Source organism: Emydura macquarii, unplaced genomic scaffold, assembly GCF_026122565.2.
Source record: "Emydura macquarii macquarii isolate MOO-44397 ecotype Brisbane River unplaced genomic scaffold, CSIRO-AGI_Emac_v2 contig_1477, whole genome shotgun sequence".
Classification (NCBI taxonomy): domain Eukaryota; kingdom Metazoa; phylum Chordata; order Testudines; family Chelidae; genus Emydura; species Emydura macquarii.
In genome coordinates, this window is record NW_027131614.1 from 19,193,107 (window position 1) to 19,474,810 (window position 281,704).

Consider the following 281,704-nt stretch of genomic DNA (forward strand, 5'->3'; position numbering starts at 1 on the left):
CTTCCTCTATTTGCATATTAATGGCCTTTCTTTTCATTCCCAGTTCCCCCAAACAGATATTGATCAAACATCCTATGAGCAGATGTAGAAAGAACAATGAAACATTGAGGATAACTGAAACCTTTCTTCTTCCTCCACTTCCCCAAATACAATCACATTTTATGTGAGATGGGTTAGGAATAAGGATATTGTGTAACTTGTGCTTCTGTTTAGCAATCTTTCTATGAAAAAAGTGGCTTTTTCATCAATCTAAAGTTTTCAAGGTAAGAAAAGGACTCTAAAAATGCTGTATTTACAGGTGTATTGGGTTAACATAAAGATCCACAGTGTTGCCAACTGTTAGGTTGTTGTCTCCTTATTTGGTGGTTTACTTAAAGCACCACCCTCTGGAGTCATCTGAGAATCACAGTTCTCACCTATTAAAAAATAATTGGTTTCTAGCCACCATGGCTGCAGAGAAAATGGAAACCCTAAGGGCTCAAAAAACTGAAAGGAAATAAAAGAAGCCAAACTCATGACTTCGGCGGCCTGATTCACAATTTGTAAATACTTGGGGTTGGCACTGCAGAAGACATTTAGAACAGCTAGGAAGGAAGATGCCCTAACAAAAGGTAATAATTTTGACCGTTTTAGTGATATTCTAGCTGGTAAACTACTACCACTAGATCATCACATTCATTTACTTGCTTTACTGTTACCTCCCTTGTGTCATATCCATCGTTTTGTCATAATAACCTACACTGTGAGCTCTCTGGGGCAGGGACTGCCTGCAAGCTGCCTAGCATAATGGAGCCTTGATCCTTGATTGGTGTCACTTTAACTGATGATCACAGCACTAATTCTCAGGAATGTAACTCTTGTTTAGAACTATGAAGATCTAAATGACTCCTATAGATGATACTTTTTCAGCTCTTCCCTTTATGGTTCATTTTTGGAAGATGAAAGGGGAAAATTGGTGGTTCTGTTCAATTTTGTTCTTTCTCCCTCATTGCTATTCCTTAAAGGATTAATGTATCACCAGTCAGAAAACTGGCTGAGCTGTTTGTGTCTCATGAAGTTTTGGAAATGGGTAACTCAATGAATTTGAGATTAAAATGCTAGTCTTTAATATGAAAATGTCCTTTGTTGATCACGGAATGAACATCATTTAAAAGGTACTCCTAAATTTTAAATTATTTTATTTGTTTATTACTGAGGAGGGCTTTGACAAGCATACTGGAGCCTAGAAAATCCTAAAGGTAAATATTACACTGGTTTTTCTTCATGCTGCTGCTTTCCTTCCAAACACGCATTGTGGAGGTTGTGTGGCATTTTACAGTGCACCATGATCCCTGTGATTTGCCCTATAATACTGGACAACTTATTTCTTTATAAACTGGGATTGTCTTCTGAATTTTAACATGGGTTTACCATATTGAGTCAATTGGCTGTTTTGAAAACTTTCTGACCAGAGAGCATTTAATGTAAAACCTAACTTAGAACAGCTAATCTCCACCAAACTATCCATATAGGGGACTAATGGTCTGCAGACATGAAACTTTAAGCAAGTGCCACCCAGTGTTCTGAGTTCAGAAGATCATCATGAGACTAATGGATCTCCGCTTGTACAACAGGAGCTTCTGATAGTTTGTATCAGGAGTGAGGCTCCTCTGCACTAGGCACCGTACAAATATGTACTAGTGGGTTTTTTATGACTTGTCTAAACAGACTGAAATGTCTAGGGTGTGTATGTATCAAGCTGAAAAACAAAAACCTTTTACAGCTTGAGTAGCATTTCCTCCTTCCCCTCCCTTTGCACCCCCCTCCAAAAAAAAATCTTATTCCAAGTTAGTGTGAGAAAAGTAATCAGGGGCTAGATGATGAGGGAATGGGACAAACATTTTTGGCTGCCTGAACAGAAAGACAGATTGCTCTGATAGATATTAGAAACCTAATGAATGAAGTGGCAAGATTAAGACACAGTGCAGCTGCAGGGGGAAAGGAGTCTGAGATGACCCTTGAATTATGGGCTTGGTCAACAAGAAGGATGGTATTATCAAATTGCCAGAGAGGTGAGGATATATGGTGACTCAGTCCAACCTCTCATTTCCTCAGTGGGCTGCTCCTGGTCACATAAAAGGGCTTTATTAACTTTTGTAGAAACATCGGGGGTGGTTTATAGCAGTTGTACTTTTGATCATTCAAGGGGATTTCCCTCTATTGCCAACTCTATATTGGTGTGAACAACTGTACAATGACCACAATGTGATGCAACTGCTACTTTTTGTCTCCAACATCCTGTGGCAGGATAAATGTTGTGGTGGTCTGTTTTACAGACTTGTATTGCTTGAACGTAAACAGCTAAAAGTTGAATTAGATTCTTTTCATTTTAGAAACTGTCCACTCTCACCCTATCTTACCAAATACCCTTTTTTTTTCTGTGGGGCTCTACTGTCCTTTGTCCCCACCCTGCCATATTCATACAGGTGAATAACCAATCATTTAAAAACACTTTTTTTGTTTTGATGATCTCCTTCCCAAACCATGCCCCAATATTATCAATACATAATTAACCATAAATTGGGGATATAACAATAGCCCTTCACTTAATTCTGGCATGTTAACTGCAATTAACTTTAGTCAGATGTCTTAATTACAATGAGACAGTATACACTTGTTTGGTAACCCTGGATTCCACAGGGGCCAAAATTTTAATGACTTCATAGACTCTCTATGGTACTTGTTCCCAATTTTGTCCTGTAACAGGAGCTAATTGGACAAACTTGTGTATCTTTGTCTGTAATATATCTCTAATGCGGCTGAATGTCACCATATAAGGAGAAAATGGTTAATATGAATGTGCTTGGTAGAATTTTTTGATCAAATAACGATAACAATTTAGTATAATTAAAGCACAGGGTCTGCAAAGCATAGCTGCTCTAGCATAGCAAGCGTGAGCAGAACACTGGAATAGAAAATTTTCCGTTGAAACTTTTTAGGAAAAAAAGTCAGGATATAATTAAGAAACAGATTTTATTTAATTGTGGTGCTGTCAAGTTGAAGCCTCAACAGTCATTATATGTGGAAAATGCATCTGTGACCACACCAGTCAGGAGTGCTCTGAAAGTGCTTCGGATCAAAATGAAACTGTCTTTAAAAAAAACACTCTGATTTGCCCTTTTGAATTAGCCCTTTAGAGTTTGGAAAAATTCCAGATTTCAGCAGTTAGCTTGATCAGCCAAGTGATCAAGAGGGAAAAAAGGGAAGGATGGCTATACCATGGGTTATCCTGAACTGCAGTGACACAGGGATAAAACATCTAAGGGGAATGAGAATGGATGGAAGAATAGAATAAATTGGACATGGAGTGTCTCCAGTGAATTTCAGAAAGACAAGGTGGGTGAGGTAATATCTTTTATTGGACCAACTTCTATTAGTGAGACAGACAAGCTCTCCTTTCTACTGGGGATTGGACTGAAATCACTGACTCACTCCAGGTAGGTCACTTAACTGCCATCAGATAGTAATAGCTTGTCTCTCACCAACGGAAGTTGGCTCAATAAAAGATATTACCTCACCTCCCTTGTCTCTCTAATATCCTGGGGCTGACAGGCCTACAACAACACTGCACACAGTGAATTGTCACTTTGTATTACTTTTGCTTGTTCTGCTCTAGCTAAACTTTCTTTGTTTACAATCAAAATTAGGGCATAAACGCGTTGGGATAAAGACCATGTTTTTGTTCTGGAAAGTTCCTTACTTGTGAGTTCAGTTGGACTACTCACGTGCTTGAAGTCAAGCTTGTACACAAATCTATGCAGAATCATGGTCCTGGTTTCTAATTTCAACTCTGTCATCATAACTGGAAATATAATAGGACTAGGGTGGGGAAACACTGAATATTTTATTTATAAAATTTTGAAAGGCAAATTTCAGCTGTTTCTGCCACAAATATCTTATGTAATCTTGGACAAGTTTCAACACCTCTGTGCTTCTGTTATCCTCACTGTGAAGTAGGGATTGGTTTGTTTGTCAGTTCAGGCAAGAACTGGGAATAAAAAGTCTACTAGCTCCTAGCCCAGTCACTCCATCTGAGATGTTGTTTCCCTATCAAAATACTCCACATCTGATACTTTAATTTCCCCCAACATATTCCTGAGTTCTAGAGGGGTAGCCGTGTTAGTCTGTATACAGCAAAAACAACAAGAGATCTGTGGCACTTTAAAGACTAACAAATTTAATATTTGCAGACATAAGCTTTCGAGAGACTTCAGCTCTCTTCTTCAGATGCAGTAATACAGAGCCTGTAGTCTCTCAAAAGCTTATGTCTGCAAATATTAAATTTGTTAGTCTTTAAAGTGCCACAGATCTCTTGTTGATATTCCTGAGTTGTTAAGCAGCCCAGCCTGACAAGGAGTTCAATGGACCAAATGTTCTGCTAAGGAGTTAAATGCCTGCACTTGTTTGTACAGTGCATCTGGGTTTAACAACATTGTTCTATTAAATTATGAAATTTCTATTGCACATGTGCTATGGCCATGAAGAATGAAGTACATATGTTGGAAATTTAAATGTTCAGCTATTATTTAAAAAGCTATTCTCCTGAGGAGGGGACTAAAGGATGTGAGAAATTATATAATATAATCTTACATATTACTTTAGAGATGTTTACTTAAACTTTCAACAATAAATACTTTCAGAGATAAACATGGAAAACTTCAGCTGAAAAGATGAGTTTAAAAATGGAGGTTTTATGAAGTGGGAACTGCTTCCTTAACAGTAGCTCTATTTGGTAGCAAAAATGTGAAAAAATATAGTTAAGGATATTTGGGTATCCTGTTTAAGTTTTTGTCCTTGCATGTTTTCTCCAGTGGTTTACTTTAAACCACAGTGAAAATGAATCTTAGAGATTCTGCTGGCATATCACTGAAGTATGTAACTAATAGAAAAACTCAGATTCCAAGACCAGAAAGGACAACTAGTCTGATCTGCTGTATAACACAGGCTATAGAACTTTCGCATAATGACTCCTAGAGCATTTTCTTTTAAATCCAATCTTGATTTAAAAATTGCCATTGATGGAAAATCCACCACAATCCTTGGTAAATTCTTCTGATGGTTAATTACTCTCACTGTTGAGATGTAAATTTTTTTAAATTTCCAGTCTGAATTTGTCTAGCTTCAACTTCTAGCCCTCAGATTGTGTTAAACCTTTTTTCTGCTAGACTGAAGAGCCTTTGTTCCCCATGTAGGTACTGATAGACTGTAGTCATTACCTCAAGACCTCCTTTGTTAAATTAAATAGATTGAGCTCCTTGAGTCCATAAGGCATGTTTTCTAATCATGTAATCATTGTTGTGGCTCTTCTTTGAACCCTCTTCACGTTATCAACATCCTTGTTGAATTGTGGACACCAGAACTGGACACAGGCTTCCAGCAGCAGTCACACCAGTTCCAACAACAGAGGTAAAAAAAACCCAAAAACCTCTACTCCTATCCACACACAACCCCCAAATCCTTTTGAGTCACTGCTTCCCAAGATAGTTCTCCATCCATTAAGTGTGGCCTACAGTCTTTGTTCCTAGATGTATATAGTTACATTTAGCCATATTGAAAGGCATATCATTTGTTTGCTGCCAGCTTACCAAGTGTTCAGGATCGGTTTGTATCAGTGGCCTATCTTTATTTACCACTCCCTTAATTTTTGCATCACCTATAAACTTTCAATGATGAATTTTATTTTCCTCCAGGTCATTGATAAGAATGTCAAATAGTGTAGTCAAAAACCAATCGCTGAGGGATCCGACCAGAAACACACCTGGTTATGTCACTTTTGCAAACGCATTTCTCACTTCAGTCCTTTTAAGGGTTTTCTTAAAACTTACTAAATAAAACCACTCTTATTAACAAGGATTAAGACTTTTAGACCAGTCATAATTTTTAAGACTTTTGTTGGAAAAAATATTCCTTACGTTTGAGTAATGTTATGCTTGTACTGAACTTTGAAAAAGTAAAATGTTTAACTGTGGCAGTTATAAGCAGCATTTTTTTTTTAAATTACCAGGTGACACAGGGTGGCGCCAGCGAAGTGTGTTCAGAATGGTTCTTAAACACCATTTCAAGATTAGAATTTCTGTAATGTGGGTGGGGCAGGTACATTTCCATTGGACAGGGTCAGGTCCTCGTGCAAATCTTCCATCAACCGGATTTCTTGGACTCCTGTCTATTGAGCATTGGACTGAGATCACTGACTTGCTTCAGACATGTTACCCAACTGCTATCAGATAGTAATAGCTTTTAATCACAACTAATCTGAGCAGAATGGTGAAAGGCTCTGCATTCTATTATGAATCCCTAAAAGATCTAATGCTGCATATTTTTCCTCTTTCTTTCCTCAGTCACTGCTGTGATGAAATGTTCTTCTGTTCTAATGGCTCTTATGATTTGAAGCTTAGATAGACACAACACTTTAAACCTAAATTTGTCGTCTTAAGAGAAATACAATATTTTAAAATATTTTAATCTTTTAAAATATTTTTAAACATTTTATTGATAAACTGCTATTTTACATGTTGCCTTCTACAGATAATACCTTTCATGCCTTGAAAAGCTTGCCGTCTAAGATAAAACCAACAAACTGGACTTGTTAGTACATGGTGACAAAGGAAAAATCATCATGTGCCATAGTTCCCTTGCGGTATCTGATCATTAGAGTATGTAACACATGCAGTTGTAACCTAACTGCAACACATGTGGCTTTCACTTTGAGGCTGTGTAACTCTCTACTGTAGGGGATGCACCTGCCTATTTTCCTTCTATGAAGCAGAAGTGCAAAAGGCATGACTGGAACTAACAGCTGCTGTGAATGCAGCAATCAACTTAGTTTTGGAGAAAATATACCAAGACCATAATGTGACAGATATGGCAATTTCCTGCAATATGCTTGAAAAGCCTTATTGAATTAAGTATCTTTGGAGTCCATTATATTAAATGCAAAGGTTATGTATTATCGTGAGTCCTGGGAAATGTTACAAACTTCAGAGGAGGCCAGACAAGAATGGACTTTGGGGACAAACAGGTTCAAGTGGCTTGACTGGCATATCTAGGGAGAGATGAATGCAAATTCCACCTCTAGTTACGCAAAAAACCCAGATTTTTGAAGCTCTGCCTTGAGAAGGGGACCATTGTCTACTTGCTGATTACTTGTTCCCAAAATCTGATGATCAAAGCCCCAACCTGTATAAAGGAAAAACTAACCTAGTTGTAGGGGTGGTGTTCTGAGATAAAGCTGTTATGAACGTATAATCACAGAAAATCCCTTGATAGGGTTGAAGGGCTGACTCCTACCAGAGCTCCTTCAGGATTTGGGGGGGGAGGAGGATCTCTGGCAAGCGTGTGTGTGTGTGTGTGTGTGTGTGTGTGTGTGTGTGTGTGCAGGGTTTTATTGCATTAAATGTTTTCTTTGTAATGCTTTCACCTTTAGAATAAATGTGCTTGCTGAGAAAGAACTGTGTGGCAGCTTATAACTGTGTGTTTATGCCATTTATAGCCTCTGGGTGCGGGGAGGAGAGCAAAATGCAGATGCTGATGCTGGCCTGTTTAGGCAGTCTGGCTTGCTGGGACTAATGTCAGCGGGGTACTGTGCAGCCCAGAAAATCTCTGGTCAGGCGTGGGAGAGATGCAGGTCTCCAGTCAAGAGAGGTGATGGCTGAGGATCCGAGAGCCTGAGGAACCTAGGTGGGAATAAAGGTGCAGTTGCCTTGAACCATGACAGTTGATAAAACTGAATTCTTATATATATAAAAGGACTTCGCATTACAAACGTCTACTTCCATCTCAAAAGGGTGATTCAAGTTTTGTATCCTTAAGTGGTTTAGCATGCATATTTGCCTGCAAGAACAAAACTAGAGGCTTTTTCTCATAGTAGGAATCTTAACAGGAATGTATTTAAAGCAATTCTTCATGTGAGCACATAAGGGATTCCTCTTTTGAACAGGAAATATGCCTGCCGGAAGCTTTCAGAAAGGAGGTCAATAAAGGAGTGAAATACACTGTGGGTGGTCTAAGACTCCTCAGAGAACAGTCACAACTAGTGAAAGATTATTGGGGAACATGAGCTCCTTACCCTTAAGAAAACACATGAGTTCTCTATGACAGAGAGGGATAGAATACTGTAAGGAGTAGTGGGATTTTTGTAGGACTGGATTTGTATTTTTTTTCTTTCTGGTTTGTCTGGGGCGAGGAGAGATTCATTTTTAAATGGGTCAGAACTGAGAAGACTACAGAAAAAAAATTCCATATTGGAAATCTCTAAATATTGAGTATCCATCTGTATCTCTAAAATTGCCTGATTAGAACAATATAGTTTTGTGACCATGTTTATTAATGTTTCGTGTAATAATATTATGAAAATAAGTGATACAAACTCCTCTGACTATTATCTCAGCAATATATTGCTGCGACAAACATCCAGACTGAAAAATGCAGTATCTAGGTATTGCTGATGGCATACTAATCTATTATTAATCTCTTACATGACAGTCTTATTTTTAAAAATCACATGTATGGAGCAGATGGGAATCTGGCAAAAAGAAATTACTGGAGAACTGTAAACTGTCCTGGTTATTCTACTAATATCCTTCTACTCAGTTGAATAGAAACTTAAGTAACTTTAAGAATTGGTATTCTATAGCACGCTTAAGCATTTTACTTGTCTTATTAGACCAGCAGCAAGCTTCTACTTACCCAAAAATTAAGCTTACCTAAAGTTTTGCTGCTGGTGGCATAGGCATATGGCTCTTGCTCTTAATGCAGGAAGTGATAGGCTCAAATCCTCAGGTGACCATGGCAGGTGGAGTGAAAATGTTGTACCTTCATGAGCACAGATTGTGAACATGGATAGCTAGTGTCATTTTCTCTTTCCCTAGCCCCCATGACTATTTACTGATTCATAGTCATGCAGAATGTCAAGGAATAGTCATGGGGGCCAGGGAAAGAATGTTTCCTAGTTTGGATGTCAGAGAGCCTAGTTCAAATTCCTCAACCATAACTGTGTACACAAAGTGAAACAAGTGCATGACAGAGACTGAAAAAGACCCCCACCAGAATAACTCAGGAGCTAGGCCCCTTGTGCAATTTGGGATACTCAAATTCAAATCTCTTCCACATTAGGTGGGGGGGAGGGGAATTAATAGAATCATACAAATGTAGGGACGGAAGGGACTGTGGGAAGTTACCAAGTTCAGCTGCCTGTGCTGAGACAGGATGGAATAAATAGACCCCTCTGACAGGTGTTTCTGTAACCTGTTCTTAAAAACCTCCAATAAGGGGGATTCCACAAGCTCCTGTGGAAGTCTGGGAGACCTATCCTGTGCCCAGGGTAGCCCTCTGAAAATGCCAAGCTGAGGGCAGGCTGCAAATGGAGAGCAGATTCTCCCAGCACTGGTGGGTGGCACTGAAGCCAGATTTCCCAACCAGCCACAAACTGCGCTTCTGAATCCCTACAGACGCCAGTATATAAATACACACAGCCCCCTTTACTGCATTTCAGCTTCTGGCTTCCAGATCAGCACTAGATCCAGTAAAGAGACCAGTTGTTTAAACTCTATGCTCTTTACTAAAAAGGTTCCCTCTGACCCCAAAGGGTCAGCCACAGTACCAGTTCAATATAAGTTTGAATACAAAATAACACGCTGCCAGCCAATCCTTTAGTAACTGAAACTAAAGGTTTATTGTAAAAAGAAAGCAATAAACCATAAGAGAATGTTAAAGGATTAGAGCAATCAGATACATACAAATGATTGAAAGTTCATATACATCAGGTTTCTAGAAGAAATGTGGAGTTGCAGGCTTGTATCGTTCCTCTCAGGTGCACCCAGTCTCTGGGTGGATCTAAGTCCTTTGTTTCACAGCTTCAGTTCAGTTGTAAATGAGCTGATCCAGAGGTAAGTTGGTACCTGAAACTGAGTCCTGGCTGAAGACTAGTGACTGATGACAAAATGGATTCCCAAGGCCTCTGCCTTAAATACCCCCTGGCCATGCGGTCTTGTGGAATGTTACAAGAACCAAAATGGAGTCCAGAGTCACATGAACAGGTTCTGGTGACTCATTGGTGATGCTAGCTTCTCCCCCTGGGTCCCTTGCACCTGGGAATGTCTTAATGGGCCATTAAGCAGGCTATTGTTCTGCAGCCATCCTGTCCAAGATGCCACTCAGACAGCACCCTTTGAAATACAGATATATCAAATATATCTATAGCTTCCATTTCACACCTCACATATGAACATAAGTGTTATCATCTTACTTAGCATATTATAACCTCTCTAACAGTACCTGACATGGTATATCTCACATGAATTATTATGATTTTGACATATTGATGTCAAATAATATAACATGCTCTTCCTCCTCCCCCTCCCCCCCAAATCTAACCAGCGTCACAACCCCAACGTGAGAGTGGTGTAGGAAGGAGCAATCGGAGCTCCTGAATACACCTCAGGGGCCCCCCTCGTTCAGACAGCATGACGACAGTCTGTTCCAGAGCTTACCTATCCTTATAATTAGAAAATTTTTCCTCATATCTAATCTCAATCTCCCTTGCTGTAGATTAAACCCAGTACTACTTGTCCTAACTTCAGTGGACAAAGAACAATTGATCATATTCCTCTTTATAAAGGCCCTTAACATATTTGAAGACTACTAGGTTTCCCCCCTCAGTGGTCTTTTCTCAAGACTAAACATGCCCAGTTTTTTTAACCTTTCCTCACAAATCAGGTTTTCTAAACCTTTTATCATTTTTGTTACTCTCCTCTGGACTCTCTCCAATATGTCCACCTCTTTCCTGAAGTGGGGAGCCCACAACTGGATGCAGTGTTCCAGCTGAGGCCTCACCAGTGCTGAGTAGAGAAAAGGTCAATTACCTTTTGTGTTATATGTAAGACACTCTGCTCCTGTTAATACACCCTGGAATTATATTAGCCTTTTTTTTTTTTTTTTTGCACAACTGCATCATATTGTTGACTCATATTCAATTTGTGATCCGCTATAACCTCCAGGGCCTTTTCAGCAATGCTACCTCTTAGCCAGTTATTCCTATTTTATAGTTGTGCCTTTGATTTTTTTTTTTTATCTTCCTAAGTGAAGTTCTTTGCACTTGTCCTATTGAATTTCATTTTGTTGATGTCCGACTAATTCTCCAATTTGTCAAGGTCCTTTTGAATTCTAATCCTAATTGGTCCTAGGCTATGCATTGGGCTGCAAGTTTCAGACCCTCCTCTGCAGTTTCCTCATCTTGCACATTGAACCTGACTGTCCTGGTTCACAGCCAATTAATGCAGTGTTATCAACCCCAAGCATTCAAAGATCGAGACTAATACTTTTCGGTTCTTATTTTCTTACTGGTTTTTGAGTCTTAGGGTCTGAAATTTTTCTTTGCAACCATAAGGGCTAGAAATGTTGTGTTTTTTTTTAAATAGAGCTTTTTAAAATTTATGTAATCACATGACAACTATGGGATGACATGTTCAGCAAACTAATGCACATATCCACGGCTGCTGACACAAAGCTCAGAGCCTGGAGGATGTCTTTGTCTGAAAAACTAGACATGGACATGGAACACAGAAGATCTGAACAGGAGCAGGATTGTGATATGCAACAGGAGATTTTGCGTATTATGAAGGATCAGTCCGACATGCTGAGGTGTCTGGTAGAGCTCCAGGAAGAGCAGCAGCAGGACAGACTCCCTTTGCAGCCACTCCAAACGCTCTGCCGCCTCTGGCTTTATCAGTCCCCACCCCCAAGCCACTCTAGGAGAAGGCTGTGCAGGGTGCAGTACATGCTGCATTCCACACCGGTGGAGGGGAACAGAAGGATGCGACATCCCCTTAAGAATTGCACACAACCACAGTTACTTGCACAGTGACATTTTACAATGTTAAGTTATCCTCCTTTCCCCCAATTAAAAAGCATCACAAATAAAACTTCGTAGCATTGAAAAACATCAGTCTTTATTCATTTATAGCTTGGGTGGGAAAAAAAGGTGGGGGTGCCTCTGGAGAGAGGGTGGGGGATGGGAGATAAAGGCATGGCATAGACTTACATTACTGCAATTCATTGCAAAACCGGTTTTTCAAAGCTTCCCACAGGTGAAGTGCTCCATGGTTGGCTCTGAGCGTAGCGCTGGAGTCTAGCTGCTCAAAATTTGCAGCCAGCCTATCAGCCTCCACGGCCCAACCCTGGGGGAACTTTTTCCCCTTTGTTTCACACAAATCATGGAGCGCACAGCACGCAGATATAACTGATGGGATGTTCTTTTTACTGATATCAAGCCTAGTAAGCAGACATCTCCAGCTGGCTTTTGTACGGCCTAATGCACATTCCACCACCATTCTGCATTTGCTGAGCCTGTAATTGAAATGCTCCTTCTAACTGTCCAGGTGCCTGGTCTAGGGTAGGCAGATCCCCCAGGATCACTATTGGCATTTCCACATCCCCAGTGTTTATTTTTTGGTCATGCACCTTTCCAGACCATTCCACCTGTGATCCACAAGGGCCTGCAACACCATTGAGAAGTATCCCTTCTGGTTTATGTACTCTGTGGCAAGGTGGTCAGGTGCTAAGATAGAGATATGCATGCCATCTATTGCCCCCCCCACTGTTTGGGAACCCCATTGTGGCAAACCTGTCCACTATGTCCTGCACACTTCCCAAAGTCATTACGCTTCTTAGCAGAAGCTTATCGATAGCCCTGCACACTTGCATCACAGCAGCTCCAACGGTGGATTTACTGACTCCAAATTGATTCCCAACTGACCAGTAGCAGTCTTGGGTTACCAGCTTCCACAGAGCGATTGCCACTCCCTTCTCCACTGTCAGAGCTCGTCTCAAGCGAATATTCATGCGCTTCAGGGCTTGGGACAGCTCCGCGTAAAGTTCAAAGGAAGTAGCCTTTTGCGCATGAAAGTTCTGTAGCCACTGCTCATCATCCCACACCTTCATAACAATGAGATCCCACCCAATTTATGCTGGGTGAAAACAAATATATTTCGAATTTCAAAAAACAGAACTTTATTGGGTGAATATAAACAGGAAACAAAGTTAAAGTGCAAATATAGAAGCACTGTAAGAGGGTGACCCATCCTGCTCTTGGCCTCTCCAATCCCTGTGTTCATGGTTAGCAGCTGTACAGAACTGGAGGATCTCACAGAACATATCCTTTCTGATCCGCTTCTTTCTTCACCTGATCAAGGTCAAATGTTCAGCAGGCATACAGGAGGCACCTCTTAAGGCCACCATGCCAGAGGCTGCTGATTAAAACAAACAGATACAGCATTAGATTCACAGCTGCAACAGGAAGGGAAAGATAAGTCACAAAACTCCCTTACACTATTCCTATAATAATAATAACCTTTAATAAGAAATGCTAATTTTCACTTTAGCATTTAGCATAAGATTGCAGCTCAAGCAATGGTGAGTACAGACTAACAAGGTGGAGGAGGACTGTTGCGTGGAAAGTTTAGACATTGGGTGTCCCTGGGTGTCAGTACTGGAAAAACTCAGTGAATATGGACAATATTTTTGCAGGCAGTGGTGATTTTGGCTATTTCACTCCTGAGTGTGACAAAGGCCCAGAGAAGAGCTGCCACTGACATCCCGAAGCTACCTGGGCCCATATGCTGCTAGCCTGTTGCAATGATGTCAGCAAAACTCATTGCAGAATGGTGTGAGAATGTCTCCTATCACAGGGGAAGAAACAAGGCAGTCATCTTTCAAAATATTTGGGAGAGGACTGCAAAGTATCTCCATCAAAGTTTCGAGTTTGTTCAGGAGTATACAAGAAATATCCCTGTTCAGATAAGCAAAGTACTTTGCATGGGGAGAATTGTGGCCCTCTGGGTAGCTTATTAAGCCAAAAAAAGGAGAAGCAGTTGACACCTCTATCTCTTTCTTCATCTCTATCCAACCACAGGACAGTGATCTGAGGTGGGCTCTGTAACTTGGACTGCCATACTAATTTTTTAAAATTTATTTTCTAACATTTTACAAGTAAAGTGAGGAACGCCTCTATTCTCGAAATCATGGATGGGATGGGTGCCATTTTTAGAAAGGGGGGGAAGGGAGCGGACGTTTTGGGCAACAAAAAGGTTAAAAAATTGCTTATAAGAAATAATGTATCTATACATTTAGCTGAGCTCCCTTCCCTGTCATCACCAGGCTCATCTGTACTCACCTGGCAGGGCTGGTTTGATTCCAGCTGAGTTTCAAACAACTCCTGATTCGCTGCATTGTTTGCATCCCCTTCTTTGTCCTCCCTCATCATCTCCTCATTGTGCACTGCGGAGGTTTGTACATCCGGACCTCGAAAAGTGTCCTCACCAAGTACAGCATGCAGTTCACTGTTTAAGCAGCAGATCTGTAGAGCAGCCCCAGATTTGTTGTTGCCCTCCCTTGCCTTTTGTTATGACTGCCAAAGTTCCTTTGCTTTCACCCAGCATTGCTCCTTATCCTTTTCAAGCCAGTTTTAGCATCTCCTGAGCAATCTGCATGTAGATGCCTATGGATTCCTTCAGCTGCTCCTTAGCTGGGTTTGCAGAGCCTTTTCTCTCTACAGCCCAAGGAGATCCATGACTTTTTTCCTACTACAGGCAGGAATGCATCTAGTAGCTGTCTACGTGCACTGAAACAACATGACTCGATGTTCGCAAAGATGAGCTGGTAGGTGTGCTCGTCAAGATGGCCAAGTTCATCGTAGAAGCAGCAGAAAAAGGTGTATCAAAAACAGGCTGGAGGCTTTAAATGGGAGAGAGGGAGGAAGGGAGGCTGGGCTTCTGGTGTCAGTGACCCCTGAGCGGTGGAGTTCAAAACTGCAACAGGAATGACTACTGTTGAAGGGACAGGGGCATTGTGGGACAGCTTTTGGAGGACTGTTGTGGTTGACACATGTAATAATGTCTACACTAGACCTATGTCAATGGAAGTAGGTTGACTATGGCTCTGCATCATTCAGGGAGGCAGTATTATTGCGTTGATGAAGTGGGCTGCTTACATCGGCAGGTGAGAAATTTAGGTGTGGATAGATGCAAAGCTATGTCTAAATAGGTCAAATTAGGTTGACTTAACTTTGTAGTGTAGACCAGCCCTGAAAAACTTTCTTTCTAGGTACAGTTCTGCATTTAATACATAATGGTCAGCAATGGAACAGTGATTGTCACCTCCAATGGATGTGCCATGTTTTCTTTCCTGCATAAAGCCAGAAGGGATTTTCTCTGTATGAAGTACAAGTTGGTGGCTATGCTGAAAGAAGAGATTTCTGGTTTTGAAGGACAAGAACTGACACTGCAGAGCATCAGAGAGACTGAGCAGTACTTGAACAACCAGATGAGGGAAGCATAACCACCCCAGACTCAAGAAAGAAAAGAACCAAGAAACCAAAGAGGAGGATTAGCAGTACACTACCACTAAAGGCAAGAGGACTAGGTGGCATTCTACAAGCATGGAGACAGACAAAAAAGGACAGGCTGTGACCACCAGAGAGAAGAGGACCAGGAGGAATTCCCCACTGCTAGAATTATCCAATTGTTATCAGGTTTTAAATGTGGAAACTGCAAAAAGTATTTCTGAAGATTCAGCTTGTCCAATGGAACTGAGCTGTACAGGACATACCTAAAGATGGCGGCTCAGCCCAACCCACAAGATTATGATGTGTGCCTATAAAGAGATCTCCAACCATCCAAAGTTGACAGACTATCCTTATTAGGGATTCTATAATAAGAATGGAAAGAACAGTCTTCAAGGGATAGTGGACAACAGGACTGTATTATATTTTAGCTCCAGGATGATAGGAGATGTGACTGTAAGATGGATAGGCTTCTGATGTCAGCAGGCAAGGCTTCCCTGGTGATGGGGCATATTGGGGCAATGAACACTGCTTTACATGATACTTCATAGACTACAGATGACTTTCAGTAAACTTTGAAGGATGATGGAAAAGAATGGTCAAGTGATCTTCTCTGAGATGCTTTCTGTCCTCTGAGTGAGCAAGGGAAGACAGAAGATTCTGGGAGGGAACAGATGGCTAGGTACATGGTGCAAGGTTTTTGTTTTGTGGAGCACTGAGCCACCAATGGGGAGAGTGGGGCTGGATAGTATAAATGGCCTCCATTTCAATAAACAGGGTACCAATCTTCTATGGAACAGGCTGGCAAGACTGTCAGAAGGGCATTAAACAAACAACTAAACAGGAGGGTGAAAATAGAGGGGGAAATGAGCACTTACTTAGCACAAAATCAAGATGTCAAGATCAAAATTAATCAAGGCACCAACAGATGTGAAGGGAAGAAATTTTTTAATTGCCTATACAGAAATGCTAGGAGCCTGGGTAATAAACAAGAGGAATTGAAATTGCTACCTTATGAGCATAAATGTGACCAAGTTGGTATTTCTGTAGTCCAAAGATTTGCATGATTAACATGTTTAAATCATGTTTATAACTTATTTAAGTAAGGATATAATGCTATTCCCCCTGCCCTTTTGCCCACTCTTTCAAAAATGGTATTACCTGTTTCCAAGTCACTGACAACTGGAAAGAAAATTATCTTGAATGCTTATGGATCAATGCTTTAACAGTTCACAGAATGGGATGGTCTGCTACAGGCCAAATCACACTAGAGAACAGGATGACTAACTCCCTATGTACTTATTTATAATGTATAAGGGGGGAAGTCTGTTTTCGTGCGGGACTTCAATCTGAGAGGCATATGCCTGAGGTATCATGCTGCCTGTACTAAGTGTCATTGCAATTTCTAAAACTTATGGATAACAACTTCCTAACTTCCTAAGTTTTCATCCATCACAGGCAAATTCTCTATTAGACTTCATCTTGGGAGAAAAAGAGGAATTGATCACAGAACTAAAAATTAGTGCTGTCTTGGGGCAAGTAACAATGACTTGATTACATTTGTTATGTGCAAACAGAGTAAATTTCTGACCAATATTATATACACTTAGTGCTTTTAAAAGGACTGCTAATTTCACAAACCTGAAAACAATTGAGCCAAATCACTTGAGACAAGTTAAACAAAAATGTGAGTAAGTGAGAGCTGTTTGAGAACATGGTACAATATGCCCAAAAGGCCATAACTGAGAAAGAAGTTGTTGGTTAAAAATAACAGCCTGCCTTAGAGGAGAAATGAAGCATCAATAACAAATATATATAAAACAAATATAAAACAGGAAGTTACTAGTAAGGTAGCTAGAAATTGTAGAATATTGATGAGGACACAAGGCATCATCTGAGGCCAGCAAAGTTAAGGACAACAGTTTAAGTATATCAGGAACAAAAGGAACCCTACCAATGTTGTTGATCCATTACTAGATGACAATGTCAACTGTAACACAGAAAAGGCAGAAATGTTCAAATATGTATTTCAATTCTGTATTTGGAAAAAAGCCTAATGATGTATTCATATCACATGATGATGAAGCTGGATATGAGTCAACAGTGTGCCCTTATTATCAAGAAGGCTAACGGCATATTGGGCTGCAGTAGTAGAAGCACTGCCAGAAGGTCGAGGGAAGTGATTATTCCCCTCTCTTCGGCACTTGTGAGACCACAGTTGGAGTACTGTGTCCAGTTTTTGGCCCCCCACTACAGAAAAATATGTGGACAAATTGGAGAGAGTCTAGAGGAGGGCAACAAAAATGATTAGGGTACTGGAGCACATGCCTTATGAGCAGAGGCTGAGGGAGCTAGGTTTGTTTAGTCTGCAGAAGAGAAGAATGAGGGGGAATTTGATAGCAGCCTGTAACTACATGATAGGGGGTTCCATGAAGGATGGAGGTCTCAGTGGTAGCAGATGACAGAACAAGGAGCAATGGTCTCAAGTTGCAGTGGGGGAGGTCTAGATTTAATATTCGGAAAAACTTTTTCACTAGGTGGGTGGTGAAGCACTGGAATGGATTACCTAGGGAGGTGGTGGAATCTCCATCCTTAGAGGTTTTTAAGGCCTGGCTTGACATGATCCTGGCTAGGATGATTTATTTGGGGTTGGTCCTGCTTTGAGGAGGGGGTTGGACTACATGACCTCCTGAGCTCCCTTCCAACCCTAGTCTTCTATGATTCTTCTATGAAACAGTTTCTGTTCCACGGGGAGGATATTAAACAGCAGCTAATAAAGTTTAACACTTTTAAATCAGTAGGTTCAGATAATTTACAGTCAAGAGTTTTGGCCAAGGAGAGCTTCTCACCATTAATTTTTTTTATAAGTCTTGGGAAATCTGGGCAGTTCCAGGACTGAAAGAAAGGTAATATTGTACCAATATTACTTTAAAGGGATAAATAGAATGAATTGGGTAATTACAAGCCTGTTACCCTGAGTTCAGTCCTGGGGAAAATAATGGAATGGCTGATACAGGACTCAGCTGATAAAGAATTAATGGAGGTTAATACAATTAATGCCAATCAACGTATGTTTATGAAAATAGGGATTGTCCGTTTATCTTGATTTGTTTTATGAGATTACACATTTGGTTAATAAAGGTAATAGTGCTGATGTAATACACATATGTTTCTATAAGAAAATGTACTTGATACCACACATCTTAAGAAACTAAAATGACAAAATCAACATGGGCATACACATTAAATGAATTAGACTGATGACAGATAGGTCTTAAAATGTAATTGTAAATAAGGAGTCATATGTTTTTAGCACGGTCCTGCGGGGATTAGTTGGTGGTCTATGCTATTTAATATTTTGATTTATTATAAAAGTATTTAATATTTTAGTTGCAAAAATATAAAATCATTATAGATAAAGTTCATACAGAATGGAAGAGTGGTAAATAATGAAGAGGACAGGTTACTGCTAAAGAATAGCTTATAAACTGGGCACAAGAAACCAATGTTTCAATATGACCAAACATAGGATTATACCTCTAGGAACAAAGAATGTAGATTGCATTTACAGGAGGGGGAATTATCCTAAGATTTGGGGGTCATGGTGGATAATCAGGTGAACATGAACTCTCACAGCAACTTTGTGGCTAAAGCACCAATGCAAGCCTTGGCTGTATAAACAGTGGAATATCAAATAGGAAGGCTATATTTTATATTATCTGTGTTTGAGAGTGTTGTGACTGCTAATGGAATACTGTGTTCAATTCTGGTGTTAATTCACGGCTGTTGATACCCCAGAGAGGGTTCTAGGAAGAGCCAGGAGAATAATTAAAGGATTGAAAAACAGGACTTATAATGAGACTTAGGCCTTGTCTCCATTTATTTACAAAGATAAATCGACCTGTTAGGTCGACTTACAACCACTGTATTAATTACTGCACTGGCTGATGGCCACACTACCCTCCTTGGGTCAGTGATGCATGTCCTCACCAGGAGTGCTTCCACCGACGTAAGGGGGCAGTGTGGGGAGCTGAAAACCTCCCATAGGCTCCTGCCAGGCTTATCCCTCTCCCTCCGTTCCCTGCCAGGAGTGGGGTCCAGCCACTTAGGCTTCTTGCCCCAACTCCCAGCTGGCAGTGGGGCCTAGCCCCCGGGCTTCTCACCTTGACTCCCAGCGGGGTCCAGCAGCCCAGCCCTCCAGGGGAACAGTGATCAGCTGGGCTCTAGCTGCTGCTGGAGCCATGAAATTGACAAGAATGACAGCTAAGAACCAATGTAAGGATGTCTACACTGACACTACATGGTCCTAACTATACCAGCATAAGCCCTACACCTATCATTGAGGTAGTTTTATTATGTCAGCATACCAGGAGAGTTACATCGGCAGCAGAAGCATTTCAGTGTCGACAAAACTGTAGTGTAGACCAGGCCCTAAAGAGCTCAGTCTATTTAGTTTATCAAAGAGAAGGTTCAGGGGTGATTTGATCTGTCTATAAGTACCTACATAGGGAACAGAACTTTGACAATATAGGAATCCCGTATACAAGGGCATAACAAGATCCAACTGAGATTAAACTGAGTTGACAAATTCATACCAAAATAAGGTGCAATTTTTAAGTGAGGGTAATAAACCATTGGAATAAATTAAATAATAAATGCTGTTGTGGATGCTCCATCACTGGAAACTTTAAAATCAAGACTGGATTTAAAAAAAAAAAAAAAAAAAAGATATTCTCTAGTTCAAACACAGCTTTGATTGATCTTGAAGCAGAAATTAATTCAAGTAAGTGTGTTCTTATGATGTCCTGTGGTCTGTGTTATGCAAGTCAGACTAGACAATCACAATGGTCCCTTCTGGCTCTAAAAAATCCATGAATTCATGACCTCCAATGACTACACTTATCAAGGAAGATGAAATCACCAAGGCCTATAGTGGGGTTTTCAGAAGGTAGAGTTTTCACAGTAAAAAGTATTTGCAGATGAATGAGCCTCAGTCTAACCAACTTCCACTCTTACTGCAAACCTCTTGTTTTAGTAGAAGTCTTCCCACAATATCAGAAGCAAAAGAATACTAAAAGGGAAAGGTGACTTTAAAGAAAATAAAGTATAAGTGGATAAATCCTAGACTAAATGGAGCAGGATCCAGTAAGGATTTAACTCAATGTTAACTGAAGTTTCTTTCTGCCCTTAGATAGTATAGTAGTGGCTGTAATATAAATACTTTGCATGAATAGAGAGAAACAGGTTCACTACCATTTGAAGCAAGATAGCCTGTATATCAAGGTATTGTTGTTCCTACGATAACCAACTCTATGAATAAAGAAAGGAAATTAAAATGCTAGTACGTTCTTTGGGGCAGGGTTTGTCTCTGCTATGTGTTTGAACAGCACTTAGTCCAAGAATCTTGATCCATGACTGCGGCTGTTATGCACTACTGTCACACAAATAATACTTGTCTATTGTTCTTTCATTTAAAGAATGTATTACTTTACATTATGGAGACTTTTTAATGAACTCTCTGTTGGCTATAATTACTACTTTTAAACTCCACATCTTAACAATTTAAGGCTGCAATCCTGCAAAGTCCTACACATTTAAAGCCAATGGAATCATGGAGGTGCTGTATCTGCTGTTAGGATTGGTACAAAGGCTGAGACTGCGGTATCTGCTGCTCTTATATGGAGTGGAGCGTATGTGTATGGGAGGGGAAGGTGTTTCTCCTCCTGCCTCTGCAGACACCCACAGAACGTAACTAAAGTACTGAAGATGGGCAAATGGTGTATGATTTGGCCTTTTAAAACTTGGGAAAAGCTGTCCAATTGTATTTTAAAGCTAATGTCAGTAGGACAGTGGCGCCTACCCCAGACTTCTCGCTCACTGGCTGAGGTGCGTTTCAATATTTTTATCTTTCCCTTGTTTAAGTTAGGAGAAACCAACTGCTTAGGGCTCTGCTGCAATAACACCATCCTTTGAGAGCTTCCCGAGCGACCACTGTAATGACAGATCACCCCACAAATGCCAGTGACGTTAAAACAAGTGACTTTCCTTCTTTCTTTTTCTTTTTCCAAACAAGCGGTGACGCTGTGGGCACTTCTCTTTTTGAGGCCCGACTAACCCCAGGCTTTACAGATGTATTTATTGTCCCCAGAAGCTCAGTCCTGCTTGCAAAGGCTCAAGCCCGGCTGCGGCCACCTGGATCAGCCCAACGGGCTGGAGCTGCAAAAGAAGAATCGTTTCCTTCCCCGGGGAGGCGAGCGGCTCGGGGGACAAAGCTGAGCTCCGGGGCGGGCACTGCAGGGCATACGCTGGGCCGGGCCTGTGAGACACACGCAGCGCAGCAGCCCCCGCCAGGGCTCGCCAGCCGCGGCACCCCCTGAAGGCGGCCTGGCAAAGGACACCAACGTTGTGCCCTGCGCCGCTCTCCTCGTCAGCTCGGCGGCCTCACCCAGCCCCTGGCCCGCTCACTCCCTTCCTCCCCTGGCGGCGCCGTCACACTCAGCAGACAGCACCCCGGCTCCCAGCGCGGCCCGCTGACGGCAGAGGGGCGGTGCGGCCCTACGCGGAGCCCAGCCCTTCCGGCGTGAGAGGTCGCTGCTGGAAGCCCGTATGGAGCGCTGCGCCGCGCCGCCTATATAAGAGCCGAGCGCCGCCGCTCTTCCTTCTCTCTCCGCTGCGCCTGTGTGCGAGTGAGGCCGCCGCGCTTCCCCTCCCGCCCTCCTGACTCACCGCTGTTCGCTGGGCCGCGCCTCCCCGCCCCGCCCGGGAATAAGTCGGTCAGGAGCCCCCGTCTGCTGCAACCATGGTGAGGGCGCCGCGTGGGCGCGAGCCGGGCGCGTGGCGCTTCCCCTCGGCCGCGAGCGCTTTGCCGGGCCTCTACCCGCCGCGTGCTCCCTGCCCGGCTCCCAGTCCCGGCCTCGCTGCCGCTTGTCACCTCGGGGCTCTTTTCTAGCTGGTCCACAGGGGCGCCGGGCTGGCGCAAGACCCCAGCTGCGGCGACTGTCTGCCCCAGCGGGGAAGTAGGGGGAGGCACGGGGGCGGGCCGGGCAGCGAGGGAGCGGCCGCGACACCCCTCGCTCCCCCGGGCTACATGACTAGATTTTGCTCGTTTTGGCCCATGTGGACAGTCCAGCCCGGCCAGCGCGGGGGCGTGTGATGAGCGAGGATGTGTCCAGAGGAAATGGCCTCCCTCAGCTAAGCGGGGCCGCGTCTGTGTTGCACGCTGAGCTCCTCCGCCTTTCGCCAGCTCTGTCGCTGTCTGCAAAGCGCTTCCAGATCCAAATGTGCGCGCCTCTGTGTGTGTGTGTGTGTGTGTGTGTGTGTCCCCTGATAGATGCGCACCTATAACTTGCTGACCTGACCAGCCACATCTTTGTTGTTTATCACATGGCTAGCATACGCGATGATACTGGCATTTTTCTCTTCCTGCTGATGCCATCAATGTTTGTTTTTGCAGCAAGGATAAACTGTATTGTGGATTTATATGCCCCTACATAGATTAAAGAGACAAGGTTAGTGAGGTAATATCTTTTATTGGACTAACTTCTGTTTGGGTACAAGACAAGCTTTCAAGCTACACAGAGCTCTTTCTCCGATCTAGGAAAGATAGGCAGAGCCATCTGTTTAATCTTGTATTTAGCTGTGATACTGAGTACCGCTTCGAGACCTGAGAAAGAGCTCTGTGTCACTCAAAGCTTGTTTCTCTCACCCACCTTGTCTCGCTAATATCTTGGGAGTTAGGACTGATGCAGGTACAGCAACACTATACTAAGGCCTGGTCTATACTACAGAGTTAAGTTGATGCAAGACAGCTTATTCCGTAAGCATCTTCACTAAAATGTAGCTCCCACCGATGTAACTCGACCACTACACCAATTTAATAATTCCAACTCTGCAAGAGTCATAGCGCTTAAGTTGATGTCGTTAGGTCACACTGCATGGCTGACATAAACTGTTGCTGCCTTTTGGAAACCATCCCCCAATACCCCCTACACTGGCAGTTAAATCTGCAAGTGCTTCTGATGAGGATGCACACAGCCAACACAAGGAGCATAATGTGGGCATGTAAAACTGATTCACTTACTGTGGTGGCCATACATTGATGTAACTTAGGTCAACTTAATTTTGTAGTCTAGACTTAGGCTACGTCTTCACTTGATTTCTCTGGATCGACTGAACAGTCAGTGAATACCCGCTCAGTCATTCCAGAGAAATCGACTTAAGACCACCTTCTCAAGTGGCATAGCGCTGCCAGTGCAGTGAAGACGGTGCACAGAAGAGAAGCAGAAGTTGACTGGAGTTACGCAAAAATTTTTGCATAGCTTGTGTAACTGGTCAACTGCCACCGGATCTCGGAGGTAAGTGTAGACAAGCCCTTATCCTACGTGATAAAAGTATTTACTCTGGAGGTAGCTCAGTGGCTACATGGCCTGTTCCATATAGACACAAAAGTCTGTGTGGGATGCTTCTGATGTTTTCCAAGATGAATAGTTGTTGGAGTAACCATACAAAATGTAATCTCTGAAACGGATTTCTTGCTTTTTCTTGTTCTTCCTCTGTTTCTCCCATTTAGAACCATCATATACACATCATTTTGATGGGATTGTAGTAAATTATAAAATAGATATGTCCATAACTACAATGGTCTGAATTTTAGTGAAGGTGGAATGCTTTTAGGAGCATATATGCAATGCTGACCAGTTTGACCGTAGTTTCTAATATTCATACTGTTAACATTTCAGGCATTTAAAGATTCTGGCAAAGCACCTGTGGAACAGGAAGTAGCAATTCATCGAATTAGAATTACCTTGACGAGTCGCAACGTAAAGTCCCTTGAGAAGGGTAACACTTTTTTTTTTTCTTTTTTCTTTTCTCTTTTTTAAATTGGGGTTGCTTATGATTTGAAGTCTCAAATATTGCAAAACATACCCTGTTAATAAGGGAAGTTGCCAACCAAAGGTAATAGCATATGAATTGTGATTTTTGTATTTAACACAGCCATTGACCTACTCTGCCAGTGACCTAAAGTAAACTAAGGAATAAATTTGTTACCTTAACTTGTTTTAAACACTTTTTTTAATCCATGCTAGCCAAACTGTTTTAACTATGAACATTCTTGAATAATGTTTTAGCTGTGTGTTGTAAACACTCTTCTAAAATAGCTATGCCTGATCCAGGCCTTCAAAACAAATTGTGTTTAAACCATGTTAGTTTAACCCTTAAGTCCTTAACTAGTTAATCTAACACTAAAAAGTAAAAGTACAAGTGGCCTTGCTAATTATGGGATGAGCCCTCTTTTCCATATGTAGTTGGCTATGAGGATAAATTGTAAACTGAATTAATATGATCGTTATTTACGCTATTCTGAGCCAACATTTTATATGAAATGGAAAATATAGATCAATTAAACTTTTCTAAACAATTGTGTATTCTTTTACAGTCTGTGCTGATTTGATCAGAGGTGCCAAGGAAAAGAATCTAAAAGTGAAGGGACCTGTTCGCATGCCTACTAAGGTACTTATGACTTATGATTAATTCTACAAGATTTTATTTGTAAATGGCATTCCCTCTGTTTTACTATTTGTAATCTGATTAAACTGGATTGAATATATTTAAACTGTAACCAATGAATCGATTAGTAACTTGCATAAACATGACTAAATTGTTTAATGCAAAACATGTTGAAGAGAAATGCAGAAGAAGATTTTGACCTGCTTCCTACCTGCATTCCTCTTTTTGACTTAAAACTCCTTAGGCAGCTACAAAAAAGAGGTGATGGTGGCCATCAAGATAAGTAGAGCTAACTTTTTACAATTATGTAAAAATACAGCAAGCAATATTTTAATGACATTAGTTTATATAAAGTTTTGATTTTAGTCCAAACCTCTACATAAATCTGTCTGTATCTTTTGGTTACTATTCCACTTTCTATTACAGACTCTGCGAATCACTACTAGGAAAACACCTTGTGGTGAAGGTTCTAAGACCTGGGATCGTTTCCAGATGCGTATCCACAAGCGTCTCATTGATTTACACAGTCCCTCTGAGATTGTTAAGCAGATCACTTCTATCAGCATTGAGCCAGGTGTAGAAGTTGAAGTTACTATTGCCGATGCCTAAATACCTATCCTCAGCTTTAATAAAAGTCAATTTGTAATTTTTTTATTGTTGTTGTGTGTGTATGAAACCTAGTCCAGAATCATGATCCTTTCTTGAATAAAGAACTGAAATGAAGTGACCTAGCAATTAAAAAAAATAACTAGGCATTTTGTGGGGAATGGTTGGCCAAGTCTTGAGTAGAGGTGAATGTTACATTAAAGAAGTAAATATAATTCAATGGTAAATTCAAGAAAATAATGTATTTTGAAGGAGGGAGTGCAGTGTGATTTAATGTTTCAAATAGCCATTAAGCCCTAAAGGAACTTTAAAGTAAGGAAAGAAAAATAATTTTTCAGAGTGAATTTTATTTGCCTGGAAACTTACAGGCTGTACTCTGTCCCTTTACTCAGATAAAGTCTGGTTTAACAGTGAACTGTAAAGGCTGGAATCCAGTTTAGTTTGCTCCTTTATGATGTATAAAGAAAGGCTAAGCTCTTTTTAAAATCATGTTTGTTTGGGTCTGTCTTTAGTAAAACCAAGGATCTGCAAGAGCTCCTGGGGATACTTCTTGTGAGACTTTATTTGAAGCAGTGACAATGTTGAATCTTTAACAAACACCTCTTTAATCTCACATGTGAATTCAGCATTGAAGTTAAATTGCTGATAAGGTTGGTTTGTTTTGGGTTTTTTTAGTCAATCTGTTCAAAAACTTATCCAATCCCAACTGGTTTTAACTTGTTCTTGTAATATTTCACCAGTCTTAGGGCTTGTCTTCACATACAGCCATGCAACTCTACTGGTGCAGTAGTGCCACTGTAGTGCTTTAGTGAAGTTGCTGCTATGCTGATGGGAGAGCTTCCATCAGTGTAATTAATCCACCTCCCCAAGAGATGGTAGTTTTGTCAATGGGAGAAGCTGGGCCCTCTACAGAGGGGGATTAGATTGGTATAACTACGTTGCTTTTGAGGTGTGGATTTTTCACACCCCTGAGCATCCTAGTTACCCTAATATAGGTCTGTAGTGTAGACCTCTCCTAAGTTTTCAAAGGTTGATAGAAATTGAATTTCTAGTGTGGTTAGGAAAAAAACCCAAAACATGTCAACCCTCCCTTTTATGCATAAAGCAAAGTAAGGATAGGCAAACCAAAAATTGGATGTGTGCCACCACCTTTAAGAGCCTTCAAAAATCTAGTGATCTTCAAGAGAAAGACCTGATATTTCAAATGTTAGCTTTATGGTTTGTACATCAAAGAGCAGTAAAGGGGTAAAAACAAAACTTTAAGGGTGAAACTAAAGCCAAGTTTTAAGGAGCTGTAATACTTGATTCAATCCCCAATATAATTCATCAAAGGGCTGAAAGAAATGCATGATTAATTCATTCTTTGCAAATATATTCACATCACCACTCTAGTGTACTCTTGAGGGCCTGTTGCACTATGAACTCAAAAAGTGCCTGTTCCTGCAGGATGCTTTGAAAATAGATAAACTTCAAACTTTACCTCCTTTCTTACAGTCAAAAATACTGTGTAGGTGAAGTATATACCCCCACAGGCTAATATTAGAAAACAAATCTTTCTAAATCTATTTTTCCCTTCCTCCTGTATTTATGTAATTATAAAGAACACTGTTAGTGAAATAGTCAAGCATCCCAGTGTCGAAGTACCTCAGAGAGATGGGAGATGATGATATGCTCCGAGCACCATAAACTAATATAAATCATTACGTTTTCCTCTAAAAGTAAAAATTGTACAGACTCCAGTTGTGCCAATCAGTATATTCTTCAGAAATATTTTCTTCATTCCTTACAACTATACCACTTCAATCTTCCAATAATGATTCTTCTAAAATACACCAATTTACAAGTTTTTGTGATACATTAAAAAAAAAAAAGCTATCCTTAAACTAAGTGGGTGGGGAAACAGCTACTTATTATATATCAGTATTTTATAAAAGTCCAACTGCAAAATGTCATACCATCCAATTTTTTCCATGGTGTAAAACATTTCTAGATCAGCTCGTCAAAGGCTCCTTAATGATTCTTTTCACTTTTATATCCCCTTTTATCAAAAGCTTTCAAAGTACCTTACCAAAAGCAAAGAGTTTTTATCAGAATCTCCTATGAAATATATGAAAATTAGTAAACCAGTTTTACAGATGGATAAATTAAAGCATAGATCAATTGATAGTTTAAGGCCACAGTAGCCTACCAGATCATGTGGTCTGAGCTATTATATCACAAGTTATTAAAATTCACCCAGTTATCCTTGTATTGAGCCCAATAACTACTGTTGTATCAGAAAGGTATCCAGTCTTGATATGATGGCACCAAGAGATAGGGAATCCCACTTCCCTTAATTGTTCAAATATTAATCAGCCTTACTGTTAACATTTTGTGCTTAATTTCTAATTTGAATTTGGTTTCAGCTCCTAGGCATTGGTTCTTGTTATACCTTTCTCTATTAGATTAAAGAGCCCTTTAAAGAGACTGATATTTTCTCCCTCTGAAAGTACTTAAACATTACACCAGTTGTCACCAAACCTTTTACCTTGCATCCCCTATTATCCCTGTCCACACACCCCCCAGGAGCCAGGGCTAGGAGCTGGGCCACAGTGAGGCAAGGCTGGGGAAGGTCTAGGGCTGGGAATGGAATGGTGGCTAGCCTGCAGTCGGAGCTGTGGCTGGGACTGAGGCCAGGAGTGGAGCAGGAAGTGGAACTGCAACTGGGCCGAGGCTGGGGGCAGGATTGGGGCTATGGCTGGGCCAGGGCCGCAGCTGTGGGTAGACTGGGCTGGGTGAGGCTCCCGCCTCATCCCCTTGTGGGGTCTGGCCTGGGCTGCACTCCCCCCGAATATTCCTCTGTCCCCCCCCACCTCTCGATGGGCACAGCTCACAGTTTGGGGACCACTGCACTACACTCACGTCCTCCAGGTTGAGCTCTTTAAATCTTACATAAGGCACTGCCTTCAAATACTTTTTGTGGCTCTTTTCAGCGCCTTCAGTTTTTCTTTTTAAAAAAGTGGATACTAGGAATATATGTAGTATTGGTTTCACCGGTGCTGTACACAGGTAAAATCACTGGTACGCTCCTACTCAACTGTTTATACATACATTGTATTAGTCCTTTTTCGTGCCACATCATCCCATTGGGAGCTCATGTTGAGGTGCTTGTCAACTGTGACTCTTAAATCCATTTCAGAGTCACTGCTTTCCAGGATACGATACCATTCTGTAGGTATGGCCTGCCTTCTTTGGAGACATACTACAGCATGAAGCCATGTTAAAACATGTTTTGTTTGACTGGGCCTGGTTTACCAAGCAATCCAGAATGATTTGTATGACCACCCTGTCATCATTTACTACTTTACCAATCTTTGTCATTTGCAAATTCTATCAGGAGTGATTTTATATTTACTACCAGATCACTGATGAAAATGTTGAACAGTGTTGAAAATTAAAGTTACCTACCTTCAAGGCTCTGCTCCCTATATGACAGTGTACTCAGGGTGGGTTTGGGGCAGGGCGTCTACAGTACAAAATCAAGCTACATTATGTTGCTTAACTCTAGCGTAGACCAGGCCTCAGAGTCAGTGACAGACCCAGGAACAAGGAGTGGGAGTCTCAATGTATAGTCCTGTGTTTTAACAATTACTTCCCCTCTCCTTCCTGCAACCACAATATTGCTGCCACTAGCTTTAGACTATCTCATTACTATTCATAATCATCTGGTCTGAATTTAATCTTTTTCTGTGTAAAAATGCAGGCTTAATCAGAGGGACTGTTTTAAAACAATGGCTGGGAAGTTCCAAGTCTTAGGGCTGTGTGCCAGTGCCCTCTGCTGGACATCCAGCTTGCTCTCTACATGGGTCATGCATCTGGGCAGAGTTCCTCTGGGCTGCATCTGCTGGTTCCTTAGACACCTTCGAGGAGCAGTGAGCGCTGTCCGGGGTTCTGTGATCAGTGTCCCCCTCAGGTTCCTTCTGTTTAACCCTTTGATCTTCATGCCTGTTTCTGTTTCTCATTTGTTGTCCCTGGAATTTAGCTGAGTCCCAGGCTTAGTAGCTCCCCTTAGCTGGGGGAGAGGCTTTTAGGCATGGGTAGGCGCAAACGTGGGTCAGGGGGCGGCTCAAATTCAGCCCTCTTTGGTGTTGCCCAGCTGTCGCTGTTTGATGATTGATGTCCCATGTGAGCTGTGTCTTTGGAGGTCTCAGGTCAAGTCATTATGGACATTGGGCCCTGTCACAGCAGCTGGTGCCTTGCTGGCAGCCTCAGCAGGGAGATTGAGGCCTGGACAATCAATCTAGTCCAGAACCAGATGTGATGCTCTGGTTGGGGTGACTCCATGGGGATACTGCCGCCTATGCTGTACCCATGTGAATGGAGGGCCTAGCCCTGGGGCCTGTCCTAACAGTGGGTCCCTTAGTACCAGGCAGGTCCTGGAGAGACATTGGGGGCTGGTACCTCATGTCCTCCCCTCCTGTTTCACTTCATTTGGATGGATCTTACAGGCATTTTTGGAGCCGCTGAGCTGGGGCAGGAATAATTGACCCGTCTGCCCTGGAAACAGACACCAATAAGGACAGAGCTGTCCCTAGGGTACAGTGAATTGGGGCGACTGCCTTGGGCCCTGTGCTTTGGGGAGGGGGCCATGCTTCGACATCACAAGAGTTGCCAAGCCCTGCCCTAAGAAAGAATGGAAGTAAGTCCCAAAAGGTGACCAAACCCCCCCAGATTTCTTTTAGCACAACAAAGATGGTGGATTTTGCATTTCTGACTCTGGTCGCATAGCACTGGACATTCAGGAAGCCACCCATCCCAAAACAGGTGCAAACAACCCGCAATATGAATGCAGGCCCACACAGCGTGATTTGCCCAGACCCCGCTAGGGGTTGCCCTGGGTGAGGAAGCCCCGTCCAGGGGTCCCTGGGGTGCTTAGAGCCACCCCAACCTGCACAAGGGGGTGACTGACGATCACTGGCAGGATAAGAGCCCCCCCCGCCCCGGGCAGCAGCACTGGAAGGACTCCCCACTCCAGGGGTGAGCGGGGCCCCTCCCCGGCCTCCCCGCTCGGACCGAGCCGGCTCCGAGTCCGCGGCCCACCCGCAACACCTGCGGCCTGGCACCGCCCACACCGCACCTGCTGCGCACCAGGCGCGCGGCCAATCGGGGAGGCACTTGCTCTACCCCGCCCCCCCCGGGAAGCAGCGCCTCGCTGCCCCGCGCTACAAAAGGCGGCGGGGGGGAGGGGGCGCATGTACTACGCAGCAAGCAGGTAGCTAGCGGTGGTTAAAGCGCGCGGCACTGGCAGCGAACTGCTTCGCTCCAGGCGGCGCGCGAGAGGCGTTGGAACCACCCCGCCCACGTTGAGATTGAGAGGGGTGGGGGGGAGGACACCTTTCCCGCGCGGCCCGAACCATGCCTGCAGTGTCGGGGGCGGGCGCTAGTGGGCGCGTGGCTGGCTGGCTGGCGCCTCGTGGCTGGTGTTCGCATCTCTGCGTGCTGAGCCCGTGCGTCTGATGGGGCTGACCCCGGCCGTGGGCAGCTGTTAGGCTAGGTGGCCAGCTGCTTTCTTTCCGCAATAAGTAGCGGGGCTCTGCCACTGATTCATGGGGGTCCTCGGGGAAGGCGCTGCCTTCACCTGAGTCTCCACTTCCCTTCTGCAAATGGGGGCAGAAGGTGGAGGAGACTGAAGAAGCTCATGCCTCCATTCACTCAGCTAAACTCTGCCCTTTGATCCTAGTGCCACGTGTTCTCCAGTTGCAGTCTGCTTAGAGCTATAGGAGGGCAGAGTAATTGTGCTCAGTGTGAGTTTGATCTTGTAGGGTGCCATGTGAGCGCCTTCACCTTGTGGGTCACACAATTTTGGCAACCCCTTCTGACAGCTGCAAAGGAAAAGAAATCATAGAGGTGTGAACTGCATGACCATCAGATCTTACAGGAGAGTACCCATGTTTCCAGCCTGGTAGTGTAGGTGATAGCATCTACAGGAAATCCTAAACATTTTCTATCTACAGTTTTTAAAATGTGGTTCTTACATTGCAGAGCATTTGTAAAGGGTGAATACAAGTTCTGGGGATCATGTCCTTTGATTTCACCCCCTTACCCCCCATCCCTTCAGGAGGAATTTTTTTTATTTAAAAATCTTGTTTCTTGCATACTCTCCACCATGTGCATGTGAGAGCATATGTGTTGTTTCTTACTCCTATCTCTGCATACAGGATAAGAGAATGGATTGTGAGGAAGGAAGCTATGCATCCTCAGCAGTCTGTGGTGTGTTGGAATCCACCTGTTATGAGGACTTGATGGGTAAAACCTCACCCATGGAGTTAGCAGTCACATCTAATGCTAATGAACAGCAGCAGGAGGTGGGGGGTGTTTGTAATGTTTCTTCTAATGGTGTTTGCATTTAAGTAGCAATAACTCACTAACAAGTTTATCTTCATATTGAGAACTCCCCTTTTCTAAAATCTATTTCCTTTCCTCTTCACTTGAAAACAGATCATGTCCTGCAGCAAATTTAAATATACCAGTTAAAATGTTAAAACTTCTGTCTTACACATTAGAGGAAGAAAAAGTGTAGTGCAGAGGTACCTGTGGAAGTTTCCACAACATCCATCTGGAGTATGCCCAAATCAGTGTTCTTAGTAGCTCTCTCATCATGATCACCAAATCGATGCATACTCTTGTTTGACCGGCAAGCCTTTTAACTTCATGCAATGTAACTGTTGCATGCAGGTTGTTTCTACTGTTCATGATATCTTACAGCAGCAGGACTGCTGCTTCAGGACCTTTTGGTCAGCACTCCATCCATTCTGCCCTTTTGACAGAGTACTAATCAAATGAGTGGTCTGAAGAGTTGTGGTAATTAAAGGTGCTAAACAGACAGGTATTCTACAGTTTCCAAACTGCTAACCTCTTCTGTTCACATAGCTGAGCAGGAAGGGAAAGATATTAGAGTCCCTTTATCTGCTAACAAAGGGGAGACTCAGTTGGGTTACTTGCCTTTTAGTAGCTAGGTGGGAAGTTAGCAGCTAGTAAACATCCCTGTCATTCCCTGGCAGCCAAGAAGAGGCCCTTCATAGCTGTTTCTGAAGGGATGGTAAAAGGGCTGTGGCTTGGGGGTAGGAGGAAGGTGCCCTTTGTTTACTGAGCACCAGTAATGTACTTTGCACTATTATAAAACTGAAGTACAAACTTGCCAATTATTATACAAGCAATATAATTTAAATACAATGCACAGGGTGACCAGAAGATGGAAGCAGAGCAGTTTTTGTTAAAATAAAAACATGCTGTTGGTGGACTAATGTTGGGTTGGCTGTGTGAAATAAACATGTTTTAAAGAATTTGAATGAAAAGAGGTGGATAGTTTAGCAAAGTAGGAGTTCCAGACATAAGGGATAGCTCAGAAAAGACATGAAGATGAGTGGGAGGATAGTAGTGCAAAAGTCACAGCAATGGAGTGGTGGAGGTGAGGTGGGAAAAAACAGATGCAAGTTGGTAAAAATAGCTATGGAATCTTTGACCCGCTGAAAGTTAGCAATCCCAAATACTGTAGATTTAACCATGTGGTATGCTTTTTTTTTTTTTTTTTTTTTTTTTAAATGAGTAGATATATCAGCCTCTGAAAGTGTACTTGAGAATCCGACCCTTCTCTAAGGCAGAGCTTGAAAGCAATGAATCTCAGGTTAGTTATAGTGTCCATAAATGACTTTTTTTTTTTTTTTGTTCTCCATGGAAAACACTTGCATTTCATCTCAATAGTTCTAAAATAGAACAAGCTTCTGTAAGCTTTCAGTTTCTAAACTCTGAAACCAATAGGCAGCACTCTTCCTCAGCATTAAAGTTAAGAATGCCTCAAATATGACAATTCCATCTCCTGGAAAGATGCTACTTCTCTGCAGTCTTTATTCTTTCACTGATTCGTATATTCTAGTTTGAGTAAATGTGGAAAGCCAAACCAGAACAAGATCAGAACAATGTATTAAATTTTGTCCAGTAAACTGTTCTGACTGTGCTGCTGTACTAAGTCTGATCCTTAATCCCTTGCTTTTTCAGTTAAAGTAAAATATGACAGGTAGCATAAAGGCACAACACAGAAAAAATAAATAGAGTTAATGGGGTAAAATTCTCCATACAGAATATTTTAAAATTCTCCATACAAATATTTTATTTGCCAAAAAATGCGGTTTTGGATTGGCTGAAATTATTTTGACTAGCTTCTCAAATAGTTGTGGACCAAAAAAAAATGTTCTGGACTAGATTAATCTGGGGACTTAAGCAACTTTGTACCGTGGTTAGAGCACTTACTTGGGATGTAGGAGTTCCATGTTCAAGTTCCTGCTCCAATGACTATCGAATTATTTATATGAAGTGGAACAGCTTCAAGGAATGAGATTAAGACCCATCCCAAAATAGCCAGTAGCCTGCTGGTTAGGGCCCTTAGTGGGGAGATCCATTTCAAGTCCCTACTCCAGACTAGGGATTTGACTGTGGGACTCCCACATCCTAGCCAAGTGCTGTAACCACTAGGGTACAGGGTATATGGGCACTACCTTTTTGGCTTGTGAATCCAGCTCTTCGTTTCTTCTCTTAAAATAAAAGGTCAGGTTGAACAAAACATTGATACAACTTGAGATGAAACTTTTATTGACTTTCAATTTACCAAGAACTTCAAAAAATTTTGGTTTCAATTTGGGTTGAACCAAATCTTTCAGTTTTTCAGAACTGCAAGTGAATCAAAAAATAACTTATTTGTCCAGCTTTAATTACCCCAGTTATCAAATGGATTCAGTTATGGTCTTCTAATACTTAAAAGGCAGGAGTTAAATCATGTAATCTCTAGAACAAGCTTCCTTTCCTAGGTTACAAATAACACCACACATCATTCAAATTGAAACTCTTCAGATCCAGAAAGGTAGCCATGTTAGTCTGTTTTTAGCAAAATGAGAGTCCTGTGACACCTTAGACTAACAAATTTATTTGGGCATAAGCTTTCGTGGGCAGAAATCCACTTCATCAGATGCAAATGGTGAAGTGGGTTTCTGCCCACGAAAGCTTATGCCCAAATAAATTTGTTAGTCTTTAAGGTACCACAAGACTTTTGCTGTTTTTCTTCAAATCCAGTATCTACTATTTATGCTGTTCAGTTTACATTTTGTCCAGCTTGGAGAAAACTAGTCAGTTTCCAATCCATTTTTGTTTTCAAGTTCTCTTGCATGAGTATAGTACTGTGAAGCTTGGGTTGCAAATTCTACAGGTGTTTGGAGTGTGTGGGAAATAAGAGTGGTTGGAGGGAATCTTGGCAACATTTTTAATGGCCTTGGGTATTGTAAAGTTTGCCTTTTATAAAGCCCATGTTTTGGTCCAGATCTGATATTAGTGTCCCTTTAAAGTTGTAATGCACCTCTTAAATATTTTAAAACCTATTATTACAATGTTAAAGCTCTAGTAGACAAAGGTGTGCTCTTCAGGAAAGCTATTTTAGAAAGTAGAATTTCTGTGTCTTTGCTTTAGGACTGTGTAACTATTGAAAATCCAGAAACAGTAACTCTGCAGGCACCGAAAGAATCCTCTACAATGAAAAACAGTGAAAAGGGGATTGGACAGTCTGTACATCAGTTCACCTTCACTAAGGTATGTTAACTTTCATGCTATGCTCTATAGTATGAAGGCATTTTTACCCTATGGGAAATCATAGTTGTGGTTTGTTCTTCCATTTTTAGCATTACAGTGAAAGTATTTGTAGTATAATTTGTTGTTAAACATGATCTTTCAAATTTGAATCACTGGTGGGATCTTGTCAACTGCTTTTGAAACAAAACACAATGTATAGGACTCGTTTACTGTTAATTCATCAGGAAGGCTGTACTTTGATGCAAATGCCAATTAATGAGAAGGAGGGGTTCGGGGGGCGTCTGCTGTGGCTCTTCAGGGTTGTAAAAATAATATCTGTGGCCCTCGAGCCAAAGAGGTTGGGAACCACTGATATAGCCCAAGGAAATAAAGTATGACCATACAAACGTCTGTGGTTTCACTATACCTCTAGGTCACAATTGGGTGCATAAATATTATAGGAATGTGTTACTTAAAATGTCATCTAGAAAGGCACATGTTCCCCTCATGAGAGTTTGGAAGCTTTATGGCTTTCAAACTTGAAGTCTAGCTTTGCTTTTTACTTGACCCATGAATGCAAAATCCAGTAAGGACTACAGGAGCTTCTGTTCTCCCAGTGTCAAGAGAGAGAGTGGTTTGCATAACTTATTAAATAACTTCATATTTAAAACTTGGTCTTTCTGAGTCTCTCTTGAATTATAGATTCATATTTTATTCATATGGCTCCCTCCTATTCTGCAATACAAGTATAGGTGATTCTTATTTCAGGATGCTTGGCATGTGATGAAGAGCTCAGGCTGTTCTTGGTTCTTGCCAGTTGAATGGTGTTTAGAAATAAATGCAGGCTGGTATTTATCTCAATAGTTTTAATTAAACATGTATGACATGAAGCCACAACAAACTTTTGATCAGTTATAGGGGATACAGAAAATGAAGCCGATAGTCTGTTCAACCTTCTCTGTGCAACTAAGTTATCTTATGCCATTCAGCACTAAGTAATACATGAAAATTCTTTGTATCATTTAGTAATCCATTTTTCAGCTGTTCCCAGATGTCCTTTGAAATCTTGTCTTTTTTTTTGTTTAGGTCTTTGGACCAGAAACTACTCAAAAAGACTTTTTTGAAGGCACAATGAAAGAGATAGTAAAAGCTTATATTGTTGGAGCAAATGGACTGGTGTTTACCTATGGGGTTACTAATGCAGGCAAAACATTCACTATTCAAGGTGCCAAACAAATACAACTTTCATAAAATCCAATGAATGCTTTTAGTGAGACTAACTACTTACAATACACTAACTTTTCTTCACAGGTTCTCCAAAAGATGGTGGCATTTTGCCTCGTTCTCTTGATATGATCTTTCACCACATAAGAGGAAGACAATACCTGAAGATGAACTTGAAACCATACTTAAGCAATTATGTCAGAAAACTAGATGACATACAAGTTAAACAAGAAGAAACTATAAAAGCTGCTGTTCTTGCTTCTTTCAAAGGGGTCAGTAAGCAAATACTTTAGGTAACAAGGAACTAACCTCTAAATCTTCCCCTTAATTAAAACCAAAAAAATAAAAAAACTGCTTAGTACTTGCATACAAGGCTCTGCTGCTGTATTGAACTCCTTTGTCAGATTTATGCAAGATCTGCAGTGTCAATTAAGATATGGAGCCTTCTTAAAAATAAGAGCAACAGGTCATACATGCAGCATATGCTCAACTTTTTAATGGGAACTTTGTGGAAACTAAGTCTGCTACAGACATGGGAAAGGGAAGTGAAAAGTATCATAGAATTAGTTTGAAACCGGCTAATGTGCTTTTGAGGGTCATCTGCAGTTTGTGTAATTGTTTTCAAGATAACATCAATAGAACCTTGATCTCTTCCTCCTCCTCAGATGAGTATCTGGTTGCAACATACCTTGAATAAAAAAAGTAGTGGACAGATTTGGTCTCTAAATGTATGTGAAGCTGAAATCAGGCTACCAAAACAATTCAGTTCCAGCATGAGTAAGGCTTTATGTAAGGAATATAAATGTATTCTAGGTAAAAATATTTTTTTTCCGAAAGTATACTAGTCCTAATGAAATTCAGTGGGGACTGTAGGCTCTTAAGTCATTTGGTCCATTTTGCAATGTTTACCCTAAGCTCCTGTTTGATACATATTGAGAATACAATCGCTCTTAACTACCAGTCTGATAAACCCAAAACGTGCACTCATAGTCTTCCATTTTAAAAATATACTATGTACAGCCCAATATGCCTGGATGGCTATAGGATTAGTGAGGAGGTGAATGGATTTTCTTCCCTTCCAATAGCCCTTTCCATGTGCTCCAATAGGCATGATAGCTTTTGAAGTCCAGTTAGCTATTGGAGACCTACCCCTCAACAAAGGAGAACAGAAATAAGAAAAGTTTCTTTTGAAATTATTCTAGCAGCTCATTCAAACCCTACAATCCTAAACTTGATTGATCAGAATCTGGTTTAATACAATGTTAAATATGGATCTGAGAACCACAAATGAAAAAAATTCATTGAAAGACCTAGGAAAAAGGGTCAGTGAAAGACAGGTGCCAAAGGAGTACCAAATCATTAGTGGAAGTCTTGAAAGTTCTTGTGTTACTGAAAGTTGAGGTAATCTAATCTTCTCTGGAAAGTGTTTTGTAGACAAATTCAGTACTTAACCATTCCTCTTCTAGAGATCGTGATTTTGAAAGGCTTTTCTGTTTTGTTTTTTTTTTAAAAAACTTGATTTGCCATCCATACCTTATTCTGAAGATATTCTCTATACTGCCCAAATTTTCCATTAGTTAAACTATTATTGGCTGCTTCACGTTTCTCTGCTTGAACGGCTGTAGTAATTTGGACACTATGGGACTATGAACATAGGTCTATGCTATGAAAAAGGAAGGGTAAAAATTGTGTATTCGTGGATAGTCAAATGCAAAAAAAAACCCAAAAAACCTATTGACACCAACTCAACCACCATCTCTGTTGACAGTGCACAGATTTACCTCTCTGCGCCAGAGCGGTCCAAACTAAAATATCAGCATATCTCAATTCTCTTCATGAATATCTATCCATCAGCAGAAGGGCAGCATGGCTATAACAGAGGTCTTAATCTGCTTTCCTCCTCCTCTTTTTCTCAATCACTGTGCACAACACCACCATCCTACCTGTCACTTAGTCTTGTAATCTGGGTATCATATATGATTCAGACCTCTCTAAGTCCTCATATACAGGATATATTTAAGTCTTGCTGATTCTTTCTGTATAATCTCCCTAAAATACAGCCTTTTTTTTCCATCCATCCAGCTAAAACTCTCGTCCATGCTGTCCTCTTGCATCTTGATTACAGCAACATCCTTTCCTCTGGCCTTGACAAATGTAGTTTTACCTCACTCATAGTTGTTTAGAATGCAGCTGCAAAGATCATCCTCCTAGCCCATTGCTGTGATCACGTTTCCTCTCTGAATCCCTGCACTAGCTCCCCTTCTTTATACCACCAAATGTAAATTGCTGTCTTCATTTTCAAGGTCGTTCGTGGCCTAGCCTCCACCATGGCCTATCAGTCATTTGCTATCAAGATATTGACTGACTCTGGCCCATGATGCCAGCCTTTATTGCCCTCTTGTTAAATTTTCAAAGATGCACTTTTTGTGCTTTCTCCCGTGCTGAGGAGCTCCCTGTAAACATATGCAAAACTACATTATCCTCCAAAACCCTCCTTAAACATCTCATTTGTTATGATGCCTGCAAAAACATTGTCTAGTTAAGCTGCTGGTACCACTTCCTGTCATGACAAGCAATATTGTCTCACTGCTTCCTTGCACTCCCCCATCTGTCTTCTTGTGCCCATCTGTGGTCTCTTGTCTTATACTTAGGTAGTCCCTTCCCCAAAGAGCTTACAATCTATCTTGTTGTTTATACTGCTCCTATCACAATGGAGTCCTAGTTGATGACTAGGACTCCAAGGCACTATGGTAATATAAATAATACCCTGAATTCTTGTCATAAGGCTTTCAAGTATTCTGGTCTTAATAAAACTTATAAAAGAGTTAGGAAGGAAAACTGGCATTATAATGTTACAATGCCAAAACTGCCATAATACAATCATGAGAGCTCATAAATGAACTTACTTACAGGTCCTGATGAGGATGTCTTTTATGAATAGCAGATAAATTGGTAACCTGACTACTTATCTGTCTTGTGTATAGTGCATACAGCAAAACCTTTTGAACTTCTCTCTGAATTGCTAAGGCTTCATTCTTTCCTCTTGCTACTATGGAGTTTTAGTTGTGTCCTATGGGAAGGTTGTTCTTCATTATGAGACTATTATAATGCAAACAAGTATGTGAAGGGCAGAGGAAGAGAGCTGCCTGGATATACTACTTTGGAAAAATTTGAACAAGCTATGGATCTTTAAATCACAGCAGAGACAGCTTTTTGTTTTGAGGCCAAATTCTGATTCTAGCAGATAAATTTTGGGGTAATTTTGAAACTACATCTGACAAACAGACCATTTTTATATTGAAAAAGTTCTAGTAACATCTCAAATTGTAATAGCTTGAAATTCAAAGCAGGTACATTCAAGGCACTTGTCCTATTCATGGAATTTAAGATGAAAAGGTCCACTAGATTATCTAATCTGTTACCTGTATAGCTTTTTTCTAAACTACTGATGAGAACTCCTTTTAGTTCAGTCATAGGTTGACGTATATGTCTGAATGTCCTCTATCATCCCATCGCTAACTGCTTTATGAAGATTGCAGACACAGTGTCTGCAATCTTCTACTTCAATTCTACTCAGGAAGGTTCTCTAGATAACCTAACCATTTCTTTTTTTAAACAAGTGGATGCCATCACAGCTTCCACTTTGCTTACTGATTTACTATAGAAAGAGTTCACTGTTCACATTTTGTTAGATGAAACACCTCTCACTTTCCCAATAGTGACAAATTGTACTCTCCATCATTTGAGAAATCAGAATCTGAAGTTCTGTTCTGTTGCTTGCTCTTGTCCATGTAGGGGAAGCTTTTGTACTGTATTGCAATTGGTCTACATATTCTTGCCTGCCTGCTCCCATCTATGTGAAATATTGACTGACTGAAGAATGACAGCTGAAGCAGAGTCAAAATAGGGAGAGGAGGAAATATAGTTGTGGGAGGGGAAGGAGATGCCTGGAGTGCTGTTCAAGATGCTGAAGATAAAGTTGTTGGCATGGGGAGCAAGTGAGCACAATATTTCAGAAAAGAGATTATGGCAGTCTGCTAGGCGCTCTACTATTGCTGATGTTGCAAATGTAAAACTTCTAGTAAAAATGGTGGCTGCCAGCAGGAGGCCAAGAAATGATGACTGAATATAAATTTTAGCTTAAGAGTTCTCTGATTTTGCTTCATGGGTGCAGTTTTCTCCTTAGTTGCAAAAAAAACTACAGTTACGATCTTTCTCCATTGTTTTTGTATCCTGTAATTAAATAACCTTTTTTCAAAAACTAGTATTGGCGGTGAAGACAAGCACAACATAACATTGTCACTGTTGCACTATTTCTTCAATATGATAATAAATTATTAACTTGGCTATAACAACTTTTTATTTTCTCAAGGACACAGAAGATACTTTGAAATCTCCTACAGTTCAGGGTGCTTCATTGTGTATCTTGGACTCTGCCTCTTTCAGCAGCTGTACTTCAACAGTTCTGCCTTCTGACCAGCTAGGTAAAATAACCTTGAATTCATATGGTAAAAGTGAAGATGTCTGTTAGAATCATTTTAAGCCTGGAGGATGTGGAAGCAGAGACTCTCTGAACTGGCCAGCAGAAAATTTCCTTTGAAAAGTCAAAGCCAAAGATTCACTTCATCTCATTTTCAAACTGTGAAATGTAGAGGAGAAATAAGACATTTTAAAATCCTTCTTTGATATCTTTGCTACATTTAAGTGGTGGCTTAATTTTGCTAGACAAAAAGAAAAGTTTGGTAAGAACTTGTGGCTAGAAACATTAAGTTGGTGGTTGGCAAAAGAGGAGAAAATAAGAAAACCAGCAAATACTTTCAAGTCTGTTTGCTCCCAAGTTCTTATTTTGAGTTGCAGTTTGATGGGAAACATTGAATATTTGGGACCAATTTGTCAAGTGTGCTCAAGCATTTGTGCTCCATAGTTAAGTATATTCAAAAAATTGGGAGAAGTAACAGCTACATTTTTGTTTACAGAATTATGTATGATAGGGACTTTCTGCCATTTGAATTTCTGAGGCTGCAGAACAATTTCAGACTTGCCAATAAGGTTGCAAGTAACTTTTTATCTTGAGTAATGTTTTATCAAGCTTTTTTAATGGTTAACAGTGGATGACTCTGTTCTACATGACACTGATGGGAGTAAGCATCAGAGAATGCAGTCTTCAGTGTGGGTTTCGTTCTGTGAAATTTATAATGAGTATGTGTATGACCTTATGGATGCATTGGCTACATCAAAAAATCAAAAACGCAAAGTTCTAAGAATCTGTGAGGATCAAGGAGGAAACTCTTATATTAAAGGTAACTGTGTTACTTTTGTGACATTGATTGTCCTGTACAAATATTAATGACTCAATGTATTTTTAAACAAGTCTTTTTTTCTGCAGACTTAAAGTGGATCAATGTTCAGAGCACTGAAGAGGCTTGCAAAATATTAAAAATAGGAAATAAGAACCGAAGCTTGGCTTGCACTAGAATGAACCAGCACTCAAGTAGAAGGTTTGCTTCCTGTAATTATAGACAGGTCCTTGTACTTTATAAATTCTTTTTGTTAAACTGAAAAAATAAAATTATAACACACTTTGAAAATACTTCTGAAAAGAGCAATTATTAGTTGATTGCTGAAGACTCTGCTTGATTTATATTCTTGTCAGTACATCAGCCTGTCACTAATTTCCCTTTTTGAGGGGAAGACTCAGAAGGTTTATGGCAAAGCAGGTCTACCAATAATTGGAGTGCTTTTTTTTTTTTTTTTTTTTTTTTTTTTTTTTTTACCTGTTCAATCTCTTAAACCTAGTTATGGTACGGAAATTGCCCTAATCTCCTTAGTTTACTGCAAAATAGATCTATGCTAATCTCATTAGATTAATACAGTTGATTGAGATGGCAACAAATCAGCAGAGCTTGGTACAGATAAATGAAACAAGATTGGAGTGGCTGTTTTCTCTCAGGTCTCAGAAGGTAGTATTAGGCAACTTGTATCCAGCTGAGGGTTTTTGGGTTTTTTTTTTTTGTTTAAGGATTTCCTCCTCATCTCACTTATTCAATATGTGTGCAAGACCAGAGACCATGATGATATTAAACCTGAAGTGTACTACCTTTATGCTGATGCTCAACTGTCTAACTTTTGCCAGACTAGAATATTACAATTCAGCTTTCCATTTTGTGTCTGGATAATAGCAGGCTGGTTGTAGCTCAGTCCAGAAAAGACTGAGATTAGGTGGATTGATATTACTGGGTTAGGTGGAAGTAAGGGGGGGGTGGGTAGGAAGGGAAGGCAGGGGATTTTATATTGGAAAGGTATGCCAGTTTATTACTCAGTTTTCTAACTTGGGAATGGGGAGGGGTCCTTTTTGCCCTCTACTGCATGATGTCCATTTGTCTGTTGGCCAAGAATGCTTTGTCAATCTGCCTTCAACAGGCGATTGTGATCTTCCTTGTTGAACAGTGGCAGTCTCTATCCACTCCAGAGGAAGGCTATGCTTGATCACCACTTAAGCTAGTGCAGAACACAGCTATCTGCTTTCTTAGCAGAATTTCATGCATGCAACTGGTGCTCCAGAAAGTATACTGACTTCCAGTTAATTTGAGTCTAATGGAATTAGTTTTGATGTGTAAAATCCTCCATGAATTGTGATTTGACTATTTTAGTACCTTTCCACCAAATTCCATAGTAGAGATTAAGTGGGGTGCTCACACTGTGCAGGAGGAATTAAGGGCAGAGCATTCTGTATTCTGAAATTTGTTTCCCTCTTTGGCCTAACAGCCAGAGTATAACTGTCAGAGCAGTAACTGCTTTTTGATTCTCAGGTGTGTTCTGAGGAGGTTAAGTAGTGTTTTCTTGTCTTGGAGTCTAAAACAAATGTGATATTAAAATGTTAATGCACCAGGAAAACCTTACCAAATATCGGGTAAACTGAACAATAATTAAATGATGCATGTGCTAGGAATCAGGGTGAATTACTAGACTGACTGACATATTCCTCCTGCATCCCCTTCCAAATAAACTCCTATTTCCAAGGCGTTCATATTCCAAACACATGGGAAAGTAGAGTTCCTGTCTGAAGTTCTTGCATTCAGGGATTCAAAAATGAACCTCACGGATCAGTAGATTTCTTTATACGACTTAAGCCAAACAGCTTGTATGAATCTTGGAAACCGTTTTTTTTTCTCCTCTGAAGCTACTACCTAAAATTCCACTCATTAACTCCCATGCTTCAAGTAACTGTAATTTGTTTAGCTCTTTACGTTTTTTGTAATGGTATTTATCACACAGTAGATCTACTTTTATTGGCTGTTCAAATTGGTGCATTACAAAGATGCTCTTTTTAACTTTTATTTTGTCTTGACACTTAATTTTCTCTTATACATGTTCACCCCACACAACTTGTAAAAAACAAAATACTTGGTAAAGTTAAAGATTGTTGACTAGGAAAACCTGTTTGTTTCCCTACCAGTCACAGCATATTTTCTATCAGACTACTACGACTAAGTGGTGAAGATGAACCTCGTATTCTTGGAGTTTCAGAGTAAGTACCTGTTACTACTGGCTCCCCCATAATTAATTTTATTAGAGAATAGAGAAGACAGACATGTCTAAGTTGCCTAACACTCTGAATTATAAATTATTCTCTGACCTCTAAGTATCTCAGAGCCATGTTGTTTGCAGCAGGCCTTTAAAACTTGGTAGGGGAGAAAGTCTTGGGGCCAAAAAACTGCCTTTATTGGTCCCATTAAATTCCATTCAGATATGGTTGAGAGAAACTTATGAAAATTGCCACTTCCCTTCTGTAGCTAGTGTTCTTCAAGGAAACTTTCAGCAGCTTATCAAGGTAACAGAACATGAACATCTAACAGTTGGCTCAAACCATAAGAATGGCCATACTGGGTCAGACCAATGGTCCATCTAGCCCAGTATCCTGTCTTCCGGCACTGGCCAATACCAGGTGCTTCAGAGGGAATGACCATAAAAGGTGGTAATCAAATGATCCATCCCCTCTCATCCATTCCCAGCTTCTAGCAGACGGAGGCTAGGGACACTTCAGAGAGTGGTTTTGCATCCCTGCCCATACTGCCTAATAGCCACAGATGGACCTATCCTTCATTAACTTATCTAGTTTTGTTTTTAACACTGTTAGAGTCTTGGCCTTCACAACATCCTCTGGCAAAGTTTCACAGGTTGACTGTGCATTGTGTGAAGAAATACTTCCTTTTGTTCATTTAAAACTTGCTGCATATTAATTCATTTTGTGACCCCTACTTGTGTTATGAGTAAATAACCCTTCCTAACCAGTTTTATGTTCTCCACACCCTTCATGATTTTATAGACCTGTATCATATCCCCCCTTAGTCATCTCTTTTCCAAGCTGAAAAGTCCTAGTCTTATTAATCTCTCCTCGTATGAAAGCTGCTCCATATCGCTAATAATTTTAGTTGCCTTTTTCTGTACCTTTTCCCATTCCAATGTATCTTTTTTGAGATGAGGTAACCAGATTTGCATGTAGTATTTAAGATGTGGGCATACCATGGATTTATAAAGAGGCAGTATATTTTCTTTATTTATCTAGCCCGTTCCTAATGATTCCCAACATTGTTAGCTTTTTTGACTGCCACTGTACACTGGCTGGATGTTTTCAGAAAACTACCACAATGACTCCAAGATCTTTGAGTGGTAACAGCTATTTTAGACCCATGACCAATGCAACAATAGCACATACTGCTCAGGGAGCTGCAGGTGGCAATAGCGCCTCAGGGAGTGTGGGAGCAAGACAGGCTTCCTCTGACAACCCTTCCTTGGGGTCACCATGGTGGGGGAGCTAGTCTTGCTGTGTCCACCAACTCAGTACATGACCCCACCAGACCTCCCCGGAGGTAACTGCCTTTGCTGCTGTCTTCTAATGTAGTGAGTCGCAATTCACACTGTGCTGCAATGCAGAAAGTTGAGTCCAGACTCTGTCAGTAATTCATGATCTCGGGCTGATGGGTGTTGTACATAAAGCAGTAAAACAAGATTTTATTTTTTAAACAACCTAGGAAACTTCATTGTTAAAATAATGTTTAGGTGACAGAGTCAAGCACTCACAAGTTGGGGAATGTCAGGTTGCCTGGACAACTTTAATTCAGCTCACTTGTGTATATACATAATGATATACTTCTTTCCACAGGACTCCTGCTTTCTGCAGTGCACAGAATGGGCAGTGCTCTGGGTCTGAATCAGGATTGTGTAGTGAATGAAGATGTTTATAAGATCCCTTTCTCTCTTCCTCTAGAAATTGGTAGGAGTGTGAAGAATAAAATAGGGACTGCAGGAAGATGAAAGGATGTTCCTGTGATTTAAGACAGGTGAATGCCGAACAGGAGAGCTCTTTTATCCCTGCTTCTGCTGTATTCATATATGATAATGAAGTCATTTAAGCCAAAATTTGGACAAGTGCTGTTAATCATGTTCCTCATTTTGTGGGCTCCCCATCTGGGGCCTGACAGGAAGAAGTGCTGAGCACTCAGGCCTTCAGCTGAAGTTAATAGGAACTGTGGGTGCCCAGGCAGTAACAGTGTGATCTGGAGGAATGAGCATGGAGTTGAGTCGGGATGTTAGGAGTTCAAATCATGGCTCTGCCAGTGATTCAGTTTCTTATTTTCTAAGTGGGGAAGATACAAATTTAAAATCATTAGAAAATATCATGGTGTACTGTATTTGTCAGCATACTTTGGTTAGTGTACAGTAAATAAGGTAGGGTCACCAACTGAATGAGATTGAACAGCTGCCTCATTCCCTGAGCAGCATCCATCTTGTGTACTGAATGAGGTAGGGATCTTGTGGAAATAGTATGTGATCATATAATTAAACATATACATGCAATGGGTTAAAACTGCCCATGCAACTGAAGCCTATGCAAATCTACTTTTGGGCACTGCAGAACTTTTGGATACTTGACTTTGCAAGCTAAATAACATCCTCATAATGCAGTTTTTAATGTACTTATTTATCCTGGAATAAATATTTCTCCCAGCATTCTAGTGGGCTAGATGGGGGCAAACCAGAGGCCTAATTCAAACTTTGGTAGCATGTAATGCAACTTTTGTCAAATGTTGACACTTGGGGATATAAGTCAACCTGTGGGGAGCTCCATGCTTTGCACAAAAGTTGGAAGCTTGCAGAAAGAAACAAACTCTACCCTGCATCCAGAAAGTATCCATCTGCATTGTATAACGCTCGGTCTTAGTACTACCTTGCAGTTCTCAGTACTGAAGTTGACTAGAACATGATGAAAGTACTTTTCAGTGTGTGTTTCTCCTCAAGGGGAAGGTGCTTCACCAGTTCAATTGGTAGCACTCGTTTTGGGATCAGTTGGTTGTGGAATAGTCCCACACTGAGATTTGGGTTCCTATGAATGCTGGTACTAAAAAATTAGATGAGTTTTATACTGTTCTCTGAATGCACTAAATCCCACTGTTTTAAAAATAAAGGCTACGACACTGACTTAACTAACTCCATAGAGTATGGAAATACTAACATTCATATTTAAGCTTACTGCAGTGTATAACTGTAGCTGTATTATGAGTACCTGATGTCTGACTCTGGTCTTTGTATTGGAAGGCAAGGCTTTGTACAAAACCATTTTCTTACCTTCTAATGTTTGATTGATTGTCCAGTGGCTTTTGGCAAACAGAAGGTACTCTGTAGAATGCATCTCAGTTGTGTCCAGAAATGTTGAGTTCTTATCACATCAACATACCTGAAAATAAATAGTATTAAAAATTGTATTAACTTGTACAATATTTAAATTGCTGATTAACTCTTTCCTGTAGAATGTCTCTCTGTGATTTGGCTGGGTCTGAACGGTGCAATAAAACACATACCTTTGGAGACAGACTAAAAGAAGCAGGGAATATTAATAATTCTCTTTTTATCCTTGGGAAATGCATTGCAGCACTGAAGCAGAATCAGAATCCTAAGTAAGTGAGAAGACTTGAAACAAGAACTCTGGTTTTAGTTCAGCTAAAAGACTAACCATGCTGTGCACAGCTTTGGGTGGTGGTTCTCAAACTTGCACAATAGTTCACTTTACATGTTCAATCTGTTCATTGCAAACATGACTGTACCGATACAAATTTAATTCTTCTACTTTGCCTTATTTTAAAAACTATTGTATGGGGAGGTACGGTGGAAAAGACATTAGAATACAAAGCCAGTAATTTTTTTTTATATTGCGAGCAACCAATATCTCTAAGTACAGATTTTTCTCAGTGTGTGCAAGTGGGCTCACTTGAGCTCGGAAACAGACTGTACTCAGTATGAGGTTTCTTCACGTATCTCCTTTTTGTGAGTGGTGTGAACTTGTTAAAAAATACAGACTTGTGGTCCATATATTTTTAAATACCTTCCACAGATCTTTCCTTGGATGGTATCTGGGTACATAGTCACCTTTATGGTATAGGGACACTACATTCAAATTTGGGTGTTCTTATAGAGAAGTGCATATTTCCTCCAAAAGAGTGGATTTAAAGTCGACTATGCATGTAATATTGCAACTCGCTCATGGTTTTTCATGGAAATTTTTACAATTTTCTCTTTAAGAGTGAAACAGAGCTATGTTCCATTTAGAGAGAGTAAACTCACCCGCTTGTTTCAACCATTCTTCTGTGGTAAAGGCAAAGCTTGTATGATTGTCAACGTTAATCAGTGTGCCTCCACTCATGATGAGACGTTACAAGTAATGAAATTTTCTGCTATAGCCAAACAGGTAAGTAGAAGTTTGCTTCTCCTTAACTATGAATTGCCTAAACTATATATTGACTATATATTGAAACTCCTGGTCATATGGTCTCCAGTGTGCTTAAGACTTCTTAATTTGGCACAACTGGCTTATAATATACCATACTACTTCCTACATATAAAGTGCTGTTGCTTGTTGGCAAAACGTTTAATAGTTTTAACCTTTTTGAAATTGTCAGTTTTTTCAGTCAGGTATGCAGAACTGCATTCTTATATTTGTATGCACTGAACTACATGCAAGTACCTAGTATGACCAGATAGTCTTGGCACATGTTATGCCACCTGTGTATATGCAAATAATTAAATTAAATCATGCACAAGTTATGAATGTATAAATGCATGAGTTGCTGAAGCTGGCCAATTGTCCGAAAGCTCTTTGACAGCAGATTCAACAATTGCAGCAATTCTAGTAGCTTACAACAAATATCCTAAACAAGATCTCTAGTGCTCAAATTCCTCTTGTTTAATGTTCATGACCTCGGTTTAACGGTTTTCTTACTAGTATGGCCTTCTGGCCAGTAGGGGCATGGAGTGGTTTGGAGGCAGTCTGCTCCACACCTGAGGAGAGTCCTGTTCAAACAATCTTTGGCAGTGGCTGAAGAGCTCTCTCACTGCTTGTCGCTATCCAGCTTAGATGTTTTCTAGTTCCTACCCTCCCTACATCATCACTTTAATGCAGGATTTTGGTTGGTATTTGATCTTACCCCCTACATCATCACTTTAATGCAGCTGTTTGGAGCCTTTTTTTTGGAAGGAGAATCTTATTTTAGTTTGGGGCTGTAAACCCACTTTTAAATGTAAACTAAACTCTCAAAAACTAGGACAACAGCAATTAGTTTTTCCTATTTGAATTCCCTCATAATATGTGCTTCCACCTCTGGATTAGCTTTCCCTGTCAACTGTGTATTTGAACAGATTCTTTGCTAGATGGAAGGTTTGTTAACATAGCTCCATTATATTTATACCAGCTTTGAAAAGGAAATGCCGTTTTATTAAATAAAGAAAAACTAGGACCCTTACAACTGTGTATTTGAACAGAGTACATATAATTATATGACTCTATTTTTCAGGTTATTCAGACAATCCATCCCAGGACCTTTGGATTTTTTGCCCCAAGACTGGTTGGAAAGGATGGCAAGTCTATAGTACATTTTGATGCCAATGTATCTGCTGAAGAACTTCCTGATGAAGATATTGATACCTCTTCAGAAGAGGAAGTGGACATCACCATAATGACCCATGAGGTAGTTACAAATCTAATCAAAGTTGTGTGCACCACATAGTGTCGTCATTGGCTAATGTTCAGTTTGTCAGTATATTCAGACCATAGAAGTGACAAGTTGACTAAAATGAAACTCTTAGGTTCCTGCTCATAACTTAACATGCTGTGGGATGATAGGATGGACCAGCTTAGCTTGAAACTGGCCAAATAGAATAGAAATGAGGCTAAATATTAGAAATTTCAGATCAAAAGGAAAAGCTCATTGGAAGTGAATATTTAGAATGGAATGGATGCTTCTTTCAAGCCTACTTGTCTTGTGATGTAAATCTGATGCAATATCCAAGAAGGAAAGTAAGGCAGCAGTAAGAATTTATTTTATTAAAAAACAGCCTGTTATTTTTAAACAGCTACTCTTTTCCTCCTTGGGAACTTTACAAACCTAGTCTTTGGAACCTTTGCAGATCACTTTAACAAGGCTCTCTTACATGGTAGGAATAAGATCGATGTCTGTCACTTAATTTGTATATACAAATAGTCATAAAAATGCCGGCGTGTGTATCCATCCGGTATGTGGTGGATGGAATAGAAGGCTTACTATCTTTAACAAAGGATCGCAAAGTTAACATCTGCTAAAATTAAACATCCAGGCCTGTTGATTTGAAAATAACATAAACCCAAGAGTCTTAAAAGAACTAGCTGAAGAGTTCTTTGACCCATTAATGTTAATTTTTAACACATTTTGGAAAATGGAGGAAATTCTAAAGGATTGGAGGACTGCCAACATGATACCAATTTTTAAAAAGAGTAAAACAGATGATCCAGGGAACTATAGACTGGTTAGCTAGACATCAGTCTTGGGCAAATAATGGAACAGTTAATTTGAAGCTCGTTAATAGTTAATGACTAAACATATAATTAATTCCAGACAGATGGTTTCATGGAGAAATAGGTCTTATCAAACCTGTAACCTTTTTTAAACAATTACAGGTCTGGTTGATTAAAAGCAACTTTGTTGATCTAGTATACCTGGATTTCTTGAAGCCATTTTACTTAGTACCCCGTGGCATCTTGATTTAAAAACTTGTGTTATGAAATTTAACTGGGCACACATACGGATTTAAAAATTGGCTCACTGACAATTGTTAATAGGAGATGTCATTAAGCAGGGTCATTAGCAGCAGAGTCCCTGAAGGATTAGTTCTTGGTCCAATACTTTTTGATATATTTTTAGAATCTGCTTAGATGAGGGAGAAATCTGTGCCCTTTACGAACTTTAGCAGGTAAGATTGGTGGGGTAATAAATTAGGATAGATTACTATTAGTGATTTGAATTGTCTGGTTAAATGGTCACAAGCCAACAAATTGCATTTTAATACAGCCAAATGCAAGGTAGTACATCTGAGAACAAAGAATGCAGATGATACCTACAGGATGGGAGACTGTCTTGGAAAGCCATGACTCATGGGGACTTAAGGATCATTGTAGATAAGACTCCACATGAGCTCTCCGAGCAATGTTGTGCCTAAAAGGGCTGGTGTAATCCTTGGTTGTATAAAAAGGGGACTATCAAGTAGAAGTGGGGAAATGATCTTGCCTCTGTGTACAGGGTTGGTAAGATTATTCAAATACTGTGAACATAAGGGAGAGAAGTTAAATGAAGGCTATAAAAATGAGCCGGGGGCTAGAATACAAGCCGTATTGATGTGACTTAAGATGCTCAATTTATTCATCTTATTGAAGCAAAGGTTGGCAGGTGACTTGGTCACTGTGTACAAGTACTTCAACATGTAAAAGATCCCTGATAGAAGGGGCTTGTCAGTCATACTGATAAAGGCATAAGATCAATGGCTGAAAGTTGATTAGACATACTCAACCTTGAAATAAAATTCAGTATTCCAGTAGTAGGGGTAATAAACATTGGAACACCTTATCTGAGGAAGTGGTGGACTTTCCATCTCCTTTTTTCTTTAAAATGAGACTCAGTATTCCACAAGGCAAACTTATTCAGTGTCTGGGAAAAATTCTACAGCCTGTGTGTTCAGTAGGTTGGACTATGCTCAGACTGAGGATTGTGAGCTGCAAGTGGTCTTCGCAGCACATGATATTAAAACACTGATTTAATTAACAACCAATCAGGGTGCTTTTACTATGTTATTAACCAATTGTAGTTGATAAAATAATTGTTCAGTCATTTTGCTGTGAGAATAAAATATAAAAAACTAAATATTTCCCTTGTCATACTGTTTAAATATAAATATATAGTACTGTAGTAAATGAAACCATGAACTCACTACTGTAGCTCTTTTGGGTAATGTTGATTGTTAATTTGGCTCCTAAACCACTGAGATCTGAGTATCACTGCACCAGGTGATCATAATGGTCCCTTCTGTCTTTCGTGTCTATGCTGCGAACCTAGCATCTTTTGGCAATTGAATATTCAGATGATGGCAGAAATTGCCGAAGTAGGGAAGAGTTGTTTCTGCAGTAAATGTTTTCAAACTTGAGTTTCTCTTAAGCTTTTCTTTTGAACACTAGAAACTGCTAAAAACTCAAATCTGCATGAAATGCAACCTCTTTCTACTGGCTATGATTTTTACCTCTCCTAAGTCAACTTCATGGTCGTTCACAACAGCCAAGCTCAGTTTGTCACTTGGCTGCAGCTTTTCATTATTTAGCAACACAAAGAAAACTTTAATCTTTTAAACTATCTAAGTGGAGTATTGCCTCCATGTAATGAAGCTGTGACATGGCTAATAAACTCTTACCTACTTGTTTGAAAGAACATTCTGTTACGAAAACACTGTCCTCGTGTGTCATGCAAGACTCATTCTTGTCTAACTGATCTGTCATGTTGCACACCGTAGCAACTGGCTAGAACATTTCTAGAGGCTAGTGATTGCTGCTGCAAATCAGTACTCAAATTATTCACCTGCGACAAATCAGCTCCCAGTAGTCCAACTTTATATATGTGTACTGCTTTCCACCCAACAGAGCAGGAAACTCAGTGATCCCAAAACGTAGAAAGATTTAATTAAGTCTTTCCACATTTGGAAGAAATAGGATCAGGATATAACCATTGAAGTAAATATCAATTTTTCCCATTGATTTCAAGGGGAGTAGGCTCAAAATCCTTTCCTTGGGACATGAGATTTTCAATAGAACGAAGGCGTTTTCAATAGGAGAACTAACCTAGAAAGGCCCATGAGATGGAGTTTCATAATCCATAGTATATCAGCAGAGATGGCCTTTATGAACACCATTACCTGGTAAATCCCATGCAATTCAACTAAAGAGTTATTACTCCTTTTAGCTTTGGTTTCTGAACTGAAGTATTTTAAATGCAGGAGCTCTTGAAAACTACTGAGAATCTGAAGGAGAAGATAATTGCAGAAAGGCAGAGTAAAATTCTTCTTGAGGTGCAGATACGTAAAGAGATGGCAGAAGCAATGTTTCAACAACTCTTGGAAACAGAGGAAACGTGGAGGTAAGTGATGAGACCCTCAAAACTGTAGAACATGGTAGAATGGAATAGGAACATCTCATGCATACACCATTTAGAGGGGAAGCTAATAATGACTGGCCAGCTCTAAAGCTCTTCTGTTCCAAAGAGCAAGACTAGAAAACTTCTCAGTGGTTAGACTCCTGTTACACACTTGCCCAAAAAAGGTAACATCCTCTGCATGCAACACTGAATTTATTCTATGGTTACTCTAAAATTACTGGAGGATATCATATTCTGACTTTACTGTACATGAGAATCTACCAGACCAGTTAAAGACATCTGAGTCTAGTCTCTCACTCAGTACTGCTGAGGACATTCTCCTGGATTGCTGTAGAAGACAAACTGCTACACAAGTGATAGAACAGCTTCAGAAGCACACTACATTTTCTTCCATTTTCAGTGTGGCTTTTTGATCCTGGCCAGCTCCATGAACCATTACTGCCTTCTTAGTGGCTAAAATACTGTGATTGCACACAGGTTATAGAGCTGGTTCTGAGCAGTGGTGGTGGTAACTCCAGAGATGGGCTCAATAATTTGGGGGTCTGCAAGGTTGATTTATTTCAAATGCTATTGCATGTGATGTAGCGTGTGAGCCGTGCCATGTACAATGAGTGACTACTTTCAAACCGTTATGAAAGACTCTCCCTGTCTTGCTCTTCTAAGACCTCCTCTTTCCTACGAACCATTCACCAGTCTTCTTTTTGCCATCCCCATGTGCTTTTGTTGTTGGATATGCTAGTTCTTATGTCTGGTGATAGAAACGCTTGGATGGCATGACAAATTATCTGCTTAATTCTCTCATCTTCTCCCTGCCATTCATCTTCATTCAGCTTCCTCCTCTGTTCCACTAAGGTACAGTTGTCTGATGTTTAACAAAGAGACTAGTTACAATAGACCATGGCCTCTCTGGCAGGTGACCAAGCACAAAGAAATCAAGCATGCACTGAGGTGGTAGGCGTCTGCATGCTACCGAAGAAACCTGAAATTACCTGTCACACTTCTGCATCTTTACTTAGGATGCTATGCCATGTTCTTCTAGGGGAGTTGTAAAAATTGTGACAATCACAATGGGATTGTGTACCTCACCCATATATGATGGGAGCCAAGATGAGCCTAATAGGAACTCCACAGAAATTTATCATATTGTAGTGTAGTAACATGGAAGATAATTGGTTATACAAGTCTTACGGAGTCTTACCGTAGTGTTAATGTGTCAGGTCTGTCACTGCCTATTAATGGAAATTTGCTGTTGGTTGGTTGGTTTTTTTTTTTTTTTTTTTTTTTTTAATTTAAGGCTGGGAAAACCCATCTGATGCTTGGTTTAAACTTAAATCTGTCAGATTAGTTAGTTATTTTGGAATGTTGGGTGGTAGGTTAATCTACACCAATTAAACCAGCAAAATCTTTCTAATGCAGATGCAGCTATCCTGGCATCGAAGTTCTTCTACCAAGATACTTTATGCTGGTTCCTCAAACTGCATTTTTATGCCAAAGTAAGGCCTAAAGTATAGATCAGTTTTTAAACTTCAGCCCAAGATTGAGCTCCCATAAATTAGAAAGGACTTGAGCCCAGATATCTAGGAGAGGAAGGATGGTCCAGTATTTAGAATGCTAACCTGGGATTGAGAGTCGCAGTTTCTGTTGCCTTCTCTACTGGCTTTGTGTGATCTTGGGCTTGCTGTGCTTTTAATTCTGCATCTGTAAAATGAGGATAATAGCACTTCCCAACCGTCAGTGACAGCATGAGGATAAATCCACTAAAGATTGCAGCATTTGAGAACCTTGCAGTAATGGGGAGCATATAATTACCTAAGAGCCTTTTTATCTAATACCTGAATTTGCCAGCATTGCCAGTTGGTGTACTGTGACAGCAGCAGCTGAATGAGAGATCACAGCAGGTTTTTTCAGCTTTTTTGAACTGGCAAATATCTGTTGCCAAACAAAAGTAGAACAGAAAACTAGATCAACCGAAACAAACTCGACTGACTTCCAGCGTTAAATATACACACACTTCCTGTTGCATATACAGTTGTCCCACAGACTTGCATTATGGCACCATTGCAAGTAGCTCAAAGTCCTTGCTAGCATTAATATCAAGACAGTAAAAGTAGCCAGAAACAGAACAATTTTGACTTCTCTTGATTTCTCTTACTTAATTTATGATATTCTAGTATTAGAGATTAATTAAATTATTTTTCCGATACTGCAAAATAGAATCTGATAAAACTTTGTGTTTGTGGTAGTATAAAGGACTAAGTGAAACTACTGCAAACTTAAAGTAAGCTTAGAGTACTGTACATTTCTTCTGCTAGTCTCCCACTTAACCTCATTTTTATTTACTTCAAATCTTTGCCCAACTCTTTCTAGGTTACACATGTCGTTTTGAAATATTAACACTTAAAAACTCTTACACAATTCTGGAAATTGTAGCACTCAAGCTAACTTGATTTATCATTTTCAGTAAACGCTTGGAAGATATGAAAGAAAGTTATGAGGAAAAATTGGAGACTAAATTTGAAATGTATAAGGAAGCTATAAAGAAACATGCATATATGTGTGCAATGGAACAAGTTGAAGACCACTATGTTCCAATAGAAGAGTTCATAGCTGAACAAGAGAAAGTTGAGGTAGACTTCATTTTCTTTTCTTTTATTTATTTTTTTTAAATTGCACTGTAGCGTCTTTAAATTGTCAGCCTATGTAACATTGCCTTTCCTTAAAGGTATACTCCAGGAATTCTGTTTTTAACTGTAACATTGTAAACTAAGCAATCAAAATAACTTTGAGGTAGTTCAGCTCCTTTATGTTGTGAATACATGGGCGTATTGTGCTAATATGATGTCACAGGCTCCTTCTGATGCTGTTTGTATGCAAATAGCTTCTCTGGGAATTCTGGCTGTGGATATGTCTATAGTGTAATAGCAAACATGGGCCAGCCGCAGGTGTTTTGACTTGGGCTGCGGGGCTATAAAATTGCAGCATAGACATTTAGGCTAGAGCCTGGGCTCTGGACCTTCCAGCTTGAGCCTGAATGTCTGCAGTGGAATTTTATAGCCCTTCAGCCCAAGTTCTACAAGCCCGAGTCAGCTGACACAGGCCAGCTGTAGGTGTCTTAACAGTGTTGGCATACCCTACTAACAGCAATGAGCTCCACTGTGTGTGGAAACACTACCTGCACTCTCCACCCAGACATCGTGTGTGTGGCGTTCGTTACAAGTGGTGGGAACCTGGGTTTTATCAGAGCTGCAGCAGGAGGAAAGACCAGGAATAACTGACTGGAGAAGCAAGGTAGCAAACACAGGACTGGGAGTATGAGAGCTGAGACACAGAAGCCGGGAGCAAAGATGGGATCCTGTGACTTGTGAGGTGTCTGGAGGGTGGGCGTGAGACTTCAATCCTTGACAGGTGTTCGTGTGGAGGAAAAGCAGAGCGGGGATGTGGTGAGTGAGGGGAATAGCCCTCAGAGCAGCTCTTGATTCTGAAGATCCAGAGGGAAGCAGTTGATGGTCAGGAGGGTGTCAATTTGTGGTGAGATCAAAATCTTTAATAAAACCCAAAAGGAGACTTAGGTTCTTGAGTATTTTAGTAGCTGTATCCGACACTATATTACACATTACACTATATTACACATTCTTCAAGTAGATGCAGCTGTGTATTCCACTTAGATATGTGTACCAGGCAGCCACAGACCACCTGTGCCTTTTGATTCCGACCTCACCATTGGGTTCAGGACTTTCCCAGGGCTGTGCCGCCTATGGCCCCTCTGATGTAGCAAGCCCTGTGGTGAGGATGGAGGTGGTACTAGAATGTGAGAACACCGTGGCACCAGGACTCTTTGACCCCCACTGCATTCAACGCTGCAAATGCTTCCATGGCAGCTGTCACCACCTTCAATGGCAGTGCATTTGGACACTCTGGTACCACTTTTCCCACCAGGACCAATTCTCCCCGTGGCACCTGAATACTCGATACCGCTGGTATTGCCTTCATGGGGGCTCAGGTTCCCATCTCATTCTGAGCGATGGATGAATTGGACTCCTGTTGGTGTCACTTCATTCATGTTGCTGAGATCACAGGGCTCTGATTCCGAGTCTGTCTTCCTCCTCCAGCTCCATATCACCTGATGAACTCAGGCGGCAATGGACCAATATGGCTCCTACGTTGGCATGAACCTCATGGCTGGGACAGAGGTTCTTCGTCAAGTGAGGTCCCTGTGGGTGCTCCACTTCAGGTGTCGGTGTGTCCCAGTGCCATTGATCGGAGATTTCTACAGCAGTGCCTGTAAAGGCTGCGCATGCACGGAAGGTGTCTCATAGCATGTTCTTGCCCTAACCACCACTTGTGCAGCCTGACCCCCTCAGTTCCTTCTCAAGCATCCCCAGCCTGAGACGGAGCTCCTCAGCACTCCTTTCATCCGAAGATAAAAATTTAAAAATAGATTAGACATAGTTTACGTATAGCTTTCTGTCGTAGGATAAGTTAAAGTTACATCGTTAGTTTAAAAAAAAAACAAAAAAAACACCTTAATTATATTCAATTAAATATAAGGGAGTAACATCTTCCCTAAAACTTCTAAAATGCCTGGGTCACCAGGATTTAAGAGAGACGAATCCTGCAGGGAGACAGTTCCGATTTCAGACACACACACTCTGCATCAGGTGCCTTGGAGAGAGACGCATCCCAGCCAAGTGTACGCACTGCACCAAACTCAAGGTGAGAACCAGATCTTTCTCGGTCGTTCTTATGGAAAAAATCCCTACAGCCCTCCTCCAAGTCTGATACCAGGGAAAAGGGCACAACTATGGCTCAAACCTCCACTGATAGAAGGAAAAGAGCCCCAACCTCGCCGGTCAGAGATGTTTAAAAAATAATAGGTCTTCAGCCAGGTCTTTACCTCCCGTGCCATCTACTTCACAGGAGAGCTCAGTCACAGAGCCTACAACTTCCGGCACCAAGAACACATCGGTACTGAGCCACAAACAGATGTTGGCTATGGCAGTGTTGACATCAGCTAAGTCAATGCCGAAGCCCATACTGGAAAGCGTGCTGCTATCATCTGCCCCATCACATCATCTGCACCAGAGAGAGCAAAAACCGAACCCGTGGTACCGACTCCTTCAAGGGTTACAGGGCTACCTTGAGGTCCTTGAGTGTCCATGCCGTCTGTGCAAAGATGCCACTATGGGAGGTGGCAGCAGCAGCAACGTTTCCCACAACATTGCTTTGTGCAGTCTTCCCCCCTGAAGTTACGGGATTACCTGAGAAAGAGGGACAGATCTCACAGGAAGAAGCAGTCTGGCTTGAGCTTTGTGCAGTCCACACACCTGCCCTCAGTGGAGGACAAGCACTGGTCCAGTCGTTACTTTGGGGATGGGATGGCCCACTTGTACAATGCTTGGGACTCGGCCTCCAAAAGCTGTGTCCTAGACATTGTCTGATTGGGCTATACAATCCCATTCCTCTTTATGCCCCCTTCCCATTCTCCTTCCCTGTCCCTCTTCAGGGACCCCTCTCACCAGACACTGCTCATCAAGCAGGTCAGCTCTCTGAAGTTCGAGTGGTGGGGGTTCCATAGGGGCACCGGGGACATGGCTTTTACTCTTGGTACTTCCTTATTTTGCCTTTGGATTTCGCTATGAGACCCGTTCTTGACCTTCATGCCTCAAGAGATTCCTGACTATCCTACCTATGCTTTCTTAGAATACCTGGTTTGCTGCCCTGGGCTTTCAGGATACCACCGATTCTGCTATGCCACAGGAAGTTTCTGCAGTGTGGTAGAAGAATGCTACTTGCAGTATACAGTTCTCCCTTTCAGGCTCTCTTCTGTCCTCCGAGTCATGACCAAATGCATGGTGGTGGTTGTGGTATATCTCAGGAGGGAGGGAATCCACAGTCCCATACCTCGTTGATTGGTTGCTGAAGAGTGGCTCCAGAGAGGAAGTTCTCGCCCACGTTGACACCACATTTTGTTTGCTCAAGTGTCTAGGACTCATTTTAAAAACCACAAAGTCAACCTTAACTCCCACTCAGCAAAGTTAATTGGGGCACTGTTCAATTACATGAGGTTGAGGGTATTCCTGTGAACCGACTGCTTCAGGCATATCTAACTCTGCTTCAGTCTGCACACTCAGCCATGCATAACAGTTGGTCTGTGTCTGAGCCCATTGGGGCCACATGTCCGCTTGCACACAAATGGTCCAGTCTGCCAGATTGCACCTTGCCCTCCTTCAGACGTGGCTCAGGATGGTTTACCGCCCTTCCCCGCGTTCTCGGGACAGTTTAGTTTGCCTTCCTCCACTAATCCTGGATTCCTTTCATTGGTGGGAATCCCCATGCGATGTGTGCCAAAGGAGTCCCCCTTTGCTCAGCCCTCTGACCAAGTTGGTGGTTACTGATGTGTCCCTTCTGGGTTGGGGGGAGCATCCGGATTTGTTGAGGGTGGAGCCTCACTTCATATCAACATACTGCAATTTTGGGTCATCCACAATGCATATCGTCCTTTCTGGGATCATATCAGACACTCAGTGGTTCACATACTCACCAACAAATACCACTGCAATGTAGTATGTAAACAAGCAAGGGGTTGGTACGTTCCAGGTTACTGTGCCTGGAGGTGATCAACCTCTGGCAATTTTAAAGACGACATCACTCCAGTGGCAATCCGTTTGCCAGGAGTGCAAAATAATTTTGCCAACCATCTCAGGAGGGTTTTTGCCTTGAAGGAGTGTGTTCTCTGTCCCAGTGATTGACCAGTTTGCGATGATGGAAACAAGTCACCTATTCTGCTCTTGGGGTTGGGAAGAGACTCAGTCCAGGCCCCCTCTCTGATGTCTTTCATTACAGCTAGCAGTTGACTCTTCTGTATGCCTTCCCCTCCTCTGCCCCTCCATTCCGATCATTCTGCAGGTCCTCAAGTTCAAGGAGGATTGGGCCAAGTTCATCCTCCATGCTCCCGCATGGCTGAGACAGTGCTGGGTCTCAGATCTCCTTGCTTTGTCAGCTCAGCCTCCCATACTGTTTCCTCTTCCTCCTGACCTGCTCACTCAGACCATGGCTGCACCCTCAATTCTGCAATCAGCTCCCTGCACCTTGTGACGTGGCTGCTACATGGATGATTGAAAAGGAGGAGCAGTGCTTGACAGCTGTCTAAGTCCTACTCAACAGTTGGAAGTCCTCCACTAGAACAGCCTACTTAATGAAGTGGAAAAGAGTCTCGGTGTGGTCCTTGGCCTGTAGGACCCATCCAAAACATCTTGGAATACCTACATTTTCAGAAATTGGGCCTTGTGCTCAGTTCACTGAGAGTGCATTTGGCAGTGATATCCAGGTTCCATCCCACGATTCAAGGGAAACCACTTTTTCCCAGTGCCATGGAGATGAGATTTCTGAAGGGGCTTCTCTGTTTACATCCTCTGGTCTGAGAACTGGTTCCCTTGTTGGACCTAAACATGATTCTAGCAGCTATTGATAGCCCTTCATTCAAGCCCCTTGCATCCTGTCCACTATTCCTCCAGTCGCAGAAAACCACATTCCCAATAGCCATCACTTTGGTAAGAAGGGGTGTGAGTTTCAGGCCTTCATGGCTGAGCCACCTTATACTCCGTTTTCCAAGGAGAAGGTAATGTTGAGACCACACCTAAAGGGTTTTTATCCAGGGTGGTCTCTGTTTCATCTGAATCAGGCAATGTATTCACCTGTATTTTTTCCTCAAATCCATGCTCTTCCCCAGAAGAACAATGCCTCATTCTTGGTGTCAGGCAATGTTTGAAATAAAAAGCTGGACAGGACTAAACAGTTGTCATCTCACCTGCTCCGTGTCATATGCCGATCGCATGAAGGAGCAAGTGGTTTCTGCACAGACCATCTCTAGATAGATAACATCTTATATCAAGGCTGCATGTGAGAGAGCTTCAGCTACATCTCCTCAGTGGATACAGACTCTCTCCACAAGAGTGCAAGCAATGTCGCTAGCATTTCAGTGACATTTCCATACTGGACACTTGCAGGATGGCTGCATGGTCATCCATACATACGTTTATGCACCGTCCTGCCATTGACACATCTTCCAGAATGGATCTAGGACTTGGAAAGGCAGTCAGTCTCGCCTCCAGATTGGGGTACTTCTCGCAAGTCACCTAAGTGGAATACATATCTGCACCTACCCAAAGAAGAAACTGAGAGTTCTGTGGCACTTTAAAGACTAACAAATTTAATATTTGCAGACATAAGCTTTCGAGAGACTTCAGCTCTCTTCTTCAGATGCAGTAATACAGAAAATAGGTAACACAGAGGCATCTTATAGATATCCAGGTGCATTGAGAACAATGGGGGAGGTGGAGTCCGGTACTTAAGACCTAATGACAACCATTGAGTAGGAGGTGAGAATGGGTGAGTAAAGTAACTTACCTTCGGTAGTGATATAGCCACTCCAAGTCTCTGTTTAAACCCAGTTTGAATGTGTCAAGTTTGCAGATCATTTCTAACTCAGCAGTTTCTCTTTGAAGTCTGTTTTTGGAAGTCTTTTTTTTTTTTTTTTTTGGAGCAATACAGCAACTTTCAGGTCAGACAGAATGCCCTGGGGAATTAGTGTTCTCCCACTGGTTTATGGATGTTATTTTTTTGTCTGATTTGTGTCCATTTATCCTTGTGCATAGTGATAGTCCAGTTTGGCCAACGTACATGGCAGAGGGGCATTGCTGGCACATGATGGCATATATAACATTAGTAGATGTACAGGTGAATGAGCCCCTTATGGTGTGATTGATGTGGTTAGGACCAGTGATGATGTCATTAGAGATGATGTGTGGGCAGAGCTGACAACGGTGTTTGTTGCAGGGATAGGTTCCTGGGTAGGATTTTTTTGTAGGGTGTATGGTTGCTGGTGAATATTTGCTTCAGGCTGGGGGGCTGTCTGTAAGCCAGGATGGGTCTGCCGCTCACTGCCTGAGCGAAAGATGGATCATCTGCTAGGATACGTTGTAGATCTTTAATGATGTGCTGGAGAGATTTTAGCTGGGGACTGTAGGTGGTGACCAGTGGGGTTCTGTTGTTTTCTTTGTTGGGTCTGTCCTGTGATAGGTGACTTCTGGGTACCCGTCTGGCTCTGTCAATTTGTTTCTTTACTTCTCCAGGTGGGTATTGTAGTTTTAGGAATGTTTCATAGAGATCCTGTAGGTGTTTGTCTCTGTCTAAGGGATCAGAGCAAATCCGGTTGTATCTTAAGGCCTGGCTGTAGACAATATATCATGTAATGTGTCCAGGGTGGAAGCTGGAGGCATGAAGATATGCATTGCGGTCAGTTGGTTTTCGGTATAGGGTTACTTACTTGAACTGGTTCTTCAAGTTGTGATGCAGATGTGTATTCCATGACCCACGCTGACTTTCCTCTTGGACTTTCAGTGTGAAGGAACTGAGGGGGATCAGGGCAGTACCATCTCATACAGCTGGGGAGGAGTCACAATCACCAGGTGCAAGCATGAGTCCTCTACAGGTACTGCTAGGCAAAAGTTTCTGGATCCAGTGTGCTGGGTGTGCACACTTCTAAGTGGAATATGCATCTGCCTTGGCAAGAGTGGCACACATCTTACTGAGTCTTTGCTAGAATAACACTAAAAGTAAACTTTCAGTTGGCAACGATTTCCAAAATAAATGTTCAGTATGATCAAAAGTTACAGTAGTAAACTTGGTTAAATACAATTTTTTTTTTTAGTCAAAGGTATATATTCTCTTTACATAAATATCTGCGCATTTCTTTGTTCAGGACAGAGATAGGAAAGTATTAGAGTTGCAACAAAAACTTGGAGAGCAGTCAGATGGATTGTTGGCTGTGGGAATTCCAAGTTCAGATACGCTGACTGCAAAAGACAAAGTGAAACCAGGTAAGCATTTAATATTATTCAGTATGTTCTTTTCTAGAATATAGACCAGCTAACTCTCTCTCTCTCTCTCTCTCTGCCATATACAGATCTTAAATATAAGGAGATGCAGAGAACTACAGAAGTATTGCAAAGACAGTGTGAAGAGAAAGATGAGGTAAATTTATCTATCTTGTCCCAGACTTGGATGAGTTGGAGATTGTTTTGTTGATTTGAGAACTCTACCTTCTAAGGGCCAGATCTTGAAGTGCTTGGCACTAGAATCACCTCAACTAGGAAAAACTTTCAGAAGTGCTCCTACCCGATATGCTGAGTTCTTACTTGGTGCCTAAAATGGGAGTTGGACTCTTATATTGTGGTTTGTCACTGGGTTGAATCTTGTAGAGACAGTTTCACATGATCACTAATGGTCTGGGAGTGCAGTTGAAGCTGGAATCAGCAAAGAATCTGGTTTAGGATCGAGATGCCTCATGAGCACTTATTATCCAACAATCCTTTTGAGGTAGGAAACAATTATTGACCCCTATTTTAGAGGTGAGGAACAGAGGAATTAAGTGACTTGCCCAAGCGAGCCTGGTAACAGCCCAGATCCTGAGTTTCAGATCAGTGCCCTAACAAACAGGTACTTGATACTTAAGCAAATTATAGGAAAGCTGTTTTCTGGATGAAGTGAAGATCTGGAAGTCAGACATAAGTGGCTTGTTGCTATAATAGAGCTCCAGGGTGTGCATTAGGCTATTGGTGTGTGTATATATGCCTCAGTTGTATTAAGCATGACCCCAAAGCAGAGTTCCTTCAATAGTTCATAATGTGCACCAGTAGCTTACTAATTCACACCCTGCAGGAGCATATTGCTGTTGGAGTGTGGTTCTCATTTGACACTAACCCCCTCCCCCCCCCCCCCCCAAACATACAACTGAGTGTGGTTCTTGTAACAGATCTTTCCACTTTAACCCCTTCCCCGCACCCCCCCCCCCCCAAAAAAAAAAAAAAAAAAAGGGTAGGGAAAGGAGAAACCTTTTTGGCTACCTGTAATAAAAATACTCAATAGTAAAGAAATTTTCATCAACTTCTACTGAAAACCAAACATTTTTACTTTTGTGAGAACCTTTCTATATTTTACTGGCTCTAATTTTGAGTATATGTATTTAAAGTGCCTGAACTAGTCACTCATCTTCCCACTCCCAATCTTCAGAATCTCAGCAGCCATTTCTGGTCCCAAAGCCAATTTCAACTTTTTGGCCTGAAAAACTAAACTTTTTTTTTTCTAGAGTAAAAGCTTTAACTGAGAGTTGTTCAATATTGCAAATTTAAAGTGGCTAAAAGAGCAGTGAACTATTGCTGGAATGGTAGCCTGGGACTTCAGGGTGTGGGGGGCAGTCTAAAGGAGTTACTCATTCTCCTAGAAATCCCACTTTTCTCTTCTCTCTTGCTTCACTTCTCTCATGCATTCCTACACGCTGGCTCAGCTCTTACTTTTTTTGTATTCCCCTCCCACCCCACCCCCCACATTCATCCATTTAACATAGATTTAAAAAGCCCTTGTGCTCACTATCTTGCTATTTCTAACTTCAAAGCCTTTTGGAGAACTACCTTAATAGTATTTTTGTAGTGGAGTACAGCTAGGGGCATTAATTCTCAAAACCTATTTTGACTGGCAGATTGGGCCTCTGTCTCAAGTGTCTGAGCAGGAGCACAGTTCACAACTAATATAAACACAACCAGTAGGACAATGTTAAATGGAAGAAGGGATAGGAGGAAAAAGTAGATGTAAATTGCCTCTTGCATCCAGCATGTGAGGTTATTACACCAGCAATAAGAATGGAAAGAAGGACCCTAGACTGCTGCTGGAAGTGGTCACAACTCTCCTGGCTTTAGTGGAATTGCAGCTGCTTATTCCAGCAGTGAATCTGATCCAATAATTCTAATATGTGCTGGTTGTAGTTTATTGTGGATAAGATGCACTTGTAAAATTCCATTGTTTTACTGTGGACCCACTTTTTCATTCTTGGGTCTTGCAAATGGCTTGTTACTGTGGAATAATAATACTCTGAAATGTTTAATAAACTTAAGTATATTTACCATTAAAACTTTCAAGGATTTCTTAAACTTTAATCTTTTTTGCAGCTTATAAAAGCTCTGAAGTTTAAAATACAGAAATTAAATGAAACCTTACAAGAAGCAAATGAAATCTGCAGAAAAGCAACAGAAGAGAACAATAGACTGAAACATATGGTGACACTCAAGGTTTGTCAAACAAGTATTGAAAGTACCTTTAAACCAACTGTTAGTGCAGCTGATGGGTTTTACAAGGCTATCTCTGAATAGGACTCCTACCTATGCAATTTTAGTTTTGGCTCTCTTAGTGCAGCATAAAGCTTGTCCTAGGGTTGGCTGCTTGTTGAATCTCTTGTATAGTCTTTAGGATATGGATTGATCATACAGGACACTACTTGTACTGTGGGTTCAAATGCCAAACCCCTGTGCTTTAAATTCTTCAAACTGGTAATCTGTAAAAGAAGGTTTATTTTGTTTTACTTGTTTGCAGGGCAGTGGATATGGGAAACTAAAGGACTCTGTACTGTAAATCTTACTGCATTTGAAATGATTTTATGAAACATTGATTAGAAGCTAGCAACTTTCAAATATCAGTAAAAGATGCAGTATTCGAAGAGCTCTTCCTGAATGCCCAAATATCACCCATTGTGTTCTGCTTAGGTCTAGCAAGCCACCTATACACTGATCACTGCGAAACAAAAAAATATTCACCTTAAACAACGGTGCCCTTCCTATTGAAGGGACCAAATTGCATCTAATTAGGGCTTCTGGACTAGGTTGACAATTAGGGCCATATTCTAGCTGCTGTGACTCTCACTGACAGTGAGGCTTAAATAAAGAGTAGAATATGTTCTCTGGATAACAATTAAATCGTGAATACAGTTATCCTTGAATTTGGCCTCTGGGTTTGGAAGAGACAAATAACATAGAATCATAGAATATTAGAGTTGGAAGGGACCTCAAGAGGTCATCTAGTCCAACCCCCTGCTCAAAGCCGGACTAACCTCAGCTAAATCATCCCAGCCAGGGCTTTGTCAAGCCTCAGCTTAAAAACTCTAAAGATGGAGATTCCACCACCTCCTTAGGTAACCCATTCCAGTGCTTCACCACCCTCCTAGCGAAAATCTTTTTCGTAATGTCCAACCTAGACCTCCCCAACTGCAATTTGAGACCGTTGCTCCTTGTTCTGTCATCTGCCACCACCGAGAACAGCCTAACCCCATCCTCCCTGGAACCCCCTTTCAAGTAGTTAAAGGCTGCTATCAAATGCAATGTATTTCTTGGACTACTGACCTTTTTGCTGTTAGCCCATGTGAGCATTAAATTACACAATTTGCATGCACTGGCCTTGAGTTTATAGCCCATTCATCTCACTGGGGTAGCTCAGTCCCTTCTGTTTTTATTCTAGGACTTGGATACATCCCATTTCACATTTAAAGGCTTTTGTTGCAACCATAACGGCCAGAAACAGTTTTTAAGACCTTACATTCTTCTGAATGTGAATCTGCTATGGGGGCTGAATCTTAGCATGAAATGGGCAGGATCTATGACTGTTTCACAGCTTTCATTACTGAGCACTAAACTGGGAGATTGGGCAACTAAATTGGCAGATGTAATTGGGTGTTCTGTGCATTGCTTTGCATTTTGAAAAACCATAATCCTGACTATACATACAAAATGGTGTAACAATATTCTTCTTCTAGTGCTTGCTAATGTCAATTCCAAGTAGGTGTGTGCGCATTCTGCATGCACAATCACTTGAAGGTATTTCCCCTAGTGATACCTGTAGGGTCAGCTCTGGTGCCCCCTGGAGTCATGTCCTCATGGCACTGTATATAGGGCCCTGCCCACCTCCCCGCCTCTTCAGTTCCTTCTTACCACCTGGAACATCAGTCTTCTCTTGCATTGGCAAGCGCTTTCACAGTGGTCTTTTGAATGGTTACCTGTAAATAGTTAAGAGAACTAGTGTTAGTTTATAGATAGAGTAGTTAAGACGTTGCTTATTGGGGTCACCTTCCTGCTCCCTCCCCCTTTTTTCCAGGGCATGTCTCGTTCCTCAGGCTTTTTACAGACCCCGCATAGTTTAAAGCCAATGCCCAGGAGCGATCCCCATACAACCAGTCTGAAGTGTCTGGGGGAGACTGATAAGAGGGATCACTGTAAAATCTGCAGGGGATTCTGCCTCAGAACAAAAAAGGAGAGGAAGTCAGAGTTCCCAGCATTTCGGCTTCAGTGCAGAGTGCACCGGTGTCCATAAGAGAAACAATGGCACCAAGGTAGGACTTTGTGTAGAGACACTCAGCATCGTCATGGAGCACTGCCATGGAGGGACACCTCATGCAGAAAGGTGTGGCACTGCTCGCAATCCCCTGTACCATGCAAGAAACACAAGAAAGTGGATAGAGGGCACTTGCTGAGGCTGAAAACAACTGAACATAAAGGCTTGAGCTGAGTGCAACCCACTTTGGGCCACTCAAGTTCTGTGCCCTCAGGCTTGGCACCATTGACTCCATCCCCAGGGAGGGGTCCGTTGAGTTGGCTAGGTAGTTGATAGAGAGCATGGCACCACCACCACCTCTGCTCAGGCGTGATCAAGCACCAGACCCCAGACCACCGGTTTAAAAAAAAAAAAAAAGTACCTGAGCTGGTTTGCCCCTGGACAGCAATGATGTCACAGTCACCTTCTCCCTGGCACCATGCTGCCCCGCTTCTCACAGAGCGATTTGTCAGCCTCTGACTCTGAAGCGGAATTTCATTCCTAAAGAAGAAGCCGACACCGATTGGAGAGGCAGCATCAGAGGGTTGATGCTGGACAGTCCTTCCCCATGCCTTGGCCACCGCAGTGGCAAATGCCAGTTCAACGACTGTTTTGAACTCCCTGGACTTTCAACTGGGCTCAAGGGTTGATCTCTGGATGGTCACTCCGCTTCTGGGAGCAGCGCTTACCCACCTCAATTGGGCCACAGCCTGCCACCCAACACCAAACTTGAGGAACCGGCACTCAGAGATTCTATGGGGGCAGAAGGTCAAGAGTACTGTTTTGCGACTGCCAGAGCTTCATCTTCTTCATCTCCAGATGAAACAGTAGCGGGTTCCTCAGTGGTGTCAATTATGGACAACCGCAGGGCTCATCAGGAGCTTTTGACGAGGGTGGCACAGAATTTGGGGCTCCAGGTAGATGAGATCTCAGAGCACAGACCCTCTGGTAGATATCTTAGCCTCTGTGTGGTCACCCAGGGTTGGACTATCAATGATAGTCCATCTGCGACACAACATAGTCACTCTGGCAAACTCAAGCCTCATTGCGTCCTGCAGCAAAGAGAGGGGTGAGAAAATACTTTGTACCCTCGAAAGAACACGAATACCTATATGCTCATCCCCCACTGGAGTCACTTGTCATGGCTGCAGCAAATGAATGTGAGGCAAGGACAACAGGGCTGCACACTGAAAGTCAAAGATGCAAAAAAGTTGCATATTTTCAGCAGAAAAGTGTATTCTACTGGGGGCGGGGCTCCAACTCCATATCGCAAACCAACAAGCAATCTTGAGTAGACATAATTGTAACTCGTGTGGTCCATGTCCAAATTCTTAGTCAGTACTATCTGACTCCAGGATGAAGTTTACAGTCATAGTAGAAGAGGGCAAGGCAATGGCAAAGGCCTCACTTCAGGCAGTACTGGATGTGGCAGATGCCACAGCCCATACCATGTTATTCATCATAGCCATACAATGGAGTTCATGGCTGCAAGCCTTGGGTCTTTCACTTGAGATTCAGCAGACTATTCAGGACTTCCCCTTTGAGGGGTCAACGCTGTTCTCCGAACAGACAGCCTCAAAATTGCACAGCCTCAAGGATTCTCAAGCTACCTTGAAGTCCTTGGGCATTCATAATCCAGCACCATGAAGAAGGCATTTCAAGTCACAACCCCTTCCTTAGTTTTACCAATCCCAACACAGACAGGATAACAACCGAAAGCGGGCCAGGAACTATACAGGAAGACCCCTCTCAAACTTCTTCCAGCCAAGGACCTGGACCTGCAAGGCAGTCCTCTGGTTTCAAACAGAACTTTTGAGGGTGCACCTGAGGACGGTGTACCAATTCAAGACTGATCCTTCACCCCTAAGTTTTTTGGACTAGCTATCCCACTTCTATTGTGCATGGATCCAGATCACTGGGTGCTAAGCATGGTAGAACTGGGATACTCCCTTCAATTCAGTTTCCTCTCTCTTTCTAATCCCCTACCCTCCCAGTTCCTCTTCAGGGACCCTTCTCATGAGCCATTTCTAATACAAGAAGAGTAGACCTCCTAAAACTAGGAGCGGTTAAGGAGGTTCCTTGGGAACGAAGGTGTTTTACTCAGTTACTTCCTAATCCCAAAAACCAAAGGCCAGTCTCAGACCCATTCTGGACCTGCAAAACCTCAACAGGTTATCTGGAACCTCAGCTTCTTCATGAGTCTCTTTGGTCTTCATTATTCCGTCCCTGGATCCGAGGGATTGGTATGTCGCCCTCGACTTGAAGGATGCCTACTTCCACATGTTTATCATTCCGAGTTACAGAAGGTTTGTCCTGTTTATAGTCAACCAGGACCAATTCATTCCTACCATTCAGCCTCTCTGCAGTCCCTCATATGTTTACCAAGTGCATGGCAGTCATTGCTATGTTCCTGAGAAAGCGGAAGGTACAAGTTTATCCATACCTCGACGACTGGCTCAAAGGATACACCGCGGTGCAGGTGGAGGCAGATGTAAGTTTGATAAAGTCAGTCTTGGACAAGTTGGGCCTCTTGGTCAACATGCAAAAGTCAACTCTGACTCCTCACTCAGAGGATAGAATTCATAGGAGTAGTGCTAAACTCAGGCCAGAGCTTTCCTTCCAGAATCCAGTTTCCGGATTATATGCTCCATTATAGAGAACTGAAAATGTTACCCCACAACCACGGCCTGAAACTGCCTGAAGCTGTTGGGCACTTGGCAGCATGCACACATTTAGTTCAGCATGCAAGACTACATCTCAGGCCACTCCAGATGTGGCTGACCTCAGTGTATCATCTAACAAGACCACAGACAGGGTAGTCTCGCTTTATCCTTCAGGGATCAAGACCCTCCATTAGTGGCTCAATCTACAGTCAGTCTGTGCAGGAGTCCCTTTTTCCACATCTTACTCCTCGCTGTCCCTAGTCACAGAAGCCTCAGTGAGGGTTGCAGAACTCATCTAGGACGGCTCAGGACCCAAGGTCTTTGGTCCCAAGCAGAGCTGTCACTTCACATCAGTGTGAAGCTGAAATCGGTGTGCTTGGCCTGTCACATCTTCTAAGCCCATCATGAAGGCAAATGTGTATTGGTCATGATGGACAATACAACAACGATGTTCCATATAAACAGAGTGAAGCATGCTCCTCTCTCCTGTGCCAGGAAGCCCTCCGACTATGGGACTTTTGCATAGTTCACTCAATAACCCTTGAGGCATCCACCTTCCAGGGTCTCAGAAAGAGACCTTAGCAGGTCTCTTTCTAACCACCAGTTGTCTGTTTTTGTCTGGATGTGGTGAACAACATCTTCCAATGTGGGGGGATTCCCCACATAAACCTTATAATGAAACTCAACAGGAAGTGTCTGCAGTTCTGCTCCTTCCAAAATCACAGCCCAGGATCAATTGCGGACACCCTTCTCATCCCAGGGACGGGTCATCTGTTCTATGCGTTCCCACCTATTCCACTCATTCACAAAGTACTGCTGAATGTCAGGAAGGAAGGCTCCTCCATGATTTGGGTAGCCCTAGCCTGACTGCACCCACATTGGTTCACCATACTCAACCTCAACCTCAGTAGAGACTCCAATCAATCTGTCTCTGGTTCCAGATCTGATCACCCAGGACCACGGCTGCTTTCAACGCCCCAAACTCAAGTCTCTCCACCTCACAGCATGGAAGCTCTGTGGCTGAACCCCCTGGAGCTAGCATGTTCAGAACTGGTTAGAGAGGTCCTCCTTGGCAGTAGAAAACCTTCCTCCAGGACCACTTATCTAGCTAAGTGGAAGAGGTTTTCAATGTGGTTGATGCAGAAGGGCACTACGCCTATGGTGTGTCTAACACCTGTTATCTTGGACTCTCTTTTGCATCTAAAGTAGCAAGGGCTGTTAGTGTGGTCAGTCAAGGTCCACCTGGCTGCGATCTCGCCGTTTCATCCCTGGGTTGCAGGCCCTTGGGTCTTCGCAAACCCCACGGTCAGGCGTTTTCCTCAAAGATCGAGACATTTATGCCCTCAAATGCCTCAGCTTAATCCCCAATGGGACCTCAACCTCGTGCCATCAAGGCTAATGGGACCTCATTTGAACCTCTAGGAACGTGCTCCCTTCTCTCTGTCCTGGAAGGTAGCCTTTCCGGTGGCCATAACTTCAGCCAGCAGGGTTTCTGAACTCAATGTCCTCATGTCTGATCCTGCTTACATGATTTTTGACAAGGTTGAGCTACACTCTCACCCTGCTTTCCTTCCAAAGGTGATTCCACAATTCCCCACAAAGCAGGACCTATTCCTCTAGGCTTTTTCTACCCAAAGCCATGTGCCAACAGCCAAGAGCAAAGGCTACTTTCTCCAGATGTCAATGGGCTCTGGCTTTTTATATAAAAGGACTAAACCATTTAGGAAAACAACTCTGCTCTTTGTAGCAATAGCAGACAGAATGAAAGACCTTTCAGTATCATCCCAAAAAATCTCTTCATGGATCACCTCCTGTATTTGAACATGTTATGACTTGTCAAAGGTACCTGCCCATGTGCTGATAGTTCATTCCACAAGGGCACAGGCATCCTCAGCAGCGTTCCTAGCTCAGGTCCGGATTCAAGACATTTGTAGAGCCGTGATGTGGTTGTCTATTCACACCTTTGCTGCACATTATGCAATTACACAGCAAGCTAGAGACGATGCTGCAGTTGGCAGAGCAGTACTGCAATTCGCAGGTCATGGAGTTCTGACTCTTCCTCCTGTGGATCTACTTGGGAGTCACCCACTTGGAATTGACATAAGCAAGCACTCCAAGAAGAAAATATTGTTACTAATCTTCCGTAACTGTTCTTCGAGATGGGTTGCTCAAATTCATTCCAAGACCCACCCCCTTAACCCTCTGTTGGAGTCAGCTGGCAAGAAAGCACTGAAGAGGTGGAGGGGGGAGGTCAGCAGGGCCCTATATACAGTGCCATGAGGGTGCGACTCTGGGGGGCACCAGACCCTATAGGTACTACTAGGACAAAAACCTTCTGGCGACTTTGCACACGGCACGCTGGCACGCGCACACCTACTTGGAATGGACATGAGCAACACATCTCAAAGAACAGTTACGGAAGGCTAGTAGTTGGCTTATTTAGATCCCCACTCAGGAAAGAGGTCTTAGTCATATAGATATAGATATGATCTTTGAGATGGGGTAACCAGAACCTCATGCAGTATTCAAGGTGTGGGCATACCATGGATTTATATAGTGACGTTCTATATCCATCCCTTTCCTAATGGTTCCTAACATTTGGGTGCCACTGCACATTGAACAGATGTTTTCAGAGAACTATCCACATCTGTATGATTTAGAATTGGAAAAGATACAGAGAAGAGCAACAAAAATGATTAAGGGTATGGAACAGTTTCCATTTTAGGAGAGAGTGAAAAGACAGTTTTTTCCACTTGGAAGAGTGATGACGGGGGTGGAGGGAATATGATAGAGCTCTATAAAATCGTGAATGATAAATAATGAAGTGGTGTTTACTCTTTTACATAACACAAGAACTAGGGGTCACCCAATGAAATTAAAAGACAGCAGGTTTAAAACAAACAAAACATAAGGAAGTACTTCACACAATGCACAACAGAATTCATTGCAAGGTGATGCTATGTAGGACAGAACTATAATGGGCTTCTTAAAAAGAACTAAGTTCATCAAGGTTAAGTCCATCAATGGCCATCAGCCAATGTGGTCAGGGATGCAGCTCCATGCTCTGTATATCCCTGGCCTCTGACTGCAGGAAGCTGGGAGTGGGCGAGGGGGGGAGGATGGATCACTTGATTGCCTGTTCTGTTAATGCCCTCTGACGCACCTGGCATTGGCCACTGTCACAGGACACTGGGCTAAATGAACCATTGGTCTGACCCATTATGGCCATTCTTATGATTGCCAGCAAACTGAAAAAAATCAATTTATTTGCATAGTGCAACTATATAATACATTGATCCTATTCTAAATTTTACTTGGAAAAAATTAACAAAATAATAGTACCATAGTGTTCCTATACCTAATGTGGTTTAACAATTCCATAGGAACAAGAAATGAGAGGCCTTCAGAACTGGGCTAAACGTGTCCTTGAGCTTGAAGCTACAGTGTCTCTTCTGCAAGAAGAACTAGATGAGAGAAAAAAGCACTTGCATTCAGAAGACCTTAAGCAGCTAAAATCCAAGAGAGGCTTGTTTGCTAATCTAAAGTCTACAGTAGCAGGTGCTTCTAGAACACCTATCGGCAAAACCTTGGGGAAATCTGAAGATTCTCCAACTGTGTCAAGAAAACGAGGTACTCTACCATGTAAAGTAAAAGAATAACTCTAATCCTTGATGCATTGGCATGTCTGTATCAACAAGGCCCATCAACTATAATTCTGAATTGATGTTAGCAACCGTTGGAATGGGGAGAGCGGGAGAGAAAAAAGGCTATTGTGGACACAGCCTTTACCCTCAAGATAACTGGGAGAATAAACTATAAATAGGAAAGACAACTTTCCTTCTATGGAGTCCCTTCTTCATTTACATACTGCTTTTGTAACTATACACCTAAATTGGGATTCTTGTTTAACTGGATGTGATCTATCTGATGTGGAAATCCAGCAGCTGTGGATTTCCACATTGCAGGAGAATGGGTGCCTTGTGTCAAGGTTAGTGGTACATTCCTGTTCTTTACTTTCCTTGTTCCTTTTTACTTCCAACACTCAAAATGGCATTTTCACTCAACAGATTTGGGAAATCAAACAGCTTGTTCACTTTCACTATTTCATTGTGTTTGTAGAGGAGCTGGCTTCTTCAGTTAATCTTCTGCTTGATTTTGAATTGAACTTGTAATCTTATATTTGACATCAGTTTGCCGCAGAATTAAAATGTCAGATTTGGTACTAAGATTTCATTTAATGATAGTCAGATGATGTGGTGGCAAGGAGCCACTAGTCATTTTAAATGCTTCTGTCAATCATCTTGGCTTTGTAAGTCTGTTTGAAAGTTCTTCACTGATTTTGTAAATACAGTAGACGTCTTAAAATTTACTTAATAAAGCTTGAGTTTTTCTAAGTCAAATATTAATCATTTAAGATTTGTTATTAAATGGAGACTGTCATTATCAGATACAACTTCATAATTGAGTCCATGTGTGACTTAACTTAATTTCTAATGAAATATGATGCACTTCAAATCGAAGTTTAGGACCAAGAGCATCAGTACTTCCACCTTCTTAAAATAAAACTGTCTAGAAATCTTAGTGGGGCTAGAACTGCATGGTGATTATAACTAAAAATAGTTGAGCTGTTTTAGCCAGCTAGTTGGATAGCTGCTTCAGCAAAGTGAATGAGTGTCCGTCACAAGTTTGTAGGAATTGAGCAATTGCCTTTAGCATTTCACATAGTTCAATGGTGGCTGATTTTGTTGCACTATATTGTCAGCATTACAGAGCTAGCTAGAGGAACTCTTGAGTCATGTAAAAGGTCATTCATCAAGTTATCTGCTTTTAGGGAGTGCTACACAACTATAAATGAGCAAAGTGATCACAGGGGGGAGAGTGTGGTGGATGTAGATAGTGTTGATTCAGGATTTAGCCACGCATCTTAACTACATATTTATTAGTTCTTAGTTGCTAAATTATACAGTAGGTGGATGATGTAGAAATTAAGCAGCACATTAAAATTAAGACACAAAAAGGTGTTTCAAACAAGGGAGGATGAATAGTTGGAGAGGTAGATGAGTAGTGTGCATGCTTGAGAAATGTGGGCTTGCAGTGAGTGACCTGCCAGTTTTACACACAGCAGCCTGTATTTTTGGAGTACAAAGATTAGCAGTGTTGATATTTAATACACTTCCCTCCCTCCCCCACCCAAAAGAAGACCTGACTGAGGCCATATCTACACGAGGGGGACTACAGTGGCATAATCCTCTCGTGTAGAGGCAGCCTACAGTGACAGAAGACCATTTTTTCCATTGCAGTAAGAGCTCCACCTTCCCAAGTGGCAATTGCTAGGTAGACGGAAGCATTCTTCAGTCAGACTAGCTGCATTTACACTGGGGTTAAGTTGGCACAGCAAGGATGCTCAATCCACACCCCTCAACTCTGTAATTGTCTGTTTTCAGGCTGAAACCAGGCCTGAGACAGAAGTTTTCACTAACATAGCATTGCACCATCGTGTTTCACAGAGACTATCAAGTTCCTGTAACTCAAAGCCCTGGTCTTGAAATTTCCTCATCAGTACCAAATACCCTATCTGCTTAAGTGTGAATCTTTCAGTCTGTTAAAACACTCACACCAATGTGTACACAGGGACTTGACCTGATCCAGTGGAATTTATATGTTTAGATCATGTGTTTGACTGTTTGAATGAAGGCCACTTGTTTTTGTTCCAAAATGCAAATAAGCTATGGAGCGTCAATGAAGATTTTGAAAGTACGTTGGGCTTGCTACTCTGACAACATTATAAACTGGAATAATTTACAGTGTTTGGGAACAGAACAACTTTGTTTAGCATGGGGTGTTGGAACAGTATATTGGATATTGATCCTTTTGATTAGAAAAGAGAATTTTATGATTAAGTACCAAATACTCCCCAGAAAAGCAACAGCTTAGAGGCACTTTTGTCCTATCAAAGCAGGAATCCACTAGCTGATAAATGGACTCATCACCACCCTGGTACATTCCAGAGACCTAGCCTTCTTGCAGGTTGAGCACCATCTGGCTTAATCTCTAGCTCAGTCCCTCAACTGACTATCTAGCCAGACCACCTTACATTCATCACTGCCACTCAGGACAAGATCAGAAATGGGGATAATAGATGGAGGCTGTTTCATTTTAAATACTTTCATTTATTACAGTAATCTAGTCGCATGAATATGAATTTCAACAAACCTTAGGCAATAGATTTTAGTTCAATCAAGCTCAGTTTGCATCATTTCTTTTTTCCCCAAACATTTTATGTAATGTAGTTTAAGTTAAACCAAACATGCTGCTTTCACCTACTTTTGAACAAGAGGAACAGTGTACAGTTCAGTACACCACCTCCATTTTTTTCAAAGTTCTATCAGTTCTGCAAGGCCACGGTGGCTCAAATACAGTGTATGGCAACTAGAATTTTTAGCAACTAAGTAGTTCATTTCCATGTACAAAAACTGACTTAAAGGTTGCAAGTGGTAAGGCTTTCCCCAATGTTTCAGGAGAGAGTGGTGCTTAATGGCACTGCAGAAGATTGAGGTTTTGGAAGTTATTTAGAAGATAGGTGGGAATTTACTACAGTGGGGGGTAGGTTAGGATTGTAGGATAAGAACCACAGCTTCGTCTCTATTCAACAGTCTTGAAATTTCTGAGTTGCTCCTCTCAGGTAAATAGGTATAAAGGAGGCAAGAGTCGTTCATGGCAGCGATATTAAAACAAAAACAGTTCCTTTGGTTGTACAGCAACTGAACACTGATGGGGTCAGATCCCACATTCCTTGCACACACACAATTATCACCCTGGCTTATAAAATCAGCCACTTTTGTAGGAGGAACTACTCTGGTTCACATTTTAAATTTCAAGAGTTTGTTTATTAAAATAAAAAATCACCATACAGTAAACTATTTACACAGGTTTGTGCACAGGTTAATCTGTACATTGGCTTCCTTCATTCAGAAATTTAATGTAAAACCTGCTATGTTTTACTAAATAAAGAAAAGAAATGAATGTTTATACTGCCCAGTGTGTGTGGAATACAGGTACACTGAACTCTCATCAGTAGCATTAGCTGTTTTTAAAACTTCCCATAGTAAGTACCCTTTCCCATAAATGTTTTTGGATTATGAGGAACAAAATTTAAGTTTTGGTTGGAAGAACAGGCCAGTCCACTTGATATAAAGTAGAATGTAAACAGGAACTTGCATTACAAGTGCACTGGTATGCTTTTTGATAACTAAGAACTTGCTAATTCATTTCATGACGGAGAAGTAGTTAAGTATAATTTTACTAATATGCCTGGATCCTAGCAGAACACATTAACACTAAGTAACAAGTACATCAGTCATGTTTTTAACTGTTGGTTATGAATAACAGTAATTACATATTGAAAAGCAGACCCAGTGTGCTAAGACTCATTTCAGTGTAATTTCAATGATTACTGTGTACATATTTATAAGGTGTGATGCATTTTAAAACACTCATTTGGGCTAATTATCTTTAAAATGGTTTTCAGTTCAATTAATTGAAACAGCAAAAATGTTAGGAATATATTACTGACTCACAACTTTTTAAAATTCCTATTAAGATACTTCTAGAAAGCATTTTCAGGGGTTATGGAGTGATCACAATCAAGATATCAAAGTAGTGAGGGCTAGATACTGCTCCCTTCAATATATATGGGAGTTTTTCCATTGACTGCAGATGGAGCAGTATTAAACCCAGGGGGGAAAATGCAGTTTAAAGATGGAACCACCTGCTTAAATTCATGGTCCTCTTCCTGTATATGCAGAACAAGATTATGCTGTCTTTTCTGACACATTTAGCACAATAATTATACTGTTTTTCAATTTCACAATATTGCAGGTCTGATTCTTATCTTGGTGCCTGTAAAAGACAATTTTCAAACCTTAAGAAAAGTGGCTGAGTTGTGCATAAATGCCAAACAATTACCTTAAATGTAAAAAATTACCTTTCACCCTCTCTTAACGGGGATGATTACAGCTTAGAAAACATTTGTTTTGCAACAAGATTACTCACTCCAGATACTGATGTAAAATAATCAGAGGCAATAAAATACAAAGCACGATTTTCAAGTTATGCTTATTTCAAGAAGCAAATTTGGGAGCAAAAGAAATCCTAAAATTCTTTAACTTTTCCCTTCATATATTGTTCATATTTATCTTCAGCCTTCATACATTTCTTCTTGTAAGGCATGCCATCATTTAGAAATTGCCCCGAATTCTGTTTTCAACTGCAAATGCTTCATAAGGTTGTACTGCTAGGACTGTGCTTTGTCACTTTGAAAGCAAAGCTAGGCAAATAAAAAGATGACAGCTAAAGAACTCTAATCTTAAGAAGAGTGATCATCATTTAAATTAAATTAACAATAGAAAAACCTGGCTTATTTCTAGGCAGATTGATTCTTCCTGTGGAATTTCAGCTTCCAGTTTCAGAAGCTGTATATCCAAATGAGGATGTATATCCAAATACATGAAAAAACTGGTCTGCCCAGTTTGTCCAAACAATAGTCTATGCCCAACTGGAAAAATGTTCCTTCTAAGGCTGCTGTTGATATTGCCCTTCTGTTGCTGTGTAGAAATCATCCAGCACGCTCTGTAAATAATCAAATGTTGGCCTCTCTTCTGCTTTATCTTTCCAGCATGTTTTCATGATATCATAGAGCTCTGCAGGGCATGTTTCCATGCGTGGCATCCGGTACCCACGCTGAAGAGCAACCATCACATCAGCATTACTCATACCTAAAATAAAAAATAAAATGCTTTTTAGAAGGTGATTTTTTTTTCTGTCAGTAATCAGAGTAGAGCACTTCTGCTGTTACTCATCACCTCAAACACCCAATACTAAATTCATTCATCTAATGAGGCTATGCAAGTTTGTTTTTTGGTTTTTTTTACTTTTTTTATTAAAGCTAACAAAGAGGCACAGTAAATGAAACAAGTATATCTTTTGTGATCTCCTGGCAACTTGCATGTATTACAGCATCGTCTTAGCTCAGGGTCCCCATTGTAATAGTTGCTGTGCATACACATAGTAAGACAGTCCCTGCCTCAGAGTTTAAATATAAATTCACAAGCAAAAAAAACAACAACCTTTAATGTAAGGTTAAGGTTGTAGGCACCATGCTGTTCCTCATGCCTTTCCAGAACATGGGTTAAATTCCAAAAATCCAAATCTTGGAAAACCAGGCAAGGCACGGTTCTTCTCAAGGCCCTCTGTATATTCACACAGGTGGGGTGTTACATGGTAGGCTCTGTAACTACTTTGAAAAGCTGTGTCAGTGGGGAAGTTAATGAGATCTCTTGCACAAGAGTGATATCGCCCTACTCTATCAAAGGTAGTACAACCCCCCTGCCTCTCCATGGCCTTTGCTCCTTCATGGCCACTGCAGAGATTGAGTGGAGTGCACTTTGGTGTCCTCGGGACTATGTTTTCTCAAGCCTAGCTTTAGACTTTGTAAATAAGTGAGAGTAGCATAGGCTAGTTTAGTGTAAGCAGCCCTTCCACTGGCCCAGGAGACCTCAGCCCTTTATCTGGGTTATGTGGAACCTGAAAACCCTTTAAGGGCTTAAAGAGGTGCACCTCTTACTCACCGAAAATACTGGAGACAGACTGCCATGTCTGGTGACTTCTATACTTAGATTACTCAGTAACCTTATGTACTGTTTGCCACACCTTCACTCCCAGCACCAGAAAGGAGAGAGACTTGAGGCTCCAGGTTTATCTGGTTTCCTGATGCCTACAGATTGCTCTTCCAAAGGGCCCAACACCAGCCTCTGGCCAGAGCTTCTCTTACACAGTACCCAAGAGACACTTTACTACTCTAGTCTCAGCACCACTTTCTGTCATGGGCTCAATCAGAATCTCCTTAGCCCTCATCTGGCAGAGAATCCCTCACACAGCACCATCTGCTATCAGTTACATCTAAAGCTGCATTGAAGAACAAACTGGCACTGCCTTTTAAAGTGGCAGCAGCCTTGGTGCCAACACAGGTAATACCCATATCAGTGCCTACTCTGCACCTGACACGGACACTAATTTTGCAGCTCTCCTCTGGCTCAGATGCCTTTCTTGGCTGGCTGGCTGTGAAAAAAGAGCACATTGGCTGTGAGGAGGGGTAAAAGGAAGCCTCCTTTCCCTTCTGTACACTCAGACCCATGGCTTCTCACAAATAGCACTCCTGTGATTTCTTCTGTACTCCTTCAGCGTCAGACATCTCAACATTGACAAAGTTGATCTCACTAGTTTGGCTCTTAACGATACCTTCAATTTGGTTAGAAAACCCATACTGAGGCTACTGGGCACTCTGTCACATGCTCTTCCATTGCCCGTACCTGATCCTCTGATCCCACTCTGAAGCCACCTCAGGGTACCTTCAACCTCCTTGTACTTGGAGGCTCCCTGACTTGACCTCAGGACACCAGATCTCTTCTCTCGCCTCAAATGCAGACAGCTTGGAAAGACAGGCAGGGCCATCTTCACTTACTTGTGTGGCTTTACATACAGGAATCCTTGAAAACCTTTCTTGAAAGATGCAAGACCAGCTCCAGTAAAGACCTCAGCGCTAGCACTGTGCCCTCCTCCAGATTGCCTCACCAGTGCCTATCCCTCATCTGATGATGACTCAGCCTTCTTTACGGGCCCAGCTACAGACACACCAGATGCCTCATTATAGGAAGATCTACTTATAGTTGAGGAATGAGATGAGACTCCCTCCAACAGGAATCTGTACGAGTCTTTTGAAGAACCCACCAAAGTACCTCACCAGAAGATCAAATTGGTGTTTCATCAATTCCTTTTCTGGACAGTTTCAAGAGATATTGGGGAGAAGACAAATATTCTCCACCTGTGAACAGGTCAAAGCACTGGAGAGAAATCTGATCACCAGTTTTGATACGTTAGAGGGAGGAACTGGCTAGCTGGAATGCGGGAGCCAAGAACACGTCTCCCTGCTTGCGTCCAAATGAGCAGACAAGATATGTGCAGTGCCAGCTGAGAGAGATCAGGTCCTGCTACAGCATCCATCAGCCAACTCCCTGATGTCAGCAGCACAGGAGAGAGTTAAAGGCAATAAAGTATTTCCTTCTGCTCCTGCCAGAGGGAGATGTATCTTGCAGAATCTCTCCTGTCCAGCTTACAAGACTCCCTGACAGCTCACCAGAACAGAGCATAGTAAATGCATTTCCTTCTACCATCATGGGACCTCAGTCTTGCCCTAACAAAGCTGCTGGCTTCTTATGAGTCTCTGGCTTGAACCTCTCTTGAACATATTAATCAAAATAGCCTTCCTGCTAGTGATTACCTCTATTCTGAAGGTGAGTGAGTTTAGGAATTGATGGCCACTCTACCTCTTTAGCATTATAGACCATCATACAAAGATCACTATCAGGTCCCATCCCTGCATCATGCCTAAAGGGAACCTTATCTCCATGCCTTACAAGTGAACAGGATACTCTGTCTTTACATGCAAAGGGCTTGGGGTGGGATTCACAAGGAAGATTTAGGCTAGAGTGGTCTCAGCGAGTCTAGGTGTGGAAGCTACTCCCCTGGGAAGTGGGAGACTCGGTTTTAAGGCCCCCAGTTGAATTTATACGCAATGGCAGATCATACCATAACCCACCGAATAGGGGACCCTACTGGGGCAGACCAAAGTTAAACTCCCTTCTCTATTTCATGCAGAGGGTGGATTTGAAACTGGGTGTCCCACAGCCAGGGTCAGTGCTCTCATCACTGGATGGAAGATTATGAATAGGGTGCTTCCTCTTCCACTCAAAGCATGCCTCCTGGATCATGACTGAAGGCAAGAGCCATGCTCAGCGTGTGAATCCCGCTTGGCTTAGACATGAGTTAGTAAGGGAGCTATTGGGTAGTGGCAAGACTGAGGCAACACGCTCAGTGACTTAGTTTCCTGTGTTACACAGCAGCTGAGCAAGGGTTCTGTGACTGCCACTAGCACCTAACTGGGAGAGCGAGAGGCTTAAGTTCCCCTTTGACTTCTGTCCTTGCTCTTTAACTATCATTTCTTCCCCAAGTCTAAGACAGAAGTGATGATAGTGCCCATCCAGTCTTCTTCCTGTGTACCACAGGCCATAGAACGTCCCTGTAACAACACCTGTTAGCTACACCGAGTACAGCAATGGTTATCTGAACTGTATGAAGTTGAGTGCTGAAATAGAATTTGGCTGGACTATAGTCAATGGTAAGTTGAGTGAGGGTGGGTAGTCTTAGCTGCTAGATCTAAAAGGGCAGCATTAAGGCCATAGCACACCTTTAGCTTCCCTGGGGCTGGATTCCTCCACCATTTTTTGGAGGGGAATTAAACTACACCCCATTCTGGAAACCTGCTAAGAGCCCACTTTAGAGCTGAGTCCCTACCTTCCCAGATCATCGCGCCTTCTTTGGGTACTTGTCACTTCTCCACCTTAACAAACCTCCTCCCTGTGCTGAAGGTCTCACAGTCAATGCCACAGTGCTAGCAGTACCACCTTCTTCCAGTCCCCTGGTCTGGATGGGCACAAGGCTTAACTAAATCTTAGGTGTGGATTTTCTTTGGTTTTTTTTTTTAAATGTGGCTACTGAGAGGAGCATGGCTGAGTAGGAGGACTAGGTACTCCACTACCTCCTGGTTATCAGCTGGAGATATGAGTAGGGGTGGAGGGGAACCCGGCCATGCCTCTCCCTTCCTGGGGTTCACTGCAACCATTTCTCCCAGGAGGAAGTGGGGGGATGACAAGCTCCCCCTTTATCATCTCCCTGTAGGTGTATGCTGTGTGGGGCGCAGCAGGTTTTTGGGGAAAGAGATTAATCTGAATTATTACATGACGCACACCACTGGCTCCTAGACATAGTGTCTCTAAAAAATATTCCCCTAGCTCTTCTGAGGGCCAGGTCTGTGTATGCATGATTTCCCAGGCTTTGGCCTGCAGAGTTTCTCTACTCTCAGTTCACCTTTCTGGCTCAAGCTCTGCCTGCCATGCACCTGTTTTTTGTCCCCATCTTTTAAGGCTCTGTGCCTGGGGCATGGACTCAGCGGCTCTGCTCTCAGCACAGCATATGTCTCTCAAGAGGTTGTCATTGGGGGTGGGAGGGTGAGGAAAGTGACTTGCAGAGCTCTCTTTCTCCTTCATGCTACCACGCAGGAGATTCACAGCTCCAACCTGAAGAACTGTGTTACACAAACACAACATGGCTCCCTCAGTCAGCAGCCTCCCTAACCATCCCTCTATACCTCCTCCTGATACTTTCTCTACTGCTGCTAATGGGTGAGTGAGACTAAAGGCTCCCTCCAGGAGCCTCAAAAGTCTCAATGCTAAACTTGTCCAAATTGTCTCCTGAACTATAAGCAAGCTGTAGTATTCCCAAGAGCTAAAAATGGGGAATTGAGGGATCAAATAATTTGGACAAGGTCACACAAGACTAGAACCGAGGCCTATTCAATCCTAAACTAATGGTTTAGCTACAAAACACATCCTTCATCCTATGCCACTCAGCAGTGAAGGTAAGTCTCTAAGCCGTCCTCTGAAAGTAGCCATCACCAAATTATATGGTTTTGGTGACTTGCCCAACATCCAGGTAGATCCTGGAACAGCATTTAGGTCTCAGCCTACTTCATTCCTTTAATCACAGGTACAACTCTTTCTATAGTCCCTGCCCCTCTCACTAGACACAGTGTCTCTGCTAATAGTCTAGCATGTGTGACTAGCTCATTTGGCACATGTATGTCAAAAGGCCATGCAGCACAGAGACTGAGGTGTGGGACCGCCCTATGAAGGACCTAGATTCAGTTCCAGCTCTGTAATACCTGCTTTTGTGTAACTGTTACAGGTATGAAGAATGATAGTTGCCTTCAGCTAATATACAGGTATGAGAGTCAATAAGACCTGTGCTGTGGAGATAGCTCCAGTGGGTAGGAGCCAGAACAGAGACTGTTGTAGTGTGGGGGGCAGGAGTGTAAAGCTGGAGCCACCCCTTCCCTGTGGGCTCAACTGTGCAGGGGAGACACCCTCCCACCCCCACATACTAGGAACCAGCTGATGCCTTCCTGCCTCTGCCATGTGGCATATTCTATAGAACCAAGCAAACCAGCCAGGTTTTTTTTATTATTTCATTTTTAGAGTGGTGTCCTAGTACCAGATCCTGGCTGAGTGGTGTGTAGCTCCTCTTCCCGCTCTCCTACTCGCACAACCTCTGGGCACATAAGGGCAGTTTTATACCAGATTATGCTGAGAAAAGATCTGTATGTTGGGAACCCCTTGGTCAAATGACCCCCCGCATGTACCACAGTACATTTCAAGGCACTGCACCCATCTATGGGGATTTTAGAGTACTTAGAAAAATCAGCTGAGAGCAGAAACCGTGCTGCAGCCTGTAACTACTGAAGTGTTGCTAAACAACAGCTGGGAGAAAGGTAGTATTATCATCAGGAGGGGAATAGAAGCAGAGCGCAATTAAATGATCTAGCCGAAGTCACACACAGGCAGTCTGTGGTAAAACTAAGAATTGAAGCCAGATCGCCTGAGACCCAGTCTAAGCACCTGAACTACAAGATCATTCACTCTCTACCGTGTGCTTCAGAGCACAGGATAAAGAGTAATTGTATTTGTATTAGGAGGAGCAGAGACAAACAATCCGTCATTCCTTCCCCTGTACAGCCTCCAGGGAAGCAAAGCAAGGGGAAATTGGATACATCCCAAGACGCAGGAGGGAGACGAGCTTTCAGTGTATACTTCCACCTTCCCCCAAACCTACAGCTGTGCCTCTTTCCCTAAAAACCACAAAGTAATCAATGTAAGAAGCGGGGGAGCATTCCTTTTTCCATATCATGTCCCCTAAGAATCCCACAGTTGTTAAAATCCTCTAAGAATGCCCTGGTTAGGTTGCAGGAGACCATCCGAGGGCAGAGTAGCTGCTCAGGGAACCGTGGTTCCAGAGGAAAATGGTATAGGGGTGGATGCTGACGACTGCGCACATGACCCCCACCATCTCCCTGGATGTGGAGTACCTCCCAGTTTGGGGAATTCACCTACACCTTCTCTGAAGCCTGTATCTCTAAGGAGACAAGAGTTCCACCTTCCTGTGGTTTCAGAGCTACAGCTGTTTTAATTTAGGCTGGTTCTTCCAAAGGACACTTAGGAATTAGATGCCCATTAGAACCAACGGTGTTATGGATTTATTCTGGTGTAGCAGATTAGAATGTGACTCATGAAAAGTTCCTTTTCTGAGCAACAAGCTGGGGGATCGGATAACAATGTGTCAGTAAATCATACTGTCAACTGGCAGATCTGCCACTGTGAATGAAGTGGGTTTTTCCAAGGTGAACAAAAGCTAAGCACATTTCAGAGACTAACATTCATTAGGCGGAAGGGACGGTTTATATTGTATTTAACAGCACATTTTGCATGCAGATTCGCAGAGGATAGTGTTAGAAATAAAGGAAACCACTTGTTTTGGTGTCTAAACTACAGGAAGAGTACTGCCACAAGGCTGCTGGGGGCAACAGGACAGCACAAAGGAAATATGCACAGATGAGAATATGGAGGGGAGTTTAATGCTTTACTTTGCTAATGGAGGACCAAATTACATCTGGTTCTTAGCGGGTGCCTGGAGAACAGTGACTGCTCTCTCCATGTGTCTATGGGCTCCATAGTGTCTCAAAGAGGGCAGAGAAGAGGTGAATCCATGGCTCCCCATAAAGTGAGCCAAGATGCACTGAGAATGCAGGCCGTAATGTTCTAAAAGATGGTGGAAGCTGTGCAGGTACTCTACAACTGAGCCGGCAACTTTATTTTATATATTTAAAATGTCTATACGAATGACAATTATAAAATACATGAAAATTCTGACATCTACAGTCCATTATTGGATGAATAAACCAATGCTTTTTCCTTTTAAAAGGAACAGACACGGAGTGAGTTCTTATAATTTTTAAAATTTATGTTTTAATTTCCTACAAATAATTTATTAAATATTAACACTGGAAATGGGCATGAGCCAGAGAATTCTGATCCAGAGCCAAACATTTCTAAATGTCAGATATGTTTTAACCCAGGTTTTGGTTGCAGCCCAGCACAGAAATAGGTCTCAGATATGAGATTTGGATCTGGATTAGAACTCTTAGTTTGGGCCCATGTTTAATATTTTCATTCAATTTCCCATATGGTGAAGAGTACTGAAATTGTCCCAGTTACAAAAGTGCAAATGCACTTGCTTTTGAGAATATCAGTGGAACAGGATATTGTCATAAGACAAGAGTACCTTGCTGCTACACAAATGCAGAGCAAAGGCCAAGGCACTTATGGAAAATAAAAGTAGAGAGAAAGCCAGTGAGATTTATTTTCAATGCAGAATAAACAGTGCACAAGAACAACAGTTACGCACCATGGGCTTCATCCTACAAAGGTGCTGGGCACTCTGGCTCCAATCCCAAAAAGCACTTAAGTGTGTTTCTATTTTTTAAGTAGTGAATAGTGCCATTGAATTGGACTGTTCATGAACGTAAGTGTTTTGCCGGATTAGGGCTAGAGTGTTCAACATTTTGCAGGATCAAGCCCTGCTACGTTCTGAATGTGCGGGGCAAATATGCCCATTTTGTGCTTCAGCCAATTTGTGAGAAGCCTATCTGTAAAAATGATTTCCAGTTTTAAAGCAAATAATAGTGAGTTCTTTCTTTTAATTAACATTTGTTGATGACGCATTTTAAGTACACATGCCCAGATACAACATGATGAGCACATATACCACTATGTACACTAAATAAATAATATTTCCCAGCTATACAACCTGGTTAATTTGTACCAGAATTTCTGACAACCAAAGATACAAAAGAGTAGCAGTGTTTCTCTAATTTTCCAAGACATTGTTATGGGTAGGATATTTCTTAATGAACAGTTTTATCAAATCCATATATTACTTAATAATTGAAATGCATCCTGAATGCACATTTTTAGGCAGTTCATGATCTTTTACAGGATGCTAACATTAAGAATATGAGGCAGTACTAAAAAAAGTTAGCTGTTAAACTTGGCAGGATGCAGAACTAATTCCATATGTTGAGCCCTCTTACTTTACTAACAACATTCAGTATTGGTGATTGTCAGGATCAAAGAAGCATGGAGGGAGAATCTAGATCTGAAAGGAGGAACATGTAATAGAGAGCAGATGATGCCATTGCAATGTGAGTTTGAATGGGTCCAGTATTTGACATATTGTATGATCAGCTGGAAATTAGTTTCTCAACAAATGGTTCAAATTGTTGGCCTACAAGATCAGATATTTGCATTTTATATTTCAAAATAGTTTCTGTAACTATAAATCCCACTAATTACTTCAAGATTATCAGGAAGAAAAACAGCCGTTGAACTTTAGAAACAAAGCTCACAAAACTCAGTTTTCTTGACTATAAATACTTTCTGACAAATTGTATGTTTATACTTTCTTCATACTGGCATTAACCACTTGTCAAATATAATTCAAACCATTACACACAGCTTTAAGTTGACTGCATATTTAGTTAGCTAGTCTTCAGCTATTAATAAAAAATGTTTTAAAGTATTCTTACTAAAGCTGAATAATCAATTTATTTTTTCTGTACTAGTAGCCATGCAAAAATATCCCTGTAAATATAGGTAGGACAAAGTTAGGACATACTTTTCTTACTGGTGCATTATATCTCAGACTCGATCTAACCTGACTAATTTGCTAAGATGTGTTTTCACAGCTGTTTATCGGTCCCACAGTTATTTTGGTCACAGGCTAGCACTTCATATTGCATTTTCAATGTAAAACTAGGAGTTTTACATTTGTATTTTAAATTCTTCAAATGAAACAAAGATATATCTATAGAAGTCCTTCTTCAAGTTTGTGCAGATGTGTGCTGGAGAAGGCTCTTGGGAGACCCTTAAAGCCTGCCAACAAAGTGATGGAAGGATTGGTGTTCCCCTTCCAATCTCCGGATAGAGTTAATTCATCCCTGACATATATGAATTATCTACGTAGCTCATAAAAATACCTGCAAAGAATGATTTTTTTTTCCTCTGGGATGCATCAGTCTGGACTGGGTTTAGGTATTTTAAAAAAAATGTCCTGGGGGAGTATATTGCCCAGACTTTTATCAAAGGATACCCTTTCTCTCACTAGTTTAAAATCAAGCGAGTAGGAACACTATGCTGTACTGTCAATCTACTCAACATAAATGGCAGCATGGCACTGGTTTTACGAAGATAAAGACAGAAAACGGATGTGTTGCAAAACTTTAAAACAAACATTTTTTGTGAGGTTCTAGGTTTTTCTTTTAGTATTTCTGCACAAAACTGAGGCACACCTTTTACATTTCACAATTATAATCCATCTTATTAGTAAACTTCAAGATACCCACATATAGCTAAATTGGGTGACCCCAAATGTTAAGTGTTTGGGTTGAGTTATGATAAGCATGTGTATCAGACTACCTCAGCTATGGAGGAGCCCACGAATCCTCCCACAACTTCTGCCTGATCTTTTCTTGGGGAAGAGAGGCCTAGTTGTTAATTAACTCGCTCTGGAGGATTGGGCCAAAAGAAATCTAATGAGGTTCAACAAGGACAAGTGCAGAGTCCTCCACTTAGGAAGGAAGAATCCCATGCACAGCTATAGACTGGGGACCGACGAGCTGGGCAGCAGCTCTGCAGAAAAGGACCTGGGGGTAACAGTGGATAAAAAGCTGGATATGAGCCCTGGTTGTCAAGAAGGCTAATGGCATATTGGGCTGCATTAGGAGGGGCATTGCCAGCAGGTCACGGGAAGTGATTATTCCCCTCTATTCGGCATTGGTGAGGCCGCATTTAGAATATTGTGTCCAGTTTTGGGCCCCCCACTACAAAAAGGATGTGGACAAGTTAGAGAGTGCGCAGCGGAGGGCAACCAAAATGATTAGGGGGCTGGAGCACAGGACTTATGAGGAGAGGCTGAGGGAACTGGGCTTGTTTAGTCTGCAAAAGAGAAGAGTGAGGGGGGATTTGATAGTGGCCTTTAACTACCTGAAAGGGGGTTCCAGGGAGAATGGGGCTAGGCTGTTCTCGGTGGTGGCAGATGACAGAACAAGGAGCAACGGTCTCAAGTTGCAGGGCGGGAGGTCTAGGTTGGACATTAGGAAAAAGTTTTTCACTAGGAGGGTGGTGAAGCACTGGAATGGGTTACCTAGGGAGGTGGTGGAATCTCCATCCTTAGAGGTTTTTAAGCTGAGGCTTGACAAAGCCCTGGTTGGGATGATATAGCTGAGGTTAGTCCTGCTTTGAGCAGGGGGTTGGACTAGATGACCTCCTGAGGTCCCTTCCAACTCTAATATTCTATGATTCTATGGTATGTTCAAAGGGTGTCTGCTGGGCCTGCTACCCATTCACATATTTAGGCCTTTACCAAACAAAGCATTTAAACACGTTTATCTTTAAGCACGTGAACAGTCCCACTGATATCAGTACTACTTGACTTCAATGGAACTACTCATGTGCTTAAGTGGTTTGCTGGATCAGAGCCTTAAGGAGCAGTGAACATATCTACAGTCACTCTACCCTTTCTAGGGATGGTCTGGTCAATATGCTTTCCCCTATTCTAATCTGATGGAGACTCGCCCTTCCCCTCTGTCTCATTAGAGGACCAACTGGAAGGTTTGTCCTCCCGTAAGCCAGTTGGGGATGGCAAGCCTGCATGGGGCTCTCTCGATACAGCCCCTTGGGAAAAAAACATTTTATAAAGTCCACAGATTCTACCAAATTATTTTTTTGGGCACCCATCTGGGGCTCAAACCATAGCTCTGATCATCTCCCAACTAATCTGAGTCACTCAACATTTATCTCAGCTCTGGGCAAGCAATACTGAAAACATTATTCAAGGAAGAGTTTAGTTTTCTAGAATGGTACGTAACAAACACTCACATGCCAAACAGATTGCGATGTGCACATGCAGAAAAAAACTAGACAAGAAGGTTTCCAGCCAGCCTGGCTTCACATGACCTTGATGGCTCAAGGAGACCTACTGTGGCATGGAACCTGAGGTTCACCCTAGCACTGTAACTTCAAACCCTACCCTTGACAGAAGTCTGAGAAAGCAGCAACACGCATACAGCTCTATCTGCTTCTGCAAGGTGATATTTTTGTTTTTGTTTTTTTACTTCTGTGCAATGTAATCTGACTACAGTAAATTTCATTAATGATCTAGATGATGGGATGGATTGCAACCTCAGCAAGTTTGCAGATGACACTAAGCTGGGGGGAGTGGTAGATACGCTGGAGGGCAGTGATAGGCTACAGAGTCACCTAGACAAATTGAAGGAACGGGCCAAAAGAAATCTGATGACATTCAACAAGGACAAGTGCTGATTCCTGCATGTAGGAGGGAAGAATCCCATGCACAGCTACAGACTGGGGACCGAATGACTGGCTAGGCAGCAGTTCTTCAGAAAAGGACCTGGGGTTACAGTGGGCAAGAAGCTGGATATGAGTCAGTAGTGTGCCCTTGTTGCCAAGAAGGCTAACAACATATTGGGCTGAATTAGTAAGAGCATTGCTAGCAGGTCGAGGGAAGTGATTACTCCCCTTTATTCAGCACTGGTGAGGCCACATTTGGAGCATTGTGTCCAGTTTTGGATCTGCACTACAGAAAGGATGTGGACAAATTTGGAGAGAGTCCAGCGGAGGGTGACAAAAATTATTAGGGGCTGGGGCACATGACTTATGAGGAGAGGCTGAGGGAACTGGGTTTATTTAGTCTAAAGAAGAGAAGAGTGAGGAGGGATTTGATAGCAGCCTTCAACTACCTGACAGGAGGTTCCAGGCAGGATGAAGCTAGGCTGTTCCCAGTGATGGCAGATAACAGAACTAGGAGCAATGGTCTCAAGTTGCAGTGTGGGAGGTCTAGGTTGGATATTAGGAAAAGCTTTTTCACTAGAAGGGTGGTGAAGCACTGGAATGGGTTACCTAGGGAGATGGTGGAATCTCCATCCTTAGAGGTTTTTAAGGCTTGGCTTGCCAGCCCTGACTGGAATTATTTAGTTGGGGTTGGTTCTGCTTTGAGCAGGGGGTTGGACTAAATGACCTCCTGAGGTCCCTTCCAACCCCAATCTTCTATGATACAGTAGATAATTTAGAAGGGGGGGAGGGGGCATACTATTTTCAAAAAGAAATTACACATACATTTGCTGCACAGTGCAGGGGATGTGGGATTTGGGGAGTGCAGGGAGATGAGATGGGATGAAGGGGTGGAGGAGTGGAGTGGAATGGGGGAGAAGGGTTTAGGGGTGCAGCAAGGGAGGGGAGTGGGGCTGGGGGCTCAGGTCAGGGTGGGGGATGGACCCACTTGGAGTTGGGACATGGGGATAGGTGGCAGTGAGAGAGGGGGAGGTTAGGGAAAAGGGGGGCCTGTCAGCCTCACATTCTCCCCTGCCGTGTGTGCTGGGATCTAGAAGACCCGACCCCCCGCTCTCCCATCTGACAAGTTGGTCCAACTAATCCCTCTACCATTCCAATACCGCTAGACCTAACACAGTGAACATAGCTGCAGTGCGTGCAGGTAATTCCCAGTGGCTCCTGCCAGCTCCAGGATGGCAGGTTGTGTTAGCATAAGTGTTACTTTAACTCTTTATTTCCTGGTTTTCATCAGTTTGCATTTTGCTGTGCTTGATGTTCTGGAAAGGCACGAGATACCACTGGGCACCCTTAATTCTGCATTAACAAAGTTCTTTGTTAGTCATATCTATCATCCTTCTACATGGTTTTTCTGTTTGCTTAAGCCAGGGGAACTAACTAATGTATTTTCCCCTAAAAATATCTTCAAAGAAAAATAGATCAACATTAGGTTGTTTAATAAACATAACCACTTCAGGGCTGCCTAATGTAACAAACCTCCAGTGTAGCCCCATATCCCAGCTACATCATCACTGACATGCCAATATTCCAGTGAAAAATCAGCACTTCCCTAGACTTTGTTTTCATGTTCTTTTGTAGTGTCTAATGCTGACAAAATGTTACAGCTGTTGATGTTAAAGCAGAATTGCTTAATTGCTTTCATTTGAAATTCCACGTATTCAAGAGCTACATTTCACTTCTTTAAATAACAGCAATACTTAGCACTTACAATCTTAGAACTTGTATTGATATCTATCTAGTCTATCATTTAACCATTTGAAGTGAGCTACTGAAAATCAGTGACAATTATTGGAATTCAGGATTTACTACGAATTTATCGTTTGAGTACATAAAACATACCACCTGAGTACAATAATGCAAGATGGTTTGTATTTTAGATTACACATAACTTGCTGATTTAAAGCTCCTATAAAGTTATATGCAGTCTTAGGTACATATAAAATGGCTGAGAGATTTCAGAATTCTTTGATGTAACCTGTAGTATACACACTTCAGATACATATTTTGTCAGTTGTTAACTCTTTTTCTTTGGTTAACTATTTTCTGTGACTCTCTAAAGGAGCATCAAAATATAAATACAATGTAATGTTATGCAAAAAATGTCCATACCTGGATAAGGGATTTTTCCAAAGGTAACAATTTCATACAGAAGAATTCCAAAGGACCACACATCAGACTTAATAGTAAAGGAACCAAAGTTAATTGCTTCTGGTGCTGTCCATTTGATAGGGAATTTTGCACCTAAAAAACCATACAGTCTCAATTAACCAAGTATATATGTTGCTTGAAAAATATAACTACTAACATATGTAGACTCACCTATTATTTCCATATTTCCACAGACTCACCTATTATTTCCATGAAGTATAGTGCATACAGTGAACATTTAGTACAAAATCCTTAAAATTCTTTATTTTAGGGGACTTAAAAGGTACTAGCAGCTCTTCCTGTCCAAGAGTTATTGTACAGATTCTGCAAGATGGTTCAAATGGAGCCACCACAATGTACTCTCACATGCCCTGTGTGTCTCCTGGAAGTCTCAGAGACGTTAAGAACTGAATTTGGGATTTTCAAAAGAGCCTAAGGGAATTAGGGACTCAATTCAGTATCTAACTTCCTTAGTCTCCTTTTAAAATCCCATCTGAAAGGACACAGGATTGAACGAACGTATCCTGTCACCTTTGGAGGTGGTTTCGAACCTGCTAAAGGGATAGTGTGGGGAGAACTTTTCATAGATACCAAATACGTACTTGTATGAGTGAACTGAAGACTTCATTCTATTGTACTGCCAACCCAACAGCTTTCACAAATACTACATTTACTTCCAAATTTAGAAGGGACAAATAGAACAGTTACACATCACTGTACAACACACCAGTGTCCATGCTCGATTGTCCTCTACATTTATGAATTAAGAAACAAAAGGTGTGAGTTTTCATGTCATGGTTGTGCCACTCAAATATTTTACGTTACTGTCATTAGTATTACCCTGACTAACTCCACTCCATGTGCAGAATCTTGTCTTCACTGGGAGTTTTGCCTTTGTAAGAAATGCAGTATTAGGCAGAAGTCTATTCCAATATAATTTTTAATCCTATGTTTCGTGTTCAACTATTTTAATGACAGAAATAAGCTGGTGCAGAACAAATTGTAACCGTATTTTAAAATCCTCTCACTTCTACTTAGCACCTCAAAAAAGCTCCCCTTTGTTTAATAAGAAAAGTTCAAACAGTCTTCCTTGGGGAACATTACATCTGTCTTTCAGACAAAAGGAGGGGTAATGCAAAGTTCTCTGCGTCCTAAAAACTAATGACAGAAGACACTGTGTAAAACTGGGAGACTATATCAGACTCCCATGAACACTGAAGGAAGTTACTTTGTTAGGATGTGTGGAGGTTAGTATAAAATTTATAACACGCAAAAATGTATGTAAATCCAAGTATTATTTAGTTAATATACAATACTGAAAGCTGGCTAATAAACTAAAATTTCCCTCCTCCTATACTTTCTCTGTCTTTAAAATCCACTCCATCCGGATCCTTTTTCCTATTGAATGGCTATTATCTAGTGACTCTCTAGTCCCTTATCTCTTTTACTCTGGCTCTGGTGCCTTGTTCTCTTTATTCCTTGTACCTCAATATTCTATCATTGTCCCAAGTGATTTCAATTTACATCTTGAAGACCCTATCTGTTTTCACTACTACTTGTATCAGGATATGTGTACTTTTTCTGTACATTCTAAAACTGTAGCAGGGAAGCAAAGCAGGAAGTGGGCTGAGAAAAGTTCTAGGCAGAAGTTTTACAGTGAACTGAGGAGCAAGAGAGACAGCACAACAAATGGGTCAAACAAAATAGGCTGCAACCCTCTAATCATAAAGTGGTTGTTTTAGTTTTAGATCTAGGGAATGTAAATCTGTTGTCAGCATCTTTCTTCTCACATTATGTGTGGAGGTGTGGAATGATGACACAGCTGGATATTTTACTTCTACTGAACCTAATTTAATACTCAATCTTTTTAAAACACACAAAATTACCAAATAATTTATATAGTACAAAAAATCCCATACAAACCTCCCTATAAATGCACTTCACTCCCTCACCGCCCTTGGTCCTGCTGCAGAGGAGAGATGATCTCAGCTATCCCAGAATACCCTGCTGTGTAATAAATGAAGAGATCCAGCCTATCACTACCTACTGCTTTCACTACACAAGTGCTATAGTGTTGCTGAAGTGCAGCATTTAAGTCAGGCAGTATCAACACGAGGCTCCTGCAGAAACCCCACTTCATCGATAAAGGGAAAACTTCAGTGCTCTGGAGAATGTTTGCTTGAGGCATCACTGCCTCCACCTTGTTCACCCCCCTCCCCCCGCCCCGACGGTCACGTCCATTACCACTCTGTTGTGGAAAGGAGGCTCGTGCATGTCTCATTTATGCATTTGAGGATAAAATGAATAGTAACATTTTCTCTTCACAATTAAGAAAAACTCAGTTCCATTGTCTAATTCAACAAGATGAAAAGCTTTGATATGTTATGCCAAATAGTTAATGGTTGGATTTATAAAATCTGTTGTGTTGCTTAAAGAGGGTACAAATTGTACTTTTCATAAACTTTCTAGTTCGAACAATCTGGACTGAGGGGACAGAGTAATTTTTAAAAACAGCGTTGTCATTGGAACACTGTATTTAACAAGTTATTGGGGCATTTTCCACATAATGCTATGTGCTTCCCATTTTTTTTTTTAAACAAAGACCTAATTCTGTGGATCTCAACAGAGTGACTTTTACAGAGCTGAAAAACATAAATTGATACATACCTTCCCGTGCTGTGTATTCGTTATCTTCAATTACTCTGGCTAGTCCAAAATCAGCAATTTTGCACATCAGTGAATCCGAAACCAGAACATTAGCTGCTCTCAGATCTCTATGAATGTAGTTCTTCCTTTCTATGTATGCCATTCCCTCTGCAATCTGTAAAAAGTGAAGTGCTTTTATTTTTGGTATTTTTGCAGCACACTGTATTATCCTAAGCAACTATGAGCTCTTCTCCTTTACCACATCAATACAACTCATTAATTGCTATAGCACCAAATATGTGTTGAGCATTTTACATATATATGGGGGCAAAGTCCCTGCCCAGAAACTTTTAGCATAAGGACCAATCCTGCAAATCTTCACTCGCAATAGAAGTCTCGGTGACTCTTGCGTGAATAAAATTTTGCAGGATTGGGACCTCCCCATCCACATCCAGTTATAGTCCCTGATTCAGCAGAGAATTTAAGCATGTGCATAAGTCCAACTGAATTCAGTTAGGCATGTGCTTAAGAGCCTTCCTGAATCAGGGCCCGCCTACTAATAAAGAAATATTAAAATAATGTTGTGAGATTTCTTGCCAAAAAATACCCTCTCTAAAAATTCCCTATCCAAAAACTGGTGATAAATTAACACACTGAAATAATAAAATGGAATAGGATTAATAAATAAATAAAAGTCTCATATAGATTTCCTATTACAAAGCGTCCTTTTTAAGGGGCGATTAGGCAAGAAAGTAGACTTTGAAGTGTTTGCAAAACTGCAAATTATGTAATACAAATACGAACATTTTCAAGAAAATCATTCAGATAAGTCAGCTAGAGCTTTGCGCTTATTCTCTTTACTATATGCATTTGTCGTTCATACACTAGGAATGTTTGGCAAAACCCTGCTCTCAAGTACCCTAATTTCATAGGCAAGGAAAGAAAAAATAGTAATTTTATTTCATAACTGTCTAAACAAAATTAAAGGTGACAAATATTTTGGCAGTTATCATAGATGATTTTTCAGCATTTGCCCAGATCATTACTTCATTTGTAAAACTGTTAAAACACAGCGGGATTACTCAGACACCACCCAAATGTGTTCTTGTTGCTGTACAGAACAATAAATCTTGCATACTTGGAAAACCACTGCCAAACAAGAACCGGGCCCGGACTGTGCAAACTAATCTGCTCTGATCCTACTATTCCAGAATTTCTGCGGATGGCATATTGTAATACCCTTCCTATTGCATGGGGAAAACACTACTCCTTGTTTTGTGGGTATGCTGCGTTAGGAAGAAAACATAGGGAACTTTTTCCAACTCCAAATCCCTAGGACATCTGTGCATTAGCTGTCCCCTGGTCAGTACGGAAGTTAGCACCTGTCTGTGTGTAGTGTGTGACTGCCCTTGCACTGCCGCATGTCTATAGGAGTTTGCTCCATTTTGCGCTAGACAGACCAGCTGACTCTAATTTTTAAAAAAAAAATTAAAGACACTTCTGCTAATGTCTTTAAAAAGTCCCTAAGGGCAAGACAAGTGCACTGGCTGGCATTTATAACAGGAACTGCACACTCTCTTTGTTCCTTTTTTTGGGGGGGCAGGCAATGGAAAAACTACTGCATTTTTTCCCCCATTGTGAGCATTTTCTTATAGATAAATGTACTGCTGCTTCTTCAGACAAGAGTGCGGTTTCAGTTGTGAAATAGAAATAAAGGTTTTCACGATGAACCAAAAAAAAAAAAAAGGATCTTTATAAATATTTGCTGCTGAGGATAATTTTTGGAGACCTACAGACTGGCCATAAGTTGAGATAGTGAATTCTGTGCTCCCAGCCCCACACAAAGTTAGATTATTTGGGTTCGGGAGGAAGTAGGCAGCAAAGTATAATTGGTACTGATAATTCTGAAATGCAGAAAAGTGCACCAATGTCATTGGACGAATCAACTTTCCTATCATTCTCTTGCACACATTAACAGGAGTGGTCAATGTGGCATACTGAACAGGACACAACACTATGGGAAACAGACTATCATGGTGATTTTTAATCTCTCTATGTATTTCCACAACCTTGCCAGCAATATCCCAGTAAAGCTGTAGGAAGGAACTTAAAAATAAAGAAACAACACTAAAGCATTGGGGCCAGATCCTTTGACAGCTGAGAATCTAGCCCTTTATGTTAAAAAAAGAATCCATTACATTTTGAGCAATTTTGAAATAAAAATTACCCTTTTTCCATGACATTTTTGGACAACATTTTGTCTGCACTGAATCATGTGGAAGTTTAAAAAGCCACTTATGAACAAATCTTCATGCATGCAAAAATTCTGAGTAAGAGAAGGATAATGGCTAAGAAATGTTTCTTCTGTTGGTGGAAGAAAGGGCGAGAAGCAGAATAAATGAAAATTGGTTTACACTTTTATAGTGCTCAGTTTTGGCTTAAGTCACTGTCCATAGTAGTGGGTGGCACAGAGGTTCAGCCACTAAACCGGCGCTTCCACAGGAACTGTGATAATTGTATATTCCAATAATAATCTGAGTTTCATTGACAAACCATGTCTTGTATATAAAAATCAAGTCATGAGCATGAAAAGGAAAAATGAAGCCATTCTCACCCACTCACGTAAAGATCGTTTACACAAAAATCAGCAGCCAAACATAGTTTTGTTTAGCTGCTTGCAAATTCTAGATAGTACTTTGAATTTGGTTTTGGTTTTATTGCCTCTAGGGTTGCCAGTTTTGGTTAGACGTATTTCTGGAGGTTTCATCACACGACACAAGCTTTAATTAAAGATTAATCTTTAATTCCTGGAGACTCCAAGACAATCCCGAAGGGTTGGCAAAACTAACTAGGATAAAGAGTACTTCTACATTTTCCACATTTACTGCATGACTGTGACTACTAAACAAATAATATTCTCTTTTTCCCCTTTAAATAATTATTGCCAGGCTTCCAGGACTGCCAGGACTACACATATATATTAGGACAATATATGTATATTAAAAATTCAATCTCAAACCATAAAACGATGTGCACAGCAGCAGAATGTTGAACAATCCAGCATCTCACAGCAGAAATAAACCAGCCTCCCTACTGCAAAGCTACATAGAAGAATATAAAGTAAATCAGTCTCAAACTTGCACAGAACTGGGAGCCAGCGTACTTTTCTTAGCTCTGCCACGGATTTGTTTTGTGATCTTAGACTAGCTTTATACTTTAATCTGTGTCTCAGTTCCCTCCTCTGTAAAACTGGGAAGATGCTTACTTTAGCCACAGGGGTGTTGTGGAAAATTAAGTAATAAGTGTATGTAGAGCAGTTTCAAAATGAAAAGCACTATTATGAGTGCTAAATAAAATGACTGCTGAAAGGTAATGGTAGATAAGGCAGAGAGTACTGAATGCTGCTGGAACAAATATTTCATACTTTCCAACCAGCTCTTTGTTGTCTTTATAGCTGTTTTACGAAAAGTATGAAAGGCAATAAAAGGGGATACCTGGTGTGTAAACGGGATTCTCCCATTTCTCAGACACAAACTATAGCTTCTAAGGATGAAAAACTCTCTGTTGGATGAATTTTGTGTGGTGCAGTCAGACAGTGTCAGAGAACTCTCTGGCAAAAATTCAAAGCAGAAATTAAATGGTGCATATAGGATGAACCACTATGCGCTATTAGTTTTTTTTAAAAGATGCACGTCAGCTCTTTCATGCTCCAAGACTGAAGAACCTCAGAGCTCTGATTGCACTGTATTTCCACTCACACACAGTCCTCTCTCTCTTTTTTCATGGTTTCCATTCCAGAAAGATGTATAATCTTCACAGTAGTTTTTTCTATACTGTGATTTCAGCATGGTTTCTGTCTGCTGCATGTTAACTCACAGAGAACGTAAATTAGATGGCACATTAAACAGAGGTTCCTTTTTATGTTTCTAGGCTGTATGTACAAATATGAATTCCTGGTGTTGCCAAAGTGTGTTTGATTGGGCTCAGTATTGTTTCACGTCAACAATCCCCCATGCCAATGGCTCTGTCAGTTTCTTAGCCAGCGGTACACAAGGGAGTGAGATGGGCAGCATCACACCCAACTGCTTTTGACTGCCCTCACCTGGATAGAGGAGGTACCCATTTTGCAGCTGCATGAGGTGGCCTTTCAGCATGAGATCTAGCATGACTCAAGCCCCTGACCTTAAAGATTGCAGTCGAGCACCTTAATCACTCACCCGCTGCACTTATGTGAACCTCATGTTTCAGGTGAACCTTTAAATTCTATCTTTTGGATTTAGTAAACACTTTTAAATAAATAATAAAAAAAAAAGCTAAGGTTCTTCTCCTCTGCTTCTGTCAACCCGTAGAGTGGAAGTCATGAATGTGCATGTACAGGTAGCTTAATAGCCTCCTCTACATTACCCTGATCCTACAGAGAGCAACCAAAGAGCTGTTTTGATTTACCCTGGCTGCTCTAAGGGTCTGAAGCCACAGCTGGAGATCAGTATTGAGCTGGGGCATCCCAGCCCCGTTCCCGTATTCCTGCTATGTTACAGCAGAAAGAGGAGTGGCATAAGAGCTGTAGTCAGCTGTGTACTACTACTAGAGCCACCCTTACACTGGTGTCCTGGGACAGATACACCAAAGTTCAGGGCCTGATTGAACTGAAAGGGTAGTGCAAAGTGGCCACACAGAACAGGGAGAATCTGGTGCCTAGGCTTTAAAAGAAACTAATAATGCAGTTGAGTTTTGAGGTTTAAACTGTTTGTGGTTTAACTGTGGAAGATCTCTATTTTGGGGTGGGAGAGAAAGAATCTTATCTTTTTCTAAGAACGCTCTTCAATCCTGAAGGGCCTTTAGTGAATGGGCATGGTGTTGATCACTCTAATGGGATTTTTATTAACCTGATGCAGATTCCTTTAAGTAATGGCTAGACAATGGAAGAAATAAACTGAGTCCTCTTGATCACTGTGTAAAAAAATTAATTAAGATTTAATCCTGATTAACCAAGATGTTAATTGGCTATCATCATGGTGAACAATGATGGCAGTCTACAACTCTTCAGACAAATACTGCAGCTTTTTTTTTTAAACAGCTTATTAGAGACCTTATATAATATTTCTCCCTCCCACCCTCTCCAGCCAAGAGCCCAGCAGCCTTGTCGATTTCACAGCTCAGCCATGAAATTGACAAGGCTGTCAGGTTCCTGAGGCCAGTGTGTGGTCCTCCCAGCTCACAGCCAGGAGCCAGGGTCCAGCTCAAGAGGCTTTTCATCCCCTTCCCAGCTGGTTTTCTTGTCAATTTCACAAGAGTGATAGATAACTACTGATGTAAGGGAACACAGTATTTACATTGATACTGCGTCACCCTATTTTTGCTGATGACGTAAGCCCTACACTTCTCGTCAAGGTGGTTTTATTATGTCGGCATATCAAGGGAGTTACATTGCTGGAAGGAGCATTTACATGTGTACCTCTCCACTGTTCTGTCTACAGAAGCAGACTTTTGTCGACAAAACTCTCTAATGTAGACCAGCCCTGAGGAAGATGAAACAGAGTAGTTTGTTGTGCAATCATTTACCAGAATGTAATGTTACACAAAAAGGAACTTGGGGGGGAAGACCTCTAATGCTGGATAAGAATTATGACAAAATAATTGATACATGTTTCTTCTGGTTTATGTAATTTTATTCCTGCTGAACCAAGAGTGTGTGTTGATTTTAAATCAAGACTCAAAAATTCTCACCTCACCTCCCCCCCCCCATTATGACTGTGATTAACTCCAAAATGGCTGAATTTGCAAAGAGAGACAAGGTGGGTGAGGCAATATTTTTAATTGGATGAACTTCTGTTGGTGAAACAGACAAGATTTCAAACCACTCAGAGACACTTTTATGCTGTGGTCATGCTCCTGGGACAGATGCACCAAGTTTCAAGGTCTGATTGAACTGACAGGGCAATGCAAAGCAGCCTGCACAGGGAGACTCTGGTGCCTAGGTTTTAAAATATAGCAATAATACAGCTGGATTTTGAGGTTTAAACTATTTGTGATATAACTCTGAAAGATTTCTATTTTGGGCTGGGCGAGGGGGGAAATCACTATCTTTTCTAACAGCGCTCTCCAGTCCTGAGGGGGCCTTTAGTGAATGGGCTTGGTGGCATTGATCACTCTAAATGGGATTTTTGGCTTGTCTCTCTCACCAACAGCAGTTGGTTCAATAAAAGATATCCTCCACCTTATCTAATATCCTGGGACCAACATAGCTACAGCTGCCCTGCATACAACAATGAATTTGCAAACTCAGGCCGGGTGATTAAACAGGTCTTAATCGAAAGTACATGCTTTGCGAAGACTGAATACGATTGTTTTTACAACAACAATGCTTTGAGCATTTCAAAATGAAGGACTGAGCATGTCCATTAGAAAATTCTATCAAGAGTTATCTAGCCACTTAAAGATGGATGCTGTATGCATATCATAGAGTCATAGAATCACAGAAGATTAGGGATGGAGGGGACCTCAAGCGGTCATCCAGTCCAACCCGCTGCTCAAAGCCAGGACCATGCAGTTAAATGAATTTGGACATTCAGCTGTTGACGCAGAAGTTGATTATCAAGTGGACTGATTCACTGGCTTTGGAGCAAGAGGTAATGAAGCTTCTAAACCCAAGCAAATGCGAGCTCTGAAACGCAAGAAATTTCAGCACCTGGAAGCTCCAGGAGCCCATTAGCTCTGGATCAAGGACAAGATCTATTAATGAAGCAAGAAGAGCTTGTTAGCTGTCCTAGTTAAATGCCGGGAATTGTTGTCAGTTGTGAATGGAAGCAGGGGAGAAAAATGTTCTGCATGCTGATTAGCTCTGGACTGCTATATTAACAAATTTGCAAAAAAGGAGCTAGCAGAATATGTATGGTTTCCTAACTATTAAACAGGGACTAAAGCTCTTACAGCATCTTGGAATTGCTCAATCCCATAGCTGACAAGCAGAAAATCTTCCAGGGAGGTGGTCCTGCTTGTAAATTGTGTCAGCTAGTGAGCTCCAGACAAAGGAAATTATACAATCAGCTGGTGTCTTGCTAGCCATGCAAGAAAAATTGGGGTGTATTATTAAGCAGCTAGCAGAGGAATCTATGAAAGAGAAATCAGTTCTGATTTTTGGTTCTCCATTTTATTCCTAACATCCTTTCTAGTATACTCTGCATCTTTGGTGTCCAGTTCTGTACTGTGGAATTCAACAAAAGACTGCCCCCTGTTTTGATGTTGGTGCTTAGTAACCTCAGCAGTAGCTAAAGTTGCAAATGGTTGCCTTTTTAACACTTTGGTTTCACAGGCTCATGACATTCTTATTTAAAGGGCAAAATTATCTGTGATTGGGACTCTAGCAAAGGGTGATTCCTCCCCCCTCAAAAAAACAAAAAAACAAAAACCCACAACCAACCAAACAAAAAACCATCCACCCCCACGCTGTCTGGAACATGGACAGCATCCTTCCAGAGGGCGGGGGTAAAATTCTCCTATTTTAAAATATTCTAATAAATTTTCTTTAGGCAAAGTTAAAGTCAAAATGACTAACGATTTAAACTTTGTGTAGACTTAGTCCACAGTGAAGAGTAGCGAGGTCAATGGTTTTTGGTGTTTCATTTTCACTTCATTTTTTATTTGACCAAGATATGATGGTTTTAAATTTGTGCACGAAGAATGGGCAGCAGAAAATTTCCTGAAGTCTGGGTGAAACACTAAAACAACGGTGCACTGGGCATGCATGAGATATGTGTTTCGCTATTATTATTTGATGGTAGTTCATCGAACTCTTATGCTCTGCTAACAAAACAGCAGAATTAGGGCTGTTACATTGGGTTGTAGGCTTAGAGATAAAAATAATTGTATATGTGAGCCAAGCCAGGATTTTAGCTAAGGTCTCCTGTAGTGAAAGCCCAATATTCCATTTAAAACAACCATCAAAAATCCAAGGGGATCATCCCAAACCAAGTACTGCTGGTGAAACTAATCCTTGATGTGACTCCACTGGCACCAGTATAATTATAGCAGGTGTGAATCTGACTATTTGCTGGAAAAGATGCCAGCTTTTAAAGTTAGGCCTATTTTAGACAGATGTTTTTGTTTTGTTCCGTTTTAAAAAGAGTCTGAAACAACCAAAACACTTTAACCTCTGTAGATCTAAAACATTCCTTTCACTGACTGAAGAGTTTTTTTCCCTGAACAACTGTGAATTAAACTTGCTGGGTTATAAATCCCTGGAAGTGGGGCTTGTGATGGAAATGCCAACTCAATTTACACCAAATAATGCTGTAAGAAATCAGCAAAAGGACTGCAGTGTTCAACTAAGTGTATGCTTAAGGGCCATTAAGTGCTGTATCTATTTTCATGCTGTAGGTCACAATGACCACATCCTCTCTCTCTCTCTCTCTCTCACACACCTCCCTATCTGACAGGCCACTTTTAGATCACCAAGACCATTCCTCTGGATAGGACTGTGACATGCTATTAAGGGGAACCTGCTTCCTGTTTACTTTCTTCCTGTTGCACTATAAGCCCTTGGTTAATTTGTTATTCTGCAGTGAGCACTAGTTCTCTCATAAATGGTTTATGTGTACACACATATACAGCACCAGTGCACAGATATGTTAGGATATTCACAAGACAGCAGTACCACCAAAGAGCTGTGTGTTTGTGACAAATGCCAATATGATGCAACAGCAAAGTGAACAACAAAATACAAGGAAAGAAAAACCCTCATGCTATTGCTGCTTTCTTTTTTTTCCTGAAATGCTGGAATAAGCTGGCACACAGCCTACCACAGTGGTGTGAATTAGACTGTCACACATAGTTCAAGTCTGCATCAACCAAAGCAAAATGTGCTGGCCTTAGCTTAAACAATTTAATGTGAATTTTCTTCTATTTGTTTATGTTGAGAAACAGCTTTCCAATTTATTTTCCCTCAAGAAAAGCAGAGAGAGATGAACCAATGCTGGAAGCATAAGCTAATGTACAAACCAGGCACATATTTTTCATGTTTTCATGTTTTTCATACCGCTGCTTTCTTAGTACAGTCTGTGTTCTTGTTCCATTAGATTTACACTAGATTTCAGTGTGCAGGGAAGTTACCATTATTTAAAGCTGAATATCTTAGGCCTGGTCTACGCTGGCAATGGAAGTTGACGCAACACTGCTTACGTCGACCCCCTAAAGTGTGCATCTCCAGTGGCACATAAGTTCCGCTGATCTAAAGCGCGGTAAAAGTCGACCTAATAAAACCACATCCGCAAGTGGCGTAGCACTGAATTCGAATTCCATGGGTCGAATTTGCATCAGTGTAGGCAGAGCAGAATGTAAATCGACACCATTGGCCTCCGGGAGGTATCTCATAATGCTCTGTTGTGACCACTCTGGACATTCGCGCTCTCCTGTAACGTTGCCACGTACACAGGAAATAGCTCCTTCCCTTAAGCCCCGGGAAATTTCGAATTCCCATTTCCAGTTTGAACAGCGTGGAGAGACCTTTGTAGCTGAACTGCTCATGGCGACTGCACGGCCTAAACGCGCTCCAGCTTGGAGTCGACCAGAGGTCTTGGATCTCATCAGACTGTGGGGCGAAGAATCTGTTCTGGCTCAGCTCCGAGCCAGCAAAAGAAATTTAGATATATGTGAGAAGATATCTCGCGGCATGTTGGAGAAAGGGGCACAACAGGGACGAGAAGCAGTGCCGTGTTAAGATCAAAGAGCTGAGGCGGGCTTATCGGAAAACTCCGGAAGCTAACAGCCATTCTGGCTCCTCGCACAAAACATACTGCTTTTACAAGGAGTGCATGCAGTTCTCGGCGGGGACCCCACCACTGTGCCACCACGCAGCATCGATACCTCCGAAGAATCCCAGTCCAGTGCGGCGTTCACCGTAGTATTAAAAGTCCTGAGAGGGCACCTGCACATCCCTTCAGAGACTGTTTCACAGCTCAACACATCTCAGTCTCAGGAAGCTTTTCCAGATATTCAGCCTGAATTTTCCTTTTTAAAAATCTCATCCCTTCACACCTAGTTCTACTCCCCACCCCCATGTAAATAAGGCCCTGTATCTCTGAGGCCCAGGCTTCAGTGAGGCTCTGTGTGAGGGCTAAAGTCAAATCTCATGGAGCTCATTATTTAAGTTTTCATCCCCACAGGTGTTGTCACCTTCAGATATTTGTAAACTGCTATCATTGTCCCGTCACCTTAGTAGTTGCTTAGACAAGATGTACACATTCAGCTTTTTTTAATCTTTCCTCGCCATCAGTCAGTTTTTCCAGGCCCTGAATTACAGATGCTGTGGTGCCCAGAACTGAGCACAATATTCCAGATACACTAGAACTCTAAATACACCAGAACCTTTGACCACCGAGTCCATCATCTGTTGCCTTAGCACATGTAGTCCAAAATTACATTGACTTCCCCCCCCCAGCAGATTATAAATTCATGTGGGATTTGCTGTCTGCATTTGGGTCTCTTTTAGCCTTACCAATTCACACATTTTCCCTCTCCCATTGAGTATATTTATTTTATAGTATATTTTCCCATCTACATAACATTTTTCCAGTTTTTCATTTTATTATTTTCTGCTCATGTTTTTAATCTCTCTAGGTCCCATTGTGTTATTTATAAAGGCTAAATATCAATATATTTCACAAGCCTGAACAGTTTTCCCTTGCAAAATACTCAAAAGTGACTTCTCTAGGTAGATCAGACAAGCTACCAAAACTTCAGCCACATTGGACCAATGGTTGTGGAGTAAGACAGTCCCAAACACTGGGTCTTTTCTTTTCTTTTTTTCCTCCAGCTTGGGGCCTACAGTTTAATGACTTCACTGGGTTGACTTGTATCAACCTGTGTGTATCCTTGATAAACCCATAGTATACCTATTTATATATTGGCTGTATTAAACTTATGATTGTCATTACCGATACTGTATTACATTTAATATTTCTATTGCCTTTCCTGATGCACTGCAACAAATCAGTACAACAAGCTACAAAATAAAAAGTCTGTACCAGTCTAACACTCTCAAAAGGCGATACATGATCAGAAGCAAACAACAATTGTAAGTTAGTAGCACATGAAGCATGAAGGTGACTTAGGAGCATAAATCCTATTGATTTTTCAGTGGAATTTTGGCTCCTAAGTCAATTTGGTGCTTTTGAAAGTTTTACCCACAGTGTCTAGGGTATCCCAGGTATTGTTTGCACCTGGGGGCTGCCAGTTGGTTTAATAAATCAGGTACTGATATTCTGAACCATCCTTCACAAACATTTCAGTTATAGAAAAAAATTCCGCCAAAATCAGTTTGAAAGTGTTAGTGATCTATTCAGTTTATCAGAAATGTTTTACTAGCTGACCCAGCTCAAGGGAAAGGTTAAAAAGAATGCATTTATTAGCCCTATTTTAAAGATTTGCAAATGCATGTAATATATGGAACTAGTACCACCACCTTACACGTATCTGCTAGAACTGAAAACAATCCTCCCTTCTGCAAACAAAATGGACACACCACGGACAATAAAATGGACATACTAATGTTAACAGGTTGGTTTAACCACACACACTCACTGTGAAATATCTATTCTTTTTTTCCATCTCCCACAAAAATAGTTCTGAACATTGTTTCATCATACCAAAAAGTCTTGGGAACTGTAAAGCCCACCATTACTAGAACAGATTTTTCTACAGTTCCTGGTATGCAATTCAGCCTCCAAGACACTTAATGCTTCTTAGTTTTCTTTATATTATAACCATTTACCTGAGCTGAGAAGTCAATTAGCTTTGGAAGCATTAATTTACTTCCTTCATCACTCTTCAGAAAATCCAACATACTGCCTGTTCAATGCAGAAAGAATAAGTCAGCACAATTCACTAGTAAAATAAAATAATAAGTCTATAGCCAACCTCACTACCTTCTGCATGGTTGAACTTTAGCATTCTATGTTTTGTTTAAACATTAAACATAATGCTGATCCAACAGCTGAGTTGATCAGTTCTGCAGCTTTCTGTGGTGCAAAATTAACAGGTCAAGTTTCTCCTGAGTTCAGCCTTATGTGTTGCCTTTTTTTTTTTTTTTAATTTGAATGATCATTTTCCCATTCTTAGGAATATCAGCAAAGTTGCCCTCAGAGAATCACCCACAATTATCAACCTAGTTATCTATGGCAAATTTTTTTTTAAAAAGTCACAAAAAGCATGTTTAACTCAATGGAAGCTGAGCCCTTTGGCAGTAAAATACAACTAAACTATCTGTTTACACAGGGCCTGATTCTGCAACCCTTACAAGCATTGTGTAGTAACTATTCATAAAAGTATGGTAGTCCTTCCACTAGGGCCAGTCAACAGGACTTTTCATGACTTTAACTGAAGGATTGCAGGATATGGTTCAAAGTGTTTACATTAATTAGCTACCCATTTTGGCAGAAAACATGAGTATTGGATGCATAACCCAAAGTCATCAAGATATTATAAGGGATATGTTTATTATTTGTTAAACTGTATTTTTAGAGCTTTTGGGAGATTTCTAAAACGATATGTCTTAAAACACAACATAAGCATAAAACGAAAATTCTTGCCCTCCCTTAAGGTAGATATTTGATCATTTAATATAAAAACTACAAAAGAATAAAAGTAACTAAACTGTATCTCCCCTTTTTATTTACTAGGGGTTGATTTGACATTTAGTGAAGATGTTCTTAGAGAGTTCAATAACGCTCACCTTTTGCCATGAATTCTGTTATAATATAAATAGGTTCCTCTTTGGTGACTACAGCATACAGCCTCACTAACTTGTCATGCTGAAGTGTTTTCATGAGGTTGGCTTCCTCCAGGAATGCTTGCACAGACATAGTCCCAGTCTTCAAAGTCTTCACAGCCACTTTTGTACTATTGTTATAGTAACCTAGAAAGGAAGGGATTATTATGGCACAGAAGTCATTCAGCACAGCGCACACAGACTGTTAGGAGAGCGTCAGGCTGGACTTCATGAATAGTAAAAACCTGGTGCTAAGTGTCCATACATAGCACAGTTAAATTACTTGTACTACAATCATGCTATATTTTGCAACAAGACCTATCAATGTATGGAGAGATAATCCATTAAAGCGCAATGTTCTATTTTTGTACATTATTTACCTGAAAAATCAAATTAAAAAAGATCACTTTTTATATTAAGATTTAATTTATAAATAGTTCATAAAAAGTAAATAAAATGGTCAATAGATATTTCAATGAATGTCTAACCAATTGTTATAGAATTAAACAAGTCATTAGCTTGCTTATAACTTTCTAATCTCATCTTTAACTTATGTCCCTATAATAAGGCTACTCAATACCTGTAATATGTTTGTAATATCTAATAATCATTTATTAACCCTTTTTAAACTATTCAGAAATAGAATCTCAAGTGTAACCAAATACATTTTTAAAATTATGTGGCAGGAATGCAGCACTGTAGCACTCAGGTGAAGGTTTAAGATCTCATTATTGCTTGTCAGGTGATCTTTGTGCCCAGGATATGGGGGGATTGTTTGCTTTCCTTAATTACTTTAAAAGTATGTTAGTGCCCAAGAATAAAGGGAAAGTCCTGACAAGCCTCCCTGCAAACCTATATTGGGGCCAGATAGAGCTTGGCCCTTTTGATATCAGTGCCACACCTTCATTAAAAATGTACAAACAGCATCAGTTGGAGATATAATTTGGCACAAAATAAGGATATGATGTATTGAACTATATGTGAAATATGCTAATTATCTATATATCAATGTACAAAGATCAATACATAGAAAAGATAATGGAATATTTTCGGATGGAATCAACATATAACATTCTTAATACATAAACTTCAGTGATAAAGTTATCTTTTATTCAGATGTAGCAATCTTTAAAAGCCTGTGTTATTTAATTTGTACTGAAGTGATACAAATAATTCAAACATGCCATTCTTAACACAAATGCACTAATAAAACCAAACCACATCTCTGTGTTGCAATCTATGTATTTCAGCACTGAACAAATATGTACAGGAAGAGGTAAACTTTCATGACTCAACACACCAGTTACATTTCCCTAGCCAACAACAATCTGCACAATTTCACACTGTTTGTGTCTCTACATGAAAGTCAGTAACACCCTAATCTCTACTTAAACTCCCTTACACATTTATAAGGTGAGTATAAAAGAGAGCATGCCTACACAGTGAGTTAGTTCACGGTGTGAATCTGCAGTGCACCCGCTTGCCACACACTAACTCTGCACTTTCCAGCAGCAATACTGTAAGCCACACTCCAGGACTTTTACTGCACCATAGCAGTGTCCACATGGCAACGCGGCAAGCTGGTGTGCTGTAGATTCACACCCTGGATTGCAGTGCACTAACTCTCTGTGTAGACAGGACCTCAGTGTGTTTTGCACAGTGATAAACCAAAAGAAGGTGAACATTAAAGAATGTGGGGGGCTACTTCAGTTTTCATATTTAACTGGTTCCTTTTTATATAAATTAACACCTCCCTAGAGAGAGTATAAATAAATCCAGGAGAATCTGAGCAGAAGAGGGGCTAAATTAATCTAAGGAGATCTGACGCCATTTTATGTACCACTTCTCAGTTGGAACCTTCATTGAACATTTTAATTATGAGATAAGGCAGTAATCTCATATAGCATGTGTGGGTAGTAACATGAGACTTTCATTTGCTCTGAAAGTACAAGTTATTAGTACACAGAAAAATTAATACAAAAAAAAAAAAACCCTTAGGAACCCAGATTTGTAAAGTTATACATGGGTAACTGTGTACTTACACTGAAGTACATACCTCATTTATGAGTGCAAACATCTAATTCTTGTGCACAAATTGCAAAGTCATGGACAGGCAAACATTTGATTAAAGTGCCTGCAAATCTGTGCGTCCAATTGTGTGTGCCTAAAGCTGAAGTCCTACTCCAGGATGTTCACCATTGGAAGGACAGGAGGAAGGAACAAAGCTTCAAAAATATAATTGAGATTTTGGATGAAATTTTGTCCCAATTGAAATCGATCACAGTTTTTAACTTCAAAGGAGCCAGAATTTCACCCATTTTATCTTAAGGGCCCCAATATTTGTACTAATATTAAAGGTCACCCTGCTTCATTAATCTCCCCTAGTTCTTTGTGTTACTTGAGGTGTGAATGCCAAATTCTAGAGCAGAGATTCAATACAAATATTTAATTCTATATACTGGGGGTATATGACTTCATTAAAATCCTAAGTACTGTATTTCAGACTGTAAACTTAAAACCATCACTGTAGTATATACTAATCAAGACTGTTATCATGCTGTGTATTCATTTTACAACAGGCTCTAATTTCATATACATGGCTGCAATCTTGTAAAAGCAACTGCTGCATATGCTACAGTTGCATGTAGAAAAGGCTCTCTTACTCTGCTTCCATTGAATTGGTATTTTCCCTTCACGCTCCCAGATCCAAATCCTTGTTCCTGACAAATTCCTCAACAAGTTTTGACTCTTCCACCACCAGGTATCAGCTTATTTTCATTAGGGGACTGATGACAGGCAATATGTATTGAAAGGTATTTTTTCCTTAGACTTTTGTTTAGTTTGTGACTTTCAGTGTTTGAATAATCTAGGAAAGCCCTCCTTTTTCCAGGTTTTCTGTTTAGTCAGGATTCCTTTGTTTATCTGTCTGTTTTAGGTACTTACATTTAAGCACTTCACACGCTAATTTGCATCTGTCTCCTGTGAGGTATCTCTGTTTTACAGATGGGAACTAAGGCACAGGGAAGACAAGTTTATTTGCAATAGGTCACAGAGGAAGTTTATGGCAGAGTAGGGAACATAACCCAAGTCTCCAAAGTCGTAGACTAATGCCCTAACGACCACATCCTCTCTCTTTAGGGTGACCAGATGTCCCGATTTTATAGGGACAGTCCCGATATTCAGGACGTTTTCTTATAGATACCTATTACCTCCCACCTCCTGTCCTGATTTTTAACACTTGCTATCTGGTCACCCTGTCTCCCCGCTCAGCTCCAGAGAAGGAAGGAAGGAAGTCAAAGCAGTCTTAAGGACTGTTACAGTGTATAAAAAAGTTCAGCTGAGAGTATAAGAGAGATTGTCTCTTGAACAGCAGAGTCAAAAAACAAGAGACAAGCACTTTTATTGTAATTAGTGTAATTAAGGGTCAAATTCTTCCATTAGATATGCAGACATGTGGCTCCCATCTGTAAGAAAATTGACCTTAAATATTCCTCTGCTAAAAGAGGATAATGCTGTATTTTTACAATTTCTACTATATTGAAACAAACATGGCAATCACTTTGGAGGAGAGGATTAGAATTCAAAACGATTGTGTCAAACTGGAGAACTGGTCTGAAATCAACAAGATGAAATTCAATAAAGTGTAAAATACTACACTTAGGAAGAAAAAAACCAAATGCACAACTACAAAATGGAAATAACTGCCAAGGCAGTAGTACTGCTAAAAGGATCTGAGGGTTATAGTGGATCACAGATTAATTACCAGTCAACAATGTGATTCAATTACAAGAAAAAAGGCTATTATTCTGGGTGTATTAACAGGAGTGTCTTAGATAAGAAACAAGAGGTAATTGTCCCATTCTACTCAGCACAGGTGGTGTCCTTTGCTGAAGTACTCTGTCCAGTTCTGGGGACCACACTTTAGGAAAGATGTGGACAAACTGGAGGGAGTCCAGAGGAAAGCTACAAAACCAACAAAAGGTTTAGAAAACCTGACCTAGAAGGAAAGGTTAAAAAAAACTGGGCAATGTCTTGAAAAATGACAAGTGAGTGGGTATCTAATAGCTTTCAAATATGTTAAGGGCTGTTATAAAAGAGGATGGTGATCAATTGCTCTCCATGTCTACTCAAGATAGGACAAGAAGTAATGGGCTTAACCTGCAGAAAAGAAGATTTACGATATGAAACAGCTTCTAACTATAAGGATAGTTAAGTTCTGGAACAGGCTTCCAAGGGAGGTTGTAGAATCCCCATCATTGGATGATTTTAAAAACAAGTTAGAGAAATACCTGGCAGGGATAATCTAGATATATTTGGTCCTGCCTCAATGCCTCTGGAGGTCCCATCTGGCCCTACATTTCTATGGTTCTATGATTTTTTTATTTCAGCACCTCCCTGGAGGGGGTCTTATGTAGAAAAAGTCTGTTTTAGCATGATCCTATTGTGACAGAATAAAAACCTGACCAGTGGAACAAAGAGGCAAGGCCAGTTATTTGTCCAGTAGGTCCTCTATAGCTCTCTGTTGGTTAAATATGGAGAGAAAAAAATCACTTATTTAATCAAATAGAGCTGAGAAAACCAGATGAAGGAGAAGCATGGCAATAGTCAGACTGTGTGTTCTTAATTACCTCCGAATGTTCTTGGGGTCCAATCCTGCACCCCTTACACAGGCAAAGCTCCTTTCAAATCTAGTGGGTGTATAATACGTGAATCTTTCTTACTCTTGACAGCTTGACACAGAAGGGATTTTTCCCTGAGTAAGTATAATGGCCATCATTCACTTGATAAGTGCTGAAGACTGAATCCAGTCTGTCCCCTCCTCCCCCCAAAGTTAAGAGACTAAGCCTTTAGGATTTGAGCTAGTCTGGTTCACCTGTGTGTTAGTATTGTTAAAACAGGTATCAGCATTCTGAGACTGTGTTCAGAGGTTATTGAATGCTGGTGAGTTGTTGCATGCATTAATCTAACTTACAGCATCTGTATCCCGTATTGTAAGGTGATAACTACATTTATGCACTTGATAATTAGTTGGTGAAATCCAAGTATAGAACTCACAACCTATTTGGGATTGTGCCCTTTTCCCTAACAGTCTACCATGAGGCTGGTGCTCACACTCTTCAATCACTGCAGGGCAGCTTGACAGCCCCTGTTATCTGTGTAGTAGGCACTGAATGGGACACGCAATACACACTGAATGGTGGATTACATAGGGACTTCAGGTTTGGGTGTGTACAACAGAGTGACATCATTTGAAGTGGGGATGGTCTAATTTGGTCTTGTTTGCACAGTGCCTAGCACAATGGGGCTCTGGTCCATGGCTAGAGTTGCTAGACACTACCACAGTACAAATAATACATAATAATAATTTCCTGGTTCTACCAGGCACATAGTAGTTTTGGCTGCTCTGCAGCCATGCTCTATCTGCACAAATAGCCTCAATTTGCATACATTTGTGTGTGTAAATATACAGCGAGGGTGGACAAGTAGGATTTCCACTTTCGCCTTTCCTTAGGTCCTGCCCCAGGTGACAGCATATTTAATGTCCAACAGAGGCTGCAAAAGAATTCCACTGGCAGAGGTTGTAATGGGAATTAGTTTAATCATGCCCCTTCCTCCCCAGCCACAACTGGGGTTATTGAAAACGCCTCCTCTCCCCCATCCCGAGCAGCTTTTCTGCTACCCTGGGCCCTCCTCCACTGTTTTCACTGCCTGAAGTTTATCTGACTTAAGGTCTATCACTCACCCCATGGTGTCCTGCTAATGTTATTCTATATGATATGAATGATCACCCACTCCTTTTAGCTACCTTCAGTAAACAAATATAAAGGAGATGAATAAATGATGAAGTTCCTGCTTTAACTCCAAGCTTTCTTCCTTTCTAAAGTTTAAGTCAGACCCTCTATGATAAATTTTCAGCATATGTATCTATTGTAAAAATGCACCTGTGATACTTGGAAACATCTATTGAGACTGACAAAATCCCACATCTGGGCATGTAAAATGGGAAATTCTATGCCCCTTTGTCAGATGTGCCAACATTTTCAGAATCTTTCATTTTAGTGAAGGTATTTTTGGGGCTCAGCTTATATTCTGCAGCCCAGCACATCCCACAATTCTAGGCACCTGGGCTGCTCTCCTCTCTGCAGCGCTCAGAGGTGGATCAGTGTTATAGTGTATAGCCACGTCCTTCATCTTCTGCTTGCTGCCAGATTCTCTGTCTCCACAGTTGCTGACACCAGTGGTTCCTTTTGCTCCGGTTTTTACTCCTTCGGTCTTAATTTTCCTGCCCAGTATTTTGGGCAGTGGAGAGCAGTGTTCTTCCTCCACAGCCTTCCTCATCCTCCCCAGGTCAGTTAATTCCTCAAGGGTTTAACACTCCCTAAGCCTCTGCCGCAGCATCTCCCTGCTGGCTCCTCTGCCCCGACAGGTATGGCAGAGTGGCCAAGAAAACATTGGGGCAAATTCAATCAGTTCTCTCTACATGTGAGGCAGACTTCCCGGGCTCAGCAGAGGGCGAGTTGTGCCCAGCCTGTCCCCAGCTGTCCATTCCTAACTCTGTTAGATCCTGGGGCTGTGAGTCGGACAGGCAGGGGTTCACTACCCACTGAGGCACTGCAACTCCAACAGAGGAAAAAAGGACCAAGAACTACAGTACAGAAGAGGAAAAGGCTCCAAAAGCGAGGAGGACCCTGACCACTCAACTCAGGTAAGTCCCAGGGGACCCCAATAGAACAAAGAGGAGAAGCGTGTGGGGCCACAAGTCTCCCCTACCCGGCCACGTTTTAGAGTGGGTCCTATGTGCCCTGAGGAATGAAACAGGACTTCTAATCAGCCTCCTCCCGCCCAAGAATAAGAACTTCCTTTCCCCTGCAACCTCTGGGGAGAATGGGACCAGCGGCGAGGATTCTGAGACAGACCTCTGGAGAGAGCTACAGGCGCAAAGGAAGGCAAGCCGCAAAAAGGCCTCACCAAAGCCACAGCAGAGTGTCTGTGCTCCCAAAACGCCCCAGTAAAGGTTAAAAGAAAAAAAATATGAAATGGCTAAAAAGGGAAAGAAAAGGTACAAAAAATATCCAGAGATACCAGCCCGCTGTTTCCTCCTCCTCTCATTCACCCTCCCTTCTCCCCCCTCCATGCCCCCTACTGAGGAAGGTGAACTGTCTGGCTGTAAAACTTTACCAGGCTCCTCAGAGTAAGTTTCTCTCCTCAAAATCCTCCCCTCAGGCTGCAATATCCCTTTTTCCTTCTTGAAGAAATGATTAGGAATGAACAGAACAAGCCTGAGAAGGGCATGCATATTAGCAAGAGTGACCTCAGGCTCTGTAACATTCAAGAAACAAAGGGTTCTATTGCTGAGACACCAACGGCTGATGCCACTGTAGCCCCCCTCCCCAGGGATATGGTTATTCCCTCAGAAGGGGAGTTCTACCCTAAGGACCCCACGTATAGAAAGATGGAGGCCACTCTCAAAAAGGGCTTTGAAACGACCTCCACCATTCTCTGAGCATCCCTGCTATCTGCTTGGCAGGAGCATCCTTGTCCTGATTGGAAGATCTCAAAGTCCTCAAGGACAGAGATCACTTTGACCTTTTGGCTCCACTCTCTAGCAACACTATTTGTAGCTGATGCCGCAATGGATGCAATGAGGTTCTCAACTTGAGCCACGGCTTCCAGTGCAGTAGCCAGGCTCCACCTATGGCTCTGACCCTGGAAGGCGGATACTCACTCTAAGCAGGTCCTGTGCTCAGGAAAATTCTCAGGCTCCCTCCTTTTTGGAGAAAAGGCAGAGGCTTGCAATGTGGAAAAAGTCTCTCCTTTCCCCACTAAAGGCCCTCAGGAGAAAATATAGACCAGCCTTCAGAGGGAGGTGTGCTTTTCTCTCCACTTCCTCACAGATGTACCAGCACAGGGACAACTGATTCCTTGAGGGAAAACAGTGGAGTTGAGGTCTGAGGGAAAGTCCAGAGGGACCTCAACTCATCCCCAAAATCCACTTTATGACTAAGATGGCATAGGCTTCCACCTTGAGTTGAAGCTAGTGGGCAGGACTTCCCATTTCCTTGAAGAAGGGTTTTCATCAACCACAGACAAGTGAGTCAGGGATACTCCCTTGAACTGTGGGCTCCTTCCTGCAGTTACCCAGTTCCTACAATGCCAAAAACCACAATCTGATACAGAACAAAATATATCTTGGATGTGGGAGTGATAGGTTCTCTGGGTTCAACTCCATTTTCTTCATTGCACAGAAGTTCACAGATCCATTCTCAACCTCAAAAGACTCAACAAGTGGATGAAGAAAATTAAATTTTGGCTGGAGATCCTGGCCTCTGTGGTGTCATCCATGTCTCAGTGGGGCTTCTAGCAGATCTAGTAGTAGTAGATCTAGCAGATAAAAATCTCTACAACTGCTTCAGATCATGCCACTGCAGACTTTTGAGGTTCATCTACAACAGGAAAAATTATCAGTTCCCAACATTCCCATGCAGCCTGCCCTTGCCTCTCACCTCCCAGATGCTTAGAAGGAAGCTGGTGGTGGTACTAGCCAAACTCAGATTGCAGGGAATTATCTTGCACCCCTTCCTGGACAACATCCTGATCAGAGCTCCATCACAGTCCGCAGCACATAGGGCCACTGATTCAGGTCATGGTCAACAACTCAGAGTGGTGCCTGAATAAGGAAGTTTTTTATTTCATCCTTCAGACATTTGGCCTCCCTTCAATCAACCTGTTTCCAAATTGTACAAATACAAAAAAAGGCCAAAATACTTCACAAGGAAGGCAGGAGAGCCCAGATCCATGGGGACAGATGCCTTATCGCACAGTTGGCCAAAGAGCCTACTTTAAGAGTTTCCACCTTTTCCACTACTGATAACTCTTCATTGGCCGAGGAGACCTGAGTTCTCAGATCTGATAGAACTGACTCTGGAGCCCCCACTCCAGCTTCCATGGAGACCAGACAGCCTCTCACAAAGTCATCTCTTTCACCTGAACCCAAAATGGCTTCATCTAACAGCCTGGGGAAGCACTAGGAGGACACAGTCTGTCCTCTGTAGTCATTAGGACATTGCTTTCATCTAGGAGAGTATCGACACTAAAAGCACACTCCTCTTTCTGGTCCAGATTCAACTACTGGCGCCAAGAGTACAATGCAAATACCAGAAATCCAGGAACTCCAACCATTCTGTACATCAGGTGTTTGCTTTCAGTAGCATGATATTTGGGCTCCCTGGCAGACAATCCACAGGTAATCCCATTTCTTCAAACAGTCCAATTAGCCAGCCAGGTGGTCAGGCCTCTCTTTCTGAAATGGGTCTTTCCTCCAGCTTTGAGGGCCCTGACAAGACATCTCTTTCAGCCTCTGACTTCAGTGTCAGCTTTTTAGTTAGCCAGTAAAGTTTTTTTCTTAGTAGCTGACATGTTCACGAGGTCAGTGGTGAAACTGGCAGCCTTATCTATACTGGAACCTTACTTCATGTTCCTAGAGGACAGGGTGGTGTCCAGCACAGCAGAATCCTTTCTTCCTAAGGCAAATTCCTCCTTCCACACTTCCTAAGAGGTTGTGCTTCCTTCATTCTGTCCAAAATCACACCTTAGATATCAAAAGAGTGAAAAATCTCTCAAGCATTCAGAATCCATGAGAAGATTGGACTAAGTATTGTGGAAGCCTAAAATCAGAGGTTCCTGTCCCATAAGATACTTAACCAGGAGATACTTAATCAGGAGATACTTAACCTCCTGGGCAGAATGAGCAAGTGCATCCACTTTGGAAATTTGAAAATCAGCCACTTGATCTCCAGCTAACTCCTTCATTAGGCGAGCACCATAAGGTGGATGTTCTGTCTTCTGCAGAGGTCTCCTTTGGTGGGACCATGCTGCAGGTGGCGGCCCAGAAATATTGACTTTTGAGCAAGCTCAGAAAAAGGAGCGTACTTCTTTCCTACCAGACTTTTGGTTCATAACCCTTTCTACATCTGTTCACTGCTCACTACTTCTCAATGTTTCTGGATATCTGGAGACGATTGAAAAATGGAAGCTTTCTTACTGATAATTTCCTTTCTGCTAGGAGCATCTTCCACCCACTCTGGATGGCTCATAATGCAAGTAGTCAGATATAAGTTGAATCATTACTGTATGATCATCTTCCTTGGTCTAGTATACATATTTAATTATCTGTGGAAATTTGTTAATAATGATATGCACATTTTACAACTTGGAAATGACTCATATGATAGCAAATAGGAGCAAAGGGAGCATGGCCAGATTGCGTGGTGTCAACCGATCCGCTTCCATGAGCTTCAGAGAGAGGAGAGCAGCCCACATGTCCAGAATTGTAGGAAACTCTACTAGCAGAAAGGAGATTATCAGTAAGAAATTTTCCATTCCCCTCTTTAATCGCTGTATTAAAAAAAATACTAAAAAGAGTGCAATATTACAGACAGATATTCTCATCTAGACTACCTCAAACAAATAATTCTTTACACCTGAGATGCAAGCACAATGTGTCTCATTAATAAAATAAACTATAAGGACTTCTTTTATGTTAACTTTTCTCTTGGCCTGGCTGAGAACTCTTTCACTCAATTATTAATTCCAAAGTGTGTTATGACTCATGTCGGTGAATATCTGGGGACAATGATGCATAAAATATGGACGCTACTCTGTAGTATTGTTTTGATCTATCATGTCAATGCAGCTGCTGCATAAATACACTAACTCAACACTCTAAAAATCGTTCTCAATTGTATGGGGGAAAGTAGTAACTCCACATACAGTAGATGCTTTTTAAAATGAAATGTGGAGCTGGAAGTGACATATAGGAATGGGGAATTTGCTAATCCATTTACATGAGAGGGTCACAGATTTCTCCACATATATGAGCACAATCCCACTGAAGTTAGTGGAGCAGTACATATTTATTTCAGGATTAAATATGGCCCAGAGAATGATCTCTGACTGGAGCAAGGTCTTGAATGGCCAAGCTTCCATTAGACTTGCACACTCTCAGTCATATCAAACTGTGACATGGATTTGTGATGTCCATTATAAACTAAGCCAAAGGAATTTTCATAACAGAGCTGCAAAACCAGAGATGAAAGACTAGTGACCTAACCTGTAGAAGATAGCCTTTCGTTCCCTGCTCCAAAACAATAATTACCTGCACAATTATATCTCAAGAGCCTAGTCTGAATAACAGAAGTACAAAACTGCCTTAAAACCACAAAACATCTCAGGCTATATTGTGGCTGAAGCCAACAGAATACTACTTGGGCACCGGCAGGGAGCACAGTGAGCAAGGACCTCTCTACCTCCTTTCAATGTCTACAGTGTGCACTTCTGTCAACATCAGTCATCATCTCGTAACCAGTGTGGCAGGGAAGTGAAACAACAACTCCCTCCTCCACACCTAACTCAGCCACGCGAACTTTGGAATGATCATCACCATTGGAGCAGAAGCAACAGAACTCTTTTAAATGCAAAATAAATCATAGATGAAGCCTTTTACCTCAAGTATCAAACCTGCAGGGAATGCTTATGACTGAACTATGAATTGAAAGAAAATAATTGTTTGCTTGACCACAGTTACTCCATTTTGTTGTTTTTCTAGTGTTCTGCTTTCTGTTGAAATCACCCACCCACTCCTCTCTAATATGTCTATGGTGCTTATCTCTGCCAAGGTCAAAGAGAAAAATTAACAGAAAAAATAAGGAGTCAGCTATAAGTAGTTTTTGCTTTCTCTTCAGTCTTGAGAAATAGACTAGACAATGTTAATAAATAAGTTAAAATATTCTGCCCGTATCTTTTATGTTATGCATATGTTTATAGTTAAAAAAAGTAAAAAGTGTAATGTTAATAGCAATAATAATAATAATCTGAGCGTACCAATAAGCATTAAAAATTTATGCATATGTAATTTCTTTGTTTGTGTTTGTATAAATATGCAAGAGAGCATGCCTTCAGGGTCGCACACTGACCACTTGCTGGGAAGTGTCCGACCTCTGCAGAAATAAAACTTGGAGACTGCCCAAATACCTGCTTAGATCTCTTTTTTATCTGGTGCAGGGTAAACGAACCTCATTTGGAATATTTTTCCAACAGAATTCTTGGGAAAAAAAATTAAACATGAAGTGATGATGACAGACCCAAAACTCTACTGCTTCTAGAAGATTTGATCTCTTTCTCTCACACACCCCCATACCCTTTTGTAACCATAAAATTAGTTACATTGTGCCAACAGAAAATTCTTCAGAAATCAAGCCATAGATCATGGTTTCTACCTGGTATATTGCTTATAAGAATCATTTTTGTCCCATAAAGGCAGAAGTAATTTATCATTGAGAGAATATAACCAGCTTATTTCCAAATGCCATTATACAACTACTGGAAGGGTTAAGGAACTGACAATGAATGAGGCTGTGGTGCTTACTACAATCCTGTCCTGGGATGGGGACAGGCTAGATGACCAAACAGGTCTTTGCAGCTATAACGTGTTCAGTTCTAAGATTAACCACACTCATGATCAGAAAGGATCCCCGCCATGCAAATCAGCTTCTCTTGCTTCAGTAAAGAAGCAAGGAGTAAGAGGAAACACGCTACTCAACTTCACAGTACAGTAATTTCCCCCATAATGTAACAACAATCCACAGAGGAAAATGTTAAGCCCAATTTAGATGTCAAGATCGTCACATAAACAAGAGGAAACATCTTGAACCAGAAACACCCTCTTTTAATTTTTGTGCGTGTGTATGCAGAACTAGTAACTTCCTGAAATTAGCTACAATTTCAACAGATCACAATATACCACACTGACTTTTCTATAGCAGTTCAGTGTAAGTTAAAATATTTATTGATTTGATTTATTAGATAGAAAAAAAATGCACAATGGCTGACCCTTGTCTTAACTAGTGAGTAAGCATCACTCATGATCGTCACAGCTAAAGGCCTTCTCAAGCTTCCTCTCAGGAGGGAAGATAAAAGCTGCATTCAATCATAACATAGAATACAGACATAAAGAGAATGCAAGTAGTATGTTTTATAGTCAAAGATTAAATGTATGACTGAATCAGAGCTTTCTGATTGACTCTCAAGGATGCTACGCCCATGGCAATATACAGATCTAGAGGCTTTACTTTTACATATACACATATCATTTCAAAACAACAATATTCCAGATAACACATTCCTATGAGAGAGACTTATGCTATTTTGGGTTGCTAGAGTCACTCAACACAGAAGTGAGGGTGGCAATCCTCCCACCCCCCTGCAACAGGTTTGCAACTTCCCCACAACCACATTTTGGGTCAGGACCCCCATGGTTACAACAACATCTGAAATCATGAAATTGACCAATTTTCAAATCCTATGGCCATGAAATTTAGTAGACTGGACTCTGAATTTGGTAAGGTCCTAAAGATGATATAAAGGTAAAGAGGAGATTCAGAGCAGAGAAGGGTGAAGAGTAGTATTAGAGACATGAAGAGAGATTGAAAGACTTTGTTTTCCTCAGAAAGGAGATGAATAAGGAGGGACATAAATATATAAAATAATGAATGGCTCAGAGAAGGTAGATCAGGAACTTCTGTTCTCATAACACAAAAGCAAGGGAACATACAATGACGTTATAAAGATGGAAAATTAAGAATTGACAAAAGTAAATACTCTTCACATACATGTAATTATATGGTGGAACTCACTGCCACAGAAAGTCATTGAAGCCAAGAACAAAAAAGAATTGGACATTTAGATGGAGAACAAGAATAACCAGGATTACCATAATTAAGGCTAAATTTTTTTTGGAAAGAATATTAAGCTTCATGCTTTTGCTTCTTCAGACATTCTAACTTTTGGAGATCAAGATGAAACACTATCAAGGCTGATTATTCTAAATCGGCCGACTGCAGAATTTCTACACTTTCCTGGACAGTCGATGGTACTGGTACATTGCCAGAGACAGGATACGGGAGTAAACAGACCACTGGTTCTAGTCTAAGTATGACAATTCCTATGTGCTACTTTCCAGTCTGTTCTTTGACAAGAAGTGCTAAAGCTCTGCACACTACTCACTAAAAATACATTTAGTTTCTCATTTCATGGGTTCAAATAAACACTTTTAGCTTGATTTTAAGGGAGTATTTTGTAAAGGTACAGACATACAGCAAGAGGTGCTGGGCCAAATACTGAGCTATTATGCAGTCTGTAAATCTAACAGAGTCCCTTTGGTGCTAATGGGAGGCCCTTATGAATATATATGATGATTTCATGCAGGGCACGTGAAAATGCTTCCCAACAGTGATCATATATAAATTATATGATATAAATAAAAGGAAAATATCTACAACAAAGTCTTTAATACAAAAAGCTACCTTAGCTTACAGTGCTGTGCACGTGTGGAAGAATGGAATGCTGGGTGCATTGACTTGAAATAAACTAATGTTACTTGTGGAAAGGTGGGTGAGGCATTATCTTTTATTGGACCAACAGAATCTGGTCCAAAAGAAGCTATTACCTCACCCGCCTTGTCTTTCTGATAACCTGAGACCAAAACTGCTACACCACCACCACCTATAATATTACTTGTAAAATTAATTCCCTTTTTGAAACTGACAAAGTGCAAACTCCATGAAATTCAATACTATCCAATTTACACTATAGTGAATACTCTAAAATATATGAATAAATAAAGGAGTGATTTACATAGGGCCCTACTTATAAACAACACTAGAATTCAGAGGGAGCAGGAGAAAGAAGAATAAACACATAACACACATGCAAAACCTGAGGCTCAAGCCAAGTCTACACTAGACATTTTTGCCAGGAATGTTGTTTAGGGATGTGATTTTTTTTTGGTGACATTTCTATACTGGAAGAAACCATAGTGTAGATGTAATTATACTGGCATAAAAATTATTTTGTTGATATAGCTTATTTCACTTGGGCAACTGGTATAAGCTATATCAGCAAAGGCACCTTTTTTTGTGGACAGTTGTTTCTTTACAAGAAGGATTTGCTGGTAGAGCATAGTGGCAAATGTTTAGGGCAGTGTTCCAGGGATCTCTACCTGCAAGGGAAGTGGTCAGCACAGTTCCTTACAGATGTGCTGATAGGGAACCAGGAGAGAGTCATTGGGGACCAAAAAGCAATGCAGAGGACTCCAGCAAATCCTATGAGATCCATGAATTCTGAGAGCCAAACCCCAGTTTCTTTCACAATTTCTTCTATAAAAGATATCAGAGAAAATTCCACAAGGATTTGACTGCCCTTCCTACCCTCCCACTGGTTTTCCCCACGAGAGGGCATTCTCTGGGATGTAATATGCCATTTGTCAAAAATATATTGGGCCAAATTCATTCCTGGTGTTACTCCAATGAAATTTAAGTAACAACACCAGGGATGAATCTGGATCCTTGAAACTGCATTGCACATATTTATATTTCAGCAACATTTTAAATATTTAAAGATCCTTTTCAAAATGCTAAGCAAATCAACATAAACTTACCCATCCAAACTTCTCCAAACTGACCAGCTCCAAGTTTCTTCACTAATTTAATTGATTCCCGTGCAATCTCCCAGGCATCTTTATCCCAAGGTTTTTGTGGTTTTGGAATAATACATGCTTTTTCCAGCTTTCTGCATAAACCATCTGACTGCTCTATTTTTCAGAGAAAAAACAAAGTATAAAATCCATTACATTTTGTAATTACATTTATTTGCCTACAGTAAAGCATGTTTAACTGCAGACCTGTGCCAACTTCACTATAACCTTCATACTATTTTTAACCTTCTGTACTGGGATTTGCAATTTCTGAATTCTAGAGCCAACTTATAACAAAGTGTGTGATCTGCATTAGATGCCATAGATTTGCAGATGCAAAGAGATTGTTTTTGCTCATATCATCATTAGATTTGCTTTTTTACTTCAAGAGTGCATTAAGGCAAATAGGGCCCAAGTAAATAAAATGTGTGTTCTGACTGCTGACAGTATGTTAATGAAGACAGAATGGGATATGTTACTTAAGAAAAAAACAATCCTGTTGCTTGTAAAGTATATGATGCAAATCACGAGAAGTTCTGAGTACGTGCCACTTCCATTGCCATTTCAGCATTTCTCAAAGCACAGACTCACTTATTAAGTGAGTCTAATTTCAGGCATCTGAGTTTGAAACTACATAACTTGCACAATTTGTGCTCCTATAGCAGAGCTATGGATAGAACTCAGGAATTTCTTGATCTGAGGCCTATATTCAGGCCACTAGACTATGCTGCCTCTTAAAATGGGGAGAGTTTTGGACTCAGCAGCGTATCTCTGATGACATTAATAAACACAGCATGTTGGATCAGTCAGTTAAGAAAGACAGAGTAATTTAGTTAACTTGTGAGGTGTTTCATACCAAAAAGGCAATGAGCCAGGTAATTTACACCCTGTCATATTTTGTAGGCTAAGTGCTGGTTGTTGAAAGATGCTGATGTGTTTTTCCTTTTCCCTTTAGAGGAAATACTGGCTCCAATTCTGCTGAAATGTAGATAATGAAAAAGCTGCCACTGACTTCTATAAAAATCAGGATTCAGCCCAGTATTATGTTACATTTCTGTGCAGCTCTTAAATTATGCAATAGCCCCCCAACACACGCTAAATAGATAATAATTACTTCTCTATTCACTGCACAAATTATAAAGAAAAAATAAATGTAATGAAGTAGGGTTGAGATTTTCAAATCGGTGCAGGAGATTTACCACACATCATAAATTAAAATTAATCAAAACTGTGCGGCTAAACCTCCAGCATGGCTTTGAAAATCTCAACCCAGTATTTTTTTTCAGCTACAAAATGGGCCCAAAATCTCCTGACCCAGACCCCAAAAGGGTATATACAATAAAACGTCACTTCTGTACTTAATGAGCAGCTGTAAACATTTTTATCAGAGGTTACTATTTATGGACCCAATCCTGCTCCCTTTGAAGTCAATGGGAATTTTGCTTTCCCACTACAAAGCCTCTCACAAAAATGTCATTCTTGGCACAAGAAAATCACAATGTTGTTTTTGTTTCATATAAATCACCAGATTGATACTGGAAGACATTATGTATGAGAAATATTTAGAATTCCATCTTATCATAATCTCCACATATATCGGTTTACACTCACAAAAAACAACACTTCTTATTCACAATGGGCCTGATTCTCCTCTAGTGGCAGTTACACAGTGGTGTAAGATTGACATTGACTTGTATGGAGCGACTCTTCATTTAGACAGGCATATGAGAGGTCAGAATCAAGGCAGCTTCCATTAACCTCTGATCTTTGTTCTCTTTCATAATATTTACCTTGCTACAATTCACACTGCTTCGATTATTTAAAAAAATGTGGAAAAAAAAACTTGAAATGAACAAGAAAGCATTGTGATTATTTGCTTTAATGAAAACATTGCCTAATGTCCGATAGTTGATGTAACTTACTTTGGTAATGTTTGATCATCTCATTGATGGTGGAAAATGTAATCCTTGGAGAGATGTAGAATCCTCCATTGTCTAGACTCCTAATTTTGTAGTGCTTAATAACATCACCATGTTGTGGATCATGGTCCCTGATGGACAGAGAATAGCTGCCTGTGGACAAACAGTGCAAAGATGTTGTTTAGTAGATAGGACCCCTATATTGCACACATCGCTGTAGTTCAATGTTTAATACATGCAACAAACATGTTAATTTTTTTTGCCTGCTTCTTGTCCCCTCTTTGCTCCAAAAAGCATTCTGCAATCATTCCAAATGCTTGGCACGAGGAAATGGTACCAGCAACAGAACCTGCAGTTGCTTTAAACTTAGAAAACTGGCTTTTTGGGTGTCAGACTTTTCTGCTTCAGAACCAGTGGAGATGCTCAGACTAATTTTCTCTCGTTTTCGGTAATGCTCTGACTGAGGGCTCAGTCGTGAAGACAGTTACATGGCTATTCCTACTCTTGGCTATAGGCCCATTGACTTCAGTGGGACCATGTGCAGAAGCAACTGCCGGATTAGCCCAAACTCACTAATGGATATACAGGCTGAAATTCACACTGATTCCCTTGGGCTGGCCCTCGTGCGGCACAAGGGAATCAGGGTGCCTTGAGCCCCTGGATGCTGCAAATAGGCTAGTGTGGAGGGGGGTTGGGTAAGCAGGAGGGAGGAATCACAAGATCCACACGTATCCAGAGATCCCAACCTCAATTTAGGGGTTTTAAGGAGAGACAGAAACGTTTATCCCAACATACAGAGATCTTCATTAACTTACCCACAAAACTTGGGAGTTTTCGAAAGGTAAGTTCCTGCTTCCCATCCCAGGGCAATCCTTCCCCACCCAGGGATCCCACAAAGTTGGAGGGAAGGGGAAAACAATGCCACAAAGGTCATATCTAAATCTAGATATCCCCCCAGCAAAGGATCTGTCTCCTTTCAAGGAGGTGGGAGGGACAATATGGCCAAAGAGCAAATACCTAATCTAATCTAAAATCTAAATCAAAAATCTAATCAGGAGTCTGTAAGACAAATACTGGGTTTAGGAAAGAGCTTTCCCTATGTTGCCATGGCTTCTGAGATCTTATCCACGCAGTAGCCTCAGAGACATTAGATATTTGGTTCCCAGAAACTCAGCTTGACTCCAAACTTGTCATTGAAGTTTCTTTATTGGCATACAATCAAACTACTCTTAAGTCAACCAGGCTTAAGTGTCAGAGGGGTAGATACAGAACAAAGCACACATACAAAGTTAAACAAACCCCCTTTCTTTATATACATTTACAAATCATAATACATTTGTTATACATTGCATTCCATGTTTTGGGATTGACTTGGTTACTCTGCAAGAACCAATCCCAGTACAGAATGCTCTGTCCATGTGCTACCCATGTTCGACTTTACTCTTTACCTCATCTTTATGCTCCCAACTTCTCTTGCACATTGTTATCTTGTTCTTAGCAAATGGTTCCCTGGGTGGTCCCCCCTCTGATCTTTTTTAACTCTGGTATCAATCCCAAAGTAATCCATTGCCTACCTTTTAATGTTTCACTTTCTCTGATAAGGAATGCTCCAGGATGGTTTCCTGGTGCTAGAAGCTGTCTCTCTGCATCTTTCCTGGAAATATCTTTGATGAACCATCTGAAAAGTATTTTGAAAGAGTTAGTTTTTTTCTCCTCCTCCCCAAGGATCTGCAACAGAGTGGAAAACCAAGTTTCAAATATACTAAAATATAAAAGAACATACTCTTCTGTTTCCAAGGTGTTTACTTTTGCTACATAGTTGCTTGGAATGAAGCCTTCTTTCTTTGTTGAAAGAGATTTAGCCCTCCACCATTCTCCAAGCCTGAAACACAAAACAACAACAGTTTCACAGTGTGTGAACAAAAAATAATGAAAGTCATTCAGCCACTTCTGTGGTGCCGCTGAGGAACTGGGCTGGGCTGGGCTGGAAGGAAAAACACAACATTTCTCTCTGAAGTTCAGCTATCTCAGAATTTCTAGATCAGTGGTTATCAACCGGCGGCCCACAGGCCATTTGCGACCCAATCAGCACACAGCTGTGGACCATGTGACATCCTCAGGGCCATACAGGTGGTATGTATATTGTGTGGATGCGATCCACAAAACACATAGAGAGCTGCATATGCAGCCCACAGTGGTAAATAGGTTAAGAACCAATGCTCTACAGAGTCAACTTCTGAGCAAACTGCTGCAGCTCTCACCTAATCAGCTGCCAAGTGTTACAGGGACTGGGGGGAAAGGACAGTTTCACTTTCACATGGAAAGGAGTCTTTTCCCTTTTGTTTGTGAGTGGGAGTGCATATATGAGAAACAGAGAGAAAACCAACAACGACCAAGGGATTTAGTGATGTCGTGAGATAAAGCACAGTACAGCCAACACTGCTATACTTACTCCTCAAGGACTTTCATTTTTTCTCCTTTCTTGAAGGACAAGTCATCTTCATGAATGCCATCATAAGGATACAAGGCTACTACAATGTCCCCATGCTCCTCCGCTTCTATTAATGCAGAAAGCCAAGTGACATTCTTATTATTATATTTGTTCATATAAGGCTATCACAAGTTGTTAACGTTCTTATGAAAACATACCTTTGTTACAGAATCTCTGCCCTGGTAAAAGGTGCATGTCTGTATTTCCCTACAACAAAATATTTGTTTATTAAGCAGTTGTAAATTACTATGCTTACATATATACATATATATATATATTATATGCACAGTACATAAGATATAAAAGATTCTTCAGCTGATTTGAAGTCATTTTATATATTGCTAAGACAACATCTACAAAACTTTAATTGAAGAGAAGCATGTGGCTATTTTTCCCCGCAAATTTAAAGGCAAACAATAAAGTAAACATTGAAGAAGTCCCAGATAGACTTTGAACTTAGCAGCTCACACCTCACTAAGTTGACAAGTAAGGTGGAAAATTCACAGCTTTGCTGTGCTGCTGCACTGACTTTTGACAAGGCTACTTTAACCAGGCAACAGAGCAATAATTATCAGTGTGAGTATCTGTCCTCAGAAAGCTAAAATAAACGTGCTTTTAGTTGATTCTGGAGGGGAAAAAAATCCAAAATATAAGATACAGATTCAAAACATTTGTAGAATCTGATTTTCTTCTGCCTGCAATTTTCCAGTGTTGCTGTCTGTAAGATTTGATTCGTACAATACACCTGGTGAAGATCCCCAGCTGGTGTAAATCAGTATAGCTCTATGGAGCTCAATAGAATCCTGCCAATTGACACCCGCTGAGGATCTGGCCCACTGAGCAGAGATGTGGGGAAACACGTTCATTGCTGACTGAGCAACTGAGAAAGAGGAATTATTTCATTTTTATCTAGACAGTAACAATCCTTATATTTTGTCAATTTAGGGTGAAAAAATGCTTCTAGGGCCATGTCTTCTCCTCTGTACAAGGACTTAAGTTATTTGTAACTTTACATAGGAGATTTCTTGGCATCCTTCCCCCTCGTGGTTGCAGAAATACTTGGCAGGTGATGCTGTTGTTTCCTCCTATTCAGGAGAGGGGTTTTACTGATGGATCTGCATGGTTGTGGCCTGCCTTCAACAGCCTTCTCTTTGCTACCATGGATAGAGCATGGCTCCACAGCACACAGGGCATTTTCATTGGCTCGCTTTGTTGGATACAGCAGAACTGTATCCATTCTGCTGTCATTAGTCCATATGTGCTAACAGAGAGAGGGGAGAGGGCAAGGTTTGCCCTTCTGTGAAAAAAGGGAAAGTCGACTAAACGTGACGAATAGTCAGAAGTAATGACCTCAGCCTTTCATAAACAGAAAGCTCAACACTCTAATCCTATACGTGTTAAGCAGCTGCACTGTAAATACATGCAACAGAACATTCCTTATCAATGCAGAACAACTCATTAAAAATAAAAAGGTGGTGCTTTCATAAAGAAATCTGATGTTGTATAGATCTTATGAGCTTAAAAGTGCAACACACACATCTAAAATATTGATGCTGTTAGAACTATTTCTAAACTATTTCAGACTTCCTTAGAGTCACTCAGCATTCCTTTAAAGCATCAAACATATAAAAAAAAACCAACCAAACAACATGTCATGGAGTATTTTCTCTATATAAAAAGAAGACAAAGCCAATATTTATTAAACAATAAACCGCCAAGGACTTTTTAAAAAATTGCATAACCTTTGACGGTGAATTGCACAGGACTACAAAGCAAAACTGCGGACAAAAATAATTAATTTTAATTTCTGCATGCGTTTTTTATTTAAGTTTAAATTATGCCAGTCATGCTTGACTCTTGCTATTGGAATTCTTCCCTGAGACTATCTACTTACTGGCCTTTGCTGTTTATTGGACGTTGGATCCCTCACATAAATAGTTTGTTCAGTTTTACGTACTGGTTGGTTCTTCAAATCTAGCCCATCTCCATGCAGATTCTCTTTTCTTTTTGATTTTATACATCCCATATTTCCTGTTGGAATAAAATGGTATTAAACAAAAATGTTTTATCATATAATCAAGTAGCTTTTCATACAATCATCTGACTACGTAACAAAAAGACTTTCTTTCCATGCCCAGCATTGAGCAACAATTACAAAAGCCTCAAGTATCAGTTTTTATACGTGTAACCGAGGTTAGGAACCACTGCTTTAGTAGTTCCCCAATACAGTCTATCTAGGTAATCCTTACATCAGTGTGTGCTTTCAAGATAGGACAGTCTGGGTACAGCTGCTAACTGCATAACTGGAACTTGAGTGCTAATCCACCCATGTAATTATGCAGTTCTTGAGAAAGCACCTGCAACCAATTATCTTAATCTTCCTCCTTTGTAGGGCAGTAACTAATCTGTATTCCTCCCAGGACCTGCCTTGAAGATACCAAAAAGAAGTGTTCACATATCAAACAGCCTTCTGCAATGGGCTTGGGGCACTTACAGGTGCAAATAAATCAGGGGTAACCAAAGCACAGTCTGAGGAGCTAAAGCAGCCCATTGAATTCTACACCATGGCTTGTGTCTGCCCCTGTCTTTACTACAGACGCCTTGCCCACACTAGAAAGATGTAGCTCTTTAACAATACTGATATAGTTAAAGAGGTACAACCCTCCTAGTGTGGATACAGTTATATCAGTGTAAAGGTGCCTTACATTGCAATAATTACTCCCATACCAGAAGGGCACCATATCAGTATAAGACACCTTTATAGTGGTATAAGTGCATCCACAATAGGTAGGGACCTACACATTTCACAGCTGTGAAAAACGCATCACAAATCACGTATTTGGCCCTTCCCCATGAAATCTGATTTCTCCCGTGCTACTGGGAGCGCCCCAGCCGGGGGCCCCTAGCTGCTAGTCCTGGCCAGACTAGGGCACTCCCAGCCGCAAGGAGAAGATCAGACCCATTGCCGATACCTCCCCCTGCTGCCAGGGCAGCAGCCCCAGAGGGTTCTGCATCTGGAGGAGGCTTCCGATCTCCCCCAGGCTGCTGGGAGTGCCCCAGCCAGAGGCCCCTAGAGGCTAGTCCCAGCCGGGCTGGGGTGCTCCCAGCAGCACGGAGGAGTTTAGATTCACCTCTCTGCTGCCCAGCTCTGAAGGCAGCACAGAAGTGAGGGTGACAATAATCCTGCCACCCCCCTACAACAGGTTTGTGACCCCTCCCCCCTACAACCCCATTTTGGGTTGGGACCCCCCATGGTTACAACAGGGTAACATTTCAGATGAAAACATCTGAAATCTTGAAAATGAGCAATTTTCAAATCCTATGGCCATGAAATTGACTATTCTGGACTGTGAATTTGGTAGGGCCTAACAATAGGGCTTATATATTTTTAATTCTTATTATAAAATGTTTTTTATTATACACTCCTAACCAACACAGTTATACCAGTACAACTATCAAGTGTAGACCAGGTCTTAAATGTAGCCCTCATGAAATACAGCCCCTCCCCCCAATATATTATGCTTTCATCAGTTGTAGCCCTCCACCCAGGTAGAGATAGAGCACTGCATGTGGGGACCCAGTCTCTGTGGGCTGCACCTCTTCCTTTACATTAAAGACAAGGGGGGCTGCAGTCTGCTCTGTTTTATGGAAATTAGATGTGGCCCTTTGACATCAAAGTTTGGGTGCCCATGAATAAACTTATTGGTCCAATGACCATTCATTGACTTCAATGACCAAGCTTGTTCATCTCCACACCACCAAGTCACGTGTTCTTTTAAAACAAATATGCTCACAGGCCCTCATGCCTGAAGAAAAGTGAGTGAGTTTTCATTTCTGGCATATCAATTATTGCAGCATTTTCACTCACCAGCATGAAAGAGAAAGGCTGTGTTTCTTCTGGAATTTTTTTTTTTTTATAAACACAACAGGGAACCTCTAATGCTTTCATTTTTGCTTTGTGAAAATCCCACTGGAAATCATTCCAGTCTCCAATTCCATATAAGATACATCCCCTCTTTCATTTGAGATACTGACAGAAGCTTTTAGGATCTGATAATTAAAAACATTCTCCAAGTTTGCAGGCACAATTAATTGTGGGCATACAAAATACTTGCACTTCTCAACATTGTAAATGTGCACGTGTAACTCCTCCATGCACATATGCAAGCTGAGGTTTGTGTGTGCATATTTGATAATTAGATGTCTAACTACCTGATTGTACCGAGAATATATAAGGTACTCAGTCATCTAAATGCTAACATCTGTGCCCACAATTTTGCACCTACAAAACCAAAACCTGAAGTTAAAGACTCATAAAAAACTGGCACTAAAACACTCAAGCACATGCCCTAACTTTAAGCAGGCGAGTAGCCCCATTGATTTATAAAGGACTAATCCTATTCTTATTGTTAAATGTGTGATTAAGTGCTTTACTGAATTGGGACCTAAATCTCAGACAAGAAAGTATCTCCCTCACTATTGGGATGAAGTCTGAAAGAAAGAGTCTGATGGTTTTAATTCCATGGGACAACTGAGACAGATATGAAATGACTTGCCCCAGGTCACACAGCATGGCAGAACTGGTAAAAGAAACCTGGTTTCCTGACTCCCAATTCAGAGTCTTATATCTACTGGAGATGGAAAGGATTAATGTGATGCAGGGACCTTAAATGTTATGATGGGAGGGGGGAAAGAATAGAGACTGAAGATCCATCCCCCCAAAAGTTAAAAAGGATGTTAACTTTAGTGACAGTAAAATTATTTGATGAATATTTTGCACCCACAAGAACTAAATTTCAGCCATCAAGTAACATATACTTCAGATATACTTCATCCAAGATTAAACACACAGCAATGATAAAATAGAACACCCCTCTGTTACAGGTTCTGGGTCCAATTCTGCAACAGGCTAATCTTCTCCAAAAAGGCACCCTGGGCCAGATCCACAAAGAAATTCCAATTCACTGGAAGTTAGGAGACTAAATACCTTTGTGGATCTGGACCTCAGTTTCTTGTAGGATTGAGCTCTTTATCTATTAATCAATCTCTCAAATCTTTCTAAAGAAATAGTTGAAAAAAATGCAATAAATTAAGATAAGTAAAAGGTTTAACTTTCAGACAAATTAATTTACAGCATTTCACATAAAGCAACTGAAAATATTTAAGAAATGTTAGCAATTTTGCCACGTATTGCATTTTATTGTGATACTGTAATGGAGAAATTAAAGTTTCTGTGAATTTTCCAACACCTTAGCATACATACTTCCATGGGTGTTCCCATGCTTTATGCATCTTTCATAGGGAGTTCAAGACTTAAAATTGCCAAGATGCTGTGCTAGGCATTTTAAACAAGATGTTAGAATTGATAAACACTGTTTGTTGAAAGCAGATTCACTTCTTGAACATTGGACGGGAGGTCTTGAGAATGGCATGAGAGTAAAAACTTCATAATCTTAACAGCAGACATTTGTAAGATCATTTCTGACCAATCGTATGCTAAAAGGGATGGATTTTAATATATTGATACTATATAATCACCACTTTTAGCTCTTAAAATATAAACATTCAACCCTAGTAAAAATATATTACCAAAAATGTTTTGAAAATATGTAATGAATGCAGCATATCTATTTCTTAATTCATAGTATATTTCTGTAGAAAATATGGAGAAAGTGGATTTATGCATGAATACAATATTGCATTTAGCGTAAAATGTTTATTTGCATGACTTTTTTCCCCCATTTATCTCAATGAACATCAGGGATGTTTAATCTTCTACCACAGGAAAGTGCTTTTTTGCAGATATAGAAAGGAGAATTTGATAAGCTATCAGCTATTCAGAAGTACAGTGTCATTACAGATTAGAGTATTTGTTCTTCTGATAGAAGAGTCACTTGTACAACAAAGGAAAAATTTTCAGTCCCTTTACAGATGTTTCTCTTTCCCATAATGTTTTACAGTAGATGAGATGTTACTTTTCATCAGTTCTACTATCCACTTTTCAAGACATGAAAGATACTGAACATCTAGATGAGAAGAAACTGTATAAAAGAATAACTTCTATAAGCAGTCACCTAACTAAGTAACTTGACTTAAAACTTAAATTATCATTGAATAAAAGTATCTGATTTTATTACATGGCTAAAAAGATAAAATGAAGTTTAAAGACATGACTGCTTTCTTGATTAACATCTTAGGTTTGTTGATACTAAGTTTACACACACACACACACCCACCCACCCTGAGAATTGGCACAATGAACTTCTTCCAGTAACAGGTTGTTGCATAATCACCAACCTTCCTTTTGATGTCTACAAAGATGTTGGTCTTGAATTCTCTTTGCATCCTATATTATCTGCAAGCATTTCATCTCACTCCAGTAATATTTTGTCTCTTCTCTTTGCTTAGCTTTCTCTTTGATTTCAAGTAATTTTTAGGTACCAGAGACAGCCTGCAATGTGCTTGTTTAGATTTTAAAAGCTGCTGTCCTTCTGACAAACACAGCTGTTTTGTCTGCCTTTTGCTTCAGTACCAGCATTGTAATTTATCTAAAACCACAAGTATTTTAGCCTAATACTTCACAGGGGAAGATCATGTGACCATTACTGGTCCAGCCACTATAGTGTCTGTAGCCTGTGATATTTCGCTTCCTCTTAAGTGCTTATCTATCTTAGTCATCTATATTTTATCACATTTTCTAATATGTTCATGGTTGCCTCTTCTAGTGATGTTTGTTAGCTTGTTATACATATTAATCATGTTGTCAGTTAACAGCTGTTTCCTAAATTAACTTGAATGCCTGGGCTTTTCTTAACCAATGACTTTTTTACTGAAAATGCTTCTCAAATCCCAACACATTTTTCAATCACTTAGAGTGGTTTTAGTTTAATCTTTGTAGAAACTGGGGAATAATCCTATTTTTCATAACTGACAAACATATTTTATAATAGCCCTTTAAAAAGTTATGTTACAAACCAATATCCTCTGATTAGTAAAATGCACTATTACATACAAAATACAAACAACTGTCTAATAGTACGTATTTAAGGAGTGGACTAAACAACCCCAAAGCCATGATGGAAATAACAACTCTTACTAAATATCTATTTATATGGATAGTTACTTACTGTACAAATAAGAGATATATATACACATCACTGCAAGCTTTATAGGTGGTAGACTATAACTTTAAACAATAAAGAGTTAATCATCTAAAAAGTTTTAATTCTACTGCCTCCGTATTGTAGGAGACTAAAATATTTATTTTTGTGAATTATATTTCACATCTTATCTGTGCAAACTGCTATGAAGGAACAATGTTGCATTTTTAAAAATCCAAGCTCCAAAGTCATCACTCCAATCTTTGGACAAATTTTGAATCTAGACTTGAAAACGAAATATTTCTCACCTGCACATTCCAAAACAGTTATATTTAAAATGACAGGTAAGTGTGTCTTTTATAAAATTTTATTTGTTTCCATTAGTTATAGTACACCTTTAGAAAGGTGAATAGAAAATCTCTCTCCAGTTTTTTTCCCCCCTTTTCATCTTACTTTCTCTAAGTGTGGTTTTTTACACCGATTGTTCTGTTCTTTTTTCATAGATTATAAGGCCAAACATAACTGGTTGGAAATTTCATAACAAAACAGAATGTTATTGAAAAATGCTGGTTCATCAAACCCCACATTTCTCATGAAAGCAAGTCAGGTTCAGTTAATTTTGGTGAATCACAGGAAGGTTTCTGTCAAAAATCTGACTGGTTCCCTGCCAGCCCACCAGGCAGGCTGCTGGGGAGCCCCACCACACACACTGCACTGGAGTCAGGGGCCTCCAGGTGTCCAGGGTCCAAATTTCCAGGCAGTCTCACCATGCCAGGGTTTCCAGGCTCACAGCAGTGCATTCAGTGCAGTGCCTCCCAACAGACCAGGGAGACTTGGCTCTAGCCAGGGCCCTCAGAATCTAGGCTCCTGATTTCACAGCAGAGAGCTTGGAACCCCTTTCCGCCACAGAGCTGGGAGCCTGGAAGTCCTGGGATGGCTTCTAGGGCTCTGGGGCAACCCTGACATACAGATTGGGCCTGGGAGCCAGGCTACTGGACCAGCTGACTTCCAAGGCTGCCTGACTCTCCAGTCTGAGCTCCTGTATAAAACAGGCCATAGGACTTCCCTGAATTAATTCCAGTTTGAACTAGAGTATGTCTTTTTGAAAAAATCCAATCTGGATTTAAGAATTTCCAGTGACGGCCCTCGTCCTCTTGGTGTCTCCATCATAACCATCTAACTGATTTATTCAAATATCGAAGCCTCCTTTTCTAGGCAAAGGTAGTGACGGGAAAACCTTAAAAGGTTTGGAAATTCAGTTGACCAGATCCTTTTTCTCCTGTCCACCCTGGCACATACCACCTCCTCTTACCACAGTATTTCTAGGACTCTGTTTTTCAGTACCAAATCCATGACGGGGGCTTACCTCCATCTTTCAGGGCCCTAGCAATATCACATTTCGGGTACACTGTCACTTGATGCAGCCTGTAGCCTGCCTGCTGCCAAAGAACACAACAGAAAAATGTAAATCAAGGCAGAAGGGCTCAGCATAGATTTACTTGGATCCTGAAGCATACTTTTAAACCTACTGGTCATGATGTGAGCAGGGCCATGGCTAACACCACAGTAAGAAACAGTGTTAGCTAAAGTGAAGGTCATAAGGAGGGAGTAAACTTGGTGGGTTTATTAATTCAAATCTTTAAAAAACATTCAGGTTTTCATTTTATTCAAGCCAGTTTCCATAAAAAGTGTAAGAAGAGGTTCTATAAATGCATTAAGAGCAAGAGAAAGATGAAGGAAAATGTAGGAAAGATGAAAGAAAGTCCTCTACTTAGCAGGGTAGGAAAGCTAATAATGGAGGACATCAAGAAGGCGAAGATGTTTAATGCCTATTTTGCTTTAGTCTGCCCAAAAAAGGTTAATTGTGACCAGATACTCAACACAATTAATATTAACAACACGAGGAAAGGAACACAAGCCAAAATAGGAAAAGAACAGGTTAAAGAAAATTTGGGTAAGTTAGATGTATTCAAGTCGGCAGAGCCTGATGAAATTTATCTTAGGGTATTCAGGAACTAGCTGAAGCAATCTTGGAAATGTTAGTAATTATCTTTGAGAATTTATGGAAAATGGGTGAGGTCCAGAGGACTGGAGAAGGGCAAACATAGTACCTATCATTAAAAAGGGGAACAAAGGTGACTCAGGTAATTATAAACCAATCAGTTTAACTTCAATACCTGGAAAGATATTGGAACAAATCAGTAAATAATCAGCTTTTAAGCACCTAGAGGATAATAGGGTTATAAGGAATAGCCAGCATGGATTTGTCAAGAGCAAATCATGCCAAACCAACCTATTTCCTTATTTGACAGGGTTCCTGGCCTACTGGATGGGGGGAAGCAGTAGTTGCGATATCTTGATTATACTATGGATTTTCCCACAACGTTCTCATAAGCAAATTAGAGAAATGCAGTCTACATGAAGTTACTATAAGGTGGGTGCACAATTGGTTGAAAGACCATACTCAAAGAGTAGTTATGAATGGTTCTCTGTCAAAGTAGGAGTAGGGTCTATCTCAGGGCAAAATCTCAGGGTGGGCAAAATACGGCCCATGGGCTGGATTTGGCTCGTCTAACTGTTCTGTCCAGCCCACCATGCAGGAGCACTATGCTGGAGCATCAGGCAGCTTTCGGTCAGTCGCTACCCGAACCTCCTGCTTCTGATCATGTGGCCAGAAGCAGGAAGTGGCCCAGGCCCACAAGACTTACCAGAGTTCGTGGAGTGGCCCCTCTGCAAAAATTTTTGCCCACAGTTGGTCTATCTAGTGGGGTGTCAGTCTCGAGTCTGTTACTATTCATAATTTTCATTAATGTTTTGGATAATGAAGAGTATGCTTATAAAATACGCAGATGACACCAAGCTGGGAGGGCTCGCAAGAACTCTGGAGGACAGGATTAGAATTCAAAAAGACCTTGACAAATTGGAGAATTAGTCTGAATTCAATAAAATGGAATTCAATAAAGACAGTGCAAAGTACTCCACTGGGGGGAGGGGAGGGAGAAGGGATGGCAAATATCAAATGAACAACTACAAAATGGGTTGATAACTGGCTATGTGGTAGTACTGCTGAAAAGCATCTGAGGATTATAGTGGATCACAAATTGAACATGAGTCAACAATGTCATGCATTTCTGAAAAAGGCTAATATTCTGGGGTGTATTAACAGGAATATCATATGTAAGACACAAGAGGTAATTGTCCCACTTTACTTGGCACCAGAAGGCCTCATTTGGAGTACTGTGTCCAACTTTGGGCACCATACCTTAGAAAAGATGTGGAAATTGGAAGGAATCCAGAGGAGAGCAACAAAAATGATAAAAAGTTCCAGAGGAGTAGCCATATTAGTCTGTATACAGCAAAAACAACGAGAGACCTGTAGCACTTTAAAGACTAACAAATTTCTGCAGGTATAAGCTTTTGTGGGCTGCAACCCACTTCGCCAGATGCATCTGACAGCCCATGAAAGCTTAAGCCTACAGAAATTTGTTAGTCTTTAAAGAGAAAAATGATAAAAAAGTTTAGAAAGATTCCTGACCTACGAAAAAAGGTTAAAAAAATGGACATGTTTAGTCTTCAGAAGAGAAGACATATATATATATATATATATATATTTTAAATGCTGTTATAAAGAGGACTGTGATCGATTCTTGTCCTGCCTTCAGTGAACATGGAGAACAAGTAATGGGTTTAATCTTCAGCAAGGGAGATTTAGGGTGGATATTAGGAAAAACTTCCTAACTATAAGGGTTATTAAGTTCTGAAATAGGCTTCCAAGGGAGGTTGTGGAATCAGAGATAAAGTATTTAACAACCAGTTGGGCAAACAGCTGTCAGAGCTGGTTAAGTTTACTTGGTCCTGCCTCAGCACAGGAGGCTGGACTAGATGACTTCTCGAAGTCCGTTCCAGCCCTACAGTTCTATGCTTCTACATTCCACCACTCTTAAAAAATATTTTGTCCTACTGCATGTCTTCGATTCCCTTATCATGGTCATTGAGTCAGGACTTTTCTCGTGTGCCCAAGACCAGAAATCTTTGAGTCAATCTTCATCCTAAACTTGTTTCCCTTCCTGCATCTCCTTTTTACACTAGCTTGCAGAACATCACTTCTGGGACACTGACTGAATTTACTCTTCCCTTCACTCTCTGCTGAAACCCTTATGTCTTTTTTAGTCACTCCCTGTCTCCTTTATTTTAATCCCCTCTTTATTTAATTCACTCTTATTGGCCAAGTCCAGAGCCCTCATGTTCCATCCTCATTTTAATCCAATCCCTTACCTGGCAGACGCACATGCAGCACTGAACACTATACTGAACCGCACTGAACTTCCAAGGCTATCGTGTTCCCCCCCACAAGCGTCCATTCAACATGTGATGTATTAGTGAAGACTGAACTCTACTCAGCCAGACAGAGCCCCAAACTCAGACTTGGTGCAAGCAGGGGCTGCTCCCTTGAAATTCATGGATTTGCACCATTTTACATGAGATCTGAATTGGTCCTAAGACCCTTTTCCCTGTGGCACTTAGTCCCACTGCTGTGAGAAGTAGAGTCTTTCCTAAATCCATTGTTGACCCTGGTCTCTCTTCTGACAGCAGCATTCTTAAAATTCCTACAATGTTCCTAATCTTTATCTGGGAATAAATGAGATAAAGCCAAATCATATTTTTATATGTATATATTTAGAGCCAGCCAAAAAACAATGGGACATATTAATTTTTAGTGTACCTCCATTAAAAGACAGGATTATATAGGTTGAGAAATAATAAGTTACGAAGGTACCAAGGGATTTTTTTAAACTTGCTTACACTCAAGTCAAAATCCAAAATTCCCATTTTATGTACCTTTACAATACCAAGATGGCAAATCTAATCTATCATTTGACACTTGCATAAAACCCATCACTATCATATCTAAACACTTAGCTTTTCCATGATGATCTTCCAATGATATATACACTGATTGCAGACCAAATTTCTTCCTGTTTACTGAACTGCATTGTTTCATTTAAGGGTCAAGCCTGTGCCCATGGCAAAATTCACACTGACGTCATTGGGAGCAAGATAGGGCCCTTTTATTGTACGCTCTCATAATTTACTATTTTTCTAGACAGCACTGAGCACACTAGTAATGCTCAGTGTACAAAACAAAGGTCCAAGTTATAGTCTTGTTATTCTTAACAAATCACTCATTTACTCATAAAAAACCTGATCAAATATTTACAATGGAAGGTTGCCCTTCACTGTTCTTACTACAGTAAAAGGAGCCACTGGACTGCTGAATTTTTTTAAGCTTGCGTAACCTGGAGTTGAGCAATGTTGCAGAAAGGACGACTGCTGAGGATTGCTGAAAGTGGAGTTTTTAACAGTGAAAAAGGAACAGAGCAAAGAACAGTTCATGGGAACATAGCATAGATAGGGAATTATTCAGTAGTGAATCAGGAAGTGAAATATAATACAAATGGTATTGTTTCTATTCATAAACTAGAAGACCTCTACCACACACAAAACAGCAAAGCTGTGTGCAGTATAGCGCTTACAGTTCAACACACAATAAAATAAATGATTTTCATTTCAAAGGCGGACTTAGTTTTCCAGCAATATCCTGTATCTAAGGGACACTATCAGCAGAAGCCATAGGCACATTTGGGACACTAAGTATTGATAGAGCTTTGCGTCTAAAATTACAGGTGACCAGAGTTTTTGTCTGAAAAAGAGCTCTGAAGGTTTAAAATAAAAAAAAGTGTGGTTTCTGAAAGTAAAACTATTACTCAGTATAGCATTTCGCTACACTTGGTGAATAATTGCTTAAGATACATACTCAGCAAATAAAGTTTAGCATGTACTCTGTAGTATCTATTACAAGTGCTAAGATTAAAATCAGAGTACATCATTTCCTCCGCCCACCCCCACCAATTAACTGTTGTAAGTAAGTTAACGCTGATAGGTTGCCCCATTATGTTCTCTACATTCACCTGAGTGGGTTGCATAGACAACAGCTGGCAGGAGAACTTCTAGCAGGAAATGTGCTTCCAAAGAGCCAAAGGTGGCTGGCAGATATCAAGAGCCAATGTTGAGGCATAGCATCTCCACAAAGATAACTCCTGCTTCACAGATCTTTCAAGATGGATATGAGGGGTGCCGGTCCTCTGATACTGTACTATTTCACAGAGCTAACCATCCACCATGGGGACAACCATCCACCCCTGATGAAAGAATATACTCCTAGAGCTTCCAGTGCAAACTTACAGAGTTTCCTGTTTCTCTATGTGGGAGCAGCCCATGCCTGACTCCTAATTTTCATGGGATTGTTCCTTCCCCTATTGATATGGCACCTAATTATTTTGGACCTACTCCCATTAAAGTTGACGGTAAAACTTTGCTGGACTTCACTAATTTATCATATTCTGCATGATTTAACAAACAAATTCATGTTACAAAAGAATATAAAATAAAACAGGTTTCAACTTCTGAAGTGGTAACTCAGTGGAAATGTCTGTGGTCACATTTTCTACAGCTGTGAATTGCACGGGTTGAAAGGCTGAGTCTTGTTGCATCAGCATCCCAACAGCCAGTGATTATAAATAAATAAATAAATATGGATTTTCACTACAAAGCCCCAGATTGTTACCAGTTTTACTAGTTGCCCCACGTGCTCGTAAAAAGAAACAAAAAGCAAAATCTAGAGTCAAGATATCACCGAATTAGAACAAAACCAACGGCTGGATTGTCATCTGAATGCATAGGGAATTCACAGGGCACTTTAGGCACTAGGGCAAAATTTTCAAAAGCACCTAAGTATGTTAGGAGCACAAGCTTCATTGAAAATCCCTTCTTATATTAATATTAATAAATGGGAAGTTGCTATATAGTGTGTGTAATAATAAACCAGAATAGGACAGGCCTTTACTGCTCCTAAAATGTCTAATGCATAAATTTACAGATGATTTATAGGTTTAGCAACTTTATATGACTTAAAACGGCACCTGTAGTTACATTTAGCTAGGAAATTAATGCTGAAACTTATTAAATCTCTTGCTTAAGACTATACATTGATCAGCTAAAGTTAGGAAGAAATTTCTCTCGTGGCACAGTATTGTACAGTTAGATGTATTATATGGGTTTCATGCTCCGATAGGGAAGGTTGGCAGACACAGAACACCAACATTGATGGACTGCTCTGGTAAAGCAATTTTGATGATCAATTAGGTGAAACTGTTCCTCTATATGCAAATGATAAAAAAAATCCATAATCCTCCCTTTGTCTGTCTTGTCTATTTAGACTGTAAACTCTTGGGGACAGAGACTGTCTCTTAGGATTTGCCTACACTGCAACTGGGTGGTGTAGACATATCTGAGCTAGCTTGATCTAGCTAGATCAAAACTAGCTTGAGTAACAAGAGCAGTGAAGCTACAGCAGCATGGGTGGCTCCACAGGCTAGCTCCATCCACCTAGGACGCTCAGTATGTGCTCAGGAGGCCTCTGCCCATGCTGCCACAGTTTCATTGCTATTTTAAAAATAGGTGGTGCCCAGCACGCACTGAGAATGGTCACCACGAATCAGCTGATCAGCAGCCAGCTCTCACTGTGGCTCCACCATGTGCTTCGCCTTGCCCAGCCTCTTCCATTGAGGCCCCGCCCCCGCCCACCAGCACCCACCAGTGATACCCAGACTTGGCGCCGATGCTGCTCAGGTATGTTTACAAGTTCTGCACTCGCAACTCCTGATTGCAGATTATGTTTATACCAAGCAAAATGGGATCCTGATCTTGGTTAGGGCACTTAGGAGCTACCATAATAGAATTCAGTAACACCACCACTCTCTATGCGGGAGTAACTTTTATAAAGACCTAAAGAAAACTCCTCACCCAGACAAAACTCCTTTGGCTTTACATAAATCCATCTCACCTTTTGTCTAGACTCATTAGAAACTTGGCCTCATATCATTCCTTAACCAGGCAAAACATAAGCAAGGAGTATTAAATAGGACCTATAAAATTAATAATAATTTGTCATAACAGAATTAACGTTAGCAGAATCTTCAAAAAGATCAGATAAAATGGAACACAGGGAAAAACAATCGTATAATCATGTCATTACTATAATTTGAAAGATGGAAAGATTAATCAAAGCTACTTTTATTTCATTTCAAAATAAAGGGAATGACAACTGAATTTATATGAACCACAAATTCTGCTTTTCTTTTGTTTTATAAAAATATCAAAATAATATCGATCCACAGAGAGATTGCCATTTTGTTAACATTATATAGATTTGTAAATGTCCATTACATAATGGACTTTATGAATTAAGAATATGTTCCAGCTTCATGTAGTCATCATTTCTGGCACCAAATATTAAACTGGGTTTTATGATAAGCTAACATCTGTTTTCTGACATTATAACACTTTATTTTATTGCAATTGTTTGCCTGAACTGCACGCATCCTCCAGGATTCTGAATCAATATCACCAATGAATGAATGCATTTCACCAGTCCCTAGGCAATTGCATTATCTTTTTTTTTTTTTTAAACTTTTTTCTTTGTAATTAATGCTCTTGAAAAGGAGGGAAGGGGAAATAAGATATTAACTTCCCATAACTGAATTAACAACGTTAGCAGAATCTTCAAAAGGATCAGATAAAATGGAACACAGGGAAAAACAAAATTGTATCATAGTAACAAGGTTTAGGAAGGATCCCAAAGCACTTCACAGTTTTAAAATGCCATACAAATTATGTTTCATGCATCTGACGAAGTGGGTTTCTGCCCACGAAAGCTTATGCCCAAATAAATTTGTTAGTCTTTAAGGTGCCACAGAATTCTGGCTGTTTTGCTAAAAACAGACTAACACAGCTACCCCTCTGGAACTCATACAACTTATATTTCTCTCTCTCTCTCTCAGACATACACGCACACACACACACGGGATCACTTCCTCCCACCTCTAAAATGCATCCAGCACTGACGGGAGATAAAGCTGTATTTAGTGGCACACAGCAACATTATACAACTGATGAGGGTAAACTCCATTTCCAAATGAAATCGAAGAGTGAATTCCTGGCACCAGATTATCCCGATTGGAATTTGGCCATACCACTAGGTTAAAAGATCATCAAATGTTAGCAAAACATTTCAGGGGACAAATTGCAAATACCTTATTCCCATGGGTGAAGGCCTAAACATACAAGAAGTCACACTGAGTTTTATGCATGTAAATGCTCACCAATGGAAGTAAGGGGTTCACAGGCTGGGTTTTAAGTTTTTAAAAAATGTTTAAGATAATCATCATTGTGCCATGGGAAACTGGCCACAGAAATCGCAAATTATGGGCCCTAAGGCTCTGTGGTGTTCTGTAGTGCTTCATGAAATAATAGTAGCAATAAACTATTCTTTTATGGAAATGTGGATGGACAGAGCTCCTTGGAAGATATATTTTAAGCACCACCTGCTCAAAATGTACTTGAACGGGTTCTCTTTCACAGTCTAGTCTGTCCAAATTACAAAACTGAAACTCTGCCCCATCCCACCATGCCAGCTCGCACGCACGCATACTCTCCCAGTGCACGGGGTAGTTTAACTTTGTGCATCTGGAATTTTTACACCAAGATAAAATGCCTAATTTATAAACATGCAAAGATTGACATTGATTCGAACAAATACATCTCAGCTTTTGTCTGGATTTATTTGAAACTTGGTCTCATTGTTACAAGAATGGATGGAAGGGTGGATTAAAAAGTTTCTTTACCCATTTTACTCACCCCTCCTAAATAGAGATAGTAGGACTTGTAGCCTAGTCAATTTGTCCTCCTCAGAGAAGCAATATCAGATTGCACCTTAAGTGATTATTGAAATGAAGCCTCTCCTCCCTTCATAAGTGTGTATGTAAATTTATATTTGTGGGTCCCAGCTGGGGCCCAAAATCTTCAGTTCAACCAAATATGGCACTTGCATGTGTCTCAGGGAGTGCTTTCTTTGATTGTTCATTAGGATGGATCCATTCTTACTTCAGTGTACCAGATTTCTGACAATTAGGTTAACCACCCTGTCTTTTCTAGGATAATTTCTATTTTCTGGAATGAACTTGTTTCCTGCCAGGAGTGCTCCTCGGCTATCTGAAAATGGATACCATGAAGCTTCCTCAAGCTGCATCGTGACATGCCAATGATGACATGAGAGAGGACAACACCTTGAAGAATGTCCATGATGAAGTCTTTAACGGCGGGTTTAATGGAAGACCTGCTGGTGTCAAAAAGGTTTTCTGCAGGCTTATTTTCTATTTTATTTATAATTGCTTGTGTATATAAAAATGTAAAGTACTTAGAGCTGAAAATGATAGTCATATTGAGATCTCTGGCAAATGAAAAATTCTCAACTCTTTCAGCCACCTCAATAAGCAAAAACAATCACACTGAAAAAAGAAAATCCAACTTATAGTTCTATTATACACAAGAGGGAGAAGCTTTCATTTTCTAGTGCATCTCTTTATATGGCTTCTCAATAAAACTGTATTGACTTCAATGGATTACATGGATGCTCAACACTTCTGAAGCTCGGGACATTGTATTTATGTGCCCAATATGCATTTAGGACCCTACTTATAGGCACTCAAGTTTGAACATTTTGACCTAAGTTGTCCAGTTGGAACTAGACTAACACTGTTATTTTAGGTTGCAGTTCTTCTCGGAACTTTGTGAACTCTGCTTTGACGTTGCAAATCAGAATTGTTTCAGGAGGAAATTGGAAAAGGACTTGAAAATACAACAGTGCTGAATCTGGTGCCAATAAGTTTCACAACCACAGAGAAATGTCTTGTGAAATTTTCATCTTGTTACCGATAACAGCAAAATGTAGAGAGTCAACTAACTGTGCAAGCTTTAAATTTAGAGGCACCTGATCTCACTCCCATTGACGTCAATGGCAAACCTCCCCTTGAATTTTATAGGGGAAAGATTGAGCTCCATGTTATAAATTGACTCCTACCAAAAGTCATCACAACTCATTTTTTGCACAACTTCAAACTGTTTATAATAATCCCTTGAAAGCACGAAACAGAAACCTGCTTCAGTTGATAACCTGTTTACCTCAGCTAAGTAGATAAGTTGTCTCAGCCACCAGTTTAATGAAAATGTAGCTAAAGGAGAGATAGAGACATAACATTAAAACAAAACCCCTGAAATTCTTAAAGAGCTTGGATTTAACAATGAATGTGCACAGACCCTGCAGATTCTCCACCCCATATCCAGCTTCATCCCCACTTGCAAAGCAATGCCCAGCCAGGCGCTGGTGAGATGTGCTGGGGGCAGTTGGCCAGCACCCTCCACACCATTTCCACTTCACAAGAACCTTCCGTGGCTGTGGAGAAGAAAGAAGAGGAGGCTGGTTTTACTCCTAAATCTCACAACCATCTGGTGAGGTGGGTAAGTATTATCACACCCTTTTCACAGTCAGGCAAATGAAGGCATAGAAGGGTAAAGTACACAGTCACAGGGGTCATTAGCAGAGATGGAAATAAAACGCAAGAGCTCTGACGCAGCCCCATGCTCCAGCCATGAGACATGTATTTTATGGTGATTAATGTTTGTAAAACTATGTTAAGAGCCAATTTTTATTATTACTTGGCCATAAACGCAGTTTGAAGGACAGCAAATTGCTGGTGGCTCAAGTCCAACGGGCTAGTTAGCAAGCACAAAAGCAGGCTTTTACCAAAGACTTAAGAAACTACACATAAACTGGAGGCTGGTAAAAAATGTGTGAATGGAACTGAGTGTGAAAGTGAAAATAAGTCATTGCATAGGCTGGTAGTAGAAACTGAGCTGAGGGGTTTTTGAAAATACCCTTCCTGATGGATATGTTTTGACTGATAAAAGATAACAAGTATTTAGTAAATAGGATATATATTATAACTTAAAAACAAAGAATAGATACTTCCTTGATTTTCCAGAGAGAAAACCAAACGGGAATATAAGTCGTTTCTTTTCAAAGAGGATTGTTGAATCATAGGCATTACACATTCCATTTGATTATTTCATCGTCTCCTGTGAAAAGATTAAACACATATGCATGCCTTAGCTGCTAAAGTCCAAGGATACTATTACTTATGACAATGTTTGCACTGGGAACAAAATCCCAAATTGCTAGATTATTTACATGTTATTACCTTGATTAAACTCCTTTTGTGCTTGAGAATGAAGTTTTGCTAATTTAAAATAAAGGGTTCTGAAATATAGTTCTGAATTACATGGAGCTCTCTCCAGCCAGATTCAAGGTGCAATTTAATGGTCACACGCTTCTTTCTTGCACTGAATGTGATGGGGCTTGCTGTGGAAACTGCAGTATGCCCACCCACAACAAATTGCAGGAGCAGGGCCTTACGTCTTAAAGTATGCTCAGTAGTGTTTGCAGGCTTAAGCTGCAAATTTGCAAGGGTATATAAAGAGAAAGAGTTTTACAGCTGTATCACAAGTCCTCAAGGAACCAGAATTGGGTTTGCTTCTAAGAACGAAATGTAGAGGAAGGGCAGATTGGATACATAAAAAGACAGAGCAGGGAGAGAGAAACAGATAAAGGAAGATAAGGAAGGCTGAGAAACAAAGAGCAGAAATAGGTGTGGCCTAAAGGGGAGAAGATTTTCTTAGTGGGTGATGCTGTGTGTGACAATAAAAGTTTAGTTACTAAATAAAGGCACTATCCGCCTCTTGATCTCTGTACAGACTTCCTATTGGCCCAAATGAGAGCTCCAGTGTAGAGCAAAGGGAGTAGGAAATGCGACAATTTGAGGAATCTGTCTATATACAATTTATTAATTCTGATTAATATTACGATATTGCCGCATCATGAACTGCCTCAATGTGTAGTGAGTCAGTCATAAGCTAATAAGGTCCCTTACAGATCACCCATCCTATTTGGAAAACACTACGGAACAAACAAAAGAAGACATGAACCTTAACAATTGGGCACTAGCCAAACAATGAGTATGTTAAAGAGGGTGCCTGAGTTGGAAAACTAGTTTGATCAAGTATATCTGCAAGAAGTGGGGAGTAGAGAGTGAAAAATACCTAACTGGAGAACAAAAGGGAGAGCGGCAGTGGTTTAAACAGTTGTTTAAAAAGACACAAGAGGCTTTCAGCAGGGGAGAGGTACAACGGGGCATGCTTTGTAGCAGAAGGGTCATTTTTGATTGCAGGATCAACCAGGAAAAAAAATCTGACTGCAGCAGGGAGACTCTCTCCATGATTTGGAGGAGAGGCCACGTGTAGGAGCAGTGGTCCTGGAAACCCTAAGGGACTCTGACCAAATCCCAAAGAACACACAAAATGCATGGATTAAGATTTAGTGGGTTTTTGTGATAAAAATATTTTGAGACTTAACATTTGGGCATATTATTTATTTTATTTAAAGTAGTTTTGTTGCATCTCCTTCCCAATAAGCTAATTATTAAGAAGGCCAGGAACCTGCAAAGTAGGATTTTAGGGACCTGATCATACCTTCAAGCAAGCAGAACATGCCTCTGAGAATATGGCCATGTTTACACCACCAGCTCTGCAAGGATACAGCTCTGACACCATGCTGTGCCATAGAACATGGATGCTTCCTACAATAAAGGAAGGAGTTTTTCCATCCCTGTAGGTAACCTCTCAGAGCAGCAGTAGATAGGTCAATGAAAGAATTCTTCTATTGAGTACCACATCTACACTGGGGGCCCCTTCCAAGTAACAGCTTCTCAGGGTGCTGGCGCTGTAAGACAGCAGCTGACTTCACAGTGCAATTATCAGGCTTTGGTAAGTTTCACTTTGCCCTGAGGACAGAATATACTGTGAACAAGTGAAGCAAAATTTACCAGAGCACCTCCTGAAGGGTGAAGCAATAGGAGAGAAATAGAGTCCGCAGGCGAGGTCCTGTCTGCGCACACAGTTTTTAACTGAGCTCATAAATAGTCCAGGCTATGGTTCTCTCTAAAGATGGCTTGTGCCTACAAACAACACAGTTAATACCTAGTTGAAAGTGTTTTGTGCTTGCTAGTGGCCTATAATGGATATGAGTGTGCCTTTATTGCCAAGAAGGCTAACAGAGTATGGGGCTGCATTAATAGGAGCATTGCCAGCAGATCGAGGGAAGTTGATTATTGCCCTTTGTTTGGCACTGGTAAGGCCTCATTTGTAGTACTGTGTCCAGTTTTAGGCCCCACTACAAAAAGGATGTGGACAAAATGGAGAGAGTCCAGCGGAGGGCAACACAAGTGATTAGGGGAGCTGGAGCACAAGACTTATGAGGAGAGGCTGAGGGAATTGGGCTTGTTTAGTCTGCAGGAGAGAAGAGTGAGGGGGGATTTGATAGCAGCCTTTAACTACCTGAAAGGGGGTTCCAGGGAGGATGGGGCTAGGCTGTTCTCAGTGGTGGCAGATGACAGAACAAGGAACAATGGTCTCAAGTTGCAGTGGGGGAGCTCTAGGTTGGACAGTAGAAAAACCTTTTCACTAGGAGGGTGGTGAAGCACTGGAATGGGTTACCTAGGGAGATGGTGGAATCTCCATCTTTAGAGGTTTTTAAGGCCTGGCTTGACAAAGCCTGGCTAGGATGATTTATCTGGGGTTGGTCCTTTTTTGAACAGGTGGTTGGACTAGATGACCTCCTGATCTTCCAACCCTAATCTTCTGATTCTATAATAGCTGCCTTTCTGTAACTGGTTCAGTGCACAGTCTGCCTGCATTGTCACTAGGATCATGGCTGTATCACTGGTTTGGTTGTCCACCTTTCTCCTTGCTCTCTCTGATAAGCCATCTTAGGGTGCAGGGTCACACAAGATGAAACATCCTGCAGACCCTCTAACCCCTTCTGAGGTACTCTGGAATAACTACACAGGCATGTAAATCAGCCTGGTAGATGTTAATGCACAAACATGGCCAACAAGGTTTTGTTGGGGGGAGAGGGGGAAAGCTGGTGTGTGGGGTATAAATCAAGAGCGTTTGTTGTAACTGTGTCAGATGAGTTATATGTATTGTAGACAGGCCCTAAGAGGACAAAGGATAAAGACAGATGGGGAAGAAACAACAGGCCTGGAATGGGGGGGGCGGGGGGGGGGGCGGGGGGAGGGGATTAAAAACAAAAACCACCAAGAAACAGCAGAAAGGGGTTGCTGCTACAGCTGGTTAAAAGCAAAAGTATCGTTTTTTCAAGAAAAAGAATCAAATAAACCAATAAAAAAAGTCTCAAAGCAGCACAGCAGTGAGGATGCTTAGCAGTATTGACAGGCGCCATGGCAGAGAGGCTAGTAAGTTCCACTCCAGCACACTGACTGTCATAGGTTCTAGAATCTAGAGCACGGCGATGCATTTAATCAGCATTAGTGATTGCACTGCGGGCCACTGCCTTCCCCAGCCCTGCCTGCGGTATGAGAATGTTGCTCACTGCCAGTCAACTCCTATCCTTCAGCCACTTCAATCATCTGCTGTGCCGAAAACATATAGCCAGAATGGAAAACCAAGCATCAAGAACAGATGGGCTCCCCTTGCTGCTTACCATGTGCTAATGCTCCTCAGATCGGTGCTTGGCTCCCTGCTTCAACCGTCTCTTTCAGGCAGAGTGGGGGAACTGAAAGTGACAGAGAGAAGAGCTGCCACACTGCTTGCAGGGTCAGAAGGAGGAAAGAAGACGATGGACAGCCCAGAAGGGTGACAAAAATAAGGTGTAAAGAGCAGGGGACACAGTGAGAAGCAAAGAGGGGAACAAAATCTCCAAATCCCCTTCCAGAGCTGTGGAACTTCTTTCTAGCTTCTGCTGAGAGTTTACCAGTTGTCTGGTATTTTGCAGTTTCAAAAGCCTCCTTTGAATTTCATTTGCATGTTGCGTTATCCTGCTGACTGCAAATTCAAATCATTTTTGCAATTCGTATTGAAACAGCTGAGCTCCAAGCATCCAAATGACGAATTTTCTCTTTCTGCTCCCTCCCCTTCCTGAGTAGTTACCAAACTTTCACTTCCTCAATGACAAAGACTTAAATCCTGGCAATCATCTTAAACTATGTTCCCCATCTCCCTTCCTCTCATACGTGAATCATTGTTACACAACAGCACTGAACCCTTTACCCAAAGGGCTGGCCGGACCACTCCCAATCTGTCAACTAGGGTACGCAGGGGCTGCTCCAGTGTAATACAGTCCCTTCCATTTGGACCTGAAAGGTGTAACCTCCAGGATGCTCCAGGTCCTGCCGACGACATAGTTTGAGAGTGCCCATTTCAGATAAATGTGGCAGATGAATTAAAAGATGACAATAAAATTAATACAATTTTATACCACTGGAAAACTTATGCTTGAATATTTTCTTTACCAAGATCTAATCTGAACTGGAGTCAAAACAGCAGTAATATAGATCTGTGGATTTACAAATTGCACTATTATAAATTAATTACACACACATCCATGAGAATGGTGCTTGTTGCTCCTTAGTATTTATTTTCTTGGAAGTCCATAATGCAGTCACATTCTACAGTATATGGCGGGGAAAATGATATACTTCTACACGATTTTCTGCAGAACCATATTGTTCCAGCATTTGTGTAATAAAAGATTCATTTATATATGATGCCTGGTCAAAAGTCTATTGATCAAACAGGTCTGCATGGGTGTGCCTGTACCAAACAATGAATAAGATGTAAAAGGCAATTAAAATATACGGTGGAAACCACATGCACCAGAACATATGAACAATAGGGTTGCTGTGCCAATATGTACATTTGCTGAAGTCCCTGAATAGCTTTCCACTGAACAAACAACAAAGAAGATGGAAAACACATTTCCAAGATATAATCAGTCCCTTTTGTATATATATCAAGTCTGAACTGTAAATAAATGGATGTGGATAATGTAAACAAAATTACAGAAAATGCCAGGCTCGGAGTGTAAGTGTACCATTCACACTGATTACTGGACCATACCGTAGCATGATTCAACTCAACATTTCACAAGATGACTATATTGTAACAGGTGTTCCTCAGAAGAACTAAAACATCCAATTGCTATTGTTACTGAGAGGATAGGCTCAATCAAATGAACATACAAAGAAAAAATAGAACTAGGTGATGTAAATGAACAGAGTCGGTGTGAGTTTTAGATCGCTGCTCATCACCCACAGCTTAGACAGGAAGAGCAGTGTTGACCTTCCGGTATGTGCACCAGAGGCCTTAGAGGCAGGAGGATACAGTGCTTCGACTGAGAGTTATCATACCTGGAATTGTGAGAGTATGATGGGGCACTCAATGCTGAACAGAGGAATACGTTATATTTACCCAAGGTGCTTGCAGTCTAAATAAGACGGACAATTCAGTGCTAAAGTATAGGATACATAGGTTGAAGATCTTCATTTCAAGTAGTAGTGTTATTCTTCTTCTCCCCTGTACTAGGAAACATTGAATTTGGCAATATTCTCATAACAACGTCTCCCTATGCCAAGTGCTTCTGTCAAAATGTCATTTCTATCCTCGAGGATAGAGGATATTTCCCACGGTAATGTGTCTAGCATTCTGATTCCTATGAGTGGTTCTTTAGGCCTCGACAACAAATAGAGGTTCATCATGAATCTCTACATCAAACAGCTCTCATATCTATCACACAGACACCACACAAGACTGATTTCACCTCTATATTTATGGTAGGAAAGTAATCTTGAGAAAAGATGCTGAAGATTGTTGAGACTGACTCCACCCAGGAAATTGCAGCTTTAGACATCAAGTTTAACAGAAGTGTATTTGAATGAGGCAAAAAGATCACTGTGTTTCCCATCTTTCTTCGAAGGACAATTTAACTAAGAAAGTTCAGTGCCATAATTGTAATTTTGTTGATAGAAGTTAAAACATTTTAGAAATAGTCAATAGGTTACTACATATTGTGAGGTTATCTTTCTACTCACAACTTCATCAATGGGACTGATCTAAAAACTTATGTTGTTAAAAATAATTTACATTGTTCACTGGGCCACAGACTGCTTCTGGTCTTATCTTTTCTGGAAGTGTTTGCCAGCTGTGCCAACTCTATCCCTATATAAATAACTATGTTTCCCCACTCATGTGGGGGGAAATCTTGCAGTCATTGATGGGGTCAAGAGTATGATCAGCACCAAAATAAAAATCCCTACTATTTTCCAAAAGGGCAGCTGGTTACTCAAAAGCATGAAATTGGTTAATGCCCCTTTAAACAATTTTTTTAAATTATCTAGGTTGTGCTTTAATACATTTATATCACTTGATTCCCTGACCTCAAGTGGAAATCTACCCCATTCCACATGAACCTTGTGAGATCCTCAGGACTTGTGGGCCAGACCCTCCCTTCTCCTGACCAAAGAACACAGGAAGCCCCATGAGGGAATTCTTGGGGAGCTTCCTTCCCACTCTTTGTGGATAATATCATCCAGATAGAGGCATGATGTGGCCTGGGGTTATTAGTAGCTGAAAGCCCTCAGCCAGAAGTGAAGAATAGACCTCTCCAGTATAACGTTTCAAACAAGTAACCAGCAATTTCTCATGGAAATATCTACATTATGAATGAAAGTTAGAAACAGGAATTCTATAAAACCTACCCAATGGATCTTCTTCTTTTGATCATACATTATAACTATCATCTCACACTGATTTGGGGCTCGATACCATCAAGGCATGGCCTCATGTTCAGGTCAGTGTAGAGCCATGCTACCTCAGGGAGGCTGCCACAAAGAATCCTGTCTCACCCTTGCATTAGGTGGAGTTTACTCCCCCTCCTCCTTCTCACCACCTCCATTTGCCTGCCCACTTGCTGCACTGGTCTAGCTTCAAAGGAGCATCATCAACTCCCATAAGAAAAATGAGGGCACAAACCCTGATTATCCCTGAGCAAAGGGGCTACAATTATGTCTAGCCCTTACACAGGCCACCTAAAGATGAGGAAAGTTCCTTGCTGCCTTCCGCATAATACCTCACCCAGCAATAGGTGTCTGGTCCAAAGCAAGTACCTTCTCATCTTAAAGAATCTCAAAACATTTTAATACTCAAAATGAAATATTGAAACAAAAACCCCTTTCCCACCACAAACATGCAATTACTTCAGAGATTAGCTATTTAACGTCCCAAAACATAGAGAAGCTTTGCTGTATGAAAAGAAATGAAGGGTTCATTATCTAATAGAACTAGGAGTAACTTTAGGTAGGATGCTACTATGCAAGTTGCACTTTAGCCAGGACATCACATGCAAGGTCTCTGGTTTTGAGAATTGTGCCATGGAATCTTTAATGGCCACAGGTGGCCAGGAGGACCTTGGTTTTGTGTCATCCAAGAGATGAGACCTACAGCAGCCCTTAAGTCAATCTTGGGACATCAGTTATGTTCTGATTCAGGGAGAAGTTTCCCAACTGAAATATCCATATCACTTTCTGAAGCACCTCGGTGGCTTATGAGGTCTCCCTTACAAAAAGGGACTCAGGATGTTGCTGTTTATCTTATGAGAGTTGATAAAGTCACAGAACAAGGTGTCTCATTTCTAGAGATAGAAATAGTGGGGGGCGAGGGCAATGTTATGAGAAAATAAATACACAAATAAAGATTTACACATTTGTAGAAAATCCATTCAATTGTGTGTATAAGGTGAAACACACTTGAAAACAGAAATGCTAATAGAGTATCAAATGCCTAGGATTGGCAGGTGGTGTAACATTGCAGTCAAAAGCATTGTCAACAAAAACTGTTATTGAATGATTTTACTGACCAAAGTACTATAAAGAAAGGCCACAAAAGGTCTTACAACAAAAGGTCTTGCTTACCACCCAAGAGTAATACTTGGGAAAAGCAAGACCACTTCACATCTACCAATCTACAGTAGTTGTTAAACTGCTTGTGATAACATCGTCATTGCAGTTAGACATCTATCTCAACACTTTATTGATTAAAGAAATCTATTAAATCAAGAAAGCTTTCTAACTATTATGTATCTTACAAAGCTGGCACCGAATAAAAGATATTTATCTTGAAATAAGTCAAGAGAATGAGAAACCTATTGGCTGCAGAATCCATGAATTTTAATTGTCTCCTGTGATTCCATAAACACCTCTTAGATAGGATTATTAGTCAGACTTTCATCCTGTTTCTACTTTACTGAGAAAATTCTTTGGTCTTTCTGATCAATAGGTGGAGTGAGAAGTTCCCACTTATTAAACTTATAAAACCATTACATCTGCTCTACATACAATACTAGAAGAGGAAAGATTCACATAAAAACAATTTGATTAACCTCTCTTTACAACTGGGCTGCATTTTCCCCTTCTCCTCAACACAACTTAATCTTTATTTTGTTAAAACAATTTCCATTTCTTTTTTATAATCACTTAGCATTACTCCCCTATTCGAAAGCTTAGCTATCACCAAATGTTATATTACAATCATTCAGGCATTCCAAGAATCACCAAGGAATCATATTGTACAAAGATAGAAAGTTTCCCTTCAATTTGTGCTGTTTTAAGATGTTTGGATGGGTGGGATGCAATGGGATGGGGGTTTGCAGAGCATGGGAGGAAAGAGTGTTTGGTTTTTGGATGAAAAATATTTAGATTGCTCTTCCACTGTGAAAAATGGAAGTAAAATTGGCAACTTCAATTTTTTTGTTCCCTTTGTGTAGTCAGAGTCATCATATCTGCTTACTTCAGTCACTATATCAAGTTTTGACTACTGAGCTGAATTTTATTCTTGCTTGAGAAAAAACACGGGCTGCCAACTAAATTCTAACTGCAGAATATTGATGGTTATATTTGTCCGAGAAAAAACCAGCTTGACTTTCAGATTCTAGATTGAATTTGCAGGTCTGGCAGCTTTAAAAAAATCTTTTTACTTAGAAACTGAGCAGACTTGGCCTGGAAGCCGGCAAGAGACAAACATGGAACATCACAATACCATTTTCATTTTTTTCAAAGCAGAAGCACATTTTAATATCTAACGGAGAGGAAGCAGTTTTAATTTGAAGAGTTCCAGGAATTATTTTACTATACACTAGTAGGTTTAAAATCCAGTGTTTAATCCAGAATATCCAGAGGCCATATCTTTTCTCTTAATTAAACTGAGTCTTAGCTTGTGACAGTGACTATGAAAAAATGGATTGTGTAATACTACATTCTTTCTGGCATTCCAACTCCTTTTTGGTTCTTTTTAATTAGGAATAGTCAAGATTGGCTGAAGACAACATAGCCCTGAAGATCATAATAATACATCGAACGTCATCCCTTTTCAAAATCTTCTCAAATAAACTGCTGTATTTCCTTAAAAGTTAAACCAGATCACACAGGAAAGCTTAGACTGCAACTACACCCCTTCCCTCAGGCTAAAGGAAAAGCTAACCAGTCTGAAAAGAACTCTCACTTCCTTTTAACTAATGTATCATGCATTTTATCTGAGGTTCAAAGAACTGTTCCCTGAAGGGGCAGAAGCACAAGCTGCCCACTTAGTGTCACACTTCCTCTTTTGAACTGACTATACCCCTTAACACAATGGTTCATTTAATATTTCTTGTTAACTTCAGTGCATCAGATCAGGTTTCCTGACCTAACAAATCAATCCCCCTTTAGCTGATACACTAATAATTCTTGAATGCCCTCAGTCAGCCCCTTCCTTCTCCTCCCTGAAACCTTTGCTTCTCTCTCTTTCTTTTTAGGGGAGAAGAGGAAGATGTAAACATGTCTTTCTAGACGAGGTTTCCCTAAAATGTTTGCTATGCCAATAGGGCAGGTCAAGTCTGCAATCAAAGCGTGCGTGTTACAGGAGAGCTCACAGCACAGCACAACACAACACTAAAGAATAGACCCCAGCCTCCTGTGACAAACTCTTCTATACGCAACAGGCCAACAAGTGTCTATTATCAGCTGTTCCCTCTGATCTGCAAGGTAAATCCAGGTGGGGGGGGGACTTGTTACCAGAGCAACAGGGACAGGTTCCAAGACGCCTTTCCTCTCCCCCCCGAGAGTAGCACGTCTTCACTTCCCAGGCGCAAACTCCAGGCTCCTCCGCAGGGAGCCCCTGGTTTGCCCGAACTCGAGAGGAAGCCCCAGCAGCGCGTCCCCTGCGAGCGCAGGGCTGCCCCCGACACGTCCCAGCGCTCGCCGAGGATCACAGAAGCCCGACCAAGCGGCACTGGATGCCAGGCTAGGAGACAAAAGACAGCCACTTACTTCCCTGAATGTGAAACTTTGGAAGCAGCAAGTAAACTCGGCCGGTTACTTCAGCCCCAGCGGTGGGGGGCGAGCCAGGGCGCAGCTCACAGTTAATGAGCTGATTATCCTCGGGCAGAAGAAAAGCTACACACGCCTGGCGGTGTTTGTAGACCACAGGATTTTACAGCTGGGCGAGAGAGAGCGAGACTCCAAAGCAGCCAAGCCGCTGTCTGCCTGAGGCCACCCTGTGCAGCAGAAGAGGAACTTCACTTGGTTTCAGTGGGTTGGCTGAGAGTTTTCAGTTTACTTCCTGGTATTAGGAGATTTGCATAAATATCTAGTGAAGGGTCGAGGGGGCCTAATACAAATCGAAAAGTTTTGTTCAGCTTTTTGATTAATAAGTCAAAACAATGGGTGAGGATCTAATAGGAGGGGCTGAAGCAAAGAGACAAACAAAATCTCCAGAGACAGATTTCTACCAGCAGTAAACTAGGGAATAGATGAGAAGGGATTTCAAGAGGAGGAAGATCATTGTTGGCTGGTTTCATTTTAACTAGAGTAGCCCTCAACCCTCCCTCCCTCTCTCTAGCTAGGGTATGCTCTGCTCTTAGATTGTTGTGAGGTGCCCTGCTCTATTTCCCTTTCTCTTTCGACCTATGAAGTGAGAGGAGGAGGCACACACCTTTGAAGAAGGTAAAGGAAGTCTTGGCAGTTTATGCTCACTTAGTGGATAAAACACTATTTTAACTCCACTGAAGTACATAGGAGTTGGGGAGAGTTTAGAAGGCATGCAAGTTAAATATTTTGCTACAATGTAATGACTGTCCCTCCTGGCATAGAGAAACTTGTGAGGTGTGACTGAGCACAGCAGCACTGTTATTACTGCAATATTAATGTTTAATAGTATTATCTAGAGGCTATCCAGGAGCGGAACCCATTGTGCTAGCTGCTATACAAACATATAGTAAATGACAGTCTCGACTCTAACACCTTATGAATCTGCTTTGATCAAAATTCTGCTTGTTACAGCCAAGACTGGTCAGAGAAAATGGAGTCCTAATCTGTTTCCTTCGTCAGCATGAGTAGAAACTCCTGCTCCCATAAATGGGTCAAACAAGGCTCCTATTTATTAATAACAAATAAAAATATATTAAAAGATCTGAGAGGGAGGTCACATGTCCCAGGAAGGCAGAGGTCGTTGATGATGGGCACTAGAAATCCACCATCAACCCTGCCGACACGTTTGACACATAGCCAACTTCTAAGATCTAGAGGAAGCAGGCTTGGAAAAGAACTAAAAATGGTAAAATTACCAATTTTTCATTAGGATTCACTAGACTGCTCTGATGTGGAATCAGCCCCAGAGACCATCCAATCCCCAAGCAGGGAGGTCTGGACAGAAAATCCAGAAGTTGCAACTCAAACTCTACAAGTGGAGAAAGGCGTAAGATACTTCCTGAGCAAATGACTTCTCAGCATAAAAGAGTAACTAATATTAAAAGTGGTGAGGAGAATTCAACGTCAGCTTTGCAGAAGCAGACCACTAACTGGGGTTATTGACTACAGCAGGCCCAAATCTTGGGAATAGCCAAGCAGGATTAGGTGCAGGACCCAAGGGTGAAGCAAAGATGGCTTTACGCCGTCTTTGCAGTTCTCTGATTTTTAAGCCAGCCCTCAACATTGGGTAGAGTAGCCTCGAGGGGTACATCTATACTGCAATAATGGCAACATGCAGCATGGCCATGGCTAGCCTGGGTCTGCCGACTCAGGCTCAATCAGGGCTGGGGCTGCAGGGCTATAAAATAGCAGTGTAGTTGTTTGGGCTCCGGCTGTAGTCTGAATTCAGACCCCACAAGGTGTCCAGACTGAGCCCAAATGTCTACCCTCCTTTTAGCTCCACAGCCTGAGCCCCATGAGCCTGGGACAGCTGACCTGGGCTCTGAGACTCAGTGCCACAGGTTTTTTATTGCTGTGTAGACATACCCAAGGAGTCTCTGATGAATGCCCAAGCCCCTAAGGCTCCAAGGGGGTGTTTCAGCAGCTGAAGAGAGCTAATTGCATCTCCCACCCAAACCAATACCGCAAATTCGAAGACAGAGAAAAAGCTCTTAAAGTTAGCCAGGGACATGGTCTTGGTCTGTCAGTGGGCCTGATATTCCATGGGCGGAAATAGGTCTTAAAGGCAGCAGATCTTTTACCCCTTCCCCAAGAATGCCTCTGGCGTGCAGTTGGAGGCACAAGTCCACGCCAATCTATGACACAGTCTTTAGCTACAGGTGTGTAGGTGTCAGGATAGGGAACTGGAGGCAGGAGGTGTGATGGGGTGTACCAGACTCTTCGAGGCCCCCTGCTGGAGGCCCTAGGTCCTACTACATTGTGCCCCAAGAAAGGAGCAGCTAAGGTGGGTCCTTCAGGCCTGTGCAGAGAGGCTGCAGAGAAGCAGTCAGTCAGAGCCCCTCAGGCTCAGGTGAAAGGAGCTGCAGGGGCTGACTAAGTCAGTTTCTGGCTAGGACCAGAGAAGCCAGGAAGGGTCCTCCTGGCCGGTCAGAGGTGCTCGAGAGAGACCCAGCAGACAGGGTCTGATGGCACTTGCATTCAGCAGGGAGGAGGAGAATCTGAGAGAGACCGCCCTGAGGAAAGGGTGAGGAGAAAGGGGCTGTGTAGGAAAAAGCCCAGGGAATAACAGCCAGGAACTGGAGGCAGCAGTGCATGGATGCTGTTTGTAGGGTGCCTGGGGTAGTACCCAGAATAGTGTGCAAGCCCAGGTTCCGCCCCCAGTGGCTGAAGCCCTGAGAAGAGGACAAGTCACCTTTAGAAACTCAGCACAGGGCTATATTTAAAGGCCCGGAGATGAGGCTGAAGACCTCGGTGAGAGCCGACAGTTTGTTGGACTTTTGCTATCCTGGAAGGGTTCCTCCATTTTAGACTGTGTCTTGGCTGGAGGGCTGGGTCACTGCAGACTCACCTAGTGACGTCAACAACCTAGGGGAGCACCTGGGGCAGGTGCTTGCAGCATCACATCCAGCTGACAGGAGGCAGCAACAAGAGCTGCGCATCCCCTCCCAGGGGATATATCTGGACCACACAGAGCTCCGGCTATTTTCTTTTGCTCAGTCCCTAGAAAGCTATAGCAGTTTGAACATAAAGTTAAAGCATCTCCACATCAGTCCTCAAATGGACCCTCAAATGACCCAAATTGCCTCCTCTCCTCCATTCCTTCACTTGGCACAAGAATGCAGACAATCAAAACTGGGGCCAATATTTATCCCTGACAGCTATACTGCCATTCAGGGTATGTCTACACTACAGCAGCACAGCTATGGCACTCTAGGCAGTGTCTATGCTACAGTGACATCAATGGAAGGGCGGTTGTGGAATCCCTGGCATTGGTGGATTTTTAAGAACAGGTTAGACAGACACCTCTGGGGAATGAACTAGGGATACTAGGTCCTGCCTCAGTGCAGGGCTAGATGACCTCTAGAGGACCCTTCCAGCCCTACATTTCCATGATTCTATCCACCAGAAACATCTTTTCAAGAAGATTTGACTAACATGAAAAGGGATTGGATTTGAGACATATATTCTGTGTTTTATAAGAAAAATAAACAAAGATGTGTAATTATCCGTAGCAGAAAAAGCTTCCCAGGTCAAGTAATGTAGTTCCTGTCTAATAAAGAAGGCAGATGCATACCTGTCTCAAGAATTATAGCTAAGCAAGAAACTGCCTATACAAAGATCTATCCAACGCACACAAAAACAAAACAAAAGAAATCATTGATAATCTATTGTTCAATCCAGCTCTGCATTTCAGGGGCATTTTATTTGTGACAGGGGACTTTGATTTGGTCTCCCGTCTGAAGCAAGTCAAAAGGTCTAAATAAAGAACAACTTGTATAGGTCAGAAAACATGAAAAGAGATATACCCCCAAATCTATCACTGAAATGCTGGAGAGAAAGACTGGCATATTTGAAGAGTCAGTGTTCATTTTCCAGAATAAATTTTATGTTTTGATAACCGGATCCAAAGCTCATGAAAGTCTCTGTTAATACTCCCATGGACTTTGGGTTGGGCCTCCAGACTGTAAACGTTTATATAAGCTGTAAAAAGGGGATAGTGATGTTATTCTTCGCGTTATGTCCCTTCATGAGCTATTGTACAAACTACAGGGGAGAAAAGGAAGGAAAAACACTGGGCAATGCAGAACCTGAAAACAGGCAAAAAATGTTAAAAAGGTCTAGCTAAGGTCTCAGATGTCCCCTCTGTCACCAGAATACCTGAGGGCCTCCTGCAATTGTCCTTGAATATTAAAACTAAATAACACAGAGGATATTAGTGATGGTACCATATGTGGAGTAGCCAAAACAATAACTTGAGGGAGATCCCTTAGAATAGCTAGTAGTTTAATTTAGAAAGGAGGAATAATCATTTTGTTTGAACAAAAGTGCAAAGATTGAAAGTTCTTCATAAGTCATGAAGTCAGAAGCAATGCAGAGCACTTGGAAATGTAATGAGGACAGTTAAAACATGCTATTAAATGAAAGGCAGAGTGGAAAATGAAATTGGCTTAAAGAGTGGAAAATGAAATTGGCTTAAAGAACCTCTCATAAAAATGTCAACAAATCTGATCAAGTACTTGAATATTTCAATTTGTGGATTTGATTCCAGTAAAAAGGTACATTAAAATGTATGGTTTGGAGAATGGGAGACTGAGCTAGGGGGTGGAATCTGGGTCCAACAGTACCAACAAGCGCAAACATTTTCCCTACAGAAGTTCTACTATCTGCATGGCCAGCAGTTGCATTATTTCTACTAGTTTTATTTTTCATTGAAGAATTATCAAGTAGTTTAGGTCCAGATTGTTAGCCCGTTTTATAATCAATCAGTAAAAAGATAAATGGCAAGAGCAATATATTTTGCATTTATTTTTGTTTGTTTTTTTCTTTTTCTTGCATGACAAACATTTTGGATTGTATGTCTTAGAGGAAGCCATCCAGCTAACAAACATCACAGGAAAATTTACAAATACTATTCCTAAATGTGCAGTTAATATGACAGAGGAGATTTTGGACAAGCAAGAAAATAGAAAAGGAAAAATAATCTAGTAAAGAAAAGTTATTTTCAAGCTTGAAAACTATGGGGATAACATATCCACATAGTTATGTGGATATTCTGCAGTCACTGTAAAAATGGGGGAGGGGGGAAATCTATTTAGCTGTTTTTAAAAGGTTAAGAGTACAAAAGGTTAGTTTTTCCAGTTGTTGATTTGTAGTCCCATTACTCCAAAATGCTTTGATTATTTTTAATGGAAATTTGCAGCCTGTTAGTTCATATTTTGGACCAATGCCCTAAGAAGTTAAAGGGATTCCATTTTTAAACACTTCGCGCGGGGGGGGGGAGAGGGGGAGAGGCATTGATTGATTCAATCTCTTTTTGAACATCAGCCAAACTAAAATTATACGCACCCAATATGGTTAAAGCAGGAAAAGTTGGCATCTTTCCTAGAGACAATTGTGGGACTAATCCACAGCCTATTAGATCTCATTGTATTGAAATCTTCCTAATACACATCCTAAATTTACTCTTGTTAATTCTAGTTATCTTTGTACCTTCCTTCCTGTGCTTACCTGGAGATTTCCTAGTTCTGAGGTTTGAGAAACAGCTAGCTCCTTGGTTAGATTGTAATTTTCTGGTTATGTTTAATATTGGATTCAACTTCCCTCATCTTTTTGTGTCGGCCAGGAATTCTTTGTTTGTTTGTTTATTTCTTCACGCTCCAAAGTGAGTGGATAGCCTGATGAATAGCTGAAGCAAATCCTTCCAGCACTGCTAGCCAGCTTTAAAAGCACTTGCTATGAGCTAGGCTTTGGTAGCGTGGTACTAGTGAAAGAGACCTAAAGAAAGAGGAAGCTGCCTGCATACATCCTATAGTACATACTACTTGCCTTTTTCTATGCATGTCAGATCAACTGACTGGTCTTTAATAGATCAGGGATACCATAAAAAAATTGTCACACCCAGGATCCATTAGAAAGGAGTGGATCCATGTTTCTTGGTTCACATGAATATAATTCTGTCTGAGGAGCAGAGGAAACTGGCTGCATCCAAGGAATATTCACGTCACTCATGAAGTGCATAATGAAGATGTAAGCAGGGTCTGAGTGAGCACTCCCTGACATCTACTGATGAGGTGAGGTGGGGAGGGAAGACTTCAGGAACAGACTATATTTGCATAAACACACTTACACAGCCTCGGTGTGTAGGAGAGGGAGCTGCTTTGCCAAAGTGATTGATTTTGGCTGGTGTTGGGTTACAAATCACTTTAGCATTGTGTGCAGGGGTAATGAAATGTCATCCTTATTTTTATGAGTAACAGGCAGCAGAACTGTACTTAAGCCTGTCCTGGTTGAGGGATTTCCCCCTAAACTGAACTTCACTCTCTTAGCAGGGGCCCGTAGGGATGTCATATTCCAGAGAGAGAGAGGGTGAGGATAGGTGTTCCTACCTGGTGGTGTGGGCTCTACCTAAGGAGTCCTAGACACCATTTGACCTTCCCCACTGTTTAAAGACACAGCTGATTAGACTCGATTGAGAGTCCTTGTTTTATTCAGTGATCACTGCTGTTAAAGCCACTGACAACCAGGTACTGAGTCTTAGACCTGCTGTGGGACGGCATTGCAATGAAAGAGACTGCGCAGCCTACACTAGCAGGGAGGCTCCCTGCTACCCTCTGAAATCACCGAGCGCTGGGTTAAGCAGGGAATCCTCAGAACATGACATCATGGCAGTGAGACGGCAGCAGCAGAGTGTGGTGGGAGAGTGCACGGCCCAGCAATGAAGGCTCTCCTCGATGCTCCTCACCCCTGCGGTGGGAGGTCACGTGAGTGAACCTCTGAATGTTGGGTCTTCACTGACCAAGGACGGCAGCTGTGAGAGGGGTGCAGTGGAGGGAGAGGGGAGTAATGATGTTAAAGGAACATTTGTTGTTGGAGTTTCAAACCGCCAGGTGAGAAACTGAGGCAAAGGGCACTGCCCAACGTACTCTGAGGTGGCTGATTTTGCATGGTTATTTGCTTTCAAGTCGGGGTTGTGGTGTTTTCCCAAGCTAATGCTGGGTTCCTTTTTAATAAAAGTTCTCTTTGCTAGACACAGACTCAGTGCTTGCAAATGGGAAAGTATTGCCTCTTAGCAGTGGGGTGTTTAATTTCTCCAGATTACTGGGTGGGGGCTCAAGCCGATTCTGTTTTGTATTGTTAAGATGAATGCCTAGATATTGAACCTGACCCTTGTGGCTGCTGACTCCATGTGGCAGAAGGGTTACAAAGATAAGAAGAACTCCTTGTTTTCCAGTTTGAGTCTTTTGTCAAAGATGGGGGGCTTATTTTACTCCAAGAGATACCTGAGTAACTAAATTAATTTCTGCCATACATAGGTGTGACCCCGATGTGCCAATAGTTTCAAACTGGCAAACGTGTTGACATTCTTTCTGTGGACCACATTTTAAAGTTAGATTCAATTCAATCCAACTTTGCACAAACAAGCCAAACATTTCACACTCCTGAGATGCCATTATTGACATAACCCACAAGCAGGTTTCCCACCTTCCTTTTGATAAATACTCTTACTCATTATAAAAAGAGTTAAACTCAAAGGCTCAAACATTCAAAAGTGTAACAGGAGTGCCCACAAAAGAGTCACACAAACTCACTGGGTCAACCCCCCCCATATGCAAGGCCAGGTATAAAATTGATATTTCTGTACATGCAGTTGTGGGATTTCAGGGCCAGACATGGGTGTTTTTTTAAGCATAAAATGGGTGAGCCCATCTTTGAAAACATGTACCAGAATGTGTTATGTGCATTATGTACATTTCAATTAAATAAACTAAAACCTCTTGGCTAATCTAATGTGCACAAGTTTTTCCAACTCTACAGCTTCTGCTAAAAATGAACAGAATATTACCGAGAGCCAGATTCTCTGCTGGACACAGAGATGGCGTCAAGGAGTCATTCTTTGGCCTGCTAAACTGCTCTAACTTGTACTAGCTGGCAAAGAACCCTAAAGGACTGTATTCCAACTGAGCATAGCCAGGGCGCAGCTCTGTCCACTACTTCTCCTTCCCTCTCCCTCTTCCCATCAAAGCCACTTGGCAGAGGGCTTCAGGGAGGCTCACGTAGGAGCTGGCTAACATGACTAGCTGGCTCATATGGGTGATATCCCCAGCAAAGCAGCTAGGCCTAAATTCCATCCCTTTGGGGTCTCAGGAGGAGCTCACATGAGGTAGAGCAGGCCAGAGAATCTGGCCCCACGTGTTTTCATGCTTCTTGGTTTCATCGATAGTGTAGTCAGACCGTTAGTTGAAGGGAAGACTGGGGATTTGGCTTGAAAGAATATTTTTAAAATTATGACTCTTTTCACTCTGCCCTTGGATTTCTAAATGCTTTTTGTTAAATGTACCACGATTTGGATGTAAACTATAGGACTGGTCGACATCTGACATTTGCTCCAGTTTATAATAATAAACACACTGAGTAGTCCTAAAGATAACAGGTGTACATCTCTTGTAATCTGCAGCCTATTGTTCGTGTAAATATGTGCTCAGCTGACTTATAAAGTAACAGAGGAAAATTGTTAAAAAATGCCCCAAATTCTGTCACTGGTTAGACTGCTGGATCTTTACACACACACACAAAAATGTCAGAGGCCCTTGTAAATGGTGTGCAGGCTGCTTAGACTGTCACAGGTGATGTCCCATTGCTCAAAGCGTCGCTATGCTTTCCCCATCATCTTTGCATAAATGCAAAGCGTTGTCAAGGATAGACAGAACTGGATCTCTGAAATAGCTGCAGCCATCGAGATGTCAAATCAGTATCTGTCAAGTATGCTGAGGGGGTCACTGAGCAACAGCCAGTAGATCTGTCAAGCTCATGGTCAGAGGAGTAGTTCACAATGCTCCTAATGCAGTGGAAGGAATGTATTACCAGTAGTGACAGCTGCTGTTAAACAGCGCTGATGAACTAGGAATGGCCAAGTGACAGTTGTGCCCCTGAGTGGTAGGGCTGCCTTCTACACATCACATGCGGCTCAGAAGTCTTTAAAATTTGCTAGTAAATGGACAAGGGCCCACACAACCCGCTCATGTCCATGTCTGCTGCAATACAGAATGCTAAGTAATCCGCTTCTGGGTGTTTCCCTTCATGCCACCTCCACACCTGCCATCCATTATGGCCTACGCAGTAAAGAAGTTAACTCAGTGTCGCCTAATTTAACTCTTTGTAAGAGAGGAAAAAAGGCTGTATGAAAACATCTGTAGCAGCTGATTTTATGACTTGCCTTTCACACGCACACTATTAGATTAGTTGTCTTCAGAAAGACCCACGTTGACACCATCCCTCTAAAATGACTTGGCAGGACCACACCGGACAGCAATTTATTTTAAAATTAAAAAACTTAGTGGGCCAAATTCTTCACTGGTTTGTCTCAAACATTACAGTCAAGTTACACCAGGGATGAAAGCTGGCCTCCTGTGGCTCCTTTATTCCCCCCCCCCCCCCCATTCCACTTTCTTCTCCTGCATGTGCCAATCTTTCTTCCTTGGGTTTTTTCAGTGTCTGATTTGCTTCAAATTAACTTTTCTTTCCACTTGTCCCATCCTCTTTGACCTTTTACCTCTTCGTGACAATTGATCCCTTCTCTGATTCTCCTTGGTCCACTTCTTCTCCACCCCATTTTTCTCCTGCGTGCCCTTGGTGCCATAATCTACTTTGACCTTTCCCCAGTCCACTTCCTAAATAAGCGTTCCTTTCTCCCTTTCCATGCTCAGCCCTCAGTCATCCCTTTTGCCCCTACTTGACACCAATCAGCAGCAGAGATGCTCCTCTCAGCCCCAAGCTAGGACCAAGGTGGGTCCCATACAAGGCTTCCTCTCAGGGTGTTACTAATATACCATGTGCTGCAATTGCTCATTGGATCCTTCTAGTACCCACTAGTCACCCACTTTACAGTAGGAGCAGAAGTTACATTGAGTCCTAGCTGATCTGCAGGTAGCGATTGGACAAGTGGAGAAATCTACCAAATAGCAACACCCAATATATTAAGAGCCACACACAGGATTGTGTGGTGTGAAGTCAGGCCTCTAATCAAGCTATTCAGCTACTGTGGTTAGCCTGTGCACAGGACATGTCCCACCATGTGCAAATTCCACCCAGTTCTTTAGGGTCTGAAAAAGATGTTTTGGAAATGTGGCCTTGATGTCCCTTTAGTAAATGATTTGTGCTAATAAGGAACTGTCATTTATGTTTTCATACAAGTGTAAAATTAAGGCACAGCATAAAGAAAAGGGACACCATTAATTACAGGGGTTTAAACTGTTGCTGTGGCCGGTATCTGCCAGAGCAAAATATCCGTGGTGCAGTTAAAGACTGAAGATTACATAAATATTGAGCTAGCAAATGCCAAACAACTCTACCATTGCTTTAGTCAACAAAGCATTGTTTCTTGAAAGGGAATTACTAATAGCAGTTTTGGCAAAAGTCAGTATTGACTAAGTCTAGTGATCACACAGCTATGGTAACTTAGAATTATATCCTGTAAGGCATGAAAAAAGAAGGTTAGCACTATTTGTTTAAATAAAGGTCAAGATGTACGTAATGAGTGTGCGCTAGACTTGAATTCTTGCGTGATTTTCTAAGCTTTTGTTACTTTAGCACGTCTGAATGAGAAAGGATGGTGCAGTGGTTATAGCACAAGCCTAGGATTTTGGAGACCTGGGTTCAAGTCCCTGCTACACCACAGACTTCCTTTATGATGTTGGGCAAATCACTTAGCCTGTCTGTGCCTTGATTCCCCATCTGTAAAATGGGGATAATAGTACTTCCTTACCTCACATGGGTATTGTGAGGATAATTACATTAAAGATTGTGAAGTGCTTTTGAGGTCTACTGATAAAAGCACTATATGGGAGCTAGGTATTATGTTATTAATGATGTTGGCCTGTTTGAATCTTAGGAGATGGTGGAGGGAGGGCCCCTAGGAACTAGGATGGGGGATGTAACAGGGTAGCTGGCCCATTAAATGAAATTGGGTTCAGCACTCCTGTTGCACTCCAGATGCAGCCTAGTTTGGTGTAATAGGGAGGGTGAAGCACCCTGCGAGTTGTAAGTGAGAGTTCAGAATACAGAGATAACATGCAGAACCCAAAGTCTAGCAAGGGAGAGAGTCCAGAGAGTAAGGAGAGCTCAGAGGAAGAGCAGACCTGGGCTGGAGAGGGTGGTGAGTGTTCCCTGGTTGAGCAGTGGAGCCAGAGCGGAATGGGGAAGGCAATCAGAAGGTCACCCAAACTTCACCAGGCCAAAAAGCCATGGCCAGAAAGGGCTGAAGGCTGAGAGCAGCAGAATGCCTGCTGGCTCTCTGAACTGGAGAGCTGAAGCTGTAGAGCCAGAAAGGGCTGAAGATTAAGGAATGAAGGGTGAGCCTTCTGATGTCTCCAGGCAGGAGCTGGAATCCTAAATGGGAAGGAAACAGGGCAGAGAAACACCACAGCTAGAGGGACTGGAGTGAGGCTGGAGACTGGGAAGGTTGTACTGAGTTTATTTAAAGAACGAAGAGGGAAACTTGCAGGGCTGGAGCCACAAGGGGTGCCTGGGAGGAGACCATGTATTTACAGGGGACAACAAACGGAACAGGAACGCTGGTCGTAAGCTCAAAATGAGGTTACTAAATGAAGACACGAAGCAGAGAACCCCAGACACAACTCTCTGCTCCATGAAGGAATCCAAGGAATCAGCGGACAGTGCCCAGAGGAACTTTGCCTGGATGCATGTGTTGTAGAGCTTCCTCCAGGACTGATATATGTCCATCTTGACCAGTGCCAGGAGGGAGGTCTCATGACTTTGTGAGTACAGAGATGATGAGTGCCAAAACAAAGACATGGGGAAAAGTGCACCTATAATCTCAGCAGGAGGTTCAGAGGAGCCAGAAGAGAGGCTGCACCCTGGGGCACTGGTGACAAGCATGTGCCATGGTCTCAATCTTTCTGCAGAAAGGAGAGGTTTTGGGGGCATCTGAACTGTGCCAGCCACATGCCTACGTTCCTCACTCCATGCAGGAGTGGTTAGCTAATATCCCTAGCAAGCTGAGATACCAAGGTGGAATAGAGGATGGCCCACCAAGGTTCCTCACCCTCACAGAAGGTAGAACATCCCACCACTTTATATCAGGATGGGACATGAAGGCAAGGAAATATACATCAGACCGTGAGTACCTTGAGATGCTATCTCGGCACGGTGGCAAAGTAACATTAAGCTGGCTGGGGTGGTGCATTAGGGGTGGTCAGGAGAGCTCCTGGCACAGGGGCTGGCAGAAAGCACCCTCTTGCAGGACCCACTCATGATAAAGCAGGAGAGGTAGGACAGCTCTGACCTCCTGGAGCACATGATGTTGTACATAGGAATGGATAACCTCATGCAGTGGGCAAGCACCATAGGATCTACCCAGTCCTGCCTGCCAGAGACCTGGAGGTTTCTCATTAAAGTAACATCAACAAAGACCAACCTCTGGTGCACTAAGGAGACCTCCATCACCTGTGCAGGAAGTTGGGTCTTCCTCCCAGTAGTCACCATGGACTTGGTTGTTGAAATAACCTTCCAGGGCCTGCAATAAAAACAGTCAGCTCAGAGGTCTTGGAGGAGGAGCCCTGTGAACAGATGGCAAGTCTCCATCTGCACCTGGGCCACAAGGAGTATGTCACTGGCATACACGCTTACAGGACCACATGCTGGTCTGGTTTTCACAGAACCAATCCCACCATCATCTTGCAGAGGAAATGGGTAAAGGGCTCAACTGTGACAGCAGAGAGTTCTCCAGACAGGGGGCAGGCCTGATGCACTCCTACACCAATGCTGACAGGCTTGGTCAGGGCCCAGTTGAGGTTGTCTGGACACTACAGAAGCAAACAGCACCTAGAACAACTCCATAAAATGGGAACCAAATCTGAATAACCACTTATGAATGATGGACTGACATCGCTGGAGAGTGAAGCTCCAAGCTTCTCCAGTGAGATGCCTCATGTCGGGGCCAGCTCAAGGAACAAGAGTACAATTCAGCCTCTGTACTCTTGGCCTCTCTGCTTAGACGGTTAACAAGGCTGCCAATCCTGATGATGGTTTGTGTGGTCTTCTTGGATCTGGGCAAAGACAGTTTATTTCACATAAGCCGACCAACCATTAGGTGGTAATAATTGTTCATTAATACTGAACTGAACTAATCAGGAAATCTAGCAGTGTATATGCTATCATATGCTTTAAACTAAAACAATCCACAAAATTATGAAGGAATTTACACCTTTATTTACTGCATGCCTGATGTGCTTCTGTATATTCTAGGTGCACTGAAGAATGGTGTCTTTATAGAAAAATGTAACAATTGTGAGAAGTCCATCACAGTACAAGCTTTTTAAAAAATAAAATCAATAAAACTGCATCACGTGTGGCTTGTCTGACAATTTTTAAAAGCTTTTTTAAGGAACAAGGAAACATGCTTATTTTTTGTGAGCCAATTAACTTATTGTCAGGTCAACACTGGATGCAAGCTGTCAGAATTTTTTATTCATAAACACATTCCTAAACCAGTTTTGCTAGATGCTCTCTGACGTATAAAGAGAATTAATGGTTTGGAGTGATTAGGCCATATTCAATGATGAAAGCATAATAAAAGTGCTATTAAAGTAACCAATAAAACATTCACAGCCAGCTGGATAAATCTTATTTAAAAAACCCAGCTGAAATACGGTACAACTTTATTTCTTTTAGTATTTTTCGAAAGGTTTTATAAAGAGGGTTAAGAACAGTGTGAGCAAAATTAAGAAGGAAAAGAAATGTAAATTTTAAGATGCAATTTGAAGAGAGGCGAGGACAAAAAAGCTGATACAGGAAGGCTATTCCAGATAGGAGAAGACTGTGACCCAACAATATGAGGTAGTAGCCCTTTGCCTCAGTTTCCCACGTGGCAATGTGAAAGTCCAATAGATGAACGTCCCTTTAATGTGTCATTCCCCTTTCCCTCTGCTGCACCCTACTTATGGTTTGTTGGCCAAGGTCAGTGAAGTCCCAGAGTCTAGGGGTGCATTCAGGTGTGTTCACCTTCAGCCCTTAGCAGAGGCATCTCTTGCCTGACTCATTGTCACCTCTGCTGAAGACTTGGTCCAATCCAGTCCTACAGCGTCCCTACCATCTTGCCCAGCTATTAGTAATCATATTGGGATTTGCTGGGTTGGAGATGCCTTTGATGTTGCTGCATCTCTCACCATGCTGCCTTTAGCTATGATGCCATGTTCTGAGGTTCCAGCCCTCTAGCCCAGTCCTCAGTGATTTCACTGGGTAGAGGGGAACCTCATTGTCACTGCCTCTTCTATATGGTCTTTGACCGAAACACCTTCAACCAGGTCTTCAAACACCACCTCCACACCATATCTAAAGCTAGCCCCCTACACCAATTTATTTCAGCACCAGTGATCACTTCGGGCTTGTTTACAGGGCCTTTTAGTTCAGACTCCAGGGGTATGAATTGCAGCACAAACCAAAGAGCTGCACTCTAACTGCCCTATATGGACACTGCTAGCGCAAACTGAAAGGTACCTAGTTTGCATTAACATGGTCCTGGTTGAAGAGGACTATATTAATGCAAACTAGGTACCCTTTAGTTCATACTTGTAGCATCCAAATGGAAGAGTTACAGTGCAGCACTTCAGTGTGTGCTGCAATCCACATCCCCCCAGTTTGAAATAAATACAGAGCCATATAGAGGAGCCCTTAGAAGAGGCAAGGACTCTCAATTGAGTTTGATCTGTTCTGTTTTTAAAACAGTAGAGGAGGAGGGGCAGACAGCACCTAGAGTCCTTAAACAGAATCACCCAGTAGGAACATCTGCCCCCAACCCTTATGACTTTCACTTGGATTTGGCTCACTACTCGACACTTAGCGAGTGAGGTTAAAGTTATGGTAACCCATCCATTAGGGCATATTAAGTACAGTTCTGCTGCCCTTTAGCCATACAGTAATGATAACAATATTTCATTACCCCTTCATCCAAGACTCATGTGAATTTTAACCAAAACAACCAATGCTGATCATACTGGCAAAGTAGACGTGTCTATGTAAATTAGGCCTGTTCCAGAGATCTTTTCCTCCAGTTCATCAATAGATGGCAAGAGAGCTCATTCAGACCACTGGCTTACATGTGGTCATGGCAGACCACCAGCCTAACCAGTGCCCATGAGTAGTGACTTGTAGGCATCGTGGCAGAGGTACGTGGTGGCATGGCAAACCGTTAACAACATATCAACAGCTATTGATATGATGGTATTTCTGGATGAATCTACTCACCCCAAAGATTCAAGATAACTTGCTGTTTTATCAATAAAGGGCACCAGCCAGGAACATTTGTTACATGCAACATCTCGCCCTGGAGGTATTAGGAAACAATCATTCCTACCTATGGATGCTCCTTCCTGTAACTCAACGGTGGGCACAACACCTCTTGAGAGAGGAGGCATTTAAACTGCATATGAAGGTTACAAATTCCTGGTTTTCCATGGTCAGTAACATTCACAGCAGTGATATACACAGATGGCATGGATAAAAAGCTTTATAAACTATACTCGCTTCTGTAATTGCCCCTCTTATGTCACCATTTTACTTATTAAAAAAATCTCTCATATAGCGTTATACATAAATGAAAGCTACTTGCGTCTCAACTCTATTACAAAATCTCTGACTAGATCACCTGCCTTGTGTCAGTTATTTTCTGCAAGGCCTTATGGCAATAGCTGGATTTTTGTAGATGTGAAGTTCAAAACTGTTTATATTTGCAGTCAGTTTGGAACGACGAAGATATTTTCTTGCCAGGGTGTTTTGACTTTTTTCTCCTTCCTCTGTTATGTATACATAAACCAGGTATGCAAATGAAATTCTTTGAGTTTGAGTTTTTTCCATTGGGTGCATAAGACAATATCTTGTTTGATTCTTTTTTATTGGGGGTATGGTTGGCTTTATCCCAATATCAGCATCAAGAGAAAAGTCTAGGCAGGTGGAAAACTTAGTGAGGATCCCCTTCACAGCATCACCTGCAGATTCTCCCTTTGGAGTAGGGCTCTCTCTCCCCCTTACACAGAAGAAACAAGGAATTTAGCTTCTAAAGAGACCTGTCAAGGTCTCTTTCAAGTCCGACACTTCTATGATTCTATAAATGCATGGATTTCCACTCCCACACTTTCTAAGATCTGCTAGGGAACTGAACCATTGGCATAGACATCTTCTGCTTCCACACAACCTCTGTGGCCCTTTGACCTCTTACTGGTTCCTTGCCAGCAGAACTCATGGCATATAATCTATGGACTTCCTCACCTTTGGTGGAGGGCACAGAAAAGTGAACACAGCTTCTCTCATCTCCCTCAGGCTGCATTACATTGTGTTTGGATTTCCTGTTGCTTGCCAGAGAGACACCACATATAAGTGTCCCTGTACCGACCACTACACACAGGCAGATTCCTGGAGAGCTCTGCATGGGTGCAGGGACTAGGGTGGTATATCCACGCTACTGGGTTGACTGACCTCCTCCTGACTGGGGAGGAGATCCAAGTGCAGAAGGGTGCACGATCCTGGAGGTGGGGTGTATGATTCCACTGCCCTCTTCTCTTCCTTGATTCACTATTTGCGTTGAGGTTTTTTTTAAGTGTTAGAGTTAAAGAAAAACTGTACAACAGCTACAGGATGTCCTGTTGTATTTATCTAGCTAGGCAGGCGCATGACTCACTCAAAAAAATTTAACGATCGGAAACTATTGTGCATGTTTCTTTTTTCTTCCTGAAATTATGAAGTATTCAAGTTTGAAAATACGAAAAACTTTGACAACTGGAGAAGTCCTAAAACTAGTGGTGTATGAGGAAAGAATAGGGGAACTGGTTATGTCTTTGACCGCATACTTTAAGATAACCCAGAAAAACAACACTTGACATGACATGCATCTGTATCTTCCAAAGACCCAGTTACAGGTGTCCTCTGAAAGCAAACTACAATGTCCAGATTGGGGAAAAAAAACATTGACCAAGACTGTACTCTTTGTCTGTAACTTACTAAAGGGTTAACCTACTTTTGTTATAATAAAGAGACGTATGTTATTTAAAAAAAAAAAAAAAGAAGAAGAAGAAGAGAACTAATACAGCAGTAGGTAATACCCACGTTAATAGAATCATAAGCACCTCTAAACCCTTTGCAATTGCATTCTGGGGGTAACTACTGTAAGGGCACCTAATAGACAACAACAAATCTGAAGAGTGCTGGCCAGAGTCTTAAGGGAGATTGTACATGACTGGAGGGAGATTTGGAATCTGTTTATTCTCCCCCCTCTCCCTTTTTGGCACCCCCCTCCAAGCCAATACATCCCCCTGTTATTCACTCCCCTCCCATCCAGCTGCTAGTGGGGGAATCTTACATACCAGCAGACTGTCGCCCTTCTTTCCCTTCATCAATACAATTCTCAGCTCTTCCTCACACACACCTATATAGTGCAGGGAGCTTTGTTAAATTCTACCACAGTGAAGATGGATGCATTGGGACTGCTTTCCTGGCCTCTGATGTAGTGAGTACTGCTAAATCATCTCTTGCAGAGATAATTTATCCATGTAGCTTTAAAAAAAAAGGCAAAAATCCAAAAACCACTTCTGAAGAGCAAGTATGCCTTTAGAATCCACTAGATTACACCAAATAGCAGATATTTGCACACACAGTTCCAAGGGGTAGATACCCAGTGACTTGCATGCTCCTCCACACCTCCCCCCTTCAATTACATGAGTTATACACCAGCCACGTTTTCCAGAAATGAGTACCTAAATTAGACTTTTAAATCCAACCTACTATAAAGCCAGCCTGACTACATGGAAAACTAGCACCCATGACTTTCTTGGCCTTGCACAAGTCAAACTACGAATAATATCTGTTGGACAGGCTGAATTATTTTAGCATTGAATGCTGCATATTATTAATGTATGGCAGAATGTCTTCAGAATAGTGGCATTTGATACAGCAGAGATTAACTGTAAATACAGATAGTAGTAATTATTTTGTGTGTCTGTCACAAGGGTCTTTATCCTCTCCTCAGATATAGTGCTCAGTGCATATCCTTGAATATCATTGTGGCTAAAATCTGCTAAACTGAGCAGCATTTCTCATGTACCCCAAAAAACTTTCATTGACGTTAATGGGCGTTTTAAGTGAGCAAGGAATGAAGGAGCTGGCCCATTATTTCTTTAATTTAAGTGATGTAACATGCACAGCTACCCATACAAAATTCACCATTCACCTCAGGTTCTGAAGGCATTACATAAGGACAACAAAGATTTTGAGGAGGAGATGGAATAGAGGGGAAACTCTGAGAACATAGTTACCAGTTACTCCTGTCCTCTTCTTCCAGAGTGAGGGTCATTACCCTAATAACAAGCATGAAGCCTTTGTAAATGGACTTTGGCTAGGTAACTAATGGGTCAGAACCTACTCCCTTAACCTGTGAGGAGGGCTTTGGGGTTTCATTGTAACTATTGTGTGACTGCTAATCCATCCTATGGGCTGGTTCTGCCTCTGCAGAACCAATATGTAGCCACATAGCTCTCTCTTCCATGCTAGCCTATTTACGGACAAGGTGCTGCCCACCTCCCGTGTTAGTTCATGGCACCCATCATAGGCACAGTAGAGGGGCCAAAGTCCAGTGCAGGTCCTCTGCCAACAGGTACATCACTCCATATAATGTGCTTATGTTAAAGCTGTCTTTTTTCCTCTATTTTTAGTTTCAATTTGAACACAGTCTATTTTTTTTCTTGCCTCTGCCCACATATTACTGATATCACCCCTTCCCATAGACTTGGGCATACAGAAATGATGACACACTCTTAAAATAATCCAATTATTTGAGACCTCTTATATAACAATCACTATGTTGAAATTACATTGGCAGCAATGAGAAATGCCGTATGTTATAGTATGTTAATTGTTGTATTATAATAAGCGTCAACCCAGATCAGGACTTCGTTGTGTGAGGCACTGGACAAACACATGATAAGAGAGAGGGAGAGATTACAGTCTAAGTAGACAAGACAAACAAAAAGGCAAGAGGGCTAAGAGGTGCACAGAGAGGTGAAATGACTTGTCAAAGGTCACATGCAGGCCCATGGCAGAACCAAGAATAGAAACCCATTCTCCTGACTCCTTGTCCAGTGCCCGGTCAGCACTAAACCTTGCTGCCACTCACATACAATATTGTTTGTTTGTTTTTTAAAAACAGCAGTTCTTACAGTGCAGAGTACTTTTTGTATAACAATACTACAATTAAGACTCAGTCAGTCTTTTATACATCCCTATTTTAGGCACTTTCCAGATAAATTACCTCATGGGTTGAAAATGTACACAAAACAAGCCTATAGGTTAGATATGAGACGTGAAAACTTTGAGGATTCCATTAGTCTGTTTTTCAGAGATCACAATCAGCACAAACTCTTACAAATGAGACAGCAGCCCAGCAGGGGATTATTGCTGCCAATCATAAGACACTGAATGGTTCACAGCAAGGCAAAATTCAAAACTCCTTACTCCATAGAGTAATAAAAACAGCAGACGTTGCCTATTGACTCATTGCCAGGATAAACTGCACCTCCTGTATAAGTTTCCACTCAAAGCTTTCATCAACATACAGTTGCAAAAAACGGAGCCAATATAGAATATTGAAAAGAAATCATCCTCAGTGATACAGAAACATTTTAATTAAATCTTTCCCCCTTCCCTGTCATCATATTATTCATTCGTGCTATACTGATAGCGAACTACAATTTCAGTTAACACCAGGCCGGCAGTATTTTGGGGAAATATAACTTGGTTAACGAGAAGTAAGGAGAGAAGTAAGTAAAATGAAGAGACTATTCATGACATTCTGGCTTCAAACAGGGAATGGGCTGGAAACCTGTTCTTGTTCCATATGGTTATAATCTATAAACTGCCCAGCATCTGTCTTTATGAGCACTTGATATAAACAGCTTGATGTGACACTAAGTTAGTATGAGCGCTTAGCTTCTCCTATGGGCCCAGAAGAGAGAACAATAAATCTTGCTTAGGACACCAGAAGCTCAAGATCTGGGCCCCATAGAATCCATCTGAAGAAACTGATCTCCACTGTGCAGATGAAAGTCTGAAGTGACTTGCTGGCAGTGCAAAGCAGCCAGGAAGTCAGCTTGAGCAGCTACCTGGGAATTCCCCCTTCCCCAAGAGTAATCTGCGGGTGGGGTAGACCGGTAGATGTAGAACCCATCCTTACGGCTTCCCTTTTCCTGTGTTCATAGCCCTTATGCTGGATATGGCCGGAGCACCTTTGTATTCCAGCTATTTCCAGCTGCCGGAACAGCCCGAGGCAGCTAGAAGTAGTTCAAAGCCATCTTTGGGTGCTGGAACTTAATGCATGGGCTGAACCTGCCTCCATGCATCCCCAAAACACTAGCAGCTGCCAGGATGGTGTAAAGCCAGTTTTGCCCTCCTCCAACCTCTTCTGTGAGTCCTGCATCAAGGGCAGTTTGGAAAGACCAAGAATCAGGCCCAACAAGTTAATCTGTTGCTGTAATGGAGATCAGCATCTAGACCTTTGGTTTGACTGTGGAGACCAGCGTACGCGCTTCCTCTTAGTTAATATTTCTGTAGCCTCACACAAGGTTTGTGAGTTTCCGGCTGTGGACAGACTAGCTGTCCGTTTATTTCCATGAGCAATGTTTTTATACCTTAAGCTCCCCATCTGTCCTTCCTGACTGGCCAGCTGGCTGGCTATTTGTCATGTTTACAATATTCTTTGGACTGAAGGGATTCCTAGTGAAAACAGACTGGTTGGCCACAAGCCACATATACTCACTGAATACATCAGGCCATGGGAGTGGTTTCATTTGAGCATAATGGTACACTACCTACCCATGTTGTACTCATCAGCCCAGATGTGCAAGCAGCTTCATGTGCAATACTAATTTATCACTTCAAAACAGTTTTGCCCTAGTTGCAACCACTTTTTAGTTAATCTAGATTTGATTGCATAATTTCTTTTCTGAATTATGGATGTAGTCTCCACCTCAATCGCACCACTCCAAAGGTGTCCTCTCTCCCCTCACTCCTGCTCCAATCACGCACAGGCATAGGAATAATTATTCGCATAGGGCAATGGACATGAACACCTTGGGATCTACACCAGTAGGAAAAGAGTGGAGATGAGGCACTAAATATCATAGCAATTAAATATAATTGTGGTAGGTATTATGTGAAAAACCAAGATAGATGTAATCACATGCTGGATATAGCAGAAATTTAATGCATCTGCATTTGCAAGAGTATGGCAAGTCTGGGGCACTCAGGTGACAGAATCAGGGCACTCTTTTTAGCTACTAGAATATGCATATTGGGTCAGAATCACCCCTGGTATAACTCCACTAGCATCAAGATACATGACTCAGATTTCTGTAACAAGTCATTAAATATACTAATATTTTAAGATCTTTCACCATATTCTGTATTTTCCTTCCCAGAAGTGAGTAAGAATAATTTGCTGTAATTTGTGTGCTGTTTATTTATATCTACTTGTGTGAGTCGATCATTGGTGGTTTTTACTGAACATATATGACTGACTTTGAACTATGGCACTCTTGTCTTCCTGTGATAAGCCTTGTTAAATGATATAATCAATACTGATCCTGGCTTTGCTTCTTGCTAGTTTGTAGTCACAAATACATAAAACTGCTGATAGAGATTAAATGACTTCACTCGTGATCTGAAGCAAAAGACAACCTGTCAAAAAAAAAAAAAAAAAAAAAGAATTGCATGAGTAGAGAGAGAGAGACACCCCCCACATCCAGTGCTCACTTAGTATGGTGTAAAAACAACAAGAGTCCTGTAGCACCTTAAAGACTAACAAATTTCTGTATGCATAAGCTTTCATGCAAAAGCTTTCAGAAAAGCTTACGCCTGCAGAAATGTGTTAGTCTTTAAAGTGCTACAGAACTCTCATTGTTTTTGCTGTATACAGACTAACACGGCTACCCCTCTGGGACTTTTAGTATGGTGTGGCTTGTGTCCAGTGTTTTGTTCTATTTAAGTTATTAGAAGGTGACATTGGCAGTAGTTTATAGTTGCAAATTAAGAGAGTCTGTTGTACAAAATGGCAGCCTCCAAAACAAAAAGCAACCATCTTAAAGTGGTCCAAATACACTCCAGTTCCCAATCTTTCTCTTCAAAAGTTGTATCATTCTAGCAGAGATAATCTGATCTCTCCTCTATAAGCCTCTGAACTACAAACAAGGTAGTTGTAGATGATCTGTCTTACCCATGGAGACTGCTTGTTTTTATTCTTCATCCAAGCAGCTGACTTTTAAGGTGGTCTGCATTGGTCCTTGGTGTCACAAACCAGGACATGGGTAGTCATGCCTACTGGTTGGAGCAAGAGCCAGTAAGCAGAGCCAAGGGATCAGCGCCTGAGTTGGGAGACCAGTGAGGAAATTTGGAATGGAACAGCCTGGGCAGAACAGGAGCAAGGCTGCAAACAAGGCAGGCATCCAAGACTGCACAGCTGCAGGTGTGCATATTGAGTAGTCAGAGCAGCTGTTGCTGATTCCCTTGGCCAGTCAGGCAGAGTCATCAATCAGGACTCTCTGCTTTGGCTCAGCTGTGCTCATGGGCTGCCAGGAGACTGGGCAGGCACCGCTAGCTACAAAGGCTCATTCTTGACACTTGGAGTTCCTTCACCAGGTAGTTTTTCAGGGCCTTATGCCCTCATTTGCATGCCATTTCTGTTCACAAGTTCCCAGCTGGCCATGCTTTTTGGTTCTTTTCTCTCTCTCTCTCTCAGAAAACTATATAGTCCATAGTAATCAAACTGATAGTCACTTCTAAAGTTCACTTTACTAGACCAGATATACTGAGATTACAAGTCATTCTGGATTCCTTGAACCTTTTGAGCCAGTGCAGCTTATTTTCAGCTAATTAGAAAGTCTTAATTCTTCCAGGGCTGGTTTTATTTTTTCTTGGCAGGCTGTGATTTCTGTGTTCCTATTTGAAAAGAGATTAAACAATTTCTCTGCTTGGAAGCTTTATCCAATGTTTTATAACCGTACTGCCCTTTTCTCTCACATGGCAGTGGTTTTGGAGTAGGTGCTTTTCTCTATTGACAGAGAAGTTAGTGTCACAGAAACTCCAAATATTTCCTAGTCTAATTTATTTATAGCATTTGCACAGTTTACCTCTAACAGAGCTGGCAGCAACAGAACAGCAAAAATGGTGAAAAGTATTGCCAATCCCAACATTCAAACACGTTCAAAAATCATTACTCAGGTCTCTGTTCTTCCCTCCCTTTCCCGCAAACATGAGCTTTTAGGGTGCATTCAGGTCATATTTTTGAGCTTTTGCCAACAATCATCATGAGGGCTAGAAACTGACTTTTTTTTTTAAATGAAAGCTGAGATTCTCATGCAGTCTCCTCATTCCAACAAGTGGAGCATTAAGAAATGCACCCAATATTGTGAGACTTTCAATAAAAGTGTAAGAGTTGGCAACACTGGGGAAGAATACTTACCATCAATTCCAGCTGTAGAAACCACAGGCCCAGGCATCACTCTCAGCTTTAGCCAGCAAGCAGCAACTTCTAGGAGTTGGGTTTCTGTGTCCTGCCTGTCCCCCATACACTCATAGGGGAAAGCCCTGTGCCCCACGTTGCACTGCATGACCCCATGGAGATTGTTCTTAACACCAGGCTTCACTAGTTGTACTTGTGGTGAATGCTTGGGGCATTAACCCCCTGTAAATTGGTGAAAGGATGTCAGCATAAAAACAAGGCTGGTCCCATTCTCAGGGAGAATTGCATCATAGAAAAACAATTTAAAGACTATTTCCCAGCACAAGATTTCTTACCCAGCCTTGTGGCTTTCTCCCAGGAAACCTCCAATTTCCTGCTCTTGGAACATTTTTTTCTTGACCCGTCCCTGGAGCATCTGTGTGAACCTGAGTAATTAACTACTTGTTTGCCAGAAACATACCCCTTTCCGCTGGTCCAGCTGCTCTACAGTATAAAGGAACTTCACATGCAGGCTCAGTGATAACCAATGTCTTTTGGAACTGGCTTCTCTGCAAGTCTCCATCCAGACCAGAAAGTACGTAACCCATACAATCCCCTGAACAACTGTCCAGGTGTGATTGCTGTAGTCAACTCTTGTGGCGTCCATGGGCAAGGCTTTTTGCATTTAACCTTTTATGAGCAGAGTTTTATATGAAGTACTTATAGCTCAAGAATTCATAGCATGCAGTTCATTACCACCTTTGCCCTAACTGTAGGCTGTCTGCCCCTGGAAGAAGATAATGAAGCCATTGGGACCTGTCCTGCTCTCAGGCCATGACTCTCTGTTTCACAGTAAAGTTGAGTGAGGACAAAAGGTCCTTACCAGAATAAGAACGGCTGGTTGTTCTGGCACAAAAGCGTGACGAGCCCTCAGAAGTCTCGATGGCACTGATCCTAAGTTGTGACAAGGATAATTTATTCAAAATATATCAATCTGTGGTAAAGGTGCAGAGAAGCATCCTTTTATGTACTCCACATTTTCTTTTATAGTATTAGGACAAAGAATGGGGAAAAGTGCTTTATTATTACTGTACCTGCCCCTGTTTATGAGGAATTTCTTTCCACCCAGGTGTCGAGGAGTTCATTGTGCTGTCCCCATAAGCCACAGGTGTCCCCATGAGAAAGTTGTTGTATTGTCTTGGGTGACTTTGGAAGGGGAGGGGAAGGAGTTGTGATGTTTAGGGAGAAGGAGAAAGGCCTGTTCGAAGAACACAAAACCATATACTGGTGTATTTGAAGATGTCACCTGCTGCACACCCACACAGCCTGGATACAATACAGCAGATTTTTAATAAACACAGACAGTCTAGAATTGCTTTAAAACTCCCCATTTTCTGAGCACTACAGAGTGGCAAGCCAAAACCTCCACTGATTGCCGAAAGGAAGGCATTTGAAAATTCATTTGTATGTGACTTGTACAAAGGCACCTAAAGAGACGATTGCAGAACCAGGTATCAGAGTAGGGCTGAGAGTAACAGGCATGGCCATTGCAATTCTTAGCACTTCTCCTTTATGCTGGAAACCAGACCAATGATGGAATGGACCTGGGACTAGGGCGTGCAAAGGACATCTTTGCTCCCACCTCCTCAGCTGCTTGGCCACAGCTGAGGATTTGGCCAGATGCCTTTGTAAACTTCTGAGGTCAATATCCTAGCTCTTTTATTAGTAAATGAAAAGAACTCCCTGCAGTTACAGACAATTTTTAATTGCCTTTCTGCTGGTCCCAAAACACCAGATTAGCTCCTTTTCTAGGTGGCCATGGCCTTGAAGAGGGGGAAGGGTTGATGGGAAAATTATGTAGCTATTTGGGGAGTTTTGAGGGTTCTGCACCTGACTGATTTTGCACAGTATCATACTTGCACGCACTTGCACACTGTATGAATAGATTATACCCTTCACTGGGCCGAATATATTACTTGACATCTTAATGCCTTTGACAAGTAAAAAATTAATGCAGCTAACATAATTTCCAAGTACTGTTTTACAGCATGTATTCCTGTCATTTATTTTTAAATGATAAAAATGTTTAAACAATGTAGTGAAGGCTTTCCTCACCTGAAACACACTTGCAAAGATACCATTGTTTTGTTTGCATTTAGCACTGATTGCCAATTATATAATCACACATCCTGAGTCCTAGTGGCAGACTTTACTATGCTACATAAATCTGATTTACTTAGCCAGATACCAGTGATATTGCTAGCCAACAGGTCACGCAATTGTTCCCCCACTCCAAAGTCCCGCAGTCAAGGCAATGAAGTAGTAATTAAGGAAATACTATGAGAAATAATTTTTGTCCAAGTGATGGGTTTTACAGACCCTACCTAACGCAGAGGAAGCCATGGAGCAGTACTGGGTCAGGGAGGCCCTGCCGCTCACCAGCTGCCACATGGAGGGGCAGTTTAAAAAGGGCACTGGAAGCCCAGTGAGAGGAAGGAAAACTTACAGATTGCACCAGGAAATGAAGCTGAGTCCTGGCGCTGTGGGCAGAACAACTACAGCCTTGGTAAAGCCACTCTGGGAGCAGTGATCTACATTTCCCACTCCCCCTTTTGGAGACAAGGACCTAAGAGAGGCCCCAAAGAATGGGATGTTGTCCCCAGGAAGATGAAGCAGGTACTACTAAGACTATGACCATGCTCCAAATGGAGGAGCCACAGACTGATCAAAAGTGACGTGGGCAGGGTATATCTTGGTAGACCAATAAGCAGTCTGGACATTGGAACAAGGTTCTGGGTCAGGATCTGTAGAGTGGGTGAGCCTGGGTCCCCCTATCGAGCTCCCCCCTCTCTATCATGAAAGAACCACAATGGGGAAAGAAGGGACACACAAGAGAGATTAAAGCCCCCTCTATATGCCTTAGCAGGGCCCCCTCCAGGATGGACAGACTGAAAAGAATTGCGATACCACTGCCTGACCCCTAGGCCAGCTGGCTATCGAACTGATGCACTACAAAATTGGTGGAGAACGTGAACAGGTGTCTTCAAGTCTGAGGCATTAAAAAAGAAGTGAAAGGAGTTTGTAGAGATGGATCTCGACACATTACTAAAATGGATCATGGAGAAACAACAACAGACCCTGTTATCTTGACGACTGGTAATGCAACAGGCCCTGCAGCAACAGCAGCAGTTTATTAGGGAGTCGACAACCCAACTAAGGGTGCAACAGCTGGTGTAGCAAGTGGCGATGCTGCTGCAATTCCAAAACCTGCCACTAATCTGCCAGTGGGAGCAGCTCACACCAACCAGTTCCATACCTCCCTTTGAAACTGAAAAATGGGATCAGATGACGAACCCAAAGCAGTCCTAGTAACATTTGAGAGGGTTGCCATAGCAGTCCGTTGGCTGGTGGAGAGCTGGGCGCTCCTGATTTCCCTATATCTGACAGGTATGGCTCAGGTTGGATACCAAAGCCTTGATGTGACTGACAGCGACGCAGGCCTATTTCCTACTCAAACTGGCCATTTTAGTTGCTTTTAGCATTTCAGATGATACTTATAGTCAGAGGTTCTAGCGGGAGAGATATTTTTGGCTAGAGCTTTCCCCAGGGTGGTAGCCCAGACTCTAAAGGAACATTGCTGGTGGTGGCTCCGGCCTGAAAAAAAAAGGGGAGTGCAGGTGGAAGAAAGGGTCATGCTAGCGCAGTTTCCCCAAATTTTCCCACCCAGAGTTAGGAAGTGGGTGGTATGACACCAACCATAGACTCTTCCAGAAGTAGTGACACTGACAAAATTATATGCAGTCGGCCCAGCCTGTCCAAGAAATACCAATAGGGTTCCCCAAAAAAATAATAAGGGACCAGTATCTTATGTTGCAGTTAATGAGGGAGATATGCTGCTTACTAAAAGTGAAATCCTTAACTTCTGTCTACCATCCACAGCTCAACGGGTTGGTGGAATTTGTAAAACCTTGAAGGGTGTTACCCAAATAACAAATATTACAGGATCTTATTAGGGGATAAGGCAACAAGCCGCATTCATTGTGAACACAGAAACTTGGTAAATAGTATTAAAGAAAAGAAAATTATCAACACTGTAATAACATTAATATTGTGCTTTACTTAGTGAAATAGCATTAATAATAATGTAAACGCTAGGAAAACAGTATTAACATTATATCAATACTACAATTACAGAGACACATATTTCAATTGATGCTTTCATTCACACTCTCACAGACTGACAGGCATACACAGACAGGGAGACAGACAAACATACATAGGGATCTTCCAGATGTCATAGTTACCAGCCTCTTGGTGCTCATGATAGTCACTGGCCAGGTGACTAGAGCATGAGGAGCAAGGTTCTGCCGATGCGCATCAGTACTCCTGGCTGATGTGATGTTGTAGACCCGAACCTCCAGCCTTCATCTTCTTGTCCCATTTCATAGGGAAAGGACCCCATGTCAGTCTATGGGTTTTGCATTGTCATGCTGCAACTGCATTCTTGGTGTGATCTTTAATCACCCACATTGTTGCAAGCCTGATCAGATTTTGTCCTTTGAAATGTGCTGGCTCCAAAGTTATCAGGGTGAGTTCCTCTTCGGCCATTTGCTTCTTTCTTCTTCCCTCAAGCGTTTTAGGTGAGGCTGGTGTTTTCTTCATGTCTGTTTTGATATCCCTTACTCAGACCAATTGTTCAATCACTCTTTTTGTCTACACCCAACTCAATTGCTCAGCCATTCACACTTCAATCACTTAGGGCCAACTCCTAGCTGAAGAACTTACATATTATTTTTAGAGCAAACCTTATTTCATTTTTGACAGTGTCTTTCACAATTAGATAGATACATTACATTGCACAGTGTGGCTTTTGTACTTAGAATAGGATTTTTACAAATATATTGGAAGCAGGTAAAATTAACAGATAAACTGGCCAGTGGACATAGTACAGACATTTACAAACAATCTTAAAATTATACAAAGTGCAGCCAGACTTGAATTAACATTTAAAAGGGTAGAACAGTAAGAGTCAGTTTGAGGTTTTAGCTTTTGATTCAGACTGATGTGCCTTTTGGTAGGAAGGGGGGGGGGGGGCGGTGTTTGTGGCTCTGTTCTTACATGTATTTCAAAAACAAGATTTTGGCCAACAAGGGGATGTTATAAAAGTTTGTGACTGCTGACTCTTGTTACTGGGACTAGCTCCTACCTTCCCACCTGCTTAGAGATTGGGAAATTTCCCAAGTCTCTATGGGGTTTTTACCTTTTGCGTTACTATAGAGAAGATAGCCCTGAGGAATATTAGACCTGATCTGTGAAATGTGTAAGGGACTAGATCCAAGAACCACCAGTTCAGTGCAGTTTGAGAAAAGCTGAAGACCTTGGGTGAGTTCACAAAAGAGAACTTGTGGAAGGCGCATCGCAACCAAAAGTGGAACTATAATGAAGGGTCCCTGTCACGGGGTGCAGCCCTCATCACCAGACTGGCACCTCCTCTTGGCATGCTGGGGATTAGCTTGAGGCTGATGCCTACTGTCTGCATACTGGTTCTCTGTCTTCCTCCTGCCTACAGCTCCTCTTTCAGCTCCCAGAACCACAGCATCCTCTTCTCAACTCAGATCTCCAACTAGATTATTGTGGGTGTTTCCCCCTTCGGGGGCTGGGAATAGTTTCTCTGTCCAATGGTCCAGCCACTTCCCCAGTGGAGAGTGGGGGGGACCAAGGCCTGCCCACCACTCCACACCCCTACCACAGGACCCTGTAATTAGCAGCCTCCTGTTGCTCCTCTGTCACCTCTGTCAATGCTGCTCTATTTCCTGGGCCACTTCCCTATAGCCCCAGCACTTCCTTCATCCTTATCTCTGTCCAAGGTGCTTACTGCACTCTCAGCCCTCCAGAGATGCAGTCCTTACTCCCTGGACTTCCAGCAGCAACTGACCTACTCTGCTCTGCAGTTCCCTTTTATGTGGACCTGCTGGGTCCTGACTGGTTTGTCCTCACAGCTCCTCTCCTATTGGCTTCTTCCTGCACAGCCTCTCTAGTGTTCTCTTAACCCTTTGTATGTCCATGTGGGGCGGACACCCCATCACATTCCTATGTCTGAGAATTCCAGATGGGGGACTGTGTATTGTTTTTGTTACCTACCTCTGAATCTAAGCTGTTGACCCAGTGGCGAGGTCCCTTTGAAGTAGTAAGATGGGTTGGAACCATGAATTATGAAGTTTGCCAGCTGGAGAAGAGAGAGGCTACTCAAATACATCCTGTTAACCTGATGAAAGTGTGGAAAGAACAGGATGTCATTCCATTCCCTTCTGAGCTCAGCCCGCAGGCTATGATGGCGCCCCACCCAGACACAGTAACAATTGGTTAAGAGTTACCACCTGAACAGGATCAGCAGATACATCCACTACTCAGCATCTCCCTGCCGGTATTGTCTGCAACCCAAAGTCAGCCTTACCTGGTGTTCCACCACATAGAAACCCAAACTCCAATGAGAAGTATGGGGGAACATGTGACTGATCCAGGAAAATGTGGGAAATGGTGCAGCAGGAACTGCAGAATATGTTGACCCTGGGTGTCGTCAAGGAGTCACACAGCAAGCGGTGAAGTCTGATTGTACTCATGTCCAAACCAGACAGTTCAACAAGGCTCTGCACAGACTTTTGAAAAGTGAACACAGAATCCAAGTTCAACGCTTATCCCATGCCACAGGTCGATGAATTGCTGGAGAGGTTGGGAACCGCCACATATCTATCCACTCTCGATCTGACCAAGATCTTCCTCACCCCCCGAATCCTAGGAAAAGACTGTCTTCTATATACCCATAGGCTTACTCCAATTTACAACCAGGCCCTTTGGCTTGCATGGGGCTGCCGCTACATTCCAGAGGTTAATGGACAAAGTCTTACAATCGCACAGGAAGCATGAGGCCACTGATGGCAATCACATTTGCCATTTATAGTGAAGTGCTCCAGGCAGCAGGACTGACAGACAATCCTGCTAAATGCTGTTTGGCCAACTGTGAATTACCTGAGAAACAATGTGTATGGAGGGTAGTTATGCCCATTAGTGGGAAACGGGAAGGCTTTGTCAGAATGCTCGATTCCCTGCTACACAGAAACAAGCATGCTGCTTCCTGGGGCTAGCAGGATACTATAGGTGGTTCATCCTCGACTTTGCCAGGATTGCTGTCCCTTTAACAGATCTGGTGAAAGATGTTTCATCAAGAAAGATCCCCTGGACTGAAGCCTGCGACACCGCCTTCCATATATTACAAGAACGACTGATCCAGGAACCTGTTTTTGTTTCATCCTGACTTCTCAAGGGCCTTGTATTTTGCAAACAGATGCATTTATCAGTCTTGGAGCCATACTGTCACAAGAAGTGGTTGGAGAGAAACATCTGTCCTATATCTTAGCAGGAAGTTGTTCCCGTGGGAAGTTGCCTTTTTGATGATGAAGAAGGAGGCCCGAGCTGTAAAGTGGGCCTGCTCCACTACCTTGGGGGTCACCTGTTCAGACTGGTAACTGACCATGCACCCCTAGGATGCCTACAGTCCATGAAAGATCACAACTCCTGAATCACGTGGTGGTACTTGTCTCTGCAATCGTACCACTTCCAAGCACTACATCCAGCTCTGGAGATCATAAAAATTAGGATTTATTTTCATGAGATCAGGAGGGGTCTGTCAAAGTGCACCTGCGACTCTGAAGCTGAGAGGGAGTGTGTGTGATGTGGTTTACAGACCCCATACCAAACAAAGGGCATGGAGCAGTACAGAGCCAGGGAGTCCTGCTGACCCTCTACCATCCTTCTTCAGGAATAATGTACATTAGGTGCATTTTTACAGTGTTTTAAACTAGCTGCATTTGGAAATAAAATTTAAAACAAAATAAAATTTGCTAGCCCCTGAAAATCCTGCTCTCGCTCTACAGCACTAAGCCACCCAAGTGACATGGATGTTAGAAATACCTGAGCTAGACAGAACAAACCAGTGGTTCTCAACCAGGGGTAGCGTACTCATGAGGGTATGCAGAGGTCTTCCAGGGGTTAGATCAACATATCTAGATATCTGCCAAATTTTATAATAGGCTACATAAAAAGCACTAGTGCAGGCAGTACAAACTAAAATTTCATAGACAATGACTTGTTTATACTGCTTTATCAGTGGTTCTCAAACTGCGGGTCTCGAGTTTGTGGTTGCCAGAGCTGGCGTTAGACTCATTGGGGCCCAGGGCAGAAAACTGGAGCCTGAGCCCCACTGCCAGGGGCTGAGGCTGAAGCCAAAGCCCAAGCAACTTAACTTCATGGGGCCCCTGTGGCATGGGGCCCGGGGCAGCTGCCCTGCTTGCCCCCCATCCCCTATTGTGGGCCCTAAGACTAGGAATAGACTCAATGTGGAGAAAAACATAATTGTTGCTGTTGCTTCACTGCCTCCCAGAATGACAAGGCTCAGAAGCAAAAAACAGGCTCAATATCACACTGAAATGTAAGTACAATATTTATATTCCAGTTGCTTCATTTTATAATTATGTGGTACAAATGAGAAAGTCAGCAATTTTTCAGTAATAGTGTGCTATGACACTCTTGTATTTTTATGTCTGATTTTGTGAGCAAGAAGTTTAAGTGGTCTGAAACAGGGGGTACACAAGACAAATCAGACTCCTGGAAGGCATACAGTAGTCTGAAAAAGTTGAGAACCACTGGACTAAACTATGGATGGTGAATTAGTTTCAACTAAACAAGAATCTCCAGGCTATTCCCTCTAGCTCAGTACATAGGGAGAATCACAGGGAAAGGAAAGGGAGGACGTAAAAATAAAAGTAGTGTGTGTGCATTGAGAGGGATAGAAAGTCCGAGGTAGACCGAAGGTAAACAGAAGAAAGCAATTTGGAATTTGATTCTGAATTTGGAAGGAATCTAGTGAAGGCAAATTTAGATCCGTTATTGAGAGATCTGTCTAGCCATCTCATTCTGGATCCCCTGGGAACATCACTAGTTGTTTTGAGAAGTGAATAAGGATTCTGGTCAGAATTCATCCTCTCTTCATTCAAATGTTCTTCATGTGGTCAGAGGGGTGGAGAAAGACCACATCCCCCAGAACCCACCAGTGGAACAAGAGGATGCAAATTGGATGGTAATTAGCAAGTGAGGCCAGGTCAAGTGTGTGGCCTATTCAGAAAGGGTGATGGGACTGTCAGGAGCAATAACTGTGAGCAAGAAAGGGAAAGCGCTAATAGAGATGGAGAAGCTGATGGCAGGGCTATAAAGAGCTAATGCAGAAAGATACAAGGAGACAAGTGATAGAGGAAGAGAATCCAATATGGAGGTGGTTTTACTACAAGAGGAGAGGAGGTGAATAATGGCTCCATGTACGGGTGGACCCGGCTGCCAAATGGATCTGGGAGGTGGTGATGACTGAGCTCATGGCTGTAACGGTAAGGAATATGGGTTTTTGAATTACACAAAGTCTGAATCTAGGAGCATTGGTCTTCAAAGGGCTAAGGAAGGAAATTTTGCATAGCTTATTCTTGCTCTTATTGTTTTAATGAATGTTTATATACATGCTACTGAAGTGTAAAAGAGAATGGAAGTTTATGCCACAGGACTAGAATATTTTATTTCTTACATCATGCTCTAAGAACTATGGGACAAATTCAGAACTGGCACAAATGGTAGCATACGTGTTACTTACATACCAAAAGGGGCAGAATGCCTGGAAAAAAAACACTCACTAGAAATTATAAGGTGCAGGGGAAGCCAGCTTTTCCCTACCACTATCTATGTATTCTCAGTAGTCGCTTCTCCTATACAAAACTGGCATGTAAGTTATCCCCACCAAAATTCCCCTTGAGTTATTAAGTGTAATTTACACCAGGGGTTCTCAACCTTTTTCTGAGGACCACGCCCCCAACATGCTATAAAAACTCCAGAGCCCAGCAGGGGAGCTGGGGGTTAGGGGAATACCCAGGGCTCCAGGCCGGGGAGGGTGTGGGGGGGAGAACAGGGGTTGGGGCTTTAGCCCTGGAGTTCACCAGGGCTCTGGCCTTCAGCCACCAGGCAGGGGGGCCCTCAGGCATAAGAGTAATTTAGTTTCCGTTTTGGTGAGTGTGGGGGCAGGGCCTGGCAGGGTTGGGGCCAGCTCCGCACAGTGGGAACTGGGGAGGGAGCGCCACTTCCACCCCCGACTCCTAGCCTGTCTGGGTTGTGTGCGTGTGGGGTGGGAGTCACAACCAAAAAGTATAACTCAAAGGGGGGGGGGGGAGACTCGGTTCAAAAAGCTTGAAAACTGCTCAGGGTGCAGGCAGGGAGTAGCTAGGGCCTATGTGCAGGAAGGGGTGTAGTTCAGGGTGCGGGGAGAGCGGTAGCTAGGGGCTGTGTGAGGGCAGGGGTAACTCGGGGGGCAGGGTGGTATCTTAGGGGATAAGAAGGGGGTAGCTCAGGGCTGTGTGAAGGCAGGGTGGTAGCTCAGGGAGGGGGTAGCCAGGGGCTGTGTGCCAGGAAGGGGAAGGCCCCTCTCGCCCTTGCAGTTGCTACTCCCTGAGGGCTCTGCCATCCCGGAGCCGGGTCCCCCTGCCCTGACTGCTCTTACCAACTATGCGAGCAATCAAAAGGGGGAGCTGAGGAGCAGTCGCAGGCAGCAGCAGCAGCAGATAGGGAATGCTGGGGCTGTCCGCTCTATGGCACCATCCAGAACATCAGCCGCCCCGCACTACCGGCTCTGGCTTCCCACCTCCGACCTGGCCAAGGAGCTGGGTATGTGTGGACTGGAGCTAACCAGAACAGGGCAGTGACTGTCCATGGCAGGGGAAGACAGGCTGGTGGAGTTCAGGGACCCCTGAAACCAGCTAGCGGCCCCCCAGGAGGCCCCTGACCCTTGGTTTACAACATTAACATCACCTCCAAATTTATCCTTAGATGTCAAACAATATTCCATTGAAAATTTGGGCAAAATTATTTATTATTTGTATTACCATAACACCTAGGATCCCTAGTGACAGATTCATAAAAAGTAAGGTCAGAAAGGACTATTCGATCAGGCAGTCTGACCTTCTGTATTTCACAGGCCAGTAAATTTCACCCTGTTACCTCTGTATTAGGGTGACCAGATAGCAAGTGGGAAAAATTGGGACAGAGGTGGGAGGAAATAGGGGCCTATATAAGACAAAGCCCTGGATACTGGGACTATCCCTATAAAATCAGGGCATCTGGTCACCCTACCCTGTACCGAGCCCAATAACTTGTTTGACTAAAGTGTAACTTGTGCTTGGCTAAACCGCATTTTCCAGAAAGACAGTCAGTCTTTATCTGAAGACATCAAGAGTTGGAGAATCTACCACTGCCCTTAATAGTTTGTTCTAACAGTTAATCATCCTTATTGATAAAAATTTGTGCCTTCTTTCTAATTTTGAATTTGTCTGGGTTCAGCTTCCAGCCATGTGTTCTTATTATGCCTTTCACCATAAGATTAAAGAATCCTATAGTACCCAGTATTTTCTCCCTGTCAAGCTCCTTATACACTAAAAACAACGAGAGTTCTGTGGCACTTTAAAGACTAACAAATTTAATATTTGTAGACATAAGCTTTCGAGAGATTTCAGCTCTCTTCTTCAGATGCAGTAATACAGAAAATAGGAAACACAGAGGCATCTTATAGATATCCAGGTGCATTCAAGTCACCCCAATCTTCTTTTTCGTAAACTAAACAGCTCTTCAAGTCTCTCAAGGCATTTTCTCCAGCCTTTAAATCACTTTTGTGGATATTTTCTGCACCTGCCCCAATTTTTCAAATGTGGACACCAGACCTGAAGGCAGTATTCTAGTACTGATTTCACCAATGCTGTATAAAGAGGCAAAATCATCTCTCTGCTCCTATTCACTACTCCCCTGTTTATATATCCAAAGATACATTAGCCCTTTTTTCCTGGGCATGGATCAGGACTGTATTGTGCTAGGCCCTGTACAAATCCAGAACAAAAAGACTATTCTTGCCCCCAAAAGAAGAGAGGGGTTTTTTTGGCTTTGCAATTCACCTTTAAATATCAATTCCACTCTATCTTCTCTCACATGCCCTTTTTTTCCCTTTACAGAATAATGGCAAAAAACATTCAGATACAAACCAGTCTAGTGAACTGCTAGCAAATAATTTCAAGGCAAATCTAAAACTCCTTATACATAAGATACAATGATTATTTACCCAATAGTAAATATAATTCTTCGAGCTGTTGTAGTCAGGGTGGTGTCACCATGCCTTAGGCTTAGTGGGTCACAGCTGAGGATGCCAGGGCAAACTGCTGAAAACTGGGGCAGAACCACCCCATGCTGGTGGTTAGTCTTTCACAAGATATACCAAGCCAGTAATAAAAATAAACATCTGTGTCATCACCACACTGGTTAACAGAAGTCAGAAAAGCAGTCTCCTGAGATATCCCAGCCCTTGTTTCTCTACCCAGACACAAGACCTTAAGATGAGTGGCTATTCAAAACCAGTTTCATCAAACAAAGGGTTATTCCAATCCCAAGAGATCAGCCAAACAGCCAGGCCAATATATAACTCAGATCTTACCCAGTAATCACACTGCTGCCAATCCTTTAATATCTAATATCGACAGATTTATTCATAGGACAAAAGAAAGAAGAAAGAGTTAAAATGGTCAAAGAATCACATGCATAAAACCATTGCAAAGTTCGTAGATCGGGTTTGAGGCAGTCTGGAATAAAATGCCAATTTGCAAAGTCTCTGGAAATTACCCAGACAGCTTGGGAGTCATCAGTCCTTATTATTAAGCCATGAGTCCAGATAAATAAAGCAGGAAATAAAGACAAAATGGAGATGGTGAAGCTGCCTTATATACCTTCCCCCATGAGAGTGGATGCCTTTAGCCTTAGCTTGTGAAATTTTACAGGCACAAGATAGAGCCCAGGGTCACATTAGCAAGTCACACGTCCTTGTCAAGTCATGGGAGTAGCCATTGTCCATGTTCTGGTTGAAATATTTATGGGGATGCCCATTGGGTAGGGACAGGCTTCTTCTCTGGTCTATTGTGTGAGCTAAGTGTCCTTGAATGGGCCATTAATTTGCATAGCCCATTCACAATGGGCTCTCTAGCTTCAATGTAGATTCTACCTGGTGAGTGTTACTCAGGAATGCAGCATATATGCAGGATGCCAGTACACAGTCAATAACTGTAACTTCAGATACGAAATCTATATTTCAGATACAAAATGATACATGCATATAACAGGATAATCATACTTGGCAAATCATAACTTTTTCATTGACACCTTACATGACATACTTTACATAAGTTTTGTTGCAGTTGTATAACAATGGTAGCAACAGTGTTATACATGGTTATATTTCAATCATACCCCATCACAGGTGGATTCCACTTTGGGTCTGCATGAACCTCATTAGCAAAAGATGGACTATTTTGAATAGCAGTGTCCATGGGGGCTGCATCTTGCTTCTCCTTGTGCTCCCGTGCAAGGGCATAAGAACAGAGCGTCTGCAATCTTTCCTCACTTCCCTCACAATTTAAAGCCTGTGTTTCCTGAGAACTCTGAAAGTAGGGAGAGAGGGTAGCTCCTGGGATCTACCTGGATAACATCTTAAAGAACCACAGGATAAGTAACCCTTCTTTCTTCTTCAAGTAAGGCTCTTTGGATCCCACTGCAGGTGACTGGAAAGCAAGCAGCCCTTCTGGAGGGTGGGAATAAGAACTTTCAGTTGCATAGCGATTATAATACTACTCTCCCGAAACTGGCATCTGATCTGGGAGCTATGTCCAAGTCATAGGGCTGACAAAGGTCAGTGGTTTACTCCATGTTGCCCCCTTGCATTTCTCAGATATTGGCACATTCTTGAAACAGTTGGTGGATGTTGCTTAAGCACTGGTCAAGTAAGCCTTAGTTTATAGGGACGCCCCTCTGGAGGTGGGGTACACTAGGCAACTGATAAGTCAAGATATAGAGAGTTACCCATTTGGATATTTTCTATGATGAAGGAGGCTGAATTTTTGAATGGCCAGCCAAAACTTAGAAATAGATGAGGAGACAAATCTGAATAGGTCAGTTCTGTTGATGTAATAAAGTAAGGTTCTGGGACCATCAAGTGAGTGCTGTTTCATCTCTCCATCACAACATGGGATTTCAGGATGACAGGTAAGTTAATTGATTTGTTCAGCTGGAACTACTTTGTGAACGAAAACTTAGGAAGAGATCTCAGTGCGACCATGTCTTTGTGAAACATTACCTATGGAGAGTTTCAGCCACAAGTGCCTGAAACTTGCTCACTCTCCTAGCTGAAGTTATGGTACCCAGAAGGACTCTCCTAAGGGTGACATGCCACAAAGAATAGTCTGAGAGAGGCTCAAAGAGGAAGATCCATGTTGTCTCTGAAACCAGAGGGATGGGGAAGGAGGAAAGGATAGAAACTGGATAGGGGTAGTCATGATTTATGAATAGCTAGAATCCATTTGACAGCTGTGAAACTAGACAGAGCCAGGTAGAAGCGAGCAAGGCAAGACTGGTGTAAATGCCCAGGTACTGTTGTAGCTGTTGCTGAGCATTATCTTCTAGTGCACATTCCCCTTACTCAGACTGTGCACCAGGATGAGGCTTGGGGCCTAGCCGTAGTGAAAACAAATCACACCAATTGCAACTAGGGATGAGTTTTTCTTCTGAGTTTTGTATCTAAAATAGACAGTGATAATGTTCAGTGATTAGATTGATTTAAGAAACATACTGATGGTACAAGCACTTTCAGTAATGCTATTTATATGGTGTAAAAAATGTCTGCTTCAGCAGCTGCGCTTCCTCTGGAAGAAGAGAAAGCTTTTGATCTTATTGAGTAGGCTTAATTTGCTGTGTTTGATCCTAACTTTAATACACTGGCTTTTCTTCTCTGCAACGTTCTCTTGCTAATATTCATATTTGTGGCAACCTCTTAACTCCCTCCCCATTCTTTTCAGAGAGGCTCCTATTGCTAGTGTAGACTAGATTTAACTAGGGTTTTCTTTCTTCTTTTTTCATTTTGGCTAACAGGCTTTTTGCAATAGCTATCCAAAATTCCCCCCGCATTGGTCTCCATAGTACTGATCTGTGTTATCTGCAGATGATCTACATACACAGCTAAACTTGTGAACCCAGTAGAATCAGCACAGATCGTGTGCTTATTTTTTTCTGCATTAATCTGCCATACTGCACTCTAAAGTGAGCAGGGGACCATTCGCTGAGGATTATTGACCATGCTGCACTCCATGAAGGTGAGCAAGGGAACCAGCATTGATTTAGTTTTTCAGGAATTTGTCCCTGTGACATCCTGGGTTCAATCTAGACCAGTAAGGGGTTTTGTCTCCACCTGGGTGCTTCTGTGCTATGCAGCTTTGGGTCAGAGCCTTGACGCAGTTTGCACACAGCACAATGGCCTCACCTTGGCTTCCACCAGCCCGCTTACTCCTTGCAGGCTGACACCAACAGCCTCCCAGTTCCGAGTTTGCCCCAAAACATCTTTCTCTGCCACACTCAAAGCCTCTTACTGTAGTACCCACAAAACCTTGTCAAGTTTGCTGTTCTTTTAAAGAGACAGTACACAGCAGGTTATTAACTAGGGTTGACAAAGCATCAGGTTGGCTTATGGTAAACATAAAACAAGTTTATTAACAAAGACATAGGTTTAAACGATACCAAGTATAAGGAGTAAGGATAGAAACGATTACAAACAAACAAAAGTAAAAATATGCTTTTAAGACTAAAACTCGGTGTCTTTTGTTCAAAGAAGTTTGTCTCACCATAGACATTCTTCCAGCATGGCTGGCCCATTCCTTAGCCAGGACCCACAGACAGAGTTCAAAGTTCTTTGTTTCTTTGACTCCTCAGGTGACTGATAACTATGGCGTTCTCTCCCCTTCCTTTTATAATCTAGTAAACCTTTGAAATGTATTCTTTGAAAAGTAATCCCAGACAAAGTTTCTCTCTCCTTCTGGGGTGCAGACGTTGTGCTGTCTTCCTTTCCGCTTGATAGCTTTGTTTACCTTATATATCAGTGTAGTATCAGTCTCTCTGCCTGATAATCAGCCTGGTCAGCCATGTAAATACACATTCCTTTGTCTAGCGTAACTTGCTTGCCACGCACGCTTTAAGATCATAATATTAGCACATATTTATAACTTTGTGTACACCTGGTGAACACGCCATACAAATGTTTCCAGGACCAGCATGTGACTAGTTTGTATAGAATACCTTACATAACACCTTTTAGATACAGATTATGACAACAGTGTGGTATGTGTAGTGAGCATGTTGGGCCTGACAAGAGTAGTGAATCACAAATGGGATTTTGTGTCAGTCTCCATGATCCTGCTTCTGAGGGAGGAGCAAAATTTGGCTCAAACATTCCTGAAACAAAAAAACAAACAAACAAACAAACAAAAAAAAAAGTGGATGGCGATCTCCTGCCTCAAAGAAGCTGGGTTTGTTGTCTTCTCTCCCCAACAAGGTCCCCTTTTGGGTCTCTCAGGGAAGATACTGGCATTCAAGAATGAACTCTTCAGAGATTCTACCCTTTTCTACTGTATGGGGCCCACATGGGTCTGCGTTTCCCCTGCTGCCCACAGGTAGGCATATCACTATGGATCCCAGAGGTCTGATATAGAAGTGGCAGCAAGGGAAGGGTGCTGGACCCAAAGGTCCCTTACCACACTCCCTCGCATTGGCAGTGTCCCATGCTGTGTCCAGTGCCCTTCATCTACAGCCTAATGGAAAGGGGAATAGACAGCAAAGCTCCAGTCCAGAGTGCGGCAGCTAGTGAGAGCTATCGGGACTCAGGTGTGATCTTCCATCTGGCACACTGCCCTTCTGGATTCTCTCCCCTCAGAGTTGGGGGAGCAGGGTTGCTTGCCCCAGAACCAATTCATTTCCAGTTCTTCTCAGGGCAGGGGGCCAAGGCAAGCCTGCCTGGCCTGGTACTACACTCTGCCCACAGAGCCAGCTGAGCTCCCCAACAAGAGACACTCAATAAGGGGAAGCAGGACACAGCCCTTTCCTGGTGCTTATGGCTTTTCTCTCTGAAGCCTGCAGGGGAGCTCCAGCCACTGCAAACACCTCAGAAGGGGAAGCCAAATTAGGGGACAATCTTCCCAGGAGGCAAATGCAGCCCTGGGTCACAGCTGGGAATTAGACAGACACATTAGTGAGCCACACTGTTAGACATTTGAAATAAAAATTTAGAGTTCCCTTCAGAAAGGTTCTGCAGTAGGCAGGAGGGTTGGTTGAGCCGCCAGCCACCGGGGAGGCAAATAAACTGGAGAGAACTTCAGGGGGCAGGCCACTGCCCTGCTGCCAGTAACTGACTAGTCTGGTTCTGCCCCCAAGCTGCAAGCAGGCTGAAGTCCCCATTGTAACAAGTCTGGGGACAATAGCATGATGAAAAATTACCTTGTCAATGTTTTCCAGCTGCACTGAGAGCTGCTTAACTCTGGCTTTGGTTAATCTTTGGTAGATCTGCCCATAGAGTTGCTTATTATGTTTAATTATTTAAGCATGGACGGATAAATTCTTTATTTTTTCAGAGAAACTTATTTTCATTATTTATTTCTGGCATTAGTTTATACGAAGTACTAGATCTCTCTCAATTTGTTTGGAATATTATGCAGGGTTGGAAAATTGATAAATACAAAAATACCTATTGTAAAATATAATTTAGGTTTTGCATGCATATTTGAACAGAGACTTGAACTCCTCTTAAAATAGTATTGTGACGATGTATCATTCTGAAGGCAGCTTTCTTTAGCTTTACAATAGCTAGTAGTAGTTTTCATTACCAAAGTTTCATTTTGATATTTTAATTAAAGAAATAAATCAGTGTCAAAAATCTTATTATAAAAGTATTTTATTGACACATTTGCAATGAACAGGATGAAAACATTCATCTAAACAAAAAATGAAAGGAGAAAAAAAACTAAACAGAAGAAATTTAACGATTTTAGAAAAGCCAACAATTAGGGGCAAAGGGAAATCAAGTCAGTAATATTAGGAAGCCTAGAACACCATGATCCATTTCTTACTTGCACTGAGTTCAGGATACATCTTGTCTGATTAGGTCACCAAAATAAACAGTTATTGTCTTCAATTTGTTATTGAGAAAATTTTGTTCTATTTCAACTTTCCCTCCTGACCCAGCTAAGGAAGCGATCTAAAAAGAATTAAAACAAACAACTGAGCAGTCTATTCCCAGAAAAACAAGCAGAATTTCAAAACATGCATTTCATTCATCTCACATAACCAATCATTGGGGCACGCTCCTTGGTAACACTGAAAAAATCTCCCCCTAAATATTAAAAAAAAAACCCAAAAAACAAAAAACAAACCAATCAATGGATGTTTAGTGTCTATATGCCATTTATGCCTCTGAAAAAATCTTCCCCCTTAGTGGCTATTAAAACAGCAGAACTGCATACATGGAATAAATGTTTGCTATTCTTTCATACTTCAATGCTATTTAAAGCTGATTACCAGAAATATTAAATTTGTGGGTACTGGACCCGCAGTGTTTTGAGTTCATTGCAGTTCACCCATCACATTTGCAGCAAACTGTAAATTGTGCCAAAATGCCAGACAGTCCCATAGTTTTTGTAGTGCATGTGAGCTAAATCTTAAGAATCAAGGAAAGGATGAAAGGTTGCACTGGAGTGGACCACTCAAGAAAAAAATGAGAGATGAGAAAATGTGTCACAAAAACAAACCAACAAAAAACAAAACAAAACTTGACTTGTTTTTATTAATTTTAAACTCTCACACAATGTTTAGAATAAAACTGCCAGCAAACTGCCTGGCTGCTGCTGAATGTTCCAGATAGAAATCCTGGGCCCACTGAAGTCAATGACAAAACGTCTACTGATGTTCAGTTACTATGCTTGGCGCATCCGTAATGCTCCACTAACTTAAAAAGAATGTTTATAGGACAGAAGCAAAAAGAGAACTTGTTGCAGCAGGCGCTTTCATTCTTTGGCTATAGCATTCAGTAACTGTGTTCTTCCTACTTCATATTTACAGTTTGCAGTGCCACTATGCCAGGTGTGAGCAATACGAAATACTTGTTTACTACAGTTGTACTTGCAATGAACTACTACAAGAAGGAAAGAAAAAAATATAGGGAAGGGTATTGAAATTGTATGTTTAAAGAAAAAAAAAGAAAAGGTACCCGTGAAGACCCTGATACGGCAATGTGTAGTGAGTGCATGGGCAGGCAGCTGTGCCAATGCAGAGCCTCCCTCATTTCACTGTGGTTCCATGCAAGGTGCTGCGGTCTGCCTGCATCCCAGCTGTTACAGGACTAGGCAGCACCCAATATGATAAACCGGATTGTAGAACTGATGCACTTCTTTTTGTCTCAGTTTTGTATTCAAATTGTTCCCAAGGAAGCAAAGGTACAAAGTGATTCTATGCTGAATAAAATTTTAAGTTCATGGCCTTTAAGTTTGCAGTAGATTTTAATAGATGTTTAGACCAAGAAGTACATGGCAGTATCCGCTAAAATGCAAAGTTCAGTATGCCGTGTTACCTCTTCTAAACTCCTTTGAGACTTAAATCATGAAGCATGAGTTTATATTTAAATATGCTGAACTTCCTCTATTTTTGCATTAATAAAAAAACAGCTACCGTAATAGGGAGGAAATAACATTAATTTAAATTATATTTTGAAATTTTTTATGCAAATCAATAACTACCCCCACATTAATCTGAAGGAGATGTTTATTTTCATATTTACAGCAGCAGACAAAAAGAAAAGCATCCCTCAGTTTAATGTCAATAGGAAAAAACACTGTTCTTGTCAAAATGGAACCTAACACTTAAGGCAAAAAAGGAGAAGCTGACTGAGGTATTTATAAATAGCTCAAGAATCTGAATCTGGCAAGTGGTCAGGAATGTTAATTTTCTGACTTATTTTTTCTTATTTGAAGTTTTAACGGCAGAAAGTTGTTAACATCTAAGGGCAAAACAAATTTAAGGATGTTATTTTTGTGCTATTCTTCTTTAAGAATTCTGTGTAAGAAAAAAGCTGTAATCACCCTTTCAAAAGTGCTGGAACACTTATGTTTTGTAATTAGATCTGTTTAAATTATTAAATCAATATTTTGGAAGGGTATGCTCAGTATGACAGCAGGCACCTACATAAGGCCAGCAAAAAGGTATTTCAATATAATTTCAACACACTAGGAATAGAATTTGCAGCATGAAATGTGACTGTGCATGACTATGAATTCACACTGAACAACAGAAGAATTAATAAAAATATTTGATAAAGACCCCAAAAAAGGACTGATTTCCTTAATTTTTCCAGCTTCCTAGTAAGCCAAATGGAAACTACAAAACGGTGTATCAATACAAAGCAAAATAAGATGTTGGACTTAGCTGAAATGCAGGATATAAGTACTGAAGGTAGCACTTACTGAAGCACATATGAACTATTACACTGTGTGTGGCTAGCAACAGTATGATACTATTTGATCCATGATGAGTATAGTTACAATTTCAATCACTAAAAATACTTTAAACAAAATGTGACAAGACCCCTTGTAGCCAATTAAATATACAAGTATAAACAATATAGGGAAATTAAACAAAATGTAGTATAAAAGTCTCAAGATTCCAGAACTCCATAAACAATAGAGGTTTTATGATCAAATCCCACTCTCACTCCAAGCTAATTCCTTACCCTCTTTTTTGTTGCTGGGAAGTCCAGAGAAACAAACAGAATTCAGTACAAAGGTGCTGCCCACTCATATGAAACAACCTGCATGCATGAAAATATCTAAGAAAATTTTCCAATGATGCTTATGTAGAAATTACTGGAGATTGTAGATCTAATTACGTCCAAGATATTTGCCTGCAATTCTAATCAGCAGGATTCAATGAACCCTGACAGTTAAATGTGAAAAAAACCTGCATTACACATGACTAACTACATACTGATTGACAAATGCTTTTTAAAAGCAGCAATCAGTGCCTTCCTGAATCCATATTCCCCCACTTTGTTATTTCAAACCATGCTGTTCTTTCATCTCCCATTATTCTTAGTAAAAAAAAAATTCTTTTAAAAGGCCAAATCTTTTACATTTTTCCTTTCTGTGCTAGTTTCACATTAAATAAAAGATAAGGGAATGTGAAAAAAAGAAATATAAGCAGGAAAGTATATATGGATAGCTACATTATTTTAACAATGATTAAAAAATATGGCTCATTTTACGTTAGCTATTAAGGTAATGTGCAAACTGACTATATATGCTGAGAGTACATAAGCAACATGGAATGTGTGTCTGTGCTCTTGTTTTTCTTGTACTTCCTTTAGATCTAAATTCCTTAAAAAGCTAATCTGGGTATCAATTCCCTCCATTAGCTGGATTTATGAAACACAGACTCCCCTAAAATGCCCAACTTCTTTGACTGTTCACACTACCATTTTGCATTCTCTAAAGAATCTATCATACAACAGTGCTAGTGTATCCGTCACTTTATACAATATGTAGATAAAAAATTAAAAGTAATATCTAACCTAGAGCTAACAAAAATCCTAACCTGTTAAGGAAACAATATTATTTAAATGCTTTGAGCTTTAAACAGAATACAATGAAGTTCTAACTAGTCATTTATCCTTGCAGTTATCATTTTTCATGTAAATAGTTTAAAGACCTAATGAAGAATGACAACAATGTATGGAAACCCCTCAAAACTCTGGTGTTATTTAAAAACTGAGACAAGCCCAAATCAAAAACCCAGATCCAAGCACCTTGAAATTTAGCAAGTTTGAAATTCAGAACTGATCCTGTGATTCTTTCTATTTTGCCTTGAGTCTTCATTAAATACTAGAGAACCTAGTTCGTTTTATAGATGAGCTGTTTAAAATTTTAAACAATTAAAAGGGTATTTGTGTAGCCTTAAAATTACAAGTAAATGCATTTTAAAAGTATAGCAAGTACTGTTACCTACCAAAATCTATGAATCTAAGTTCTTCTACCGTGCCAATCACGGCACATTCAAATTAACATAAGATATCACAGTTTCTCACTCTTTGCCCTTAACTATTCTGACGGGAAGTTATGAGAAAGGGTCAGGCTTTGCTATGTTTCAGTCTTGGACCGTGTCTAAAAAGGGTCAGTAGCAGTTTTAATGATCAACACCTCACAAAGCTTTAGAGATAGAAATGAGTGTCATACAACATCTGAAAGCTGAGGTAAGGTACACAGCATTTTTTTCTATGCCTTGAAGATAGACTATAATAAAATCTCATGCTTCAGGCTTCAGCTGGCTGTCTGCAGGGGTCAGGAAGGTTTTTGTTTCCGCAATGCATAATTGGCTAGATATATTCTGGATTTATTTGTTCTCCCTTTCTTCTGAAGCATCAGAGATTGGCCACAGCTGAAGACAGGACACCAGAGGGGTGGACCAGTGCTCTAAGATTCCTCTTTCTAGATGCCTGGATGCACTTGCGGCATATGACTCCTGCCATTGGGAGGGGAGGCTGGGTGGGGGGCACTGCCTTGGATTGTGGGCCCTTCCCTGAGGCCCCACCCATGCTCTGCCCTCTCACCTGAGAGGCACGAGCAGTGGGCCTTTGGGGTGGGGTCCTGAGACCCTCTCACCAAAGGCGCCCGGAGCCTGGCTTGCACCTGCCTTTCCAGGGGCTGGTGCTGTACTGGCTGGCTGCACAGGACCAGAGGAACGTCCCGCACACTAGAGCCAGGGGCTGAGCAGCTCTGGGAGCAGTGAAGAGCCTGCTCTTTGCCTGGCGGCCCTGGCGCTCCAAGAGACCCCAGTGCAGGGCACAGCCCGCTCCACGGGCGGCTGTAGCAGGAGAGCTGGGGACAAGGCAAAGCATCAGCGCGAGTAACTGCTAGCAAATGGTGCCGGAGGCGGGGTGCTCCTGGGTGAGGGACTGACTGAGGGGGCTCTCCTGGGACAACAGGGAAGGCAAGGGTCACAATGGTTTTGCCCCAGTGCAACTCCAGCGTCCCCAGCCTGTACCTCCCCCCAGCTGCACTGGGGGCAAAACCACTGTGACCCTCGTCTTCCCTGCTGTCCCAGGAAAGCTGCTGCAGTCATTCCGACCCTGGGTGCTTCAGGAGCATCCCGCCTCTGGCACCGTTTGCAATCACTTGCCCATGCTGATGCTCTGCCGTGTCCCCAACTCTCTCCTGCTGCAGTGGCCTGGGGAGTGGGCTGTGCGCTGCACCAGGATCCCTTGGAGCAAGCACTTGACTGCTCCTGGAGCTGCTCAGCCCCCCTGCGCAGGATGCTGCTCTGGTCCTGCGCAGCCAGCTGGTGCCCTGAAGCCCCTGCACCAGCTCCCCGGAAAGGCTGGGCACCTTTGGTGAGAGGGTATCAAGACCCCTCCCCCAAGGCTCACCTTCCACATGGGTCTCTCAGGGGAGGGGGCACAATCGGGGTGGAGTCTGGGGCACAGCAGGGGTGGAGCATGGGTGGGGTGGAGAGAGAGCGGGAGCATCCAGTGGCGGCTGTTTGGGGAGGCTTAGCCTCCTCAAGCCTATTATACCCGCCGCCCATGCCTGGATGGTGTGTCTTGCTCACATACTGATCGCCAGATTTAGGGTTGGGAAGGAATTCTCCCCCAGGTCAGACTAGCAGGGACCTTGGGAGTTTCTCCTTTTCCCTCTGCATTGTGGGGTATGGGTTTGCCTGCTGGGATCATGCAGGCATATCTCACCTAATCAATTTCCTGTCATTACAGGGGCCTTATACATGGGTGATACCTTGGTCTGTCTTGTTCTCTGCCAGTTTAGTCTCCTGAGGACTGAAATGCCTTATTCTAATATAGGGATATATGGGTGAAATTTAATGGCTTGTGACATACAGGAGGTCATGCAAAATGATATGATGGTCCTTTCTAGCCTTAAACTCTAAAAAAATGGAGTGGCTGCATGCCTAGAATTTACTATTTTATGCTTTAGAGGTTGACGTTGCCATGGAAAATGTGGATTGAAATGCTGTGGAGAGCTACAGTCTTAGCTTATTCCTGTAAAAGAAATCCTGCTTTCACTGGGCATTTACTGAAACAGAATTGGATTTTGCACAAGACTTTAGCCGACATCCTGGGCAGTTTGCCTAAATCTTTTCCTTAAATTCAGAGGGAACTCCCCAGCAGTCACTGAGTATTAACTTATCTGCAGCCATCTTACAAAACATCATCCTGACAATTTTTGTCATGCTGTTCCAGTTATTCCAAACTGGAGTATTTTGTTGGCTCTGTCAGCTTTACACGATTATGATTCACTTGGGCAACAGTCAACAATTAATAGCTCCTCTTTCAGTAAAGTCTCTTGTGTTTATATTTTCCTCACTGTATCTAATTGTGAAGTTTTATACTTTTTATAAAGGAGACTTAAAGAGAAATGAGATTTTGTTAAGGGCTAAGAGCTAAAGCCCAAGTAAGAAAGTCATTAGATGTCACCAAAAAAAACCCCAAAATAGCACTGCTCCTTTTCTTCTGTAATATTAAACTAATATGCTATACAAAAAAAAAAAGTCAGCTGAAGAGAAGAAATTTTGATTAATGTTTTTGTGGTAACTTTAACTGGAAAAGACCTAATAAAAAATGTTTGAGTTTATGGAAGCCAAAGTTCTATTAAAATTGCATTGTGAAGCCCCTGATGTAGAAATTAAAACAGATTCTCTTTATGCTTAAAAGGAAAAGCCCATCCTGCTTTTGATGAATATTTCACACCAATGTTTTTTAGTTACTTCCGTATTTACTGACCTTTTCTTAACTCCTCCATCGCTGATAAACTGCTGGTGCAAATATCTTACAATGTAAATAGCAAACAGTAAGTTAAGAAACTTCAAAAGTTCTTCAGTAGACAATATGAATCATCAGCACAAAGGCAACATTCCTGGGGTTCTGAAGGATGTCAGGTAAGAGTCACATTCTGGCTTCCCAGTTCAACGTATATGCATTTTTCCTCTGAAACTGCATGTTTACTCAATTTACATAGAGATTTGTCACTATCTGGAACCCACTTTGATTCTCAAATTAGCTTTTATTAGTTTCCTTTTCGTCTGAACAATAAAGACATTTTATTTGTAGAGTTACTATGGACAGGTTTTAACAATACCACTGTATCCTGTATTGCCTAGTCTTAACATATCAAATAGAAGCTCAAGAGTATCTTGATTCGGATCTTATCCTAATAAGCCAAATCAAAGGTGAAAGATCTCATCTGAAAAATTGAGCAAAGCACCCTGCTGCTTTTACAAGAAAACAAGCCACCTAATCTTATTTTTTCAAACCAAATAAGAAGCCTCTTGGGATGTTGCTGAATGCACACTAATCTTTGCAAAAAAAACTGTCATGAAAAATATGTTTCTACGTCTAACATGATTGATAAAAGTGTCAGTCACTGACAGAGTTTAACTCCACATAATTCAACACCTAAATATTATTTTTTATTATTTGTGTTACCTTAGGCATAGGGGCCCTGTTACAGACCAAGGCCCCTTTGTGCTAGGTGCTGTACAAACACAGAACAAGAAGATAGTCCCTGCTCCAAATAGCTTAATATCAAAATAATCTATTTTAAGTGGGAATATTTGAGATTATCTTGATAAATAAACTTGTTACTACCAAAGAGGTAACACTGGGAGATATAGGCCTGTTCTACACTGCGAAGTTAGGTCGATGTAAGTTGCCTTGCGTCAACCTATTTTATGCCTGTGTCTACACTCAAAATTTGTCTCTGGCTGACCTAAGCATCCCATTACAGAGACATAGTAAAACCACCTCTCTGAACAGCACAGAGCCACGGTCAATATACTTTGGTCAATGCAGTGCAAGTGTAGACACTGCATTATTCAAAGTGATGCGCTCAGAGCCAGTGAAGACTGACCTGATGGTGTGACCGAGGGCTGAGATCTGACAAGTGAGTCAGCACTCTGATCACTGCAGCCTCAATTGGTTCCCCCAGCAATGGCTGATGGAATAATTAGCTAATCAGAAGGAGAGGCTAAGGAACTAAGGGAGGTAAGGAACTAATTAGACCTCAGCTGAACAACTTGATAAAGGCCAGGAAGTGTTACTGAGGGGAGAAGGACAGGGCCAGCTGAGCTGGAATGAAGGAGGTCTCTAGCGAGGTGGAGACCTCCTTTTCTCCCATGGCTCTAGCAAAGAAGGGCTGAAAGAAACAGAGATTAAAGCTGTGACATTGCCCTGTACTGGGGCTGGTGGATGGGTTTAGAATTAAATACAGCCTACACAGAAGAAGAAAGTGGATCTGAGCAGTTTCTGGGGCATCAGAGCATGGGGACAGAGAGTGGCCCCGTCACAGATGGGGAAAGCCCACTTAGCCATCTAGAAGAGGTAAAGGGTACTGGTTTTTTCTGAAGATGGTGAAAGCTGCAGAGATGCTAAGGGAAGCTACAGAGGGAGCAAGAAGACAGTAGAGGAAATGGGAGAGCACTAGGAGCTGCCAAGGAAGTAAGGAATTACAGCTAGATGTGGAAAATGTCTGGATAAACTGGCTTTCTGTACACCTTAAAAGATAGCAAAGCTATGCTGCGTTGATTGGCTTTTGGATGGAAAATCCATCTGTGACTTAAGCTTTATGGAGGCATTTACTATACTCATCCTTACAATCCTAACAGACGCATGCTGAGAAAAGGGCTCTCAACTGCCAGCTAAGCAGTTCTAATAGAGGGGGTTTGTGAAACAATGTAATAGTTTAACATAAATCAGCACTCTGACACTGCTTTGAGACTACCTTCGACCTCATAAAAAAGAAGGGCAAAATGGGAAATCATTATTACTAATGCTTTCAGAAAATAATCCTGCTCCTTCCCCTGCCCCTCCACCCCTGTTAAGTTTTCATTGGGGCAAAACCACCGTTTTTAAAATAAATCAGTGCAGATTACTTTGGAAGGACAATGAAAAGTTTGCTTCTGGGAATAACAAGGGCGTTTTCATGGTGGTTAACTCAGAATTGTCATTAGTGTTAATAATAATAATAATAGTTAAAGTCTGCAATCACCTTTGCTGAAATAAAGTGGAGTTTGTTGAATAAAATCCAGTGATAAGGAGACAATTTACAGCAGATTAATTATACTCAGACTATCAGGTCAGAAGGGACCATTATGATCATCTAGTCTGACATCCTGCACAATGCAGGCCACCCACTCCTGTAACAGACCCCTAACCTAAGACTGAGTTACTGAAGTCCTTAAATAATGATTTAAAGACTTCAAGATACAGCGAATCCACCAGCAAGTGACCTGTGCCTCATGCTGCAGAGGAAGGTGAAGTCCCCGCAGGGCCTATGCCAATCTTCCCTGGGGGAAAATTCCCTCCCAACCCCAAATATGGTGATCAGTTAAACCTGGAGCATGTGAGCAAGACTCACCAGCCAGACACCCAGAAAGAATTCTCTGTAGTAACTCAGAAACCACCCCATCTAACATCCCATCACAGACCACTGGACATATTTCCTGCAAGTAGTCAAAGATCAGTCAATTGCCAAATTAGGCTGTCCCATCATACCATTCCCTCCATAAACTTATCAAGCTCAGTCTTGAAGCCAGCTAGGTTTCTTGCACCCACTGCTCCCCTTGGAAGACTTGTTCCAGAACTTCTCCCCTGATGGTTACAAACCTTTGTCTAATTTCAAGTCTAAAACTTCCTGATGGTCAGTTTATATCTATTTATTCTTGTGTCCACATTGGTGCTGAACTTAAATAACTCCTTCCCCTTCCTGGTATTTATCCCTCTGATGTATTTATAGAGAGCAATCATTTCTCCCCTCAGGCTTCTTTTGGTTAGGCTAAACAAGCCAAGCTCTTTGAGTCTCCTCTCATAAGGCAGATTTTCCATTCCTCGGATCATCCTAGTAGCCCTTCTCTGCACCTGTTCCAATTTGAATTCATCTTTCTTAAACACGGGAGACCAAAACTGCACACAGTATTCCCGATGAGGTCTGACCAACGCCTTGTATGACGATATTAACACCTCCATATCTCTACTGGAAATACCTCACCTGATGCATCCTAAGATTGCATTAGCTTTTCTCATGGCCACACCATATTGGCGGCTCGTAGTCATCCTGTGATCAACCAATACACCAAGGTCCTTCTCTTCCTCTGTCACTTCCAACTGATGCTATCCCCAGCTTATAGCAAAAGTTCTTGTTATTAATTCCTAAGTGCATGCCCTTTCACTTTCCACTATTAAATTTCATCCTATTTCTATTACTCCAGTTTACAAAGTCATCCAGATCTTGTTGTATGATATTCCGGTGTCTCTCTATATTAGCAATACCTCCCAACTTTGTGTCATACACAAATTTTATTAGCACATTCCCACTTTTTGTGCCAAGGTCAGTAATAAAAAGGTTAGATAAGATTGGTCCCAAGACTGATCCCTGAGGAACTCCACTAGTAACTTCTCTCCAACCTGACAGTCCACCTTTCAGTATGACTCGTTGTAGTCTCCCCTTTAACCAGTTTCTTATCCACCTTCCAATTTTCATATTAATCCACATTTTCCAATGTAACTAATAATTCCCCATGTGGAACCGTATCAAATGCCTTACTGAAAACTAGGTAAATTAGATCCACTGCATTTCTTTGTCTAAAAAATCTGTTATCTTCTCAAAAAAGGAGCTCAGGTTGGTCTGGCATGATCTACCTTTTGTAAAACCATGTTGTTATTTTTTGTCCCAATTACCGTTAACCTTAATTATTGTATGCTGAGACACATTCCACATTCATACTCTTTCTCAGAAGTGTTGCAACATTTCAAGAGAGAGTGGTAAAACTGCCTAAAGAAAAAATAAACTATGAAGGATCCAGCACTACCACCTTAGGGGCAAATTCTGTTGCCTGATCCTGATGGTTTTATTACGTTGTTTCAAAAAACACTGCAAGTGAACAAGTCACCAGGTAAAGTCAGCAAGATCCTTCAACTATCTTACTGTTCACAGGGTGTTTCCACTGTGCTTGATTTTGGAAATTGTAAAACGTAAAAGAATAAGGAAATCTCTTTCAAGCTGTGACTTTAATCCTTTTCTTTAAACCTGCCTCTCCCGAGGGATTTTTTTCCAGGTGAAACTTTGTGCTATGGTGTGTAAATGTACAACTAGCAGCCAATTAAAGTGATCTCTCAATCAAAGCCTTATTAATCACTTGACTGTTACATTTGATACTTTGAAAATGCTGGTTTTTTTAAAAGAGAAAATATACTAGGTGCAGGGAAATTCAGCACCATGCAGTATGTCACACATATGAAGAGTGTTTAAAAAGCAAGAAAATTAAGATTTATAATTAGCATAAATAGAATGAATCTTTTTTTAAAAGAACAATTAAAAGCAGGTCTTTCATATTTTACTGGGGCTGTTCATCTCCAATTTGGCCTAAAATGCAACACACGTGAAAAATTATTCTTACAGTCATAGGCAGGTAAATTTGATGGGATTTAAAACAAAACCAAACCACGTCCTGTAAATTTCTTTAACACTTTTTTCCATGTTTTATTGGTACTACTGCTCCCTCTAGAGATAGAAGAATGAACTGAAGAGAAACAATTTGATAAATTGCGCCTTATCAAATTGAAGGCAAAGGGCTACTCGACACAAAGACAATCCCATTCACACTGAAACAAAGGGATTTTTTTAAAAATAAACACAGTAAGACAGTACAGAAAAGACACATGTCAGTTTTACTTCAATGTAACTGTTCAAGGTGAATCCTAGAAATGAGCCTGGAGTTCAATTTTACCAGCTACATCAAAATAAACTTACCATTTGCCCTATCTGTATGAGGATTTTCCAGCAACACAGCTATCTAGTTGTAAAAAGAAACACACCCCTTTTCCTCACTGTAGTCAAAGGAAAAGTTCACTACCTTTACTAAATATGTGATTTTAAACCAATATAGTTATATTGGTGCAAACTCTATCTGGACACTTTTATTTAAACTTGTTTGTATTGGTTTAGGTTGCATTGGTAAATTTACAGGGGCAAGCTATATTGATACATATCCAGTTCTAAACCAATATGATTATGGTCACACAAGGGTTAGCACCTTTAACTAAATCAAATCGAACTAAGTCAATTTTTAGTTAAATCAGTGCAATTTGTCTGTAGACAAGGCCCGAACACTTAACTGTAGATCAGGAAAAGGGGTGTTTATATATAAAGTATATCAGCTCTTCCCTAAGGTTGACCATAGCCACCTAAAATGTTTTTGAAAGTGTTGAACACTGTCTAAACGAGGTGCTACAGCCCAGATTTTTAGAAGTATTTAGGTGCTTTGGCACTAGTGTTGCAACTCCTAACTGATTTAGGAGCATAAATTCCATTTTCAAAATATATTTAGGCACCTAAGTGCCTAAATTATGATTATAAAATCATATGAGAGCTAGCAAATTAAAACACACCTTTTTCTGACTCTGGAAAATGTAAATCTTAAAAAAATTGTCAGTCAAGAGTTTGCATGAATCAAACTTAGCTTTTTAAAGTTTCCTTTGCAATCCTTAGAGGTCAGAGAATTTATTCACCGAATATTGTTTAAACATCAAAACCTAAGTTTCTCCAACACAACTATTTGTTCTCTCCGTCTTTAGTCTCCTCAAAATAACATTTCACCTTTTATTTCATTAACCTGCCTCTTTCAGCTTCCTGATGTTTTAATACTCTACAGTCATGTGCATGGCTAATACAGCAGATAATATCAATGTGACAGTGCTAGGACCTTGAAGAACTGACCGCTCTTTCATCAAATGAGTGATCATACTCAAAGATTCCGTTTGACCTTTTTTGTACTTTCTCTCCTCCTTGTTTCATGCTATGATACTGCTTATACTGGAAGTTTCTTCCTGCCATCTATGAGGGCAGCAGGCTCCAAATAGCCATCTGGGGTAAGGATGTTTGCCACATTGGCCAACACATGGAGAAGATTTGATAAGCAGTATTAATTCTACATGCATATGCAGAAGATAATCTTCCCAGCTGGTGAGAGAAATGAAGCATTTTCCATTTCTACAAAGATAATGTCAAACATCTGTTCTTGCATTTCCCCTTTTTCTTTATTTGAACAGCAACAAGATTATGAAAGATTATCCAGGGATATAGTAGTATATACACACCAGTGCTTCCTAATTACAGCTGTCACAAATAGCATTGGTAGAAATTTTTTAATATAATTTTGACAGATATCGTTATTTTTAAGCTTTTTTTTATTTTTATCCATTTAAATTTTCTTATTTAACTAATAAGTCTTTAAGCAGCATTTTTCTTATTTTGCCTAAATTTTGATTATCAGTGGAAATATCTTTTCAGCAGTTCGTATGTACATAGTGAAATCAATGTTAATTGTAAAAATCTAATCCTTCCAAGCCTTCACATAAAACAAGCACTAAATTAAAAATTAATGGCAGACTAAATTTAAAAATGAATTAAAAAACCACTTCATGCTGCACATCATGAATTCCACAGATAATGATCATCACAGGTGACTGAGTCAGATATTGTAGGTGGAATTAAAAAAAGGGATGAACAGTTATATGGCCAATAACAATGTCTGTAATTGCTCATTGTAAAATAGAGGTAATCAAATCTTATAATTCAGGGTGCAACTGATCTCCACTGGGATCAGTTAGGAATTTCCTTGCCATGTACAACATAGCACAAATTGACTTGGTACATTATTGATTTTTTTCCCCTTCCTCTAATAAATAAAATCAGGAATTAGCTGCTCCTGGAGGCAAGATACCAGACCTGAAGGACCAATAGCCTGATCCTGTATGACATCTTATAAGTAGTTCTCTGGGGATGGGACTGCCATTTCTACTTCTTTTGTTTTTTTGTATTTTGCCACCTTGCACACTCCAGCACTAAATAAATGTAATATTATTTAAGTAATAGTGAAGGAAGGGAGGAATGAAAACTAAAAATAATGTGTTTGTCTTTTTATATTCTAAACAGAACACTCTAAAACACTGCTGTATACGAACGGGTATGGGCACAATTTTTCAAGAAAAATCCTTATGCATTAGTACTTACCAAAGACCTCTTCACATTATAGGCAGAGTTAGTAGTGATGCCTATGACAGAGAGAGTCTAACACTGTATGTCTCCATTTTCAATTGCTCATAAATCTTGGCCAAAGCTTAATTTTTCAGACAGAAGTTTTCCATGATTGCACTGTGCCACAAAGGTAAATATTTTATTTTAAAGTTTCAGCTCAAATGGGTCAGCCACTATGTATCATGACAGTACATGAAGATGTAGTTAAAAACTTTGTTCTACAGCATGCATGCCTCATTCAGCACACAGGATAGACAGTGAATGAGGCAGAGAGTTGTAAGAAAAGCATGGATGTTCTCTTGTGATTAAGGCAGAAGAGTGAGACAAAAGAGAGCTGGGTTCTCTTCCTGACTTTGCCCAAGACTTCTTTTATGATACATAGATTCTAAGGCCAGAAGGAATCATTGTGATCATCTAGTCTGACCTCCCATATAACACAGGCTACAGGAGAGAGCGCACAAAATTGAGAGAATAACACACTGTTGTTCTAGAATGCAGTAGGGAAAAAACAAACTGACATGAGTTATTCACTATCCAGTTTCCCAGTATGTTAAGATACGTGGAAAAGGCAAAAGTTATTAACTATATGTCCGAAATACAAACAAGTGATTCATCTGAATAAGGTTAAAAGATCAATTTACAGGAGCAAAGTTGCTTCTGAAAGCTCTTACCTGGTCAATGTCAGCATTGCGTGGTAGGAAATACACAATGTTGTTTGTAATCTTCTGAGACAGTTTGAAAATTTCAAATGTAGAGATCAGTAAAGGAAAAATAAAGCTTGACGTTGGTTCAGTTGCTATGGAAGAATATCCCCAATCTAGTGGTTAGACACATTACATTCTTCTAATTAGTCTGTTGGTGCTATGAATTAGACACTGTTTTGAAATGTCAGACCTGGCACTACCCAAATGGATAAACTCCTCATATTCCATAAATTTCCCCAGATGGTAGGAAGTATTTCATTTGTCAGTTTCAATAAAAATTGTTTCTTAAAATGAAAATAGTATCTGTTACAACTGTTGCACATTTTTCATTTGCTGGCTATTTTCTATCCCATATTCTGGCTAGATCCTTCTAACTAATCACACATATATAAAAGAGCACATTTCTAGCCAGTAAATTAATTACATTTTAGTCAGAATAGAAATGATCTAGATTGCCTTTAAAAAAACCCACTCTGTATTCCTCACATTTGGTGAAAGTTGTAAACACATTCATTATCAAGTAAACAAGAGGCCACCAGGCTGGTACAAAATATCAATACAGAAATGATCCACTAAGTAAAAGAAGATTAAAACATCCGTAACAATAAGATTGCTTGTGTTATTCATTGGTTTCCTAGGATACATGCATCTGCTCTGTTTTAGACAGTTTGGAAAAAGAATCTAAGTAAATAGGATGTACTTTCCATAAACTGGTAAGAAAATAGCTAATTGACTCAAACACAGCCCAGGTGTTTTTGTAGGTAACTTTTTTTTATGAGTTAGGGAACGTTTGTCTGGTTACATCAATTCATATTTTGATAGGAAATATTTTAATGCACTGGAAAGGCACTCGAGGCTGATGAATGCTTTATAAATAATTTACAAATGGGAAAAATGCTACTAGAAAATTCTAGCTTTTAACAAAGAACTTATCTGTTTTGAATGCCTCAGTTTTTGGGTATTCAATTTCACACATCTTAAGGCCTTATTTTCATAAACGTGTTGAGCACCTGCAACATCAAATCAAGTTCAAAGGAGCCCAAAGTATCAATAGAACAGGACAGAATCAAAAGTCATGCATTGTTTTATCCCGCTAAAAGAAGTTAAGCTCTTCTGTTAATGTGTGAGAGCTATGGCTGTGAACATACGACTTTGAAAGGATATCCATCAGGAAATATCATTGTTCTAATATCAAAGATTTCTGCCGTGGCATAGTCAGGCCCTCCCCATGGAGGACTGAGGAACACAACATCTGCTTTTATATTAGAAGCCAGCAGCATGAAGTCTCCACATATGAAGTCTATCTGATCAGCTACTCCATACACTTCTGCATTATTGCGGGCAAGACTGATCTTAACAGGGTCAATATCGATGGCTATCACTGAAAATAAAGTGAAAGGAAGAAGAATTAACACTATGAAACATACAAGCTGATAAAGCCATTGGGCAGATGTCCATATTGCTTGCAAAAACAAGATGTTCCTTTGGTTACAGTAATACATTGCAGTTTTCAGGTGCAGAACGAATTTATAAACCCATTCATTTTGTGTTCTCAGTCAGGACTTCTATAAATATGTATACATTCTGTCACATAACAGCCAATTATCTAAATCTTGTTGCTAACGCACACCAAACTATATTTCCTCAAAGGGGCAGATTCTTACCCCCTGACCCTGCAAAGCGGAGGTACCCAGAAGCTACAGAACCAGCACAGTTTCACACTGCATGAAGGAGGGAAAGTGGGTGAGATTTGGGAAAGCTGGCTGTGGTTGTACACATCCTGCCTGCTGTGAAGCACAGCTCTGTAATGGCTCCCTGTGCATTGCTGAGCTGGGGTATTTTGTACTGTGCATCTGCTACTATGTGGATCCACCAACTCAACACTGGGCTGGAGCCCTGGTAGGTAGTGGATTCTGGGACGGCAAAGACTTCTTTTCTTGACACCGGCAGAGCCCCATAGGATACAAAGCTCAAATTACTTGGCTGGAAGCAGATTTCACCCCAAGAATAAATGAAAGACAGGCTAAAAGAGATGGACGCTACTCAATAACTTCTGAAAACTAAACTGAAACTATGTGCACCTGACACAACATGAGAGCTGTTATGATACAATATAAACATTTACACAAAACTCAGTCACAAGATATAAAGAACAAAACTAAGTTTAGATTAAAAGAATATTTACAGGAATAACTGAACATGAACTGCCAAAATTAGCATAGATCACATCGTCATCTGCCTTCCTCAGGAAATATTCAGCAGTAGAACATGAATCTGCTTTTTATCCATAAATGGTTAGTCAGAGATTTCACGGAAAGGAATATTGAGCATTATATGTTTTCACTGAAGTAGCTTTCACTCAATTAGCGCAGTAGCAATAAATTGTCAATGTAAACATAAGCTAATTTTATATTAACATTACTTTGCAGCAATTGGCTCAGTTGCACCAACATGTACTGCTATTACTGGCAGTATTTTATACTTAGTATGTAATACACTTATGAGATACAATCGCATACTGCATAGTTGGCATGGAAGCAAGAAGCTTTAAGCTGCTCTTCTGACACTAACACTGATGATTAGCTTAAAAGTGTGTCGCTAACAATACTGTGCACTTATGTAGTATGAACATCTTCAAAACATGGTACAGATTAGCAATTTTACTAAAACACGTGATAAATAAAGTAACTGAATAATGCAACAGGTCACCGTCTTGGGCTAAAATAAACCGATTAAAACATGCATGGCAGAAAAACAAGAACAGCCCTATTTTTCAAATATATAAACATAAATGTTGACATTATGCTTATGCCGGAGTAAAAAAATCATCAATAGTATATAATTGCAGTAGAACATATCAAACAAGGTAAAACACAGTGTAGAAAGCCTGTAGAAAGACTAATGACAGGGAGGATGAAGGGTATGGGGAAATCACTATATACACAACAGATGATTACCTCTTTTTGATGCCAAGGCAAACTGAATAGCATTTCCTCCAACTCCACAGAATGCATCCACTACTATGTCACAGTTGAAGGACTGCCTGACACGGCTTGCAATGTGCTCAGCAATCTTCTCAGGTGTAACAGAAAACCAACCCTCTGATGGCAGGAGTGTGGGAAAGGGTAGAGAGAAAATTTGTCAATTGTTTCCAAATTCAATCATTCAAAAGAAATAAACAGAGTCTGAACATTAAATTAAGCCTAGTAGCTTTGGCACAATGCATTTTACTAGGGAATTATGGGCTTTATCTTGTTAAGTTCTGAATACTAATTCGATAAAGCAGTTCATTTTAAATCCAGGAGTAGTCCCACTGAAGTCAACCTACTCATGTACTGACAGCTAAACATATGCTTCAGTGCTAAATTGAGCCAAAGTGCTCAACACCTTATAGGATGAAGCCTTACCAGACTGTGATGAAAAGATAATGGTTTATACTTCAGTCACAATAATGCCATTCTGTTACAAACAAATACACATTAGATCCAGAATGTATGTTAAAATTAAAATAGAGTTTAAATAACGTAGTAGAGAAGACAAAACATGCTGTCTTTATAACTGATATGCCTAATATTTATGCCTAATATTTCTCATTATATTTATATGAGGAGTGCTTGAAATAAGATTATTAAAAACCCACAAGAAGTTGTTATACAATCACTAGTCTTTCTACAAATTTATGATTTTTTCCCTTGGAGAACTCATAACAGATCTATGAAAAGCTGTATTTTAGCAACTGACTAAATTTAGAGCATTTAATATGCAAACATGATATGTAATCAACGTATTTCAACGTAGGAAAGTTTATTTGGCCATACACAGATTATACCTTTTGCTGTCTGATTTCTGAAGAGCATTGCTGACATAAATTAACCAAACAGAATACAGCATAATTACAAGCAGCACAATTTTCAGAAAAGATCATGTCTGACATATGCGGTAGATCCTCAGAAGAGATCAACATAGCTCTACTGAAATCAATGAGCTATGCTGATCTGTACCAGCTCTCTGGTTCATGAACTGACCCATAAATTTACTCACACATACCATAGTGATGTAATGATGTAAATTACTATTCACTTCTGCTTTGTTGTTTCTTATCAGATGATGAGTGTAGATTTAAATGCTTTTACTCTGCAACGTTTGCACACTCCAGCTAATAACATACCTCTATCTAATTTAATCCCCTCATCAAATCGAGAGAACAGTCTGTAACGCTGTGCCCAGTATTTGGCCAGCTCAGGATCACCAGCAATCTCAGCAGGTAAAGATGGTGACGCAGTTCTCTTCTTTCTCTTTTTCTTTTTCTTGTTTTTCTTCTGTTGGATTTTTGGTTCAGCTACAACTGAAAACACCAAATAAAGTTAGCATCATTACAGAAATCCCTCATTTCAAGGGCTGGTACTGTAGCATAAAGGTAGATATGTGGCAACAATTATAATGCCCTAGGCTAAGTACAATTGCTGGATTCCATATGGGGCCATTTAAAGGATTCTGCAGGTTGGTGCTTTTTTTTTTTTTTTTTTTTTTTTTTTTTTTTTTTTAAAAACCAGGAGCTTCCCAGAGACTCATGATTATGTTTGTGCAGGCTGCAGTGGTCCTGGAGACTATATGGCCCACTAGCCTACCCTAAAGGTAAGCCTGGAATCAAGTTGCCTGGGCCTCAGTGCAGAGCATCACATTTGAATCAACTGACATTTTGGGCATTCCCAATCTAGAAATTTTATGCACTCTAATTTGGAATGTCTCAGCCTGGATTTAGCATGCAGGTGGCACACGTGTGCGCGTGTGTATACATATGTATATAAATGGTTCAACTGGGAATTGCCATACCCATTTCCAGTACAGCTAGGCCACAAACCCATTATTAAGAGAGAAGGGGGAATACTGATTAAAAGGAAGAGTGTCTTGTGGTGGGTTTGGATTGGCAGGGCAAAGGGAAGAAAATGAGGGCTCAGATAGGCATTAGGAATTTAGGTGAATATACAGGTGGAGCACCACCCACTGATAAGCATCTCTTATCTGCATCCCCTCCACTGTCAAACCCTCTCTCTGCCCTAATTACCTTGACTGCTTGGTTCCTGTACTTATTGCCCCTGGCTTAGCTGTTAGGCTGACTGGTTAACTGGCAAAGGAGTGAATCACAGCAGATTTACCATTCTTTTCAGCTGATGTCAATATAGTTGACACTGCATAATTAACAATTGTTAATCAAATCAGAGGACAACTGAATTATATTTTGTATTTAAACCAGAAATCAAAGCTGATTTACACAGAATAACTTTGTAATACCAACTTTATATTAAAATAATTAAAACTACAATCACAGGAATAATTGAAGGCATATGGAAGTCTCAGTTATCCTCTTCCTTCTCAGTATAGTGAGTGTTAAATAAAAAAAAGGCTCATAAAATACTAGATTTTTAAAGTAATTTTTTTAGTAAATAAAGTAATTTTAGTATTAGCATATTATATGTCCCTTGAGACTCAGTGCAATAACATATCCAAAAAACTCTGACAGTTCAGACATTTCTGTTTTAATTGAATGAATCACTACTGAAACAATGGAGCTGCAATGAAGGGGTTCACTAGGAATAAAGAAGATTGACAAATTGCTGTTCATTACAAGCCACAAAGAATCATTACTAAAAATAGAGGCAAGGTAAGAATTTATTCAGAAAAGTGCCCAAAATCACATTCATCTCCACTAGCACTGCACTAACCAGATCTTTGTTTGTAAGATTTTGACTGAAACATTTAAGAATATAGTAAGTTTCATTAAGAAAACATAAAATGACAAACAGATTGGAAAAGAAACCTTACAGGATAAAGATTATGACCAATTAGCCTCTAGTTATTAAAACCTGTACACACCTTGGCTCACACTTTCTGTTTCTACCTGAAGATAATCTGGAATATCCAGAGCAACTAGCTGTCTTCCAGAATGACATTCCTGTTTTCCTGAGCTCTGAGAAGTAGAGCCACTTGCTGCTGCTTCTTCCTTCTCTTCTTCAAGCTTATTTGTGCCAAGTTCACAACTAACAGTACTGGAAGATAGTGGGTCATGCTTTTTAGCATTCTGATGATTACTTGGTGAACTTTCCTGTTCCTCTGAGTCACTGCTCGTAGAGGAGCCCTGTGCCTTATTCTGAATGAAGGATTCCTGGGACACAGTCTCCTCCACAGGTTCACTCAGCTGTTTTAGGAACTCCTCTACCTGGAATTGTCAAGTATCACAAATAATTAGATTGCACCATCATCACAATGAAACAAGGTACTGTAGTTTAAAAATCTCTTCCGCTGACATAGCAATAGCTCATATTTACATATTACATGCCCTAAAAAACCCTTGAAAATGTTATGCTCACACAGTCAAAAGTGAATGTGCAAACTGCTTTTGTGCCAATGTATCAATACATGATCAGACTAATTTTTCAAATGCTAAACAATAACACAAATTTTCCTTTACAACTTCAGATGCATACACAGAGAATGTGTAAGAGACAGAATCCATGCAATTCATTGATACAAGTAGTACAATAATCCAGTTTCACATAATTCATTACAGATGAAAAACTTCCAGTCATATGTAGGCCAAAATTTACAACTTTTTAGTTAACTGCCTCATCCTGTGAACTGCATTTCAAGGCAGCTGCAATGTGCACGTAAATTAGCTCCACGTGATAGCTGCCTCATCCGCTGAACTGTACCTAAGGAAGGCTGTGCATAGTAGGAAATTCCATCAACATAAGTTCTTCCCTCTTTAGAGCAGAGAGAAAGAAAAAAATCTTCAGCATGAAATGCCCTGGTAAAAAAATACCAGAATGCTTCATTCAATGTAACAGTTAGAGCCCTGATTCTTCAAAGTTTTACACATATGGTGAACCTTAACATTATCATTATTGTCTTTGCAGGACTGGGCCTACATCAGCAGGAGACAGCGTCCCCCCCCCCATGTAAACCTTAGGAAGTATACAGTTATTTTCAAATAGCCACACATTTCTTTCTTAATCCCCCAAAGTGGAATTTTTCCCAGAATTACATTGGCCTCAGGTGCAGGATGGAAAATACTCACTCTTGGATCAGTGCGTTTAGTGACCAGTTTAAGGACCAAAAGTGCACTAATCATCATTGCTAGAAAATAAAATTTTGCAATGGAAGAGTTGGGAATTCCCTGAGCCTCAGAAGAATGTGAGAACAGATCTTAAAAAGAAGGCTGTTAACTAGAAAAATCACTTGTAAACAAGTTTCTCTACGTATGTTACTAATTCCTGGGCAAAAAAAAATCTGTTAAGATTGAGATTACATCAAAGTAAGTAAGGGTAAATAAACCCAACAAGAGTACTGAAGTTACCAAAATAATATAACAAGGGAGAGAAAGTGATGACTAAACAGCAATGGCTACAGTCTACAGTAGTGAACAATATAGCAGCTTCTGTTGAGTCAGGCTGAGACCTAAACCACTGAATAGGGTGATCACAGCAACAATATGGCAAAAGTCCTGGCGATGGACAGGAGAATGGGTAATTTTTGGGGGAGGGGAGTGGGTTTAAATGCAAAAGAAAGTTATGCAGGTTTATACAATTCACTACAGCATACTTATACAAATACCTTTTCCTCATTATTGATGTGTGTATTTCAAAATGCAATCACAGGCAGTTAAAAAGGAAGGCATTTCAGCAGTTTAAAGAAACACATACACATTACTGAACAAATCAGGAACCTATAGGTAAGAAAAACTGTTTGCATAAGTTGGCTGTTAACATGATATTCTTAAAAAGTGACATGCTTCAAAACAACTCATGAAGAGTCTTTCACTGTTTCGATATCCTTCCTGACTGAAGTGCTCTTTACTAAGAAAGATGTGTAAGCAATAAAAAGAGCCAGATTGATGCTTAATAATATGCATTCATTTCATCTTTGTTGGTCAAAACACTCCAATTTTCACAGTTCAATAATAGTTGTCAGAACAAACACAGAAAAATCTATGGAACTGTGATTAGGATGCTTCACTTTACCAATGTTGATTATTAAACTTATAAGAAATATTTATACCTTATTCAGAGTTTTACTTTTCTGGCAAGACAACATTTCTGATTCTTCTGTAAAGAAGGTGTGTTTGTTTTTGCTCTTGACTGGTTTGCGCATGTCCAAGAATTGGGATTTGAGCTTTGCATTTTTCTCCAGATACTGGACCCTTCTACAGCTAAAATTTGAAATTCCCCCATATCTGCAATCAAAAAGAATGGATTAAGTGGACATAGTTTTAACTTTAATATAGATAATTATAAATCTGGAAATATTAAACAGGAATGTACGCTTCTGGTAGAAGGCAATTTATAATAAACAAACTGGCACAGGCAAAGTTTCATTGCTAATCTCATATGAGCAGTGTTTGCTTCACTTAAAGCATGCATTGAAATATACCTGACCTGCAGCACCTACTAAACAGATATGTCATGTCTACTTGAGAAATAGCTTTAAGAAAAGGTTTACCAAAAATGACTTTAGACTTTTCTTTTTTATAGTTCTCTAATAGTTCAGTATCTTCAAGAGGACAAATGTCTGGAGCACTCCCAAAACAAAAAAGAAAGAAAAAAAGAGATCTTCATTATAAAGTTAAATAAAATAGTTTCTCACAGCAACTGCAAAACAATGCTACTTATTTATCACCTAGTGAAATTCAACAGAAATTTGAATATGTGAGATTCACCTCAGTGGCAGTTATGAAATGTTAAGGAGAGGCTCTCAGGGTTGACAGGTCAAACATTATCTTAAAATTACACTTTTCAGCCTAAATACAAATGCAACTATCCAGATCTCCCCATAAAATTAAATTATTTGCTTATTAGATAATATGTGTTAGTGACACCTTACAGCAGCCCCAGAGGCAAGTTAAAATTGACTCCACACGGGATAGAGCCAAACTATGGCACCCTCCCCACAAGTTTGTACACCATGCCATGGAAATATTGAGCCAATGGAAACTGACAACTGTTTTATTTCATCATCAAAACACTGTAACCATTTGCATTAAACAGGAGAGTGGCTTTGTCCTAATATTATGAAGCTGCAGTAAGTTACTATCTGTTTCCTAACTAGACTCCACACTTTCAAAAGCTGATTAACAATCAGAGCCCTCAGGTGGAGAGAATTCAAGAGACTAATCTACAACTTCACAACACCAAAGGTATCTATAAAACCACAAGTATTTCAACAAAAAAATTATACTTTAGGATGCCATCTAATTTAAACCTCTGTAATTAGTTACTTTCACTTCAAAGCACTTTTATTATTCTGATTCACCTGTGGCACTTTGCATCCCTCCTTCCCACTCCTTCTACAATTGCCCAAGGCAAACCTAGTTTTGTTCAGCACAAACACTAATTTTCAAAATAATCTTCCAATAATCAAATGGAATAGAGATCACTGGTACACTTGAAAATAATAGTAATGGGGTAGCTAAAGCATAAAAGGAGCTAATTTTCTGGGTGGAAAAACACTGATTTTGCTTATAAGTTATTACTTTTGTCCTGTGCCATGTTTGAATCCCAGAAGAGAACAGGTTTCCTGAGGATCTGCAACAGGATTTTCATCTGCATCCAGTTCATGGCTATAAAGAAATCCAGACATCTATTACTTTTTGTAAAAGGTTACCATTTTTATTACATTTCCTACTAAGAGGGAAAAATTCCCATTAACACTGGCAGACTCCACAGCTTGTTCTCTTATCTTCTGGGTTTTTAAAGGCTACATCATGAAGAAACCAAAACAAACATTAATAGTTTAATATGCACATCAGTAAGTGTCACAGATAGTAACTTTTCCATTTATATCCTGCCAGTCACAAACTAGACAAGGGCAATCTGTCCATATGGAGACAATTGGCTTTTTCTACCTCAAGGTGTAAGCATTTTTTGTTCTTATGCTACAAAAATGACCATTAATACCTAAGCATCGCCAGCTAAACTAATAACTACCTTATAGTGTTCCCATTCTTTCTCTCACCATTCCCCTCCCCAAAAAAGGAAGGTTTTTATGCCAATTACAAATAAACAAGTTCTTTCTCAACGGAAGGTGCATCCTTCTGCGCAGACAGTAACCTGTCCATTTATATCCTGCCAGTCACAAGCTAGACAAGGCAAGGAGGTAGGAAAGCCAATTATCATCATTTGTATTGTGGGAACAGCCAACAGCTCCAAGCAGGATCAGTGCCCCACTCTGTGAGGAGCCATTCTAATCTACTGTGGGAACACACAGAAACAGACTTTAGAAATAGAAAAGACTAATGTATTACTTGCCTCCTCTTGAGTTTGGCATGTTTATATTCAGGTGGCTCGTCTTCTTCTTCTTCTTCCTTATCACTCTTGTGTGATCCTCTTTTGTCATTTGAATTTGGGCTAGATGGCGCCTGTGAATCTAAAGAGGCATAAAAATTGCACTGTTTTGTTTGTCCAATCATCTCTTCTCCAGTTTACAAAAAACTAAACATTTTGGAGCTTTTAAAAAAAAATTACACTATTATGTATTTGAGTCTGACAAATAAGGGATTACCAAACCACACGTACATTTGCCTCTCTCCATCTTAAGTCTCAACATACCAACACAACAAAGAGTTATGTTGCCTCTGTTTTACAGGATTTTTAAATATTTGGCAACACCAATTTTAGAGACTCAAAACTTTCCATATATAAAAAATCTATACAGTACAAACCCCAAATGCCTTCCCCGCCCTTTTAAAAAAGTAACTGCAAGTTATTTAATTAGGATTTTCTTACCATGTCTCATCTTAATGGTGGAGAGCAAGTCTGCCAGGAGAGAGCATTGACATTGGCTTAAGAACTCACAGCAGCACTTAAACAATCCAGTGGCAGTCCCAGGGCCAGGGGCAGTAATTTATGGAGAACAGAGGGCACACAGAAGAAAAAAGGGGGGGCTGCTGAGAGATGGCTCCAAGCTACTGCCTCTGGTGTTTCTGTGAAGCTGCCAAGAGAAGGGGGAAAAAGGAGCAGAAATCTGTCTGCTACCTACACTCCAGAGCAGTGACTTCTTACAGGTTTCTGCATCAACCTCCTAACACCTCAGCTGCTATTGCTATCTTGCATATTACATCCCTCCTCTTAAGCAGAAGAAACCATAGCAGTATGAAAGGGTTATACAAGCTGCCTCTGGGGAGTCCAGGCAGGCAGAAATGGCAGCCAAAGAAGGAAAAGGGCTACTTTCCCTACATTGCAAGACACATGAAAGCTAGAAAATGGGAATCAGCTCTCAGCATTGTCCCAGCTGCCACACAATCTTGCATCTTTCCAGTTATCAGCACATCCCTCTTCCAAGCAAACCCTCCTGGCATCTGAAGTGACAAATAGCTTCATTCTCCCCATGTGATAACTTGCCCCCACTTTGGTTGTGGTCCATGACAATATTACAAAATAAACTGACACATGTACTGGTCAGTTGTTGGTCAGCTGTGGCTTATATAGTACCACCAACTTGATTTGATCATAATTAATAGTTTATAGCCAATAAGCAGAAGGTTGCCTTGTGATATTCCATATATTGAATCAAACAAAAACAGATTTTCAGGTATAGCATTTTGGGGCAGATGTGAGAAGATGGAGTGAAGAAAGGATTGTATGTTTATAAGGGCGTTCCTTCCAAACTGATCTTTCACAAGCCAGATTTATTAGAACATCCATTTCAGTTCTATTTATTCCAACCTACTGAGTGAGGTATATACTAGGAGAAAACTAATGGGGCTGTGTTTTTATATGGAGAGTATAGCATCTGCATATCAGAAAGCCTTAAAATGAGGAAGCATCAATACTGTTATCCCACTACTTCTCTAGTGCATACAGAAGATTTATAAAAAGAGATATTCCATTAAAACACTTCTTTATTCATAGAATACGTTCAGTAAGAAGGTCTAAGAGGAGAGAGATTAGGCTTGGAGTTAATTAGTTAGAAGAAAATAGAATTAAGTGTTTAAAATATTACAAAATACTCAATCCCCATGCTTAAACTGAGTAACAGAGACAGGGCTAAGGTCAGTTCTTATGTTATATAGACCCATCTGGAAGAATATTATCAGACTCAATCTTAGCTAATCCTATACTAACCTGACTGATTTGCACTTTTATTTTCAGAAGATGTACTTCTTTTCCTGGTTCCTCCATCGCTTGGTTCCCTCTGGCTGGAAACACAAGGACACTGCCTTTCACTACTAGCTGAACTCAGATTTTGATAGCCATCAGAAATTACTGTTAGGGCTAATTTGCTCTCCTCCACTTCCTCCAAATCTAGATTTATGTTACTAATCCCAGTGAGGATTTTGTTATGTTGATCATCACTTGAGCTAGGGTTTTCTTTACAACTGATGTTGGAGGGAGGAAAAGAAGAAAGTTCTGAGTCCAGCACTTGACCAGGTACAGCATCTGTACTAACACAGTCTATGTCTCCTGGAGGATCTGTTTCCAGTTTAAACACATTGATTTCTGTGCCATCATTATGTGGGCTGTCAACAGTCCATCCTTGACTTGCCCAGTACTGAAACTGTTCCCAGTAATGCCAGTACAGTTCATTATAATGCTGCTCCCACTTTTCCTTGGTGTCAGGAGAATTCCAAGGCTCAGAGGTTGGTGCATTCTCAAACAATTCTACATTTATGTGCTTCGCCAGCCAACTTTGCCACAGAAGACCTTCTCCATACTCACTCCAATATTTCTCCCATTTCTCTTTCAGTTCGCTGGGCAAAGAATCACTAATAGGACAATCTCTATTTTCACAGTTGTCATCATTCAGAAGCTGGCATGTATTTTTCTCCTCAGTTTGCTCTGTAACTAAAGCTGGATCATCTGAAACAGACAGGTTATGGTCTTCACAACCTTCTTCCCAGGTTTCTTGCATGATTTCATTCAAGTGCTTTTGCTGAAACTTTTTCTTCTTTTTCCTTTTCATTATCTTATTTCTCTTTCTGGAATTTTCTGATGCCTAAAATTCAAAGAGAAAATGAATGAATTTATTTTGTTTTGTTTTTTTAATGCCTATAACCAAGTAATTCGTAAGGGAGAATTTATTCTTTCCTCCTTGTTTCACCTTCAGGGACATTCTTGCTTCTATCCTCCACTCATTACTCAGAAGGCTAATGAAAGTATTTTTTCCCTCATGAGATCACTGGTAGAATATACTAAGGGAGTTTCTGGAGGGGAGCATGGGAAGAAATGGACTCCTACCACAGCAAATAACTCTGCCATTCACTGCCCAAGATACTAGGTAAACCTCACAAAACTATCTAATGGTGAAGTAGAAGAGACAGAAAACCAACTAACAGGAGGAAAAAGGTAATAAGATGGGCAACATGGTGTTTAACTCATCACTGCTATAAACAAATGCAAATCCGTTCACTTTGGTGCAGGAACACCAGTTTACATAAGCAGTGAATTTGCCTGTAATCATTTTTAAAAGTCATTGACAGAGATCCAGAAATTGTTTCACCAGTGTCCGACAGTGGATCTTTCCCTATATCCACAAAACTATTAAATTTGGCAGTAAAATGGAAAGAGAATAAGCCTCTATTACATAGATTACAATTTACCAGGGGCCAACAGCTACCAAAGAAAAAAGTAAACAGCACCATTTTCCTGCACAGAAGTGCATCCCCAAACTCATTTCTGAATCACAGTCACTTCACTCAGCTTTGTAGTGCTGAGGAAAGGAGCTTCAAAATTCATTTGAATCAATGACTGAGACTTTCAAAAGAAAAAGTAGTGTTCAAGTTGTTAAATTGGAAACCCGTTTTCAGTTGCTGTCAAAGTTCAGCTAGAAGTGACTGACTTTACAATGCAATAATCCAAGTTTTGCAAAGAGAACCTTACTCATTTTTTCTTTATGCCTGCTTGATAACAGATGTCCAGAGTTACACAAACTTTTCTATTCTGAATCTGAAAAAAGTCAAACATGAGTTACTTAAACTCAAACTTACTCTTCAGATTGTGGGTGGTCACTTCAGAGGCAACAGCTGGACCATCAAGAAGTTGGTTCTAGAGAATCAATACCAGTCTGTCACTGATGTCCCTTCCTTCGCAGCCCTCATACCATACTTTAACGAGCACTTTGTAAAATACCACTTTTACCAGTGTTTATAAATTAAAAATAGTGTGTATTTATTTCCCATTCAATTTCTTTGTAATATTATTCATATAAATCTTGCATGCTATTTAGGCTTGAAATAAGTTGCCTATGTCACCAATGGTGTCCCATAGATTATGTACCACTGTTTTTAAAGCTTGTGTTTTGATCAATATATTCACAATCAGATTAATTCAAGAAATTAATCAGAAATCAGATTCTAATCCTACAACTTGTTCTGCATGGACCAGCATCACACAGTGTTCAATTTACCTTCATAGCTCAGAGTTTGGAAATACAAAGATGCATAAAGAACACAGTAAACTGGGGTTTACCACAAATTCTTTGTGAGCTGAAAGTCCTCCAAACTGAAGTGGTAACCCCATACTCCTCATGAGTTCAGCCTCTGAGTCCAGTTCCTCCTCTTCCAGGCCCAAAGAATTATTGCTGTTTGAGTTTTTTGTCACATTGGGACGATGATTCCCCTCCTCCTTCTCTTCCTCTGTTCGCTCCTCTCCTGTTAACAGATTATATTAATTTATAATTTCATAATCTGTTTTTAATCCTTACTCAGCTCTGCTCTGCATCTTTTTGATGCAGAATCAGGAGATCTGCACCTCAAGCTTCCTTCCGCAGTTACATTCTATAGTAACGTTTGGAAGCTGCTTAGTAGACACAGTCTTCTCCATCTCTTGCTTTAGTTGATCACTGCATCAAAACCAATTATCTCCAACTCATCTGAAGTGACTATATATTTGCAGGGTGTCTAGGGTTATTTTGGGTTTTTTTAAACACAGCAGCCGAGAAATACATACATGAATTTTGAACATTTGAGTGATGTAATTATTTCAATTAATTTCCCCCCCCCCCTTTTTTTTTTTTTTTTTAATGTTTAGCATGCTCAAACCACTGTAACAGAATAAGGGCCACAATTTTTGCCTTCACCGTTTTTGCCCCTGAAATGAACTGCAAGAATGACTGAAAAGCAAGAATAGAGCGGGGACACAGAATTCTGGGTGCAATTCTCTACAGGAACATGTGCCTGCAAAATAGAGGCCCAGTTTTAAAATCAAGCCCCAGCTGTTTAAGCATTTGTAAAACATACACTGCCTAATAATATCTGGACAAAAATTTAAAAGTGAGGGACAGAGTACAGTAAGTAAATGCTTCACAGGACTTCTTCTGGCATATATCAACGCATCACTAAACCATAGGAAATGGTCAGTCATTTTAGAAGTGTACCATAAATGGGTTAACAAAGCTCATACAATTTTACAAAACATGGTGAACCAAGAATGTCATTGAATCAGCTCAGAAGGATACAGCTAGCTATCAATTCACCATTTGCTCTTCTCTCTTTAAATTAAAAAAAAAAAAAAAAAAAAAAAAGATAGATACCTAACTCAAAGTTCTTTCAATCTCCACTGCTCTTTCTCAGCCTGTGTGGAAAGTTTAGCCTCTTCTCTAGCCAGAGCTCTTTACGAAATATTTAATATCTGGGCAAGGTAGGAGTGACAGGATAGTAAGGGGGAAATCCGATGTCAAGGGAATCATGTTCACATGGGCATCTTGATGGGGAGTTGTAAGGATGATAGCCAAGCAGAGCAGAGGGAGTGACAGTTGCCAGAACACAATGTACACTTAAAGAAAAATTATGTTATCCGTATGCAGGTCAGGTCCTCTTAGCAAAAGCACTGAGAAATGGATGAGAAATCAGTGAATGATTATGGATTAGCAATGATACAGCACTACTGCACCCTGAATAACTAATTCAATCATATATCTATATAATTATACATATTGCCACAAAGCATAGATTTACTACATAATTAATAATTATATTAGCAACCTGAACTAAAATCAACCCTGGTGTCTTTAATTATCAAGCATACTTTACCTGTACTGTCATAGTCTTCTTTACCATAAAACCCCTTTAGTCCCAATTTGTATAATTTTCGATCCCTGTAAAACAAATGAAAAAACCTCACATTAAAACATCATCATCATCAAAGGCATAAAAAGAGAGAGAAAAACAACAACAACAACCAAGAAAAGGCAACACCACTGATGAATCACAGAATAAATCAGCAAGAACAAGATGAACAGGAAATACAGCTGCTAAGAAGCTATGAAGACTGGCTGAGAAATAAGGGCTATATAGGGGGGAAATCTAATGACCCATTCCTGCAATAAACTGTTCATGAGTTGCCCCCTGCACCTCAGAAGATCAAGGGTTATTCATTGCAGGATCAGGGCCCAAGTGCTCAGATTTCTCTAGATAAGGTGCTCAGTGGACTATGCCTTGTCACCCCAATGCTGCCCCAATACAGAGCCAAGCTCATTGTTAGCATCATCTTGTCTTGCACACGCCTTACAATAGGCTTGGCAAGATGGTCAACTGGGCAATCACTTGATTGCCTACTATTTGACTACAGTCAAATAATTGTCAGATATTCCAGCAAGAATATCCTGACATAGGCAGAAGACTTCCCTTTTGATCGCACCATGAAAAATGTCTTGTTCGCTCAATTTACTGCATGGTAAGGCCACCTGTTGGGCAAAAGGTGAGCTGTCAGAAAGTTGAGCATCTTAATTGGCTGGAATCTTCTAGAACAAACATTATATGCATGTATCTTTACTTGTACAGAAGGCCATCAATGTACATGGTGGTTCAGAAAGCACATTAAATAAGTTAAAAGACTCTGACTCTGCCCCCAAAGAGCTTATGATTTTAAACTGACTAGACAGATATACCAAAGTTAACTCAGAAGGGAGTGGGGAAGGAAGAAGTGGGCTCCTAATCATTAAACTTCCTCCCACAAAAGAAAGAGAAAAGATGCACTGCCAGTAAGCCTCTCCCTTAATTAAAGTATCAGAGCTATTAAGCCCTCTCCCCACCCCAAAAACACTTTTCCAACCTGCAACAAAGCAAACAACCCACATTAAATGCTGATGTAAATAACTCCCCACTCCGCCCATCAATAAAAATTCCTTTCAAAAACCCTCCCACACAAATCTTACTGATAATATAAAAAGTTTTATGCTAATGAGGAGTGTTGACATCACATCTCAATAGAGGCCCCTCCCTCCCTACTCTGTTCCTCCTCAAACTGCTGCTTATGAGTAGTGTCCTTCTTGCACTACAGCTACAGTAGCAGATTTTCTTAACACATCCATGTATTACTGCACATACAGAACAAAATTGGTCCATTTGGGGAATCATCCATTTAAAAACCAAAAACTGAAGACCTCCTCTTGGTGGGAAGCTGGTGACCATGTATTGCAATTTAAGATTGGAGAACAAAATGCAGATGAGAAGTTGACTCAATCTTCATTAGATGAAGTGGAAGAAGGGAAGATACCGACAATGAATGTAATGGTGAGGACAAAGATATAGATGAAGCAGTTGAAGCTGACAAAGAAAATGAAGATAATGAAAAGCAAGATGCTTGAAGAGTTGACCAGCTACCTACCTAGCATACGTGCATTTAAAAATGACTTTTTTCTTTCATACTTGCTGTTTGTTTTATTGCTGCTTAAATTTTATTCTTCTTTGAAACTGCTCATTCTTGAATAACATTCACATTTATATGCTAACCTAACGTTGCTAGAAAAAACAGTAACAATTCTTTCATTTTAAAAAAAATTAATTTCTGTAGGGAGATTTTTCTGAGTTAAAACGACACAGTTAAATAACTTGCTGTTTGCAGTAAGGCTGAGCCTATTCAAGGCCGCAAAGACTTGGCCTTGGTCTACACTATAGAGTGAGGTCGACGTAAGGCAGCTTACATCGACCTAACTGTAAGTGTCTACACTAAAATGCAGCTCCCTGTGACATAACTCACCCACCACACCGACTTAACGCCACCTCTGCAAGAGGCGTATCGCTTAAGTCGATGTAGTTAGGCCGACGCAGCGTCAGTGTAGACACTGCTTTGCTTACATCAACTGTTGCTGCATTTCAGGAACTGTCCCACAATGCCCCACACTGACACTGGCCGTTAAATTGGTGCAAGCACTCCCGGTAAGGACACGGCACCACCGACATAAGGAGTGCAGTGCAGTGCGGACACGCAAAAGCAGTGTAATTACTGCAGTGGCTGTATGACAATGTAACTTAGGTCAGCTTCATTTTACAGGGTGCACTTGCCCTTGCTCTTGTTTGTTACTTTTCTAATACGCTGGCAGTTTAAAATATCTGATCGTTTTTAACAATATTGGACCAAAGTCTGGTCTTCCACTGACCAATTTTTTGGCCTGTTCCAATGCCCAGCCCTGCTTTGGAGCGACAAGAATCTCCCCAGCTGACCTGACGTCTAGAGAAGTGAGGCCCCGATCCCCTCCCGCGCACAGGGAGAGACAAACAGACAGACCCGTCCAGGGGAAGGAGGCAGCCCCTGTGTTAGCGCTAGTTGCACCGCCAGCACGCCCAGGCCCGGTGCAGGCGCTAGAGACGCGGTGCCCGCCCCCGCGGGAGCGGAGACCCCTTCCTCCCGCGGGGAAGGGCCGCGTACTCACTCCACGAAGGCCCGCGAGCAGAGGCACAGGATGCCGCGAGCTCCTTCGTCCTCCTGCAGCAGCAGCTCGGCCACCAGGCGGCTCCGCGGCTCGCAGGGCATCCCGCGCGAGGCCAGGCTGCTGGCACGCGCCGCTCGGCCAGTCTCACGTGGCCGCGCGGATCCGACTCACTTCGCCTCCTCAGCCCGCGCTTGAGCCGGGGGCACCGCCTTCCTTCCGCCGGAAGTGGCCCCTAGCGGGGTCGGGGTGTCGCGCCCAATGGGGTCCGGGCGGATTCGGAGTCGCCGCGGGAGCGTGTTTGTTTCCCTCCGGGGGCCGAACAAGCGGCGGCCGCGGCGAGGGGGGTCCTCTGCTGCCTAGCAACCCCCGAGGCCGGTGGCGCGCGAGACCCGGCCCGCGTCACCCCAGCTAATTTCCCAGCGGCAGCCACAGCAAGGGCGGGCCGCGGCCGCTGGCTGCGCTTGGGCACCTGGTGTCGGCTGGGACCACGCCCGGCTGAGCGCTGGGTTACTGGCCCTGCCCGAGTTCACTGAAGCGCGGGGCACGCTGCGGGGCAGATCCCTGTCACTCTCCCCCCCCCCGGCCCGGGCGCTGCGGGGCAGATCCCTGTCACCCTTCCCCCCCGGCCCGGGCGCTGCGGGATGAAGCTGGCCGCCCCCTTCCACTGCTCAGAAATTGCCCCACCCCCCGCTTCACAATTCGCTGGTTTCCTTCCAACGTCACGCGCGCGCTGTGCAGCGCCGGGCTTTTCTAAAGGGACGAATTCTGCCCTTCCCTGAGTTGTGCTTCACATCTCTGCCGCTGCTGAGCTAGATACACAATGCTCCAGTTCTGGATTCCTCGCCAGTCCCACTTCCAATAGTGCCGGACTTCTTTGTCCCTTTTGCATGTGATTCTGGTCTTTTTAGCAGTTTTGGTTTCTTATTTTACGACTCCCTTCTGTTCTAGAGTTTCTTTGTATCTTGTAAGTGCGTTGGTCTCTCTCAATAGTTTCTGTATATCTTATAGGTCCTTTGTCTTCTCTCGCTCTTGCTTTATAGAATCACAGAGTTGGAAGGGACCTCAGGAGGTCATCTAGTCCAACCCCCTGCTCAAAGCAGGACTAACCTCAGCAAATAATCCCAGCGAGGGTTTTGTCAAGCCGCAGCTTAAAAACCTCTAAAGATGGAGATTCCACCACCTCCTGGTAACCCATTCCAGTGCTTCACCACCCTCCTAGTGAAAAACTTTTTCCTAATGTCCAACTTAGACCTCCCCCACTGCAACTTGAGACCGTTGCTCCTTGTTCTGTCATCTGCCACCACCAAGAACAGCCTAACCCCATCCTCCCTGGAACCCCCTTTCAGGTAGTTAAAGGCTGCTATCAAATCCCCCCTCATTCTTCTCTTCTGCAAACTAAACAAGCCTAGTTCCTTCAGCCTCTCCTCATAAGTCTTGCACTCCAGCTCCCTAATCATTTTTGTTGCCCTCCACTGGACTCTCTCCAACTTGTCCACATCCTTTTTGTAGTAGGGGGCCCAAAACTGGACACAATACTCCAAAGGCGGCCTCACCAATGCCGAATAGAGGGGAATAATCACTTCCCGCGATCTGCTGGCAATGCTCCTACTAATGCAGCCCAATATTCTGTTAGCCTTCTTGGCAACCAGGGCACACTGCTGACTCATATTCAGCTTCTTATCCGCTGTTACCCCCAGGTCCTTTTCTGCAGAACTGCTGCCTAACTCATCAGTCCCCAGTTGTAACTGTGCATGGGATTCTTCCGTCCTAAGTGCAGGACTCTGCACTTGCCCTTGTTGAACCTCAGATTTCTTTTGGCCCAATCCTCCAGTTTGTTTAGGTCCTTCTGTATCCTGTCCCTACCTTCCAGGGTATCTACCACTCCCCCTAGCTTAGTGTCATCTGCAAACTTGCTGAGGGTGCAATCTACCCCATCCTCCAGATCATTAATGAAGATGTTGAACAAAACCGGCCTGAGGACTGACCCCTGGGGCACTCCGCTTGTGACCGGCTGCCAGCTAGACATGGAGCCATTGATCACTACTCGTTGAGCCCTATGCTCCAGCCAGTTCTCTATCCCTTTTATAGTCCATTCATCCAACCCATACTTCTTTAACCTGCTGATAAGAATACTGTGAGAAACCATATCAAAAGCTTTGCTAAAGTCAAGATATATCACATCCACCGCTTTCCCCACATCCACAGAGCCAGTCACCTCTTCATAGAAAGCAATCAGATTGGTGAGGCATGACTTTGCCTTAGTGAATCCATGTTGACTGTTCCTGATCACCTTCCTCTTTTCCAAGTGCCTTAAAATGGATTCCTTGAGGACCTGCTCCATGATTTTTCCAGGGATTGAGGTGAGGCTGACCGGTCTGTACTTCCCTGGATCCTCTTTTCTCCCTTTCTTGAAGATGGGCACTATATTTGCATGTTTCCAGTCATCAGGGACCTCTGCCAATTGCCATGAGCTTTCAAAGATAATAGCCAATGGCTCTGAAATCACATCAGCCAACTCCCTCAGCACCCTTGGGTGCATTGCATCTGGCCCCATGGACGTGTGTATGTCCAATCTTTTTAAATAGTCTTGGACCTGTTCCTTCAGCACTGCGGGATGTTCACCTCCTTCCCATTCTGTGCCGCCCAGTGCAGTAGTCTGGGAGCTGACCTTGTCTGTGAAGACAGAGGCAAAAAAGACATTGAGTACCTCAGCTTTCTCCACATCTTCTGTCACTAGGTTGCCTACCCCATTCTGTAAGGGGCCCACACTTTCCCTAATCTTCCTCTTGTTGGTAACTTACCTGTAGAAACCCTTCTTGTTCCCCTTCACGTCCCTTGCTAGCTGCAACTCCAGTTGTGCTTTGGCCTTCCTGATTTCATTCCTGCATGTTCGAGCAGTATTTTTAGAATCCTCCCTAGTCATCTGACCAAGCTTCCACTTCTTGTAAGCTTCTTTTTTGTGTTTAAGTTCACCAAAGACTTCTTTGTTAAGCCAAGCTGGATGCCTACCATATTTGCTATTCTTTCTGCACATCGGGATGGTTTGTTCCTGTGCCCTCAATAAGGTTTCTTTAAAATACAGCCAGCTCTCTTGGATTCCTTTCCCCCTCATATTAGCCTCCCAGGGGATCCTGCTCATCAGCTCCCTGAGGGAGTCAAAGTCTGCTTTTCTGAAGTCCATGGTCCGTATCCTGCTGTTCTCCTTTCTTCCTTTTGTCAGGATCCTGAACTCAACCATCTCATGGTCACTGCTGCCTAGGTTGCCCCCCACTTCTACTTCCCCTACCAAATCTTCCCTGTTTGAGAGCAGCAGGTCAAGAGAAGCACGTCCCCTAGTTGGTTGCTCCAGCACTTGCACCAGGAAGTAGTCTGCAACACTCTCCAAAAACTTCCTGGATTGTTTGTGCTCTGCTGTATTGCTCTTCCAGCAGATGTCAGGGTGATTGAAGTCCCCCATGAGAATCAGGTCCTGTGAACTGGAAACTTTTCCTAGTTGACTGAAGAAAGCCTCATCTATCTCGTCCTCCTGGTCTGGTGGTCTATAACAGATACCCACCATGACATCACCCTTATTGTTCTTGCTTCTAAGCTTAACCCAGAGACTCTCAACTGGCTTATCTCCAGTTTCATACTGGAGCTCAGAGCAATCATAGTGCTCTCTTACAGTGCAACTCCTCCACCCTTTCACCCCTGCCTGTCCTTCCTGAACAGTTTATACCCATCCATGATAGTGCTCCAGTCGTGTGAGTTACTCCACCAAGTCTCAGTTATTCCAATCATGTCAGTTTCTTGACTGTGCCAGGACTTCCAATTCCTCCTGCTTGTTTCTCAGGCTTCTTGCATTTGTGTATAGGCACTTGAGATAACTAGCCGATTGCCCTATTTTCTCAGTATGAATCAGGAGGCCTCCCCTGCTGCATCCTCCTCCTTCTGCTTCCTTGTGGTGTCCCACTTCCCCACTTACCTTTGGGCTTCGGTCTCCATCCCCCATCAAACCTAGTTTAAAGCCCTCCTCACTAGGTTAGCCAGCCTGTCTGCGAAGATACTCTTCTCTCTCTTCGTTAGGTGAATCCCGTCTCTTCCTAGTAATCCTTCTTCCTGGAACAACATCCCATGATCGAAGAATCCAAAGCCCTCTCTCTGACACCACCTGTGTAACCACGCATTTACTTCAGCAATGCGACGGTCCCTACCTGGGCCTTTTCCTTCAACAGGGAGGATGGATGAGAACACCACTTGCGCTTCAAACTCCTTTATCCTTCTTCCCAGAGCCACATAGTCCGCAGTGATCTGCTCAAGATCGTTCTTGGCAATGTCATTGGTGCCCACGTGGAGAAGTAGGAAGGGGTAGCGGTCTGAGGACTTGATGAGTCTTGGCAGTCTCTCTGTCACATCCTGAATCCTAGCTCCAGGCAAGCAGCACACGTCTCTAGTTTCCCGGTCCGGAAGGCAGATGGATGACTCCGTCTCCCTTAGGAGGGAGTCCCCGACCACCATCACTCTTCTCTTCCCCTTGAGAGTGGTGGTCCTGGAACCCCCATCCCTAGGACAATGCATCCCTTGCCTTTGATCAACAGGGTCTTCTTCTGATCCATTCCCTCAGATGAGTCTTCCAAATCGTTCTCCACCGTAGTACTTGTGCAGAGAGCCTGAAAACAATTCCTTACCTCTATCTGCATGGTGGGCATATAGGTTCTCTTTCTTCGGGAGGTCACATGCTGCCAATTTTCTTCCCCGTTCTTCAGTTCCCCCTGCACTGCCTTCTCCGAATCTTCCTCACACTGTGCCTGCAGTAGCAAATCATGTCTTCAATCGAGAAAGACTTAGTTTTCTTTAATGCAATGCAGGGTTGATATTCGGGTCTCTAGTCCTTTAACCTTCTCTTCCAATATGGAAACCAGCCTGCACTTTGTACAGATGAAGTCAGCTCTGTCCTGTGGGAGGAAGACAAACATAGCACATCCAGTGCAGGTGACAACAGCAGATTGCTCACTTTCCATATCTTTCCTCTGAGAGCCTCTTTAGATGCTGTATTTTCTGCTCAGAAAAGTCTGAAAGGCAAAAAACCTGCTGTGGGCTCTCCCTCCAGGCGAACTCCTTTGGTTTGCTGCTCACTTGGTTCGCAACTGGCTGCTTCTTATAAGGCTGCTGACTCGAAGCAGTTGCCCTGCCTCAGTGCCTCCCTCTGCAATCAACCATTCAAGGCCCACCTGGAACAAAGCATTCCCAATTCACACTTTTCAATCAATCACACACACCGTCAACTGCCAAACAGTCCCTGTCAATGAACCAGTCACAATACACATACAGTCAGCTGTAACTTGCACCAGTCACACAAATGGTCTCTCAGATACTCACCCCTCTAGCACACAACACAGCTCCCCTCACATAGCACTCACCTGGGCTCCTCTCGGCCAGATCCCAGGCAAACTACTGTTTGCCTCTCCTCTGTTCATATATTTGTGTACTTTTATTTTTCCTTCCTCCATGGTTTGAGTTAGATAGTGCTCAGCCCTTTAACGGGTGCACAAGGCTGGAGGAGGAGCTGCCCCCACTTCAGCATGCTGAGCTTGGCTCATTTCCGTCTCTGGCACTGAGAGGATGCAATGGCAGTTCCAAGGTGACATCAGCACTAGCCTCCTGAGACAGGGCAGCTGGTCAGCACACAGAAGGGAGCATATTCTACACTCTTTCAATGCATAGGCCACAGCACATGCATCTGGGAGCCCTTGCCAAAGAGATGCACCTTCACATCACGTCCTTCTAATTTAGATGTTCTGTAGTTGTCTCAGGGGGTAGCCATGTTAGTCTGTATATAGCAAAAATAACGAGAGTCCTGTAGCACTTTAAAGACTAACAAATTAAATTTCTGTAGGCATAAGCTTTCATGGGCTGCAACCCACTTTGTCACATGCTGCAGTAATCAGTAATGCTGATCAAACATTCTTGCTAAATTTAGTCTGCCACACTTATTTAGCACTCAGCACACAAATTATTCTGAAACAAGGTGACTTTTATTCTAAAATAGAGTGTCTACTAGTAGAGCTTTTCTGGAATAGCTATTTCCCTGTGTAGACAAGCCCTTAGCAAAGAGAGAAAACCAACTACAGCTGGAAGTTATCTACTATGGGGAAATCAACATCACAAAAAATTTTTTAGCCTGTTTCTGCTGGCAGAAAAGGTACTAATAATGTCTGGAGCACATAAGATGAGACAGCAATAATTATTGAAGAATTAATGATAATGCTTTTGTTAAAAAAATCACAAGTTACAGTAACATGCAGTTTTAAAGATCTTTTATTGCTACCAAATGTGTAATGTTTCAGTATATTTAAACATACTAGTCATCCTTCTGATATTTATCAAATCGTTCTAATAGAGCTCTTAGTATATTTCCTGGTGTTTTTTGGTGCCTGTCTCTTAGAGATTGGATTGCAGTCTTTGCCTGTTAAGGGAAAGAAAGGAAGAAACAGAGTTTTACCTCTTTATATGAATATTGCAGCTCACAGAATTATTATCATGGTAAAGATACATATATTTAATAGTCTGTGAAAAATACTGTTAGGAGGGGAGGAATTCCTCTCAAGGTCCTTTAAAACCCATGCTGAGAAAGTATTTCATATACTGGAGGCTTTTAGCAGCTAAATATTTGGCTATGATCCCATTCCGGCAATGGGGGCTGCTCTCAGGGAACTCACTGCAGGATTGGGGCCTATATTCTGTTCATGCCGTGTTAGCTATGTATGTGAGCTTCTCGTCCGGTCGCAAAGCAAGCAACATAGGGAAAGAATGGAGGAAGAAACTAAATAAAGGGAAACTAGGAAAGCCGGGAGGGGAGAAGACCATATCTGTACTGATTTTACTAACTATATGAAGAGAAGATACAATTTTTACTTCCATACAACAAATAATTTGAATATACATTATTGTCAGAGTCATGTTTAATAGTAGTAAATATTTATACTATGATAGTATGCAAAGACCCCAGTCTTTACTGAGACCTGTACAAGCAAAAGAAGAGATAACCCTTGCCCTGCTTACTCTCTAAAGAGATAAACACATGAAGAGCAATGGATGAGGATATGCCACACAGCCAAATTAATATCATGAAGAATTGGCTCATCTTTGCTTACAGTTAGGTATATTGTAGGTTTGGCTGTTTTTTAAAAATTGGGTTTATAGGAAGGGTATAAGAAAAGGATAGGAGAAAAATAATAGTCATAGGTTGATGCCTGATTAGCTATGATTTGCAGGCTGGCTTTTGTAAGCATTGTGGCAGTGGTGAGTTTTAAGGAGGGATTTGAAGAAGGATTAGGTAGTGGCTGATCAGATTTTATCAGGGAGTTTTTCCCCTTGCAGAAGAGGCAGCCAGGGTGGAAAAGCTGAGATATTTAAGGAAGAAACTTACTGTTAGACAATAAAGATTGGGAATGCTGGATATTCAGTAGGTCTGTACATTAACAGCTATACAGACACTGAAAAATGTTTATCATTTTCAGACATATGACACCCTATATTTTTAATGCAAAAAGAGACTATAGATTCTGGTCCTTTGCTACACATTTTGAAGGGCTCTGCTATGTATTCATGAGGTTCAGAGGTAGGATTTAAATAGAATATGTGCCATATAGACTGAATTGTTATTACCTATTTTACCTATTTCTGCCTGTGTAGTTCCAGTCTCAGACTCATGTCTCTCAGTCCTTTTATAAGGCCTGGGTGTTTAGCAAAATATCAGCTGGCTTCCTTATCTCCACCCTTCAGCCTGGGAAGCAGCTAATTCATTATTGCATAAGTGGGGCTGGCCCCTTGTTCTCTAAAACTGACTGTCTTTGCATCACACTTCCCACTCTACTGAATAGTACAAAATATATTTTCCAAACCCTTTCATAGGGTGGGTCATATGTTAATAAATGCTTCAAAGACTCTGTTTCACTCTGAGTCATTATTATGTGAATCACCTTCCTTCTCTTTTGCAACCAGATAACACACTTCATGGAAAAGAAATTGGGAAAGCTTTTAATGTAATGTTTACTTCTTTCAATGCAATTTAGAAGCTGGTAACAAGTCCAACCAGCACCTGTGACTAGCTAGCTCTCCATAAATAACCAGCAAGTACTCCATGGATCACTGTTTGGAAACCTCTGGTGTAAATTACTGAGGGACAGTAGGTGGGAGGAGGGTTCTGAGATTAATTTTGGAGCTGGTTGAAATTCAGAATTTCCATTCTAAAGGAAATCACTTCATTTCAAAATTGACTTTTGTCCCAAATTGGAATGAAAAAACTAAAAGTTTCAAAATTTCCTGCAAAACAAAAATTTCCAGAAACTTTTTTTAGAAATATCAGCACAACTGTATCAAAATATTTGTGTATATATATATATATATATATAAACAATCAAGACAAAATGAAGTGCTTTCAAAATTTTTTACAAAATTATCATGAAATCAATTACATTCCCGCAAAAGTTTTTGATTTAGTTGAATCAGCATTTTCTGTCACAAAACTGTTGCATCATACATTTTTTACCAACTCTAATTAAAACAATGTACAAATCTACGAAGAATTATGACAATTTAAGACAATGAGGTCAGGAGCCAATGGAAGCAACAGATTACTAAGTACAACTACAGATGTCTGTCAGGGGGCAACAGTTCACTATGTAACTGATGACTATAAGACAGTTTTACTTTATAAAAACCAACAAATATTTTATTTTTGTCCTTTACCCTTGAAAGGCAACAATTTAAATATAGAATACTGGAGATTTTACTATTCAGAGTATCAAATTACCTTTTCAGCTAGCTCCGCAGCAGTTACATTTGGATCATATGGAATGGGATCTCCAATATATGTGCGAAATTTGACTGGGAACCCTCCATATAGAGGAACGACTGGCAATCGAGAACGTTCATAAAGCCACCGAAATGACCCTGGAATTAAAAAGAAAATGTAAATGGTGAAAGAGAGGTTAGAAGCTAGCTGAGTCACTGAATCCAAATGATTCTTGGTTGCAAAGTGATGAGCATTTTACCAAGGACATGACAAAATAGGCAAGACAATTTGCAGGGCATAGAATCTGGGGGGAGGTCAGGGGGGAAACAAGCCCTCTACTTTCCCTTGCTTTACCTCATGCATATTTGGTGCGCACCCTAATTTATACACTAAAAAATCAGGTAGCACAATTAAAACAGAACAGAAGTCTCCATAGACTTACAAGTGTATTTCTGACATACAACAGATATTGCACATATAAGAAAAAATTCTAAACTTGAGTGGATACATATGGATTATCGCTTACATATTTTTCCAAGTGTCCTATATCCTTCCCGAAGATTCTGTGTGAACATAGGGATGATGGGCTAATAAAAGAGAAAAAAGGTGAGGATTTGGACAACATTTCAGTTTAATTTTTTTAAAATTCTTCATCCCTGAACTAGAGGGGCTTTCCATCTATATCACATGATCATAGCAAATGTTTCCATCTCACTACATTGAAATGAAAATGGTAAGTTTTGATTAGTAAATGAAGGGTGTCATGTATTTGCTTAGAAAAACTACAACTGGTTATGTACCATGGGCCTGATCTAACTCTTACTCAGGTAAATGTGGAGATTCTCAATAAGAATCTTTCCATTAGCTTAAGGGGAGTTGTATAGGGTCCCAAAGTACACATCAAACACTAAAACAACATTGGTATCAGCATAACATTTAGAAGCAGAAAGAACAGATTCCATAAATAGTGCAGAACCATTTCCAAAGAGATTGCTTCAGAGACACAATCCTGATAAGTTTTGTTTGTCTGTTTGGTTTTTTTATGTTTTTGCCTAAAATGTCAAGACTAGCAAGCTAAAAAAATCCATATATATTATTGGCTGCAAAATCTTGCAGGTTGGCAAACCAAATGAAGCAAAAGTCCTAAAGGAAACCTGTACATGCAATTATAGAAGAGTCGATATAGGTGGGAGGGAGAGAAAAAAGAGAACTTCATAATATCCACTACTCCCTATCCACTACTCTGCCCTTAGTTGGTTAGCCTCCCTATTGACTGCTGATAGGGACTCTGACTGAAGCAGACAAAATAATACTCTCCACAGTGCTGTTTTATTAGGAGCAGGTAAACTTTGCTATGCTTCTTGTGCAAGAAGTATTCTGCTAAAGGAAGTATTTTCTTCCAAAGCTGCATAGTGGTATGAGATAACAGTAGATGAAGGCATTTTATGCAGGTTTTTATTTAACAAGGTTTTGATATATGCAGTCTAACTTTTGTGTGTGTGTGACTCAACTTGCAACAAATGAGACTATTGCTTTACAGGTAAATAATATATTACTTTGTTAGAGACCATCAATGGAAACACTGAAGTGCTCTATTATAATACCTTATATACACAAGAGCAGTCTCAGAGTTTGACAAGACTGCTATTTTGCTTGCCACAGAGTTATGGTTGTATATTTTTCAAGATATGTTGCTATCTCTGTTCACATTTGGTATTATGAAAATAAAAAATGTTAACTGAGTTTGACTTTACTTACATCACATCTTGTGATCTGAGTGTGACTGAGTGCTGGCTGTAGCACCTTGGTCACTGAAATTACTGCAGTAGAAAGAAGGCTGCAGGTTTGACTGGAGTCAATTAATATGTTCCTAGTGGGAATTACTGATCCTTTGTGGTAATTGCTGGGCTAATGAGACAATTGGTTCAGAAACTGGGTGGATATATATTTGGTAGGAACAGGCAACCTTGAAAAGGTCACAGTGTGAAGAAAGCTTTGTGAGTGGATCCTTCTGCTGTACACCTGTGCTCTGTCCAGTACTGTTTGGAAAGCAAGGATTAAAGGCTCGTGTAGTGGAAAAGAAACAGTGTGTGTGTTTGTGAGTGAGAGACCATGAAAACAGCTTAGGCAGCGCTGCTTGCAGTATAGCTAAAGCAGCACCCTCTGACACAGAAAGAGCAAGAGAAATCCGTTATCTTATAAAATGTACTTGAAAACAACTATTTTGTTAGTCTTTAGATCACATGTTTAAGACAGAAAGTATGTCTGTTTATACATGCAGGTGGCACTTACCACTTTTGCATCTATAGCCACTTGAGCAAACCCTTTGCGATTACCCCACAAGAGGTTGTAATTTTCATCACTAAAGAACGCTTCTCGAACTCCGCCTGGCGAGACACCCAGTAAGTGGCCATTCTTCAGAATTTGAACACATTCTTCTCTTCCACCGTGCATCACACCAAAAATATCTAAAAGCAGTTTAATACCTGTAAGAAATGTGTCCAGTTTACATTATAATGGAATATTAGATCACTTTACATAAAGAACTGCTTTCACATTAAAAAAATACTGTGGCTAAACATTACGTGAAACAGATAGGCCTGCATATGAAAATTGAACTCCAAAATCATGATTTGTAGGAGTAACAAATCTTTTTCTCTGGTAGCATTAGTCTAACCTTTCACCCAGATTTGTGTGCTAGGGAATTTTGATAAAGTTGAATTGCTGATAGTCACTGACAACCAGATTATAAAGAGAGAAGTTAAATGCCTGTATGTGGAAGAGAACTATTGCTTAGTCATAATAACAAGGGATTTTCCTTTGTGTGCATGAATGACTGAAAGTGAGTAGGATGCCACAAGCTGACTTGACTGCATGTGCAGCATCCCCTCAGAGCTATTTAGCATTCTCCATCCTGGGTCTGAGCAGAACTCTTCCTGTAGCTGCTCACGTGAGCTACAGGCAATTGTTGTGTTGCTAGGGATTGGAATTGAAGGCAAGGATATTGTCTGTCCTGTGCTCTCAATCTCCCACTGCTGGTGTTCAGGCAGCATGAAGGAAAAGGAAGTTGCTAGACTAGATGCAGAAGGGTGAGGAGTTTGGGTGGGAGACAGACAGGAGCTGGGATGGAAAGGGAGCCAGGAGGGAGGACTGAAACAGGCTGGGAGGTGGAGGAGAAGCTGGGACAGGGCCAGGCTGGAGGGGACAGAAATAGAAGCTTTCAGATTAGGGGCAGAAGGATCTGTAATCACCAGCACCTGGACTGAAATGTAAAATTCTTGACTCAATATTTCTCTGCTCTCAGTAAATATCTCTAAACCCCCCTGGCAGAATGTCTCATTTCCATCTAGTGGCTTGTCCACTTAAAGGATGACAACCTGCTACTGCTATCAGTTACTTTGTTAGCTCAAGCGGCAGAAGTCTGCACTATAGATCTGTAGATCCAACCATGCTAATGACCTATGTGCAGAATTTGACGACTCAGGATGAAATTTCTATTGATTTTTAATTGTGTATTTTTAAAACCTTAGGGAATTACATACAAAAAATGCTAAGTTTGCAAAGTCAAGCACTAATAAAGAAATGCCACACTTACGTATGCCTCTGCAACCTTAATTTGCCCCACACCATGAGTATACTTATGATACAGTCTCTAATTACATGACCACACACTATTTTTCCATAGGGGCTTTCACTCAGAGCACAATGGACCATGCTCACTGGATAGGTAATTATTCAGTATTTTGTTTTAGCCGTCTCATCATTCAATTCATGGCCCCATGACTTGTTCATCATGCATTCTTCAGCCCCTGCTCTGAATACAACATTATAAAAAAGCCCTTGGGAAAATTCATGGTACTGCCATTGGTGTTGGTCTTCCATAGTGCCCCCTTGGAGTGTGACAGCCTCTGGTCAGCGATGCCTGGGAGGTCAACAGCATGGGTCTGAGTGTGGGAGGCTCAGCCTCCGCAGAAGTCCACTCCTTCCTGGGCTATCAAAGATCCAAAGGAAAACAACCAAACACACAGCAGGCCTTCAGGAAGCCACTGGCAGGTCATAGACCTGTGCAGCCCCCACAGGTGTATCACTGGTAATAGTGCCAAAGTAATCATTTCTGCATCCGGCCCACCTTCCCCTCAGAGGGATTCAGCAGGAAGTAATAGTTTAGCAATCCTGGCTCTCAACCAAACTCCTCTCTGGGAGATGCTATCCTCCCAGATATGCCACTGCCTGAGCTGTGGTTCTCCCTTTTAGGCCGTCCCATTCCTTGAAGGTTGAGGTACAGCTGACCGCCCCGGCCTAGGGCAGTTCATTAATCCTCACTTGGCCTGTGTGACGTTTGTACACCCATCATAGACATTAATCACTTTAATATCTGAGTGCTTCACAGACTTTGAAGAATATATCTTCACAATAATCTTGTGAGATGAGGGACTATTGTTATCCCCATTTTACAGATGAGGAACTGAGGCACAGAGAAATTAATCTCCAAAGTGTCCAGTAAAGTGCCCAATTTGAAACAGATAGGGCCCGATTTTTCAGAGTATTTAGCATTCTGTACCATTTTGTATGTTCAGACCACAGCTCCCATTAACTTCAGTTGCACCTGTGAACGCTCAGTACTTCTTCAAATCAGTCCTAGGGTCTCAAGTTGGGCACGCAGAAAATGCAGAACACAAAATTAGTGATCCCCTGTGAAAAGTTTGGTTTAAATGATTTGCCCAGAATCATATAGGAATTCAGTGGCAGAGGCAGGGATAGAATCTAATTCTTCAGAATGATATTCAGCTGCCTTAACCATGAGACCGTCCTTTCTCTTTCTGCAGTCCCCTGCCTCTTTCACAACACACCTTCCAACATCTGCAACAAATGGGGCTGGGGTCTTATAACCAATAGCATACACAACTCTGGTTCATTTTCAGAGCAGCATAGTCTATCCTGTGCACTGAATAAGGCTGAGGTCTTGTAGAAAAATAGTATATGATCATATAATTAGAGACTATCATAATGCATACGCACAAGGGGGCCAAATTAAGGTTTCACGAGCAACCTTAATTCTGACATTTCCTAACTTTTGACTGCTTGACTTTGCAACCTTAATGTTCTTTTAACATAGCTTTTTATTGTAATATTGGTATCAATTGGCCTTGAGATTGATAGTACTCTGTTATTTTGGGGACTGATAGCTAAAAAAGATCTGCCACCTTCCCAAATTATTAGATAAAGCTGGTAAGGAATTATTGTATTTGACATTAGTTAACCTGATAATTAGATTGATCAATTGATATTAACCTGATTCATCTTATTTTGATTTGTTTGTATTTTATTTTATTTGATTTTTGTTTAGTTATTTAGTTTAATTAATCAAATATATAAAACTGGAAAGCTATGTGGACTGGGAGTCTCTTCTCCAGACATCAGTACTTGGGATGGCCAGAAACCCAGAGTAGGTAACAGAGACAAATCAAATAAGCCACCTACTGATGGTCCATACAATCTGCTCCTTTACTTCTCACATTCATCAAATTTTGTTCAAATGGCTATACTTTAAATATCGATCAAACAAGACATTTTATTATAGTCAACAGCATCAAGTCTAACAATTGGTCAGCCACCATTGTATGGAAATGCATTTGCACTTTCAAACTATAGCAAAGTTCTGGCTACAACATGAGCATGAAGCCATCCGTCCTATCGGGAACTTCAGCTAGTACGAATGCTGGAGCACAATTCCTCAGCAACCTGGGCTACTGTGATCATGTCAAACCTATACTCCACTCTTTATGCTGACTTCCCATAGAATATCAAGTCACGTTCAAGGTCTCAATTCTTATCTTCAAGGAGCTCAATGGCCTAACTGAAGACCGTGGTAGACAACACCACTCCTCAGGCACAATGAAACATTCTCCCATAAAGGTAAAGCTCATCTGTGCAGGAGACCAGGTTTTCTCAAGGGCTGGTCTGAGACTGTAAAATGAACTCCCACAGAAACTAAGGACCATCACGGACCTCACCATCTTCAGCACCAAGTATGAGGTGCCTTTCTTCCACTTTGCTTTATCTAATATAAACACATAGCAGTGTGTGTACATTTAAAAAAAAAAAAAAGAAATAACAAAACCCCCTACTGCAACAGAACACTACACTGCACACAAAATTCTCCCCCTGAAAAGAGCGTGAGAACAAACGTGACAAACTACAAGTGATGTTAGTCACACCACTTAATGTACAACTGGAAGGTACTGAGATACTCTGGTGGTCATGTCAGTATAAGAATTTACATGGTATAGTACAGTATACTATAGCATGATGGACAAGGTTACTGTCAAGGGAGCCTTTGCCCTACAGTGAATAAAACAGCTAAGATGGATGAAATACCACCAGAGGAATTTGGTAGTGTGCAGCCATACCCAATGCAAGCTGGTGTCTTTTTGAACATCAGTTGAAAGATTCAATACAAGAAACTTTGAAATATACCTATTCCAGAAAATGTGCTGACATACTGTGACATTCTCCCCCTGCAATCTGGGCTGGTGTGTAACTGTCATCCCATTCCTCACTCCTGGGCCCTGTCTTACTCCACTTTGCTGCGTGAACCACCCACTCCTAGGTCAGCCCACACCCAGCCTCCTGCAAGTAATCAGTCCCTGACCTAGTGAAGGAGCGCTTCTGGCCAGCCACTCATGAGATAGACTCTCAGCAAACACTTCCAGTCCCTGATGCAACCCTGGGAACGGTCATCTTACAGGGTTCAGTGCTGTACCCTGCAAGCTCATTTATGTTTGTCTGTCAATTTATCAAAGAAATTGATATGCACCAGCTCCGTCACGCTAAGTACAGTCTCTGCACACACTCAATCCACATGCACTGTTTTAGATAAACAAACAAATAAGTTTATTGACTACAGCAAGATTTTAAGTGAATATAAATCAGATTAATATAAATCAAGAGATTAATAATGAGTCAAGGAGTCAGTCACAATCAACTAAAAGGTAACTCACATCCTAAACTAAGATTAATATTTCAGTATCTTATCAGTCTGTGATGTTAGTTTACCACACAGGCTGGCTGCAATCTCTCAGTCAAGCTCCCCCCCCCCCCGTGGGCAGATTTTCAGTCCTTGGTGTTGCTTAGAAGATGGATTCCAAGGTAGAGCCATGAGACAAAAATGCCTCTTTCTTTTAACAAGTTTCCTCGACCTCCTGGGGTCAGGTGGTTGGCCATGTTCGGCAATAGGTATGATTTCTTCCACTTGAGCCAAAGTGCTCACAGGTGCTCAGGCCAATCCATTGTTCCTGTGTGCATGCCTCTGCGAGCTGTAGAACCTCAGCTTTGTGTGTGTCTGCATCTATTCAAGCCATGTGAGACACACATTTGGGGATATGGCATAGCAGAATTTCGTATCTGTACATATGCATGACATTACAGGAAACATGCTACCATAACAATAATGTTCAGAATATCATGAGCGTTCCAAAAACACCTTACATGACATACTTTGCATCAGACAATACACAGTGTGGCAAGGGCAGCCTGCTCTGTCCTTCCATGGGTCCTGCACCCTTTTCAGCTATGCAGCAATGTGGCTGGCTGGGAGCAGGGGGGGCCTCTGTGCCTAGGATCCCTGGCCGTGCCTGGATAGGCTCCCCCTTGCCTCCGGTACTTTTGGGTTGTGGTAGCAACAGCAATTGCTCCTAGTCTAGCCACGCCGTGCCTCTTAACTCCCTTTCAGCTACCCCCATGTCTGACCGGGAGCTTTTAACTGCTGGGGCCAGCTCCCTTATTGGCTTCAGATGGCCTAATTGGCCTAATTGCCCTGGAGTAGCCCCAGCTGAATCACCCAGGGAACAAGGATTTGTTAATCCTGGGGCTAATATAGATACCCTCCACTACTCTCCTGTAGCCATCAGGTCTGGCCCTGTTACACTATAAGGGTGAACATGAATGATATACAAATCACACTATTAGTGTGTACATGGGGTACAGCGTGTCACACATCCATAAAAAAATTACCAGATAAGTTAACCCCTACTGCATTATTGTTGGTTTCCAAAGACTTACACGAGGGGTGAATCTGGCCTTATATGTTAAAGATTTGAATGTGCATGCAAGAGCGCTATCCCTGGAATACTGTTGGATTCCTCATACGGGGCTGAGCTTTTACACAGCAGTCTCTGTAAGTAATGCTTTCTACCAGCTCCACTTGAGTAGGAAACTCTGTCCCATCCTGGTGGGTGGATTTTCAATAATGACTTGGATGATGGAATAGCGAGTACGCTTATACAATTTGCAGATGACACCAAACTTTAGGTTACAAGCACTTTGAAGGACAGGATTAAAATTCAAAACAATCTTGACAAATTAGAGAATTGATCTGAAATCAACATGATGAATCATTAAAGACAAGTACAAAGTACTAAGGAAGGAAGGAAAAATCAAATGCACAACTATAAAATGGGGGATAACTGGCTAGACAGTAGTACTGCTGAAAAGGATCTGGGGTTTTTAGTGGATCACAAATTGAATATGAGTCAACAATGTGATGCAGTTGCAAAAAAGGCTAAATCATCCTGGGGTGTATTAACAGGAGTGTCATATGTAATACACAGGAGATAACTGTCCCGCAATACTTGGCACTGGTGAGGCCTCAGCTGGATAACTGTGTCTAACTCTGGATTCCACACTTTAGGAAAGATGTGGATAAATTAGAACAAGGCCAGAGGAGAGTAGTAAAAATGATAAAAGGCTTAGAAAACCTGACCTACGAGGAAAGGTTAAAAAGACTGGATATGTTTAGTCTTGAGAAAAACAGGGGCAGGAAACTGGTAATAGCCTTCAGATACGTTAAGGACTGTTACAAATAGGACAGTGATCAATTGTTCTCCATGTTCACTGAAGGTAAAACAAGAAGTAATGAAGTAATCTGCAGCAAGGGAGATTTAAATTGGATTGTGATGCTGGCTGGATTAGGAGGACCATTTATTATATTATTTAACATCCATATGACAAATTTACAATAATTCATAAGAGATAGACCATGTCAGGTACCATTAGAAAGGTTATAATTTGCTAAGTATGATGATATTGTTTATGTGTATGTGTCATATTTGTATTAGAAGTTTGATATATTTGGATTTCAACTTGTGCTGTGTGTTTCAGGGTGACACCCTAGACAGGATGGCTGCAGCACTAGCCTGATTAATGGCCCATTAAGAAAACTCAGAGGTACAGGGGGAGAAGCCAGGTGTATACCTGATGAGTCACCAGGACTTACTCATGTGACCCTGGACTCCATCTTATTTCTGTAAATCTCCACAAGCAGCATGGCAAAGACCAAGTGACATAAAAGGCAGCTGCTCCACATTCATTTTGTCTTCAGTCAGTCTTTAGTCTTCATCTTTCACTACCGCTGGATCAACTCATCCACAACTGAAACTGTGAATCAAAGGACTGAGACCCATCCAGGTACTGGATGTACACCAGAGGGACTATACAAGCCTGCAAACTCCACAATTCTACTGGAAACCTGATATATATGGACTTTCCAATCATTTGTATGTATGTGATTGCTTTAATCATTTAACATTTTTCCTACAGTTTGTTTCTTTCCTTTTATAATAAATCTTTAGTTTTTAGTTACTAAAAGATTGCCTGGGAGAATGGTATTTTGAGTAAGATTCAAACTTATATTGACCTGGTAATGTGACTGGCCCTTTGGGGTCGGGAGAACCTTTTTGGTAAAGAGCATAGAGTTTTAAATAACATATCTCTTTACTAGACCTAGTGGCTGAGTAGGAGCCAGAGACTGAAGTGCAGTAAAGGGGGCTGTGTATATTTTGTTTTAGCCTCTTGATAACCAGTGTGGGAAATCAGAAGTATTGTTTGCGGCTGATTGGGAAGTCTGACTTCAGTGTCACCCACAAATGCTGGGAGAATCTGTTGTCCTTTTGCAGCCTGCCTTGACCTTGGCATTTTCGGGTCGCTACCCTAGGCACAGACAGGTCACATAAGTATTAGGAAAAACTTTTAAACTATAGGGATCATTAAGTTTTGGAATAGGCTTCCAAGGGAGGTCGTGGAATCCCCATCACTGGAGGTTTTTAAGAATAGGTTAGACAAACACTTGTCAGGGATGGTCTAGGTTTACTTGGTCCTGCCTCAGCACAGGGGGCTGGACTTGATGATCTCACAAGGTCCCTTGTCCCTTCCAGCCCTACAGTTCTATGATTCTATGAAGACCTGGCCTCAATTATTCGTGCCTTCATCATTTCATGGCTGGCTAACAGCAATGCGGTATAGCTGAACATGAAATCTTCAGCATTTAAGAAACTCCCCCTAATACAAAATGCCACAGTGCCTCTTTTCAGCAACATAGGCTACTGGGACCATATCAAATCTGTCCTCCGCTCTCTAAACTGACTTCCCATAGAATACTGAATCAAGTTCAAGGTCTCAGTCCTTATCTGCAAAGCACTCCATGACCTGGGTCCAGGATATGTGAAAGACCATCTAAAATTCCAGGACGAAGACTATAGCCGACGATTGCACTCCTCTGGCACAATGGAAATCTCAACAGCAAAAGTAAAGCTTATCTGTGTAGGAGACAGAACTTTTTCTGGAGGCAGTCCAAGACTTTGGAATGAATTCCCCAGGAACTAAGGACTCCTATAAACCTCATCACTACAGGTGCAAGGTGCCCTTTGACCTTACCTTCTCTAATATAAACACATAATAACAGGTGTGTGTGTGTATATATATATATATATATATATATATATATATATATTTAAAATAGTCACACCCTACCAAAACAAGACACTCTGCTGCACACATTTCTCCCTCTGGATGAGAGAACAAAAAACATGTGACTGATGTGTAGTTACATGGCTTAACGCACTACTGGAAGGCACTCAGATACTACAGTGATGAGCACAGTATAAAAACCTATGTAGAATAGAAATAGAACAGTTAATATGTACACTTGGAGGACAGATGTCTTATGGGGAGGAATGCTGACACATAGGACACATTTCTACGTAAGTAGAATATAACATTTTATCATGCTGATAAAGAAAGTTTATTTATTAGAAAAGGTTATATATTAGTTTACAAATTTGAAAGAGTCAATAATAAAATTAGTTCAATAATGCATTCTTTTCACTTACAACAGCCTTAAACGTACCAAAAATACTAAATGGGATACTGAACGGAAGAAAGGACACTGCCTCTTCTTTATGTTAATGCCACATGTAAAGTTTTTGGAAATCTGTGAGCCTCTAGCGATTATGAACTTCAGAAGACCTCAGATTTTCTCAAACACTTGAAATTACACTATTTTTTGTAGTACACACTGGGTAGCAACCTGAATGCCTATATTAATGCATGTATCTCTAATATTAATAAATGAATTTCACCAAGTAGCCTTGAATTTAAAATATTTCTAACTCTCCTCCCTCTCCCCCTACTCCTGCCCAGTACAATAAAAGTACTTTACCTGGTATTTTAAAGGTGAAGTGATCGGCTACTGAATGGCAGAGCCTGCCTTTCTGGCTACATAATCTAGCCATAAAGTACAAATAGTCTATAGGAGTGGCTCCATGGTAATAAACAATAAGCCCTGGTCCTTCTGGGATTTTTTCCACACCATGAAGCTCATAACCTGTCAAGTACACAAAGTGCAATTAGTTGTATAAGTGATTTAACATAAGTTCCTCTCTAGATACAAGCAAGAAATTACAAATAAAACTGCACCAAAGATTAACTTCTCATTTGCCATGTCACTAATATCAAGGTAGCGTTGATTATAAAGTGACATTGTTACCAAAGAAACTCTGTAACAGAGGAACATAAATCTGCACAGCAAAGCTGTCTTGGCTTCACAATAGCAATTATAAAGGCATCTGCTCAATGGGCTCTTGTCTTTATGATTCAGTGAAGTGGGGAAAGAGAGGAAACATGACGATGACCCTGAGACCATTGGGTTAGAAAAGGTATATGCTTAAGAGACCTGGAGTTCTGGGAATCATGAACAAGATCTGGGGGATTAACCATTCATCAAGGGGATGCTAATAGATCTATTGGTGGAAGATCTTTTAGGTGTATATTGCCTCACTTTTTTTACAGAAACTGGGGTTGGTGGGGTGAACCAGGTCCAAGAGCATCTTTCTTTGGGGCCCAAAGGGTTTGTACCACTCATTACATACCTCCCCACTTGAAAGGCTGGAGTTCTACTCCCCATAAGCAATCTCACCAAGATATCTGTACCTGCACCTGGAAGGCATACAACTGCAAAGCTACATGCCACTAGATCACCCAAAAATTGGTGTCCTTTGTAATATTAAGCTAGTGCAATGGGGCACAATCTGTAAAAATTGTCTTTAAAAGACAGTACTTGAAGAATACCATAGCCTTAAATGCTTCTTCTCAGTTCAGTAATATTTAGTTTCTCAGGGAAAGAGATTTCAATTCAAATATAGCAGTGGGTGTTCAAGCTGAAAGGCTTAAGACAAGAGATCCGTAAGGTCCACCTCAGAAGCATCAATTTGGAACACAGGGTCTGCGTGAATGACAGGGAATTAACAATCGATCCTTTTTATCATAAAAAAGACCTTCTCACAGTGAATCAGCCAGTGAACTTGTTCTGGAATAGTTAAACAAGCCACCAGCATGGCAAAACGGGGTATGAAGTACCCAGCTAGTGTTTTGCTTGGGGAACCAGGGTTTCCTTTAGTGCCTTCACTTTATCTAAGAGAGCTTGGATTCATGTTTAAAGAAAAAATCTTGCTTACCATGCCATAATTTTCCATACAAGTCCCAGAGGGTTACCACCATTTGCCTGCCATTGTCCCATAATTTGCTGGAATAATTCCCCTTTAAGTCATTCTTTCTCTTGTAAACATGAAGGAGAAGACTGGAAAGGTAGAGAACACCAAACAGAACGACATGAAGTGCAAACAGCATTATAAGTGTAATTAACAGCAACACGAAGTAGAACACATAATCCAGATAGCCTTAGAGTACTTCAGATCACTCAATTCTTCCAACATGTAAGTCAGATAGGTTGTATAATTTACAAATTTCTGTTCTGAAATACTGGATTTACTTCTGTTTAGCATCTCCTGTTAAAAAGAGAATGAAACAAACTAAGTCAGAAACTCTTCATAGTCAAGGCAGCTTTCTTAGCTTTTCCACTAGGAAAAGATGACATTATCCTTTATTCTGACTGCTAGCAGAGAAGTTACACACATTTTCATTTAATTTAAATGGTGTTCTTAACATTAACTGACTGTCCTATATAAACTAGGACTTTGATATATGGCTAATATTATGGTTACATGTAAATATGTTATTTTTTATTTATATCATGATAGTGTTCAGAGACACCTGTCAATGTACTGGGCACCGTAAAAAAATATTAAGACAGTATCTCTGTTCCAAGCAGGTTCCAGTCCAAGGCTCTGATCCCACAAATATATGCTTGACTTCAACAGGAATACAGACATGCTTAAAGTTAAAGGTGTGCATAAGTGTTCTCAGGATCAGAGCCTAAGATTACAAGTGACATACAAAGGATGGAGGAAGAAATACTATCAAAATATGTTCCATTTTTATATACATTATATACATAGGATTTTGTTATTTAAAAATAATAGATAAGTACATATCAACTATACTTTAATGCCCCTCAACCTATCCTTATTAGTTGGTAATTTCTTGTAGCTTTCACAGAAGTGGGTCTTAAAGAGGGTTTTGAAAGAGAAAGTAATGAATAGTCTTAAGATTTAGTTTGGGGATGGAGTCACATGCATGGGAAGTGTGGGAGACAGCTGTGAGAAAAGCAAATAAAGGAATGGACAATGCTAAGATTACTGGAAGTTTGGAGGGGCAGTTGTTTGGAGTGTAAGAATGCTGGTTGTGGGCTGGGTGGGAGAGTTTTGGGGCAGTTTGGTAGGTGGGAGGTTAATGGGCTGAGTGGGAAAATGCCTGAGGCAATTGTGCAGGGGAGTGTTGGGGTAGTGGGACAGTTGGGTGTGGTGGGACAGTAGGGGGGATTGTCTAGTCATGGGCTCGATGGCAGATGACTGAGGCATTTGGGTGGGTGAGGGTGTTGGGACAGGCTGGGTGGATGGTGTCTTGAGCAGATGGGTGCAGTGTGGGTATTGGGACAGGCTGGGTGAAGGGTGCCTGGGGCAGTAAGTGGGCTGACTGGTGGGTTTTGGGGCCATTAGGCAGTTGGGTAGAGGGTGCTGGCAGTGGCCACTTTAGCTGTAGGCAAACTAGGCAGCTGTGTAGGGCAGCAGATTTCTGGGCAGTTGCCTAGGGCAGCTCATTTGGCGCAAACACCCCTTCATTATGATGGAGGGATGACCATGCCAAATTTGAGTGATATTGTGACCCCCGTGTGTCAGGTTGCAATGCTACTCACTCAAATTTTGCCTGGCTATCCCTCTGTCATGATGGAAGGGTAGCCAGGCCAAATCTGTTGCTGTAGGCCTACGAAGGAGAAGGAGAGGGAGGGGGTGGCCCAGTGAAGTTTTGTGTAGGGTGGCAGATTGTCTTGAGTGGCCTCTGGGTGTTGGTGGAGTTAGGCAGTTGGGTGGGGATTGTTGGGGCAGACTGTGTTGGCAGTGTCTGTGCAGTTGGGTAGGGCTGTGTGTGATGGTGGGTGTTGGGGCAAATGGGTGGGGGTGGTGGGCAGGGTGGGGGGTGGGTGTCCAAGCAGATAGATGTGGGTTTCTGGTGGTGGATGGGATAGATGGGGTTGTCTGTTGGAGCAGTGAGGAGGGGGTGTTGGGTTGGGTGTGTGGGAAAGTGTCTGTTGGAACAGTTGGGTGTGTCTGGTGGTGGGTGGGGTTATCTAGTGTGGCATTTGGGTGGTGGGAGGGGGTGTCTGGAAATGGGCTGGGTGGATGCGGGTGTCAGGGAAGTTGGGTAGAGGGACAGTTATTGGGTGGGAGTGTTGGGGCAGTTGGGTGAGGATGTCCGGGTAGCTGGGTTGATGCATAGTTGAGTAGGGTGTCAGGGTAGTTGGGAGGGGGAGCAATTGAGTGGGGATGCCAGGGAATTGTGCAGGGCTGTCAGGTAGCTGGGTGGGGGAGCAGTTGAGTGGGGTCCTGGGGCAGTTGGTGGGGGTGTTGGGGTAGTTGTACGGGGAAGCAGTTGGGTAGAGGTGTCAGGACAGTTGGATGGCGGGGTATCAGGGCAGTTGGATGGGGGGGTGGGGCAATCGGGTGTTGGGGCAGTTGGGTGGAGGAATCAGGGCAGTTGGTTGGAGATGCTGGGGCAGTTGGGTGGGGGTTTCCAGGGCAGTTGGGTGCCAGGGCAGTTGGGTCTGCGAGCAGTGAGGTGGGGGAGGTGAGGCATCGGGGCTGGGAGTAAGGTGCTGGTACTGTCAGGGCCTGCAATCTCACCGTCACTGGCCATCACTATGCAGGCGCCTCTCCCCACTCGCTGCCTGGCTGGCTGCAATCCTGCAGGGAACCCGACATCAGCATGAGGTGAAACAAAGAGGGCACCTGGCTCCCTGTAGCTGTACACTGCCACAGCATCCCCTGGTGCATGGGATGACGCACTGTCAAGGAAATTCCATGGCACTGCAAGACATGTGTGACATCCCAGCCGGACGGCGGGAAGGTGTGACAAAGCTGCTGAATATGTGAGTGTGATGTGAGGTTCATGAGACTTGGGAGCTCTGCTCATCAACCCTCCTTGAATTCCTAAGGCAAGCCCTGTGCAGAGTGGTATGGTCAGAATGGACAGGTGTTGGATATATTGGGTGGTGCAGGGCTCAAATTTGGTCACGGTGCATTTTTTTTTAAAGCAGGTTTATCTTTAAAATTTACTTTCCTAGCAGTTACTCCATCCACTAGAAAGGTAAGTGAAATAGGAGATATCCTTCTTTAAATATATCAGTGTTGAACAGTCACTTATTTCTCATGAAACAAAGGCATTTTCTAAGCACAGGCTTGCACTGGTTCAGGCCTGGTCTCCACTAGGAGATTTGATCAGTATAACTACATCACTCAGTTGTGGGAAAAATCCACACCCCTGAGGAGTACATCAACAGTTCTGATCCTTGTACTGGAAATGCCTCTCCTCTGGAGCTGTAGCCCCTGCCTCTTTGGGAGCAGTAGGCTGGGCATTTGACTTGGGACAATTTGATAAAATGTCAGAAAGATGACCAATATGTTTATATATATTGATTAAATTTGCGTATATTGTAAAATATTTAAAAATACATAATATACTGTAACTTTTACTTTAAAAAAATTACAATTTTTCTTCCCACAAGGTATTACAAAATACATGCATCAAATAATCATATCACCTTCTCAAAACATATCTATGTCTTATCTGGTGTGGACATGGGCTGTCTTTCTCCCATCAGCAAGGGAAAACAAATGAAAAACCAATTTTGTGATGTTGACTCCCTCTATAAAGTAGATCACTTCCAACTATAATCAGCTTTCCACCGGATGTTCCTAATGTTACACAAGCTCTAACATTTTATGTCAGAATAAGTTGTCTGCTATCATGTGGTTTAAGTATCTTCAATGGTTTGATGAACCTTTCCATTTCCTTTTATTATTTGGATTGAAGTTGCCTACTGGGGAGCTTTGCTTCTTTTCGCCTTGTTTAATTTGGAGGGCAAGGGGTTCCATTCCTGTCTTCCTTTCTCCCCCACTCAACTCCATATGATTGTTATTTAAAACTTGCAAAGAAAGGTGGAAGTCTACAACCAGAGAAGACCTGCCTGATGTAACAAACCTTTGTTTTATGGCCTGTCTCCACCTGCTGCTTCAATAATGATTATAAGAAGAAAAACAACCTGATAGAGGAAATTAATTGTAGATATATCCTTAAATAGCTACTGGTTTGTGACAAAGGGATGTCGCAGTGTACCCCATTATGTCACAGTGTAGCCCTGAAAGTGTGCTGCCCTGAGCTCACTCTTCTGGCTCTTGTAAGAACTGATTCCCAGGCCAGAATACTTGAAGACTTATTTGGGGTTTGATTCTGCTCCCATAGAAGTCATTAGGAGTGTGACAGATGTGATGCTTTTGAAACATGGAATATTCAGACTATTGTTGAGATGTGACATATGCTGTGGACACACAGAATATTCAAAGACTATTGTATCAACTTTATAAATGTTATATGTATCTTTATGGACTGGCCAGCAATTGTATTCCTGGCTTAGTGTAGGAACTCAAATCACTGGCGGCTAATTAATGCAAATCCCTAATGCACAAGTCTATGGAAGTTTCACCCCTTGGGGGGTCAAGAGGCCTGGCCCACAAACCAAATTTGGTTTTTCATTTGTTTTCCCTTGCTGATGGGAGAAAGACAGCCCATGTCCATACCAGATAAGACATAGATATGTTTTATGAATGTGATACGATTATTTGATACATGTATTTTGTAACATCTTGTGGGAAGAAAAATTGTAATTTTTTAAAGTAAAAGTTACAGTAAATTATGTAGTTTTTTATATTTTACAACCAAATATGTAAATTTAATATGTAAACTGTATAAAGTGATCACATGGATGTGAGAAGATAGAGCCACACACCCTTGATGCAAGAATGGGCATGAGACTGTGACCAAGTGGTACAGGACCTGTGAGAAGACATGAAGTACTTTGGAACCTACCAGGGTCTCCATATGTTGTATTGGCGACATGAAATGAGGAGCAGATCCCAATGACTGAGGAGGAAGAACCATTTGCTCCCCAAATTGGGAGGTTCATGGCCATTGCACCCAATAGAAGGAGAGATAGAGTGCTGATGGTCAGGAACTCCCTTCTGAGGGGAACAGATGCATCTATCTGCTAACATGACTTGATGTCCTAGGAGGTTTGCAGCCTGCCAGAAGCCCACATCTGAGACATTACAAAAATGTTGCCAAGGCTCATTCATCCTTCTGATTACTATTCCATGCTACTCATCCACATGAGTACTAATAATACTGCCAGGTCTGACCCTGAACAGATCAGCAGTGACTTCAGGGCTCTGGGAGCTAGGAAGAAGTCAGGCTGTGTTCTCATCCATTCTCCTAGGTGAGATTAAGAACCTAGGCAAGGACATGCACATCCTGGAGATGAATGCATGACTGTGCAGATGGTGTTGATAGGAGGGCTTTGGCGTCCTCAAACATGGGATGCTGTCCCATATCTGCTGGGAAGAGATGGGGTCCACCTGACCAAGAAGGGGAAGAGCATATTTATTCATCAACTTGCCAACCTAGTGAGGAGGGCTTTACATTAGGTTCAAAGGGGACAGGTGACAAAAGCCCACAGGTTAGTATAAAAAAGGATGACCTTAACAGAGGGTTAAATATTGTAGGAGACATGGAAAATTACCATAGGGTCACAAGAGCAACAAGAAGGAAATCAGTGTGGGAATCTGCTCAACATCTTTAGTTGTCTATACAGAAATGCAAGGAGGATGGGAAATAAACTGGAAATATTAGTACATTAGTACATAAACATTAGTACATTAGTACGTAAACTATGACTTAACTGGCATCACAGAGGCTTGGTGGTCTAAGTTTCATGATAGAATATTGGTATAGAGAAGTTCAGCTTGTTCAGGAAGGACAGGCAGGGTAAAAAGGTAGGAGGTGTTGTATTATACATCATGAATATATACACTTGTTCTGAAGTCCAGAAGGAGGAGAGAGGCAGACCAGTTAGAGTCTCTGGGTAAAGATAAAGGGGTAAAAAAATAGGGGTGATGTCATGGTAGTGATCTACTACAGACCTCCAAATCAGGAAGAGGAGGTAGATGAGGCATTCCTAGAACAAATAACAGAAATATTCAAAAATACAAGACTTGGTAATAATAGGGAACTTTAACTACCCAGACATCTGTTGGAAAAATAATACAGCAAACCACAAAATTTCCAATAAGTTCTTGGAATGTATTGGGCACAACTTTTTGTTACAGAAAGTGGAGGAAGTAACCAGGGAGACAGCCATTTTAGAGTTGGTTCTGACCAACAGGGAGGAATTGGTAGCACATCTGAAGGTTGAAAGCAATTTGGGTGAAAGTGATCATGAAAATAGATTTCAGAATTCTAAGGAAAGGAAAGAGCAGCTGAATAAGGGAATGGACTTCAAAAGAGCAGACTTTAACAGACTCAAAGAACTGGTAGCTAAGGTCCCATGTGAAGAAAATCTTAGAGAAAAAGGAGTTCAGGAGAGCTAGTAGTTTCTCAAGGAGACAGTACTGAAGGCATAACTGCAAACTATCCCAATGTGAAGGAAAAATAGGAAGAATACTAAGAGATAAATATGGCTCCATAAGAAGATCTTTAATTACCTGAAAATCAAAAAGGAATTAAAAAAATAGAAACATGGATGAATGCTCAGGAGGAATACAAAAGAATAGCACAAACATGAGGGACAAAATCAGAAAGACTAAAGCACAAAATGAGTTACACTTAACAAGGGACATAAAAGGCAATAAGAAGAGTTTCTTTAAATACATTAGGAACAAGAGAAAGACAAGGGAAATTGTAGGTCCTCTACTTAGAGGAGAACAAGAGCTAATAACTGCTGACATCAAGAAAGTTGAGGTATTTAATGCCGATTTTGCTTGAGTCATCACAAAAAAGTTTAATGGTGACAAGATACTCAACATAATTAATAAGAAAAGGAGGAAGGAATGCAAGCCAAAATAGGGAAAGAACAGGTTGAAGAATATTTAGATAAATTAGATGTACTCAAGTCAGCAGGACTGGATGAAATTCATGCTAGGATACTTGGAGGACAAGTGATGTCCCAGAGGACTGGCAAAGGCAAACATATTACCTATCTATAAAAAGGGGAACAAAGAGGACTCAGGGAATTATAGACCAGTCAGCCTAACTCTGATACCTAGAAAGGTTAATTTTTTTTTATTTTGCTTGATAAGATTTTACTCTTGCTTTTTTAGGCAAATGGCTATTGCAAAAATATTGTAATTTAAACAACAACAGGACAAACATTTACATATTTTACATCCTTTAGGACATAAAAATTAATAACAAATACTAAAAGGCAGTGGTTGTGTAAAATAAAGGCAAACATGGGGTCTGTAATAGTTGGTGACCCAAAACTGTAGCCTTGCTGAGGAGTATGCCTTGCAGCCAAATAAATCAATTCTTTTGGCTCCCACTCCCTTGGCGTAGCTCTGTTTTGTTGCAACTTCTTGTTCACAACTGTCAAAAACAGGGATGATGGCACTGGGTATATGTACAAGAATTCAGCCCCTGAGGTTTCTATCTAAGGTGGTCATGGGATTCCATCTGAATCAACAAATTCACCTGTCCATATTCGTTCCTAAGCTGCATGCGTCCAAGATGGATGCAACTCTCCACATCTTAGACATTAGATGTGCCCATTCATATCTTCAAAGAACAAAGCAGTTCAGGTCTTCACCAAGACACTTTGCCACTTGAGGGTAAGGATGAAAGACAAGGTAATCTCAGCTCAGAGACTATCAAAAATGGATTTCTAACTGTGTAAGAACTTGCAATGAGTTAACCAGAGTAGACTCACCTGCTACTTTCAGGGGTCACACAACAACAACTCAAGTAGTTTCAGCGACATCACAGAAGAATATGTCTATCACAGACATTTGTTAGACAGATCTTATGGAGGGGGAGGGCCTTATCCATACATTTACCAAGTATTACACGATTACCGAAGCCTTCAGATCCAAGTTGTATTTGGCAAGATTCTGCTTTGATCTTTATTCTTCTAAGGGCTTGTCTACCCAAATAATTAGACCATGGCAAGCTAGGGTATGAATATATCCTGCAATAGCCTGGATAACTGTCCGTGTGCACCCTGCTGACGTGTTAACAGTTCATTCATGTGCTCTGAGCTAGTCCCATTTCAAAGAGAACTAGATCAAAATGCTCTATCTTGCCAAGGTCTAACAATTTGTGTACACAAGCTCTAAGTCTCTGGCTGGTCACAGGTACTGGTTTGACTTGTTAACAGCTGATAATTTGCACTGAAAGAACATTACATTATAAGTTTTCCCCATTTCTTTACCATGAAAGCAATCAGTTTAATTGTCACAGGGATACAAAAGAGAAGGGTGGTGATTCACATAATAATGACTCAGAGGAGAGCTGATCATTAAGGCATTTATTAGCATATGAAAGATTGGGAAACCTATTTTAGGCTTGGTGTACACTTAAAAGTTAGGTCAACAAAGCTACATCATTCAGGGGTGTGAAAAAAACCACACCTCGACTGATGAAACTATGCCAATATCGCCCCCAGTGTAGACACAGCTATGTTAATGGAAGAATACTTCCATTAATATAGCTACTGTCATTTAAGGAGGTGGTATTCCTACATTGACAGAAACACCCCTCCCATTGGTGTACGCTGCATCTACAAACAGGGTTATGCCGGCATAGCTACGCTGACATAGCTATGTGGGTATAGTCTCTGTAGTGTAGGCACAGCCTTAAGAAAGGGTTTGGGAAACCTATCTTAGGTCATGTCTATACTACAAACTTTGATTGATTCAACTAGTTACATTGGCATACATCCTTCAAAGTTAGTATATCGCCTGTGCGTGGGCATACTTGGCTGCTTATGTTGGCACTACACTTATTTAGTAGGTATGCTTATGTCAGTGCAAACTGGGCAGGATTCCCAATGTGCCCACTGCCTGGCACAATGCCATTTGGGAAATTTTTGAAACATGTTGTGGGGTAGAAATGAGTCTTAGAGGACTGTAGGCATCAAATTCCCAGCATGTAACTTTTTCCATCCTGTAATGCCAGCCACATCCCATCATTTTCACAACTTTTTCTAAAGCCCACAAACCTGCCTGCCACTTGTTGTTGTCTGCCCTATGGGCCTGAGAAGTATCGGGATACCAGCAACACAGGACCACTCTCCAGCCTCAACCACGATGAGCATGGAACACCTGGGGGGAGAATGGGGGAGCCGGGAAGAGGAAGGGAGAAGATTTTCAATTGTATGAAATAATACAATTTCAGTCCCTATTTCTGTAGGTACAAGTAGAGGAAAGTGGCACTGAACATTGCCACTATTTTCCATAGGTGGTGGTGATTCTAGTTGATATCTCACTCCCGAGGATAACGAAGGCACAGAGAGCACAGCTGCTGCTGGTATCCCAAAACTGCCCAAGCCTGTATGCTACTAGCCTGTTTACTGAAATGATGTCTATACTCACACTGTGTTAACTTCAGTAGATTGACCATGGTTCCATGTTTTTGTTAGAAATGGCAGACAACAAAAAATTCCAGGCAGATTGGTGGGATTTAAGACAGAAAGGTATACAAAAATCAAATGCAGTGTGTCTTCTCTCTAGATATTAAATATACTTGGTTAGTCATTCAAATCTAATGTTTTGTACATATGGTAGATACAAAGCCCGAGATACAAAGACAGTTTCAGCTAGAGCCAGAGTTGATTCACTTCCATTGAACTGATTTTATATCTATGATGTATTGATTTCTTCTATAGGCTTTTTATAATAATATTTGTCAAATGTCATTCTCAATGATCACTCCTTTTTTTAACTAAAAAGCCTGAACCAAAGCCCAGTGAAGTCAGTGGAAGTTTTTCCATTGATTTCAATGGATTTTGGATTAGGTCTTAAGTACACTTTTGAGTTAATCATGGGTAGTGAACCTCTCCTATACCTCCTAATGGTCAAGAATAAATAGTGTTCTGCTTACACCACAAGGACACTATAAGTGAGTCTTCATAGCCATTCTTCCCTCTCTTCAAGTCGATCTGCTAACTCATGTGAAAACTGAAAACTGCCTTGTCTTCACTAGGATTTTACCCTGAGTTAGCTAACTCAAGTTAAGAATGCCTTTTTTCCTAATGAAGACAAAGCCTTAGAGATATCAGAGTAGTGCCAGTCCATATATGAATGGGAGTTGGCAATTTTCCTAATTTTCCTTTTCTCTCACTCAGCTCAGTAACACATTCAGACCTTTAGCTACTTTTTTCCTCCTCTACAAAGTATCTGTTTTTGCCCAATTGTGAGCAATGAGGGAGAAGTAAACAGATGGCAGGCACTCCACAGGGACAGAACAATGATGCGAGTGACAGAACAATGATGATGAGCGACCATAATGGTCTCAGGACAGTTGAAGGTGATCTATATGGTGATCAGTTTGGCCTATTGTTGCTATTGTATCAGACTATGTCTACACTTGCCGCCAAATTTGGCAGCAATCGACGGGAGTTATGCAATCTCAACATAGCTTGAGTATTTCCTATCGACTTCCTAACTCCTATTTACTGCAGTGACTTCAGTTTGCTGCGCCGATGGGAAATGCGCTCCTGTCGACGCAGCATTATTCCACCTGATGGAGGTGGATTAATAGCGTCGATTTCCGGGTCGATTGATCAGGTCTCCACTTCCACTCAATCAATCCGGATAAATCGATCTAACAGCGGCGAATTTGCCACAGTCAGTCTAGGCATAGCCTCAGTTTGGCCTTGAGTGGATAGCTTCATGTGTCTGTTAGCAAACAGACAGCTACACATTGCCTAAATCCACTGTTCTCTTTGACCGTGTTTCTTCTGGTTCAGATAAAAAGTTAAAAATTATGGACACAGATAACCATTTTTACATGCAAGAAGAAATAAACATGCCTATTCAAGTTTAGACTGTTGGCAAGCACTGATTGCCCATGCAGAAAAAGTTTAGGGATGCCTAATTTTAATAAGACCCTAAAGGCTTTAGAATATTTAATTTCTTATTTTAAATGAAAGTTAGAAAGTAACAATGACAGTGGCAAAAGCAAAGTGAATCAATAAATCATTCAGCTGTAATTGAAAGTAAAAATATGTATCAGTAACTGTCCATCATATTCCTTTGTCTTCTTCTATTCTTCCAAACAAGATTCCATATATTAAAGTGTTATAGCTCCCTCTTCCATGAACCAGAGACTGCCAGTCACAGGTAGTGTGTATGTACCCTATAGCCAAACCCCTGTGTACTCTGTGGCAAACTGAACATCACCATGAATTGAGCTCAGTATATGAAGCAGCCTCAACCCCAGCTGCAGTGGGATCTGTGCCATCAGCTATGAGGCTCGCCCCCTCCAGGTTTGGTGCTTTTCTATTTCACAGCCGCAAGTGAGTCAGAAACAGTCATGGGATAGTTGGATAACTGCAGGGAAAACAGGGATGAACAGATGGATACTTCACAGGGTGGAGTAGAGCAGAGATAGATTAGATGGAATTAGTACATATCTGATAACCCACTATTTTTCAAACAGTTCATGCAGGTATAATTTTGGCTCTTAAAAGGTTTGCCCAGGCTTTAGGTCTTGCTGAGAAACAATGTGAAGTCCACAGTGCAGTGATCGCAGTCTCTCCCCGAAACATTTGCTTTACACTGATTAGAAATACTATCTTGGACTTCTGAATTAGAAACTGGTTGAGATACAAGGTCCCACACAGGGAAATTATTCATATCTCTTGCACAAAGCAGTCATCTGGTATGGTCAGAGCCTTGAGATCTTCTTTCTCCATGAAAGTTTTTGAGTTTGGGTCCTGAGAAGTGTGGCATTTAAAAATTGGTCTGACCTTAGAAGCAAGGAGAGCAGGAACTATCCATGGGGAATGAACACAAAGCAAGGGTGATGGGATAATTTGATTAGACCAAGGCTGAGATACGGAGTCTGATAGTCTGAGGCTTTAGTTCCAACTGAATAGTAAATTAAGTGCCTAACCACAACTACCACCAAAAATTGTGATTTTGTAACCAGTTAGTACAGTCACATTATCTGCTCAGAAGTCACAGGTTCAGTCTGGGCCAGTGCAGCAGCTTATCTGCCATCATAATTATATCGGTGCCTTGTGGGAGGCGGGCCTGCTCTGGATCCCTTCAAAATGCAAGCTCACAGGGCAAAGCTCTGGCCTGGGCCTAGGCTAGCCCCGAGGAGCTCTTCCTCTGTCCCAGACTCACCCAACTCTGCCCCTGAGCAAAAGCAGGAAAGTCTTTTTAACCAGCCTGCTAGTTCTTGTTTGGTCAATATTTCCTCCTGGCCTTCTAGACCTCTGGAGGACTGTCTTGCTGGTCACCTGGTCTGAATGGATTTTCCTTGTATGGGCAGAATAGTGTCAGGGCAGTGATACCTCCAGCAGAGTTCAAAGAAGGCCTGATAGATCCTGACACATCATCTACTCTCACCCCATTGCCAATTCATGTTTGTACAAGTGCTTTTTAGGAAAATCTGGGCAGCTAGCATATATAGCTGGAGAGGACAGGGTGTATATAGAGTAAGGATATAGAAAATGGAGCAGCATCAGCAGCACATGGGACAATGCATTCTGGTATTTCTTACAGCAGAGAGAACTGAAAGGAAGGAAAACCAGCCAATTATGGGACCAGTTAGGTCTATACATGCACACAGTATTCTGAGCCAGTGCTACATTCCTAAAAAAAGAAGTGTCAGGACACACTCATAAGTGATAGTACCAGAAGGCTGTAAATAAGTGTCATAATGACATTCTATAGCATTCCAGCATGACTTGAGCCCTGATTCTGAGCCACAAGCCAGCCTATGCCTCTGATAATGGTGAAATATGACTACCAGCCACAGACACTCATCTAGTATTAACCATGTGATTGTGAAATGGGTTTACAAACCCCATACAGATCATAGGCAGAAGATAAAGGAGAGCATCCCCCACTTACAGGCCACACATCCCAGCACAGCTGCTAGAACTGGTAATCATGGCAAGACACACCACAGCTGAGACCAATAAGAAAAACAAGCCCAGCTATGAAGGAAGGAGAACAGAGAGAAGGGAGGCCAAAGAGCCTAGGATGACAGAGAGGCAACAACCCTATGCTAGGCTGACTCCAGGACCCAACAGGGAGACAAAAGAAGGCTGCAATTCCTGGATCTTAAGGGCTGATTGATTCATTTTATGTTAAATTGATGTACTGGGCTAATGTGTTTTAAATAGTGGAGAGCCAGTTTAGTGAAAGTGTGTCACGAAAAGGGGCCTGCACACAGAACCTTTGACAGAGGCTAAACCAGATTAAGAGCCATGACTGTGGACAGCATATGCAGGCCCCTGGACAGAACAGTCCATCCCGCCTCTTTTGCATGCGGCCCCGCCCACAGTCCATCCCCGCTCCATCCCAGGCCTCGCCCCTTCCCTGCTTGGCCCGCTCACCACACGTCCACCTCCTCCCCGCAGTTCCTGAGCAGAGGGGGGGGGGAGGAGCAATGCAGGGAGCAGCAGACTGGGTGGGGTCTGGGGTAGAACGGGGCTGGAGTGTGGGCAGGGCCATGGGCAGAAGAGGCCCAGGCCCTTTTAAATCGCCCAGGCCTCTAAGCAATTGCCCTCCTTGCCCCCTTTCCTATCGGCAGGCCTGTCATGAGCCAACCATGTTACTAATTGGTTTACACACTCAGTTAAGTGTTGAAGTTTGGATGTGCATCTACACTGTGAAAAAGAATCTACGGAATGGTGTAACTCCTCTTCATAGAAGGGAAAAAGGGTATACTTATACTTCATGTGAAATGCAGAGAAAACTTTTAGGACAAAAGTAGGAAAAGAATCACTGTATCTCATGAAAAACAAGGAAGAGGTTTATCCAGGAAGATAGACTTACAGGAGGATATCTGCTAATTCACCTGTAGCCAATTATTTTAGTTTATCATTTGTTTATTGTGTGTTGTATAATATTAGAATTATAGATGTATAAGACTGATCAGTGATTGGAAGGGATAAATGTGTATTAGGTATCTAACTAAGGAGGGCTGAAACACAAGGCCTACAGGCTGAGGCCAGTAAGATTTTAGATTAGCCATTTTAGGCCTTAGAGTTAAGAAAAGCTTGACATAAGTAAGTGATCAAACAATACCCGATGCCATAAGATTACAGGAAAAGATGTGCCAAGGGGTGATATTGTGAAAAATGAAGCAGAAGATTAATTTTAGATCATAAAAATGCTCCAGAGGCAATTTTTTTTCTAACATGTGCCTTAACCACAGGATACAGACTATGCATCAATGCCAATGAGAATAAAAATAACTATACACAAGAAAATCGGGTACACCAAGATTCTTGGGGTACACAAGGCAAGGAAAAAGAGAGTTGATACTTTTCATGCATACGGGCAGAGTGCATGAAAAGAGGGTGCCCAGATTGGGAAAACTGAGCTTCCTTTGGGAAAACTCCAGCAGGAATCAGCCATCTACTGATGATCAATCCTTGAGAGAACCATCAGACCCTGACCCAGAGGTCCCCAAACTGTGTGGTGTGCCTCTCTAGGGGGTGTGGAGGAACCTTTGGGAGGCATGGCAGAACCTGGGCCAGCCTCCATGGGGGCAGAGAGGAAGCGCTGCCCACCCACGCTCTGCCCCCATCTCCGCTCCAGCCCTGCCTCCCAGCTGCAGCCCCAGCCCAGGCTCCTGGCTGTGGCCCTGGGCCCCAACCCCTGCTCCTGGCCACATCCTGTGCCCAGGCCCCGCTCCTGGCCATGTCCCGCGCCCTGCTCCTGGCAGCGGCCTGCGTGTAGGCCCTGTGCCCTGATCCTGGATGGCCCCACCTCCATTCTTGGCCCTGACTCCAGGCCCATTCGCGGCCCTGGCCCCAGGCCCTGCGGCTGCAGCTCTGGCCCCCACCATGGCCCCAGCTGCACGTCAAGCCATGGTTCACAGCCTCTGACCCATGGCCTGTCCCTCTTAGTCAGAGTCTTATGCCCATTCTTTGATCAAGGGTCAGTGGCCCTATCTTCCCACATCAGAGTGGTCACTTTATACAGTTATTTATTTGCCAGGCCTTTTGAACCAAGTCAAACCAATATATGCAATTTCCCCTTCAAAGTGAAACTTCCACAGACTTATTACTTGCATTAGGAATTTGCATTAATTACCTTTCAGTTAATTTAGTTCCTGCATTGAACCAGCACTAGCTGTCAGTGACTGGGCTGTGGTCGTTCATGCCTAATTGTCGGAGCAGAAGTCAGGCCTAGTGATCAGAGCAGGAGTCAGTAGCCAAGTAGCAGAGCCTAGGGTCAGAGTCCAGATGCCAGAGTCAAGTGTCAGAGCTGAAGTTAGAGCTCAGGAATAGTAGCCAAGGCTCAGAACTGGGTTACTGGGTTGAGGCAAGGTATGGACAAGCCTGGGTCCAAGGCCAGGAGCAGTCCTAGAAACAAACATGGCAGGAGCTATCGCAGCTGTGGGTGAATGTTTTGTGCAGTGCTGAACTGCAGCTGCTCTTAGGTTTAAAAGGAAGTCTGCTGACTTTCCCAACAAATTAGGTGGTGTGGGACCATTCATGGTGAAGTGCCCCATTAACACTCTTGCAGTCATAGGACAAAAAAGGGGTTACAAATAACATAAGAACATAAGAACAGCCATACTGGGTCAGACCAATAGTCCATCTAGCCCAGTATCCTGTCTTCTGATAGTGGCCAATGCAAGATGCTTCAGAGGGAATGAATAGAACAAACAATCATCAAGTTATGAGCTATGATGAGATGACTGGTTCTGTGGATGTGGGGAAAGCGGTGGACATGATTTACCTTGACTTTAGCAAAGCTTTTGATATGCTCTCCCACAGTATTCTTATCAGAAAGTTGAAGTATGGGTTGGATGAATGGACTATAATATGGATAGGAAGCTGGCTAGATCATTAGGCTCAATGGGTAGTGATCAACACTTGATGTCTAGTTGGCAGCTGGTAACAAGCGGAGTGCCTCAGGGATTGGCACTGGGTTGGTTTTGTTTAACATCTTCATTAATTATCTGGAGGATGGGGTGGATTTCACCCTTAGCAAGTTTGCAGATGACACTAAGCTGGTGGAAGTGGTAGATATCCTGGAGGGTAGGGATAGGATACAGAGTGACCTAGACAAATTGGAGGATTGGGTCAAAAAAAATCTGATGAAATTCAACAAGGACAAGTTCAGAGTCCTGCATTTAGGATGGAAGAATCCCATGCACTGCTACAGACTTGGGACTGACTGGCTAGTCAGCAGTTCTGCAGAAAAGGACCTGGGGGTTAGAGTGGACAAGAAGCTGGATATGAGACAACAGTATGCCCTTATTGCCAAGAAGGCTAATGGCATATTGGGCTGCATTAGTAAGAGCATTGCCAGAAGATCGAGGGAAGTGATTATTCCCCTCTATTCGGCACTGGTGAGGCCTCATTTGGAGTCCTGTGTCCAGTTTTGGGCCCCCCACTACAGAGCGGGTGTGGACAAATTGGAGAGAATCCAGCGAAGGGCAACAAAAATGATTAGGGGGCTGGAGCACATGACTTATGAGGAGAGGCTGAGGGAACTAGGTTTATTTAATCTGCAGAAGAAAAGAATGAGGGGGGATTTGACAGCAGCCTTTAACTACCTGAATGGGGTTCCAGGGAGGATGAAGCTAGGCTGTTCTCAGTGGTGGCAGATGACAGAACTAGGAGTAATGGCCTCAAATTGCAGTGGGGGAGGTGTAGGTTGAATATTAGGAAAAAAAATTTCATTAGGAGGGTGATGAAGCACTGGAATGGGTTATCTAGGGAGGTAGTAGAATCTCCATCCTTAGAAGTTTCTAAGGTGCGGCTTGACAAAGCCCTGTCTGGGATGATTTAGTTGGGGTTGGTCCTGCTATGAGCAGGGGGTTGGACTAGATGACCTCCTGAGTTCCCTTCCAACCCTAATCTTCAATGGTTCTATGATTCTAAGTGATTCATCCTGTCCACCATTCCCAGCCTCTGGGAAACAGCAATCCCTGCCTATCCTGGCTAATAGCCATTGATAGACCTATCCTCCATTAACTTTTCTAGTTCTTTTTTGAACCCCGTTATAGTCTTGGCCTTCACAACATCCTCAGCAAGGAATTCCACAGGTTGACTGTGCATTTTGTGAAGAAATACTTCCTTTTGTTTTTTTTAAACCTGCTGTCTATTAATTTCATTTGGTGACCCCTAGTTCTTGTGGTATGAGAAGGAGAGACTACCCAAGGCACAACCTCTACAAGGAATGGAGGGAAGAGCCTGGAAGGGCAATGTCAGGTGTATAGGACCACCCGGTGCCAGCAGAATGAGGCCCCTCTATTCAGAAATGAGGGTGTGAGTACAAGTCTCCATGGAAGACAGCCAAAACGGGGCACCTAGAGTAACCAGAAACCCTTCCCTGCCACCAATGAGTGATCAAGAGCATGAAGAGCTCCCCATCCCCCACTTGTAGCAGGGAGCTGGTTCATCTATGGAGAACCTGGCCATTTCTGGCAGGAGTAACCATATATGGACTGCAACTGTGGGCAAGTTTGAATGGCTGATGCCCAAGCGCAAAAGAAGGCTCCAAAGAAATTAATTATCCCCATACAGATCAAAGGGATAGAAGTCAAGGGCCAGACAGATTCAGGGTGCAGCCAAACCTTAGTAAAGAAAGGTTTAGTAGGCCAAAATACAGATCCAGCAGGTACTATTTCTCTTCAAAGCATTCAGGGGGATGTATACCTATATTCAACAAGGAAGGTACAGATGAAGGATAATGAAGCATGAAGGATGAGGAATCTCCCTCCAAGATGGAAGAGGAGAAGCCATATACCCCCAAAGCTGGGAGGATTGCAGTCAGCAGTCCCAAGAGGAAACAAAGGGGGGTGATCAGTGACTCTCTTCTAAGAGGGACAGAGGTATCCATCTCCTGGCCTGACCTGGCATCCTGGGAGGTATGCTGCCTACCTGGAGCCCATATACAAGATGTGACGAAAGGATGCTGAGGATCATTCAGCCCTCTGACTACTGGCCTATGCTGCTCATACATGTGGGTACTAATGATACTGCAGGTAGACCCTGAGAAGGTGAGAAGTGACTACAGGGCTCTGGGACTGAGGATGAAAGAGCTACGGTCTCAAGTGTTGTTCTCTCTGATCCTTCCGGTTAAAGGTAGGGGCCCAGGGGGAGACCAACACATTCTAGAGGTGAATGCATATTTGCCATGAGGGCTTTGGCTTCCTTGACCATGGGATGCTGTTCCAAGAAGGAGGACTGCTGAGCAGAGATGGGATCCACTTATCAAGGAAGGGGAACAGTAGCTTCAGAAACAGACTGGCTAACCTAGTGGGGTGGGCTTTAAACAAGGTTTGATGGGGACAGGAGACAAAAGCCAAGAGGTAAGTACCTGGGAAAAAGGTCAGAATCTGGAGGGAACATGGGCAATCATAAAGGAGAAATCACAAGACGGAATGTAGAGGCGAAATCTAATTAACATCTTAGATGTCTATATATAATACAAGTAGCATGGGGAATAAACAGGAAGAACTAGAAAGACTAGTGATTAATCACAGTTATGACATAATTGGCATTAGAGACTTGGTGAGATAATTCACATGACGAATATTGGTAAAGAAGGGTAGAGCTTGTTCAGAAAGGACAGGCAGGGAAAAAAGGGAGGTGTTGGTTTTGTATATCACAGATGTATACACTTGCACTGGGGTTAAGATAGAAGTGGGAGGCAGACCTATTGAAAGTAAGGATAAAGGGGTAAAAAAACCAAACCAAGGTTGATGCCATGGTAGGGGGACTACTAGATCACCTAACCAGGAAGAAGAGGTGGATGAGGTTTTTTTTAAACTAACAAAATCATCCAATGCACAGGATTTGGTAGTGATTGGGGACTTCATCTACCAAGACATCTGTTGGGAAAATAATACAGCAGGGCACAAATTATTCAATGAATTCTTGGAATGCATTGGAGATAACTTTTTATTACAGAAGGCAGAGAAAGTAACTAGGGGAGAAGCTGTTCTAGATTTGATTCTGAAAAACAGGGAGGAACTGGTCAAGAATTTGAAGGTGGAAGGCAGCCTGGCTGAAAGTGATCATGAAATAATAAGAGTTCGTGGATCTAATGAATGATAGAAAGGAAATCAGCAGAATAAAGACAGAGGACTTCAAGAAGGCAGACGTTTATCAAACTCAGAGAATCGGTAGATAAGATCCTGTGGAAAGCAAATCTAAATGAAAGAAGAGTTCAGGAGAGTTGGCAGTTTTTTAAAAAAAAGTTTATTAAGGGCATACGAGCCATCTATCACAATGTGTAGGAAAGAAAGCAAGTATGGTAAAAAATCACCCTGGCTTAACCAGGAGATATTCAATGACATGAATCTCAAAAAAGAGTCATACAAGAAGTGGAAACTAGGTCAAATTACAAAAGGATGAATCTAAAATACAACACAAGCATGTACAGATAAATTAGAAAAGCCAAGGCACAAAACAAGACTAAACTAGGTAGGACATAAAGAGTAAGAAGAAAACGTTTTACAAATACATACAAGCAAGAGGAATACCAAGGACAGGGTATGCCCATTACTCAATGAGGCAGGAAAGACAGTAACAGAAAATGCAGCAGTGGCCGAACTGTTAAATGCCTTTTTTGTTTCAGTTTTCACCAAAAAGGTTAGCAGTGAATGGACAACCAACATCGTGAACATCAGTGGAAACGGGGTACGATCTGAGGCTAAAATAGGGAAAGAACAAGTTAAGAATTACTTAGGCCATGTCTACACTACCATTTTTGTCAATATAACTTATGTCGCTCAGGGGTGTGAAATAAACACCCCTGAGCAACATAAATTACACTGACAGAAGTGCTATGTGTTTTCTCCTGTTGACATGCTGCCGCTCATGGAGGTGATTTTATTATGCCAACAGGAGAGTTGGCCTAGTGCAGCTACACCAGTGATCTTATAGTTGTGCAACTGCATCCATACTGCCGTGCCCCTGTAAGCTCTCTAGTGTAGACATGGCCTTAGACAAGCTAGATGTCTTCAAGTGGGCAGGGCCTGATGAAATATATCCTAGAATACTTAAGGAACTGGCTGAAGAGATCTGAGCCATTAACGATTATCTTTGAGAACTCGTGGAAGACAGGAGAGATTCTAGAGGACTGGAAAAGGGCAAATATAGCACCTATCTATAAAAAGGGGAATTAGGACAACTCAGGGAATTATAGACCAGTCATCTTAACTTCAGAATCTGGAAAGATAATGGAGCAAAAAAATCAAACAATTTAGAAGCACCTAGAAGATAATAAGGTGATAAGTAACAGTCAACAAGGATTTGTCAAGAACAAATCATGTCAAACCAACCTTATATTCTTCTTTCATAGGATAACCAATCTTGCAGATAGTGGGACAGTAATAATTGTAATATATCTCAACTTCAGTAAGGTTTTTGATGCTGTCTCACATGACCTTCTCATAAGCAAATTTAGGAAATATATCCTAGACACACCTACTATAAGATGGGTGCACAACTGGTTGGAAAACCATACTCAGAGAGTAGTTATAAATGGTTCACAGACAAGCTGGAATGAGTGGGGTCTCACAGGGATCTGTCCTGGTCTGTTCAATAGCTTTATAAATTATTTGAATAAGGGCATAGAGAGTTCACTTATAAAGTTTGCAGATAATACCAAGCTCGGAGGGGTTGCAAGTGCTTTGGAAGACAGGATTAGAATTCAAAGTGATCTTGACAAACTGGAGAAATGGTCTGAAATAAACAGGATGAAATTCAATATGGAAAAATGCAAAGTACTACTCTTAGGAAGGAATAATTAATTGCACAAATACAAACTGGGAAATGACTGCCTCAGAAGGAGCGTCACGCTGGCTGGATTGGGGGGAGGGGGGGGACATTTAGTATATTGTTTGACATCGATATGTCAACATCATAATAATTCATGTGAGATATGCCATGTCAGGTACTGTTAGAAAGGCTATAAAGTGCCAAGTAAGATGATAATGTTTATATTCATGTGTTATATGTGTAATGGAAGTTATGGATATATTTGATATATCTATATTTCAAATTGTGCTGTGTGGGTCACACCCCAGACAGGATGGCTGCATTAAGAGATTCACAGGTGCAAGGGGCCCTGGGGGAGATGCCAGGGATATACCTGATGAGTCACCAGGACTTGCTCATGTGACTCTGGACTCCATTTTGGTTCCTGTGAAATTCCACAAGCAGCATGGCAAGGACTAGAGGACATAAAAGGCAGAGGCCTGGGATCCATTTTGTCTTCAGTTGGGTTCAGCCTTCAGCCACCATTCTACCTCTGGATCAAGTCATCTGCAACTGAAGCTGTGAAACAAAGGACTGAGACCCATCCAGGTACTAGATGTATACCATAGGGACTATACAAGCCTGCAAACTCCACAATTCTTCTAGAAACCTGATATATATGAACTTTCAAATCATTTGTATGTATATGATTGCTTTAATCCTTTAACATTTCTCTTATTGTTTGTTCCTTTCTTTTTATAATAAACCTTTAGTTTTAGTTACTAAAGGATTGGCTGGCAGCGTGGTATTTTGGGTAAGATCCAAACTTATATTTATCTGGTACTGTGCCTGATCTTTTGGGGTCAGAAGGAACCTTTTTGGTAAAGAGCATAGAGTTTAAATAACTGGTCTCTTTACTGGACCTAGTGGCTGATTGGGGGCTGGAAACTGAAATGCAGTAAAGGGGCTGTGTGTATTTGTGTACTGGCTTCTTGATAACCGGTTTGGGGAATCAGAAGCAGATCGTGGCTGGTTGGGAAGTCTGCCTTCAGTGTCACCCACCAGTGCTGGGAGAATCTGCTCTCCTTTTGCAACCTGCCCTAACACTGGCATTTTCAGGTGGCTACCCTGGGCACAGAAGGGTCACAAGGAGTAATGAAGAAAAGTATCTGAGGATTATACTGAATCACAAACTAAATATGAGTCAACATGTAACACTGTTGCAAAAAAACCGAATATTATTCTGGGATGTATTAGCAGGTATGATGTAAACAAGATGTAAGAAGTAATTCTTCCACGCTACTCAGCACTGATAAGGCTTCACCTGGAATATTGTGTCCAGTTCACGGCACCACACTTCAGGAAATATGTGGACAAACTGGAGAGACTGAAGGTCTAGAAAACATGATCTAGGAGAAAAGACTGAAAAAATTGGGTTTGTTTAGTCTGGAGAAAAGAAGTGTGTGTGGAAACATGATAACAGTCTTCAAGTAGGTAAAAGGTTGTTATAAAGAGTAGGGTGATTAATTGTTCTCCAGGACAAGAAGTAATGGGCTTAAATTACAGCAAAGGAGATCTAGGTTAGGCTTTAGGAAGACCTTCCTAACTGTAAGGCTGGTTAAGCATTAAAACAAATTACCTAGGGAGATTGTGGAATATCCATCATTGGAGATTTTTAAGAACAGATTAGACAAACACCTGTCAGGATAGTCTAGATAATACTTAGTCCTGCCTCACTGCTGGAGACTGGACTAGATGACCTATCGAGGTCCCTTCTGGGCCTACATTTCTATAATTCTACGAAGAAGTTTGCATGAGGATAGCCATGAACCTCATATACCCAGTCATAGTAGTCTGGGATTGGAAATTCTCTGAGGACCTCTTACAGTCTGGAGGGTATAGCCATGGTGATGAGGAAGAGAAAGAAGCAGGAGTGAGAGAAACACTAGGGATGGGTGAAGTCCAGGATCCTGAGGAAGGGGCATCTCACCCCATGACTGTGCCCCCACAATTCCAAACTGAGCCCCGCTCAGGGGAGTCAGGGACCAAAAGCAGTAGTGCTCACACCCAAGAGAAGACACTGGAGAGGGTCACACAGTGCTTCTGTAGGCTGGGCATGCATAAGGAGGTCCAGGATACTGTGGGTCATGCCCAGAGTGCCAGTGGACCAGACAGAAAAAGCCTTTCCGGGCCCCACCAGTAGTAAGCACCCTGTTCAAGCAGATTAGCATGGACCTGGTAGGCCCCCAAGAAAAGAGTGTGGCAGTGCACCAGTACATACTGGTGACAGTGGGTTATTTCACAAGATATCCAGAGGTGATTCCACTATGGTCCATGAAAGCCTCAGCTCTGGCTCCAGAACTAATAAAGGTGTTCACCTGCATGGGAATCCCAAAAGAGATCGTCACTGACCAACAAACCAATTTTATGTCTGTAACATTTTAGGATGCAAATCTAGACTGGTGAGGGATAGTGTCATAGAATCATAGAATATTAGAGTTGGAAGGGACCTCAGGAGGTCATCTAGTCCAACCCCCTGCTCAAAGCAGGACTAACCTCAGCTATATCATCCCAGCCAGGGCTTTGTCAAGCCTCAGCTTAAAAACCTCTAAAGATGGAGATTCCACCACCTTTCTAGGTAACCCATTCCAGTGCTTCACCACCCACCTAGTGAAAAACTTTTTCCTAATGTCCAACATAGACTTCCCGCCCTGCAACTTGAGACCGTTGCTCCTCGTTCTGTCATCTGCCACCACCGAGAACAGCCTGCCCTGTAATCTTGGGTGCCTCACAATGCTTTGCTGCTGTAGCTCGCAGCCTAGGCCACTCACAACCAGCCTACCAGCATGCAGGTCACACTTTGAGTGTTCTTCTTAAGTAAGAAACACCCAGTGAACAGAATTATTCTGTCATAGAGAAAGAATGTTTTGCCAAAGTGTGCGATCATGCAAGTTACAGCCCTATCTTTTTAACAGAAAGTCTGGGGTACTAACTGACTATTCTCTGTTAGTCTGGTTACACAAAATTAAGGCTCAAATTTCAAACTACTATGAAGGAGCATCAAACTCCAAGAATATGATATGGAAATTGTACATATAAAGGGAAAAGAAAAGATAGTGGCAGATACCCTGCCCAGGAAAGACGGTGCTAACCTTCTGCCTTTGCATCAGTCAGTGGCTAACCCTCCTGCAGTTTTGTAAAGGGGAGGTGTGACCCTAAGCAACCCTGTATTCACTCCCTACATACTATAATAATAATCTTGTAAGGTGTCAAGGAAAAGCACATGACTAACTGGTTATTATCATCATGGTGTATTGTAGCTGCAAACAACTGATGAAAAGTTATGGACATAAACTGAAATTATGATTCTTAAAATGTGTTTTCCAGTTGAGCAGGAGATACCACACCCTAGACAAAGGAATGTAGTTGTTCCACCTGGGAGTCACTGCCAAAGTACTTTGAAAGACAATGAGAATGTATTTACATGTCATGGAAACAGACCGACTGAGCTCATAAGGGGTGCACTATTATGGCAGGGAACGAGATTTACAAATCACATGTCAACTGTTCATTCAGTTGCACCAAAGGGGGCAGGAACTAAATGATTTGCATTTTGGAAGACAATTCCAGTGGGGTAAAAAGCAGCAGATGACTTCCTGCAAGACAGACTCCATGTTGCCTAACTCATATCTGGAAATAGATTTTTGTCTGGAGATAACCTTCAGAATCCATTTCAAAGGTTCCTTGGACTATAAAATGGAGGTGCAAGGAAACCCCAAGTTATTTGTCTTACCTAAGAAGACAAACATACCAATCCTTTGACTTTGGGGGATACATCCTGACCCAGGAGTTTGGTCAGCCATCTTGATGGAAATGTGGTGAGGATTTTACCTTGAACCAAGTCTAGCTTGTTAAGTTTTAGGTGCAGAAAGTGTTTTATCTTTATTTCTCTTTAACCATTTCTGATTTTAATCCTTATACTTGTTCTCAATTAAAATCTCTCTCTTTGTAATTAAATAAACTTGTTTTATTTTTAATCTAAGCCAATCCAGTGCTGTGTTTAAATTGAACTGTTTGGTAACTCCAGTTTAAGGAGTCAATATTCAACCATTTGTTACTTTTAGAGGCCACAAACCTTATCATTCCTCTGATTGTTCCAGGACAGTGCTGGACACTTCAGAACACACATTTTTGGGAGAGTGTGATATCACCTTACTAGTTGTTAACCAAGGCTGCTGTAGGCCAATGGAAGTTTGTGGTATTGCAGGCAGGCTCCAGGATCGAAAGCATCGGATCCAATTGCCTAAAACATGAACAGAGCGCACGCTTGTTGCTGACTGTAGACATCCCAGGCAGACAGCTACAGCAGGAAGGCATTGTGAGGCTCTCGGGCCTACAAGATAAGAGGTGACAACTCTTCTCTGGTCTGGATTGAACACCAGAACATGACAGCATCCCAACTAATGAGGGAGCTGTGTGAACTACTAAAAGTAAAGGCATTAAGGATATTGGTGTACCATCCCCAGACTGATAGACTAATGGAATGCTTTAATAAGACTTTAAAGTCTATGTTGTAGAAGTTCGTAGAACTGGAACTCTGCCAGTTGGTCCAGCTAATCCCAATCCCATTGTTTGCCATCCCCAAGGTCCCCCAAGTATTAGTGGAGTTCTCTCCATTTAAACTACTGTACAACTGTCAACCTGAGGAATTCTGGACCTATTACAGGAAACCTGGGAACAGCAAGAGTTCAGGGCCGTTGGCACAGTGCAGTACGTGCTCCAGCTCTAAAAGCAGCTGAACACCTTGCTTGATTTTGTAAAAGAAAACCTAATGAAGGTGCAGAGTGATCAGGAAAAGATTTATAATAGAGGGGCACATACCCAGGAGTTCCAGCAGACCAAGTCATTGTCGGCAATCCTTCGATTTGAGGATGATCTCTACCATGGATTTACATATGAGTCCAGAGGACCAGGTACAGTTGTTGTTACCCACCTTTGAGTCCAAATTGATGGCCCAATGGCAGGGTCCCTTTGAGATAGTGCAGAGGACTGGCCTCATAAAGTATGAAATCCATCAACTTGGCAAGAAAAATAATGCTAAAATATACAATGTCAACTTGCTGAAGGAGTGGAATGACCTAGAAAGATTGCTGATAACACTGTTTCCCCCTGAGCCTGAGCTGGGCCTGCAAGCACCTGTAGCCCAGGTCCAGGGGAGGTACCCATTGGGCCCAGCATGAGCAGGGAATAGGAGCAACAGCTCTTGGATGAGCTCTTGCACCTACACAATGGTTTTCTCTATGACGTCTAGCCATACACATATTGTATCCCACCACATAGAAACTGATCTGGGGAAAAGGGTACACAACAATTTCAGACTGTTACCAAGACAGCTATGGAAAGCAGTATGTAAAGGATTACAAGCAATGCTGGACCTAGGAATGGTAGAAGAGTCCCACAGCAACTGGAGGAGCCCAGTTGTCCATGTATCCAAGTCAGATGAAACAAGAAAGTTCTGCATCAACTTCAGAAGTGTGAATGCTGTATCTAAATTTGATGCCTACCAAATGTTCCCAGGTAGATGAACTACTGGAGAAACTAGGGACTGATGAGTATATCACCACCCTTGATTTGATGGAGGGGTATTGACAGATCTCCCTAACAGTAGAATTCCATGAAAAGACTGCCTTCTACATGCCCTTCGAACTCTCCCCATTTAAGATTATGCCCTCTGGCCTGCACAGAGGCAACCACCTTCCATATGTCAGTAGGACGGAAGGTTTTGAGAAGTTGGATGGAATACTACAGTTTCTTTCATTAGATTTCCCTTAAGTGTTTCAAAGGTGCTATCTAACTTCCCAGAACAAATCATTCGCTGCATCTTTCCAAAGGCCTGTTAAGGGAGCAGTGATCATGGCAAAGTTAGGGATGAACCGCCTATAATACCTGGCCAGTCCTAGGAAGTGCCACACTCATTTCTCTGTAGTGGGGATGGGGCAGTCTTGCAAAGCCTGCACCTTCCCTACCAGCAGTCTCAGACATTTGCCCCTCACTGCATAGGCCAAGTAGGTCTCCGTTCAGCAGGCCAACTTACATTTGGATGGGTTTGCTGTCAGCACTGTCTTTGAGGGCTGGTAAGATAGCTGCGAGGTGTATTAGATGTTCGTCCCTAATCTTGCTGTACACCATGATATCGTCAATATATGCTGTTGCATGTCAGTCGTGTGGTCTTCACACCATGTTCATTAACATCCAGCAACCACGGAGGAGAACATTAGAGTGCTATTTTGGGTAAAACAATCAGCAGCCAAATAGTCACCTGCTTAGAGCTATACAGATGCTTAAATGCTTTTTGGGTTGGATCCTCAGCGTGTTTCTTAGCAGTGTAACACTGTTCTGGCCATTTGATAAGTAGCGCCCCATGACAGGATTTAAGTGTGAGTGTCAGAAAGCATTATAAGGCAGGCAGTGCAGTCAACTCCCACAGTTTAAATTGTTACTTTGTGAGTCTCGCAACAGTTTGTGTTTTTCTGAAAGCCTCAGCTCCTGCAGATACATCAGAATCTGTTCTCATTTTTTAATAAAAGTTTCTAGTGCTTGCAGTTAAGGAAAAGAGCTTCATTATTAAATATAACATCACAAACGGAAGAAAGGGCATTGACAGGTTGGGTTTTCATTTGGTTTTTCAATCCTTCTTCTCAATGCTAATTATATTGCCAAGGTTTTAGTAGTTCTTTCCTTTAGGCTGTCTCTGGAAGGAAGTAATATTTGTGACTATTTTCTTGCCTCTCCTTGCTCCAGCTAGAGCTGTGCCCTAAAAGCATGATACCTTCTGCTGCTAGCAGAGGCTCATAATCCTCAGGACCAGCTTTTATCATTGGGGGCAAAGGGGAGTGGAATAGTTATCAGGGGTTGAGGCATCCTCCCCAGAGCCCTCTGTCAGAGATCAGAGTCTTCCACGGGATGCAGGCCCCTGTCCGGGGTCATGCACCCAACCAGGCCAAGGAGGCAGGGCAGAGGATGGGGCCCGCCCTGGGAAGCTGGGCTGGGCTGGGCTGCCCGCACAGCAGCTCTATGTGAGCGCGGCGCTGAAACACGCTGCGGTGCCTCGGAGGCGATTTTCACAAGGAGGAGCCGAGGCCGGCACCAGCCCTTCTGCCTGTTGCCGCCCGCTGAGATCTGTTAACCCTGACGCGGCGCTGGAGGCGGCCCGAGGAGGAGAAAGAGGGGAGCGCAGAGCCGGGCCGCCGCCGGAGCAAGGTGAGGGGTAGGAATGGGACTGGGCCGGGGAGGGCTGCTGGGCTGGCCGGGCACAGCCGGCCGCGCGCGATTTCCCGGCGCAGCGCGACGGATGAGGGTTTCTTGGCCCCAAGGGGGCGCTTGGGGCAGGGCTGGCCCCACGCGGCGAGGGGCGGCCCCACTGCCGAGAAAGCGACGCGGCACAAACGAGGCGGGGTGCGAGCGCGCCCCACGCGGCCGAACAGCCGCAGCCAGTGGAGAGCGGAGCAGCCGCCGGCTTCCCCGCGCTGCCCCTCAGCCTC

General features: G+C 41.6%; 4 protein-coding genes, 1 non-coding gene and 1 pseudogene across 14 annotated transcripts; 3 read left to right on the forward strand and 3 right to left on the reverse strand.

Moving 5' to 3' along the window:
* The first annotated feature begins 22,019 nt into the window (after nucleotides 1–22,019).
* RPS20 (ribosomal protein S20) lies at nucleotides 22,020–25,530 on the forward strand. Its single transcript, XM_067553753.1, has 4 exons — nucleotides 22,020–22,175; nucleotides 24,112–24,211; nucleotides 24,810–24,883; nucleotides 25,307–25,530. The coding sequence occupies exons 1-4, from the start codon at nucleotides 22,173–22,175 to the stop codon at nucleotides 25,487–25,489; spliced, it is 360 nt and encodes a 119-aa protein (XP_067409854.1). The 5' UTR covers nucleotides 22,020–22,172; the 3' UTR covers nucleotides 25,490–25,530.
* Nucleotides 24,680–24,744, forward strand: LOC137156885 (small nucleolar RNA U54). Its single transcript, XR_010920941.1, has one exon. It is a non-coding gene; the product is annotated as a small nucleolar RNA U54 (small nucleolar RNA).
* Nucleotides 25,531–30,745: 5,215 nt separating the features above from the next.
* LOC137156754 (kinesin-like protein KIF20A) lies at nucleotides 30,746–74,047 on the forward strand. Of its 2 annotated transcripts, none has more exons than XM_067553755.1 (18): nucleotides 30,746–31,830; nucleotides 33,075–33,149; nucleotides 34,979–35,098; nucleotides 36,164–36,302; nucleotides 36,389–36,573; nucleotides 40,674–40,785; nucleotides 41,410–41,601; nucleotides 41,688–41,799; nucleotides 43,758–43,829; nucleotides 47,110–47,256; nucleotides 47,879–48,044; nucleotides 49,147–49,320; nucleotides 52,643–52,782; nucleotides 55,262–55,427; nucleotides 62,561–62,678; nucleotides 62,765–62,832; nucleotides 64,803–64,922; nucleotides 73,037–74,047. In XM_067553755.1, exons 1-18 carry the CDS (start codon nucleotides 31,693–31,695, stop codon nucleotides 73,310–73,312), a joined length of 2,520 nt encoding a protein of 839 aa, XP_067409856.1. In that variant the 5' UTR covers nucleotides 30,746–31,692; the 3' UTR covers nucleotides 73,313–74,047. The 2 variants fall into 2 exon arrangements, with proteins under 2 accessions (XP_067409856.1, XP_067409857.1); XM_067553756.1 differs by lacking the exon at nucleotides 73,037–74,047 and adding an exon at nucleotides 65,224–65,341.
* An 826-nt stretch (nucleotides 74,048–74,873) lies between these two features.
* On the reverse strand, nucleotides 74,874–157,175 carry LYN (LYN proto-oncogene, Src family tyrosine kinase). Of its 6 annotated transcripts, XM_067553758.1 has the most exons (15): nucleotides 156,848–157,175; nucleotides 146,602–146,711; nucleotides 145,758–145,807; nucleotides 129,473–129,609; nucleotides 127,737–127,785; nucleotides 127,540–127,645; nucleotides 126,871–126,969; nucleotides 126,662–126,765; nucleotides 125,091–125,240; nucleotides 123,133–123,285; nucleotides 107,604–107,786; nucleotides 106,644–106,720; nucleotides 94,898–95,051; nucleotides 92,192–92,323; nucleotides 74,874–78,427 (listed from the first exon to the last, which is right to left on the reverse strand). In XM_067553758.1, exons 4-15 carry the CDS (start codon nucleotides 129,602–129,604, stop codon nucleotides 78,225–78,227), a joined length of 1,542 nt encoding a protein of 513 aa, XP_067409859.1. In that variant the 5' UTR covers nucleotides 129,605–129,609; nucleotides 145,758–145,807; nucleotides 146,602–146,711; nucleotides 156,848–157,175; the 3' UTR covers nucleotides 74,874–78,224. The 6 variants fall into 6 exon arrangements, with proteins under 6 accessions (XP_067409859.1, XP_067409863.1, XP_067409858.1 ...); XM_067553762.1 differs by lacking the exons at nucleotides 145,758–145,807; nucleotides 146,602–146,711 and having other exon boundaries at nucleotides 129,536–129,609; XM_067553757.1 differs by lacking the exons at nucleotides 145,758–145,807; nucleotides 146,602–146,711.
* Nucleotides 157,176–198,311: 41,136 nt separating this feature from the next.
* TGS1 (trimethylguanosine synthase 1) lies at nucleotides 198,312–232,056 on the reverse strand. 4 transcript variants are annotated; one of them, XM_067553763.1, is made up of 13 exons: nucleotides 231,865–232,056; nucleotides 229,244–229,308; nucleotides 227,682–227,863; nucleotides 225,339–226,209; nucleotides 223,524–223,641; nucleotides 222,749–222,835; nucleotides 221,278–221,452; nucleotides 219,097–219,439; nucleotides 217,391–217,567; nucleotides 216,180–216,323; nucleotides 214,385–214,603; nucleotides 213,190–213,266; nucleotides 198,312–198,630 (listed from the first exon to the last, which is right to left on the reverse strand). In XM_067553763.1, the coding sequence occupies exons 1-13, from the start codon at nucleotides 231,963–231,965 to the stop codon at nucleotides 198,514–198,516; spliced, it is 2,676 nt and encodes an 891-aa protein (XP_067409864.1). In that variant the 5' UTR covers nucleotides 231,966–232,056; the 3' UTR covers nucleotides 198,312–198,513. The 4 variants fall into 4 exon arrangements, with proteins under 4 accessions (XP_067409864.1, XP_067409867.1, XP_067409868.1 ...); XM_067553766.1 differs by lacking the exons at nucleotides 229,244–229,308; nucleotides 231,865–232,056 and adding an exon at nucleotides 227,201–227,258 and having other exon boundaries at nucleotides 227,682–227,749; XM_067553767.1 differs by lacking the exons at nucleotides 227,682–227,863; nucleotides 229,244–229,308; nucleotides 231,865–232,056 and adding exons at nucleotides 227,201–227,258; nucleotides 227,620–227,636.
* Nucleotides 232,057–238,150: 6,094 nt separating this feature from the next.
* Nucleotides 238,151–253,755, reverse strand: LOC137156851 (DGAT1/2-independent enzyme synthesizing storage lipids-like; annotated as a pseudogene).
* Between the last annotated feature and the right edge of the window lie 27,949 nt (nucleotides 253,756–281,704).

What these genes read in the sequence shown, in the direction of transcription:
- LYN (XM_067553757.1), bottom strand. Translation starts at nt 129,604, where the DNA reads ATGGGATGTATAAAATCAAAAAGAAAAGAGAATCTGCATGGAGATGGG. An exon ending in AACAGAATTCATGGCAAAAG is followed by an intron (nt 106,721 to 107,603) that starts GTGAGCGTTATT and finishes TGCATTGAACAG; the next exon opens with GCAGTATGTTGGATTTTCTG. An exon ending in CGAATACACAGCACGGGAAG is followed by an intron (nt 92,324 to 94,897) that starts GTATGTATCAAT and finishes ATGGTTTTTTAG; the next exon opens with GTGCAAAATTCCCTATCAAA.
- LOC137156754 (XM_067553755.1), top strand. Translation starts at nt 31,693, where the DNA reads ATGGATTGTGAGGAAGGAAGCTATGCATCCTCAGCAGTCTGTGGTGTG. An exon ending in TTGAAAGCAATGAATCTCAG is followed by an intron (nt 33,150 to 34,978) that starts GTTAGTTATAGT and finishes TCTTTGCTTTAG; the next exon opens with GACTGTGTAACTATTGAAAA. An exon ending in AAGCAGAATCAGAATCCTAA is followed by an intron (nt 47,257 to 47,878) that starts GTAAGTGAGAAG and finishes TTTCTCTTTAAG; the next exon opens with AGTGAAACAGAGCTATGTTC.
- RPS20 (XM_067553753.1), top strand. An exon ending in CGTAAAGTCCCTTGAGAAGG is followed by an intron (nt 24,212 to 24,809) that starts GTAACACTTTTT and finishes ATTCTTTTACAG; the next exon opens with TCTGTGCTGATTTGATCAGA. An exon ending in CTGTTCGCATGCCTACTAAG is followed by an intron (nt 24,884 to 25,306) that starts GTACTTATGACT and finishes TTTCTATTACAG; the next exon opens with ACTCTGCGAATCACTACTAG.
- TGS1 (XM_067553763.1), bottom strand. Translation starts at nt 231,965, where the DNA reads ATGCCCTGCGAGCCGCGGAGCCGCCTGGTGGCCGAGCTGCTGCTGCAG. An exon ending in AAACATGGCACAGGACAAAA is followed by an intron (nt 221,453 to 222,748) that starts GTAATAACTTAT and finishes TTTTGATTGCAG; the next exon opens with ATATGGGGGAATTTCAAATT. An exon ending in GGGGATTAAATTAGATAGAG is followed by an intron (nt 216,324 to 217,390) that starts GTATGTTATTAG and finishes TCCTGCCATCAG; the next exon opens with AGGGTTGGTTTTCTGTTACA.